General features: G+C 44.1%; 5 protein-coding genes across 6 annotated transcripts; 4 read left to right on the top strand and 1 right to left on the bottom strand.

Annotated features, from left to right (window-relative positions):
• The first annotated feature begins 6,862 nt into the window (after nt 1–6,862).
• On the top strand, nt 6,863–12,032 carry LOC143930650 (olfactory receptor 5G9-like). The gene has a single exon (XM_077455146.1). The coding sequence runs from the start codon at nt 8,315–8,317 to the stop codon at nt 9,236–9,238; it is 924 nt and encodes a 307-aa protein (XP_077311272.1). The 5' UTR covers nt 6,863–8,314; the 3' UTR covers nt 9,239–12,032.
• A 16,125-nt stretch (nt 12,033–28,157) lies between these two features.
• Nucleotides 28,158–52,164, top strand: LOC143930649 (olfactory receptor 5AR1-like). Of its 2 annotated transcripts, none has more exons than XM_077455145.1 (2): nt 28,158–28,204; nt 48,909–52,164. In XM_077455145.1, exon 2 carries the CDS (start codon nt 49,057–49,059, stop codon nt 49,993–49,995), a length of 939 nt encoding a protein of 312 aa, XP_077311271.1. In that variant the 5' UTR covers nt 28,158–28,204; nt 48,909–49,056; the 3' UTR covers nt 49,996–52,164. The 2 variants fall into 2 exon arrangements, with proteins under 2 accessions (XP_077311271.1, XP_077311269.1); XM_077455143.1 differs by having other exon boundaries at nt 28,164–28,204; nt 49,057–52,164.
• Nucleotides 52,165–61,219: 9,055 nt separating this feature from the next.
• LOC143930648 (olfactory receptor 8U9-like) lies at nt 61,220–62,137 on the top strand. The gene has a single exon (XM_077455142.1). The coding sequence runs from the start codon at nt 61,220–61,222 to the stop codon at nt 62,135–62,137; it is 918 nt and encodes a 305-aa protein (XP_077311268.1).
• Nucleotides 62,138–72,821: 10,684 nt separating this feature from the next.
• On the top strand, nt 72,822–168,742 carry LOC143930647 (transient receptor potential cation channel subfamily V member 6-like). Its single transcript, XM_077455141.1, has 16 exons — nt 72,822–73,041; nt 90,452–90,559; nt 93,426–93,523; nt 100,001–100,123; nt 105,012–105,152; nt 108,759–108,857; nt 126,535–126,707; nt 128,399–128,545; nt 141,240–141,452; nt 143,904–143,990; nt 145,968–146,044; nt 147,430–147,595; nt 156,449–156,515; nt 161,406–161,674; nt 162,501–162,607; nt 167,496–168,742. Exons 1-16 carry the CDS (start codon nt 73,028–73,030, stop codon nt 167,743–167,745), a joined length of 2,139 nt encoding a protein of 712 aa, XP_077311267.1. The 5' UTR covers nt 72,822–73,027; the 3' UTR covers nt 167,746–168,742.
• Nucleotides 168,743–191,585: 22,843 nt separating this feature from the next.
• On the bottom strand, nt 191,586–287,075 carry LOC143930645 (transient receptor potential cation channel subfamily V member 5-like). Its single transcript, XM_077455140.1, has 16 exons — nt 286,874–287,075; nt 280,533–280,893; nt 248,860–248,957; nt 241,193–241,315; nt 224,411–224,548; nt 221,712–221,810; nt 220,002–220,174; nt 215,768–215,914; nt 213,328–213,540; nt 210,254–210,340; nt 207,075–207,151; nt 205,741–205,906; nt 203,639–203,705; nt 201,843–202,111; nt 199,702–199,808; nt 191,586–193,256 (listed from the first exon to the last, which is right to left on the bottom strand). Exons 2-16 carry the CDS (start codon nt 280,598–280,600, stop codon nt 192,596–192,598), a joined length of 2,493 nt encoding a protein of 830 aa, XP_077311266.1. The 5' UTR covers nt 280,601–280,893; nt 286,874–287,075; the 3' UTR covers nt 191,586–192,595.
• Nucleotides 287,076–288,358: the final 1,283 nt, after the last annotated feature.

The raw sequence follows: 288,358 nt of genomic DNA, 5'->3' as shown, positions 1-288,358 counted from the left end.
CCAGTGACACCAATACAGTGATCAGTGCTAAAAAAAATGCAATGATCACTGTATAAATGACACTGGCAGGGAAGGGGTTAACGATAGGGGCGATCAATTAGTTAACTGTGTGGGGGATGGGCTCAGCGGGACAACAAAGAGATCGCTGTTCCTGATAACTAGGAACAGCCGATCTTAGTGTTGTCCCCTGTCAGAACGGGGATCCACCTTGTTTACGTCCCTTCTTCTGCCTCTCAATGGAGCGATCACGGGTGGCCAACGGAAATTGTGTCCAACGGACCTCATGCATAAAACAACGTATTGGTACGTTGTTTTGCGCAGCTGGGCCGCCCTGCCCCAGTATATGTGCGGTTTGCGATCCAGAGGTGGTTAGTAATGTTTAACCACTTCTTATGTGGGCCAATTCTTGTACATCGCTCATACATGTAAAAATCAACTTTTTTTTGCTAGAAAATTACTTAGAAAAATGACACACAGTCTAATGTGAGGGATGACATCACTAATGGAGCAAAGGAAGAGGTGGAATCCTTATGGGTAGAGTTACAAAGGGAGGAAACCAAGGAGAAAGTAATACTGGGAGTATGCTATAGACCAGTGATGGCGAACCTTGGCACCCCAGATGTTTTGGAACTACATTTCCCATGATGCTCATGCACACTGCAGTGTAGTGGAGCATTATGGGAAATGTAGTTCCAAAACATCTGGAGTGCCAAGGTTCGCCATCACTGCTATAGACCCCCTAACCTGAGGGAGGAGGGGGAGACGGACCTCCTATCACAGTTTGGAATGGCGGCAAGGATGGGAAGTGTCTTTATAATGGGGGAATATAATTATCCAGACATAGACTTGACGGATGAAACCGTGCATTCTTCTAAGGTTTGCCATTTCCTAAATGTCTTTCAGGACAATTTCATGGGTCACCAACAAGAAACTATGCTTTACTAGACCTACTGATTACTAACAATACAAACACGATCACGGATGTAGAAATACGGGGCAACTTAGGAAAGAGCGATTACAGGTCAATTTGTTTCAGCATAAATCACACAAACAAGAAACATAAGGGGCATACAAAGACACTGAATTTCAAAAGAGCCAACTTTCAGAAACTACGCTCCTTGATAGAAGATACTAAATGGGATAAAATCTTGGGAACAAAGAACATGGAGGAAAAATGGGTATGCTTACAGAGCATATTAAATAAGGGTATTAGCCAATGCATCCCAATGGGTAAAATATTTAAAAGAGCTAATAAAAGCCCTGGGTGGCTTAACGCCAACATAAAAATTAATATAAAAGCAAAGGAGAAGGCCTTCAAAAAAATGCAAGGCTGAGGGATCATCATCAGCCTTCCAACTGTATAAAGAATGCAATAAGAAATGAAAGGGTGTAATCTGGGAGGCTAAGATAGAACAAGAAAGACACATAGCGGAGGAGAGTAAGAAATTATTGACCCCATAAAGAATGATGAAGGGATTCTGGTTACAAAGAATGGTGAGATGACGAAGGATATGAATGTATTCTTCTCCTCAGTCTTCACGAGGGAAACGGGGGGCTTCAGTAACCAAAACACTGCAATGTTTTTTCTCATGACATGTCACAGGAAGCACCCCCATGGTTGACAGGGGATAAAATCAGAAACAGACTTGAAAAACTTAACATAAATAAGTCACTGGGACCAGATGGCTTGCACCCAAGGGTCCTTAAGGAGCTCAGTCAAGTAATTGCTAGACCATTGGTCCTAATTTTTACTAACACTACTAACTGGTATTGTACCAGCTGATTGAAAAAAAAACAAAGTAGCACCAATCTTCAAAGGACCAAGATATATCCCTGGGTACTACAGACCACGTAGCCTAACATCAATAGTATGCAAGCTCTTGGAGAGGATGATAAGAGATTATATACAAGATTTTAGTAATGAAAACGGTATAATTTGCAGTACTCAGCATGGATTCATGAAAAATCATTTTTGCCAAACAAATCTATTACCTTCTATGAGGAGGTGAGCTGCCATCTAGATGAAGGATGGCCGGTAGACGTGGTGTATTTGGATTTTGCAAAGGTTTGTCGGCATGGACCAAAGGTACCTGGATTAAAAACTGGCTACAGGGTGAGTTCAGAGGATAGTGATAAATGGGGGAGTACTCCGAATGGTCCAATGTGGAAAGTGGGGTCCCTTAGGGTTCTGTCCTGGGACCAATCCTATTTAATTTATTCATATGGCTGCATTCACACCTGAGCGTTTTCAGCTCATAAAACTCCTGAAAAAACGCCTGAAAAACACCCAACATTAATTTCAATGGCACCTGTTCACATCTGAGCGTTTTGTCACCTGATGCAAAACGCCTGAAAAATGCTCAGGCTCTGTTCACAGGCGTTTTTGTACCCCCCACCCCAAAGCACCTGGTCTCCATGTTGATGTAGACAAGGGCCTCTTCCAAACAACCATGTCCGTTGGTTGTCAGGGTCTGCGGGCAGGGAGCTTATCGGAATCTGGAAGCCCCCTTTAAAGATGGGGGGCCCCCAGATCCCAGACCCCCACCCTATGTGAATAAGTATCGGGTACATTGTACACAAACCTATTCACCTGAGAAAAGGGTCAAAAATAAAACGCACTACACAGGTTTTTAAAATAATTTATTAAGGCAGCTCAGGTGTCTCTTATGACTTTTTCTCCCCTCTCTCGGCTCTTCTGTCTCCTCCGCTGATGTCTTCTGCCTCTGCCGGTTCTTCTTCCCTCTCCGGGTCTTCTCCGCTGATGTGTTCTAGCCCTCTCCGGTTCTTCGCCCACTGTCCGCTGCCTTCTGCCTCTGCCGGGTCTTGTCCGCTGTCTTCTCGCTCTTTTGCCGGTTCTTCTCTGCAGTCTTTTCCCTCTTTTCTTCTTCCGATGTTGACTCAATGCTCTCTCCCACTTTAATGCTGGGTGTGTGGTGTGCCACTATTTATATTGGCATAGGGCGAGGTCATGGGAGACCCGGCCCCCGTGACCCCGCCCCATGCCAATATAAGTAGTGGCACACTGCACATTCAGCATTAAAGCGGGAGAGAGCAGGGAGTCAACATCGGAAGAAGAACAGAGAGAGAACACAGCGGAGAAGACCCAGCAAAAGAGTGAAAAAACAGCAGACAATACCCGGCAGAGGCAGAGGACAGCAGACAGAGGGAGAAGAACCGGAGAGGGCTAGAAGACATCAGTGGAGAGTGGAGAAGACCCGGTGAGGGGAGCAGAAATCGGAAACGACTCTCGAGCTGAATAAATTACTTTAAAAACCTGTGTATTGTGTTTTATTTTTGACACATTTAGTGAATGGGTAGGGGTATAATGTACCCGATACTCATTCACGTAGGGTGGGGGGCCGGGATCCGGGCTTCCAGATTCTGGTAAGCTCACTGCCCGAAGATTCCGAAAACCAATGGCCAGGGTTGTCGAGAAGAGGCCCGTGTCCTCATTAACACAAGGACAAAGTGCTTTGGGGTGGGGGGCGCAGGGCCCTCCCCATATTGAGGGCATGTAGCCTGGTACGGTTCAGGAGTGGGGGCACTTGCTCATCCCCACCCCTTTTCCTGACCTGCTGGGCTGTGTGCTCGGATAAGGGTCTGGTATGCATTTTGGGATGTCCCCCACGCAGTTTTTTCAGCGTGGGGGTTCCCCTTAAAATCCATACAAGGCCCTTTGTTCTTGGAGGGGGAACCCATGCCATTTTTTTTTAATTTGGCACGGAGTTCCCCTTCAAGATCATCAGAGCACAAGTCGCATGCCAAAGTTGTATCAGTTAAGATGGCGATCCGACTTTGATCCGACTTCAGTGATATTTAATGTGCTGAAGTAGGATCAAAGTCCGACCAAAGTAGTGCAGCTACTACTTTGAAGTTGGCATGACTTGAAGTCGTACTAATATGAATGATTGTCGTTGGAAATCATGGGGAACGACTTGTTATGCGACTTTGCAGTCCCAAAAGTCCCAAATTGTAGGACAAGTCATACAAGTGTAAAGGGGCCTTAAGCTAAAAAAAGAACATGAGCTTCTTTGGGGCAGATTACAGGTGTTTTTCTGCTTTTTACATTGGTGACCTATACAGAATCGCGGCAAAAAGTCTTAAAATCACGCAAAAATTGTGGTAAAAAAACATGACTTTGAAATGCTCAGGTATGAATGCAGCCTAAATGATCTGGAAGATGGGATAAACAGCTCAATCTCAGTATTTGCGGACGATACTAAACTAAGCAAGGCAATAACTTCTCAGCAGGATTTGGAAACCTTACAAGAAGATCTGAACAAATGAATGGGATGGTCAACTACATGGCAAATGAGGTTTAATGTAGAAAAATGTAAAATAATGCATTTAGGTGGCAAAAACATGAATGCAATCTATACACTGGGGGGAGATCCTCTGAAGGAATCTAGGATGGAAAAGGACCTGGGGTCCAAGTAGATGATAGGCTCAGCAATGGCATGCAATGCAAAGCTGCTGCCAGCAAAGCTAACAGAATATTGGCAAGCATTAAAAAGGGGATTAACTCCAGAGATAAAATGATAATTCTCCTGCTCTACAAGACTCTGGTCCGGCCGCACCTGGAGTATGCTGTCCAGTTCTGGGCTCCAGTCCTCAGGAAGGATGTGCTGGAACTGGAGAGAGTCCAGAGAAGGGCAACAAAGCTAATAAAGAGACCGGAGGACCTTAGTTATGATGAAAGATTAGAATCACTGAACTTATTCTCTCTTATTCTCTGGAGAAGAGACATTTGAGAGGGGATATGATTTCAATGTACAAATACCGTTCTGGTGACCCTACAAAAGGAATAAAACTTTTCCGCAAAAAGGCATTTAAAAAGACTTGTGCCCATTCACTAAAATTTGAGGAAAAGCGTTATAACCGGAAACTGCATAAAGGGTTCTTTACTGTAAGAGTGGTAAGAATGTGCAATTTTCTTCCACAAGCAGTGGTCTCAGCAGGAAGCATAGATAATTTGAAAAAACCTATTAGATAAGCACCTAAATGACCACTAAATACAGGGATATACAATGTAATATTGATATAAAAGCACACAGACACAGGTTGGACTTGATGGACTTGTGTCTTTTTCCAACCTTACCAACTATGAACTATGTAACTATGTAACCCCCAAACATATATTTTTTTTTAACAGAGGCCCTATAGAATAAAATGGAGGGTGTTGCAAATTTTTATGTCACACAGTATTTGCGATGGGGTTTTTGAAATGCATTTTTTGGGGGGAAAAAATATTTTCATGACAAACCAAAACACTAAAGTTAGCTCAATTTTATTGTATAATGTGAAAGATGATGTTACGCCAAGTAAATAGATACCTAACATGACACGCTTTAAAATTACGTCTGCCTGTGGAATGGCAGCAAACTACGGTGCTTAAAATTCTCCATAGGCGATGCATTAAATGCCTTTACAGATTGCCAGTTTAGAACTGCACAGGAGTCTGGTGCTGGAATTATTGCCCTGACTCTGATGTTCGCCTCAATACACATGTGTGGTGCGATCACCTTTACATATGTGTGTGTTTGCATTTGTGCGTAAGCTCTGTGCCCTGAGCCCAACCTTTTTTAAAGCCAATTGGAGCCTCTGGTTAAAAAAAAAAAACAAAAAAAAAACAAGTCCATGCGTCCGGCACCCTGCATGTAGATTAGGTGCCGGGCCCATGGACTTGGGGGGCGGCGCTCCTGCGGACCGCCACTGGGTCTGACTCAGTATGGCATGTGTCAGTCCTTTGCAGAGAGACCACTGTTTTCTTAGCCCTTGTACACACGGTCGGAGATTCCGACAGAATGTGTCCTATCGGACCGTTTTGTCGGATAATCCAACTGTGTGTGGTCTTCATCGGACTGTTTCCGTCGGAGTATCCGACAGACCAAGTTTTTCAACTTGTCGGTAAAATTTTCCGACAACATGATCCGATCGGACCTTGTCCGATCATGTGTAGAGAATTCCGATCAGACAAAGTGCCACGCATGCTCAGAACAAATTCCTACACCAAAGCTATTGGCTACTAGCCTGAACGTAGTCCCATCGTAACGAAATAACGTCATCACGTTCTGAACGATCGGATTTTCCGACAACTTTGTCCGACCGTGTGCATGCAACAATTTCGGACAAAATCCGACGGATTTGGTTGTCGGAATGTCCGACCGTGTGTACAAGGGCTTACAGAGGGCTAGGGTCCTTTTCTGCAGCATGCTAGCAGGTGACAGGCTATTCCACTCAAGGCTGTGGCTTCTTTAGAAAGAATACGAACTGTCGGCTCATGCACACTGCAGCGCAAAAAAAAAAAGCTGCTTTTCCATGCATTTATTTTTCTCTGCCTAAAAGTTTGAAGAAGCTTGTTCTTTTTGGGCTCTTTTGCAGATTTTCATTGAGCTTCTTTGAGCTGTTTGAGCAATAGCGTTTTGTTTTTTTCACAAACCCTGCTCTCAGCTCATTTTTTTAAATTCATTTTTGGCTAATGTGGAGGAGAGTTTCCAGGCAGAAAAAAAATGAGAGCTCAAAAAAGCTCAAAAGCCTGTAGACTTTGCCCACCTTTTGTTTTGATGCACCTGGAATATATTTAAATAATATAAAATGATGGTTTTGGTTGGGCTTTTAAAAATGTCCGTCAATTAGAATAGATCCAAAACCATTACAGTTCTCCTTTAAATTGTTACCACTTCTGTTGCCATTACAGGAACAATAATTGTTTTGTTAAATCTCAAGTTTGATTTAATAAGTCTCAGACACCCAAAGCAATTATACAGCAAATGTGTAAAGCAACAAGGACCCATCCCCGTGGGGTTTATAAACATATATAAATAGGCCACCTGTATGGAAAAATTGACACATTTCTTGACATTTCCAGCACAATTATGCCAGTAGGTTTACCATTCTAGTTGCATTACAATAGGATATGGGGCTGCGTTAAAATGTATTTCTACTTTTGCAGTCAAATTTGAGAAATCTCTTCTATACACTAAATTACCAAAAGTATTGTGACACCTGCCTTTACACACACATGAACTTTAATGGCATCCCAGTCTTAGTCTGTAGGGGTCAATAATGAGTTGGCCCACCCTTTGCAGCTATAACAGCTTCAACTCTTCTGGGAAGACTGTCCACAAGGTTTAGGAGTGTGTCTATGGGAATGTTTGACCATTCTTCCAGAAGGGCATTTGTGAAGTCGGGCACTGATGTTGGATGAGGACTGGCTCGCAGTCTCCACTCTAATTCATCCCAAAGGAGTTCTATGGGGTTGAGGTCAGGACTCTGTGCAGGCCTCCGACTCCCACCTCAGTTTAAGGGCAACCAGGATTTAAATTATTATTAAATCTTTATTAGGACCTTAAATTAGGTTCTAAAACACGATTTTCTCAAATTATGTATAGCTCATTGTTTTGTTAATTTCCCAAGATCCGTACTAATTTATTCCAAAGCTTCATATTTTTTCCTACTTCATAGCCCTTGTACACACGGTCGGACATTCCGACAACAAGTATTTTGTCGGAAACTGGTGTCGCGTACACACGGTTGGACAAAGTTGTCGGAAAACCCGATCGTTCAGAACCTGATGACGTTATTTCTTTACGACGGGACTACGTTCAGACTAGTAGCCAATAGCTTTGGTCTAGGAATTTGATCTGAGCATGTGTGGCACTTTGTCCAATCGGAATTCTCTACAAACGATCGGACAAAGTCAGATCGGATCATGTTGTCGGAAAATTTTATAGCCCAGCTCTAAAACTTTGTCGGTCAGATATTCAGACGGAAACAGTCCGATGGAGCCCACACACGGTCGAATTATCCGACAACACAGTCGGAATATCCGACCATGTGTACAAGGGCTTAAAGTGATTCTAAAGGTTGTAATTGTTTTTATATAAACACTGTTTTGAGTGGTAAGTAATAATGTTCTTAAAATATAATAATATTACAATATTGACATACAAACGTTTGAAACATAAATGCCATATAATACCCAGATAAGTAAGTATATGAGTTTTGGCTATTACTTAAAGTGGATGTAAACCTGATTCATTAAATTTGAGCTGGGAACATATATCTGCAATGTTTTCTTATCTCTCTTCAAAGCCCTAAGTCCCGTGGCTTTCTTCTGCTCCGTTCTCCTGTTATCAGCATGATAAAACCAGCCTGACTTGAAGGTCTTTCTTCAAAAACATGGCAAGCACAAACGGCACCAGGTTGATGTGTTAACTTATTTGGTTGGAGAACTAGTGCCTTCAGGGGTTAGGATCGTTGACAGTTAACATACCTCTTACTTACAGATGCAGAATATTTGAATTAGTTGGAGATGAATAAGAGTTTTCCGATGGAATTTATTCTCTATGGACTTACTGACAAGACTGAACTCAACATTCCATTGTTTGTCATATTTCTGTTTGTTTATATCACAACCGTGGTTGGCAATGTTGGCCTTATTTCTCTAAGTATAACACAGAAGCATCTTCACAAACCCATGTACTTTTTTCTAAGCAATCTTTCTTTTGTGGACCTCGTATATTCTTCCGCAGTCACCCCTAAAATGCTGTGGGACTTTCTGAGTAAATCAAAGACCATCTCTTTTCTTGGCTGTGCCATTCAGATGTACGTCTTTGGGTCCTTTGCAAGCACAGAATGTCTTCTTCTAGGAATCATGGCCTACGATCGCTATGTGGCTATCTGTAGCCCTTTGCAGTACCAGGTCTACATGAGCAGTATTTTGTGTTTCCGCATGGTGGTTGTTGCTTACTTTGGAGGTTTTGTAAATTCTCTTGTCCACACAGTTCCTGCTTTTCATCTTAACTTCTGCAGAACCAACATCATTGATCATTTCTTCTGTGACCTTCCACCACTCTTTAAGCTTTCCTGCTCTGATATATCAATGAATGTAGTTGTTCTAATTATTTTAGCTGGCCTTGTTACCATGAGCAGTATGACACTTGTCCTTGTCTCATACACCAACATCGTCTTGGCAATTGTGAGAATACAATCAGCCCAGGGTAGATACAAGGCTTTTAACACTTGTACTTCTCATATTACTGCTGTCAGCATCTTCTATGGGACTATCTTCTTTATGTATCTTCGCCCATCAGTTAGAAATGTCTTACAGCAGGATCGCGTGGCTTCTGTGTTCTACAGTATAGTTATACCTATGTTAAATCCCTTGATATACAGTTTAAGGAATGCTGAGGTTATAGAAGCAGTAAAACATTATTGGAAATATTTTAAATGTTAACTAATGAGTCAAGATACCATCAAGTGCTACACCCATGCTCTCGGTTGTTTCTTCTTAAAGGTCAACTCAAGCCAACATTTTTTATTTGGTTTTGAATAGAGCAGGGAATGGTTAGAGAAGGGATCCTCAAATGTTTTAATCAAAAGGTTAGTTCCCTGATTTTCAATCTGTGTGGCTTCCAGACTGTTTAAATTGGAGGAATGGTGCCCCACTGTCCGCGTTGGTGGGAGAAATGGTGCCCAGTGTCAGTGAGAGAAATGATGCCCCATCATCAGTATCATTAGGTACAATGGTTCCACTATTTTGGTGCCAGTGGAATTGGAAAGCCCTTACAACATCAGAGTTCAGTGGTCACATACCTTTACATATGCTGCTTGAACAGCACTATTCCTCTACTGACTAAATGATGTCATAGCCGGGAACTATGCAAGCACCATTGAGTAGGAAATAGCACTGCTGGTGATGGTCTGGTACTGGAACACTCTGTGTTACATAGTGGTAGCAGCTGCCAGTCAACCTACAGGGAAACCAAGGTTGTGAGAAACTTACTTTTACTACAGCCCTGCTACTTGCCATACAACCCCTCAGGCTAGTAAAAGGCAAGCAAAGGTCTGTGTGCTAAAGTTTAAGGATCACTGGTTCAAGGGGGCACACACATTTACAAAAAAACATTTTTATTAGAGTAAAGTTAGGGCTGTCACTGCCTGTTCTAGTGACTACTGAACCCTCTATTTCATGTGTGGACAACCCTTAAAGTGGTTGTAAACCCATGGGGGAAAAAAAAAAGAAGCAACCTGCAAGGCAGAGGCATAATGAGCTAGTATGCATAGCATACTAGCTCATTATGAATAACTTACCTGAGAACAAAGCCCCCGAAGCAGTCCTCCGTCTTCATGTATGTTGCTGCCATGGATCCCAGAGTGACTTCCGGGTCTCGCTGCTCCGGTGCTGTGATTCGCCGGAGCAGCGATGAAATCACTCCCGCGCATGCGACAGGGAGCCGACACTTGCGGCATATCGCCGAGATCTGAGGCCTGCCCAGTGCGCCTGCGCGCCGCTGTCTATGGCGCATGCTCCGTAGACAGTGGTGGCTGTCTTTTTGTAAATATCTCCTAAACCGTATAGGTTTAGGATATATTTCTTGGCCCTACAGGTAAGCCTTAATCTAGGCTTACCTGTAGGTCAAAGTGGTTTGTAAGGGTTTACAACCACTTTAAGAACATAAAATGAGAAAAAAAAATCTCCCCAATGGGGTCACAGACTGTCAGAATTGTAAGTCACTCTTACTCTACTGAGAACTAAAAAAATAGAACTAAGGAAGTTAATGGAATTCAAAGATAAAGGCCCCTAAAAGCATGATGGAAAGGAGCCTTTACTGTAGGAAGCAGAAATCATTAACACTGATGGGTGTAAGAAAAATGGAAGGTTATTGGCTCTGATAGAAACAGGAAAGGCCTGGGAGACTACTTAAGGTGTTCCAAAGGGCTTCAAATGTGTAAAATGGTAGCCAGACACCTGTCTGGAACTGATGGGGATGATGGGCTATCAGACTAAATTATGCAGTTGGGTTTAAAAAAAAAAAAAAGATTGTTGTGTAAAAACCTTATGACTGCTTGGTGTGTTGTTCATACCTCCGGTCTGTAGATGGGATTATTGAAAATTGTTACATGGATAATACTTTCTATACTCTGTACAAGTTAGTTGCAGCTCCTGTTATGAAATACTCAGACGTCTGCACAAATATTAGGGGTGCCTGAACTTGTAAATAAAGCACTCTATGACTATTCTGCCTCACAGGCTATAGGACACAACACAAAAAAAACTAACATCAATGTGTAATAAAAAAAGAATAGACGTATTTTGATCTCTTGATACTAAAAGAATCACAACTGGGAAATCTGTGTAGAAAAATGTTTTAAGGATAAGAGTCTGTGAAAGTTCTCATTTACCCGGGTCATGGTTTATCTAGTAGCAGTTAGTCACATTTAACTTGAATTTCTGTGTAATATTGAAGACAAACTTATCAAAGCCACCTCTTCAAATCGAATGAAAATATTCCCGAGAACCAGAACTGGTTCCCAAGAGGCGAGAAAGAGGCCATCTACATCAAACTGGAATAACCATCATTGAACAGACACCATCTGTCATTCACATATAATGCAATTTTAACATCTCTAGCCTGACAATTTGACAATTGACATCTGCGGCCATGTGAATTGAAGGATTAACATTTATGAAGCCTTCCTGACACCGAGGATGGAATTAGTGTATGTAGCTAAAACATGGTGGTTCCACAATTTTCAAACCTACCATTCTGTCCTTAGTGAATAAGACTGGCCATACACCTATAGATTATCTGCAGATTTTCTATGGTCAGATGGAAAAAGTGGAACAGATTCCTCCATCTACGCTGAACTGTGTGAATGGAGGAATCTCCCACTTTTTCCTTCTGACCATAGAAAATCTGCAGATAATATATAGATGTATGGCCAATCTAACTCTTGCCTTTCTATGGTAATTGGGTCAAGGTGTTGGTGCTACCTGTACGGATACAAATGTTGGGGTATTTTCCTGAACTCAGAAATGTGGCTTGGAGAAGCTACAAAGCATCTTCAGCATCACAGAGCATGTCAAACTGAACGTGACTAACTACTACGGGATATATTACTGTAAAGTTCCACTTAATGTTTGAAATAAACCTATTAAAAACATTTCTTTTTTTTTTTACAAAAATTAGTGCAGGTGACTGTGAGATATTTCTCTGATCCATAATTGAAGGTTCCTCTAGATAATTTCTCAGTGCATCCAGAAAGTATTCACAGTGCTTCCATTTTTCAACATTTTATGTTACAGCCTTATTTCAAAATGGATTAAATTCTATATTTTGATGGCGCTATATAAGTAACTGAATTATTTTCCTCAATTCTACAATCAATACCCATTAATGACGATGTGAAAGAAGTTTTTTTGAAAATCTTTGCAAATTTATTAAACACTTGCCACCATCCACCGTCAAATGATGGCAGAGCGGTACGGCTCTCATTCTGGGATGCCGTCATATGATGTCCAGTTTAGCCATAATCGTGGGTGTGCCATGTTCCTGGGACATGGCGCGACCCTGATCTCGGCCATGTGATCGGCTGTGTCCAATCACTGCCAATTACATCTAAACAAGGAAGTGCTGTTTATCGTGTCTCCTCACCTCACGCTGGCACTCCTCGCAACACATACAGCACTTTCTTTACAAGGATACTGTGGTGACTTCCTTTTGGTGTAATGCAGTTCAGGAAGACCTGGCCTTTACCTTCTGAAGTGATGCTTTTGCTAGGAAAAAGCTGTCTTTTGCACTGTAATCAATGTTTGTGAAGAATGTCTCATCGCTAATCATGTCGCTCCTGCATCTATGCACCAGCCGCATGGCTTGCCGCTCTGTGTCACTTTAACCGGTTCCCACTGAACAGAATGGAAAGCTGCGCAAATGGGCGTGCCTGTACCTCCCTTTGAATTTGCCGCCGTGCCATTGCGTGTGTGCGCCAGCCGGGAGCCTCAATGTCCACGGGGATATCCACGATTGTCTCACGGAGGGGAAGAACGGGGAGATGCTAATGTAAACAAGCATCTGCCCATTCTGCCTAGTGACAGTGTCACTGATCATAGCTCCCTGTGATTGGGAGCTATGATCAGTGATGTGTCACAGCTAGCCCATCCCCCCTACAGTTATAAACACTCCCCAGGACACACTTAACTCCTACAGCGCCACCTAGTGTTAACCCCTTCACTGAAAGTCACATTTACACAGTAATCAGTGCAATTTTAATTGTACTGATCGCTGTATGAATGTGAATGGTCCCAAAATTGCGCAGTCACAATAAAAATCGCTGATCATCACCATTACTAATAAAAAAAATATTAATAAAAATGCCATAAAACTCTTCTATTTTTTAAATGCTATAACTTGCGCAAACCAATCAATAAACGCATATTGTGATTTTTTTTTTACCAAAAAACTGAGGGAAAAAAATTATGGTATGCAGCTACTCTATGATTTCTAGCATAGATTTCACATGGTTACACATTCGCTGGCCTTCTTCTAGTCTCATCTTATATAGCTTTCTTAGTAGAAACAACTTACTTTTGAGGCTTGAACGCTCATGCAGTTTTTTTAATGAAGTCCACTGTCTCTCTGTTTGTGGGTCTGTCTTTATTCAGAACTTGCCACAAGTCCTTGTTGCTGAGAACTTTTCTAGCTTAAACTTCCACAGTTGGTAATTGCCATTGTTCAGCTTTGCTACTGCAAACTTCACATCTGAACAGCTTGCCATCTTGCAGTAGCTTGTATACAGTACTCACTTTACTCACTGTAGAATCCTTCTAGTGCCTAGGTGCTGCTGGGTTTGCTGGGTGCATAACCTGTTAGCTGAGTATTGAAATCATGTGCTGGAAGCTTTTTCTTTGCAGCAATATGCTTTACTTTCATGGAGGATTGCAGTACATATCTTTACATCACAAGAAACATGAACAGGAACTAACCACAAGCAAGTGCACCGAACATAGATAGACAATACATCCTGCTATATCATAGAATACATGCACTATAGACTATAATACTGCAGCGCCACCTGCTGCATAAAGGGTATAATGCATACAGTATATATAGTTCACAGTATAGACAGGATAAGTTAATATATGCTGTTGTTCTTCCAACATGCCCCAGTCTGAGGTCCAGAGCGCTCTGGAGCAGGTTTTCATCAAGGATGTCTCTTTACATTGCTGCATTCATCTTCCCCTCAATCCTGACTAGTCTCCCAGCTCCTGTTGCTGAAAAACATCCCCACAGCATGATGCTGTGAATCTGAATATTATGACTTTTTTTTTTTTAAACTCTAAAATAGGAATGTGGGCATTGTTTGCATGAATTAATCCATGGAGGGATATTATTGCCACCCTTAAATGCTAAGTTTACCTTTTCTAAGTTCCAGCTCCTGTATGTACCAATATACAATTATTGTACGAGAAAAATAAAAGCTTTCTATGTTTTTAGAACAATACCTTACCTTAGCCCCTCCTGTGTTCCATAGAAAAGTTAATGACTTCCTGGTATGTAAATTTAGGAAATCCCCAGCATCCTGCCAGACAGGCTTGGGCCGCATGCTAAACTCTCTGGGGCTGCATGTGGCCCACAGGCTGGATGCCCCCAATGTTGTTTAAGGGCCTTCCTTATTGGATACAGAGTGAATGGATAGATAGGTGGGTGATCCTATTCCTTAGTTTTGGAAAATCTTAAGGGAAATTGTACAGAGATTGTACAATCAGTTTTTACTGTTTTTTTATAATTTAAATCTACATACCAATCATGAACTTTTCTATGGAACACAGCAGATAAGGCCTTGTCCTTGAAAAAAAAAAAAACATAGAAAACTTTCATTTTTCTGCAACAGAGGTACATAATTGGTATATTGGTACATAGGGGAGCTGTAATTTACAAAAGAAGGTATCACAGCACACCCCACAGCATGGGAACACACTATCATGAGTTGTGGTGTGCTTTATTACATAAAAAAGTTCATGCACCTTTTTGGGTGCATTTTGGCATTTTAGGTAGCTAATTCAGATGCATAGGCTGTCCTAATACATATCTCCCAACATTTTGAGATGGGAATGAGGGACAGCTACTAACAAACATATGTAGGCATAGGACACGCCCCGTTACACCCCCTTAAAGAAGAACTAACCAAAAAAAGGGTTACTTAAATCCACAAGGACTTTTTTCCCACTACTATTCCTTTATATTAGCTTTTAAAATGTACAAATGCAGCAATTTAGAAATTGGATGAAAGGTTTAGCACTGGGAAATACCTTTTGAAAGATAAAAAGTGTATTTTGTATACAACTATATGGATCAGACCAAAATGAGGGAGAAATGAGGGGGAAAGATGGACAGAGGGACATTGCTCCAAATGAGGCAGTCTCTCAAAATCAGGGACAGTTGGGAGCTATGCTAATACTATGCTAATGCCACACATGTTAACATAACGTCTTCTTCAATCTTAATGGCTGGGTTTTAGGCAGTTATACTTGTCTATTCCTAGCTCTTGCTCATTGTCTACTAAGCTCAATTTCTCAAGCAGACATTGAAACACATAACTGAATGAGTTAGAAAACAGTCTCCTCCCTTACCTTTTATATTGGATTGTAAGCTTTCTGGAGCAGGGCTTTCCTAAGCCTCTTGCCTTGAATTACATTGAACTGTACTGTCTCCATTTATTTTCTAAAGCACTGCACAAATTGAAATCCTGTGTAATAATAAAGGTAACCCATCCTTGGGGGGGGGGGGGGGGGGGGGGGGAAGAGTGGTAGATGAAAAGTGAGAGAGAAAATGGGAAGTCACTTATTACATCTTTCTCTTCTGTTTTAAAGTTTTGATTGTTCAGCTATCAAGGGTCTGTGAAAAAAAAAATCAGTATAAACTAAAAAGAGATCTAATAAAGTTTATTGAGCAAGTTAAACGCACTTTTCTACTAACTTCCCTTTGAATTGATACTTCATCTTTGAAAGTAAACATTTAATAAATTACTTCTTAAATCTTAATGGCTAAACTCCAGGTAGGTATAACTTGTTTACTCTTAGCTGCTGTGTTGAGAAAAAAAAGTCTAGTTGTCTACGGATCTCCCCTGCTCCGGCTCACATTGACACACATATCTAAATGAGTCCGGTAAGAGACTCCTCCCCTGCTTTGTGTTTGCTAAATATTAGTCTACAGTTCTTTTCAAGGAAGTATAGGCATTTACACAAACCATATTTTTACGTATTTATGGGGTTTATTTACTATAGCTGGAGAGCGCAAAATCAGGCTCACTTCTGCATAGAAATCAATCAGCTCCTAACTTCAGCTTGTTTCATTATGCTTTGGCAATAGAACCTGGACGCTGATTGGTTTCGATGCAAAAGCCAGCCTGATTCTGCCGCTCCAACTTTAGTAAATAAATCCCATTTATGTAACTTCAATCAGTAGGATGTTCTAATGATTAATGTATGCTTCATCAGATGGACAAATGAATCTCTAGTCTTGGTCAGAGCACATGGCAAACGGCTGCTCATCTCTTCCCATCTTCCTCACCTCTTAGTTCTCTTCCCAAAAGTCACATGAGCTTTTTGATCTTTTTTCTCCTGCAATCCCATCTGACTCTTTGACGACTTCCTGCCATATAAATAATGGTTCTTTAGCCGCTTACTGACCATATACTTTATAAATACGGCAGCAAATTGGCTCCTCTGTGCAGGATCACGTATCTGTACGTGACCCTGCACTTCCGGGTCTGGGGAGCACACCCGTGTCACCAGCGACTTGCTCCCGCTGTGATTGGACAAAGCAGGAGCCAATCAGTGGGTCCCACAGATTTTTCCTGAGAGAGACAGAATGGCAGTCTGCCTATGTGAACAAGGCAGATTGCCGTTCTGTGAGAAGGGAAGGTAGTGATCTTGTGTTTCTGCAAGAACATGGATCTCTGCCTTCCCATAGTACAAGCAACGCCCACACAGTTAATAAGCACCCCCTAGGCACACATTTAACCCTTTGATTGCCCCTGATGTTAACCCCTTCCTAGCCAGTGTCAACAGTACAGTGACAGTGCATATTTTTAGCAGTGATCACTGTATTAGTGTCACTGGTTCTCAAAAAGTGCCACTTAGTGTCTGATTTGTCTGCCAAAATGTATCAGCCCCGCTATAAGTTGCTGATCGCTGCCATTACTAGTAAAAAAAAAAAAAAATCGTAGTTTGTAAACGTTATAACTTTTGTGCAAACCAATTAGTATATACGCTTATTGTTTTTTTTTTTTTTTTACCAAAAACCTGTAGCAGCATACATAGTGCCATAATTTATGAAGACATTTAATTTTTTACATTTTTTTAATTGGATGTGTTTCATAAGAATTTTTTCAAAATGATCTGCCTTTTATTGTTTTTAGCGGAAAAAATTGAAACCGCAGAGATGATCAAATACCAGCAAAAGAAATCTCTACTTATGGGGGAAAAAAAGGACATAATTTTATTTGGGTACAGCGTTGCACGACCATGCAACTGTCAGGTTAAAAAACGCAGTGCCATATTGCAAAAATGGGGAGGTCATGAAGGCAGTAAACCTTCTCGAGGGCAAGTGGTTAATGTCACCCCGCTTCCTCCTTGCTCAGTATTTACATAGAGGTTCCCAGCTCTTCTTAAATCCAGCTAAAACAGTATCAAACATTCAACTCCAAAAAGAAAAATTTGACCTATGATCATGAAAAACTGATTAATATCTCCATAGCTATACGTCCTCCCCCATCCACCTCTTTCCTACCTGTTCTGTCCACACTGGACCATCGAGCGCAATTATTCTCAACCAAGGTTCCTTCAGAGGTGGCTAAGGGTTCCTTGAGCTGTGGCTGATTGACCTCCCTTCTAATAATGCCTGCATAGTTCCTGGACAAATGCCCCTTTTGCAAAGCCAACAGCATACTATCAATAATCTTTTTGCCTGTCCGTAAGGGTGGAATTCTGCTCACTGTTGTAAGGGTTGCATTCTTCCTACTGACCATCAATGTAGTGGGCATTTTTTCCCATTGACACCCAATGAATTGGTTTTAGTAGGAGTTCCCTCAGATCTACAAATTAGCTTAGGGGTTCCTCTGTGGTTAAAATAACAAAAGAGAATGACCCAGAGTTTCAGTCAGAGAGAGAGAGAGAGAGTCTGAAGGCAAGCTGGTTGTTCTGTGCGCTCTCTTTGGAAAATCTTCATAGAATTCCATGTCACTGTTATGCCCCAGTATAAAAGCAGATGTGAATGGGCAACTCCACTTTTGTGGGAAAAAAACAATATAAAAAATAAACATAGAATATACAATTGCCACATTGTAATATATAAATATCTATCCCTTTCAATCTGCAGAGCTGTAATTTTCTATAAAATTCAACATGGCAACCTGAAGGTGTTCTCTACACAGATGGTGTACAGGACGCCCCCCCCCCCAGATATGTAATTTCCTGCTTGTGTGATTGGCTTACTGATTTCCTCAGAAGCCTGTAATAAAATACAAATCAGATTTTTGGCATCACCTACAATAAAAATAAAATTTTTGGTGAGATACTCCCAAAAGGAAATCACATCTAAAGGGATGCAGCTCCTCCCACTTTCCTCATTAGAACCCTGCAAGTGCAGCAGCTGATTGATAATTATAAAAATCACACCTATTCACATTTATTTTGAACATGGACACAGGCAAACAAAGAGCTATTTCTTCAGAATAACAAAAGGTACAAATCTGCAATAATGTTTGTTAAAATCCTTGCAATGTACATAGATCATTCCGAGCGGAAAGTTTTATTTTTTATTTTTTCTCAACAAAAGTGGAGTTACTCTTGAAGCTAAGGTATTTGAATAAAGCAGAGTGCAATTATGAGTAGTAATGATATTCCGACCATTTACATTTTCAAAAGCACACTTGTACCCTTTTTTTTTTAAAAGAAGTTACATTGCCATTATCTCTCTCTTAAGTGGACATTAATAGGGGGGGCTTTAACAGAGAGCAATACTGTCAGCCAATCAGAACTTCCTTATTACATCAGTGGTAGTGACAGCTCTAGTGCAGTTATGTCAATACCACTGATGTAATAAGGAAGTCCTGATTGACTGACAGCTTTGCTCTCTGTTAAAGCCCCTATTAATGTGTACTTAACCGTTTGCACCCACCGTAGATATACTGCGGCAGGGCAGCCACTCTGTGCCAGATCACATAGGTATGTGATCTGACACTTCCGTGTCTGGGGTGCACGCGCACCGCCAGCTACCCACTCCCGCTGTGATTGGACACAGTGGGAGCCAACCAGTGGGTCCTGCAGACGTAATGTCTGCTAGGACCAACCAATCATTCGGGAGACAGGCAGAACAGCGACCAGCCTATGTAAACAAGGCTGATCACCATTCTGTGACGGGAACAGTACTTATCCTGTGTTTCTACTAAGCAGGAACACAGATCTTTACCTTCCCCCAGTCAAAGCACCTCAGTTAGCAAGCCCTCCCTAGGATCACATTTAACCCTTTGATCACCCCTGATGTTACCCCCTTCCCTTCCAGTGTCATTTGTACAGTGACAGTGCATACTTTTTTAGCACTGATCACTGTATTAGTGTCACTGGTCCCCAAAAAGTGTCAAAAGGGTCACTTTGCGGCTCCCCCACCCCAAAGCACCTTGTCGCCATGTTGATGAGGACAAGGGCCTCTTCCCGACAACCCTGGCCATTGGTTGTCAGGGTCTGTGGGCGGGGGCTTATCGGAATCCGGGAGCCCCCTTTAATAAGGGGGCCCCCAGATACCGGCCCCCCACCCTATGTGAATGAGTATGGGGTACAATGTACCCCTACCCATTCACCTGGTGAAAAAAAGTGTCAATTATAAAAACACAACATAAGTTTTTAAAATAATTTATTAGACAGCTCCGGGGGTCTTCTTCCGTCTTGGGGGGTCTTCTCGCTGGACTCCTCTGCTATCTTCTGCTCTTTTGCTAGCTCTTTTACTAGTGGAGGAGCCCGGCTTTCTTCTTCGTCGTCGCCGCCATACAAGGGTCTTCTTCCGACTTCGGGGTCTTGTCCCGCTCTTCGGTTCTTCTTGCCAGGCCTCCGCTATCTTCTTAAAGCTCTTTTACTAGCGTTGGCCCGGTCTTCTTTCCTGCCACCGCCTTCTTCTCTACTTCTTCTTCTTTCCGAAGTTGACAAGACGCTGTCTCTGGCCGCAATGGCTGGGGCGCGTTTTGCGGCGACTTATATAGGGACAAGGGGCAAATTCACCAGGTGATGTCACATGGTGACACCGCCCCTTATGATGTCACAGTCCCAGCATCCTCCACCGGACTAAGTCCGCCGGATAGTCCGATCGTGTGTACGCATCAGTGTCCGATTTGCCCAGCTGCAATATCGCAGTCCCACTATAAGTCGCTAATCACTGCCATTACTAGTAAAAAAAAAATAGGGAAAGAAAGAAGAAATATAGAAAAATTTACACGCTATAACTTTTGCACAAACCAATCAATAATTTTTTATTTTATTGGATATGTTTTATAGCAGAAAGTAAAAAATATTGGGGCTTTTTTCAAAATTGCCGTTTTGTTTTTGTTTAATGTTGAGATTAAATGTATCTTTCTCTGAAATAAATTTTCTTTTGCAACATTGTTGCTTCGACTTCAACTATTTTGTTTTTAAGAATGCTAGAATGTGGAATGTTTTGATGTTTTGGTAAAATATATTTTCTCTGTCACTTTTACTTGTTACTCTCCATCTCACAATAATCTTTACCCAAACTCACACAGGTGTCTTTACAAAGCACAAACAATACCATTGCTGATGCAAATTTAAAATGAGTCACAATTTTTTGTGCTTTTTATTATTTCCAAATAATCATAATTTGAGCCCAAAAAATGTGATATGGGTACCAACATCAGAAATCAAAACGTAATTCCCAAAAATTTGAGGGTAATGTCACTTTTCCACTCACCCACAAAGAACCAGAATATATCACAGAATAAACCAAGAAGAATAACTCTTGAGTGATGTAATTCCATCACCTGTATGTCCAAAGAAATGCAGTATTTATTGCTGGCGTTATTGCTTTAAAATTATTTTTTTTGTTGAATAATGATTTGATTTGGTATATTTTCTATATTTTTGGATTTTTTGGTTAAGTTCTATTGGCAGATAGCATGTCTAATTTTATTTATTTTCTTTTTTTAATACACAATAAAAAAAATTGTGATGAATAATACCTGGCTATGTGTTTTACTTCAAATGACAGTATGGGAATAGGCAGTTACATTTTAAAAAATACAATGTAAAATCGACAAGTGACACAACATAGTTGTATATTTGATCTTAAAAACTATGGGATAATGGTGTTGTGGTAACTTGCCCAAATAAAAAAAAAAGCATAATAATATTATTCTTGATATCACTAGAAAAGCCTTTGAAAACCGCTTCTGACTCATCGTGGCTTCTGAGCATGAGTGTTTGTACTTTGGACTTTTGTACACCCGATCGGAAAATCCGACAACACACATTTGTTGGCGGAAAATTTGAAGACATGCTAGCCAACACTTGTTGATGGAAGTCCGGCAACAATTGTCCAATGGAGCATACACGCGGTCAGACTTTCCGCAAACAGCCTGACATCCAACATTTCCCATCGGATAGTCCGATCGTGTGTATGGGCCTTTAGGGTTAAAAATTAATTTGGCCAACCTTTGCATGTTGAACAGCTTCTGGGATGGCTAGGAAGGCTGTCATCAAGGTTTAGTGTGTCTATTGGAATCTTTGACCATTCTTCCAGAAGTACATTTGTAAGGCCAGGCACTGATGTTGGATAAGAAGGCCTGGCTCGCAGGCTCTGCTCTAATTCGGCCAAAATGTGTTCTATCGTGTAGGCGTCAGAACTCTGTGCAGGCCAGTCAAGTTCCTCCACCCCCAACTCGCTCATCCATGTCTTTATGGACCTTGCTTTGTGCACTGGTGTGCAGTCATGTTGCAACAGGAAGGGGCCATCCCCAAACTGTTCCCACAAAGTTGAGAACATTACATTTTCCAAAATGTCTTGGTATGCTGATGCTTTAAGAGTTCCCTTCACTGTAACTAACAGGCCAAGCCTAACCTCTGAAAAACAACCCCACACCATAATCCCTCCTCCACCAAATGATTTGGACCAGTGCACAAAGCAAGGCCCATAAAGACATGGATGAGTGCGTTTGGGGTGGAGGAACTTGACTGCCCTGACCTCAACACAACAAACACCTTGGGGATGAATTAGAGCAGGCCTTCTTGTCCAACATCAATGCCTGACCTCACAAATGCACTTATGGAAGAATGGTAAAACATTCCCATAGACACACTCCTAAACCTTATTGACAGCCTTCCCAGAAGAGTTGAAGCTGTTATAGCTGCAAAGGGTGGGCCTAATGAATTTTTAACCCTACGTACTAAGACTGGGATGCCATTACAGTTCATGTGCATATAAAGGCAGGCGTTCCAATACTTTTTGCAATATATTGTACATTGCTTGTGACAATGAGCATGGCTATGGACTCAGGGCTGGTTCACACCACAGAGATGAAGACAACATGTGTGAGGCTGCCTGCTGGCTAAATGGGTGGCATATTCCGTCTAGCAAGCATTGGGGTTGCTGGTTCAATTCTCCAAAATGCTAAGGCTTGTGTTAAAGTTTATATGTTCTCCCCGTGTGGTTTTCCCACCACAATCCAAAGACATGCTGGTATTTTATTTGTCCCCTTTCAAAATAGTCTCTAATGTAAGAAAGTTAGTTGTGGACTTTGGATTGGAAGCTCGTTGCAGCCAGGGACTGATGTTAATGTTTGTTAGCACTAATAATGCCCAGGGACTTGGACATTTAAAATTGTAGGGTTTACATTGCACATGTACATATGCTTAGAAAACTGTTGCTTTGTTTATGCAAATGGACTTTGATCTTTGGCCTGTTGTTGGAAATGTGATGCACATAGCCAAGGGCTATCACAGTTGCAAATAGTATTATGTGTTCCTTCCCATCAGGTGCAATTACTTTAGACATGCATGAAGAGACAGATGGAAAGATACTGGTGGTCGTGTACTTATTTAATGGGCTGCAGTGGGGGGGGTTGTTTGGCCCTGAGAAGGTCAGTTTTTTTGCTGTGATTTGTGGGCGAGAAGGAATGATATTGTGCATATTGACAAATGCCCAACTAGGGCTGTTTGCTGAAATTCTTATTTTTTCCATCAAAAGTGGGTTTATGTGGCCATGCTGTCAAAGCTATGTGTGTGTTGTTCCTATCAGACTATTCAAAAATGGTTTGGGAGCATATGCTGACCTTCTGCTCTTTGACGTCACATGGAAAGCCTGCCCCCTTTATTTTTCTTTAAATAAAGGGGACGGGCTTTCCGCGTGATGTCAACGGATGTTCACGCCCCATGGCTGTGTAAGAGATGCCAGACAGCAGGTGACAACACAACGGAGGAAGACGGCGGCGAGGAAGAACACAGCAGCGGTAAAAGTAAGCAGTGGCGGGAGAGACGGCAACAGAAGATGGCAGCAAGAGAGACAGCACCAGGAGAAGATGACAGAGGGAGACATGGTTCGGTTATTGTTTTTTGTCACATTTCACTGCTTTTTTTTGTGAATGCGTAGGGGTACAATGTACCTGATACCTATTCACATGGGGCTGGGATCTGGGGGCCCCCTTCCAGATTCCGATAAGCTCCCTGCCCGCAGACCCCCACAACCACCGGGCAAGGGTTGTGGGGATGAGACTCTTGTCCCCATCAACATGGGGACAAGGTGTTTTGGAGGGACCCCAAGGCACCCTCCCCATTTTGAGGGCATGTGGCCTAGTATGGTTCAGAAGGGGGGGCGCTCTCTCGTTTAAAAAATGTCTTCTTCTTTCCCCCATCCTCCTCCGGTCTACCTTCGGCTTTCTCCTTCTTCCTCCAGCTGCTTCTTCCCCTGCTTTTTCTCCATCTCCCTCCACTTTTTCCTTGTCTTCTCCACCTTCCTCTGGTCTTTCTCCTCCGCTGCTCCCACCACCAACTGGCTGAACTTAATACAACGACCCTCCTCCAAAGCTGTGGCCAGCCGATCTGTCTGCTTCCATAGTGCACATTTCATATATAACTATGAGTTGTGGCCGTTGGATGATGTTATTCAGGAAACCCTGCCCCTTGTGACATCATGCCCCAGGCAGTGAAGTAACAAGGGGCATGGTCTCAGAGTGACGTCAAGCGCCCCATCACAGCAGGAATTGTCAAAAATTGGCTATTGTCTTTTGTCACATTTCACTGCTTTTTTGGTGAATGTGTATGGGGTACAATGTACCCTCTACCCATTCACATGAGGGGCAGGATCTTGGGGCCACCTTCTGAAAAGGGGCTTCCAGATTCTGATAAGCCCCCCGCCCGCAGACCCCCACAACCACTGGGCAAGGGTTGTGGGGATGAGGCCCTTGTCCCCATCAACATGGGGACAAGGTGTTTTGGGGGAGACCCCAACGCACCATCCCCATGTTGAGGGCATGTGGCCTGGTATAATTCGGGGGGGGGCACTTGCTCATCCCCTCCCTTTCCTGACCTGCCCGGTTGCATGTGTGGTATGGATTTTGGGGGAACCCTGGCTTGGAGTTACCCTTAATATCAATACCAGATTCGAAAGACCTGGTATTGACTGGTGGGGGGAACCTATGCCATTTTTTTCTTTTCTTTCTTTTTTACTCTATATTGCTGGGAACCGGCAATTCATTACAGCCGCAAACAATTTTAAATGACATTTTTTCCTTTAGAAATGTAATTTTGCTGAGGTACAATAATAAAAAGGGGAAAGATGCTTTACTTTACAGGCATACTAAGGACACCCCCAGGCACGATATTTAAAGGAATTTTACATTTTTATAGTTTCACATTAAGCATTATTAAAATAACTGCTCCTGAAAAAACTGACATTTTAAAAACATGTTTTCCAATTCGTACATGTTCCCTGAGGCAGGACCCAGGTCCCCATACACTTTTAATGGCAAATAACTGGCATATAAGCCTTCAGTGAGAACTTTGGATTTTGCAGGTTCGAGTCCAATTGACTTCCACTATTCCCACATATGTGATCTGACAGGCATGTTTGCCCGCAATAGCGCTGATTTCCATTTGCATTAGCGCCAAGTTTCTGAGAGTTGAAGTCTTAATTAACCAAAGAGTGACAATTTTGAGGAAAAAAAAACTTTTGCTATAATACATATCCAAAAAAAAAAATATATAAAAAAACACATTTACCCACAAAACGAAAAAAAATGTCCCATAAGCCACATGTAGTGCAGCCAATTGAAATCAACGGGCTGCCCTATGCATGTCACAGGAAAAATGAGCCACAAAATGTTTTGCTCCCACTATGCTAGATGTGAATGGGGCCTGAAAGTGAAATAGGTACGATAACACAAGAACAACAAGGCTCCATTCACATCTGAGCGTTTCCTTGTATTTCAGAAATGCACTGCACCAAAAATCGCCAATTTCATGTGGGTACAGTGTTACATGACTGAGTAATTGTCATACAAAATGTAAGAGCACCGAAAGCTGAAAATTGGTCTGCTTAGGAAGGGGGTCTAAGTGCCCAGTTGTCAAATGGTTAAGCAAATCTCCTTTATAACTGGCTCTGTGGGTAACTGGCTTTGTGAATACTGAAAAGCCCCTTATAAATTAATAAACCTTGTACACATCACTAAACTGACAGCTCAGGTCGGAGCCGCTGTACTAACAATACATTGTTAGTACAGCAATCACCACTGCTGAGCTATTGTGAACTGACAGGGGAACGCAAAGCTGCCAGAACACTCAGGTCAGCGCTCTCAGCCTTTGGCTAAGAACGCAGACCTTTTTCAGTCATGAGCCTTCGACAGAAGCCGGGCTGAATGGTCGGCTTCTGTTGGACCGGCTACCGTACACAAAGCCCGATTGTTGGCTGACATTCGGCCCGTATGCACTAGGCTTTACAAACAGAGCAAGTTTTTAAGCAAAACTTTACAACTGGCTCTGTGAGTAATGCTTTATAACTGGCTATGTTAGTACTGCCAGTTATAAAGCATTACTCACAGAGCCAGTTATAAATAATGACAGAGCCAGCTATTAAGGAGTATTGCTTTATAACTGGCTTTTTGACCATTACTTGTACTAGTGCTTCCAAACCCTGTGAAAGACTTCATCCAGTTAACTTTTCTCATCTTGAGCCTGGCACAAGGCTGCTGAGGGAGATGAGTACCCAGAGACAGCAGGTGCACAAGAATTAGCTACACTGCAGTTACTGAAGAAAAAAAAACATAGCTACCATTAGCAAAAGCAGTGCTCTCTGGCCTGGAGCATCGGATTCGACCCCTTCACTGGCAGAAATGGAGATGGGTGTACACCAGCCGGCAGCTGCACTGCTTTCCCTATAGGCGGCCGCAGCACCTTGCCGGCTTTCATGTGTAGGAGGCGGGTCTCAGTAGATGGTGGTGCATAAGGCTTCCTCCTCTGCTCTTCCTCTGCTTCTCTGCCCCTCCTTCTCTCCTGGCGTCCTGGTTGCCATGTGACCATTGGCTACGTGGCGCATGAGCGAACATGGACTTCTTGTTCAACGGCGGCATGGGTTGCCATGGATCGGCTTGGTAGGCGGGGAATGAGGAGACTCTCTCCGCTCCTCCCACCACCACCCAGCATATGTGGAACATCAGCGGCTGGCCCTGCATGTCGGAACCCGTGGCCGGCTCTGCATATCATGGACATGCAGCCCGGCAGCTCCCGGACCACTGGGCAAATGCCCGGTCTGCCCTATGGCCAGTCCGAGCCTGGCCATTAGTACATCAGGACTGATTGAGTTTCAAATATATATCATAGTTTGTGGACTCTATAATTTTCCTACAGACTAAATAATAAACATTGATTTGGGTTATTTTAACCAAAGAAATGTAGAAAATACAATTTGGCCAAATTTATGAAGAAAGATTATTTATTTGCTAAATTTTATAACGGGAGAAAACGCTTTTTTCCCCAAATTTTTGGTCTTTTTTTCGTTTATTTATCAAAAAATAAAAAAAAACTGTGGTGATTAAAAAACACCAAAAAGAAAGCTCTATTTGTGTGAAAAAATGATAAAAATGTCATATTGGTACAGTGTTACATGACTACGCAATTGTTATTCAAAGTGCAACAGCACTGAAATGTGAAAATTGGCCTGGGCAGGATAGGATAAAAGTGCCCAGCATTGACAAGGTTAAGGATTGGTAAACTGCAATTTCTGTTTTTGGATTCAATGCCATTTTAAGAACTTTTTCAATGGCCAGTGGCAATGTGAATGACGGGCACAGTGCTCACTGTCTGGGATATGCACAGGGGCGTAACTATAGGGGGTGCAGCAGTTGCGACCGCAACTGGGCCCTGTGCTGCAGGGGGCCCATGCAGCCCCCTCTACATATGGCCGGCAGCAGCATAGTCAGCTAGGGGTACCAGTGCACCATGCACATGGGTGGCTGGAGGTGGAGAGTGACTAGCAGAGCTCCATGCTCGACTATCGCACAGGCTGCTCTTTAGTTGTGCATTCTCCGCATGACCTGTGTCCTCGGCCGGCTCCTCAGAGTACCCCTCTCCTGCTCCATGCATTGCCGCTCAGTCCGATGTCTGTTCTCCCCAGCCAGATGGGGCACCTAAAAATAAAAAATAAAAATAATTAAAAAAAACTACTGATGCCAGTGGTGGAACTACAGGGCTCACAAAGGTCATACCTGTGACCATGCCATGGAGTTCCACCGCCGGACTCGGAGGGAAGGGCCCTGGCTGGGGTTCAGGGGGGCCCTTCATGGTTTCTTGCATCGGGGCCCTGAAGGTTCTAGTTACGCCACTGGATATGCATGTCACATATCTCAGGAGGTACAGCCCTTTATTCTGAAAGGAGGAAAGGGACATGCCTGGTTGAACCCCGAAGAGCCTGAGGGGTCTCTGGATGATGTCACAGGCAACATGGCGGGTGCAGAACCGAGCGGTGGCATGACAAGAGGTTCTCAGCTGGACAATGCTGAACAATCCTCTTGGTGGGTAAGTATCTGAAATGTGCACAACACACCAATCAGTAAACAGGGGTAAAAAAAGAAAAAAAAGGGAGGTGAAGATCTGCTTTAAATATTTATTGTAGACTTGTAAAATGTTTAATTGCAAGCTATAAATTAATAGTTAATAGTAGAAAAAAAAATTATACTTCTAATTTTAGTTTGGCTAAATAAAGGAAACCTCAGAGACCCAGAACAAGTGTTCCGCAAATCCACAAAGGAACGAGGGGACCCGTCCCCCGGAGGAAAATATTAATATAAAAATAATCATCTATCTGTACAGACTGCTATGGGTTAGATATCCTGACACTTGCATGACACTATAACCGTGATTATTATGGTATGTTTACCTTTATTATATTACAACTGGATATTGAAAAATATTAAAGAGGAATGCTCGTGGTATGCTGTCAAACTAAGCTAAATTGCCAAATCTTCCACTTTCAAATGCCTATGGTGCATGAAAATCTGCATGTTTAAAACATTGTATGACTAGAAGAGGGGGAATACATGTTTTCAAACTGGCAAAAGTGGACCTATTTGGGTACAGAAAGACAAGATTCGGGGAGAGTAGCAAAACCTTTGACATGGGTGCCCCCAGTAATGTCCCATCCTATATTGTTCCACTAATACCTAAAAAATATATACCTAAAAAAAAAAATTGAATTTTATGGGCAATTGAAAAAATATATATAGAGAACTTCACATATAGAAAAATGTAATTTAGTGTAGAAACATTGTATAAAAAAGTCTCATATTAATAATACAAAACATTTTAAGAATAGTACTAACAACATTGCACAACGTATAAATGATGTTATCAACATTGCACATTTAGCTGTTAGACATGAAGTGGCAATCCCCATCTACTTGCTGTTCCCTTTGGTCATCAATTGTGACAAGTAATACTGCAGAGGGGGATATCAGCTAACATGGCTAACAGCTAAATGTGCAATGTTGATAACGTTACACAATAGCAATAACATCATTTCTACAATGTGCAATGTGATAGTACTATTTTTACAATGTTTTGTATTATTAATATGAAACTTTTTTTTATACAATCTTGCTACAATAAATTACATTTTATTTTTCTATATGTGAAGTTCTCTATATATATTTTTTTCAATTGCCCATAAAATCCCTTTTATTTTTTTAGGTTTATTTTATGTATTACCAAGGGATGGTGGCAATTTACATGTGTGGTCCGGTGAATCACTTAATCCTATATTGTTCCACTAATATCCCTCCTGTAGGGAATATGTTCCCTTCTTCTAAAGTTCTACTTGTACTGCACCTGTTCTCCTCTCCTAGAACCCCCCCCCCCCCCCCCTCTTAATGGTCTTGTTATCCTCTTCCAGGGTCCCACTGCTACTGCACCTATTATTTTCTTCCACAGTCCCTCTGTACCTGTTCTCCTCTTACAGAGTCCCCCCTGTACTGAACCTGTTTTCCTCTTCCAGGATCCCCCTCTACTGCACCTGTTCTCTTCTTCCAGAAATCCCCCTGTACTACACCTGTTTTCCTTTTTCAGAATTCCCCCTGTACTGCATCTGCGCTTTTCTTTCAGAATCCCCCCTGTACTGCACCTGTTCTTTTCCAGAGTTCCCCCTGCGCTGCATCTGTTCTCCTCTTCCAGCATGCCCCCTGTATTGCATCTGATCTCCTCTTACAGAGTCCCCATGTATTGCATATGTTTTCCTCTTCCAGAGCCCCCCCCCCCCCTTGTGCTGCACCAACTCTCCTCTTCCAAAATCCCTCTGCATCTGCTCTCTTCTTTCAGAATCCCCCCTGTACTGCACCTGCTCTTTTCTAGAGTCCCCCTGTCCCCCTGTACTGTACCTGGTGTGCCTTCTCTTTTTCTTTTCTCTCTTTGACTTCTAGGGTTCCCCACCCAGGGCAGCAAGGGCAGTATTTGTTTTTCCATAGCCAGTCTGGTGTTCCACCTACACGCAGGAGTGCTTTCGTTTTGTTGTTGTAATAGTCCCCCCTGTACTGCACCTGTTATCCTCTTACATAGTCCCTATGTTTTTCACGTTTTCCTCTTCCAGAATCCCCCTGTACTGCACATGTTCTCCTCTTTCAGAATCTCCCATGTACTGCACATGTTCTCCTCTTCCAGAATCCCCCCTGTACTGCACATGTTCTCCTCTTCCAGAATCCCCCATGTACTGCACATGTTCTCCTCTTCCAGAATCCCCCCTGTACTGCACATGTTCTCCTCTTTCAGAATCCCCCCTGTACTGCACATGCTCCCCTCTTCCATAGTTCCCATATATTGCACGTTTTCCTCCTCCAGAATCCCCCCTGTACTGCACGTTTTTCCTCCGCCAGAATCCCCCCTGTACATCACCTGGTTTCCTCTTTCAGATCCCCCGCTGTACTGCACATGCTCCCCTTTTCCACAGTCCCCATGTATTGCACATGTTTTCCTATTCCAGATCTCCCCTTGTACTGTACATGTTTTCCTCTTTCACAGGTCCCCCTGTACTGTACCAGTTCTCCTTTTCTGGAATCTCCCTTGTACTGCACCTGTTCTCTTCTTTCTTTAGTCCCTCTCGTCTGCACTGGTTCTCCCATTCCTGAGTAGGGATGAGCCGAACACCCCCCGGTTCGTTTCGCACCAGAACTTTCGAACGGACCCCACGTTCGTTACGAACGTTAGAACCCCATTGAAGTCTATGGGACTCGAACGTTCGAAATGGAAAGTGCTAATTTTAATGGCTAATATGCAAGATACTGTCCTAAAAAGGGTTTGGAGACCTGGCTCCTGCCCCAGGGGACATGGGTCAATGCAAAAAAAAGTTTTAAAAACGGCCGTTTTGGCGGGAGCACTGATTTTAATGACGATTAAAGTGAAAAAAAAAAAGTAAATTTAAATATGGTGCCTGTGGGGTGTCTGTAGTATGCCTGTGAAGTGCCACGTGTTTCCCGTGTTTAGAACAGTCCCTGCACAAAATGACATTTAACGGAAATAACACCATTTAAAACTGCTTGCGGTTTTAATGTTATATCTGGTTCCTGCAATATGGTTGAAAATCATTGAGAAAAATGGCATGGGTAGCCCTCCCTGCCCATTACCAGCCTATTTGGGTCTTGTACGCATATTAAGGGGAACCCTGTACCCATATTAAAAAAAGGAAATGCGTGTGGCCCCCAGGCCCTATATACTCAGAACAGCAGTATACAGGCGGTGCAAACAAGACAGGGACTGTGTAGGTTTGTTGTGTTAAGTTGAATCTGTTTGTAATTTTCAACTGGTACATTTTTAAAGTGTAGCTCCAGTCAAAAAAACTATTTTTAAGCTTTTTGGAAAACATAGGGAAGGGTTATCATCCCTGTATAATTTGTTTTGTCGTCCATCTTTTTTCATCTCACTTGCTGCTGTCTCCTTGCGTTTGCAAGTAGGAGATGTTTGTAAGTTGGATGTTTGAAAGTAGGGGCCTGCCCTATATGCTCTGCAGAAATGGCGGAACAAGGTGTTGGTTTTGCCACAACATTGTAAGCCCTCAAAGTGACTCTTGGTGGGCGCTGGAGCGCCCTGCTGTGAACGATTATATCAAGAATTGTAATTACATGCCATTGTTGAACAGTGGTAGAAAAATTGACCTTTGGTGGTTGTGGTGCTGGTGCCACAACACTATAAGTCCTCACCGTTACTCTGGGTGGGCACAGGAAGGGGCCCTCCTGTGAAATATTATATCAAGAATTGTAATTACATGTCCCTGTTAAACAGGGGCAGAAAAATTTGGCCTCAGGCACTGCTGCTGGTGCCACCACACTGCAACCTCTTCCATATACTCTAGTTTTTTTGATGGAATTAGCCCTGCTGCAAAGCATTGCATCAAAAATTGTACTTAAACGCCCCTGTTAAACAGGGGCAGAAAAATTGGGCCTTAGGCACTGGTGCTGGTGCCACCACACTGCAACCTCTGCCATATACTCTAGTTTTATTGCAGGAATTAGCCCTGCTGCAAAGCATTGCATCAAAAATTGTAATTAAACGCCCCTGTTAAACAGGGGCAGAAAAATTGGGCTGCTGGCATCACCCAGAACCAAAAATGTTCTTCCAACATATCAGCGGAGGAGGAAGAGGATAGACAATCAACATAACAGGACAGTCACTCAGCATCAGCATAGGCAGTCTTGAAGGGATGTGGTATTTCAAAAAAAATTATTCAGTTACAACAGCTGCAGGTGCTTGGTAGCTGTGGGTGATCCAAGACTGATTCATCTTGATGAAGGTCAGTCGATCAACTGATTCGGTGGACAGGCTCACCCTGTGATCGGTAACAAAGCCACCAGCAGCACTGAAGGTGCGTTCCGAAAGAACGCTGGATGCAGGACAGGCCAGTAGCTCAATTGCATACTGTGCAAGCTCTGGCCAGTGATCCATCCTCAAGACCCAGTAAGCCAGAGGATTTTCAGTGGGAAAGGTGTCCAAGTCTGACCTTGCCCCTAGGTATTCCTGCACCATGTAAATCAGACGCTGGCGATGGGTGCTGGAACCAATCATACCTTGGGGCTGCGGACTAAAAAATTGTCTGAAAGCATCAGTCAGACGGCCACCTTCTCCACCGCTCCTTCTGACCGAGTGGGTGACCCCGCCCCCTCTGATGTAACGGAAACCTGCGTTACATCAGAGGGGGCGGGGTCACCCACACGTCACTGGGGAACCCCTGGCTTCCCTCTCCTGCGTCAGAGGGGCGGGGTCAGGTGACGGGTGGCCCCGCCCTCCCAATATAAGAAATGTCAGCGCTCGGCTCTCTGCAGTGTCTCCGCAGTGGAGACAGAAGAAGGAGGTATGGACAGCGCTGGACTGAGAGATCCCCCGTCGCTGGATATGATCATCCATCGCTGGACCCCGGAGACCCGTCGCTGGATAGCAAGAGTGGATTAGCACCGCTGGAATTTTTTTTTTTTTTTTAATAAAGGAATTTTTCAAAAGTGTGTTTGTCTTATTTAACCATTTTGACACTTTCTTTGTGAAATGGTAGGGGTACTTTTGTACCCCCTTACCATTTCAAACAGGGGGGGGGCCGGGATCTGGGGGTCCCCTTGTTAAAGGGGGCTTCCAGATTCTGATAAGCCCCCCGCCCGCAGACCCTCACAACCAACGGCCAGGGTTGTGAGGATGAGGCCCTTGTCCTTATCAACATGGGGACAAGGTGCTTTGAGGGGTCACAGACCCCCAAAGCATCCTCCCAATGTTGAGGGTATGTGGCCTGGTACGGTTCAGGAGGGAGGGGGGGGCCGCTCTCTCGTCCCCCCCTCTTTTCCTGCGGCCTGCCAGGTTGCGTGCTCGGATAAAGGGTCTGGTATGGATATTTAGGGGGACCCCACGTCAATTTTTTTTTTTAATTTGATGCGGGGTTCCCCTTAATATCCATATCAGACCTGAAGGGTCTGGTATGGATATTTGGGGGGACCCCCACGTCAATTTTTTTTTTTAATTTGACACGGGGTTCCCCTTAATATCCATGTCAGACCTGAAGGGCCTTTTGATTGAATTTAGGGGAACCCCCACGCTTTTTTTTATTTTTATTTTTTTTAATCAATGAATGAATGAATTGTCGGCTAATACAGAGAACACTCATTGAGTGTTCTCTGTATTACGGAGACCCGACAATTTAGCCGTAAGTGATTTTAAAAGACTTTTTTTCCTGCACAAATGACACTTTGTGCAGCGACAGTTCTAAGCACCAGAAACATGCGCCCCTTCACAGGCATACTATAGATACCCCCCAGCTACGAAATTTAAAGGAATATTACACTTTTATTGTTTCACTTTAATCATTATTAAAATCACTGCTCCTGAAAAAACGGCCGTTTTTAAAACTTTTTTTTGCATTGATCCATGTCCCCTGGGGCAGGACCCGGGTCCCCAAACACTTTTTAGGACAGTAACCTGCATATTACCCTTTAAAATGAGCACTTTAGATTTCTCCCATAGACTTGTATAGGGTGTTCCGGCTTTTCGAATTTGCTGCGAACAGCTCAAATTGTTCACTGTTCGCTGAACAGGCGAACAGGCAATGTTCGAGTAGAACATGAGTTCGACTCGAACTCGAAGCTCATCCCTAGTTGTCTGTATCCCATTAGGGAGAATTCTGTTTATTTTCTATCCTGGACATACAATAATAAATAATAGAAAAGCTCAACAAAGTGAGTGGAATCCTCATCTTAGACAACTGCCACCAGAATATCTGTCCCCCAGGAATATTTCCTCTCTTATCTTGCTCTAGTGACAACTCTAACCCTGCCACACTCTGCTACATGCACCCCTTTCAATGACTTCAGACCAGGCATTTCAACAGTTCAAGAGACTTTACTGAGGGCTTCTGAACATTAATAATTACAATGAAGACTCAGTCCTTCTTACTAACTAAGCTGTGGCTGCCCAGGCATACCTGTATAGGTGTAAGTCCCAGACTGGCAGAGTCCTTTGGTGGAGAATTCCTTTTAGGGTGGATGACTGACGTTGCTCCTGGCTACATCTTATGCTGTGATATGGACTTGCTTTCTCCCCACGCAGTCTCATATGAACTCCTCGAACCTGGCCTTCCCCCTCTAAATATGTAAACCTGGGTGAAGGGCAGAACCCAAAAAGGCCAGGAAACTGGCAGACCCGAAGCTTAGCCGTTCTTAGCCGACTTAGAATTCAAACTCATCTTTCTGTCTTCATTTTCATTACATCAGGATAAGGGGAATTTGTAGTTTACCAAAGACAGCTTGGAAGGAAGACAGCATTGGGGTTGATTTGCTAAAGGCAAATGGACTATGCACTTTGCAGCTGCACTAAAAATGTTTTTTTTTTTTTCCCTTGCCGCTGATTTAGTATCCTTTACAAAGTGAAAGTTTACCACATTTACTAAGGAAAATGAGTGCAAATGCACTTGCAAAGTCCATTGCCTATTTGCCTTTAGTGAATCAATTTCAGAGTTTCAGTTATATCCGCAGGAAGTGACAAGGGCACTGCGTTCCTGGGAAGATCAACAGATATTTTCTGTACCCGATGAAAATGCGCTTAGACTTAAAGTGATTGTAAAGGTTTTAATTTTACTTTTTAAATCTAACAAACATGTTATAATTTCCTGCTCTGTGTAATGGTTTTGCACAGAGCAGCCTAAATCCTCCCCTTCTGAGGTCCCACTCCTGGCTTCTGTATCCCATCAAGTGTACCCATAGCGAGTAGCTTGCTCTGGGGGCACTCGTGTGGACTCACCCCCTCTCCCTCCTCACTGGCTGTGATTGGCCATTGGCTACCTCTGCTGTGGCTAACCCAATGAGGAGGGAGAAAGGTGAGAGAGCCTCTGGTCCATGTACATCACTGGGTCGAGATCATGCTCAGGTAAGTATAGCACCCTCATCCTAGAATAGGGCTACAGGCAAATGTAATTATGCTGGGTGGTAGCCAGCCTGGCTAATTTGTAGTGTTTAGTGGTCAAGTGACTTCTGTTCTAATCCTGTTTGGCTGTGGTTTCTCCCTTTTGTCAGTAGGTGATGCTGTTGCCTTTGGCCTTAGTGTGATGATCTACAGTGAGTTCAGGTTATGAATAAACATACGTTTCTCAGCCAATCAGACTGACAGCTTTGCATGCTGGGAAAAGGTATTTATTCAGAAGGAGTCAGGTAATCAAGATCTTCCCGCCCAGGGATGCGGCCTGGGTGGATGTGTGTGAAACTGACTGCTAGACCTGAAGCCTGAGGCCTAGCCAGGTGGTCTCCTAGGGTTGCCACCTTTTCTTCAAGCCAAACCCGAACACTTCAGCGGGGCTTAGCATTTTTTGTGTAGCATAGACTATGAGATTGTAAAATACCTGGGACACCTCTGTGTGCCCTAGGGAAGTAGTAACGCAGCAAGTGCAGCGTTGAATTGTGGGTGTAGCCAATTGCAAATAGTGCAGGTGTGTGTAATGTACAATATAGTGTATATGTAGTGTGTAATGTTTGGTGGGGAGCCTCCCAGTGTAATTTTCCTGTAAGGCATTGGCGGTGCATGATACATGAGCCTAAGTATGTATGCATATTGTATGGGGGGGAGTGACTCTGGTCACCATAGAGCCCCTTCTGCAGAGTGAATGCAATAAGGTAAGGTGGGGGGGGGGCTACTGATATAAGGGGTAACCTCTATATCAGTGCCCCTTTACCTTACTATATTCACTGCCCCTACATCAGTGATCCCCCTCAGACAGGCCTTGCTACGCTGTCACTGACCACCACTCAGGTCCACCATGCAGGGCTCAGTCAGATGGTCCTCTCTGAGCTCCAGCTTGGTGGCTCTCGTTTCATCCTATATTAGACTAGAAGACTGCGCTGCCATAATACAAGAGATGATCAGAGGCTACAGACATAATACAAGAGATTGTCAGAGACTGCAAACATGCTACAGGAGATGGTAAGAAACTGCATACATCATACAAGAGATGGAGAGTGTGCGGACATGGTACAAAAGATGGTCAGAGACTGCATACATGGTACAGGAGATAGTCAGAGACTGCAGCCATAGTATAGGAGATGGTCAGAGACTGCATACATAATACAGGAGATGGTCAGAGTGTCTGAGCATATGCTACAGGGAATGGTCAGAGACTGCAGATATAGTACAGTAGATGTTAAGAAACTGCATACATGATGCAGTAGATGGTCAGAGAGTGTGCGGACCTGGTACAGGAGATGGTCAGAGACTGCAGACATAGTACAGGGAATGGTCAGAGAATGCAGACATAGTACAGGAGATGGTCAAAGACTGCAAACATGATACAGGAGATGGCCAGAGACTGCATACATGATACAGGAAATTATCAGACTGCAGACATAGTACAGGAGATGGTCAGAGACTGCAGACATGATACAAAAAATGGTCAAAGACTGCAGACATGATACAGGAGATGGTCAGAGACTACAGACATAGTATAGGAGATGGTCAGAGACTGCATACATAATACAGGAGATGGTCAGAGACTGCATACATAATACAGGAGATGGTCAGAGACTGCATACATAATACAGGAGATGGTCAGAGACTGCATACATAATACAGGAGATGGTCAGAGTGTCTGAGCACATGGTACAGGGGATGGTCAGAGACTGCAGATATAGTACAGTAGATGTTAAGAAACTACATACATGATACAGTAGATGGTCAGAGAGTGTGCGGACATGGTACAAAAGATGGTCAGAGACTGCAGACATGGTACAAAAGATGGTCAGAGACTGCAGACATAGTACAGGAGATGGTCAGAGACTGCAGACATAGTACAGGAGATGGTCAGAGACTGCAGACATAGTACAGGAGATGGTCAGAGACTGCAGACATAGTACAGGAGATGGTCAGAGACTGCAGACATAGTACAGGAGATGGTCAGAGACTGCAGACATAGTACAGGAGATGGTCAGAGACTGCAGACATAGTACAGGAGGTGGTCAGAGACTGCAGACATAGTATAGGAGATGGTCAGAGACTGCAGACATAATACAGGAGATGGTCAGAGTGTCTCAGCACATGGTACAGGAGATGGTCAGAGACTGAAGATATAGTACAGTAGATGTTAAGGAACTGCATACATGATACAGTAGATGGTCAGAGACTGCAGACATAGTACAGGGAATGGTCAGAGACTGCAGACATAGTACAGGAGATGGTCAGAGACTGCATACATGATACAGGAGATGGTCAGAGACTGCAGACATGGTACAGGAGATGGTCAGAGACTGCAGACATGATACAGGAAATGATCAGAGACTGCAGACATAGTACAGGGAATGGTCAGAAACTGCAGACATGATACAGGAGATGGTCAGAGACTGCAGACATAGTACAGGAGATGGTCAGAGACTGCAGACATAGTACAGGAGATGGTCAGAGACTGCAGACATAGTACAGGAGATGGTCAGAGTGTCTGAGCACATGGTACAGGGGATGGTCAGAGACTGCAGATATAGTACAGTAGATGTTAAGAAACTGCATACATGATACAGTAGATGGTCAGAGAGTGTGCGGACAAGGTACAGGAGATGGTCAGAGACTGCAGACACGATACAGGAGATGATCAGAGACTGCAGACATAGTATAGGGAATGGTCAGAGACTGCAGACACGATACAGGAGATGATCAGAGACTGCAGACATAGTATAGGGAATGGTCAGAGACTGCAGACATAGTATAGGAGATGGTCAGAGACTGCATACATAATACAGGAGATGGTCAGAGTGTCTGAGCACATGGTACAGGAGATGGTAAGAAACTGCAGATATAGTACAGTAGATGTTAAGAAACTGCATACATGATACAGGAGATGGTCAGAGACTGCAGACATAATACTAGGGATGAGCTCAGGCGTGTTCGCATGGAACATGTGCAGAGCCCGCCAGGAAGTCGGTGCAGCACTGCGCTAATCACAGGCAGTGAGACATTGCCTGATCTCTGCAGCCGCACTTCGGGACAATGTCTCACTGCCTGTGATTAGCGCAGTGCTGCACCGACTTCCTGGCGGGCTCTGCACATGTTCCATGCAAACATCCCTACATACTACAGGAGAGTCAGAGACTGCATATATAATTGGGCTGAAATTGCACCCGGGTATCACGTGAATCGCACATCGCGTTCCTGTGTTATCAAAGTGTGAACCTGCCCTGGTGCTGGAACCCACACTTTGCTCCACTAACTTGGCTGGAGGGGGGGGGGGGGACTAGTATGGGCACCTGGAGCAATTTTCCACATCTCTTGTGGGGTGCCAAGGGTCATCCCCTCTGTGGCAGACATCATCTCTTTAATATTGGGAGGGGGATATGTGCTAAGGGGGGGTGGATTTCATATCCAAGCCCCTTTGTAGCACAGTTACTTAAGTGCCCCCTAGAAGATATCCCCCCCCCCCAATCACACAAAGTGAACTGCAGGCTAGTTCCCCCCTGACCCTCTTGTTCATGCCCCCCACCTCTGGAAGACTCACTGTGTAGATTCGTTGACAGATGAACTCAGTCCAGCAGCGTTGTCGGCAGCGTGGTGAGCCTTCTCCCCCCTCCTCCTCTGTGTACACAGGAAAACAACACAGCAGGAGGAGGAGGGGCGGGTTCAGTTCTCTCCACAGCACTCTCTCTGCACTAGTCCGTGGAGCTGGGGACAGCAGGGAGACATGTCGGCTCTGCCCTGTCATGAAATGTGGAGGCAATGGACCTCATTGGCGGCGTGCGGGAACGAAGATCACCCGCACAAGCTGCAGCAGGCATTCAGTTTCTATGATTTACCGGGGAAGTTAAATAGCAGGCTGCCTGTCACTGTGTAGACAAGGCACGCTGCACAGGGAGCCACCAGCGGGTCTGAATAATGTGCCCGGGTCATAGGCGGGCAGAAACCCGGACAAATGTTTCAAAACCCGTACTGTCCGGGTGAATCCCAGACAGGTGGCAACCCTATGGTCTCCTGGCTGCTAGGCCTATCCAGATATTCAAGGTTCTGCAGAGAAAAGCCTGCCAAAGATCCGGAAACGATTCTGAGAGGGATGGAGTTCTAAGGAAGCACCAGGGGTGACCCGTCAAGGGCTGGAGCCTATGGAGTGACTGGGAGGACTTCAAGAGAGAACTCATCCAAGGGAATCTGTGTATGAAGCTCTGAGTAAAGCTTGGTTGCTATAGGAGACAGCCTATTCTACAAAGTACAGATGTGTTGGTTCAGCTTAAAGGCTCCTTTTCCTGTACTGCTGTCTACCTTATCTCACCTATTTTTGTTTAAGGCGTCTGCCAATCTGCCTGTCGCTGATTGCTATTAAGGGTGTCATGTGCCCTATCCCCTCTCTCCCACATTTTTCCTGTTTGAGAAATAAACTTCTTTCTTGTTTAAGCATAAAAGTGACTGGCATCCAACTCTCCTTCTTGTTCATCACCCACCATGCCTAATAACCTGCACCCTGAGGGCTACATATAGTGCGGCCAGTTTCAATGCAAGCTGGCACACTCTGTTTGCAGCAGACTGAGAGGTTGAGCTCAGAGTGCCTCTCCTCACTTCTTGTCAGAGGCACTGAGCTTAATGGACAGCCTGGAGCCTGCAGAGTTTGACAGGGAGCACCGCCTGTCAAACTTGCCTATTGATTTCAGTGGGGCCACTCTGCAACTGCAAGCCAAACTCGCTCGCAGTAGCAGCATAGTCCAACAATGTAAAACTACCATTCAGCAATGTAAAAAAAAAAAAACAAGGAGTCAGCAGTAGCACCTCATGAAGGCCTGTCAGCCAGTGGCGGAACTACCAGAGTCACTGTGGGGGGCCCCAAAAACCCAGTCTACAGATCCACGGCGGGGTTACTGGCTACAGTTGTAAGCAGAGAGTGTCCCCCTCTCCTTGCACGGACAGGTGAGGAGAGAAAGCTAGATCTACTCCTCCGACTGCCCCTGACCTCCTGTGTGTGCCCCACAGTCCCACCCACACTCCAATCACATTGGAGTGTGGATGGGGAAGCAGAGGATGAGTAGACAGGGAAGCCCAGCAGCCGGGAACAGCATGGAGAATGAATGTGGAGGATATGCAGACTGCACGAGCCTCCTTCCTTCTTGGGGTGAGTGAGCTCACATCCATCCATTCACCCCCTTCCTTATCTCTCCTGCCTCTAAATAAGTGCAATAATGTAAGGGGACCTCAGATTTAAGGGGTGCTCCACAGACTCTTATGTAAAGGAGGCTATGGTGAGCCGAGATCCCCTTACATCAGAGTTCCCCCTTACACCAGAGTCCACAGCATTGCCCCTTACATTAGAGAACCCCCTTAAATCAGGGTTCCCAGAACACCACTTCCATCAGAGTTCCCCTTTACATTAGAGTCCACAGAGCTCCCCTTACAGTGAAATTCTGTGGACTCTGATTTAAGGGGGGGCTCTGCAAACTCTGATGTAAGGGGGGCTCTGCAGACTCTGATGTAAGGGGGGCTCTGCAGACTCTGATTTAAAGGGGCGCTCTGGGGACTCTGATGTAAGGGGGACTGTGATGTAAAGGGGGGCTCTGCGAACTCTGATGTAAGGGGCGGCTCTGCAGACTCTGATGTAAGGGGGGCTCTGCAGATTCTGATGTAAAGTCGGGCTCTGTGGACTCTGATGTAAGGGGGACTGTGATGTAAAGGGGGGCTCTGCCGACTATGATGAAAGGGTGGGCTCTGCGGACTGTGATGTAAGGGGAGCTCTGCAGACTCTGGTGTAAGGGGGGGGCTCTGCGGATTCTGATGTAAGGAGGCCTCCACAGACACTGATTTATTGGGGGGCTCTGTGGACTCTGATGAATGGGGGGGCTCTGCAGACTGATGTAAGGCAGGCTCTTTGGACTCTGCTGTAAGGAGGGCTCTATGGACTCTTCTGTAAGGGGGCTCTATGCACCCTGATGTAAAATGGGCTCTAGTGACTCTGATGTAAGGAGGGCCCTGCAGACTCTTGGAACTGTGATTAAAGGGGAATGCTGGGAACTATGATGTATGTGGGGGCTCTGGTTACCAGAGACAACCTTATATCAGAGTTCCCCTTTACACCAGAGTCTGAAACATTCCCCTTACATCAGAGTTCCCTCCTTACATGAGAGTTCTCAGTGATCCTGCTTAAATCAGAGTCTCCAGAGCCCCCCCTCCCCCCTTTACAGTGTGAGTTCAGATGCAATGGGGAGCTCTGTGGATTCAAATGTAAAGGGGAATTCTGTGGATTCAGATGTAAAGGGGAACTCTGCAAGTTCAAATGTAAAGGGGGACTCTGCATGTTCAGATGTAATGGGGAACTGCGAGTTCAGATGTAAAAGGGAATTTAGTGGATATTGATGTACAGGGGAACTCTGCGGATTCAGATGTAAAGGGAAAACTCTGCGAGTTCAGTTGTAAAGGGGAACTCTGCGGATTCAGATGTAAAGGGGAACTCTGCGGATTCAGATGTAAAGGGGAACTCTGCAGATTCAGATGAAAAGGGGAACTCTGCAGATTCAGATGTAAAGGGGAACTCTGCAGATTCAGATGAAAAGGGGAACTCTGCAGATTCAGATGTAAAGGGGAACTCTGCAGATTCAGATGTAAAGGGGAACTCTGTGGATTCAGATGTAAAGGGGAACTCTGCAGATTCAGATGTAAAGGGGAACTCAACTCTGTGGATTCAGATGTAAAGGGGAACTCAACTCTGTGGATTCAGATGTAAAGGGGAACTCTGTGGAATCTAATGTAAGTGGGGACACTTGTCAATAAAACCATATGATTAGAAATTTTATTTAATGACAACATATTTGTATAGTGTATAGTGCAAATTTTTTTTGCTGTGGTGCCGCTAAAGTGTTTGGGATTGGCTTGAAGAAAAGGTGACAACCCTACCCAAGACGGCAGGAAGGGGGCCTGTTGCAGAACATGTGTACGGGTCCCATTGCAGGACCACAATAAAGGGCCGTGATGGAAGTATAGAGCCCCAGAATTAGTGGAAAGGGCCTGAGCTCGGTGGTCAGGGGGGTCCTTCATGGTTTTTTGCACCCGGGCCCTGAAGGTTCTCATTATGTCTCTGCTGTCAGCTGCTGCTATACCACTCCTTGAAAAGCAATCCACCACAGATCACTTTTCAGAGGGAAGTAAGCATTATCGCAAATGTGAAAGAAACGTGAAATACATCATTCATTTCACACTCCCCACCAACCAGGTCACTCCCCAGCCATTTCCCATGTTAGCCACCTCCTCATACCCTTCACACTCCTCTCCTGTGCATATTGCCCCTATCATACCCTCCACACTCCTCTCCTGTACATACTGCCCATTGGCATACCCTCCACTCTCCTCTCCTTTGTATAGTGCCCACTGTCATACCCGCCACACTCCTCTCCTATACATAGTGCCCACTGTCATACCCTCCACACTCCTCTCCTGTACATAGTGCCCACTGTCATACCCGCCACACTCCTCTCCTATACATAGTGCCCACTGTCATACCCGCCACACTCCTCTCCTATACATAGTGCCCACTGTCATACCCTCCACACTTCTCTCCTATACATAGTGCCCACTGTCATACCCTCCACACTCCTCTCCTGTACATAGTGCCCACTGTTATACCTCCCACATTCTTTTCCCTCACCTGCACATACTTCCCACTTTTATACCATCCATACTGCTCCCATATGCCTCTTACCCACAAAAACTGTTCTTTAACCACTTCAGCTCCGGACCAATAAACACCTTAAGGACCAGAGGTCTTTTTGCAATTTCGCACTGCGCTGCTTTAACTGGTAATTGCGCGGTCATGCAATATTGCACCCAAACGAAATTTGCGTCCTTTTCTTCCCACAAATAGAGCTTTCTTTTGATGGTATTTGATTGCCTCTGCGATTTTTTTTTTTGCGATATAAATGGAAAAAGAGCGAAAATTTTGAAAAAAAAAGATATTTTCTTCTTTTTGTTATAAGAAAAATCGAATAAACTAAATTTTAGTCATACATTGAGGGCAAAATTTATTCAGCCACATGTCTTTAGTAAAAAAAATGTCAATAAGCGTATATTTTTTGGTTTGCGCAAAAGTTATAGCGTCTACAAACTAGAGTACATTTTCTGGAATTTACACAGCTTTTAATTTATGACTGCCGATCTCATTTCTTGAGGTGCTAAAATGGCAGGGCAGTACAAATCCCCCCCAAATGACCCCATTTTGGAAAGTAGACACCCCAAGGAAATTGCTGAGGGGCATGTTGAGCCCATTGAATATTTATTTTTTTTGTCCTAAGGGATTGAATAATGACAAAAAAAAAAAAAATTTTTTTTTACAAAAAGTTGTCACTAAATGATATATTGCTCACACATGCCATAGTTATATGTGGAATTGCACCCCAAAATATATTCCGCTACTTCTCCCGAGTATGGGAATACCACATGTGTGGGACTTTTTGGGAGTCTAGTCGCGCACGGCACCCCGAAAACCAATCACCACCTTCAGGATTTCTAAGGGTGGAAATTTTTGATTTAACTCCTCACTACCTATCACAGTTTCGAAGGCCATAAAATGCCAAAATAGCACAAAACCCCCCAAAATGACCCCATTTTGGAAAGTAGACACCCCAAGCTATTTACTGAGAGGCATGTTGAGTCCATGGAATATTTTATATTTTGCCACAAGTTGCGGGAATATTACAAACTTTTTTTTTTTTTGCACAAAGTTGTCACTAAATGATATAATGCTCACACATGCTATGGGCATGTGTGAAATGACACCCCAAAATACATTCTGCTGCTTCTCCTGAGTACGGGGATACCACATGTGTGGGACTTTTTGGGAGTCTAGTCGCGCACGGCACCCCGAAAACCAATCACCACCTTCAGGATTTCTAAGGGTGCAAATTTTTGATTTAACTCCTCACTACCTATCACAGTTTCGAAGGCCATAAAATGCCAAAATAGCACAAAACCCCCCCAAATGACCCCATTTTGGAAAGTAGACACCCCAAGCTATTTACTGAGAGGCATGTTGAGTCCATGGAATATTTTATATTTTGCCAAAAGTTGCGGGAAGATTACAAACTTGCTATGGGCAGAAGTCAAATTACACCCCAAAATAAATTCTGCTGCTTCTCCCGAGTATGGGGATACCACATGTGGGGGACTTTTTGGGAGCCTAGCCACGTACGGGACCCCGAAAACCAAGCACTGCCTTCCGGATTTAAATATAAAATGCTACCAAAAAACCTGTTAGCAATGGCAGGGATCAGGCCTGACTCTGCGATCGCTGCAGTTATGTGTTTAGTGTTTTGTAAGTGACAGTGATCGATCGATACTGCACTTGGGTGGGCTGGGCAGAGGGGCAAAACGCAGGTGCTAGCAGGTATCTGGGCTGATCCCGCTAACAATGCGTTTTTTTGGAACCCTAAACTGCTGGGGACGCTAGTATAGATCTGATCAGATCAGATATTGATCTGTTCAGATTCTATAGCACTACGGGAGGTGTATGCTTTGCGTGTGGGTGTTAGCGGTACTGGCACTAACCTAGCGCTGCCTGGGGCGACGCAGACCCTGACCCTAAAACCTAATTGATATCACCCGCCGGGTGATCAGGGGGTTAAACCTTTATTGGGTAATAAATGGTGGGTGCCCTGATGCTATAAAAAACAAACTAACCAGAGTCACCCGTAACACTTATACGGTGATCAGTGGTGAAAGGGTTAACTAGGGGCAATCAGGGGGTTCAAATTTTTATTAGGTAGTATATGGGGGTCCCTGGCGCTATATAAAAACTTGACGGGGAACCTAAATAACTAACTGGCTAACCAGCGTCACCAGTGACACTTATACTGTGATCGCTGGTGAAAGGGGGTGAAAGGGTTAACTAGCAGCAATCAGGGGGTTAAAACCATTATTGGGTAGTATATCGGGGTACCTAGCGCTATAAAAACCTGGCGGTGAACCTAAAAAAATGATATATTGCTCACACATGCCATGGTTATATGTGGAATTGCACCCCAAAATATATTCCGCTACTTCTCCCGAGTATGGCGATACCACGTGTGTGGGACTTTTTGGGAGTCTAGTCGCGCACGGCACCCCGAAAACCAATCACCACCTTCAGGATTTCTAAGGGTGCAAATTTTTGATTTAACTCCTCACTACCTATCACAGTTTCGAAGGCCATAAAATGCCAAAATAGCACAAAACCCCCCAAAATGACCCCATTTTGGAAAGTAGACACCCCAAGCTATTTACTGAGAGGCATGTTGAGTCCATGGAATATTTTATATTTTGCCACAAGTTGCGGGAATATTACAAACTTTTTTTTTTTTGCACCAAGTTGTCACTAAATGATATATTGCTCACACATGCTATGGGCATATGTGAAATGACACCCCAAAATACATTCTGCTGCTTCTCCCGAGTACGGGGATACCACATGTGTGGGACTTTTTGGGAGTCTAGTCGCGCACGGCACCCCGAAAACCAATCACCACCTTCAGGATTTCTAAGGGTGCAAATTTTTGATTTAACTCCTCACTACCTATCACAGTTTCGAAGGCCATAAAATGCCAAAATAGCACAAAACCCCCCCAAATGACCCCATTTTGGAAAGTAGACACCCCAAGCTATTTACTGAGAGGCATGTTGAGTCCATGGAATATTTTATATTTTGCCAAAAGTTGCGGGAATATTACAAACTTTTTTTTTTTTTGCACAAAGTTGTCACTAAATGATATATTGCTCACACATGCTATGGGCAGAAGTCAAATTACACCCCAAAATAAATTCTGCTGCTTCTCCCGAGTACGGGGATACCACATGTGGGGGACTTTTTGGGAGCCTAGCCACGTACGGGACCCCGAAAACCAAGCACTGCCTTCCGGATTTGAATATAAAATGCTATAAAAAACAAACTAACCAGAGTCACCCGTAACACTTATACGGTGATCAGCGGTGAAAGGGTTAACTAGGGGCAATCAGGGGGTTCAAATTTTTATTAGGTAGTATATGGGGGTCCCTGGCGCTATATAAAAACCTGACGGGGAACCTAAATAACTAACTGGCTAACCAGCGTCACCAGTGACACTTATACTGTGATCGCTGGTGAAAGGGGGTGAAAGGGTTAACTAGCAGCAATCAGGGGGTTAAAACCATTATTGGGTAGTATATCGGGGTACCTAGCGCTATAAAAACCTGGCGTTGAACCTAAAAAAATAACTAGCTACCTAGCGACACTAGCGACACTGATGCAGCGTTCAGAAAAATTATCGCTTAGTGACACTGGCAAAAGGGGGTGAAAGGGTTAACTAGCGGAAATCAGGGGGTTAAAACCATTATTGGGTAGTAATATATCGGGGTACCTAGCGCTATAAAAACCTGGCGGTGAACCTAAAAAAATAACTAGCTACCTAGCGACTGTAGCGACACTAATGCAGCGATCAGAAAAACGATCGCTTAGTGACACTGGCAAAAGGGGGTGAAAGGGTTAACTAGCGGCAATCGGGGGGGGTTTGTGTGCCTGTGTGTACCTACATGTCAGTGTAGTGTTGGTGCACACTTACTTTTACTCTTCTCCTCGTAGTCCGGTCAAAAAGACCGCCCCGAGGAGAATGACATCACTTCCTCCTTCCTGTGTAAACAATACACAGGGGAGGAAGCTTCTCATTGGCCAGGAGCGATCCAGAGGGGGTGGCCGAAAACCAACGGCCATCCCCTCATCACGGAGCGCTCCTGGACCGAATCGGACCGCCGTAAACAGCGGGAGGGGGTCCGATCGGACCCCCCACCCGCTGGAAGGCAATCACGTAGATGTACGTGATTGTGCCTGCCTGTGCCATTGTGCTGACGTACAATGGCAATACGGCGGTCCTCAAGTGGTTAAAATTATATTAAATATCCTCAATGTTACCAGCTCTGGAATGGGCACATTCAACTTTTGTTAGTTCAACTAAAGGAAATCTTCTCAGTCCTCATATTTGTTCTGCCCATTATTAGTACTCATTTAGTTTTGTGATTACTATTGTGATGTATAGAGGAACATAAGGGATGTCTGCTAAATATACCACTGGTGAAAAAAAAAAAGGGTTCCTGAAAATATTTTTGAAATGTTGTCAACTATGCACTGCCCAAGGGCCACCAGGTCAGTAGGGGGCCCCATGAGAGGCTCCTGGGATCCTGTGATATTAAAGTGGTAGTAAACTGCTAACATTACTACTTTTTAGAGGCCCTGAGGTAGGTTATGCCATAATGTACTAGTATGCACAGCATATTAGCACATTAGGGTACACTTACTGTACATGTCAGATTGAGCCCTCCAGCGTTGCTCTGTGATCAATCCGGCAGGTCTTGGGCACGTCCATCCTCACCCGGGCTTCCTTCCGGGTTCTGTGCCTTTGGTCACTTGCCTTGGCTGGGCTGTGTTGATATCACTCCCAAGCATGCTCATGCACATCCTCTCTCTCACTCTCATCCCCCCCCTCTCTCTCTCTCTCTCATCCTCCCTCCCTTACCCCTCACCCCTCTCTCATCCCCCCTCTCTCGCTCTCTCCCTCATCCTCTCTCTCTCTCTCATCCTCCCCCCTTACCCCTCACCCCTCTCTCATCCCCTCTCTCTCTCTCATCCTCCCTCCCTTACCCCTCACCCCTCTCTCATCCCCTCTCTCTCTCTCTCTCCCTCATCCTCTCTCTCTCTCTCATCCTCCCCCCTTACCCCTCACCCCTCTCTCATCCCCTCTCCCTCTCTCTCTCTCTCATCCTCCCTCACTTACCCCTCACCCCTCTCTCATCCCCTCTCTCTCTCTCTCTCTCATCCTCTCTCTCTCTCTGTCATCCTCCCCCCCTTACCCCTCACCCCTCTCTCACCCCCCCCCCCACCCTCTCTCTCTCTCTCTCTCTCATCCTCTCTCTCTCTCATCCTCCCCCTTACCCCTCACCCCTCTCTCATCCCCTCTCTCTCTCATCCTCTCTCTCTCTCTCTCTCATCCTCCCCCCCCCTTACCCCTCACCCCTTTCTCATCCCATCTCTCTCTCTCTCTCTCTCATCCTCTCTCTCTCTCTCTCTCTCTCTCTCTCTCATCCTCCCTCCCTTACCCCTCAAACCTCTCACCCCCCCTATCATCCTCTCTCACTCTCTCATCCTCCCCCCTTACCCCTCACCCCTCTCTCACCCCCCCCCCCCTCTCTCTCTCATCCTCCCTCATTCTATATAATTAAATTTGTTATAACAAACACGTTTTTGCATTTTTATTTATTTATTTATTTTTATAAAAAGCCCCTCCAAAATCCTCAGCACCAGGCCCATGATGTTCTTAATCCAGCCCTGCCCCAGAGTTGTGTCTCACTAGTACAGGAGGTGTGCTACTGGCCAGATCACCAGGTGAAAAAGAGAGGGGAAAAAGCCAAAGAAAAGAAAACTAATGCAGCCACCACATCTAATGAGCAGTAAGCTGCAATATATACAACTTTTAGTTTTAAATATCCTTTAGCTGACTTTTGCTCCAAACTATCTTTATTAGTTGTAAGTTCATATGAATATGGCAGAGACATTAGGCTGGAACCCTCTCTCCATATGGGACTGATAATTCTCTGTATTTTCTATGTATTCTCTCAAACACTGCAGAATATCAAACAGATACAGATAACTAAGACAAGTGGAGGTTACTTTATTATCACCATTATTACTTGTTATTTCAAAATGACTGTACAACATGCCAACAAAAATGTTCTGACAAGATTGGATATGCATATTTCTTTCATTTCATAAACAGATGATAGACTTCTTGGAGATGAACAAGAGCTCCGTAATGACATTTATCTTCACAGGACTCACAGAGAAAACTGAATTCAATATTCTGCTATTTATTGTATTTCTGCACGTTTATGTCACAACTGTGGTTGGCAATGTTGGCATAATTGTTTTAAGCATAATAGACAAACATCTACACAAGCCCATGTATTTGTTTCTGTGCAATCTTTCTTTTGTGGACCTCATGTATTCTTCAGCAGTCACTCCTAAAATGCTGAGGGACCTTTTAAGTGAAACCAAGACCATATCTTTTTTTGGCTGTGCCGTTCAAATGCATGTCTTTGTGTTCTCTGCCACCAACGAACTTCTTCTTCTGGGAGTCATGGCCTACGATCGCTATGTGGCCATCTGTAGTCCATTGTTGTATGAAGCTTTGATGAGCAGTACCTTGTGTCTCTGGATGTTGGTTGCTGCTTATTGTGGAGGGTTTGCGAATTCTCTTGTGCAAACAATTTCCACATTCTATCTCAGCTTCTGCAGATCCAACGTTATCGATCATTTCTTCTGTGACCTTCCACCACTCCTCAGGCTGTCCTGTTCTGATATATCCATGAACTTAGCATTTCAGATGATTTTAGGTGGTCTGATCACCACAAGTAGCATCATACTCATCCTTTTCTCATATAGCAACATTGTTCTGGCCATTTTGAAGATACGGTCAGCCAAGGGTAAATACAAGGCTTTTAAAACATGTGCTTCTCATATGACTACTGTCAGTGTCTTTTATGGGACAATCTTTTTTATGTATCTTCGTCCGAACTCTAGCTATGCCCCCCAGAAGGACCGTGTGACTTCAGTCTTCTACACTATTCTAATACCTATGTTAAATCCCCTAATATATAGTTTAAGGAATACCGACGTTAAAAATGGTTTAAGGAGTTCTTTTAAATGCTGTATTTAAAGTGTATCACCCTCCTAGTTAGGCTGCTAGAATGTTAAGCAAATGTAGTTCTTTTTTGCTCCTCTGTAATCAGTGGGGTGAGTTGTTGATTGCTTTTGGCTGTTCTGGGCCTCACAAGCTGCTGGATTGATTGTTCTCCCCTGTTTTCCAGAGGCTTCTGAAACATAGAGGGTTGAGCAAGGCAAATGGGCAACCTGAATATTTAGTGTGCTTCAGCCAATCCCCGGGGAGGTGTGCCTAGTAGGTGGCTGGAGAGGCATATACAGTTGTGCTAATAAGTTTACATACCCTGGCAGAATGTATGATTTCTTGGCCTTTTTTCAGAGAATATGAATGATAACACAAAAACGTTTCTTTCACTGGTTAGTGTTTGGCTGAAGCCATTTATTATCAATTAACTGTGTTTACTCTTTTTAAATCATAATGGCAACAGAAATTACCCAAGTGACCCTGATCTAAAGTTTACATACCCCAGTTCTTAATACTGTGCACTGCCCCCTTTAACATCAATGACAGCTTGAAGTCTTTTGTGGTAATTGTGGATGAGGCTCTTTATCTTCTCAGATGGTAAAGCTGCCCATTCCTCTTGGCAAAAAGCCTCCAGTTCCTGTAAATTCTTGGGCTGTCTTGCATTAACTGCACGTTTGAGATCTCCCCAGAGTGGCTCAATGATATTGAGGTCAGGAGACTGAGATGTCCACTCAAGAACCTTCACTTAATTCTACTGTAGCCAATCACAGGTCGACTTGGCCTTGTGTGAATGTCCAAGCAAGTCCCATGTGCAGCTTCCTGGCTGATGAATGCAAATGTTCCTCCAGTATTTTATGATAACATACTGCATTCATCTTGCCATCAATTTTGACCACATTTCCTGTGCCTTTGTACCTCACACATCCCCAAAACATCAGCGATCCACCTCCGTGTTTCACAGTAGGAATGGTGTACCTTTCATCATAGGCCTTCTTGACTCCTCTCCAAATGTAAAGTTTATGTTTGTGGCCAAAAAGCTACATTTTGGTCTAATCACTTGAAATTACTTTGTGCCAGAAGGTTTGAGGCTTGTATTTGTGCTGTTTGGCATATTGTAAGCAGGATACTTTGTGGCATTTGCGTAGTAATGGCTTTCTTCTGGCGACTGGACCATGCAGCCCATCTTTCTTCAAGTGCCTCCTTATTGTACATCTTGAAACAGCCACACCACATGTTTTCAAAGAGTCCTGTATTTCACCTGAAGTTATTTGTGGGTTTTTCTTTGCATCCCGAACAATTTTCCTGGCAGTTGTGGCTGAAATTTTTGTTGGTTTACCTGACTGTGGTTTGGTTTCAACAGAACCTCTAATTTTCCACTTCTATTATTCTTTATACCTAGTATTACATGTACATCCCCACATTCCGAATTACCGTGCCCTCGTTGCAGCTACCGCTTGGTCCTTGTGTCCCTGGTGGTCATATCCAATTGGAGGGGGTTATTCAGCAGTCACTTTTCTAGTATAGATAAATATCTTTTTTCTATCTTTTTAAGCACCATACTTTTTGGCAAGTTCACGTACATACACACATTTCTACCACCATGATAACTTTGTACTGTATTTTAACTTGAGCATATTTCTCCAAATTGAATCACTGATGCTACTGAAGAAGCGACAACAGGTCGTGAAACATGTAAAGCGAGCAATTCCTCTTAACCTATGAGAACTGTGGGAATCACCAAGAGGGATGCTACATCATAGTGTGGGCATTTTTCAATATTGCCACGCAGGAAGTATTTTTGTGGTGTTACCACTGGGATTAAACACTGTGTCCTATATTGCTTTAATATAAATATTTTGTGTTGTATATGTATGTATTTCATGTGAATTATTAAAATTTGTATATTTTTGTGCCTACAAAGTCCATTATTCCCTTATTCAGCATTTCCAGCTAATTATTCATCAAGGTCCGTGCTGTGGCTTAGCTGGGGGTCCTACTAGATTTATTTTTGAAGCTAGTCAAGGGAACCCTCACCCTAGGACCTTGGTCAGGAGAGCTTACTGAAGAGTGCCTGGTGGAAGTTAGGAGGCTTCTAGCTGTCCTGTAGAATTGTAAGCATTCACTTGTCTTTCACCGAAGAGTATCTGGTGGATACTGAAAGGAAGTATCTGGTGATTATATGACATTGTCGAGTACTGAGCTGCGTATTCTAGTGACTGTGTGCTGTATCCTTTAGATGGGGAAAGCCAGTAGTAGTCCTGACTGAAATATCTTCTAAAAATGGATGCTGTATTTGTTCCTGCATATATATAGAGAGAGACTTAGCAAGGCTAAGTGTCCTCCTGCAAATGTTCAGGGAATCTGGATAATCCCATACCACCCTGCACCCCATCCAAGTTATTCAGCAATAAAAACTCTAAAAAGACATCCGCTAGACTGATTATTGAGGGAAATGTTGCTGTGTGCCTGGCTGCCTCTGCACCAATTCTGGGAAAGAACAGGGTAAATTATAGTGGCAGCGCTACAAAAGTAATAATAAAAAAAAAAGATGTTTGTGTGTCAGAATTCCAAGGACAATAACCTTTCTGCTCTTGCATGCACTTTTGAAGGAACTTTCTTCTACCTTTATTAGGAGTCAGGACTTCTCCTCTAGCTCCTTCTATAAGAACGCTCTTTCTAGCTCCTTTATTTTCCATCCTCCTTCCTTAGAAACCCTCTTGGTAGTTCATTCCTTAGAAATTCTATTCTAGTTCTATCCTAAGGTTATAGTTATTATACAGTATATCCAGCCTTATTGTATATAGCTATATAGTGCCCCGAATATTTCACTGATGAGGTCCCATTCTGATTGATTCCTGAACACCAGCCCTAAATCCCATGAATTTAGTACTTTCTGGCTCATTGGCTCAGAACTGGAATGAAAATCCAAGGTTCTGACTTCATAATGTCTAATATTTTCAGAATAGAAAAAGGTATAGCAGCTTCACCCTTACAAGACAGTAAACCCTGGATGTGTATAGCTTAAAGGGACTGCTGTTAAATTGTATCTGTTCCTCCATATATGGCGGCTGCTCTGTGCCCCCATACTGACCATCGTATTCCATCACAATATTCATTGCTTCTGTCAATATTCACAATGCACCCCTATAGATAACCTCCCCTCCCATACAGTCCTTCAACCATAAAGTGATATCTGCATAGCATACCCCCTTTATATATTTCTGCCCCCATAGAGTCCCCAAAGCATGTGCTTTGTATCAAAACCTGACAAAACATGACAAAAATGAGATCTGCCGGCAGCGCACTTGCGATGGCAGGGCGGCAATAAAGATTGGATGTACCTGTACGCCAATATGCCTGCCCGTGCCATTCTGCCGACGTGCATCAGCGTGCGCCGGTCGGGAACTGGTTAAAGGGACTGCTGTTAGGCTGGGTTCACACTGCTGCAGGTGGGAGATCCGGATGTGATTCGCACCGCACTGCAGTGCAAATCACATCCGATCTCTGTAGCGATGCGAGTTCAGCCATACAGATAATATGGCTGAATTCGCATCGCTCCCGCCGCAAACTCGCACGGGACCCTTTTTTTGGTCCGCAGCAGAATCGGATCGCATGGGTGTTCACACCATGCGATCCGATTCCTGTGCGAGTGTGCAGATCGCACTGCGATACGCGGACGGATCTGGGGGTGTCATTAACATTTCATTGACACTCCCAGCAGTCCGCATAGGGCAGTGTGAACTGCCGGCGGGAGGCATGCGATGCGGGATAACGCCGGCGGATTCGCGGCGTTCCCGCATCGCTATGGTGTGAACCCAGCCCTAAATTGTATCTGTTCCTCCTTATATGGCTGCTGCTCTGTGCCCCCATATTGACCATCGTATTCAATCACAATATTCATTGCTTCTGTCAATACTCACAATGCGCCCCTATAGATAACCTCCTCTCCCATACAGTCCTTCAACAATAAAGTGATATCTGCATAGCATACCCCCTTTATAAATTTCTGCCCCCATAGAGTCCCCATAGCATGTGCTTTGTATCAAAACCTGACAAAACATGACAAAAATGAGATCTGCAAAATACTCCATTTTGTGATAACCAATAAAAAGCAGAACGAAACTTGTTATGCCCCGTACACACAAGCGGATTTTCCATCGGAAAAATCTTGGATGGTTTTTCCAACGGAATTCCGCTCGAGCTTAGCTTGCATACACACGGTCACACAAATGTTCTCTGAACTTTTGACCGTCAAGAATGCAGTGACGTACAACACTTCGAGGAGCAGGAAAATAAAGTTCAACGCTTCTGAGCATGCGTCAAATTGTTTCCGAGCATGCGTAGGAATTTTGCGCGACGGAATTGCTACAGGTGATCGGAAATTCCGATCGGAACTTTTTCCGACCGAAAAATTGAGAACATGCTCTCAAACTTTTGCTGGCGGAAATTCAGCCAGCAAAAAAACGATAGAGCATACACGCGGTCGCATTTTCCAACGAAAAGCTCTCATCTGTCTTTTGCTGGCCGAAATTCTGATCGTGTGTACACGGCATCAAAGTTTGTTAAACACCGGAGACCACATAAACTAACATTCATTTCAGTGGATGCTGCAGTAGAAGTTTTCATGAAAGTTAGATCCTAAGTTTGAATAAGCCTCAGAGACCTGGAGAAGTTGCACAGCAAATCTACAAATCAACAAGGATTGAGCCCCGAGAGATAAATAAACCTAAATAAAGAATCCATTACTTTAACAGAATACATAATGCTGTGTATTTCTGGCATAACATTTAGGAGCATCACCATGCTTTTTCTAGCAACAGAATATGGTTCTTCAATAAAAGGTAAATGTAACTAATACTGTGCTGTATTTAATAAGATGATGGAATATGAAATACACATCAAGGACCCTGTTTATGGTATTTCCTGTGCTTGACACAGTTTTTGCACAAGCCATACTAAAATTGTAGAAGACCGGCCCAGAATATCAATAGAGTCACTTTTTTGTGTGTTTGACTTTCATTTAAGCTTTGACACCTATATTAAAGTTTCTTTTACATTTTTACACTGCCAGAAGGAAAGAACAAAATGAAAAATACCTTTACTGACGTTTTAATGCTGTATTTTCATATTCCAGGAGAGGTAAGCAATGGAATAATCCTCAGTAAACCACTTGTTGACTACCTAACATTTGCAGAATGGGTAGGCCTTAAAGTTATACTAAACACACACTGTATAATTTATATTATCCCTTCTCTTTCTGTATGTGGATGATGGCACTGTAATTATTTTAATTTAAAAAAGTCTAAATACATTTTTTTCTAATCATATACAGCTGTCACATGACCCAGCTTTTTCCCAGCCTGTCTGTAGGAAAACAGTGGAAAGATGAGCTTCTAGTCCTCTGCTGCTGGTCACATATTAAAAATAAAATAAAAAATAAAATAGTCTTTTGGATACGGTGTAAAAATACATAATTAATATCAATAAATACATTTATTAAATTGTCATTCAAATATATATTTGAAATTAAATGTTTATTATTTTTTGACAATAACCTGGCGCGGGTGGATTTCTGACAGTCACTGGCTGTTTTACACCCCTCAGCCCGTTTCTAAGGGTGCTTTCACATGGGCTTTCCGATCAGGTCCACCTGTTCGTTTTTCAGGTGGACCTGATCGAACCCTCCAGGCTCCCCTATGGAGCGCCGGATGTCAGTGGTGACATGTCCACTGACAACCGCCGCTGTCCAATCCGATCCTCCCCGCAAAATCTAGACAGATGGTGGTCCTATTTTCCATCTGTCTGGTGGATCGATAGGATCAGATGAAAACAGTCAGGGAGTTGATTTCTACCCTATTTCCCCATAGAGAAGAGTGAGACTGTGTCCGTTTCCGCACAGTGGATCAGACATGACCTGTCATCCGTATGCTCAGCTGGGATCAACGGAGTGATCCCCGCTGAGCAAGTGGAATCCGCAAGATGGAGGCACCCGTGTGAAAGGAGTCTTAGAATAACAGGGAAGTGAAGCCTCTATCAATCAAGATGTAATATCCTGCCCCCATTATGCTTAGCTGGTTAGTGGGCATGGAACAGGAGAGAGGGGTGAGCTGTCATTTACCACTGTGTAAATGCCCACATGTGTAACTCTATAGTCACATGCATGGACGTAGCATAAGGGATTGCAGGGGTCACAATCGCATCCCTGCCCCTAGCTCCAGGGGGCCCCTGCAGCCTCCCTTTCATATTATCATATCCTCCACAAAATACAGATTTGATCTGCCCTAGGGCCCCACAGACTGGGTACTGGGCTTCTACTTTGCCTTCCACAGTCTACACCACTCTGTTCCCATTGGCTGGGGAGAAGCTGTGAGCCATTTCCTGAGTGGAGAGGAGCACGAGGTGATAAAATCCCAAGATGGGGAAGTGTCTGTGCTGTGTGCTGGCAACATGGAATGGTAACTAAGCTCAGCGAGGCAAGAGGAGGATAGAGCCGTCCTGTAGCCACAATGGGACTGAAGTCACTGGTGAGGTATAACACCGCTCAGTGTCTCCTAGTCACCAGCTGGGACTCTCTGCCCCCCCCCCCCCCACCTGGGGATGTCTACTTACCCCACTTCCCTGACAACTGCGGAAAAGACGTACCTCCGGGAGGTGACCTTCCCCCAACACCTGCCAACACTGACAGAATTGCCCCTGAAGGGCTGCAGCTGCAGGCTCCAGATTTTGTGTCACGTGACTTTGCCCTCCCAGATTTAGGTTGCCCCCCCAAAGCCCCTTGACCACCCCCTCCACCCTGCATGCTATGCTTGGCTGCTGAGCTCTTTTCCCATTACAACACTCTACTGTTCCTCCTCACATTCCTTTACAACACAGCCAGTTAGCCATGATCTGCACAGGGTGTACCTGCCTGTTGCAACTACACTGCCTTTCTGACCAGAGAATTTAGAAGAGCAACATAAAAGCCAGATACACCCTGTGAAGACTGACAGACTATGTGTAAAGATAAAGGAGTGTGATTTCAGCCCTGTGTAGTGTGTGTGTGTGTGTGTTCGGGCTGTAAACAGTGGGGGGGAGGGCTGTATACAGTGCTGGGATGGGAAAGTGACCTGCCAGGGGTCCCTGTCCTCTGATTCTCCAGTGATGATCCCTGTCCTCTGATGTAAAGAGGAACGCTGGGAACTGAAAACTCTTAAGCCACTTCAGTATCTTGGCGTGCGGTGGGTATATTTTCACGCATGTTGGAATGTTGGAAGTAGTGGGGGGGGGGGGGGGGGGCAGGTCAACTTTTGCATTGGGGCCCACAAGCTTCAAGCTACGCCTCTGGCCACATGGGCTGCTCAGATGTGACAGGGAGGAAATGCTCAGGGGAGAAATACGCTGAAAACTGAGCATGTGCAGAGCTGCCAACACTGGTCTGCAAAATCCCCAACTGCAACGGGGATATGGACGGGGGGAGACAGAGAACAGCAGGATCATCCAGGGTTTTTGCAGAATACAGAAAACAAATCTCATAGTGACTGAGTGAGTATGAACAGCATTTATTGATAGTTTTTAATAATGTGGGTTTAGTGACACATATGCCTCTATGGTGCAATGATGTTGTATGCTCCCAGCACACTGACCAAGCTGTCACCAATAGTTCCTGGTCATAGTCCATATATTCTTTATTCTTGAAAGTCACAACCAGTAGAAAAGAAATAGCATTGTCCAACATTTCCCTTAGCAAGGTTCAGGACACCTCACATTTATCTTACTCTTCACATGGCATGGTCTCACTAACCACACCTGACTTAAAGTCTCTAGTCCTTTTTCTCAGCAAACAGTAACATAGCTACTGCATGGCAATCTCCCACTTTCCCCTAAGTGGGAAGGTAATTCACCTCGCCACTACATTCTGGTGCATGCATAGGCCTGTCCACGGGGTGTGCCGAGTGTGCCTGGGCACACCCTAATGTGTGTGTCCGGAGATCTGCTGTAAGATACTGTATAGCCTGTGAGACATTTTCCCATTGAACAGTCAGGGAGGCATGTAAAAGCCGCTTACTGTAATGTAATGTCACTGCTTGCAGATAGGAGCTATCAAAACTCAGGGCTGATGTGGGGGGGCAGGACTAAACAGCTATCAATGCCAGTGCACTGAGTGCAGGGATGGGCAGTTGAGGGCTGGCCTGGTGGGGCACAACTGAAATCTGTTTATTAATGGCACATGCTGATAGTTACATACATAGTTAGTAAGGTTGAATAATTGTCCCTATCCCTGTACATTGCACACTCACATCAGTCCCTGCCCTCAAGGAGCCCACAATCCAAGGTCCCTATTCTTATACTAGGGCCAATTTTGGACAGAAGCCAACCTACCTGCATGTCTTTGGAGTGCAGGAGGGAACTGGAGTACCTAGGGGAAACCCACACAAGCGCTGCGTAACCTGTTGGCGCTATATAACTATTTAAAAAATATATATTTTATCAATATAACAACAGCATAGTAAAAGAAATATGAACAACTTTTTTCATAAAAAAAGGGACATTGCCGAGGCTGAGACAATGCCAACCAGTCTGCTGCAGGCAGAAGGAATCGCTTCCTTAGTCTCTTTCCTGCCAATGATTAGGCTGCAAAATTGCAACTTTGGCTGAAGCAGGAGCTGATCTTTATCAGACATTTGTGAACACAATCAAGAACTGCACAGGCACCAGGATTTACATGCCGGTGTCATCTCTGAGCCATTATTTCACTAATAATGTATATTTTGACATGTCATGAACGTATTCACAAAGACTGAGAAGTTACTGAAATATCCACTTTATATGGTCATTTACAAAATAAATGTTAATGTGATATGTGGTAGGGGGCGCTCGAGAACTAGAAACCTCTTCCCGACAACCCTGGCCGTTGGTTGTCGGGGTCTGCGGGCGGTGGGCTTATCGGAATCCGGGAGCCCCTTTTAATAAGATACCGGATACCCCGGATACCGGCCCCCCACCCTTTGTGAATGAGTATGGGGTACAATGTACCCCTATCCATTCACCTGTGAAAAAAAGTACAAAAAAAACACAACACAGGGTAAAAATAGTTTATTGCAGAGCTCTGGGGATCTTCCGTCTTCGGGGGTCTTCTCGCCGGACTCCTCCGGTATCTTCTGCTAGCTCTTTTACTAGCGGAGGAGCCCGGCTTTCTTCCTCGCTGCCGCCCTCTTCTTCCAACTTCGGGGGTCTTGTCCCCCTTTTCGGTTCTTCTGCCGGGCCACCGCGCTTTCTTATAGCTCTTTTACAGGCGGTGGCCCGGTCTTCTGTCGTGGCTGTCGTCGCCGCCTTCTGTTCTTGTCTTCAGATGTTGACTCGTCGCTACCTCCGCTCCCAATGACGGGGACCGGGTGCGCGGCGACTTATATAGGGACATCACCGGATGATGTCCCCGCCTATTATGATATCACAGTCCCAGCATCCTCTGGGACTGTGACACCATAATGGGCGGGGACATCATCCGGTGATGTCCCTATATAAGTCGCCGCGCGTCACATCGGAGCCATTGTGAGCGGAGGATGCGACAAGTCAACATCTGAAGAGAAGAACAGAAGAACAGAAGAACAGAAGGCGGCGACGACAGCAGCGACAGAAGACCGGGCCACCGCCTGTAAAAGAGCTAGAAGAAGGCGCGGTGGCCCGGCAGAAGAACCAAAGAGGGGGACAAGACCCCCGAAGTCGGAAGAAGAGGCCGGCGGTGAGGAAGAAAGACGGGCTCCTCTGCTAGCGAAAGAGCTAGCAGAAGATAGCGGAGGAGTCCGGCGAGAAGACCCCCGAAGACGGAAGACCCCCGGAGCTGTGCAATAAACTATTTTTACCCTGTGTTGTGTTTTTTTGTACTTTTTTTCACAGGTGAATGGGTAGGGGTACATTGTACCCCATACTCATTCACATAGGGTGGGGGGGCCGGTATCCGGTGGTCCCCTTATTAAAGGGGGCTCCCAAATTTCGATAAGCCCCCCACCCGCAGACCCCGACAACCAACGGCCAGGGTTGTCAGGAAGAGGCCCTTGTTCTCATCAACGAGGGGACAAGGTGCTTTGGGGTGGGGGGCCACGCGGCCCCCCCTTCCCCAAGGCGCCCCCCATGTTGAGGGCACGCGGCCTGGTATGGCTTAGGAGGGGGGGCGCTCGCTCGTCCCCCCCTTTGCTGGCCAGCCAGGTAGCGTGCTCGGACAAGGGTCTGATGTGGACCTGGGGGGAACCCCCACGCCGATTTTTTAGGCGTTGGGGTTCCCCTTTAAGTCCATACCAGGTGGCGGGGCCAGCGACGTCTCCTTCGCGGGCCCCCCGCCTACCTGGAGACTCCGCGTGTGTGGGCGAGTCCGTTCATTTCAGAAGTACGCTGGATAGTACGGCAGACTTAGTACGCTGTATTAGTCCACTGAAAAAGTGCCGTGTGTGGGCAAGTAGCCCGTTCAGAAAGTCAGACGGACAGTCTGGCGGGATGTCTGCCAGACTAAGTCTGTCGGATAGTCCGCTACGTGTGTACGCGACATCAGAGTACCTGGGACCGAAGCTGTGTTACAGAGACTATGTGCACCTGGCTGCATGGTACAGGAGAGAAGGAGTTAAAAAGTGCACGGATGAGGAATGCGCTACGCACTTAGGGGGGCCCCCTTCTGTCATTGGCAATGAGGTGGCAGAGATACACTGGACTGGTGGAGAGGGGACAAGCTAAGTGGTGTTCCTCCTAAATGCAATATACAGAAGAGAAGCGTGTGTGGTGACACAGACAGTATGCTACAGAAGAACTCTTACTGCACATTTTACAAGGCTTATCTCTAAGATGGGGAACCACCATAATATTTTCTTGTCACATGAAGGTGATTCGCGCTTGGTCCCACGCATTGATGATCGTGCTACGCACGAAAAGTACCACCATGTGCAGGGCGATAGGCCCCGCCATCAAGTAGAGGGAACATACGTTTGGGAGCAACCTAACTGGCTTACTGGCCCTAATACTCCCCATCAACAGTTCCCCAGATGCAGGAACACCCTTGACCAAACATCTTTCATTTCAATTATTTCAAAATGACCATGCACCAGGTCTAGCACAAATTACAGTAAATAGTAAAAACTCAGAATTTGAGCTCTTGTTTTAAATTGACAGAGTTGACTGGTGAGTTGGTCTCTTTGGTGGGTGACATACTAAGTTTTGTTGAAATATCTTGCCTTCTTAGTACACAGATGCAGGACCTTTCAGTTTGTTGGAGAGACACAAGAACACAAATATGAACAAGAGCTCTGTATTGGAATTTGTCTTCACAGGACTTACTGACAAGAATGAGCTCAACATTCCATTGTTCGTGATATTTCTGCATGTTTATATTACAACTGTGCTGGGCAATGTTGGCATAATTATTATAGTCATGGTTGACAAACATCTTCACAAGCCCATGTACTTGTTTCTGAGCAATCTTTCCTTTGTAGATCTCACATATTCGTCAGCAATCACACCCAAATTGTTGAAGGACCTTTTAAGTGAAACCAAGGCTATATCTTTTGCTGGATGTGCTGTACAGATGTATGTGTTTGTGTCCTTTGCAACAATTGAATGTATATCGCTTGGTATCATGGCCTACGATCGTTATGTAGCCATCTGTAGTCCATTACTCTATGGAGTTCTAATGAGCGGCACCTTGTGTTTCTGGATGGTGGTTGCCGCCTATGTTATAGGATTCATGACTGCTCTCGTGCACACCATTTCCTTGTTCCTTCTGAACTTCTGCAGATCAAATATCATTGACCATTTCTTCTGTGACCTTCCACCACTCTATAAGTTGTCCTGTTCTGATACATCAATGAACTTGGCAGTTCTGATCATTTTAGGTGGCTTGGTTTCTATAAGCTGCTTCATACTCATCCTTTTCTCATACACCAACATTATCTTGGCTATTTTGAGAATTCGGTCAGCCCAGGGTAGATACAAGGCTTTTAACACATGTACTTCCCATATGACAGCAGTCAGTGTCTTCTATGGGACCATCTTCTTTATGTATCTTCGGCCATCCACCAGCTATGTCCTACAGCAGGACCGTGTAGCCTCAGTCTTCTACAGCATAATTATAGCTCTGCTAAATCCTTTTATATACAGTCTTCAGAATGCCGAGGTAAAAGATGCTGTAAAGAGTTTCTTGAAATATTTTTAAGAATAAATCCTGGAAAAAATGTACAGTATATTTTGAGGTCCAGGAACACCTACCCCAGTGCTGCAATTGAACTCTAGTATACCATCCCCTTTCCAGTTAGCTAGTTTATGGTTTTCACAGTAGAGCATGATTCGCATGTCTCAACACAATCACAAATTCAAAAACCAAAGGAGCTTATGCAGGGGAGGGCTGGGCTAGTCCTAATAGGATATGTTTGGTTGATGGCCCTGAGTGAAGATACTTCACCATTCAGACATCGGCCAGAGTGGGACCCACATGCTGGGCATAATATAACTAGCTGCTTTCCATTCAGACCTGCAATCACAGTGCCTAGTGGTCTTTCAGCACCAACTTCCTTTTCGGCTCTACAATGTCATGTGTTTAAATGCCAGAGCTGTAAAAGAAGATACCTTTCACCTTGCCCAACAGTTACCTTGGTACACTTTGCGTGGTAGACATTTTTAGCCTAAAGGAATCTGTCTCTACTAGGAAAGGGACAATTATTTGTGTTTTCCCCCTAGGACAGAGGTTCCCACTCCTCCCCTGGGTTTGTTCCTTAGTAGATGGAGCTACGAAAGTCATTAATTTATGTCCCAGGGACAACTGTGAAAAGTTGCTGTTAGTATTCACTGTTCATGTGTGAGCAGAGGAGTCCAGCTAAAAATATAGGGGAAGAGTGTCTTTAGGTTAAAGTTGTCCAAATTTGGTTGCCAAATGTTTGCCCGGAAATACCTTAAAACTCCCCTTTCAAAATGCTGATTCCTGCCCTCCCTTTTCAGTGCTCTATGCTGGAAGAGCTGAAAGAGCTGAGCATCACCTCATCACAGGTGTGCTCACACAGATTTGCAAAAAGTGAAAAAGAGAGGGTATTTCTGACCAGCTCTCTGCACCACTGCTGTAATACTGAAGGAAAAACTAGAGCCCTCATAAGGTACTCATGTGCTTCCTCCTGTCCTTTTGCCACGAGGAATTGTTACAAGACAATCTGCTCCTGTATTCTGCACTCTACTGCATGAGTGCCCCACAGGGGAATACCCTCACTTGTAGTTATGGCAGAGACCAGGCAAAAGGGATGCAATTAGGAGAGCCAATTCAAAATTGCAGGCAAACATTTAATTTGCTGAAGGCACAAACAGCACTCAGAGTGATGATGCATCCCTTGTACCAGAGCAGAATCCAGTTTCAACACCAATCTCTGCATCAGTTTTTAGCTCTATTTCAGGCACGCAAGAAGCAGCCTATTTTACTAAAGCAGAATTTTCTGCAACTACATTACAGTTCCCTGGACAGATAATGACCCTATCACAGCCATCATTGTACAGGGCTGAATTATGCCAAGCCTCTTCTCCTACTCCCTTTTTCTCAATTTTGGATTGTCTCATACTCCCGTTTCTGAAGCCCACTGTTGGCTGAGGTCACAGAGCCAGTCTAATGGAGAAGTGCAATTTAGCCCATTTTCAGTGCACCGAATGTCTTCTCTGCCACAAGATGCCCCTCTTTCTCCAAAGGTATGATATATTTATATGCAGAATGAGATCTAATGCCGCGTACACACAATCAGACTATCTGGCGGACTTAGTCTGGCGGACAAACCGGCGTAAAGTCCGGCGGACTGTCCGAATGAGCGGACCTGCCCACACAGGTGACTTTTCCAGCGGACTATGTCCGCCGGATTATCCGCCGTACTTTTGAAATGAATGGACTTGCCCACACACACGGAGGAAAGTCCGTTCATTTTGAGCGCGGCTCCAGGTAGCTGGGACCAGCGAAAGAAGCGTCGCTGGCCCCATTACCTGGTATGGAGTTAAAGGGGAAGCCCTATGCCGAAAAAACGGCGTGGGGGGTCCCCCCCAGGTCCATATAAGACCCATATCCGAGCACGCTACCCGGCCGGTCAGGAAAGGGGGTGGGGACGAGCGAGCCCCCCCCACCCCAAAGCACCTTGTCCCCATGTTGATGAGGACAAGGGCCTCTTCCCGACAACCCTGGTCGTTGGTTGTCGGGGTCTGCGGGCGGGGGGCTTATCGGAATCCGGGAGCCCCCTTTAATAAGGATCCCGGCCCCCCACCCTATGTGAATGAGTATGGGGTACAATGTACCCCTACCCATTCACCTGTGAAAAAAAAAAAACACAACACACAAAGGTTAAAATAGTTTATTATTTATTAATAGCAACAGCTCAAGAACAGAAGAACAGAAGAACAAAAGAACTGAAGAACAGAAGGCCAGAAGACAGCAGCGACAGCGGCAACAGAAAACCAGGCCACCACTTGTAAAAGAGCTAGAAGAAGGCACAGAGGCCCGGCAAGAAAAACCGAAGAGGGGGACAAGACCCCCGAAGAGGGGGACAAGGCCCCCGAAGTCGGAAGAAGAGGGCGACGACGAAGAAGAAAGCCGGGCTCCTCCGCTAGTAAAAGAGCTAGCAAAAGAGCAGAAGATAGTGGAGGAGTCCGGCGAGAAGACCCCCGAAGACGGAAGAAGACCCCCAGAGCTGTGCAATAAACTATTTTAACCCTTGTGTGTTGTGTTTTTTTTTACATTTTTTTAGTGGCACATGTGGGAACTGATTGCTTGCACTGGTGGGAGCTGATTGCTGCCACTGGTGGTGCTGAACTGTAATCAGTGCCCTGATTACATGTCTGGTTGTTCTGTCGGAGGAGATGTCACTGATTGGCTCTTGTCGCCAAACACACTCTGTCAGTGTGAGGCGATGAGAGCCGATTTCCAGATTACCGGCATTTCTGTGTTTACATGTGACCAGCTGTGATTGGACACAACCCATCACATGTTTAAAGAGCCACGCCATGCTGCACACCTCCGTGGGCGTGCAGAAGAGGCCATTCGGGTGAGCCGTCATATGACGTCCACCCAGAACAAGAGCCCTACAGCGGTTAATTTGCACATTATTTTTTTTAACAAAGGTTCAGTGTAAAGTGTATATACAGTGAGGGGGTTAGACCTCCATTAGGTTTTCATTGCTGTCTTTATCTCCAGCAAGTAGATTTACATTCTCTAAATGTCCTGATTGTGGGAAGTTGCAGTCTACTTTCTCCATCGCAGTTGGCGCTCTTCTGCAGCAGCCCTGTTACTGGAGAGGAAATCAGGAGGAACAAGGTCCAACACCACAGCCACAGCCTGGAAGGAAGCGTGGAAGGAAGACAAGAGTGTGATGGCCTGGGTTCAGTCTGGTCTGGCAAAAGATGCAGGCTGTTGTATGACCACAGCCTGGGGACATAGATGTCATCTGCTGCTGTTCCTGATGTCTTGGACTCCTGGAGCAGATTGGGCTCACTATTATATGGACTCCTCAGGCCACCAATTTTGGCTAGCAAATAGTTGATATGTGCCTTGGGGTACAAAGGCTTCACCAATTTCAGCAGTTCCTCCAGCATTGCCTTCCTCTTTATTTTGTTATGACCCATAATAAATGGATATCTTTTTCCAGAAATACTTGGCTATGTGTTTTATTTAAAAAATGACATTTTGTGAGTAGGCAGGTACAATTCAAAAATACAATGTCAAATTTACAAGGGACACCAACCAACCTCCTTGAGGTTAAGAAATACAGGATAATAATGGTGTTGTGGTTGTGATAACTTGACATACAAAACGAGAAAAAATATTGGGGAGATCACTACAAAAAAAAAAAAAAAGATAAACATTATGGAGATCTGACAAAGAAATATATATATATATATTATTCAGGAGATCACGAGAAATAATAAAGAAATCAGTTTGTGAGAATTCTGTGTGAATGTGAACAGTAAAACAATTTAATTCTTATAGCATTATAAAAAAGAAGAGAATACGCTGCATTAAAATATTTTGAAAATTGCAGCGTGATGAAATCTGCTATCTCCATTATGAAAGCTAGTTTTACCAGACCGAGTGCTTCCGTCTCGTAATTTATTATGAGCATGCGTGGCACTATGTGCGTCGGAATTGTGTACACATGATCGGAATTTACATAAAACGGATTTTGTAGTTGGAAAATTTGAGATCCAGCTCTCAAACTTTTTGTGTCGGAAATTCCAATGGAAAAAGTCAGATGGAGCCTACACACAGAATTTCCGATCGCACATTTTCCGTTGGAAAGTCTGACCGTGTATGGGGCATTAGGCTATGAGCGATGCAGCCTGCAACCTGCAACCCAATGCAGCCTGCAACCCGCCGAAATGGGTAATGTCCAGAGAAGAGCAAATGGTCATCAATCCCAAAGGGCTGATTTAAACAGTAATAAACCCAAAAGCAAACATTTCTTATATTGCAGCTTACCAATTCTTAGATGTGATGGCTGCATTAATGTTCTTTTTTTTTTTCAGACATTCTTTCTTCTGTTTTCATCTGGTGATCCAACCAGTAAGTCTGTTTTTCAAAAGCACAAGCTCTCCAGCAGAATGTATCAGTTACAGAGATGAGACAAACCATTTAACACTGACAGGGGGGTGCTTAAAATGAGCAGATGTTATTCATTCGTGTAAAGTCTTTATCCCAAAGCAAAACTGTTGCTCTAACTGATTATAAAGTGTGAGCTGGGTTTGGCTTCAAGTTGTTAGTGTATCTAAATCTGCTTGTCCATTTAACACTCCTCTTCATCCCAGACTGACAATGCTGCTGTTCAAAGGTTCCCCCTGTGCTTCTTCATCCAGAGTGGGGGCGCTCTAATACATGAAGTGTGCTACTGGCCAGATCATGGGGAAAAAAGCCTAAAAATGAAAACGAATGCAGCCCTCACATCTAATGATTGGTAAATGCCAATATATTACCTTTTTGGTTTTGTGTTTTAATATTGCTTTAATGTACACTAACTGTCAGTATGGATGACAGCGGTGGATCTGGCCTATCTGACTGGGGGGGGGGGGGGGATAAAAGGGTCAGGGAGCATAATATCAACACTGTGTGTGGGTCACTGACAGAGTCACACAGTATGACTGATACAGGGAAGCAATATTCTCTGTTCAATCGGCATGCTTCTGTATCACAAATCACATCCCCGAAAGTAACATCTAATGAATATTCGCTATTGTCACACTTATTCTCCTCCTGGCCAATCAGGAAGTGGGTTTGAGACCCGTTTCCCGATTGGCCAAGAAGAAGCAATGCAGGCCGTGGGGAGGAGGAGGGAGGAGACACAAGGAGAGGAGACGCAGGGGAAGTTAACCAGCCAACCCCGTCCATTGCCTGGAGGGAAGCCCGAGGAGAAGCAGCGCTGGCCGCCGGGAGGAGACACTAGGAGAGGAGACACAGGGGAAGCTAGCCGGAAGCCCGGAGGGAAGCCCAGGGTGAGTGTTGCGGCCGGGTGACCAACCGCCTGGAGGGGGATGCATGTGACCCGACCGGGTGGGTGGATGGAGGGGACTGGCATATTTTTTGCTGCCCCCTCCCCCCCCCCCCCACAGCAAAAGAGCAGAAGTGGCCTGTCAGCGGCGTGTGTGCGCCACCTGTAGGTGGAAGTGCAGAATCATGTATACACTATACATGGACACTATAGTGATTCTGCACAGGAGAGCCACCCTGTCGTAGTAAATCTGCTATGGGGCAGTCAGTAAGTGGTTAATGTATGTAGCGGTTTCCCCTGCAGGAGCCGCTTAAAGAGGAACTGCAGTCTGCTCACATGATTTATTATTACATATTATTTTATATACACTGTGATTCTGTGCTTACCAAATATGCTGCAGAAATCTCCCTCCTGGCTGCAGCCATTTTAATTGTGGGCAGCTGAAGCTGCTGCCTGTTCACTTCCTGGATTTACACAGAGCCACACCTCCAGCTATGCAGCTCTCATTGGCCCTCTTATGATTCATCCCCTCTCCCTTCCAGGCAAACTCTGACGAGAGTGAGAGAGTGAGAGAGAGAGCTGTGCATGATGTTATAAGCCTAGGCTAATGACCAGACAAGAAAGAGGAAGTGGGCTGTATTTACTGGCAGAAAATTTTTTTTACTATCCAAAGTTAAAACAACAAGGGCAGAAGTGTTAATAGATGGAAAAAAATGAAAAAAATGACTGAAGTTCCACTTTTAGTATAATTGGTTCCATACCCTGCCTCTCAACCCCAAGAACAGTCTAAGCCCCTCCGGCACACATGGCAATAGTGTAAGTGCAAGTACGGTAATAACGGACACATGTTGTAGTAAAACACAGAAATAGTCTTTACTGTGACGTTTCTATGGAATGGTAACAAACAGTAGAAGTATAGTTGTAGCAAGGCCTTTTACCTCTTTTGGTTTAAAGCAAACCTCCAAGAGCTGACATCCTTCAATATGTGGTGGGTTGTGACGCATAGTGAGTGCAAAGATGGTGAAAGTCATTGCGTGCCAGACACTTCTTGGATGTAAAAAAGGTTTTATTTCTTTTGACAGTCCTTTTTATATATTTTGGGGGAAAGAGAGTTAGAACCAGGACACCCTTAGATAGTTGCAAACTCAATTGGCAGACAACGAGACTTCAAACAGAAGATCAGCCGTAGAGGGAAAGGCCCCAGCAAGGCGCCACGTCTGTACGTGCAGAATTGCTGTCTCCTATGGTAACAGTTCTTTAACAGTTCCTAACTCAAAGTATCAGTTCTTTCAGCTCCACTACAACTGCTCCTTGTAGTTCTTCAAAACTGAGCTCCTGGTCTCTCACAAGACCCTCTGATTCACTGATTCCGAATGCCTTGAGCTCCTCCAAGGTTTGCGGTGGTATCCCCTAAAGCGTCAACCCCGCTTCTCAGCTGGGTCCCTAGCTTGGCACTCCAGATACTCCTCATGCTTCACCCCTGCTAACTGGCTCGGTCCCTGGCTTGACACACAGGTCTGCTCTGCAAGCATCTCCTCTGCTGGTTGGGTCCCTGACTTGATCACTGTCTGAAGCTACCCGATTCTCCACAGTGCCGGTTCGGTGAGATTACTGCTCCGGTACCTCAGTTACTCCCCGTGGTCCCTTCGTGGCGACTGGGCACTTCGTGGCGACAGCTTCCCTTCTACCTCTGACCATTGACAGGTTCTTCGGCCGGCAGAAGTGTCACTTCTGGTTGGACTGCAAGCCGCAATCCCAACCCTGCGCTGCTCTCTCACTTCTGGATAGGCCCTCACACGGCCTAACAGCCATATGCCCCCAGGATAGGCCCACACATCCACCCAGACAGCTGTCCAGGTGGCACATCACCTGACCTCACCCGAATATATAGGCTCTCCCAGCAGGCCCAGGGATTCAAGAAAACCCCTGCCCATTGGCTGGGACACCCACATACCCATAACCTGACCTTGGGTTACCCTTCTCGTATCTAGTACCACCAAGTACCCGGCCACCTAGTGGTAGAAGGGAAAAGTGCAACAAGGCCAAACTTAGGGAGAAATCAATAGGTCCCTATCAATTGACCAAGATAACTACTCTTGGCAAGTACATTTTTGAGGCGCTCCCTGACTAAAATCCAGGGTGCTACATCGTTCAAGTAAATTAACTATAGAATGACTGGGAATCAAGAACAATATACTCAGTGGTACTGTCAGGCTGCTTTCAGGGGATTAATCAACAGTGAATAATCCCAAGAGCAAAGGGAAACATTTTAATAATAACAGGACACAAATGGTAAACTCTATAAATAATTGGTCACTTCCTTACTTAGATTTGTCTCTATGAGTCCAGAAAGGAGGGGGGCAGAGGAATCACCCTTACTTATGTCAGACCTCTCCCTTCTCTCTCCTGACACCACAGGCCCACAAACTAAATAGTTCAGCGGTCAGTGGCCTGACTCCCAAGACAGACTACCCCGGCCATGCATCACCTGAGTATGGGTACATGTCCACATGGCAACAATAGCTTCAGTCCCTTTGAAGAAAAAGGCCTTGAGTCTTCAGCTAGCCACTTTAGTTGATACACTTTGAACTCCTATTGGATAGAGTTTAAAGGCAGTATGCTGGTAGTGTCTGGATAACAGGACAGATACTTTGATGGCTTAACCGGGCTATCCGTGATATCCAGGTTCTGGCAAGTGTGGGCAAAGTGAACAACGCTGTCTGCATACAGTGTCTTTGTTTCCTGCAAATGGGCAAGTGCCCGCTTACCAATCCTGCGATCAAGCCCATAGGAAACATCCTAGAACAGGCAGGCTCTTCAGGTAGCCCAACTGGCTACCTCACAACTGGACACTTCATGCTGTCGTGCAGGTGCACCTGGATATGCACCTGGGATGCCCGGCAAGAACAGTACGCCAACCCAGGAGGCATTACCTCTCCCCAGGTCTGGTCTTCTCCTCTGCCTCTTGGTGCCTGACTAGCTCCCAGCCAGCCCCTGGTGTCCTTTTCTGCTTTTTTCCCATAATGTAAATGACAGATAGTCTGCGCAGATAAACTAAAACCTAAAAAATAATAAAAAATAGAGTAATGCAAGCTGATACTTAAGGATAATTCAAAACGCCTCAATCAGATAATAAATCGAATACAGTGCAGCGCAATCAAATTAGATTAAACAAAACAGTTCATAACATCATCTGATGGTAAAACATTCCTGTGAGTGAACATATATGAGGAGCTTCCTAAGGTGCAATGATGGACAAAGACAGTAAAGCGGTGATTGTAGCCCTTCCACCACAGATATTCCAGCCTCTCACCTCATAGACTTGACCTGTAAAAGGCAACACAGCATTTGACCCACACCTGGGGTACCGATCGTTAAAGGATCCAGCAGGTAGTCACATCACACATAAGCATAAAAAAGAAGGGGACAATCTAGTGCTCTCCATTTTAAAATTTTATAGTAAGGTAAAAGAGAAATCCGCTAACAAACAAAGTATGCAAGCCCCAAAGCATGCAGGGGTATGTAGTCCTGTACCTATAGGAAACGATTGGGCCTTTTATGTTAGGAACTACATGTCCCACAATCCTTTGTAGCAGCACTGACTGATGATTGGCTCCTTCCTCCCTGCCAACAAGGAAGCAGGGGAGGGAGCAGAGTGAGCCGCACTGTCTGTGTATGTCTCTCCTCACTGCACAGTGAGAGAAGGAGAGGCAGGGGGGAAATTCCCCGCAGGAGCTAACAGGCTCTCTTTCTCCCTGAGAGCCTATGTAATCCCATCGGCGACCAGAGGGAGATGCACCTGCTACATTTAGAACTATTGGATAGAGTAGGGAAGGTTATAACCCCTGTCAGATTTTTTATCACCATCTGTGTCTCATAGGGGAGATTTTCCTTCACTTCCTGTCCCATAGCCAAACAGAAACTTAGAGGAAATCCGAACAAATTAATGGTTCAACATAGCAAATACCCAGTAAGGAAGGCACCACATCCCTGAAAGTTAAAGCATGAAACAAGAACTAGGAAGGGAGAAAGCACCGTACCAAAACACCCAAAAATGGCAACAAATCCCACCGAATGAAGAAAAGTCGCCAAATTAAGAATGCTCTCAAAACTGCACATTACAATATTACATATAGTATTTAATAAACATACATATAAAAAAATATACATATAAGAAATATATAAATTGTAATTACAGAAAATACAAATAATAAACGAATGTATAATATGAAAAAATAAATAAATAACATTTTTAATTTATTTATTTAAAAATAAAAAAATATTTTTTTCTTTTTTCCTTTTGATTTTTTTTCTCCTCCGTCTCTGCCTAGTTGGTGTTTTTTTGGTATACGAGTTTTTCCAAAACATAAGTGATCATTAATAGTCTAAGAACTTCTTTGATCGATGTAAGTATTTATTAGCATTTTTGCATTTCAAGCATTTAATTAATTTATTTGGGAGGGTTTTTAACCCCCCCCCCCCCCATGGGTTGCTCTATTTTAGTAACCTCTTTTTTCATTTATTTATCAATACCTACCCAGCTTTCCAAAAGACTATACTAAATATTTGGGTGTTTGTTGAGGTGGAAAAAATTCACTAGTATACCATCTATAGTGGTTGAAGGTGGGTTCAGAATATATATATTTTTTATTTTTATTTTTTCTCCTCAAGTCTGCACATGTATCCTTATTTACCATGTTTATGATGATACTTTGTTATTATGTTATTTTGTATTTTGATTTTGATTTTCTGAAATATCCACACATCCCCTGAAGAAGCAAATATCTCTTTTCGAAACATGTTGGGATAATGTGTGTTTAATGAAAATAATCACTATATTGTATTGACCACCGAATGTTTTTATATTTCATTGATGTAACTGTTAATGAATTTTAACTTTGAATCTAATAAATATCTGTTATATAATTTTATAATTAGTCTAATAACGTCTGTTATGATTCAGTTAACGCCTGCACCGTCAAAATCCCTTTCTCCCTTCCTAGTTCTTAGAGGAAATCCCTGCAAATTAAGGGAATCCCTTGGGAACCAGAACTAGTGTCCCAATTGGACGATTTCCCCTCTATTACTTTTCTGTGGACAACCCAAAATGTTGGATTTTCTTTTACTTTCACTTTAATTAAAATTGTAAACAGGACAAATAGAGAAGGGGAATCGCACAGACAGCAATAAAAACTCAATAGGGGGTTTTAATCCCTCTTTACTTCATCCAAAAAAAAATATATATATTTTGCCTTTTGTTATACTTTAAAACTTAAAAATCCTGACATTCAGGCTGGTGCAGTGTGGATTGTCCATGTACAGTATGTATGTGCCTGGTCAGGTATGACCGCATTCCTCTGTTTACAGACAATAGGCCCGCCCAGAGAATCTGACTATCCATACACACAGCACCATGATTTCCTGTACATCTACAGACACTGTTCAAGTCATTAAACTCACAAAACAGACTTATCCCTGACAACCTCTGGTCTTCTACATGTTTTGATTATGGAATGAAGTCATGTCATATATGGAAGTCCATCATCTAGACCGGAATACTTTGTCATCTAATCCATAATCTATATGTTCCATTAGCACTAACGGGCTTACTGATGTCTCAGCAAAGGTGAGTCCTTGCAAAATCTCCTAATCGTTTTACCTGAAGTCATTGATGACAAGCCATGTAATCGTTATTTCCTTTTTGCCAACAAATGGTTGTTCAATAAGGCACAGAGTGTTAATACTTAGACATGGGCATGCCGGAAATGTTCGCTTTGTTTCTTTTTGGATACATTAATTCATTGAAGAATTTCGTTTAGTCATATTCTTTACATTGAACCAAATTCATTTTGCATACTCATTGGTCCGAGTGGATTGCAAAAAAAATTTGCAGTTTTTCCAGGAAATTGCTATATATTCTATATATTATTGAACCAAAGGATTCAATATTTTTGGACGCCCACCAACCCACCAAGAGAAATGGCATGAGCTGTTTGGACATTATGGACTGGCTTCATGTGCATCTGTATTAATCTGATCCTTTCATTACCCAAATCCAAATTATTGACAAATTAGAAAACTGAATTCATTTTCCTATGGGTCCCAATTACTATTGCATCATGAGATGTCAAACAAATGTACTCTCAAATTTCATTATATAACTTTTTTGGATTTGTTGGCATTCGTTACTCTATTCGTTCGAAATTTTCGTCTGAAAAATGAATCGTAATAAATGCACATGTCTATAATTACTCTGCAGTAGGGTTTCTCATCAAGGGTTCCATGGAACTCTACAGTTCCTCCAGGGGTTGCTTGGGGTTCCCTGAGCAATAAGCAATGTCTGCCTCTCAGATAAGTTCCCACTGACAACATTGATCTTTTTAGATATCTGTAAGCCCTTGTACACACGGTCAGACATTCCAAAGGAAAACGTCCGATCGGACCGTTTTGTCCGATAATCCGACCATGTGTGGGCTCCATCGGACTGTTTCCGTCTGAATATCCGACCAACAAAGTTTTAGAGCTGGGCTATAAAATTTTCTGACAACATGATCCGATCTGACTTTGTCCGACCGTTTGTAGAGAATTCCGATCAGACAAAGTGCCATGCATGCTCAGATCAAATTCCTAGACCAAAGCTATTGGTTACTAGCCTGAATGTAGTCTCGTCATAACGAAATAACGTCATCACATTACAAACGATCGGATTTTCCGACAACTTTGTCCGACCGTGTGTATGCAACACCAGTTTCGGACAAAATCCGTCAGACAAAAACTGACGCATTTTGTTGTCAGAATGTCCGACCGTGTGTACAAGGACTAAGAGGGTAATTCTTCTCAATGACCTCAAGTGTAAGGAGCATTCTTCCCACTGACCATCACACTAATGTATCATGATTTGTATATATATTATACAGTGAGGGGAAAAAGAATTTGATCCCCTGCTGATTTTGTACGTTTGCCCACTGACAAAGAAATGATCAGTCTATAAAATTATTGGTAGGTTTATTTTAACGGTGAGAGACAGAATAACCGCAAAAATATCCAGAAAAACACATTTCAAAAAATGTATAAATTGATTTGCATTTTGATGAGTGAAATAAGTATTTGACCCGTTTGTAAAATATGAATATGTACTTGGTGGCAATCAGAGGTCAGACATTTCTTGTAGTTGGCCACCAGGTTTGCACACATCTCAGGAGGAATTTTGTCCCACTCCTCTATGTTGATCTTCTCCAAGTCAATACGGTTCTGAGGCTGATGGTTTGGAACTTGAACCTTCAGCTCCCTGCCTCCTTTCTATGGGATTAAGGTCTGGAGACTGTCTAGGCCACTCCGGAACCTTAATGTGCTTCTTCTTGAGCCATTCCTTTGTTGTCTTGGCCATGTGTTTTAGATCATTGTCATGCTGGAATACCCGTCCATGACCCCTTTTGAATGTCCTGGGGAAGAAGGTTCTCACCCAAGATTTGACAGGACATGACCCAGTTCATTGTCCCATTGATGTGGTGAATGTTGTCCTGCCCCCTTACCAGAAAAACATCCCCAAAGCATAATGTTTCCACCTCCATGTTTGACAGTGGGGGTGGTGTTCTTGGGGTCATACACAGCATTCCTCCTCCTCCAAACACACAAGTTAAGTTGATGCCAAAGAGCTTGATTTTGGTCTCATCTGACCACAACACCATCACCCAGTTCTCCTATGAATTATTCAGATGTTCATTAGAAAACTTCAGATGGGCCTGTACATGTGCTTACTTGAGCAGGGGGACTTTATGGGCGCTGCAGGATTTCACGGCATAGTGTGTTACCAATTGTTTTCTTGGTGACTATGGTCCCAGCTGCCTTGAAATCATTGACCAGATTCTCCAGTGTAGTTCTGGTCTGATTTCTCACCGTTCTCATGATCATTGAAACTCCATGAGGTGAGATCTTGCATGAGGCACCAGACCGAAGGAGAGTGACAGTTATTTTGTGTTTTTTACATTTCTAATTGCACTAGCTGTTGTCACCCTCTCACCAAGCTGCTTGGCGATGGTTTTGTAGCCCATTCCAGCCTTGTGCAGGTCTACAATCTTGTATATATATACAATCAGGAGCACTCCCTTTAAAGGGGTTGTAAAGGTAAACGTTTTTTTCACCTTAATGCATTCTTTGCATTAAGGTGAAAAACCTCCGACAGTGCCTGCCCCCCCATCCCCCACGTTTTACTTACCTGACCCCTCGAAAGTCCCGCGTTCACCCACGATGTCCTCTTTGCCTGCTCACGCTGCTGCACAGTGGAGGTAAGTATAACATGTTTGTTATTTTAAAAAAAATAAAAAATTCCTTTAGTAACCCTTTAACAGAGTGCTGCTAATCTCAGCTTGGTACCTTTGTAGAAGACACCTGGGAGCCAGAAATCTTGCTGATTCATAGGGGATCAAATACTTATTTCACTCATTAAAATGTAAATCAACTTATAACTTTTTTGAAATGCGTTATTCTGGATATTTTTGTTATTCTGTTTTTCTCTGTTAAAATAAACCTACCATTAAAGTTATAGACTGATCATTTCTTTGTCGATGGGCAAACGTACAAAATCAGCAGGGGATCAAATATATTTTTCCCTCGTTGTAGCTCCCAACTGTCCTCGATTTTAAGGGACTGGCCCTGATTTATTTGGAACAAAGTCTCTCTGTCCCCTTTTCCTCCTCATTTGTCCCTCATTTTGATTATATATATATATATATATATATAAAATGGACTATTTATCTATCAAAAATTATTTTACAGGGCTAAGCCTTTCAAACGCTTGTAAATTTCAAAAGCCAATATAAAGAAATAATAGTGCAAAAAAAAACTCTTGGGGGGTTTAACCGGTTCCCGACCGGTGCACGCTGATTAACGTTGGCAGAATGGCACAGACAGGCAAATGGGCGTACAGGTACATCCCTGTACAGGTACGTGCACGCCGGCCGGGACCTCCGTGAGTCGGATCGCGGGTCCCGCGGACTCGATCACCGCAGGGATATCCGTGATTGTCTTACGGGGAGGAAGAGTGAGGAGATGCTAATGTAAACAAGCATCTCCCCGTTCTGCCTAGTGACAGTGTCACTGATCTCTGCTCCCTGTCTTTGGGAGCAGAGATCAGTGATGTGTCACATGTAGCCACGCCCCCCCCAGTTAGAAACAAGTCCCCTTACCCTACTCCCTAGTGGTTAAGCCCTTTACTGCCAGTGTCATTTACACAGGAATCAGTGCATTTGTATAGCACTGATTGCTTTATAAAGGACAATGGTCCCAAAAATGTGTCAAAAATGTCCGATGTGTCCATCATAATGAATAAAAATCACAGGTCACCGCCAGATACTAGTAAAAAAAAAAAAAAAAAAAAAAAGATGAATAAAAATGCCATAAAACTATGCTCTATTTTGTAAATGCTATAACTTTTACGCAAACCAAGCGCTTATTGCGATTTTTTTTTTACCAAAAATATGTAGAAGAATAGGTATCGACCTAAACTGAGGAAAACATTTTTTTTTGATATTTTTGGGGGATATTTATTATAGCAAAATTTAAAAAATAATGCGTTTTTTTCAAAATTGTGGCTCTTTTTTTGTTTATAGCGCAAGAAATAAAAACCACAGAGGCGTTCAATTTGTGGGGAAAAAAGGGACATCAATTTTGTTTGGGAGCCACGTCGCTCGACCGTGCAATTGTCAGTTAAATTGACGCAGTGCCGAATCACAAAAAGTGCTCTGGTCAGGAAGGGGCTAAAATCTTCTGGGGCTGAAGCGGTTAACCAATCTTCTTGTATATAATTCTCCTTTAAGGGGGCGTGGCAGGGTTTGTGTCCTATGCCTAAATTTTTTTGCTAATAGGTGTCCCTCGTTCCCATCTTAGAAAGGTGGGAGGTATGGATATAGTCATTTTTAACAGGGGTTCCCTGAGACCGGAAAGTTATTTCAAGGATTCCTCTGTGTTTAAAAGGTTGACAAAGGTTCTCGACTTTTCACTTTGGCCATATCTCCCAACTTTTTGAAATGGGAACAAAGGACAGCTATTAGCAAAAGTATATAGGCATAGAACAAACCACCTGCATCAGCCCCTTAAATGAGAATTATACCAATACTATTCCTTTATACTGGTTTTTCGAAATTTACAAATGCAGCAATTTAGAAATTGGATGAAAAGTTTAACACTTTTCAAAAATAAAAAGTGAATTTTATATAAAATTCGATAGATCAGACCAAAATGAGGGACAAATGAGGAGGAAAGAGGAACAGAGGGAATTTGTTCCAAATCAGAGAGAGTTCCTTTGAAATCAGGGACAGTTGGGAGCTATGCTTTGGCCTAATTCAAAATTTAACTGCAGGTCACGAATGCCTCCAAACAAATAATTGCTAAAGCTTGGATAACTCCAAAGGTTTTGCTTACAGAAACCAAGCATAGGGTTATGCAAGTCATGATTTATGGCAACATCAAGGCCATGCTTCCAGACAAAATTCCCAGATTTGGAAATCAATCATAGATACATAATTACCTCCCACTAGGCTTTGATTCCTCACTTTTAGAACCCTGACCTTTCATGGCAGTTACCACCACCTCCTACCTATACCAACCTTTCATTGGAATCCTCACCCACCCTGTTCTTGGCCCACCACACCTCTGTTCAAAACCTTTCACTACCCTCTCTTATCTAGCTGATCCCTTGTCATAGCTCCCAACTGTCCCTGATTTTGAGGGATTGTCCCTGATTTTAAGGGGCTGATTTTGAACAATGTCCCTCTGTCCCTCATTGCTCCTCATTTGTCCTTCATTTTGGTCTGATCTATATAGCTGTATATAAAATGCACATTTATCAAAAAGTGTTTTCCAGCGCTAAACCTCTCATCTGATTTCTAAATTGCTGCATTTGTGAATTCCAAAAGCCAATATAAAGGGATAGTAGCGGTAAAAAAAGCACTTGTGGGTTTAACCAATCTCCTTTAAGGGGGTGTGGCAAGGGGTATGTCCTATGCCTATCTACATTTACTGATGGGTGTCCCTCAGTCCCATCTCAAAAAGTTGGGAGGTATGGATTTTTAGGGAGGTACTATAATGTTATAAACAAAAATAAAACTTGCGCTCCGACCACTACCAGAAGCATCACTGATACAAGTCTGAACATTGGACTAATTTTCTAATATTAATAAACAACAAGTGTTGTGTATCACAACATCCACACAGACAGGCATAATTATATAAATGATATATTATATACAAAAATGTAAAAAAAAAAATAATACCATCACTTATTGCCAAAATAATGCTTCTAACACGTATAAAACAAATATAAAGTTATACAAAAGTGCCTGTGTGTAAATGATCTAACTAAAAATTATTATATGACTCAATCGCAAAAGTTGAGTAATATCCAATCAATTCTATAAATAAAACCCCAATACATAAATCAGAAGTAAAGTTGTGGAATAGTAAAAAAAAGTCCCAATTCCAGCAATGAATGCAGTGAAAAGAGTGTTCTTAGTATAGAAATAAAACCACTCAGGTGCTCTGGTAATGAGATTACTAATTACTAATAATCCTCAGTAATTACTGAGGACTAATCATGCAAAGTAGCTTAGCAAATATATACACTCTCCGGCTACTTTATTAGGTACACCTGTTCAATTGCTGGGTAACATGTAGTATACAAGTCTCTCCTTCAGTATGTCCCACTCCATAGCTCTACCCAGCCGGGTACACTCTCAGATGTTACTCGCACTCCCAAGTGTGTTAGTACTCACATCAGAGAACACTGGCTTAAAAGGTCCTTTGCACCCCCTGCCCAGTCCTGTTAAACCATGTTTTGAGTCATAAAGACTACAGCTGGTTCTTCCTGGCGTTAGATTATCTTGCCCGGGTCTTCTGGTCTGTGCAGGGCCTTTGCAGTAGCTGACTACATCTGCATGGCTGTGGGATGTTTGGCTCCCATGCCCCATCTCTCCTAAGGCTTCTCCCACCCTGGCATTTATATGGCCATTAGCTACACCCTACATCATTACAGGGAAGGCTTTGTCTAAAAGGGGACCTAACACCCAATTACATAATTCCCTATTACCACACTCATTTTTAGATGGAGCCACCTAGTCACAGGCTAACATACTGCACCTGCTTACATGCAGCTTTTGTTCAGCAGAACATGTAGTGATCTGGACCTCCAGTGGTAGGAGGTGCTTATGTATAGTTCCCAACTGTCCCGGATTTCAAGGGAATGTCCCTGAAACAAAGTCCTTCTGTTCCTCTTTTCTACTCATGTATCCCTCATTTTGGTCTGTATAGTTTAGAAAATGCACTTTTTATCTTTTAAAATATTTCCCAGTGCTAAACCTTTCATACAATTTCTAAATTGCTGCATTTGTACATTTCAAATGCCAATATAAAGGAATAGTAGTGGTAAAAAAAAAACACTTGTGGGTTTAAAGGGATGGTAAAGGCAGAAGTTTTTCTTTATCTTAATGCATTCTATGCATTAAGATAAAAAAAAAAAAACCTTCTGTGTGCAGCAGCCCTCTCCAGTCCCCCTTATACTTATCTGAGCACATCTCTATCCGGCGATTTCCAGGAGTCCCTCGGCCGTCCAGAACTCTCCCTCCTGATTGGCTGCCATTGGCTCCCGCTGCAGTCAAAGCCAGTGAACCAATCAGGAGAGAGAAAGGGCAGGCCAAACCACAGCTATTCCTGTCTGCTCGTGATCCTGACCTTTTGGTGTGTCCCCAACCATCCCTGTCTGCCGGTGACCCTGAACCTTTGGCATGCACTCTGTTGTTCCTGTCTGCCAGTTGCCCGGACCTCTGCCTTATCCCCTTACTATCCTTGTTGTTCCAGCCTTCTGCTTCCTTCTCCTGTAGTGAGTGTAGGTTGTGAGACCCTAGGGGCTGCGACCTGGAGCCAGATTGCAGCGCAGTCCATCCTCACCACTAGAGGCTCTGGTGAACACCTGCTGGCTCTTAGATTCCGCGCCCTGGGGAATCTATGCTCTAGCTCCCACTGGGATTTGTGTAAGTGATCTAGTAGACCTGTTTCCTGAACCTTCCTGGGCTACTATCCGCAGCAGTCAGTCCTAGGGTCCACTATCTTAGCGTTGCACTTCTGACTCCTATGGAGTGCATCGGTCACCTGGTGTCAGATGACCTGACACAGAGAAGGTAAGTATAACATGTTTGTTCTGTTTAAAAAAAAGAGACTTTACAATCAATTTAACATTTTTTTTTAAGCATAAATCTCCTTTAAGGGGATATGTCAGGGGGTGTGTCCTATGCCTACATACATTTGCTGATAGGTGTCCCTCATTCCCATCTCAAAAAATTGGGAGGTATGCTTATGCATCTATTACTGTTTAGGCAGCTTGACTGCATTAGATGTTATGTGCACATGTGCATGCTAGGTGTCCAAGCAACATGCATCCTAGCAATGGATGATGCATGTTAGAGCTGTGTGAGTCATGCATCTGCAGCCACACATGAATTAGCGCCATATGCTATATGGATGTAAACATTAGTATAAAAGCTAGCCTCTGAATGTGGTATTTGGTCTTTTTTTTTTTTTTAACTGATCTTAATGCTGTCCTAGAATATGGATCTAAAAGCTACCATATGCACGGGCCCATTGGCTATCATAATGCTGCATTCAGATCCGTGACAAAAATGCAGCGATTTGTGCCCATGTGCATGGGGCCTTATGGTAAAAAAATAAGAAAACTTCTATTAGGCTTTAACCCCTTGTCACCCAGCCCTTTAACTGTGCTATTGCGCTGGAGATTGGTGATCACAGTGGTCACATGCTGAAAAGGTGGGTCTGCAGCTCCCAATCATTATTAGAGACAAGAGCTGTCTTTGCAGGGAGTGAGCAGTGAGCGCGCACTCGGTACAGAAACCATTGCTGCCCATGGATATGCATATGTGCTGCTTGTTGGCGTTAGCGCCCACACTATTTGCCGTCATACATATGCATTATGTGGACAGCAACAGGTTAAGCTAATGTAATGCACATTTTCTTTAAGAAAAAGACTGCAGGCGTAGATAACATCGATTGCTGCTCCTAACATACTGACATTGTGCTGTCACAACACAAACGAGGACACACAGCAATAGTAATAGCACCAATGGAAATACAAACAATATAGTACCTGCAACACCTAGGCTGGCTAAACACGTTTAGTCCACCTGCATTCAGCCCTTAGGCTGAACAAGGAAAAAAAAAACACTTAAAGCGGTTGTAAACTGCTGCAGTAAAAAACAAAAAAACTTTCCCCTGTAAGAGAATTGCATACTAGCACATTATGAAATACTTACATTAGAATGATGCACTTCAGCGACGCACTGTCAGTGCTAACATGGTTTCCCCCGCTCTTCCTTCTAGGTTTGCATACTCCAGCTGTGTGAGTGGCCTGAACCGCGATGATATTACTCCCATTCGGGAGCCCTCTGTTCCGGCACGGCGCTCTGAAGGTCAGGCATGTATGCCGGTGATGTGTCCAATAGTGTCCCCCATCAGATAGTGTCCGCCCTGTACTGCACTTGCGCAGTACGGAGGACAAGGAGATTCTATAAGTCTTCGAAGATTAATGGCGCCTGCGCAGTGAGTCCAGGTTCAAGCCCCACCATGTAAGTCCGGGTTCAAGCCCCACCGTCCAAGTGGACCTAGAGTTAGAATAAAAAATAGCCAAAAGAAGTGAGGCCGTGCCCGAAGCGTGGCGAGCGAAGCGAGCCCACGAGGGGCCCTGTTACTATGTGCTACCGTATGTCCACTTGGATGGTGGAGCTTGCACCTGGACTCAGTGCGCAGGCGCCATTCTTCTTCGGAGACTTTCAGAATCTCCTTCTCCTCCGTACTCTGCCTGCGCTGTACGGGGCGGACACTATCCGATGGCTGGACAGTTTTTGACAGAACACCGGACCTTCAGAGTGCAAGTGTCGGTTGACGTCACTGGCTGAATCCAGTGTAAGTCCCCTGAGCAGATATTCATTTTTATTAAAGGCTTACCTGCAAGTAAATATCACAAAGCGTACTTCACTACCCAGTCGAAGCCATGTGTGTTGTGATGTAACGCGTAGGATACAGAGGCATACAGACACCAGAAGAGACGGTCAGGTACGAGCTCGGCGCTCGTTTTTACATTGTGCAAACCTACTATGGAAATGTGAGTTATCAATCAGCCAATTTTATTTAATAAACTGCTTTTGATTGGAAATACTACACCATGGTAGGCTCTATATCCCCTCTTTATACCCTGTTACATTGAATATATGAGACTGACACAGTGGGAAAAAGAATGGAAGGATTGTCCAAGGACCCCCCAAGCTTTGCTGCATACCCAATAAGGGACGTGCAGGAACATCACAGCTAGAAAGAGTTTAAACCCCTCCCTCCTCTTCTACATGCTGTTTACTTTACAGCAGTAAGGTAATAATCTAGCACAGCCACGAGTGTCAGTGACACTGAAGAGTTTCTTTCCACACTAAAGTCACATTGTCACCTGAAGGGTATCACAATAACACTCAGTGTCCCTGAAAAACACTGCTACACTTGCACTATTTGGCACCATTTAAGAGCTCCACATTCCACTTTGGGATTTATTTATCTATTTATTTCCACATTGCATATTTTAAACAGCCCTGCCATGTATTTGCTTATTTGCACTTGTTTGCTTGTTTGCACATTTATTTGTGGCACTGATCAATATCTATATACTTTGTCTATTTGCATAGAATTATTGTCTAGTGTTATATATATATATATATTTATATTTATATATTTATTTTTTTATTTTTTTATATATATATATATATATTTTTTTTTTTACATATTATTTTGGATTTCATACCAATTTTACGTTTTTTATCATTGACCCCTTGGTATTTTACGTTATGAATTCTAATTTATTCTCACTTAGCATTTGCTAGTAAAATAATCTTCTAGGTGCGCAACACCACTTACTTTCATGTACTTTACTACCACTCTAAACAGCATGGGTTGGTGAATCTGCCATTACCTGACAGTCAACACCTACAGCTGTCAGAATACCTGAACAAGGACTGCAGATAAATGGCTGCAGTCACTGTTTGGCCAACTTTTTTCACCCGACTCCTTCGAGTGTGGCCAGCTTTTTTTTTTTTAAAGATTCATTTTTTTAACCTTATGAGTGATTAGCCCAATTTGTCAGACTGTTAATACAAAAGGTTATGCCACTTTACTTGTTAAAAGTTTCAAAGTGTTTTTCAAGGTCAACGTCTGGGAGGAATGTGGACTGAGTAAAATCAATTGTGTTTCCACCATGAATTGAATACATAGTACACTGTTGCCATAAAGATAGTGTAGTGCTTTTTAACCACTTCAGCCCCGGACCAATAAACACCTTAAGGACCAGAGGTCTTTTTCCAATTTCGCACTGCGCTGCTTTAACTGGTAATTGCGCGGTCATGCAATATTGCACCCAAACGAAATTTGCGTCCTTTTCTTCCCACAAATAGAGCTTTCTTTTGATGGTATTTGATTGCCTCTGCGATTTTTTTTTTTTGCGATATAAATGGAAAAAGAGCGAAAATTTTGAAAAAAAAAGATATTTTCTTCTTTTTGTTATTAGAAAAATCGAATAAACTAAATTTTAGTCATACATTGAGGGCAAAATTTATTCAGCCACATGTCTTTAGTAAAAAAAATGTCAATAAGCGTATATTTTTTGGTTTGCGCAAAAGTTATAGCGTCTACAAACTAGAGTATTTTAAAACTAGAGTACATTTTCTGTAATTTACACAGCTTTTAATTTATGACTGCCGATCTCATTTCTTGAGGTGCTAAAATGGCAGGGCAGTACAAATCCCCCCCAAATGACCCCATTTTGGAAAGTAGACACCCCAAGGAAATTGCTGATGGGTATGTTGAGCCCATTGAATATTTATTTTTTTTGTCCTAAGGGATTGAATAATGACAAAAAAAAAAAAAAAATTTTTTTTACAAAAAGTTGTCACTAAATGATATATTGCTCACACATGCCATAGTTATATGTGGAATTGCACCCCAAAATATATTCCGCTACTTCTCCCGAGTATGGGGATACCACATGTGTGGGACTTTTTGGGAGTCTAGTCGCGCACGGCACCCCGAAAACCAATCACCACCTTCAGGATTTCTAAGGGTGCAAATTTTTGATTTAACTCCTCACTACCTATCACAGTTTCGAAGTCCATAAAATGCCAAAATAGCACAAAACCCCCCAAAATGACCCCATTTTGGAAAGTAGACACCCCAAGCTATTTACTGAGAGGCATGTTGAGTCCATGGAATATTTTATATTTTGCCACAAGTTGCGGGAATATTACAAACTTTTTTTTTTTTGCACAAAGTTGTCACTAAATGATATATTGCTCACACATGCTATGGGCAGAAGTCAAATTACACCCCAAAATAAATTCTGCTGCTTCTCCCGAGTACGGGGATACCACATGTGGGGGACTTTTTGGGAGCCTAGCCACGTACGGGACCCCGAAAACCAAGCACTGCCTTCCGGATTTAAATATAAAATGCTACCAAAAAACCTGTTAGCAATGGCAGGGATCAGGCCTGACTCTGCGATCGCTGCAGTTATGTGTTTAGTGTTTTGTAAGTGACAGTGATCGATCGATACTGCACTTGGGTGGGCTGGGCAGAGGGGCAAAACGCAGGTGCTAGCAGGTATCTGGGCTGATCCCGCTAACAATGCGTTTTTTTTGGAACCCTAAACTGCTGGGGACGCTAGTATAGATCTGATCAGATCAGATATTGATCTGTTCAGATTCTATAGCACTACGGGAGGTGTATGCTTTGCGTGTGGGTGTTAGCGGTACTGGCACTAACCTAGCGCTGCCTGGGGCGACGCAGACCCTGACCCTAAAACCTAATTGATATCACCCGCCGGGTGATCAGGGGGTTAAACCTTTATTGGGTAATAAATGGTGGGTGCCCTGATGCTATAAAAAACAAACTAACCAGAGTCACCCGTAACACTTATACGGTGATCAGTGGTGAAAGGGTTAACTAGGGGCAATCAGGGGGTTCAAATTTTTATTAGGTAGTATATGGGGGTCCCTGGCGCTATATAAAAACTTGACGGGGAACCTAAATAACTAACTGGCTAACCAGCGTCACCAGTGACACTTATACTGTGATCGCTGGTGAAAGGGGGTGAAAGGGTTAACTAGCAGCAATCAGGGGGTTAAAACCATTATTGGGTAGTATATCGGGGTACCTAGCGCTATAAAAACCTGGCGGTGAACCTAAAAAAATAACTAGCTACCTAGCGACACTAGCGACACTGATGCAGCGATCAGAAAAATGATCGCTTAGTGACACTGGCAAAAGGGGGTGAAAGGGTTAACTAGCGGCAATCAGGGGGTTAAAACCATTATTGGGTAGTATATCGGGGTACCTAGCGCTATAAAAACCTGGCGGTGAACCTAAAAAAATAACTAGCTACCTAGCGACACATGCAGCGATCAGAAAAATGATCGCTTAGTGACACTGGCAAAAGGGGGTGAAAGGGTTAACTCTAGGGGCAATCAGGGGGTTAAATCTTTATTGGGGGGTGATAGGGGGCTACCCTGGACCTAACACTAACTGTCCTGACAGTTTTTACTGTCACAACTGACACTGAATGCATTGATCAGTAAAGAAATGATCAATGCAATCAGTGACACTGTGACTGGGGGGGGAGGGGGGCGGGGGGGGATCGGGGGGCGATCGGGGGGGGGATCGGGGGGCGATCGGGGGGAGGATCGGGGGGGGGTTTGTGTGCCTGTGTGTACCTACATGTCAGTGTAGTGTTGGTGCACACTTACTATTAGTCTTCTCCTCGTAGTCCGGTCAAAAAGACCGCCCCGAGGAGAATGACATCACTTCCTCCTTCCTGTGTAAACAATACACAGTGGGAGGAAGCTTCTCATTGGCCAGGAGCGATCCAGAGGGGGTGGCCGAAAACCAACGGCCATCCCCTCATCACGGAGCGCTCCTGGAGCGAACCGGACCGTCGTATCCAACGGGAGGGGGTCCGATCGGACCCCCCACCCGCTGGAAGGCAATCACGTACATCTACGTGATTGTGCCTGCCTGTGCCATTGTGCTGACGTACATTGGCAATACGGCGGTCCTGAAGTGGTTAAGGACATTTTCCCGCACAATATTTATTTTAACGAAGATATTTTTAAGATACAAAATCAATCTATATGACACAGTCTATATATGTGAAACGTATTCACGGAGACAAGTAATCATACAAAATAGTTACATTTATTGGTTGACAAAAGACAAATATCTACATGAAATTAAAATACAGATTGCATTACTGGATCATTTGACGATTAATGGAAACACCCACAAAATGGGCGTAGTAGTACCTTGGACTTAATTATCACCATTATTCACTTCTCGGTAGAATCAATAACCTTTTGATAATTGACAATTAAACAGAATGTCTGTATTTCACACGTCCAACCGTTACTATACTGCAGGTAAGTAAGTGGTTAACAATGTGAAATAAATTAGACATTTGTTTGTCAATAAAATTGGCATCTATGCAAAAAGAAATTTATAATGAAAAATAAAATTTTAAGAAAAATCTAAAAGGCGGTTATTGATTCGGGAGAACGATTTTCAATAATAGAATATTCAAAAACATCAATATTTAAGAGAACATAGAAGATATAATAAAAATATTTATCCATTTCCAATATGGTAATTAGTGTGGATTGTTGGTTACCAGGAATTTTAAGATGGCTGCTGTGGCTTTCAACATAGATTCTTTTACAGAGGAATTACTTTGTGTGACCTCCGAGTTCCAAGGAGCAGGGATCTTCGTGAATATAAAAATATGTATTCATGCATGGTGCATGAGTATCAGTTTGTCTGGGAGTCTTCCAGTGTCCCTTCTCGGGGGGGTCCCTAAGCTTCCCCCTGAGCTCTCTCCTCAGCTCTTCCCTCATGGCATCTTTCTAGTTTCTTAAATATCCTCTTAAACAAAAAGATCATAAAATTATACTAAGTTCTGCCCAGAGGGTATGTGTCCCTTTCCTATTGGCAGGCAGACTTAATGATCACCTTTCCCAGTAGTCTCGTGATTTTAAGGTAATAGCACCTTCAACCACCAGGTGCCTCACATGTGTTTGGTGTTTTTTCTCTTTAAGTTAATATTTTTATTTCTATAATATGCGTTCGTTTTTTATATATGTTCTAACGAATATATCTCGAGTAGGGATGAGCTTCGTGTTCGACTCGAACATCGGCTGTTCGCCCGTTCGGCGAATTCCGAACGTTATGGGCTGTTCGCACCAAATTCGTGTGGCGCTCACGGCCCACAATGCACTGCGATGGCGCAGTGCATTGCTGGCTCATGATTGGCCAAGCATGCACTGTGACCCCACATGCTTGGCCAATCACAGCGCCGGCAGCGAGGAGAGCCATGATTGGCCACAGGCAGGATGCCTGTGGCCAATCATAGCTCAGGCTGTGTAGTACACGCCCCACACTATATAAGACAGCCAGCGCGGCGGCCTTGTGTAGTGTGTTGGCATCTGTAGCAGTTAGTGGGTGTTCTGTGTACCTTCAACACAGTATACACCGATCGTTATCGGCCGATTTTTCGTTCTTGCTCTTCTGTAGTGGTTGTTGTCTGCTTGCCCTGACCGCAGTATACACCGCTATATTCACCTATATATCTAGCGATATATCTATCTTTTATAATAGAGCTGTCAGTCAGTGTTAGGAGATTGTGCATGCTGTCTGCATGCTCTGAACGCAGTATACACCGCTATATCCACCTATATAGCTAAATATCTTGCTAGTTTTAAATAGAGCTTTCATTCAGTGTTAGGAGATTGTGCGTGCTGTCTGCGTGCTCTGAACGCAGTATACACTGCTATATCCACCTATATAGCTAAATATCTTGCTAGTTTTAAATAGAGCTTTTATTCAGTGTTAGGAGATTGTGCGTGCTGTCTGCGTGCTCTGAATGCAGTATACACCGCTATATCCACCTATATAGCTAAATATCTTGCTCGTTTTAAATAGAGCTTTCAGTCAGTGTTAGGAGATTGTGCATGCTGTCTGCGTGCTCTGAACGCAGTATACACCGCTATATCCACCTATATAGTTAACTATCTTGCTCGTTTTAAATAGAGCTTGCAGTCAGCGGTAGGAGATTGTGCGTGCTGTCTGCATGCTCTGAAAAAGACGGACGGCAAAACAAATTATACAGGGGTGATAACCCTTCCCTATGTTTTCCAAAAAGCTTAAAAATATTTTTTTTTGACTGGAGCTACACTTTAAAAATTTACCGGTTGAAAATTACAAACAGATTCAACTTAACACAACAAACCTACACAGTCCCTGTCTTGTTTGCACCGCCTGTATACTGCTGTTCTGAGTATATAGGGCCTGGGGGCCACACGTATTTCCTTTTTTTAATATGGGTACGGGGTTCCCCTTAATATGCGTACAAGACCCAAAGGGGCTGGTAATGGGCAGGGAGGGCTACCCATGCCATTTTTCTCAATGATTTTCAACCATATTGCAGGAACCAGATATAACATTAAAACCGCAAGCAGCTTTAAATGACGTTATTTCCGTTAAATGTCATTTTGTGCAGGGACTGTTCTAAACACGGGAAACACGTGGCACTTCACAGGCATACTACAGACACCCCCAGGCATGATATTTAAAGGAATATTTCACTTTTTTTTTTTTACTTTAATCATCATTAAAATCACTGCTTCCGCCAAAACTGCAGTTTTTAAAAGTTTTTTTTGCATTGACCCATGTCCCTTGGGGCAGGAGCCAGGTCCCCAAACCCTTTTTAGGACAGCATCTTGCATATTAGCCGTTAAAATTAACACTTTTCATTTCGAACGTTAGAGTCCCATAGACTTCAATGGGGTTCTAACGTTCGTACGAATTTGGGGTCCGTTGGAAAGTTCTGGTGCGAACCGAACCGGGGGGTGTTTGGCTCATCCCTAATCTCGAGTGTTCAGGAATGATAGTATAATATAAAATACGCTTAACATAATTTTGAATAATGCCCATTGTATAAAATGGTTATATATGTATATCAATGTATATCTATTAAATCTTTAGTCAATTTAGAAAGGACACGGGTTAGATATATATCAAACAATATCAAATACAATTATTATCTATATGGATACATGTATAATTCGAGTATCCAATCAATATTTGTTTATCTAAACATAGGTTAAATTCTTATACAGTTATAATCACGATTATCTGTTTTTCATAATGCTAATTCGTTGCTAAAACACTTTCTATTTATAATCACACTTTCATATATAATTTCTTTATGACAAAGTTCTTTAGATCATTAGATACTAAAATTATAATATCTCTTTGGTGACCTACACATATCACATATAGTTTGAATTACTTGAAGTACTTTTGAAATATGTCTGACTTGTATATCCCTCTCACACCATGTTTTGAGAGGAACTTTGAGCTTCCAATAAATGTTTAAATGGCTTAGTTGTGTCCTTCAAGTCTTTACAATTCACACAATCGATTTTGTTGATCTCTCACTTTCTGAGACAATGGGATATTTGTTCTGGTCATTCAGGTTTAATGACTGTTAGTAACAGGTACCTCCCAAGTCTGGCCCAAACCTTGCCATATATATTTGCATGGCCTTCCTTGTCCATTGAAGGAGATAGATAAGAGTTTTTCTGGTGTTTGTGACAAAACATCCCTTTTGTTCAGGCAACACCTTGTCTCAATACAGGCTTGTAGAACTTTAAAAGATAGCTAATCCCCTGAACATTTGGAAAAACATGTGAGATCCTGTATTTTGCTTTAAAGTTCTCCAAGGGGGTCACAATTCAATAATATCAACATTATAGTTCATCCACTTTTTTTTAGGCCTACTGAAATCTCTCATCTCTGCCAGTGAATATTAAATGTATTTCTTCATGAATTCACAACAATAGAAAGACTAGGATCCTTTGACGTCTTAGAAAGCAGTTTTTTTTTTACTGTTGTAGATCTGGTATGACCATGAGGAAGAGGATAACGAATGAGCTATACCTCCATATGGGCTGCTTGGAATGGGCGGAGGAAGAGGCCAGTATGGATCTATTGCAACAAAGGAGGTAAAACTGTCGCTAAACATTTTCAGAGTTGTGTACAGCAGGGATCTCCAAACTTTCTAAACAAAGGGCTAGTTTACTGGCCTACTTTAAGTGGACCCAATTGTGGCCAGTGGATAGTGGAAGTAGAAAATATCGTAGCATCAGTGGGAATAAAAAATGCCTCCGGCTTGGTGGTCAGTGGGAGTAACAAAATTGCATACCACCTGCAGTCAGTAGGAGGAGGAATAGTGCCCCATCATTGGTATTAGTGGGGGGAATAGTGTCCCATCATTGGTATTAGTGGGGATAAAAGTGTCCCATCTTTGGTGTCATTGGGAGGACTAGCCCCACATCATTGGTATTAGTGGGAGAAATAGTGTCCCATCTTTGGTGTCAGTGGAAGTAATAGTGCCCCATCATTGGTATTAATGGGAGGAAGAGTACCCCATTGTGTCGGTGGGAGAAATAGTGTCCCATTATTGATAAATGAATAAATAAAGTCGCGCTATGGACAAACAAATCTCCGCTGTGATAGGAATATGTGGTAAAATTAAAAGAAGGAAAAGAAATATGCTGGGTTAGAGCTGCCTGTGCCTGAAGCCCTCACTTCCTTGTTGGGGAGGAGAGGGAAATGAAATGTGAGATAAAAAAGGTATGGCGCTAAACCCTATCAGTGATAAAATAAATTAACTTATCAAGCCCTAGTGTTTGTTTTTTATATATAAAAAAGGGAAGAGAAAAGAAAAACTGTTAGTGCTACCGTGCAAAGGTATCCTAAAGCAATTTTGTCCAAAGCAAACTATGTGTAGATAATGTGTAAATAATGTGAAATCAACATTCACATTTCATTATAATAAAACAACAAATGAGTGTTAATTGTCCTGTGCGTATCAAGTTATTAAAAACATTCATTAAATGTGCAAAAAGGTGAAATTGTTATTAGTATTCGATGATATATTAGTTAAAAACAGATTGTGCAAACATGTGCAAAAAATTGTGCAAAAAGACAACTACAGATCAGAGCAACCAAGGATCAGAAATCATTCAACCAAAAAACCGCATAAAGGCGTTAAATGTGCAGATCAACAATGTTTTCAACCAATAATCGCATGAAGACGCTTCTGAGTCCAATATAAGTCCAAAATTAATATTTGGCTTGATAGTGCTGCCTCTTCGGATTATTGTTCGACTCAAACGAGTGCACACAACGTGGCCACGCCCTACGCGTTTCGTCACTACGACGTCCTCTGGAGCGGGCGTCGTAGTCCGCTCCAGAGGACGTCGTAGTGACGAAACGCGTAGGGCGTGGCCACGTTGTGTGCACTCGTTTGAGACGAACGGAGTTTTTACTATACGCATATGCTTTTAATACAAAATGTGAGTAGATTTTAAATTTAATAAACGAACGATTTGGTTAAGAACGTATTACACTATGGATATGTCTTTCCTTATACATTAACGTTGGATATTACACGGACGGAACAACGAAGCTTCACCCAGTGCACCTGCAGCAGCCAGAGAGCGACACAGTGGCTTACATTGTGAAGGTCCATCTAGCCCCACGAGGGCATTAACTCTGGTGAGAGCATTTATATACCATAGCACAGAGTGGCGCACCGGGGATGAAGTTTTCTAAGTGAAAGTCCACACTATTTGCACAAGTGAATCAAATACCCCCCATTGATTTTTTGTAATCATTACAACAATAATCCGAAGAGGCAGCACTATCAAGCCAAATATTAATTTTGGACTTATATTGGACTCAGAAGCGTCTTCATGCGATTATTGGTTGAAAACATTGTTGATCTGCACATTTAACGCCTTTATGCGGTTTTTTGGTTGAATGATTTCTGATCCTTGGTTGCTCTGATCTGTAGTTGTCTTTTTGCACAATTTTTTGCACATGTTTGCACAATCTGTTTTTAACTAATATATCATCGAATACTAATAACAATTTCACCTTTTTGCACATTTAATGAATGTTTTTAATAACTTGATACGCACAGGACAATTAACACTCATTTGTTGTTTTATTATAATGAAATGTGAATGTTGATTTCACATTATTTACACATTATCTACACATAGTTTGCTTTGGACAAAATTGCTTTAGGATACCTTTGCACGGTAGCACTAACAGTTTTTCTTTTCTCTTCCCTTTTTTATATATAAAAAACAAACACTAGGGCTTGATAAGTTAATTTATTTTATCACTGATAGGGTTTAGCGCCATACCTTTTTTATCTCACAGTGTCCCATTATTGGCTTGAGTTGGAGGAATAGTGCCCCCTCATTGATGTCATTGGGAGATATAGTGCACCATCATTGGTATTAGTGGGAAGAATGGTGTCCACTAATACCAATAATGGGGCACTATTCCTCCCATTGACACCAAAGATGGGACACTATGTTTAAGTGGTTCTAGTGGGAGGAATGGTGCCCCATTATTGGTATTAGTGGGAAGAATAGTGCCACATCATTGGTGTCAGTGGGAGGAATAGTGTCTCATCATTTATGTCATTGGGAGGAATGGTGCCCCATCATTGGTGTCAGTGGGAGGAATAGTGTCCCATTATTGGTATCAGTGGGAGGAATAGCGTCTCATCATTTATGTCATTGGGAGGAATGGTGCCCCATCATTGGTGTCAGTGGGAGGAATAGTGTCCCATTATTGGTATCAGTGGGAGGAATAGTGCATCCTCATTGGTGTCAGTAGGAGAAATAGTGCCAGATTACTAATTGCTCCTTTTGCAAATTTCATGAAAAAAATACCAAACTATGGAGATTATTTATTTTCACTGATAGATTTATAGCAAACACTCTAATAAAAACAGCAATGACAATGTGAAGCAATCTGTACAAATATGTGTTTATCTTTCGGTTGCAGGATCCAGGAGATGCCCATTCTTCAGGCTGCAAAAGAAAACAATGTTGAACTTCTAAAGGAAATCTTGGCATCTGATAAATGTGACCCTTTTCAGAGAGGTCAGGATAAAAATTGTAATATATACATGACATCAGTTGCCCATGCAGGTGTTTCTACCATCAAGAGGAACAGACAACCGTAAATACCGAGCCATCCATCTCCCTTGTTAGCAGCATCGCTGCTCTTCTTAGCAATCTCTCTGACTGTATTGCCCAGCTCTCCCGGGTTCACTTCGATCTCTTAGCCTTTAGTAGTAATAAGCCGGCAACAGTGTAATTCTTGAAGTGTCGTTTATTGGTACATCAGAGTGACAATAAAACAATAAACTAACGCGTTTTGGCAATAGCCTTAGTCTATAGCCACGCGTCAGCTTTATTGTTACTCTGATGTACCAATAAACGACACTTCAAGGATTAGTGTTGCTGACTCTTTTACTACTGTTGTATTGTAGTGTGTTTGGACACATTGAGCCTCGGCACCTGTGAGTGGACCTGGTGTATGGATTGAGTTGTCCCTGCAGAGAGCGCTGTTACCTTTCTTCTTTTCCTCTTAGCCTTTAGTCGCAGAGCCTTGCTGCACAACCCAATCCTGGCCTCTGGGAAGGGATTCTCCTGACACCCCGATAGGAGCCCACCAGAGTCCTAGAATAAGACCTCCTATTTCCTGGCTGTGGGCTGCTGCACCTCTGACCCCTGGGTGAGACCCTGTGTCTCCAAATGAGAGCTGTCTGTAAACTGGGAGCTCTGAGCTATCCTCAGGCTTGAGTATATAACGATTCTGCACACCTGTGTACTCACAAAGGCTGCAGATACCAGGTAAAGTCCATACACAAGATTGAAGGTTCTATCCAACCCAATACACTTTGGAACCTTCAAGCTTCAGGCCCCGATGCAGGACTACAGAATCCAGAGAAAACCATAAGCTCAGCTTTCTCTGCTCAGAAACAATAGCTTTGAACTTCGCTTATTGCAAATCCTGTGGCATACCTACATTTTCACAGTGGCAGGGCCTCACACTGTCACATTGTGTGTGTAATTATACAGTATCTCATAAAAGTGAGTACACACCTCACCTTTTTGTAAATATTTTATTCTATCTTTTCATATGACAACACTGAAGAAATTACACTTTTTCTACAATGTAAAGTAGTGAGTGTACAGCTTGTATAACAGTGTACATTTGCTGTCCCCTCAGTATAATTCATCACACAGCTATTAATGTCGAAACTGTTGGCAACAAAAGTGAGTACACCCCTAAGTGAAAATGTCAAAATTTGCACTTAGAAAACATTAGAGTTACAAGGTCTCAGGTGTGAATGTGGAGCAGGTGTGTTAAATTTGGTGTTATCACTATCACATATCACTCTCTCATACTTGTCACTGGAAGTTCAACATGGCACCTTATGGCAAAGAACTCTCTTAGGATCTGAAAAAAAGAAGTGTTGCTCTACATAAAGATGGCCTAGGCCATAAGAAGATTGGCTGCCAAGACCCTGAAACTGAGCTGCAGCATGGTAGCCAAGACCATACAGTGGTTTAACAGGACAGGTTCCACTCAGAACAGACATCACCATGGTCGACCAAAGAAGTTGAGAAGTTGAGTGCATGTGCTCAGCATCATTTCCAGAAGTTGTCTTTGGGAAATAGACGTATGAGTTCTGCCAGCATTGCTGCAGAGGTTGAAGGGGTTGGGGGTCAGCCTGTCCGTGCTCAGACCATACGCCGCACACTGCATCAAATTGGTCTGTATGGTTATCGTCCCAGAAGAAAGCCTCTTCTAAAGATAATGCACAAGAAAGCCCGCAAACAGTTTGCTGAAGACAAGCAGACTAAGGACATGGATTACTGGAACCATGTCCTGTGGTCTGATGAGAACAAGATAAACTTATTTGGTTTAGATGGTGTCAAGCGTGGTAGCAACCAGGTGATTAGTACAAAGACAAGTGTGTCTTGCCTACAGTCAATCATGGGGGTGGGAGTGTCATGGTCTGGGGCTGCATGAGTGTTGCCGTCACTGTGGAGCTACAGTTCATTGAGGGAACCATGAATGCCAACATGTACTGTGACATATTGACGCAGAACGTGATCCCCTCCCTTCGGAGACTGGGCCGCAGGGAAGTATTCCAACATAACAACCCCAAACACACCTCCAAGACGACCACTGCTTGCTAAAGAAGCTGAGGGTAAAGGTGATGGACTGGCCAAGCATGTCTCCAGACCTAAACCCAATTGAGCACCCCCCCCACCAACTACTTCCAATGTGCGTGCAGATACATCCACTGCACGCCCAGATACTCAAAGAGGCTTAAGAGTTTTGAGTTCCCAGAGTTCCTCTTTACATCAGAGGGCAGGGATCACCCCTGGAGAATCAGAGGACAGGGATCACCCCTGGAGAATCAGAGGACAGGGATCACCCCTGGAGAATCAGAGGACAGGGATCACCCCTGGAGAATCAGAGGACAGGGATCACCCCTGGAGAATCAGAGGGCAGGGATCACCCCTGGAGAATCAGAGGACAGGGATCACCCCTGGAGAATCAGAGGGCAGGGATCACCCCTGGAGAATCAGAGGACAGGGATTACCGCTGGAGAATCAGAGGGCTGGGACCCCTTGCAGGTCACTTGGCAGAACTCCTTTCCCACCCCAGCACTGTATAGAGCTCCCCCCCCCCCCACTACACGGGGCTGAAATCACATTCCTTTACACACAGTCTGTCATTCTTCACATGGTGTATCTGGCTTTTATGTTGCCCTTCTGCCCTGTGAAATTCTCTGGTCAGAATGGCAGTGTAGTTGCAGTAGGCCCTGTACAGATCATGGCTAACTGGCTGTGTTGTAAACAAATGTGATTTCAGCCCTGCGTAGGAGGAACAGTATAGAGTGCTGTAATGGGAAAGGAGTTCAGCAGCTTGGCATAGCATGCAGGGTGGAGGGAGTGGTCAGGGGGCTTTGGAGGGGGGGGCAACTTAGATCTGGGAGGGCAAAGCCATGTGACACTAAATCTGGAGCCTGCAGCCCTTCACGATTTGTTTTAGAAAATTCTGAAGGTTTCTCTGTCAGTGTTGGCAGATGTTGGGGGAAGGTCACCTCCCGGAGGTGCGTCTTTTCCCCAGTTGTCAGGGAAGTGGGGTAAGTGGACATCCCCAGGTGGGGGGGAGGGGGGGTACAGAGAATGCCAGCTGGTGACTAGGAGACACTGAGCAGTGTCATACCTTACCAGTGACATCAGTTCCATCGTGGCTACAGGACGGCACTCTCCTCCTCTTGCTTCTCTGAGCACGGTTACCATTCCATGTTGCCAGAACACAGCACAGACACTTCCCCATCCTGGGCTCTTCTCACCTCGTGTTCCTCTCCATTCAGGCAATGTCTCACAGCTTCTCCGCAGCCAATGAGAACAGAGGGGTGTGGGCTTTGGAAGGCAAAGTAGAAGCCCAGTACTGGAGTGTGGCTGTGGGGCCCTAGGGCAGATTGTAGCTGGATTTTATGGAGGATATGATAATATGACAGGGAGGCTGCAGGGGCCCCCTGACGCTAGGGGTGAGGTTGCATTTGTGACCTCTGAAACCCCTTATACTATGCCCATGTGTGAAGCTATGGTGAACTCCATGCCGAAGAGGGTTAAGGCAGGGCATTGGAAAATGATTGTGGCCACACAAAATATTGACACTTTGGGCCCAATTTGGACATTTTCACTCACTTTTGTTGTCAGCATTTTAGACATTAACCACTTCAATACAGGGCACTTAAACACCTTCCTGCCCAGACCGATTTTGAGCTTTCAGCGCTGTCGCACTTTGAATGACAATTGCGCGGTCATGCTACACTGTACCCAAATGAAATTTTTATCATTTTTTTCCCACAAATAGAGCTTTCTTTTGGTGGTATTTGATCACCTCTGCGGTTTTTATTTTTTGCTAAACAAATAAAAAAATACCGAAAATTTTGAAAAAAAAATGTTTTTTTTTGTTTCAGTTTCAAAACTTTGTAAATAAGTACGTTTTCTCCTTCACTGATGGGCACTGATGGGGCTACACTGATGGGCACTGATAAGGCGGCACTGATGGGCACCAATGATGTGGCACCAATGAAGTGGCACTGATGAGGTGGCATTGATGGACACTGATATGTGGCACTGATAGGCAGCACTGATGGGCGACACGGATGGGCGACACGGATGGACACTGATAGGTGGCACAAATTGGCACTGATAGCTGGCACGGATTGGCATGGATGGGCGGCACAGATGGGCATGGATAGGCGGCACAGATGGGCATGGATAGGCGGCACAGATGGGCATGGGTGGGCACTGATAGGTGGCACAGGTGGGCACTGATAGGTGGCACAGGTGGGCACTCATAGGCGGCACAGGTGGGCACTCATAGGCGGCATTGGTGTTATACTGTACTAATGGATGCCAATCTGTGCCAAACAATAATGCATGCCAATCAGTGATGCCCATTGTGGGCACTGATTGGCATCCATTATGGGCACTGATTGGCATCCATTGTGCTGACTGGCATCCCTGGTGGTCTAGGGAGGATTACCTTTACCCTGGTGGTCTGGTGGCGTCCCTGGTGGTCCAGTGTGGGCATCCTCGGGGGGGGGGGGGGCTGTGCTGATAATCGATCAGCACAGACCCCCCCTGTCAGAGGAGCAGCCGATCGGCTCTCCTCTACTCGCGTCTGACAGACGCGAGTGAGGAAAAGCCGATCACCGGCTCTTCCCATTTACACTGTGATCAGCCGTGATTGGACACGACTGATCACGTGGTAAAGAGTCTCCGTCGGAGACTCTTTACCGAGATCGTAGTTGCCGGGTGTCAGACTGACACCCCGCAACAACGATCGCCGCGATGCGCGCCCCTGGGGGTGCGCAGCGGCTCATAATCCTGATCACGTCATATGACGTCCAATCAGGATTATGCAACCACTTTGCCACCCCTGCCATGTCAATTCCCTATAGGGCGGGCGGCAAGTGGTTAATTGCTGTGTGTTGAGTTATTTTGAGGGGACAGCAAGTTTACACTGTTATACAAGCTGTACACTCACTACTTTACATTGCAGCAACGTATCATTTCTTTAGTGTTGTCACATAAAAAGATAATAAAATATTTACAAAAATGTGAGGGGTGTATTCACTTTTGTGAGATTCTGTATATACACTGATGTTAAATGAGAAGCCCTGGCTCGCAGTCTCCACTCTAATTCATCCCAAAGGTGTTCTATTGGGTTGAGGTCAGGACTCTGTGCCTATAATATAATCAATCCCAAGGATAGATGCAAGGAAAAAAACAAGCTTTACTCACCAGCCAGCCCGCTGACAACCGACTCAACCTAACTAACAGTATGCGTTAAAACAGGGATTTAGTCTGCACACATTTGCAAATGCATGCGTAAGCCACAGAGCCTCGTCAAGGCACCCTGGTATCTGTGGTCCTATCTCCAACTTTTGAGAGACTCCACCGTGGAAGCACATGCATCCTGATGCATAGATGGAGGTCAGGTGGACTGAAGGGAGCCACCCCTTCTTAACGGTACAGGAGCAAACTGAACACCCAGCAAATCGCACAATGGCTGCAAAGGTGTCAGTGCGTTGCCTGACCAGTATAACAGTAATACTACAACAAAAAAGGTGTCCACCGCCCCCCACCTATAACTGGCCTTTACAGTGAGCAGCATAGGAAGGCTACATATGATATAAACAAACCCAATGATAGATCCAAGGAAAAAAACAAGCTTTAATCACCGGCCAGCCCGCTGACAACCGGTGACCAGCAACAGGACTCTGTGCAGGCCAGTTAAGTTCCTCCACTCCAAACTCACTCATCCATGTCTTTATGGACCTTGCTTTGTAGACTGGTCCAAATAATTTGGTAAAGAGGGGATTATGGTGTGGAGTTGTTTTTTAGGGGTTGGGCTTGGCCCCTAAGTTCCAGTGAAAGGAACTCTTATGCCGCGTACACACGACCGGACTTTTCGAGGGACTAGGTTCGACGGACTTTCGGCGGAGTTCTGACAGAGTTCTGACGGACTTTCCGAATGAACGGACTTGGCCACACACAATCACACCAAAGTCCGACGGATTCGAACGTGATGACGTACGACCGGACTAGAATAAGGAAGTTCATAGCCAGTAGCCAATAGCTGCTCTCGCGTTGGTTTTTGTCCGTCGGACTAGCATACACACGAGTGGATTTCTCGGTAGGAACTGGGTGCGGCGGAGTTCCGGCGGAAAAATATGAAACATGTTCCATTTCTAAAGTCTGACAGATTTTTGCAAATCAAAAGTCCGCTGCAGCCCACATACGATCGAATGGTCTGCCAGAATTGTTCCGTCGGACCTTTGATGTAAAAGTCCGGTCGTGTGTACGCGGCATTAAAGCGTCAGCTTTTTTCATATAAAAATATGAGTTTGTTAAATTTTCCTCTGTATGAAGACTTTTGGGACACCCTGTAGAAACTAAATTTTTATCAAATTCTACAGTTGTTCACTAATATTTATCTCCTTTTACTGCAATGCACTTTGTCTTTATTAGGGGCACTAGGAGAAACAGCTCTTCATATGGCAACACTACATGACAACCTGGAAGCAGCTGAGATCCTACTAAACGAGGCTCCATATCTTCTGAACCTCCCCATGACCTCTGAGCTCTACCAAGGTCAGTATGCATGGCTACAGCTTCATCATGGGCAACATTTTGTGAAAGGCAAGGTGTAGATGGGGGAGAAGACAAGATGTTAGCACTGTTGTAGGTAGGGGTGGGAGTACAGCATTAGCTGCACTATCTGGAGCAACTTATAGACAAGTTTTTAAACTGCATTTGACCAGAAAATCAATTTTTCAGTATGTTTGTTATCATGTCTTAATTTAAATAGTTTTCTGTTGCATAGTTTTTTTACATGGAGATCCTCTGGCACTGCTTGTCAATTAACAACATTGTTGTCCATCTGCCATGTGAGCTGCTTTAGTTGGCACAAAATAAAAAATAAAACACAAAATAAAAAAAAATGTATACAGTAATGCCCCGTACACACGATCGGAAATTCCACCAGCAAAAGTCCGATGAGAGCTTTTGGTTGGAAATTCCGACCGTTTGTATGCTCCATCGAACTTTTGCTGGCGGAATTCCCGCCAGCAACAGATTGAGAGCATGCTCTCTATTTTCCGGTCGGAAAAAATCTCAGATCCGAAATTCCGATAGTCTGTGCAAATTCCGATGCACAAAATTCCTACACATGCTCAGAAACAATTCGACGCATACTGGGAAGCATTGAACTTAATTTTCTTGGCTTGTCGTAGTGTTGTACATCACCGCATTCTTGACTGTTGAAAGTTCATAGAAATTTTGTGTGACCGTGTATATGCAAGCCAAGCTTGAGCAGAATTCAAAACATCAAGTTTTTTTCCGACGGAAAATCCGCTCGTGTGTACATAAGGCATGACACCAAAAGTATATAAAAAAAAAAAAGATGAAGAGTTTCATCATATGATCTCCCCTACCCCACACACATTTCGGGGGCCAACATCATTCTCCCTTCATTAGGACTCTGTGAACTGTAAAAAGGCTTAGAACGGCCAGGAAAATAGAGGCATGGCCAAAAATAATGGCACCCCTGACTTTCTGTCAGATAATGCACCACTTCACCCAGAAAATTGTTGCAATTACAAATGTTTAGGTATTCTCATGTTTATTTCTTTTGATGTATTGGTATGACACAAAAAAAGTGGAGAAATAAAATGCCAAATCTGATACATTCCACATAAAACTCCAACAAAAATGGACTGGACAAATTTATTGACACCTTCTCAAAATTGTAAGAAATAATTGCATTCCAAGTTTGTGATGCTCCTGTCATTTTTAATCAAACTCACCCCTATCAATTAACAGGCGCTGACAATATAGAAATCACACCGGCAGCCAGTTAAAATGGTGAAAATTTTACTCAAACTTTCTGTTTATCTCTGTGTGCCACACGGAATATGGAGAAGAGAAAGAGCAGCAAAGAATTGTCTGAGGATTTGAGAACAAAAGTAGTGGAAAAGCATGGACAATCTTAACGTTACAAGACTCCAGACATCTCCAGACATCTAAGCCATTGTACACACGGTCGGATATTCCAATGGACAATGTCCGATAGGGCCGTGTTGTCGGATAATCATACAGTGTGTTGGCTCCATCGGACTGTTTCCAACAACATGATCCGATCGGACTTTGTCCGATCATGTGTAGAGAATTCCAATCGGACAAAGTGCCACGCATGCTCAGATCAAATTCCTAGACCAAAGCTATTGGCTACTAGCCTGAACGTAGTCCCGTCCTAACGAAATAACGTCATCACGTTAAATACGATCAGATTTTGTGACAACTTTGTCCGACTGTGTGTATGCAACAGTTTCGGACAAAATCAGACGGATTTGGTTGTCGGAATGTCCGACTGTGTGTACAAGGGCTTACTGTTCCTGTGTCCACTGTGTGCAAAACCGTCAAGAAGTTTACAGCCCATGGCACTGTAGCTAATCTCCCTGGACAAAAGAGACAAATTGATCAAAGAGTTTGCCAAAACTGACCTGAGGAAACCAAAATCTTTGTGGGAGAATGTGCTGTGGACAGACGGAACAAAATCACAGCTTTTTGGTAAAGCCCATCACTCTACGCTTTTTAGAAAAATAAATTAGGCCATTAAAGAAAAGAATACAGTCCCTACTGTCAAACATGGTGGATGTTTTGGGGTCGCTTTTCTGCTTCAGGTACTGGATGTCTTGGCTGTGTGCATGGCAATATGAAATATGAAGGCTACCAAAGAATTCTGGGTTGCAATTTTGGGCCCAGTTTCAGAAATTCGGGCCACTGTCAGAGGTCATGGGTCCTTTCAGCAGGACAATGACCCAAAGAACACATCAAAAAGCACCCAGAAATGGTTTAAGACAAAGCACTGGAGATTACTGAACTGAGGGCATTGCATCCAGATCTAAATCCCATAGAGCCCATGTGGAGAAATCTCAAAACAGCAGTTGGGAAAAGGAACCCTTCCAATCTGAGAGAACCGGAGCAATTGGCGAAAGAATAGTGATCCAAAAATCCAATAGAGAGGTGTAAGAAACTCATTAATGGTTTCAGGAAGTAACTGATTTCAGTTTTCCAAGGCATGTGCTAAAAAATATTAAATTGAGGGTGCCAATAATTTTGTTTAGTCCATTTTTGGAGTTTTGCGTGGAATGTGTCAGATTTGGATTTTTGTTTCTCCACTTTCTCCAAATTTCTGTGCGTAGTGGACAAATGCATTATCTGACAAATGCAGAGGGGCCAATATTTTTGGCCATGACTGTAAATAGGCATATAGATCTTTATTTTCCTTGTATATGGAATATGTATATGTAGAGTGTGTCAGTCATAGGTTTTATAGGTCAAAGAGAGCATCAAATGTAAGTAAGGAGGGCCCTTGCTATGAACACCAGCCCTGACTGTGGTTGATATCATCCTGTGCCTGCAGATCAATCTGCTTAGAAGTATTGTTGAGTCCATTTAACCACTTGCCCTTCGGAAGGTTTACCCCCTTTCATGATCAGGCAATTATTTGCTATACGGCACTGCATTACTTTAACTGACAATTGCACAGTCATGTGACGCTCTACTAAAATACAATTGATGTCCCTTTTTTCCCCATACATAAAGCTTTCTTTTGGTGGTATTTGATCATCTCTGGAGTTTTTATTTTTTGCACTATAAACAAAAAAAGACTGACAATTTTGAAAAAGAGACAATGTTTCCTACATTCTTTCCTACATTTCCTACATTCTATAAAACATATCGAATAAAAAAATGTAAAAAATCTAATTTCTTCATCAGTTTAGGCCAATATGTATTCTGCGGCATATTTTTGGTAAAAAAATCCCAATAAGTGTATATTGATTGGTTTACCCAAAAGTTATAGCGTTTACAAACTATGGGATAGATTTATGGCATTTTTAAAATTTTCTTTTACTAGCAATGGCGGTGATCAGTGACTTGTATATTGCGGTGGACAAATCGGACAAATATGCACTATCACTGTACTTATGACACTGGCTGGGAAGGGGTTAACATCAGGGACAATCAAAGGGTTAAATGTGTTCCTAGGGAGTGCTTATTAACTGTGTGGGGAGCTGTTTGTACTGTGGGAAGACAAAAATCTCTGTTCCTGCTTAGCAGAAACACAGGATCACAGCCTTCCCTTCTCACAGAATGGCGATCTGCCTTGTTTACATAGGCATTTGTCTACCGAACAGTCGTTGGGTCCCCGTGGACATTATGTCCACTGGACCCGCTGCTTGGCTCCCGCTGTGTCCAGTAACAGCGGGAGCGGGTTACCGGTGTTGCACCCCAGACCTGGAACTGCAGAACCATGTTCAGGTACGTGATTCTGCACAGGGGAGCCACTTTGCTGACGTATATGTACAGTATACAGTCGACAAGTGATTAATATTCTGCCATTTCACCCAGCCCTGATGGAGGGGGATCGTGTGGCCCCTGAAACACGTTGGCTGTCCTTTTCCTGCTTGTTGTAACCAGCTGAACAAAAAAGACTTTGGAATCCTAATGTTTTTCTCATTTGAAGCTCTCTTTGACCTATTACACTTGGATTACTCAACTCAGGAGAATGTCCTCTCCTGGAGGATCCCCGTTTTTGTGGTAAGCTGCTGAATACAGGCCAATTGGGTTTAGATAATGATGAGTAATGAATGAGTAATTGTAAACATTTTGATAACTTATGAAGATCCGCATCCAGTGCCCCTCTACATCTACCCTTTAGCCATAAGTGTTAAGCCCTGATGAAGTGTTGTTGGCCCCCGAAACGCACTGGAAGTTTTACATGATCGTATTATGAACAATTCAAGCACTTTGGACTCCTTTGGTGCTCATGTTGTATAATTTATGCTTTGAACTTTATAGGTTCTCACCAGAGGGGGGCATTGTTTTATATGAGAAAGTCAGCTTATTGAACAGTAGGGTTGCACCGACACAGTTCTTTATCGGTGAGTACGAGTACAGGTGCTTAAGTACTCGCCGATACCGATTACCTATACCTTTGTGGTGCAATGGGAGCCCATACAACATTATTTGGCTTGAACTGCTCTGCAAATATTTGCATGCGACTTGAACAGCGATGTGGTACAATTCCTGTTCGAATTGCATGCAGTTTCCTGCACCGCTCCTCTGTGAACCTTGGGCTGAAGTCACTATGACAAGCCTTGTTTCACACAGGAGCGGTGGGGGAAAGCGCATGTGATTCGAACACCTCATTCATGTTCGAATCACGTGTAATTCTTTGCAGTGTGATTTGAGCCCATTCATTTTGTATGGGCTCAAATTGCACCCCAAAGGTATACGTTTCAGGTATCAGAGCATTTTCACAAGTACTTGTGCAAGTACTCAGTATTGGCAACCCAATTGAATAGATTTGGTTTCTCCATCCTTCCGAATAAATAAGTGTTGAATTCCCAGCTCCTCTTAACGTCTTTTTAGCAATGAAGAGTTTTTGTTGATTTTTGTTTTTCTCTCCCAAAAGGACAGACAGCGCTGCATATTGCCACTGTCAATCAGAACATGAACTTGGTGAATATGCTGATACAACGAGGAGCGGATGTGTCCTCTCCAAGGGCTACCGGCAGCTTCTTCATTAGGAAACCAAAAGGCCTCTTCTATTTCGGTATAGCAAAAATGTCATACAGATACTAACCAATACTCTGCAGCCATTTATCAATATATCTATAGCTGGCAGGTCCAGTCTCGATCTTTGCAGGTGAGACCTGGTACCAACAAGCTGGAGGACATGAACTGTGAAATACAGTACACTCACCGGCCACTTTATTAGGTACACCTGTTCAATTGCTTAAAAACACAAATTGCTATTCTGCCAATCACATGGCAGCAAATCAGTGCATTTAGGCATCTAGATGTGGTGAAGATGACTTGCTGAAGTTTAAACTGAGCATCAGAATGGGGAAGAAAGGGGATTTAAGTGACTCTGAACGTGGCACGGTTGTTGGTGCCAGACGGGGTGGTCTGAGTATTTGCTGATCTACTGGGATTTTCATGCACAACCATCCCTTGGGTTTACGGAGAATGGCCCAAAAAAAGAGAAAATATCCAGTGAGCGGCAGTTGTGTGGAGTTGCGTGCCTTGTTGAGGTCAGAGGAGTATGGGCAGACTGGTTTGAGAGGATGATGGCAACAGTAATGCAACTTAATACACACGAGCGGAATGTCAGACAGAAAAATTCATTGTATATTCCGATCGTGTGTATGGTCATCTGACTTTTTTTTAACGAAAATTCTGACACATCTAGAAATAGAACATGTTTTACATTTTTCTGATGGAACCAATTCCTATCAGGAAAAACTTTTGTCTGTATGCTGTTCCAATGGACCAAAAACTACACATGTTCTGAAGCAAGTACGAGACGGAAGCTATTGGCTACTGACTATTGAACTTCCTTTTTCTAGTCCCGACGTACGTGTCGTATGTCACCACGTTCTTAACGATTGGACTTTGGTGTGATCGTGTGTACGCACGACAGTTTCAGCGGAACTCTGTCGGAAAAACCTTCGGAGTTTATTCTGATGGGAAAACCGGTCGTGCGTATGCGGCATTACTCAAATAACCACTCGTTACAGCCAAGGAATGCAGAATACCATCTTGGAACACACAACACATCAAACCTTGAAGCAGATGGGCTGCAGCAGAAGAAGACCACACCTGGTGCCACTCCTATCACCTAAGAACAGGAAATTGAGGCTACAATTCGCACATGCTCACCAAAATTGGACAACAGAAGATTGTAAAAATGTTGCTTGGTCTGATGAGTCTGAATTTCAGCTGCGACATTCAGATGGTGGGGTCAGAATTTGGCATAAATGACATGAAAGCATGGATCCATCCTGCCTTGTATCAATGGTCCAGGCTGGTGGTGGTGGTGTAATGGTGTTGGTGATATTTTCTTGGCACACTTTGGGCCCCTTAGTACCAATTAATTGATCATTGTTTAAATGTCACGGCCTACCTGAGTATTGTTGCTGACCATGTCCATCCCTTTATGACTACAGTGTACCCATCTTCTGATGGCTCCTTCCAGCAGGATAATGCACCATGTCACAAAGCTCAAATCATCTCACCACTGGTTTCTTGAACATGACAATGAGGTCACTGTACTCCAATGGCCTCCACAGTCACCAGATCTCAATCCAATAAAGGAACTTTGGGATGTGGTGGAATGAAAGATTAGCATCATGGATGTACAGCCGACAAATCTGCAGCAACTGTGTGATGCTATCATGTCACTATGGACCAAAATCTCTGAGGAATGTTTTCAATGCCTTGTTGAATCTATGCCATGAAGAATAAAGGCAGTTCTGAAGGCAAAAAGAGGTCCAATCCAGTGCTACCAAGGTGTACCTAATAAAGTGTCTGGTGAGTGTATGTGTGAACCGAGAATCAATTTTATGTATTCATATTTTTTTGCAAAGTTTGCTAAAAGTGTTTTAAGAGTGTATAGCAGTATGTACAACCTCAACCTTCTAATCCCAGAGGAGTGCTTGAAATCATTTTCAGGTCTCGAAGAACCCTGGGTGGTAGGGATGAGCTCGGTGTTCGACTCAAATGCATGTTCGGCAAATTCAGAAGTTTGTGGACCTTTCACACCAAATTCGTGTGGCACGAATGGCCCACAATGCACTACTCCATCGCAATGCATTGGTGGCTCATGATTGGCCAAGCATGCACTGTGACCCCCTCATGATTGGCCAATCACAGCGCCGGCAGCGAGGAGAGCCATAATTGGCCACAGGCAGGATGCCTGTGGCCAATTATAGCTCAGGGGGTTTAGTACACGCCCCACACTATATCAGACTGCCAGTGCGGCTGCCTTGTGTAGTGTGTTCCAGCATGCAGGGAAAGAGCAAGATAGGCAGGGACAGTGTGTTCTTTTCTCAGGCCTCCAGCACAGTATACACCTGTATCTACCCTTTGTTGCTGGTGTTCTCTAATACAGGCATCTGCAGGAGTTAGTGGGTGATGTGTGCCTCCAGCACAGCACAATATACACCTGTATCTAACCTTTGTTGCTGGTGTTCTCTAATACAGGCATCTGCAGGAGTTAAAGTGGATGTTGTGTGCCTCCAGCACAGTATACACCTGAAGATACCCCTTATTGCTGGTGTTGTCTGTTGCATATCTTGCATATTAGCCTTTAAAATTAGCACTTTTGATTTTGAACGTTCAAGTCCCATAGACTTTAATAGGGTTCTAAAGTTCATACTAATTTTAGGTCCGTTCGAAGTTTCTGGTGCGAACTGAACCGGGGCTCATCCCTACTGGGTGGCAGTGCGAAAAATGCCACATACATTGATAGTCAGTTAACAGAATTCTCCCACAATCGGAATTCTCATCGGAAAAAGCTCTGCTGGTTTTCCTGACGGAATTCTGCTCAAGCTGTCTTGCCTATACGCGGTCACACCAAATTCCGATCATTTAGAACACAGTGACGTACAACACGTACGACGGGACTAGAAAAGCAAGTTCAATAGCCAGTAGCCAATAGCTTCCGTCTCGTAGTTGAATCTGAGCATGCGTGATTTTTGGCGTGTCGGAATTGCGTGCTCACGATTGGAATTTCCGATAGAAAGTTTTTCCATTGGGAAAATTGAGAACATGCTATCAATTTTTGGCTGGCGGAAATTCGGACAGCTAAATTCCGATGGAGCATACACACGGTCGCATTTTCCGATGAAAAGCTCTCATCTGTCTTTTTCTGTCCGGAATTCCGATCGTGTGTACGTGGCATTATAGTGTTGGTTAGCATGACCTCCCTCACAGACAGCCACAACAATTATTGGTTCCATGTTGCTGGTTCCACCAAAAATATATATAAGTAATAATAAGTAATAAATAAGTATTTTTGGTGCAAATGCGATACGATTTCAGCCATACAAACTGTATGGCTGAATTCGTACCACACAGACATCGCATGTGATGTGCATGGGAATGCAGTGCGAATCGCATACAATGTTTGCAATCACATTAATGTGAACCCAGCCTAATTGAACAAGCTGAAGTTAGAAGATGATTGGCTACCATACACAGTTGCCCGGCGGTCAGGGGGGGGCCCTTCATGGTTGTTTGCACCAGGGGCCTGAAGGTTCTATTTATGCCTCTGCCTACCCAACCTTTCCATTTTTGCCGTCATGTGCCTACTGATCTAAGATTGTCATCTGTCTGAAACAACATGTGTTAATATGTGGCTTCTTTTTCTCTGCAGGTGAGCATATTTTAAGTTTTGCTGCTTGTGTGGGAAACGCTGACATTGTCAAACTACTGGTTGAGAATGGAGCAAACCTACAGGCTCAGGACTGCTGGGGTGAGTGAAAAGGCCGTGTCATACCTTTGCATAGTCAGTAAAAAATAACACGCAAATGCTACATGTATATATAGAGGGGTGTATGCTATACAGGTTGTCATTGGAAGGATCGCATAGGATTGCAATTTTTAATTGTTCATGATCGCAACTTATAATCGCATAAGATTGCATTATTATATTCACTAGATTTTTTTATATAGGAATAGAATATCTCACCACCACTATTTATCTGCAACCAGTAATATTATGATTTAGTGCAGCTACCGTATGATTACATTTGGATAGCGCAGCATTATATTGGTATAAAACATTAAAAAATAAGAGAGAAATTTAGTGGATAAATAACAAATAAGCAATAATAATAATAATAATAATAATAATAATATTATAAGCCAACAGGTAGTATATAGAAACACACAGACTCTTGTGATCCATCCAACCCCTGCTCCACTAAGTAAGTGAACCTGCATAATGGTTCATGAGCACACCGGGTGTATACACAGGTCATGGTGAAGGACAAGCCAAAAATGTTAACAATTTTTCCTGCAACATAACTTGGTGATATTGTTTATATATAAAGGGCTGATCTAAGGATTGATCTTTCACAGGAGATTTCTTGTCACTATTTAGTCACACTATCTATATATTGATGTATGCATTGATTATACATAATCGTGGGAGTATATGTTCGCTTTTTAGCAATATTTTGGTGATTTTATTACATTTTTAAAATGATTTAATAATACAAGAAGTGGGTACTACTAGTTGCAATATTATATAGTTCTTAGTGCCCCCCCCTTTTTCATATTTGATTTTTAAGTATTCACACGCACTTTCGGGCTGGCAACTTGTCACATTATTTTTTATTTATATCCTTGGCACGGAGCAACAAGGTGGCTATAATGCCCCCCCCCCCCCCCCCAGCTGCACAACCTTACCTACCCTTTGCTTTACTATACGTTCTGAGTTGCCCCAGTCAGAGCTTTTGCAGGGTTAGGGACTCTTTCTACCCCCATGTGACAGCCCTTGGCCAATTACCATATACAGTGTATGTGTGTGTGTATATATATATATATATATATAGAGAGAGAGAGAGATAGAGAGAGATATGTATATATAGATATATAGTATCTCACAAAAGTGAGCACATCACTTACATTTTTGTAAATATTTTATTTATTTTATTATATCTTTTCATGTGACAACACTGAAGAAATGACACTTTGCTACAATGTAAAGTAGTGAGTGTACAGCTTGTATAACAGTGTAAACTTGCTGTCCCCTCAAAATAACTCAACACACAGCCATTAATGTCTAAACTGGTGGCAACAAAAGTGAGTACGCCCCTAAGTGAAAATGTCCAAATTGGGTCCAAAGTGTCAATATTTTGTGTGGCCACCATTATTTTCCAGCACTGCCTTAACCTTCTTGGGCATGGAGTTCACCAGAACTTCACAGGTTTCCACTGGAGTCCTCTTCCACTCCTCCATGACGACATCATAGAGCTGGTGGATTTTAGAGACCTTGGCGCTCCTCCACCTTCCATTTGAGGATGCCCCACAAATGCTCAATAGGGTTTAGGCCTGGAGACATGCTTGGCCAGTCCATCACCTTTACCCTCAGCTTCTTTAACAAGGCAGTGGTCGTCTTGGAGGTGTGTTTGGGGTTGTCATCATGTTGGAATACTGCCTTGCGGCCCAGTCTCCAAAGGGAGGGGATCATGCTTGGCTTCAGTATGTCACAGTACATGTTGGCATTCATGGTTCCCTCAATGAACTGTAGCTCCCCAGTGCCGGCAGCACTCATGCAGCCCCAGACCATGACACTCCCACCACCATGCTTGACTGTAGGCAAGACACAATTGTCTTTGTACTCCTCACCTGGTTGTCACCACACACGCTTGACACCATCTGAATCATATAAGTTTATCTTGTTCTCATCAGACCACAGGACATGGTTCCAGTAATCCATGCCCTTAGTCTACTTGTCATCAGCAAACTGTTTGCAGGCTTTCTTGTGCATCATCTTTAGAAGAGACTTCCTTCTGGGATGACAGCCATGCAGACCAATTTAATGCAGTGTGCAGCGTATGGTCTGAGAACTGACAGGCTGACCCCCAACCCCTTCAACCTCTGCAGCAATGCTGGCAGAACTCGTATGTCTATTTCCCAAAGACAACCTCTGGATATGATGCTGAGCACGTGCACTCAACTTCTTTGGTAGACCATGGTGATGTCTGTTCTCAGTGGAACCTGTCCTGTTAAACCGCTGTATGGTCTTGGCTACCATGCTGCAGCTCAGTTTCAGGGTCTTGGCAACCAATCTTCTTATAGCCTAGGCCATCTTTATGTAGAGCAACAATTCTTTTTTTCAGATCCTCAGAGTTCTTTGCCATGAGATGTTGAACTTCCAGTGACCAGTATGAGAGAGTGAGAGCGATAACACCAAATTTAACACACCTTGATCCCCATTCACACCTGAGACCTTGTAACACTAACGAGTTACATGACACCGGGGAGGGAAAATTACTAATTGGGCCCAATTTGGACATTTTCACTTAGGGTACTCACTTTTGTTGCCAGCGGTTTAGATATTAATGGCTGCGTGTTGAGTTATTTTGAGGGGACAGCAGATTTACACTGTTAACCACTTCCCGACTGGCGCACGCCGATGTACTTCGGCAGAATGGCACGGGCAGGCATATTGGCGTACAGGTACGTACATTTCTATATGGCATGCTCGCGTGCCGGTCGGGACCCCCGTGAGTCCAGTCGCGGGTCCCGCGGACTCGATCGCCACGGGGATACCAGTTTACAACGGCATCTCCCCGTTCTGCCTAGCAACAAGTGACACTGACCTCTGCTCCATCTCCACCAGTTAGTAACATGCCCCTAGGAACACTTAACCCCTACACTGCCACCCCCTGGTTAACCCCTTCGCTGCCAGTGTAATTTCCACAGGAATCCGTGCATTTGTATAGCACGGATTGCTGTATAAATGACAATGGTCCCAAAAATGTGTCAAAAATGTCTGATGTGTCCTCCAAAATGTCGCAGTCACGATAAAAATCGCTGATCGCTGCCATTACTAGTAAAAAAAAAAATTATTAATAAAAATGCCATAAAACTATCCCCTATTTTGCAAACGCTACAACTTTTGCGCAAACCAATCAATAATCGCTTATTGCGTTTTTTTTTTAACAAAAATATGTCGAAGAATACGTATCGGCCTAAACTGAGGGAAAAACTTTTTTTTATATATTTTTGGGGGATATTTATTATAACAAAAAGTAAAAAATAATGTGTTTTTTTCAAAATTATCGCTCTATTTGTGTTTATAGCGGAAAAAATTAAAACCGCAGGGGTGATCAAATACCACCAAAAGAAACCTCTATTTGTGGGAAAAAAAAGGACATCAATTTTGTTTGGGAGCGACGTCGCACGACCGCGCAATTGTCAGTTAAAGCGATGCAGTGCCGAATCGCAAAAAGTGGTCTGGTCTTAAGCCAGCAAAATGGCCCGGGGCTGAAGTGGTTATACAAGCTGTACACTCACTAATTTACTTTGGGGGTTATTTTCTAAAGGAAAATCCACTTTGCACTGCAAGTCCACTTGGAAGTGCAGTCACTATAGATCCGAGGGGGACATGCAAGGAAAATAAAAAATGGCATTTTAGCTTGCACATGATTGGATGATAAAATCAGCAGAGCTTCCACTCATTTCAGATCTACCCCTCAGATTTAGAGCGACTGCACTTCCAAATGCACTTGCAGTGCAAAGTGGATTTGCCTTTTGTAAATAACCCCCATTTGAACAAAGTGTCATTTCTTCAGTGTTGTCACATGAAAAGATATAATAAAATATTTACAAAAATGTGAGGGGTGTACTCACTTTTGTGAGATACTGTATATATTATATTGTCAAAAGTATTGTGACACCTGCCTTTACACGCACATGAACTTTAGTGGTATCCCAGTCTTATGCTGCGTACACACGACCAGACTTTCTGGCAGACTAGGCCTGACGGTCTTTCGGCGGAGTTCTGATGGACTTCCCGAATGAACAGACTTGGCCACACACAATCACACCAAAGTCTGATGGATTCGAACGTGATGACGTACGACCAGACTAAAATAAGGAAGTGCATAGCCAGTAGCCAATAGCTGCCCTAGCATCGGTTTTCGTCCGTCGGACTAGCATACTGAGGAACAGATTTCTCCATAGGAACTGGGTCCGGCAGAAAATTGGAAACATGCTCTATTTCTAAAGTCTGTCAGATTTAAGGACAGCAAAGGTCCGATGGAGCCCACACATGATCGAATTGTCCGATGGATTCATTCTGTCGGGCCTTTGCTGTCAAAGTCCGGTCGTGTGCACACGGCATTAGTGTGTGGTGTTCAATATTGAATTGGCCCACCCTTTGCAGCGATAACAGCTTGAGTTCTTCTGGGAAGGCTGTCCACAAGGTTTAGGAGTGTGTCTATGGGAATGTTTGACCATTCTTCCAGAAGCGCATTCGTGAGTTCAAGCACTGATGTGGATGAGAAGGCCTGGCTCGCAGTCTCCGCTCTAATTCATCCCAAAAGCGTTCTATCGGGTTGAGGCCAGGATGCTGTGCAAGGCAGTCAAATCCCCCCCCCCCCCCCAAACTTGCTCATCAATGTCCTTATGGGGTCCTGAACTCAACCCAATAGAACATCCCTGTAATGAGTATGCTTTTGCAGAACAAATTTAAAGGGTAATTAGAAGCAAGCACAGTTCATTCATTAAAAAAAAAAAAAAAAGTGCCCCGCGATGTAGAGGGGATCATGCTCAATCATCCCGATACAACAGGTGCAATGATACAGCATGCAGGCAGGAACTCACAGAGAGATACTTGGGATAGGCTGGATAACACTGGGGATACAGAGATCCCAAGAGAAGGCCCATGAAGACATCTAAGAAGCCACGAGGAATGGGGGTGGGGGGCTAGCTACAGGATCACTAAGAATCCTGGGGTGACTAGGAATCTCTCAGAAAGCCAGAGACACTAGGAGTCTTGGGAGCCACTCAGAATCCTCTCAGAAATTCAGGGACACAAGAAAGCTCTGGGGTTTACTCAGAATCTTCTTAGCCCTTGTACACACGGTCGGACATTCTGACAACTAAATCCGTTGGATTTTGTCCAACGGATTTTGTCTGAAACTGTTGCATACACACAGTCGGACAAAGTTGTCGGAAAATCCGATCGTTCAGAACGTGATGATGTTATTTCGTTACGACGGGACTACGTTCAGGCTAGTAGCCAATAGCTTTGGTCTAGAAATTTGATCTGAGCATGCGTGGCACTTTGTCCGATCGGAATTCTCTACACACAATCGGACAAAGTCCAATCGGATCATTTTGTCGGAAAGTTTTATAGCCCAGCTATAAAACTTTGTCCGTCATATATTCCGATGGAAACAGTCCGATGGAGCCCACACACAGTCAGATTATCCGACAACAAGGTCCGATCGGACATTTTTCATTGGAATGTCTAGAGGCGATTCAGTTCGCATTGTGCGCTATACAAGTATTTCATTCATTCATTCATTCAATGTCCGACCGTGTGTACAAGGGCTTCCAGATCCAGAGACACTAGGAGTCTTGGGAGGTACTCAGAATCCTCTCAGAAATTCAGGGACACAAGAAAGCTCTGAGAGTTACTCAGATTCTTCTTAGAGATCCAGAGACACTAGGAGTCTTGGGAGACTGTCAGAATCCTCTCAGAAATTCAGGGACACACACAAGAAAGCCCTGGGGGTTACTCTGAATCTTTTTGGGGAAACCATGGACACTAGGAAGAATCAGGGTCCAATCAGAATCTTCTCGGAAATCCAGGAGCACTAGGAAGCTCAGGGGGTCTTTTCTGGTTAGGGAAGATCAGCGAACACATGTTGGGGCAGCATGTACTTCACTACTTGTACTCCACGCTTTATCTGGTCAGACTTTTGGGTTATAGCACATAGTAAGACTCCTTTTTTAACATACCTATATGACCAACTGTGTGACTGGATAGACAAAAAAACTTCTGTCAAGGGTAAAAAGAAAAAGCAAGGCTCCCCAGATTGTATGGATGTGAAGTAAGATACCAGGCATCCAGCAGTGGGGACACTGTAGCTATATCTTAATGACGGGGTCACTAAGTTAACTGGATGCCTGATGGTGAGAGCGTCAGCTATCCAGGAGAGTTGTTAATGCTGTTTGATCTCTATAATTGAGATCTCTCCTGTCTGGTAAGAGACCAACTATACTCTTTTGAGGAGCACTCTATTTTGGAGCCCTGAGTACTTTTGAAGCACATCATGATTTAATTTGAATTTACTATTGTTGGAATTTGTTTTCATATTATCATTATACACTTTGAATGTTTATTTAGTATGTTCATGCACATACATTTTATGTATTTATTTGTATGTAATTTTAGATTTATAATATTTTGTTGCACTGATTTGGTTATTAGATTTAAAGTGATAGCGCACTTTTTTTCTATTGTGTTTTTAATCCAATATTCAGGATTTAGTTGCAGCAGTCCTATCCCAACATTATCTAGTGCAAGGTTTATATTTAATTAAAATACACTCACCGGCCACTTTATTAGGTATACTTGTTCAACTGCTTGGTAACACAAATTGCCAATCAGCCAATCACATGGCAGCAACTAGGGATGAGCTTCGTGTTCGAGTCGAACGTACGTTCGACTCGAACATTGGCTGTTCGTCCGTTCGGCGAAATCCGAACACTTAATCCGTTCGCGTCAAAATTTGCATGGCGCTCACGGCCCACAATGCACTGCGATGGCGCAGTGCATTGCTGGCTCATGATTGGCCAAGCATGCACTGTGACCCCGCATGCTTGGCCAATCGCAGCGCCAGCAGCGAGGAGAGCCATGATTGGCCACAGGCAGGATGCCTGTGGCCAATCATAGCTGAGGCTGTGTAGTGCACGCCCCACACTATATAAGGCCGCCATTGAGGCGGCCTCGTGTAATGTGTTAGCATCTGAAGCAGTGGGTGTTCTGTGTACCTTCAACACAGTACACACCGATCGTTTTTGGCTGATTTCCTATCTTGCTGTTGTGTAGTGGTTATTGTTTGTGCCCTGACCGCAGTATACACCACTATATTCACTATTCACTTCACTATATTTATATATCTTTAATAATAGAGCTTGCAGTCAGTAGTGTTAGGAGATAGTGCGTGCTGTCTGCGTGCTCTGTACCCAGTACATACCGCTATAATCCACCTACATAGCTGTTCTCTATTTGAGCCCAATTGCCATCTGCAGGAGTTATTGGAAGTTGTGTGTGCCTCCAGCACAGCACAGTATACATCTGTATATACCCCTTTATCTCTGCTGTTTTCTGGTTATTGTCTGCGTGCCCTGACCGCAGTATACACCGCGATATTCACCTAACCTATATAGCTAGTGATCTATCATTAATAATAGAGCTTGCAGTCAGTAGTGACCGCAGTATACACCACTATATTCACTATTCACTTCACTATATTTATATATCTTTAATAATAGAGCTTGCAGTCAGTAGTGTTAGGAGATAGTGCGTGCTGTCTGCGTGCTCTGTACCCAGTACATACCGCTATAATCCACCTACATAGCTGTTCTCTATTTGAGACCAATTGCCATCTGCAGGAGTTATTGGAAGTTGTGTGTGCCTCCAGCACAATATAAACTACCCAACTGCTGTTTTACCCAACTCCCTTCAGGCCATTACCATGTCTGGAAGGCCAGCAAGGAGAGACAGACAGGCGCGAGCCGATAAAAGAGGGCAAGCAGGCTCTGTGTCTAGAGACAACAGTGCTGGTCGTGGACGCAGTGCATTGTCATCAGCACGTGGCCATGGGACATGCTTGTCCTTCTTTTCGGCAGCTGGACATGTTGAACCGCAACATGCCAACGACTTGGTAGAGTGGATGACCAAGCCCTCTTCATCCTCCTCATCCTCTCTCACCCAGTCTCAGGGTAGTCGCAAAGCAGCTGCCAACGCATCGTCTTCCCTCCTCTCAATGTCATCATCAGTGACTCCTTCCCTAGACCCACCACGTCCTCCTGAGGAGTCTCCTGAACTCTTTGAGCACAGTGTTGGGTACATGCTCCAGGAGGATGCCCAGTGTTTGGTGGGCTCTGATGATGACACTCAGCTAGAGGAAGGCAGTAGCGTGAGCGCAGAGAGAGGGGATGCTCAAGAAGGACAGCAATCTGGCAGTCATGTTCCACAAGCTGCAGCATACTGCCAGGTTTGCTACAGCGATGAAGAGGGAGGGGATGATGAGGGCACTGACTCCACGTGGGTGCCTGGAAGGAGGGAGGAGGAGGAGGAGGAGGAGGCACATGTCCAACGAGGCAGGATGCCCTCCGGGGGCCAGCTTAGGGGCAGCACACCGACTGAATCACACCGCAGAGCTCCGCCTGTGCAGGGCGCTGCCTCTGCACGTTATTCTAAAAGTTCTTTGGTGTGGGCCTTTTTTGAGACGAGTGCATCAGATCGCACCGCTGCTATTTGCAACATATGTCTCAAGCGTATCTCACGTGGCCAAAACATCAGCCGCTTGGGCACCACATGCTTGACCAGACATATGTTGACCTGCCATGCAGCTCGTTGGCAAGCGTACCTCAAAGACCCACACCAAAGAACAAAGCGGACCTCTCCTTGCTCCTCATCAGCTGGCATCTCCAACCCCACTAGACCTTCAGTCCTCTCTGAAACCTGCTCTGAGAGGAATGAAGGTGTAGAACTAGGTGTGTCACAGCCAAGTGCTTCCGGGAACTCTGCTAGCGGTACACCCACGTCCGATTATAGCAGGCAAATGTCCCTGCCCCAGCTGCTGGACCGGCGGAAGAAGTTTACTCCCAGCCATCCACATGCCCAGCGGTTGAATGCTAGCTTGGCTAAATTGCTAGCACTTCAACTGCTGCCTTTTCAGTTGGTAGACTCGGCCCCCTTCCGTGAGTTTGTACAATGTGCGGTTCCTCAGTGGCAGGTCCCCAAACGCCACTTTTTCTCACGGAAGGCGATTCCGGCTCTCTACCGGCATGTGGAAGGCAATGTCCTTGCCTCGCTGGACAGGGCGGTCAGCGGTAAGGTGCATATTACCACTGACTCATGGTCCAGCAGGCATGGACAGGGACGTTACCTGTCTTTCACGGCCCATTGGGTCACTCTTCTGGCTGCTGGGAAGGATGCAGGACAAGGTGCATTAGTGTTGGAGGTTGTTCCGCCACCACGCCTCCAAAATGCTACTATTGGTTGTGACACACCTCTCTCCTCCACCCCCTCCTCTTCTTCTTCCTCCATGGCCTCTTCCAGTGCTCTGTCCTCAGAACCAGCGGTGCTCCGTAGGCGTTGCAGGGGCTACGCAAGTACGCAGGCAAAACGATGCCATGCCGTGCTTGCGCTGGTTTGTTTGGGGGACAGGAGCCACACTGGGGCGGATGTTTTGTCAGCTCTGCAGGGGCAGGCCGAGAGGTGGTTGACGCCACGCCAGCTTAAGCCAGGAATGGTGGTTTGCGACAATGGCACCAACCTCCTCTCCGCCCTCCGACAGGGACAACTGACCCATGTGCCCTGTGTAGCTCACGTCCTTAACCTGGTGGTGCAGCGGTTCTTGGGCAGGTACCCCGGCTTACAGGATGTCCTGAAGCAGGCCAGGAAAGTCTGTGTGCATTTCCGCCGATCATTTAATGCCTGTGCTCGGCTGGCTGAGCTCCAAAAGGAGTTGAACCTGCCCAAGAACCGCCTTATATGTGACATGCCCACCAGATGGAACTCAACATTGGCCATGCTGCAGCGGCTGCACACGCAGCAGAGGGCCATCAATGAGTACCTGTGCGACTACGGCACCAGGACAGGGTCAGGGGAGCTTGGTTTTTTCTCACCACGCCAGTGGGGCATGATCAGGGATGCATGCACTGTCCTGTCACCGTTTGAGGAGGCCACATGGATGGTGAGCAGTGACAGTGCATGCATCAGTGACACTGTACCTCTTGTCCACCTCTTGGAGCATACGCTGCGTGGAATAATGGACAGGGTACTTGAGGCAGAACAGAGGCAGGAAGAGGAGGACTTCCTTGCCTCTCAAGGCCCCCTTTATCCAGACAGTGTTCCTGCTGTGCCACCCATCACACAGGAAGAGGATGAGGAAGAGGAGGAGGAGGATGATTGTGTCAGCATGGAGGTGGAGGCTGGCACTCAGCATTAGCAGCAGCAGCAGCAGCAGCAGTCTTATAGGGATGATTTACAGTCCCAAGAAACACGTGGACTTGTACGTGGCTGGGAGGAGGTAGCTGCGGATCATGTTGTCCTTAGTGACCCAGAGGACTCCGGACCGAATGCCTCAGCTAACCTACGCTGCATGGCCTCCCTGATCCTGCAAAGCCTGCGGAAGGATCCTCGTATTCTTCGGATCAAGGAGAGGGACCATTACTGGCTGGCCACTCTCCTTGATCCACGGTACAAGGGTAAGGTTGCCGACCTTATCTTGCCATCGCAGAGGGAGCAGAGGATGAGACATCTCCGGGAGGCCTTGCAGAAAGCTCTGTGCAACGCGTTCCCAGAGACTGGGAGGTTACAAACTCCTGGTCCTGGACAACATGTTGCTGAGGCATCGGTCAGAAGGAGCGGTGGAGAAGGTGGCCGTCTGACTGATGCTTTCAGACAATTTTTTAGTCCGCAGCCCCAAGGTATGATTGGTTCCAGCACCCATCGCCAGCGTCTGATTTACATGGTGCAGGAATACCTAGGGGCAAGGTCAGACTTGGACACCTTTCCCACCGAAAATCCTCTGGCTTACTGGGTCTTGAGGATGGATCACTGGCCAGAGCTTGCACAGTATGCAATTGAGCTACTGGCCTGTCCTGCATCCAGTGTTCTTTCGGAACGCACCTTCAGTGCTGCTGGTGGCTTTGTTACCGATCACAGGGTGCGCCTGTCCACCGAATCAGTTGATCGACTGACCTTCATCAAGATGAATCAGTCTTGGATCACCCACAGCTACCAAGCACCTGAAGCTGATGTAACCGAATAATTTTTTTTGAAATACCACATCCCTTCAAGACTGCCTATGCCAGGCATGTCCAAAGTCCGGCCCGCGGGCCAATTGCGGCCCGCGGCCCGGTTTTGAACGGCCCGCCTGGTTATTTGGACATACATATCCTTTGTGGCCCCCCGAGGATCTCCCAGCGCCGGGGCCACAAAAGATATATATCAGCCGTCACTAAATGGCGGCCCGCGGTCCGAGTCCGGACAGAGCAGCGCTTCTGCCCGGACCGCCATGCCGCCAGTGTAGCAAGCGACACCCGCGGTCCCAGCAAACCAGTGACGCTGCGCGCATGCGCCCGCCCCCTGCTCCTGGCCGCGTCTCTCGGAGCTGAAGAGACACGGGCAGTAGGGGTGTGACGTCACGTGCGCGCCCCGCCCCCCTGCTGCCCGCGGTTCCCGGGTCCTGGATCTCATCGAGAGGCAGCTTCAGTTGTGCCCACACTCCTGCAGTTAAGGTATGTGGGCACATTAGTTATCTATTAGTGATCAGTGTTGTGCACACTGTTGGGCATATTTTAAGGGGCTTTTTTTTGTAAAGGGCACGCTGATGGGAAAATTTTATGTTAAAGGGCACTCTGATGGGCACATTTTATTTTAAGGGGCACGCTGATGGATATATTTTTTATGTGCACACTGATGGGCATGTTTTGTTAAGGTGCCCCTTAACAAAATATGCCCATTGATGTGCACATTAAAAATATACCCATCAGCGTGTCCCTTAAAATAAAATGTGCCCATCAGAGTGCCCTTTAACATAAAATTTTCCCATCAACGTGCCCCTTAACATAAAATGAGGGTCACGCTGATGGGCACCTTTTATGTTAAGGGGTAATCCGATGGGCAAATTTTATTTTACGGGGCACGCTGATGGGTATATTTTTAATATGCACATCGATGGGCATATTTTGTTAAGGGGCACGCTGATGGGTACAACAAAATGTGCCCTACAAAATATGCCCATCGATGTGCACATTAAAAATATACTCATCAGCATGCCCCTTAAAATAAAAATTGTCCATCAGAATGCCTCCTAACATAATAGGTGCCCATCAGTGTGACCCTTATTTCATGTTAAGGGGCACGCTGATGGGCAGATTTTATTTTAAGAGCAACACTGATAGGTACATTTTATATTAAAAGGGGCACTTTGATGGGCAAATTTTAAGTTAAGGGGCATGTTTTGTTGTGTCCATCAGAGTGCCCCTTAATATAAAATGTGCCCATCAACATGACACTTATTTTATGTTAAGGGGCACTGTGATGGGGACACCTGATGTAAAGGGGCACTGTGATGGGGACACCTGATGTAAAGGGGCACTGTGATGGGGACACCTGATGTAAAGGGGCACTGTGATGGGGACACCAGATTTAAAGGGGCACTGTGATGGGGACACCTGATTTAAAGGGGCACTGTGATGGGGACACCTGATTTAAAGGGGCACTGTGATGGGGACACCTGATGTAAAGGGGCACTGTGATGGGGACACCTGATGTAAAGGGGCACTGTGATGGGGACACCTGATTTAAAGAAGCACTGTGATGGGGACACCTGATGTAAAGGGGCACTGTGATGGGGACACCTGATTTAAAGGGGCACTGTGATGGGGACACCTGATGTAAAGGGGCACTGTGATGGGGACACCTGATGTAAATGGGCACTGATGGGGACACCTGATTTAAAGAAGCACTGCGATGGGGACACCTGATGTAAAGGGGCACTGTGATGGGGACACCTGATGTAAAGGGGCACTGTGATGGGGACACCTGATGTAAAGGGGCACTGTGATGGGGACACCTGATGTAAAGGGGCACTGTGATGGGGACACCAGATTTAACTTGATCTGGGATCACCAGATGTAACTTGACAATAAATATTGTTGAAATGCTAAGGAAATTGTACATTTCTCATGTTTTTGATAGATATACAGTTACTACAATATTTCTGAGTCGTAGCACAGACTTGAGATTCGGACCTCGGCCCAAAGAAAATTTTGGCGACCGGACCTCCTTTAATTTTAATTCATTACCCCTGATATATATGCTTCGGAAGGTACAGGGAGGACAGGACCGAGCGCCGTACACAGGAGAATTTCCTGTTTACGGGCGGCCTCTGTAATAGGAAGTCCTTCTCCTGCACTGCCATTGGACGACTTTTCTGTCCATCAAAGGAGGCGGGACTTTCTATTAAAGAAGCCGCCGTGTAAACAGGAGATTCTCCTTTGGCGCTCGTCAGTGCATTCCTGGCAATGGTGCTGTGTTCCTGGCAATGGTGCTGCGTTCCTGGCAATGGTGCTGCGTTCCTGGCAATGGTGCTGCGTTCCTGGCAATGGTGCTGCGTTCCTGGCAATGGTGAGTCATTCCTGGCAATGGTGAGTCATTCCTGGCAATGGTGAGTCATTCCTGGCAATGGTGCTGCATTCCTGGCAATGGTGAGGCATTTGGGGAGGCATTCCTGGCAATGGTGAGGCATTTGGGGAGGCATTCCTGGCAATGGTGCTGCATCCCAGGCAATGGTGCTGCGTTCCTGGCAATGGTGCTGCGTTCCTGGCAATGGTGCTGCGTTCCTGGCAATGGTGAGTCATTCCTGGCAATGGTGAGTCATTCCTGGCAATGGTGCTGTGTTCCTGGCAATGGTGCTGCGTTCCTGGCAATGGTGCTGCGTTCCTGGCAATGGTGAGTCATTCCTGGCAATGGTGAGTCATTCCTGGCAATGGTGCTGCATTCCTGGCAATGGTGAGGCATTTGGGGAGGCATTCCTGGCAATGGTGAGGCATTTGGGGAGGCATTCCTGGCAATGGTGCTGCATCCCAGGCAATGGTGCTGCGTCCCTGGCAATGGTGCTGCGTCCCTGGCAATGGTGCTGCGTCCCTGGCAATGGTGCTGCGTCCCTGGCAATGGTGCTGCGTCCCTGGCAATGGTGCTGTGTCCCTGGCAATGGTGAGTCATTCCTGGCAATGGTGAGGCATTTGGGGAGGCATTCCTGGCAATGGTGCTGCGTCCCTGGCAATGGTGCTGCGTCCCTGGCAATGGTGCTGCGTCCCTGGCAATGGTGCTGTGTCCCTGGCAATGGTGCTGTGTCCCTGGCAATGGTGCTGCATTCCTGGCTATGGGGGGGCATTCCTGGCTATGGGGCGGCATTCCTGGCTATGGTGGGGGCATTCCTGGCTGTGGTGGGTGTGTTCCTGGCAAAGGTGGGTCTGCAGATGTGCACTGATTAGGCTGCATTGGTGGGCACTGACCATTATTTTGCTTCACAGTTCTTTATTTAAACTTTTTTTTTTCCTGAAACTTCCCTCTTAAAGTGAAGGTGTGTGTTATACGCCAATTAATACAGTATGTACAAATACGCCCAAGCTCATTTCTTCCCACACACAGCCACAAAGGCAAGAGAATTCTTGTTGGGCAGTGTATTAGAGCTCGAACGAACACACTTAGACCGAATTTTAACGATTCAAAGAATGTCAGGCAAAATGGTCGGCCCTCGCGCATGTTCACTTCATCAAATCCGGCCCTCTTTGAAAAAAGTTTGGACACCCCTGGCCTATGCTGATGCTGAGTGACTGTCCTGTTATGTTGATTGTCTATCCTCTTCCTCCTCCGCTGATATGTTGGAAGAACATTTTTGGTTCTGGGTGATGCCAGCAGCCCAATTTTTCTGCCCCTGTTTAACAGGGGCGTTTAATTACAATTTTTGATGCAATGCTTTGCAGCAGGGCTAATTCCTGCAATAAAACTAGAGTATATGGCAGAGGTTGCAGTGTGGTGGCACCAGCACCAGTGCCTAAGGCCCAATTTTTCTGCCCCTGTTTAACAGGGGCGTTTAATTACAATTTTTGATGCAATGCTTTGCAGCAGGGCTAATTCCTGCAATAAAACTAGAGTATATGGCAGAGGTTGCAGTGTGGTGGCACCAGCAGCAGTGCCTAAGGCCCAATTTTTCTGCCCCTGTTTAACAGGGGCGTTTAAGTACAATTTTTGATGCAATGCTTTGCAGCAGGGCTAATTCCTGCAATAAAACTAGAGTATATGGCAGAGGTTGCAGTGTGGTGGCACCAGCACCAGTGCCTAAGGCCCAATTTTTCTGCCCCTGTTTAACAGGGGCGTTTAAGTACAATTTTTGATGCAATGCTTTGCAGCAGGGCTAATTCCAGCAAAAAAACTAGAGTATATGGAAAAGGTTGCAGTGTGGTGGCACCAGCAGCAGTGCCTAAGGCCAAATTTTTCTGCCCCTGTTTAACAGGGACCTGTAATTACAATTCTTGATATAATATTTCACAGGAGGGCCCCTTCCTGTGCCCACCCAGAGTAACGGTGAGGACCACAACCACCAAAGGTCAATTTTTCTACCACTGTTCAACAATGGCATGTAATTACAATTCTTGATATAATCATTCACAGCAGGGCGCTCCAGCGCCCACCAAGAGTCACTTTGAGGGCTTACAATGTTGTGGCAAAACCAACACCTTGTTCCGCCATTTCTGCAGAGCATATAGGGCAGGCCCCTACTTTCAAACATCCAACTTACAAACATCTCCTACTTGCAAACGCAAGGAGACAGCAGCAAGTGAGATGAAAAAAGATGGACGACAAAACAAATTATACAGGGGTGATAACCCTTCCCTATGTTTTCCAAAAAGCTTAAAAATAGTTTTTTTGACTGGAGCTACACTTTAAAAATGTACCAGTTGAAAATTACAAACAGATTCAACTTAACACAACAAACCTACACAGTCCCTGTCTTGTTTGCACCGCCTGTATACTGCTGTTCTGAGTATATAGGGCCTGGGGGCCACACGCATTTCCTTTTTTTAATATGGGTACAGGGTTCCCCTTAATATGCGTACAAGACCCAAATAGGCTGGTAATGGGCAGGGAGGGCTACCCATGCCATTTTTCTCAATGATTTTCAACCATATTGCAGGAACCAGATATAACATTAAAACCGCAAGCAGTTTTAAATGGTGTTATTTCCGTTAAATGTCATTTTGTGCAGGGACTGTTCTAAACACGGGAAACACGTGGCACTTCACAGGCATACTACAGACACCCCACAGGCACCATATTTAAAGGAATATTTCACTTTTTTTTTCACTTTAATCGTCATTAAAATCAGTGCTCCCGCACAAACGGCCGTTTTTAAAACTTTTTTTTGCATTGACCCATGTCCCCTGGGGCAGGAGCCAGGTCTCTAAACCCTTTTTAGGACAGTATCTTGCATATTAGCCGTTAAAATTAGCACTTTCCATTTCGAACGTTCGAGTCCCATAGACTTCAATGGGGTTCTAACGTTCGTAACGAACGTGGGGTCCGTTCGAAAGTTCTGGTGCGAACCGAACCGGGGGGTGTTCGGCTCATCCCTAGCAGCAACTCAATGCATTTGGGTATCTAATTGTGGTGAAGACAACGTGCGGAAGTTCAAACCGAGCATAAGAATGGGGAAGAAAGGGGATTTAAGTGACTTTTAAAATGGCATGTTTGTCTGCTGACCTACTGGGATTTTCATGCACAGCCATCTCTCGGGTTTACAGAGAATCCTCTGAAAAAGAGAGAAAATATCCAGCGAGCGGCAGTTGTGTGGGGGAAAATGCCTTGTTGAAGTCATAGGTCAGAGAAGAATGAGCAGACTGGTTTGAGATGATAGAAAGGCAACAGTAACTCAATAATCACATGTTACAACCAAGGTATGCAGAATACCATCTCTGAATGCACAACACATCAATCCTTGAAGCAGATGGGCTACAGCAACAGAAGACCACACCGGGTGCCACTCCTTTCAGCTAAGAACAGGAAACTGAGGTTACAATTCGCACAGGCTCACCAAAATTGGCCAATAGAAGATTGGAAAAACGTTGCCTGGCCTGATGAGTCTTGATTTCAGCTGTAACATTCAGATGGTAGGGTCAGAAGTAGGTGTAGACAACATGAAAGCATCGATCCATCCTGCCTTGTATCAACAATTCAGGCTGGTGGTGTAATATGGTGGGGGATATTTTCTTGGTACACTTTGGCCCGCTTAGCACCTATTGAGCGTCATTAAAAGCCATGGCCTATCCGAGTATTGTTGCTGACCATGTCCATCCATTTATGACTACAGTGTACCCATTTTCCAGCAGGATAATGCACCATGTCACAAAGCTCAAATCATCTCACCACTGGTTTCTTGAACATGACAATGAAATCACTGTACTCCAATGGCCTCCACAGTCACCAGATCTCAATCCAATACAGGACCTCTGGAATGTGGTGGAATGGAAGATTTGCATTATGGATGTGCAGCTGACAAATCTGTAGCAATTGTGTGATGCTATCATGTCACTATGGACCAAAATCTCTTAGGAGTGTTTCCAACTCCTTGTTGGATCTATGCCACAAAGAATGAAGGCAGTTCTGAAGGCAAAAAGGGGTCCAACCCGGTACTAGTAAGGTATACCTAATAAAGTGGCAGATGAGTTTATATGAAGAACATCCAAGAACAGGCACTAGGTCATTTTCAAATGTTAACCCTGGACACATGGGTCTAAAACCCTTATCTGATTACCATATAACTTTATGTGGACAGGAGATAAGTCCTCCTTACTGGTCACTTTCAATTTGTTTATTACAGGGAACACTGTGCTGCACATTCTGACCCTGCAGCACAATAAGACCCTCTCCTGTCAGATATACGATCTCATCATGTCTTTTGACACTAAGCAGAAAGGCCTCGGTTTGGACCAAATCCTGAACAATGAAGGCCTGACACCATTCAAGATGGCGGCAGCTGAAGGCAACGTCACTGTGAGCGCTTTTTCCAAACCATTTTTATAGAAATGTGTAATGTTTTTTTTTTCTTTAATGTTGTTCATTTATTTATATTGAGGTCTAAAAAATATGATTTGAAAAGGTTTTTGTTTAGATTAATTATAGATTACTGCATCCAAATACTTACATTTTAATCTAGCAGGTGGTGCACCGGGCACTTTCTCTCACATTTACCTGTCTATTCCTAGCTGCTCTGTTGAGACAGTTGTGTTTACAGAACTCAAAATCTTAAGCTCGCATTTATTTTGAAAATAACACATAATACCAGAATACTGTTATAGAGGATATACAGGCATTTAAAAAGTTTCTTTCTGATATCTTTGGAAAATCCGAATGTAAATAATAAAAATTGGTCTCTGTATAGAGATTTTAGCTATGCATCTGCTTGGGGGTTGGTGTGATAGCTGAGCAGATACCCTTGCTGTGCTTCTTGCCTGCTAATGTAGCAAAGTGATTTTGCTTGGTTAAGTCTTATATTAGTGTGAGTTTATGGGCATCTGAGATCCATAATGAGGCATGGAACATAATGCATCCAATAGGTGCTTTTTTATTTAATTGATTTAATCTCAGCAATTGTTCAGCAAGAGTACTGGCAGCAGACACAAACAGAACATTTACAGTCCTGTATATGTATATTTATGGGTATCTAAGGTCCACAGTCAGGCATTTCATACTTTGTCTTCAGTTCTCCTTGTTGCAGGGTCAGTTCTATTGGGCCCCATCTTACATGGGTTTTACTCATAGCTCGGGTCCTAAATAAAAGGGCCCCCTTGTCCCTATTATCTCCGTCTTAATGGACATTTCTCTCTTGATACAGAATAACTAGCAATGATACACGGGTTCACCAACTATATGTAAATTTATCGTATTGGACCCCAGAGCAGTTGCCTGGTCCCCCATGTCTATAGTCATGCCTTGGTTTGATAGAGGCCCTCTTTATTTGTATCTCATTGAAACTGGTTGTTATTTAAAGGAGAAGTACAACCACAGCTAGTTTGGCTCTACTTCCCCCTTCATTGTTGATGTCAGAATAGTGTATTGTATAAGTGGGAGGAATAGTGCCCCAAGGACCGTACAAAGACAAGCAGGGGGCCACATCTCGCCTCTGGGCTACAGTTTGGAGACCTCTGCACTAGACTAATGCCGCGTACACACAATCGGAATTCTGGCCAGAAAAAGACAGATGAGAGCTTTTTATCGGAAAATGCAACTGTGTGTATGCTCCATCGGAATTTAGCTGTCCAAATTTTGCCAGCAAAAATTGATAGCATGTTCTCAATTTTCCCGACAGGAAAACTTTCTACTGGAAATTGCAATCGTGTGTATGCAATTTCTAACACGCCAAAAATCACGCATGCTCAGATTCAACTACGAGACAGAAGCTATTGGCTACTGGCTATTGAACTTCCTTTTTCTAGTCCCGTCGTACATCACCGTGTTATAAACGATCAGAATCTGGTGTGACCGTGTGTAGGCAAGACAGCTTGAGCCGAATTCCATCGGAATTCCGTCCGGAAAACCATCAGAGCCTTTTCCGACGAGAATTCCGATCGTGTGTACGCGGCATTACTGTTCTGAGGTTAAGTAATTACTGAATCAGTTTTCATATTTTAGGCATTTCTTGTTAAAATAAATAAATAAGACACTGTTTATCTGCTTTTCTCTAGATCTTTCAGCATCTTTTAAAAAAAAGAGTCCGAACTGTTAAAACGTTGGGCCCAAAGACTTACGCGCTCTACGACCTCACTGAGATCGACTCCTGGGGGTCCTCGTGTTCAGTTCTTCACCTGCTGGTGACGTCTAAGAAGGCAGAGGTACATATTGATTCCAACGGGTATCACAATGAAAGGGATCAATAGAACTTTTTTAGTAGTTGTGGATAAAATGGGCAAGAAACTGCATGGATGACTCAGGTGCTGGCTACCATAGCCTGTCTCCATTTTCAGTCAAAATGACATTTAATTTTCATTCTGAAACATAGCTCTTCTTGCTTTATTTAATTCATAAAAAGATGAAAACTACATTTATAAGATTAACTAACTTAATTAAGATCATAAGAGCAGCGCTAAATGTTGAAAGTGTCCATGCAATTTTCCCTATTAGGAGATAACTACACAAAAGCCCAAGTGCTAATAAAAAATAAAAAATAATGTGCGAAATCAATGTGCAAATTAAGATCCTTTTCATAAATATTTAAAAAAAAAAAACAGTGTGAACAGTGAACGTCTGTCACCGTTGCAACATTCAAGCCGTGATACCACCACCTTAATAAAGAATGCAGGAGGTAAATTGGGTTATTGGCCCTCCAGAAGGTAAAGCTCTTGGATTGGAATAGTGTATATATAGTTGGGCAGTCGAAAAAGTCACAATAGGATTGAGTCAAGTCAATTTATTGCACAAAATTAAAAGCGCTTACAAGATATAAGTGAAAGTCATGCTCTTCATATGTATGCAGTCCTGATGCGTCCCACGAGCTCCACACACCATCCAGATCGCTGGGAAGGAGTCAGGTTGGTTGTTGTACTGAATAGCTGTGCTTCAGAGAGAGCCAGGAAGTGGTTGGCTCCACGCTGACCAGCTTGAACTGCAGAATCAGAAATGACGTCACTAGCATGGAGCGGGAGGAAGGGATCAGGACTGTCTGTGTAAATTGAGAGGCTACACGCTCTGAGCTCACAGCTCCTTCTAATGGCCTGTTATTCTCTGGAGGAGAGCACCATTAAGTACACTCTCCTGAGCACGATGTCCGTGGCTGTAGAACTACAAGGCATACTTGCCAATAGTATTGGCAAGTATTGGCACCACCCACAGTGGTGTAGTGGGTAGCACTCTTGCCTAGCGGTACGAAGGGTCGCTGGTTCGAATCCCAACCATGACACTACCTGCCTGGAGTTTGCATGTTCTCCCTGTGTCTGCATGGGTTTCCTCCCACACTCCAAAGACATGCTGGTAGGTTAATTGGATCCTGTCTAAATTGTCCCTAGTAAGTATGAATGTGAGTTAGGAACCTTAGATTGTAAGCTCCTTGAGGGTAGGGACTGATGTGAATGTACAATGTATATGTAAAGCGCTGTGTAAATTGATGGCGAAGGCGGGGAAAAATAATGTAACACGCACTGTGCGCCACGGCAAAAATATTGGCGTGGTTTAAAAAAAATAGCCAATAGTAATAGAATTTTCCGGGACAACCCAGAAAATCCGACCTCTATTCCAATTTTTTATTGTCTCAACATTTGTCCCGAAAATTGGCTTTTGTCCTGGCCCCCGGATTGGTCAGAGGGGGGGCATGGCCAGTCGAGATGATCCGCCCATTAGCATAGCTTAATAACACACCCTTTAAACCACGCCCACTATTTAGTTTAAATCACGCCAATATTTTTGCCGTGGCGCACAGCGCGTGTTACATTATTTTTCCCCGCCTTTGCCACACCTACAAATGCATGCCCATAGAGACCTATGCGATCCTTTGGTGGTATCCTCATTGTCCATCTTATAGTTAGTCCAACATGTGTGGTGGAGCTGGGCTTTCTGGCCTCAGTTCCAGGGTTGCAATGCGACGAGTTCTCCTCCCTCCATCCATCTCTGTGATGCGATGGGGGTGGGACATGACCTCAGCACATCGGTGCCATGTTCACACATCCTGTGGGATATATTAGCAGCGGCCAGCCGGTGGTTCATTCAAGACAATTCCCCAAGGAGGAAGAGACCAACTTATGATATATATATATATATATATATATAAATATTAGTGTGTGTGTATATGTATGTATGTATATATATATATATATATATATATATATATATATATATATATATATATATATATATATATATATATATTGTAAGGGATCTTCCCGGGGTAGGGTGTGTTTGGACACAGTTCACAGCAGACTTGGAATTTATAAAGCAGATCTTGGCGTTTATTCGTGGTACAAACAGTCCAGCAAACAAAATATACAGCAACACCGTGCTTTCTAAGTACAACAAAAATAAAAGTCCTAGCCCGGCTGGGCGCTTACTAACAGGTTCTGCTCACCTATCTGACACTTACAAACACAGCGTCTTTCACCTGGATATCGCAGGGTGCGTTTTAGCTCCAGCAGTGGCTGTGCTTGCAGCTTCCTTCAACACACAGATTGTTCATTCCCTGGCTGAGAGCAATCACCTGCAGACCCTGCAGAGCCTTTAGCTTCCCAGGCTAATTAGGATCAAAGCTCACCTGATCCCAAACCCAGAACTGGATCGGGGGATGTGGAATGACAGGTCCCTCTACCAAACCTACCTGCCATTCCATATAAACCCAGGCCCGGCAAAATTAAATAACAACTCAGTAGCATATCGCTGCTGAGAAACTGATCCATCCTGGATTTACCATCTCACACTGTGTAGCAACCTAGGTGAGATGTACACCCCCTCGATCACTTCTCCAGTGACATGTCTACATATCCCCCCCCTCTTTTTCAGACCGGAGGGCTGAGCCTTTTGTCCCCACAGACAACTTACCCTTGACAATGCGTCAGCATTTGCCTGTAATTTCCCTGGCCTGTGTTCCACAGTGAAATTAAAGTTTTGTAGGGAGAGAAACCATCTAGTCACTCTTGCATTTCTCTCCTTGTTTAACTTCATCCATGTTAGGGGGGCATGGTCTGTCACCAACTTGAATTTCCTGCCTAGCAAGTAATACTTTAACGATTCTAGGGCCCACTTTACGGCCAAACATTCTCGCTCCACAATGGCATAATTTTTCTCGGCCGGGGTTAGTTTTCTACTCAAGTACGTCACTGGATGCTCCTCACCATTCACTACTTGTGAGAGTACTGCACCTAAGCCTGTGTTAGAGGCATCTGTCTGGACCAGAAATTCTCGCCTGAAATCGGGGGTAACTAAGACAGGTGGTTGGCACAAGGCAGACTTAAGGCTTTGGAAAGCCTTCTCGGCCTCTGGGGTCCACGTGACCATTGCTGTCTTTCCGCCCTTTGTCAAGTCAGTTAGTGGAGCAGCAACTGAGGCAAAGTTCGGCACAAATCTACGGTAATACCCCGTAATACCCAGGAAAGCTCTAACCTGTTTCCTTGTCAGGGGTCTAGGCCAATTCTGTATTGCCTCAATTTTATTTAGCTGTGGCTTAATCAACCCTCTCCCAATAATGTAGCCTAGATATTTGGCCTCTTCTAGGGCTAGAGCACACTTCTCGGCATTTATGGTCAACCCCGCATCACTTATGGCATCCAACACGGCCTGTACCTTACAGAGGTGACTTTCCCAATCAGGGCTAAAAATGACCACATCATCGAGGTAGGCAGCTGAGTAATCACGATGTGGTCGCAGAATCAAGTCCATCAACCTCTGGAAAGTTGCAGGCGCTCCATGTAACCCGAATGGCATCACTACATACTGGAATAGCCCATCAGGGGTGGAGAATGCAGTTTTCTCTTTAGCCTCACCAGAAAGTGGAATCTGCCAGTAGCCCTTTGTGAGATCGAGGGTGGTTATGTACCTGGCGTTACCCAACTTCTCAATCAACTCATCTACCCTGGGCATAGGATACGCATCGAACTTGGAGATCTCATTCAACTTTCTGAAATCGTTACAGAACCTCCAAGTTCCATTGGGCTTTGGGATTAGCACAATTGGGCTGGACCATTCACTCTGTGACACCTCAATTACCCCCAGAGAAAGCATACGTTTTACCTCGGCAGATACGGCTTCCCTACGTGCCTCGGGTATCCTATAGGGCTTAAGGTTTACTCTGCTTCTAGGCTCAGTTTCAATGTGATGATGGATGAGGTGTGTACGCCCTGGGAGGTCAGATAACTTGTTTTTGTTTTTCTGTAAAAATTCCTGAGCCTCCTGTTTCTGTGACACTGATAGAGTATCACCTACTTTGACTGGAGGGATTGGTGGTGACAAATTATTAACAGTATTTGTCGCCACCAAGGATTCCCTGTCTTTCCAGGGCTTGATCAAGTTTATGTGATAAACTTGGAAAGGCTTCCTTCTACCTGGTTGGTGCACCTTGTAGTTCACCTCACTGATCTTTTCAACAATTTCATAAGGACCTTGCCACTTCGCCAAGAATTTACTCTCAACAGTGGGGACTAGTATAAGGACCCTATCGCCTGGGTTGAATGTCCTGATTCTTGCGGACCGGTTGTAAATTCTACTTTGGGCCTCTTGAGCCCTCTGGAGGTGTTCCCTTACCAGGGGCATTACAGTGGCTATACGGTCCTGCATTTGTGCTACATGCTCAATAACACTCTTGTATGGGGTGGACTCATTCTCCCATGTCTCTTTTGCAATGTCCAGTAGACCCCTAGGGTGATGACCATAGACCAACTCGAATGGTGAGACGCTTGGGGCACCTCCCTAATAGCAAACATGAGGTAGGGTAATAAATGATCCCAGTCACGACCATCTTTTGCCACCACTTTCTTCAACATATGTTTCAAAGTTTTATTAAATCTCTCCACCAATCCGTCCGTCTGGGGGTGGTATACAGAGGTACGGATGTGTGAGATTTTAAATAGTCTGCATAATTCCTTCATTACTTTCGACATAAATGGCGTACCTTGGTCAGTTAGGATTTCTTTGGGGATCCCAGTCCTAGAGAACATATAAAACAACTCACGTGCAATTGTTTTAGATGCAGTGTTTCTTAAGGGTACAGCCTCAGGATAGCGGGTCGCATAATCCAGGACTACCAAAATATACTGGTGTCCTCTAGCTGACTTTACAATGGGACCCACTAAATCCATGGCAATACGCTCAAAAGGCACCTCTATAATAGGGAGCGAAACCAAAGGACTGCGAAAATGTGACACTGGGGCACTAACCTGACATGTGGGGCACGACTCACAGTATTTTTTAATGTCATCATATATGGCCGGCCAAAAAAACCTCTGGAGAACCCTCTCTCGCGTTTTGTCAGTCCCCAAGTGTCCCCCAAGAACATGGTTATGTGCCATGTCAAGCACCTGACGCCGGTACGGCTTAGGTACCAGAAGCTGTTCCACAATCTCATCCTTAATCTTATAGAAAAGATCATTAGTCACCGAAAAATGTGGAAATCTTTTTTCAGCATCTGGTTCCTGAGGTACCCCGTTCATAACAGCAACCTGCTCTCTCGCATTTTTGAGAGTGGGGTCCTGTAATTGTGCAGTCCCAAAATTATCGCTAGACACCTCTAAGTCTAGTATATTTTGCTCAGTGGGAGGAGCCTCCTCCTCCCCAGCCAGGACCTGCAAAGGAAAACAATCATTTTCATCCTGCACACTTTTATCATTCACAGTGGACAAGGCAACCCCCTTAGAGGTATCCTCACTCCTTTTGGGGATTTTTCTTTTTTCCCAGAGAGCCCAGAATAATGGAAAATCGCGCCCCAATATTACATTATGCATGAGGTTTTTAACCACACCCACTTCATATTGTACGGTGCCTTGTTCAGTCCCGACTTTAGCCAGCACTATAGGGTACACTTTTGTATCACCATGTATACACACAACGCTCATATGCTTTTTAGACTCTAAGTCCCCAGTCACCAGGCTAGCATGCACCAAGGTTACGAGGCTTCCTGAGTCCATTAACGCTTTAACAGGAAAGTCATTGATTGTGATGTCGCAGATTTGCGGTTCAGTCTCTAGTCCAGGAACTGCAGCACAAGATGGTTCCGCAAATAGCGACTGACGCCGGCTAGCGTCACACTCCATGGGTTCAGTGGTAAGGGGGCAATGGGCAGACACGTGTCCCGCCTCATGGCATCTCCAACACTGGATAGGGCCTGGTCCCCTTGGCAAGGAGTCCTTTTTAGAGCCCCTTAGCCACCCGGGACCATCACCAGCCTTTTGTCCCTGAGACACCACTTGAGCCCTTTTCCCTCCATCAGCACCCCTCCACAATCCCCCAATAGATGGAAGTCTCTTACCAGCTGACGGCACAGATCTGGCGCTCCGGGGAGGTGAAGATGCTGCAGGAACATCACGGAGGTAGTCCTCAGTCGCCTGGAACCTCTCCACAAGGTTGACAAGTTCGTTTGCATTCTTAGGATCACCTTGTCCCACCCAGCGTTGCAGGTCAGTAGGAAGTGCTCGGAGGTAGCGATCCATCACGACCTTCTCTAGGATTTGTGCAGGAGTAGAAGTGTCTGGCTCCAACCACTTTCTTGCCAAATGGATTAGGTCATACATCTGGGACCTCGCTGATTTGTCCAGACTGTAGCTCCAGTTGCGTACCCTCCGGGCACGGACTGCAGTAGTAACTCCTAGTCGGGCAAGTATCTCCTCTTTTAGCCGAGTATAGTCCTTAACCTCTTGCTCACTGAGGTCATAGTAGGCCTTTTGGGGTTCACCTGTTAAATAGGGCGCAATTACCTCTGCCCACTCAGCGGCTGGTAACTTCTCTCGCTCAGCCACGCGCTCAAATACTGTTAGAAAGGCCTCAACATCGTCCTCAGCAGTCATCTTTTGCAGCGCTTTCTGCACAGTCCTTCTCCCAAAAAAAATCTCTGGAGCGGCTCCCATCACTGTGGGTGGATTAGCAACCACAGGCGCCTCTCGAATTGCTATCAGGTGCTCGATAAGTTGTTGTTGTGCAGCCATGGACTGTTCATGTCGTTGCTGTTGTTGCAAACTCACTTGCATAAACTGCTTCAGCATCTCCTCCATGTTGCTGGACTGTTCTTGGAGTGTAGTTGCAGCTTTCACCCAGGACATCAGCAGCTGTAGCCAAGTCTGTCTATACCGTTGCCCCTAGCAACCGACTTGCCCGCATTCGAACACCAATTGTAAGGGATCTTCCCGGGGTAGGGTGTGTTTGGACACAGTTCACAGCAGACTTGGAATTTATAAAGCAGATCTTGGCGTTTATTCGTGGTACAAACAGTCCAGCAAACAAAATATACAGCAACACCGTGCTTTCTAAGTACAACAAAAATAAAAGTCCTAGCCCGGCTGGGCGCTTACTAACAGGTTCTGCTCACCTATCTGACACTTACAAACACAGCGTCTTTCACCTGGATATCGCAGGGTGCGTTTTAGCTCCAGCAGTGGCTGTGCTTGCAGCTTCCTTCAACACACAGATTGTTCATTCCCTGGCTGAGAGCAATCACCTGCAGACCCTGCAGAGCCTTTAGCTTTCCAGGCTAATTAGGATCAAAGCTCACCTGATCCCAAACCCAGAACTGGATCGGGGGATGTGGAATGACAGGTCCCTCTACCAAACCTACCTGCCATTCCATATAAACCCAGGCCCGGCAAAATTAAATAACAACTCAGTAGCATATCGCTGCTGAGAAACTGATCCATCCTGGATTTACCATCTCACACTGTGTAGCAACCTAGGTGAGATGTACACCCCCTCGATCACTTCTCCAGTGACATGTCTACAATATATATATATATATATATATAATATTATCCAGGTAACTACACCTTCACACATATATATTTTATCAGGGTGCACAAACCTTCTCTATTAATTTGATTTGATTTGTACACATACACTTTTAGGTCAGTGCATATACACTTGGCCTCATTAGGATGTCTTATATTACTAGACACTCACCTTTTTGGTGGAAATACATAGATTAATTTCCCATCAGTTACACCAGTATCACACATCACATATTTTACACATCCCTTTTTCACAATTCTATTCAATTATTTGTTTTATTTTAGAACTGGGTGCATGTCCAAGCATGCCTACCCATCACAATGTGGTAATGTGTTGACAGCCAGGAAACAATCCGGACCTTTCCTGGCTGTTGCTCTCCCCTGGTCCTTATTTTGGTTTTTGGGGGGTGATCTCTGCCTCAACACCAGGTGAGACTACTTAATCCAGTCCACTGTTAAATATCATTTATAAGCTGTGATTAGCTTTGTGGTTTTTTTTGTACGTATCATTGAAACCGGCTGTTCCTTTTCATTTCCCCCTACATGGGGGGTTCATATACTGTTTTATTACTCCATTTTTTTTTTTGTATATACATGCATCTGACTCCTGGGGTCACTAAATTCAATTACCAGGCCCTTCAGGTCTGGTATGGATATTAAGGGGAACCCCTCGTCAAATAAAAAAAAATGACGTGGGGGTCCCCCTAAATATCCATACCAGACCCTTCAGGTCTGGTATGGATATTAAGGGGAACCCTGCGTCAATTTTTTTTAAAAATTTTTACGTGGGGGTCCCCCTAACAATCCATACCAGACCCTTTATCCACCCCCCACCCGCAGGCCCCCACAACCACCGGCCAGGGTTGTGGGGATGGGGCCCTTGTCCCCATAAACATGGGGACATGGTGCTTTGAGGGGTCACAGACCCCCAAAGCATCCTCCCAATGTTGAGGGCATGTGGCCTGGTATGGTTCAGGAGGGGGGGTCGCTCTCTCGTCCCCCCCTCTTTTCCTGCGGCCTGCCAGGTTGCGTGCTCGGATAAAGGGTCTGGTATGGATTTTTAGGGGGACTCCCCCGTCAATTTTTTTTAAATTTGACGCGGGGTTCCCCTTAATATGCATGCCAGACCTGAAGGGCCTGGTAATTGAATTTAGGGGAACCCCACGCTTTAAAAAAAAATTTTTTATCAATGAATGAATTGTCGGCTCCGTAATACAGAGAACAGTCATTGAGTGTTCTCTGTATTACAGGAGCCGACAATTCAAAGTGATTTTAAAAGACTTTTTTTCCTTGCGAAATGACACTTTGTGCAGAGACAGTTCTAAGCACGGGAAACATGCGCCCCTTCACAGGCATACTATAGACACCCCCAGGTACGAAATTTAAAGGAATATTACACTTTTATTGTTTCACTTTAATCATTATTAAAATCACTGCTCCTGAAAAAACTGGCGTTTTTAAAACTTTTTTTTGCATTGATCCATGTCCCCTGGGGCAGGACCCAGGTCCCCAAACATTTTTTAGGACAGAAACTTGCATATTAGCCTTTAAAATTAGCACTTTAGATTTCTCCCATAGACTTGTACAGGGTGTTCCAGCTTTTTGAATTTGCCGCGAACAGCCCAAATTGTTCACTGTTCGCTGAACAGGCGAACAGGCAACGTTCGAGTCGAACATGAGTTCGACTAGAACTCGAAGCTCATCCCTAGGAGGGAGTATTTTCCACATTTTCATAGCTCTCACGGTGTAGAAACCTTTCCGTATTTGGAGATGAAATCTCTTTTCCTCTAGGAGCAAAGACTGCCCCCCTTGTCCTCTGTGTTGACCGTAAAGTGAATAACTCAACACCAAGTTCACTATATGGACCCCTTATATATTTATACATGTTGATCATATCCTCCCTTAATCTCCTCTTCTCAAGAGAAAATAAATTCAGTTCCTTTAATCTTTCCTCATAGCTGAGCTCCTCCATGCCTCTTATTAGTTTGGTTGCCCTTCTTTGCACTTTCTCCAGTTCCCTGACAGCCTTTTTGACAACTGGTGCCCAAAATTGAACTACATATTCCAGATGAGGTCTTACTAATGATTTGTACATGGGGCAAAATGATATCTCTATTTCTGGAGTCCATACCTCTCTTAATACAAGAAATGACTTTGCTCACTTTGGAAGCCGTAGCTTTGCTTGTATGCTATTATTGAGCTTATGGTCTACCAAAACCCCCAGATTCTTCTCCACTATGGATCCCCCCCAGTTGTACTCCCCCTAGTATGTATGATGCATACATATTCTTAGCCCCCAAGTGCATAACTTTACATCGACATTAACATTTTGTGATGTTGTATCAACATTAAACCTCATCTGCCACATAGACGCCCAACTCGGCAATGCCTTGAGGTTGGCTTGTGAATTGGAGATCATGTAAGATCATTATTCCACTGCATAGCTTGATGTCATCTGTAAAGACAGAAATGTTCATTTTAATCCCAGACCCTATATCAATTATAAAGGTATAAGCCTTATAAACCCTTATAAGTAAGGGTTCCAACACTGAACCTTGGGGTACAACACTGATAACCTTAGACCATTCAGAGTAAGAATCATCAACCATTACTCTCTGATTTTGGTCTTTTAGTCAGGTGTCTATCCATCTACAAATTGATATTTCCTGTAGACTTTACCTTACATATTAGCCGTGTATGGGGAACTGTATTGAACGCTTTTGCAAAATCCAAGTATACCATGTCCACCGCCACCCCTCTGTCCAAGGTTTCACATACCTCTTCATAAAAAGAAATCAACTTCTGTCTTTCATGAACCCATGCTGTCTGTTGTGTAAAATATTTTTTTTTCAGCAAGAACTCATCTGTGTGGTCTTTTATTAAAGCGGAGGTCCACCCTAAAGTGGACCTTCCGCTCATTGGAATCCTAGCCCCCTCCGGCGCCACAATTGGCACCTTTCAGGGGGGAGGGGGGTGCAGGTACCTGTACAGTGCAGGTACCTGTACAGTACAGGTATCTGCATCCACTTCCGGGATAGCTCTCTGCGGAAAGGGGCGTAGATTACGCCCCTTTCCGAAAGTCCCCCGCTGCCTGCTGGGAAACACACAGATCCCAGAGGCAGCGGGTCCATCCTTATTGCGCAGCACGACTCGCGCATGCGCAGTAGGGAACTGAGAAATGAAGCCGAAAGGCTCCACTTCCTGATTTCCATACCCAAGATGGCGGTGGCAGCACCCGAGAGACGATCGAGAGATCGGCTTCGGGTGCCGACATCGCGGGCGCGCTGGGCGGGTAAGTGTCCTTATTTTAAAAGTCAGCAGCTGCAGTATTTGTAGCTGCTGGCTTTTAAAAACAAAAAAACGACGGACTCCCGCTTTAAACTCTCCAGTATTTTCCCAACTATAGAAGTTAAACTAACAGGTCTATAGTTACTTGGTAAAAACTTTGTTCCCTTTTTAAATATGGGCACCACATTGGCCCTACCAGTGGTACTATTGCTGTCATTAATGAGTCCCTAAAAATTACCTACAATGGTTTTTAAATGACAGAGCTCAATTCTTTTAGGATTTGTGGGTGGATACCAGGTGCTTTATCCACCTTTAGTCTGTTGAAATATTTCACTTTTGAGCCATTGTTGATCATTTGGGGCTGTGTCCATACCATCCCCTAATGGACTAGAGCTCCCCCATGCTCCTTTGTATACACAGAACTGAAGAATGCATTTAATAAAATTGCCTTCTCTTTGTCCCCAGTCACCCACTGTAGATTATTTTGTAAAGGGCCTACATGCCCAGACCTGACCTTTTTACTATTGATATATTTGAAGAATTGTATGTTAGGAGATTCTGAGCCTCAGCAAATAATATGTAAAAGGTAAAAAGTTCCCATTATGAGGGTTTTCCCTTTTTGGGAATGCAATTTCTTCTTTTCCAAGTAGACACCACCAGGAAGTTATTACAAAACAAACCCCCATTGGTGGGCAAGAAACCTTGATTTGGCCAACCTTGCAAGATTGAACAATGTTTGACTATGGACTTTACTAAACAACTTTACTCCTATAGTAATAGGAGAAAAAAAGGATTTGGACTAAGTCTCGTTAATCTTATGGGACAGAGGATAACTGGGGAGCAAAGACAGAGACCAGCTTGGTGGGGAAACTGGTGGAGGCCTGGTAAAGGTTGGCTGACCAACTGTAGGTGAGGCAAGTTCCCCTGTGGTGACCATGTGCCATGTAACCCGCAACCATGTTGATTTCTGGGTCCAGGCACGACTCCCGACAGACCAAGCTTGTAACCACTGGAATCTGAGGCGCTCTTCATCATCAAGTGGTTGTGTGTTTCCTGATGTGGACCATAGGCCAGGAGGTGTGTATTCAGATTGAGAGAACAGAGGTTTCAGACCTTCTATTGCCACAATCTAATTACAGCAGGCCCTGGAACCAACTGGAACTGATTTAACAACCATATGCTTGGGGCACCATTTGCAATGAATGGCCTTAGGTCTTCACATAATCTGTGACTCAAAGTATTAAGGACAGGGATGGCCAGGTTCAATTTAAGTGAGCTGCATATAGGCCTAGAGGCGATTCAGTTCGCATTGTGCGCTATACAAGTATTTCATTCATTCATTCATTCATATAAAGAGTGTAGCAGAACAAGAAGAACGTAGCTCATCCTTGGTGTAACCATCTCCATGGGTACCTAAATGACCTAATTGCAGCCTACAAGGTGAAATGACTGTTTTCCAAAACAAATATAGCTGGCAACTCCAAAGTCTATTAGAAGATCTTTATTGCTACATAATAGTCAGTTAAAAGGGGTAACGCATTTCAGCGTATAGCCTTGATCACAATTACTGTTTTACAACAGCCCTGAGGTGAGATTGTGTTGCAGGGAAACAAAAGGTGACAATGTTGGGTGGGGATAATATATAACTGTATTATAAATGTTCTAGTAAGTGTAAATATTTATCAAAATGGTATAAGGATTAATAAAAAAGCACAATTAATTGAAATGGCCATGCAAACAGGGTAAAGTGCACTTTATGTAAACAAATGTATATTTTTAATATTGTGTGTCATAGTGCCCTTTTAAGACTGGTAATCCAAAATATTTCCCACAGGCGCGGAGAATTGTGGATATTTCCCCCGTGAAAGAGCTGCTGAGCGAGAAATGGCAGAGGTTTGGGCGACCATATTTTTGGTCCTTGGCAGTCGTTTATGTGCTGTACATGATTTGCGTGTCTTTGTGCTGTGCTAACCGACCCCTCCAGCCTCTGAGGAACCTCTCAACCAACCCTCGAGACATCACCATTATGGAGCAGTTGGATCTCCAGGTAGAACTTACCAATATGTAAAGATTTTAGCTAAGTTTTAAGACCTTGTATAGGGGCTTTGCATAATTTTTCACTATTTATTCATTATGGTCAGACAAAAAAAAAAATAGATATATACAGTATCTCACAAAAGTGAGAACACTGAAGAAATTACACTTTGCTACAATGTAAAGTATTGAGTGTACAGCGTGTATATTGTGTGTATATTGTATAAATTTGCTGTCCCCTCAAAATAACTCAACACACAGCCATTAATGTCTAAACCACTGGCAACAAAAGTGAGTACACCCCTAAATTGAGCCCAAAGTGTCAATATTTTGTTTGGCCACCATTTTTTTTCCAGCACTACCTTAACTCTCTTGGGCATGGAGTTCACCAGAGCTTCACAGGTTGCCACTGGAATCCTCTTCCACTCCTCCATGACGACATCACGGAGCTGGTGGATGTTGGAGACCTTGAGCTCCTCCACCTTCCATTTGAGGATGCCTCACAGATGCTCTATAGGGTTTAGGTCTAGAGACTTGCGTGGTTTGGGGTTGCTATCATGTTGGAATACTGCCCTGCGGCCCAGTCTTCAAAGGGAGGGGAACATGCTCTGCTTCAGTATGTCACAGTACATGTTGGTATTCATGGTTTCCTCAATGCACTGTAGCTCCCCAGTGCTAGCAGCACTTATGCAGCCCCACACCATGACACTACAACCACCATGCTTTACTGTAGGCAAGACACATTTGTCTTTGTACTCCTCACCTGGTTGCTGCCACACACGCTTAACATCTGAACAAAATACATTTATCTTGGTCTCATCGGACCATAGGACATGGTTCCAGTAATCCATGTCCTTAGTCTGCTTGTCTTCAGCAAACTGTTTGTGAGCTTTCTTGTGCATCACCTTTAGAGGATTCCCTATACGACAACAGCCATTCAGATCAATTCGATACAGTGTACAGCGTATGGTCTGAGCACTGACAGGCTGACCCCCCAACCCTTAAACCTCTGCAGCAATTCTGGCAGCACTAATACATCTATTTCCCAAAGACAACCTCTGGATATGAAGCTGAGCATGCACACTCAACTTCTTTGGTCGACCATGGTGAGGCCTGTTCTGAGTGGAACCTGTCCTGTTAAACCACTGTATGGTCTTGGCCACCATTCTGCAGCTCAGTTTCAGGGTCTTGACAATCTTCTTATAGCCTAGGCCATCTTTATGTAAATCAACAATTCTTTTTTTAGATCCTCAGAGAGTTCTTTGCCATGAGGTGCCATGTTTAAATTCCAGTGACCACTATGAGAGAGTGAGAGCGATAACACCAAATTTAACATATCTGCTCCCCATTCACACCTAAGATCTTGTAACACTAATGAGTCACATGACCCCGGGGAGGGAAAATAGCTAATTGGGCCCAACTTGGACATTTTTACTTAAGGGTTTACTCACTTTTGTTGCCAGCGGTTTAGACATTAATGGCTGTGTGTGTGACAGAAACGAACAGTGCTACTACATCTTCCTAGTTGATGTAACTTGCAATTAAATGCAGTGCTGGTGATAAATAAATAGATAAAACAGTTCCACAGGAGGGATCAAAAGAATGGTGCTCCACTTTGCAGTGAGCTCTGACACCCGCTCTCATCTATTAGCAAATCCCTCTCCCTATGAAATGTACACTTAACAGACCTTGGCAAGTAAAAGAACCTAGATGGAGGTCAACCTCAGATGAAGTCAACTGGATGGATAGATAGATTTATATTTTTATCTATTTATCGCCACCACTGCATTTATCTGCAAGTTACATCAACTAGGAAGATGTAGGAAAGCTGGTCGTTTCTGTCACACAGATTGTTTGAGGATCTTTGTTTGAAGGTTTTTTTTAAACAGCTGCCCACAGACTGGTTATATTTGTATTTTTTATTTATTTCATTTTATTGGTGTTTAAAAAGTGTTTTTAACTGTGTTCTCAAGCGCTTGGTGGTGTGGCTGCACATATACACTGTTTTCTATATACATTAATGACTGTGTGTTGAGTTATTTTGAGGGGACAGCAAATTTACACTGTTATACAAGCTGTACACTCACTACTTTACATTGTAGCAAAGTGTAATTTCTTCAGTATTGTCACATGAAAAGATAGAATAAAATATTTACAAAAATGTGAGGCGTGTACTTACTTTTGTAAGCTACTGTATATATAATTTTTTTTTTTTAGTTTGGGAAATTGTGGAGATTTACTGTGGTCTTCTGTTCCTAAATTTCCCATACCTCCTTGAGAAAAAAAATTACTGTTTATAGAGCTCAATTGCTCAAGCACAATTTACACGTGATTGAATAAAAACTATGCCTCCTCCCCCTCCCTCCTTATTCTGTTTATTGATGCCTTTTTTGGACCCAGAATATATTTATGAAAATGTTATTCTCACCTTGAACCACTGCTGTTTACTGAGATATTATTCCAGGACTCGTATAACACACCGGGGGATGAGATGCGACTAGTGGGGGAGATTATCTCAGTGGTTGGAGCGCTGGCGATGTTACTTGTAGAGGTAGGTAATCATACATAAGATAACCTGCATAGACAATGCACAGCATAACCATTGATAGACTCACAATAGACTGGGTCAGTGGAAAAAATGGGCACAATAGCAACATTTAAACACAAATGTGTGGGTGAAATGAGGAAGGTTTAGAACCCCTGGAAGATGTTTACTAAGGCTCCAATAAGAAGGTGTACCTTAACTTCCCGTCTTGCTGACCAGTGAAGTAACAATAGCCATAGCAGCCCACGCAGCTGCTATGGGGCCTGGGGTGGAAGGGGCCCCTCACATAAATGTAAAAATTGGCATTTGCTAGAAAATTACTCAGAACTCCTAAACATTTTATATTTTTGAAAGCAAAGTCCATAGAGAATAAAATGGTGGTTGTTGCAATTTTTTTATGCATGATATTAGTGCATCCATTTTTATATGACATCAGGGACTTTGAGTGGAGATATCTGGATGATGCCTGTAGATGCAACCATCATTCAGATATCCCCACTCAAAGTCCCTGACATCATATGACCTCAACCCAGGGGAAGTGGTTAAAAATGGATGCTCAAATATCATACATTTTTTTTCCAGCCAGTGATTCCCTGCAATGTAAAAGCCATCATAGCGGCTGTTTATGTTTAGCCACCGCTTGATTGCTTTTAAAGGCAGTGGGAAGGGACGTCCCCCCTCCCTTTGATGCTTCTCTGTGCTCACTCGCAATTGGGGAGCCGGAGAATGAATCCTGCAGACAGTGGCAGTTTACCATAGAGCTGACCGTGGATCAGATGGTTCCTGGTCATCTCTATGACCCACGGAGGCCAGTACGACGTCATGACCAGTTTAGAGTTACAGAGGAGGTCTTTTCAACGGATCTTGTCAGATCGGATGGTAGGCAGGTGTCAGTGGACACATCTCCGTTGACATCTGCCTGTCCATACAAGTCAATGGGTAGATCCACTCAGATCCGATTGAAAAACGGACAGGTGGATCTTCGATCATGGGGCCTTATACTATTACAAGGGATTAACAGCATGACATGATTTAGCTCCGAGGGGTAGAGCGAAACATGTTGGGGGTGTGGCCTGGTGGGAGCCCAGTCTGAGGTAATTTTACTACCGAACACTTATGTGGATGTGCGTCTCCATCATCCATTGTGATAGCTGAGGTCCTCTTTTTTGTAGAGATCTGGGGTCTATCAGTCCCCATTAGGCAGTTTGGAATCACGGCAAAACACACAAAATATGTTTGGGTGCCATTATTCTTAATGGCGCCCCAAAGGTGGTGCTATTGTACAGTGATTGTCAAGTGATAGAATTAAGGCAAAATGGTCATTAAAATATTGTGGTAAGGTTGTCGCCCAAAAAAGGAGCTTCTTTTGGGCGACAAATGCACACAGGGAAGCCCATTGAGGTGATTTGCCTGTCCTATGCATGGTACATGAGTGTAAATCGCATCTTCAGAATGGTAAGCAGGAATGCTCGTTCCCACAATGCAACATCTGAACGGGGCCTTACTGAGTTGAGAGCTAGGATGCAGGGAACTGATACACAGCACCACAGGCTGTTTTTGTTCTGGCAGGCACCTGCACCATAACATCCTTCAACATTGTACAGCCCAACTGCCACCTAGCAATCGCTGATGCTGTGCAGCCCAGTCGCCAGTGTCCTGGCAACCAATGATGTACAGCATCTTTGGTTGCTAGGATGCTGGTGGTCAGGCCACAGAATAATCAGCAACCATGCCAGCATCCTAGCAACCAAAGAGAGAGTGGCAGGATAATAGATTGGCACCCGGAGTGCTATGGGACCCCATGATCTGTAGTTACACCTACTGGTGACGTTTTAGGAGACAGGAAGTTAGGGAAAGCCTCCATAGTGTTTACAGACCTAATAGATAAGATAAGGTCAGTACATTCAATATGATTTCTGTATTCTACAAAGATTGGTACACCCCATTAATGGAAGGTGCTGTCATGTTGTTGATGTTCCACAGATCTCGGTCCTGATGAGCACCCCAATCATCTCCTTACTCCAAGACAACGTTTCTGGAGGACTTTTTCACTTTATCCTGTGAGTGGAGTGTAGTTGAAGCCATACTGCTTTTATTTTTAACTTGTTATCATCAGGACCAGGGATTTTTTTCAGCAGGGACGTGGAGGGAATGCAGCTCTGGCACCTCCAGCACAGAATGTATGTAAATGGCAGGGGGTACTGGGGTATGCTGGATGGTCTATTGATGCTGGCAAGAGTCTATTTCTGTGTGAGGTTCTAATTGTGCCTGGGGGGATCAATTGTTGAGTTAGGGGTCTATTGTTGCTGGCTGCTGGGAAATCGTTTGGTACTGGGAGCCTATTGCTGCAGGGGTGGATCTATTGTTGCTGGAATGGTATTTTGTAATGAGTGGGGGGGGATAAGGTTGTGCGGGGATCAATTGTTGCTGGGGTTGGTCTAGTGTTGCTGAGGATTTATTGTTGCTAGGGTGGGGTCTATTGTTGCTGGGGTGGGTCTAGTGCTACTGCCGGGCTGGGAGGGGGGGTTATATTATTGCTGAGGGATCTATTGTTGCTACGGGGTATATATTGTTGCTGGGCTGGGGTCTATTGTTGCTGGGGGGAGTCTAGTGTTGCTGGGGGGGATCTATTATAGCTGGGGGATCGATTGTTGCTGGGGGGTAGAAATACAAGCAGATTAAACTTCAGTTTTACTATATTGCTGTTTTTATTCTAGTCATAAAGTGGGGGTAGGGAGGTGATGCCTCTGCATTCCATAACTGTAACAGATAAAGTGGTGTCACCTTCCTGGCTCTAGAATAAGGTTTTTAGGTATATAAATCACAGATATCTTGACAGTTAAAAGTAAACTCCAGAAATTGAAAGTTTTCAGAGACTTTAACCCTCAAAATGCTGACCCATTATGCATTGCAGATGGTTGCAGGGAGGTTGCAGTGCGGCCCCATTCATTTGAATAGGTGATATTCAGTGATATTTTATTTTTTCTGTGGCCACGTTGCATAGCTTTATTTATACTTTATTTTATTTATGGAGTCCTGGGAGTCCCCTTTCAGACAGGACACCTTCATTCTGTCTGTTTGCTTGGCTGAAGTTTTGCTTTATTTGGTTTTGGATAGATTCCACCCCCCTGAATTACGCTGGCACAGATCGCTCTTCAGAGGACACTGCATGTTTGAATGAGTCCTAACGGATCAATAAAACCCAACAGTGGTTCTAATCCTTTCCCACTAGGCATCATTCATCCCAGGAAGACTGAGGACATCTAGTGGCAGAAATAATTTACTGCAGGGGCCCTGCCAGTGAAGAGGAGTAGAGCAGCTTTTTGTTATTTTAAAGTTTTGAGACACCAATTAATTTTATTGCCTGGCGCATTAAAAAGCTTCCTATTTTGCTAACCTATTACATAATTCCTATTGTGTTTACTCAATTATTCTGCCTTTATAGGGTTTTCTTCAGTTGTTCGGTGCTCCTAACGCTCGCCCTGAGACTCACCAGCTCGGACGGAGAGGTGATTCCCATGTCTCTGGCTCTGGTGTTCGGATGGTGGTATGTTTTGTACTTCGCTCGAGGGTTTGAGATGTTGGGACCCTTCACTATCATGGTTCGCAAGGTAAGCACTCCCTTCAAAAGTTATCATGGGTGACTGGGACTTTGTTGGTAACTTGGTGGGGAAAAAATTGCAAATAAAAAAAAATATAGCGTAGGCCAGGGCAAGATAAACCCCAGGTGCCATCTTCACTTCTGGGTCCCCATTGACAGTTTCCCTGGCCATCAAGGCCGGAAAAGAATGTATTGAAGTGTGATCTACATTGCATTACCTTCAGGGGAGTCATGCAGGGCCTTTCAGAACCTGAATGTCTCATTAAAGAGAACCTGTCACCAAAAACAATCATCACATTTTTTGTCGCCTATGACAAAAAAAAAGTTAAGTAAAAAAAATATATATTTTTTTAATTGCAAAAATGTAAGACACCCAAGCTCATAAAATTCCCCTCCTAAAAAAAGAAATAAATTTGAGGCCCCCACCCCCACATATACGCACGTACAAACATAACCGGACCGCCTACACTGAAAATGTAATAATACACATTACATATCACTACGCACGCTGGAATGAGAGCAATAATTCTAGCATCAGACCTCCTTTGTAACACTAAACTGATGACATATAAGGGGGCTTTTAAAGCGTTGCCTATGGAAAATATAGCGCACTGAAAATATAGCGCACCCCAGCACATATCCCCTTACCCCCTCCCTCCCCTCCCCTCCCATCACTCCATGTGTGCATCCGTTATCTGCCCACCCCTTCCCGTTCACTGTGCCCCCATCCACTGTAAACTATACACAGACCTCAGATCCGCAGCGGGGCTTTTGCACTGAAGTTGTGTGCCTCCTCTGTGGCTCCTCCTGCTGGCTGTGTACACTAGAACATTGGAGCCGAGGAGTGCGTGTGGCTGTCAGTGGGGAGAGAGATGCCGGCTGCTACAGAAAGTCAATCACCGCTTGCAGGACACCAGGCAGCAGATTTCCCGGGTGCCCACGCTGGCGCACCCCTGTCTGACCAGTTACCGGAGCTCAGTGACACTGCTGGTACTGCTGGCGGGAACTGCTGGTGAATACTGGTACTGCTGGCTGGTACTTCTGGTGGGTATTGGTGGGGCTTGCCTAGTGGGCACTTTTACCCCCTCCTGCCCAGGCCAACTTTCAGCTTTCAACGCTGACACACTTTGAATGACAATTGCGCAGTCATGCAACACTGTACCCAAACTACATTTTTATCATTTTTTTGAGACAGATAGAGCTTTCTTTTGGTGGCACAGCTGGGATTTTTATCCAAAAATAAATAAAAAATATTGAAAAGAAAACAAAAAGCATTTTAATAGTTTGTTATAAAATGTTGCAAATAGGTAATTTTTTCCCTTCACTGAGGGGCACTAATAGGTGGCACTGATGAGGCAGCACTGGTGAGCACTGATGAAGAGGCACTGATGAGGCTGCACTGACAGGTGGCACTGATGGGCTCTGGTAGGTGGCACTGAGAGGTGGCACTAATAGGTGGCACTAATAGACTTTGATAGGCGGCACTGAGATGTAGCACTAATAAGCAGCACTGATAAGTGGCTCTGATGGGTACTGATAGGTGGCACTGATGGACACTGTTAGGCAGCACTGATAGGTGACGCTGATGATGAGACACTGATTGGCAGCACTGGTTGGCACTGTTGGAACTGATGTCCCTTTAACAGAAGCCGGTTATCGTCTTTCTTCTACACGCCTCACGCTGAGAAAGAAAAGCTGATAACCGGCTTGTGTTTACATCCTGTGATTAGCTGTGATTGGCCCTTTACCACGATCAGTGATCAGCTGAGTCTGAAGAACTTGGTGTTCACAGGGGGCGCGCGGGTAGCGCCATCACAGGAGGACATCCGTGTATGCCTCCTGGCAAAGTAAGCCTGCACTGTAGTTGTATTTCGGCTATAACACGGGGAGGGAGCAGTTAACCACTTGACCTCCGGAGGATTTAACCCCTTCCTGATCAGGTTTTTATTTTTTTTTAGGCACTGCTTTAAGCCCCATATACACGATCAAACAACTCAAGTCCGCCGGACAATCCGCCCGTGTGTGGGCTCCAGCGGACTTTTTTTACCCAAAAGTTCGGCGGACTAAGATTGTAGTTTTGCACATCAATCTGCCATACTTATGAAAAGAACGGACTTTTCCCGCCCGGAGGAAAGTCCGCTCATTTTGAGCGCGGCTCCAGGTAGCCGGGACCAGCGAAGAAGGCGTCGCTGGTCCCGTTACCTGGTATGGACTTAAAGGGGAATCCCTACGCTGAAAAAACGGCGTGGGGGGTCCCCCCAGGTCCATATAAGACCCTTATCCGAGCACACTACCCGGCCGGCCAGGAAAGGGGGTGGGGACGAGTGAGCACCCCCCCTCCTGAGCCATACCAGGCCGCGTGCCCTCAACATGGGGGGTGCCGCGCGGCCCCCCACCCCAAAGCACCTTGTCCCCATGTTGATGAGGACAAGGGCCTCTTCCCGACAACTTTGGCCGTTGGTTGTCGGGGTCTGCAGGCGGGGGCTTATCGGAATCCGTGAGCCCCCTTTAATAAGGGGGCCCCCGTATCCCGGCCCCCTCCCTATGTAAATGAGTATGGGGTACAATGTACCCCTACCCATTCAACTGTGAAAAAAATAAAAAAAAACACAACACACAAGGGTTAAAATAGTTTATTGCACAGCTTCTTCCATCTTCGGGGGTCTTCTCGCCGGACTCCTCTGCTATCTTCTGCTAGCTCTTTTACTAGCGGAGGAGCCCGGCTTTCTTCTTCTGACTTCGGGGGTCTTGTCCCCTTCTTCGGGGTCTTGTCCCCCTCTTCGGTTCTTCTTGCCGGGCCACCACGCCTTTTTCTAGCTCTTTTACAAGTGGTGGCCCGGTCTTCTTTTGCCGCTGTCTTCTGGCCTTCTGTTCTTCTCTTCTCTTCTTGAGTTGTTGCCTTGTCGCTGTCTCTGGTCACAATGACAGGGACGCGGCGGCTTATATAGGCACATTGCTGGATGATGTCCCCGCCCATTATGATGTCATAATGGTAGCTTGTTCGAAAAGTCCGGCGGACAGTCCAGCGGTTTGTCCGCCAGACTAAGTCCACCGGATAGTCTGATACGTGTGTACGCGGCATTACTTTAACTGACAATTGTGCGGTCATGTGACACTTTTTTCCCCACAAATAGAGCTTTCTTTTGGTGGTATTTGATCACCTCTGGGTTTTAATTTTTTTTTTGCTATAAACAAAAAAAGACTGACAATTTTGAAAAAAAAAAAAAAACCCTATTTTTTTACTTTCTACTCTCAAAAATATCCAATACATGTTTTTGGTAAACAATAAGCGTACTTTATATTGATTGGTTTGCTCAAAGGTTATAGAGTCTACAAACTATGGGATATTTTTATTTATATATTTATATTTTTACTAGTAATGACAGAGTTCAGCGACTTCTAGTGGAACTGTGATATTGCTTAACACTTTTGACACATTTTGGGGATCAGTGACACTAATACAGTGATCAGTGCTAAAAATATGCACCGTCACTGATCAAAGGGTTCAATGTGCACCTAGCCAGTGTTTTAATACAGTCTGCAAGGTGCTTTTACTAGGGGAAGACATGGAACCATGTCCCTGCTTTGCAGGAACACAGGATCTATGCCTTCCCACCTGTCAGAATGGTGAACTGCCTTGTTTACATATGCAGACTGCTGCTGTGGCTCTCTGCAAGAAAGATCGACAGGAGACGGAGCACATTGAGTCCGCATGCGCACTCCCTACCCTGAAAAGCCAGATTGCGTGATCCAGTGCACAGGTGCTGCCCTGTAGCAGTAAAACTGCTATGGGGCAGACCTGCAGTAGTTATAAAAACATAAATAAATAATTGGCGTTTGTGGAGCGGTTTTAATGTGCATAAAACATGTCAAAACACGTTTGGGGGAGCGCATTATGCCAGCCTAAAGCCCAAACTAAAGCGCATTAACGCCAGTCTAAGCCCCATACTAAAGCACATTGATCTAAGACTAATGCCCATACTAAAGCGCATTAATGTGAGACTAATGCCTATACTAAAGCGCATTAAAGCCAGTCTAATCCCCATTACTGCCAGTCTAATGCCCATACTAAAGCGCATTAACACCCGTCTAACCCCCATACTAATATAGGGAAGTGAGGACACAAGACATTAGATAAATGGAAATATTCACAATTATACTATTTCAACCAGTCTTTACCACAGCCATTGCGGAGTAAGGAGCAATTCAGACCCCTGGAAAAGCTACTAGTAAGCCGCCAATGCCTGGAAAAAAGGACCTCAAAAATATATAAAATCCTAATAAACGCAGTGGATCTTAATTATCCCAGTTATCTAGAGAAGTGGAAAAGAGAAATTGGTCCCTTAAGTAATGATCATCAGAGAGATAGGATTATGAGACGAACTTATTCGGTAGCTATAGATTCACAAACAAGAGAGATGTCATATAAACTTCTAACAAGGTGGTATATAACCCCACAGCAAGGAAACAAAATGAGTAGAGAGATCCCCTCAACGTGTTGGAGAGGTTGTTCGGTATTGGGAACCTTTGCACGTGTTTGGTGGGAGTGTCCCAAGATACAGATATTCTGGGGGAAAATAATAGAAGCTATTTTTGAAATAAAAGGAGAAAGGATCAGGAAAGACCCATGGATGTGCGTATTCCATGACTCTGAAAAAGGGGAGAGAAAGTATGGGCACTCTCTTACTCCTTGCTTACTGAATTCAGCTAAGGCATTGATTCCGCGAAGATGGAAAAAACAGGAACCTCCCTCAATGAAGGAGTGGGTAGAAAGATTAGAAAGGATACGGTATATTGAAGAGACAATATACAAATCAGAGCGCTCAGTGGGGAGGTACCAAAATAAGTGGCGGCAATGGCTACAATTTGGAAAAACTGAAAGTTATTTGAAGTTGCTTGAACGTTAGTAAGAAATACTATTGGAAGGATCGACTGAGAGAGGGGGGGGGGGGGGGGGATGGGGGGGGGGGGGGAAGGGAGAGGGTGGGGCGGAAAGGATGTATTTATTACAGAAATTATGATGTATTTATTGTATTTTTTGTAAATGAGTATAATATTGGAAAACTTCGAAAATAAAGAATAAATAAAAAATAACCCCCATACTAAAGCGCATTAATGTGAGACTAATGCCCATACTAAAGCGCATCAATGTGAGACTAATGCCCATACTAAAGCGCATTAACGCCAGTCTAAACCCCATTACCACCAGTCTAACACCCATACTAAAGCACATTAATGCCAGTCTAACACCTATACTAAAGCGCATTAACATGGGACGAATGCCCATACTAAAGTGCATTAACGCCAGTATATATATATCTATATATATATATATATATATATATATATATATCTATATATATATATATATATATTTATTTATTATGTGTTTGGGGTTCTTTTCTAGGTAAAAATAATGATTTTAACTTATAAATAACAAATGACAAAAATGTCATGATGTCCCTGAGTGGTTAATGTTGGTATTGAAGGACACCTACTTCAGTTTTAGATATCGAAGTGAAAATAATTAGATCTTCTGAGGTTTTTACCATTCTCTGTGTCCCATTTGGGGAAATTCATCCATGCTGGGAAGATGGCCATGTGCCAAAATTCGTTAGTTTACTTTTTTAAGTCACTGATATGCCCTGAATAAAGTCTTCTAAAGGATTTTGGAGTTGGTGCCTCTTTCCATTAATTTCGTATTGTATCCAGTGGACGGAGGACACTTTGGAGCCAGAGCACCCGTATATGGATTCCACTACTTAATCCAGGGTGTGTTCTCTTGGGAGAGTGCTGCTACTCGCTTTTTCTGCTTGAGGAAACTCACCCTTACAATGTATCACACAGATTGTTGTCACCTGCACAGGAAGTGAAGGGTATGTCACATATCTGTATGAGGACCCCTCACACAATGCCTGGCTGAGCACCTCTGAACATTGGGATAGGGGCTGCCAGAGCAATGGAAGGGTGCAGGTGTCAGGAAGCTGGAACTGAAGACTTATAAGTCAGAGCTTTGGTATAAAATAAGAAGCACAGTGGTGATGCCACTCAGAATACACCAAAGCCAGTATTGAGCAGAACTGGGTCACAAGACAAGAACAAGAGCAGTTGAGGAGAAAGGCACCTAATCATGAGCAGGATCAAGGTGTGAGCACAGCTTGGCGACGTACTGGCAGCGAGATGCAGAATCGGTAGACAAAATCTTGGATGGAAGGTAACAAAGATACGCAGCAAACATAGGCAAGGGTAATCCAGAAGCAGGTCGATAACAGGGTCTGACAGGTTGGATCAAGAATGACAAGAACTCAAGCTGAAAGACCATTCACCAATGGTCTCATGCTGGGCTCAATAGCTCACTAGACACCAGTATATGCAGTGTACATGCCCGTGGTGAGCGCACTGCTGCATGTTTATTTTTGTGCATGAGCCTTATGCCGCGTACACACGATCGGAATTCCGGCCAGAAAAAGACCGATGAGAGCTTTTCATCGGAAAATGCTACCGTGTGTATGCTCCATCGGAATTTAGCTGTCCGAATTTCCGCCAGCCAAAAATTGATAGCATGTTCTCAGTTTTTCCATACGGAAAAACTTTCTATCGGTAATTCCGCTCGTGTGTATGCAATTCCGACACGCCAAAAATCACGCATGCTCAGATTCAACTATGAGACAGAAGCTACTGGCTACTGGCTATTGAACTTCCTTTTTCTAGTCACGTCGTACGTGTTGCACGTTACCGAGTTATAAATGATCGGAATTTGATGCGACCGTGTGTAGGCAAGACAGCTTGAGCCGAATTCCATCGCAATTCCGTCGGAAAAAGCTCTGATGGTTTTCCCGACGGAATTCCGATCGTGTGTACGCAGCATTACAGTCTGCCATGGTGTTCCTGACAGAGTATCTTTTTATGGGAACATCAGTTCTAGTGAAGAGTGTCAAATTTAGACATGTCCGTTATTCTGAGGAGTTTTACATACAGTGCTGTGAAAAAGTATTCATACCCCTTAAACTTTTCCACATTTTGTCATGTTACAACCAAAACGTAAATGTATTTTATTGGGATTTAATGTGATAGACTCCCCCCCCCCCCCCCCCCCCAGAGTCAATACTTTGTAGAACCATTTTTTGATGGAATTAGAGCTGCAAGTCTTTTTGGGGGTGTCTCTACCAGCTTTGCACATCTAGAGAGTGACATTTTTGCCCATTCTTTGAAAAATAGCTGAAGCTCTGTTAGACTGGATGGAGAGCGTCTGTGAACAGCAATTTTGTCTTTCCACAGATTCTCAATTGGATTTAGGTCTGGACTTTGACTGGGCCATTCTAACACATGAATATGCTTTGAGCTAAGCCATTCCATTTTATCTCTGGCTGTATGTTCAGGGTCGGTGTCCTGCTGGAGAACGAACCTCCACCCCAAACTCAAGTCTTTTGCAGACTCTAACAGGTTTTCTTCTAAAGGTATAAACAGAAAAGATATTCTCCTGTGCTGGTGTAGAGGGCCTTATGAAGGGTGGTAGTGTTTCTTAATGGTATATATGAGAAGAGATCATGCAAGCCCCACTGCCTATGCTGACCAGGGGAAGTCCAAAATATTATGTAAAGAAGAAACAGAAAGGCGCGTGTGGCCTGTTGCAGGAATCATTGATACAAGGAGTTTATAATAAACAAAATGGGTATATACAAGGAGATGCTACGTATTCATCCATATGAATAACAGCAATGTTATTCTGTATACACACAGCCGGACTTTGACATCAAAGGTCCGACCGAACTAATCCGTCTGACAATTCGACCGTGTGTGGGCTTCATCGGACCTTTGCTGTAGAAAAATCTGACGGACTTTAGATTTAGAATATGTTTCATATCTTTCCGATGGACTTGAGTCCGGTTGAAAAATCAGTTCGTCTGTATGCTAGTCCGACAGACGAAAACCAACGCTTGGGCAGCTATTGTCTACTGGTTATGAACTTCCTTATTCTAGTCCGGTCGTGCGTCATCACGGTCGAGTCCGTCAGATTTTGGTGTCATTGTGTGTAGACAAGTCTGTTTCGGCGGAACTCCGTCAAAAAGTCCTTCGGAGTTCAGTCCGACGAAAAGTTTGGCCATGTGTACAGGGCATAAGACACTTGGTAGATTGATATGTGATGTTATCCACACAAGGGATACTCAAATGATTGGCTAACATTTCAAGAGGAAGCTGGATGGGTAGTGTAACACTACATAGGTGGTATCGTTTTGTAGGGGTTATCCTTCCACATTTCAGGGATGGTGTATAGATGTAGGGCCGCCTGTTGTTGTTGGTGTTTTTGGGTGCTGAATATCAGTGCCGCCTATCAGTGCCCATCAATTCTACATATTAGTGTCTCCTCATCAGTGCCCGTCAGTGAAGGACAAAACAACATTTTATAACAGAAACAAAGAAAAAAATATTTTTTTTCAAAAATGGCAGTCTTTTTTTAGTTTAGTAAAAAATAAAAACTGCAGAGGTGATCAAATACCACCAAAAGAAAGCTCTATTTGTGGGAAGAAAATGATAAAAATTTAGTTTGAGTACAGTGTTGTATGACCGGGCAATTGTCATTCAAAGTGTGACAGCACTGAAAGCTCAAAATTGTCCTGGGCAGGAAGGGGCGTAAGTGCCTGGTATTGAAGTGGTTAAACGAAAATCGTAATCGTAAAAATGTATTGGATTGGATAATTTTGCATAAATTGCCGTGATCGTCTCTCAAAAGCTCTGTACTAACGATCATATTATCACTCGATTGCTTTTCTGATGATGTGTAAGGGCCTTATGTGTCTTTTTTCAGTTTTACCAGGTGTTACTGTGATGGAGAAACCTAACAAGTGTATTTTTTTTTTTTCAGATCATATTTGGTGACCTCCTGAGGTTCTGCTGGCTCATGCTGGTGGTCATTGTCGGCTTCGGCACAGGTATTAAATTTGGTCCACAAATCCTGACTTAAAAGGGATCCTGTCAAGCTAAAAAAAAAGATTCAGATGAAAGATCCCTGCAATAAAAGAGTGTTTATAGTGACCTCTCTCCGGTGGGCTGTGTTTCCCATCTTATCTTCGTTCCAGCATTGCAGTCTCCGTAAGGCCTGTTTTATACAGGCTTCAGCTTGTATAAAAGCGAACAGCAAGCTTTGACAAAGCATTCACAGAGCTTTCAGCATGCTTTGTTGAAGTTTTTAAAGTACTATTTGACTTCAGTTTGTAAATATTGAACACAGAGTGAGTGACTTGTATAGCGCTACCTATGCGAACTGTATCGCCTCAGGGCACTTTCTAGTCCATCTGTGGCTTTGCATGGTCCTTTACCCCATAAGGTCCTGACACACTTACAAACACATACAACATTGACATACACATACACATATTAAGGCCAATGGTTTTTTTTTTTTTTTTTAGACAAGGTCTAATTAACCTACTAGCATGTCTTTGGAGTGTGGGAGGAAACCCACGCAGGCACAGGGAGAACATGCAAACTCCAGGCAGATGGTGTCGTGGTCAGGATTTAAACCAGCAACCCTATTGCTGCTAGGTGAAAGTGCTAACCACTACACCACTGTGCTGCATTTGTAAATGTTAAAGGGATTGTAAAGCAACATTTTTTATTTTTTTAAAATAACAAACATGTTATACTTACCTCCACTGTGCAGCTCGTTTTGCACAGAGTGGCCCCGAACCTGCTCTTCTGGGGTCCCTCGGCGGCTGTCTCTGCTTCCTCCCGCAGGTGCTTCTCACGTTCATGCGAGCTCCCTCGCATTGGTGAGAAGCACCTGCGGGCACGCTCCCGTGATACAGCCGGCGACTATAGCCGATCGCTGTATCACAAGGCCCCGCCCCCTGGCACGCTGCGTCATTGGATGTGATTGACAGCAGCGCGAGCCAATGGCTGCGCTGCTTTCAATCCATCCACTCCAGCCAATCAGCGGCCAGGCTGAGCGGCGAAGAGGATGGCGGGGGCGAGTGCGGGATTTTCGAGGGGTCAGGTAAGTAAAACGGGGGGACTGGGGGCGCCGGCAGTGTCAGATGTTTTTTCACCTTAATGCATAGAATGCATTAAGGTGAAAAAACATTTACCTTTACAACCCCTTTAAACACAGAACCTAATAAGAGTGTTGATTGCCACTTTAAACAAGCTGCTAGCAGACTTCAGCAGTAGTTTAACAAGCTTCAAGAAGTTCTGAAGCCTGCTAGCAGCTTCTTTAAAGTGGCAATCAAAACTCCTATTAGGTTCTGTGTTTAACATTTACAAACTGAATCATACTTCAACCACCTCATTACTGGGCACTTTCACCCCCTTCCTGCCCAAATCCAACTTTCAGCTTTCAGAGCTGTCACAATTTGAATGACAATTGTGTGGACATGCTACACTGTACCCATAATAAATTTTTATCATTTTTTCCCCCCACAAATAGTTTTCTTTTGGTGGTATCTGATCATCTCTGGGCTTTTTATTTTTTGCTAAACAAACTTAAAAAAAAACAAAAAAAAAAGTTTTTCTTTGTTTTTTTGTTATAACATTTTGTAAATAAGTAAGTTTTCTCCTTCACTGATGGGCACTGATGAGGAGACACTAATATGCAGCACTGATAGGCGGGACTGATATGCAGCACTGATGGGCACTAATAGGTGGCACTGGGCACTGATAGGCAGCACTGATCAGGAGGCACTGACAGCCGTTACTGATGGGTACTGATTGGCATTTGTGATGGGTGCTGATTGACATCTGCGGTGGGCTCCTTTGATGGGGGATGTGCTAATAACCAATGCACTAATCATCAATGCAATGATCACCCCCGTCAGGAGAGCCACTGAGCGTCTCTCTTCTAATCATGCCATGTCAGTACGATTACCGTCACTTCCTGGTTACTGCTGTGATCAGCTGTGATTGGTCACAACTGATCATATGGTAAAGCACCTACATCATAGGCTATTTACTGAGATTGGAGATGCGTTTTGTCAGAGCGCCACACCATACCACCAATTGCCGCTCTGCGTGCCCAAGTGGCTTATTCTGCTGGATGTCATATGATGCCCAGGCAGGATAACTGATCCTCCGCTCGGCCGTCATTCTGCTATATGCCGAGTGGGATGTGGTTAAGCCCGCGTTCACACATGTGCGGTGCGATTTGAAGCTCCGGTTTCACTGAGAAGATAAAAATCAGTTGTTCAGAAGTTCCTCTGCATTTTAGCTGTGGATCAGTGAGAAGGGAAAGGGGGAGGTGTAGTGAGGAGAAGGAGAGAATTTGTGTTCAGAACGGAATGCATCTGTGAATAAGATGCGTTCCCATAGAAAATAATGAGCTTGTGATTCGCACCGCATGCCCAGAAAACGCACACGTTTTTTGTGCCATGCGCAGTGCGAATGCAGCGCACATATGTGAACCAGATGCATTCAAATTAATGTATTTTAAAATGTCCTGTGAATTGGATGTGGTGTAAGTCGCATCTAATTCGCATAGGTGTGAACGGGGCTAAAAGCTTCAATAAAGCTTGCTGAAAGCTCTGTAAATGCTTTGTCAAAGCTTGCTGTTCACACTGCTCTTATATAAGTTGCAGCCCGTATGAATCAGGCCTTAGAATCTTTGGCATCCTACACTTCTGGAGGGTGTCAGGGTGTCAGACACCTGCTAAAGAAGCTGAGGGTAAAGGTGATGGACTGGCCAAGCATGTCTCTAGACCTAAACCCCTATTGAGCATCTGTGGGGCATCCTCAAACAAAAAGTGGAGGAGCGCAAGGTCTCGAACATTCACCAGCTCCGTGATGTTGAGTTCTGGTGAACTCCATGCCCAAGAGGGTTAAGGCAGTGCTGGAAAATAATGGTGGCCGCACAAAATATTGATACTATGGGCCCAATTTGGACATTTTCACTTAGGGGTGTACTCACTTTTGTTGCCAGCGGTTTAAACATTAATGGCTGTGTGTTGAGTTATTTTGAGGGGACAGCTAATTTACACTGTTATACAAGCTGTACACTCACTACTTTACATCGTAGCAAAGTGTAATTTCTTCAGTGTTGTCACATGAAAAGATAATACAATATTTATAAAAATGAGAGAGTGTACTCACTTTTGTGAGATACCTTACAAACTAGGGCCAATCTAGAAAGGAGCCAACTAACCTACCAGCATGTCTTTGGAGTGTGGGAGGAAACCAACACAGGCACAGGGAGAACATGCAAACTCCATGCAAATAGTGTCCTGACTGGGATTCAAACTGAGGACCTTAGTTTAGCAAGAAAAAAATGCTAACTACCAAGCCAAAACTTTCAGCAGAATCTTTATTTATACTGACAGGGTCATTTTTAAAGGCAACTTGTCCAGAGAGAATAATATAGAAGTTACAATTGCTGACTTTCCCTTGTTTTTCTAGCTAGCAAGTAACTGAGCTGAGAAAACCATCCTTGTTCTCATCCTGATTTTGTCTTCATAGTGGTTTCTATCCCGAAACTAGCATGCAGCTAAAGAAGTGGCAAGATGTGATATGGTCATCCTTGTTTCTGGTCTGTGACCAGCTAATAGTGAAGGAATGATCACAGCCCCACAGCCCCAGAGCTTGCATCCTCAAAAACAAGCACTGGTAACTTGTAGCATTCTGTCCTGCCTGGTTCCTTTTAAAGGGCTTCACAATATGACTCCCAGCATATGATCTCTCCTAACAGTACTTGTCTTACATCATTAGAAATTTGGTGTAGAGCGGAAGGGGAGGATGTTGAGGGGGGTAGTTTGAAGGTGGGGTGCATCATTGTGCAGTGGCAATAATACCCTTAGTCCCAGTGCAATGAAAGAACTTGTATTGAAATAATGCACCGACAGGTCACAAATAACAGTGGGAAAGCAGCCTAACTGGGAACATTCACAGTTTTAACAGTATTTAGAGAACAGGATTCAGCCGAACTGACCCCCGTAGAGAGGGGTAGAATGAGGTCTGGCTGTCTTGTGCCCAAGCAGGCCGATGCCCCGAGAATTTGCGAGTCCTTTGCTTTCCCTCCTCGTCAGGAACTTTTCCCTGCAGCTAGCTCTGTCCAAACCAGGTGGGGTACCTGTCCTTACTCTACCACAAAAATAGACAGCAAATCTAGGAGCCAGGGCCTCCCAAGATGGCTGACCCAACATGGCTTCTAGCATCACATGGAGGTGGCAGTATCCAAGGGGCTAGCTTCCCCAGCGAGCCAGGAAACCATAGAGGAACCATGTTCCTCCTGACTTCCTCTCCAACTGCAGCCCCTCTGTAAAAGAGCACCACCTGCAGTGGACAAAGGAGACTGCACCTTCTTAGAATTTAGTTGAGTAAGACAGACACAACAGTTTGCAAAGGGGGCATCAAAATAATGGGATGCAGCTTTGGTATAAGGGAGGTCAATTTAAAGTGGGTGGCAAGGGGGGGGGGGGTTAGGTTCATGGATGGTAGACAGTAGACCACAGGGTAGTGACATGACTGTGATGGTGGGAGGTGAGATTGCAGTCCAGAAAGGTATTAGTGGTGGAGTAAGCTGTTAGTAGAGGACATGACTGAGGACTAAGGATGAGGCGGGGGGGGGGGTGGTGTAATCTATGGAATACCTGGGGCAGCGCATGTGTTTTGGAGGAAATAGAAAATGTGGAGCAGTTTTTTGGGCAGGTGCCATCATGGGGGAAGGATGGGTTCACCCAAGGTGCTGGATGTCAACTTTTTTAGGGCAAATGTGCGGCAGGAGGACATCTGTGGAGGGAAGGATGGTTTGCCAAAAAGGGCTCTAAGTTTGGGGGTTGTATGGGACTCACAATGTCCCTTGTATTATTTCATTAACAATAGTTTTCTTGTTTCCATTATAGCATTGTACATAGCATTTCAGACAGAGGATCCAAGTCAGTTGGGGGTGTTTTACAGCTATCCTATGTCACTCTACAGCACGTACCAGCTCTTCATCAATGTCATCAACTCACCGGCCAACTACGCTGTAGACCTACCAGTCATGTACGGTGTGATATATTTACCTTTCACCTTAATCTCCAACGTCATGATGCTAAACCTATTAATTGCCATGATGGGGGATACCCACTGGAGGTTGGCGCAGGAGCGAGATGAGCTGTGGAGGGCCCAGGTCAGTTGAAAAAAAGGCATTATGGTATTTTCCCAGAAAGCACCAAGAGCTGATTCATGCATTATACATATAACAAGTGCACATAATATTTCAGGGAAGTGTGTTTGCATTAAGTGCGGAAATTTCTAAAAATAGAAAAAACAAAGAATTTGTAAAATGTTTAATTTTTAGTCCTGACTATAATAAAGAAAATGTGTAAAAACCCACTATGCATTAAACCTTTTGCTGCTACCGCCACTGCCGAACTGTGGTGCGGGCATATAAACAACAAACACCCGGCTGTAAGTTTGTTTACATTTTTTTTCTCCTGGCTAGCACCTACCGTAGGTACAACCTCCTGATCACTATTACATCCTTAGGAATGTGTCATTTATTTTCTTCTTTGCCATGTGTCTCAGGCTTACTTGGCCCTTTTGGGTGCCCAGGACCTCTATGGCAAGTTTCACGATAGAGAGTGGCAGTAGATTAGTGAACATCTGTTCACTGATCTCCCCTGGGTAGTATGAACCTGGAAGCGCTCAGCTCTGAGTACTTTCTGGTTCAAACCTGTCAAATCCTTGCTGCTCTTTCCCAGGGAAAAGCTGAGTGCAGTTTGTGCTGAATCAGCTTCGACAGAGTGCAGAGGTGATATTAGAAGTATAATAGAGCACTGATGTCTACATAAAGAGAACTTGTTGCCTGTTCTCTGCTCTTATGTGAGGGGCCTGTCAGCACCCTTATAATAGCAATAATGTTACGTTAAAAAATAAAAAAGGTCAAAAAATTAAAGCTTTTATTATGTTTTGTAGCCCCTTTACTAACTAGTATATTCATTTCTACCATACAGCTTGCTGCAACCACAGTGATGTTGGAGAGTAAACTTCCTCAGTACTTTATACCTCGCCTCGGTGTTTGTGGATCAGAATACGGGCTTGGGAACCGCTGGTATTTTAGGTATTATACATTTTTATTTAATTTTGCATATCTTGTTTTTTTTTTTGTTTTTTTTTTAATGCCTGCAGCTATCAGATGTTAACCTGAACCTTGCACTAAAATCACCACATTAAAGTGGTTGTAAACTCTGCTTTGTTATTGTTACCTACAGGTAAGCCTATAATAAGACTTACCTGTAGGTAAAATGAATATCTCCTAAATGTGCACTGTTTAGGACATATTCACCCTGCATGCAGCCGCTGCACATGTGCTCTGAAGGTCTGGCATACCAAGGGCTCCTGGGCACATGTGCAGGAGTGACGTCATCGTGGAAGAATAGAACGCGGTGGACTGCTGTACAGTGACATGATCCTGTGGCTACATACAATGTTAAAAGCTGCTGCATGTGTTAGTAAATAGCTGGGGCTGGCTTGGCCCAAGTGAAATATTTAAAATTCACTAAACCTGGAGTTAGATTTTAAAGCAAATCTGTTTCATGCCTTCTAGGAGCAAAGGAAAAGTTTGCTGTGGCGGTGGGCTATAGTTGAGTATAGCAGTGTTTAAAGGGTTATTTGAGAATTTTGTAGTGTAGTAACCCGTGCCTCTTCCAGTTCAACTCTGCAAATTAAACAATTATACAATCCTGTGCTACTTTTTGGAGAAATATATATTAGCTAAAGCTGCTGCTAGGCACCAAACTGACTCTATTCCTTATAAGGATAGTCAGCAATCATAGGTAAACAAAGTTGTTCCTGTGTCTCTTATTTTTGAGTGTTCTTGAACCATTCTTCTTAAAATAATTTCATGGACTATAATGCACCTCCTTCAGATGCTCCCGAATGGTGTTCACACCCAAAAGAATGTGCACTCACCGAAACTTATGCATCCACTTGTGCTCCATCATATGCATCCACTTGTACCCCATCATATGCATCCACTTGTGCCTCATCATATGCATCCACTTGTGCCCCATCATATGCATCCACTTGTGCCCCATCATATGCATCCACCTGTGCTCCATCATATGCATCCACTTGTGCCCCATCATATGCATCCACTTGTGCCCCATCATATGCATCCACTTGTGCCCCATCATATGCATCCACTTGTGCTCCATCATATGCATCTACTTGTGCCCCATCATATGCATCTACTTGTGCCCCATCATATGCATCCACTTGTGCTCCATCATGTGCATCCACTTATGCCCCATCATATGCATCCACTTGTGCCCCATCATATGCATCCACTTGTGCCCCATCATATGCATCTACTTGTGCCCCATCATATGCATCCACTTGTGATCCATCATATGCATCCACTTGTGCCCCATCATATGCATCCACTTGTGCCCCATCATATGCATCCACTTGTGCTCCATCATATGCATCCACTTGTGATCCATCATATGCATCCACTTGTGCCCCATCATATGCATCCACTTGTGCCCCATCATATGCATCCACTTGTGCTCCATCATATGCATCCACTTGTGCTCCATCATATGCATCCCCTTGTGCCCCATCATATGCATCCCCTTGTGCCCCATCATATGCATCCCCTTGTGCCCCATCATATGCATCCCCTTGTGCCCCATCATATGCATCCACTTGTGCCCCATCATATGCATCCACTTGTGCCCCATCATATGCATCCACTTGTGCCCCATCATATGCATCCACTTGTGCCCCATCATATGCATCCACTTGTGCCTCATCATATGCATCCACGTGTGCCCCATCATATGCATCCACTTGTGCTCCATCATATGCATCCACTTGTGCTCCATCATATGCATCCACTTGTGCTCCATCATATGCATCCACTTGTGCTCCATCATATGCATCTACTTGTGCCCCATCATATGCATCCACTTGTGATCCATCATATGCATCCACTTGTGCCCCATCATATGCATCCACTTGTGCTCCATCATATGCATCTACTTGTGCTCCATCATATGCATCCACTTGTGCTCCATCATATGCATCCACTTGTGCTCCATCATATGCATCCCCTTGTGCCCCATCATATGCATCCACTTGTGCTCCATCATATGCATCCCCTTGTGCCCCATCATATGCATCCACTTGTGCTCCATCATATGCATCTACTTGTGCCCCATCATATGCATCCACTTGTGCTCCATCATATGCATCCACTTGTGCTCCATCATATGCATCCACTTGGGCCCAGTATATGCAGCCACTGATGCCCATCAAATGCAGCCACTTGTGCCCATCAAATGCAGCCACTTGTGCCCTGTATATCCAGCCATTTATGCCCATCAAATGCAGCCACTTGTGCCCAGTATATGCAGCCACTTGTGCCCATCAAATGCAGCCAGGCGCGTTCCCTGGCTCGGCTGTCACTTTGCTAACCCCCCCCCCCCCCCGTGGCCGGTCTGGTAGCACTTACAGCTCGTGTGGCGGGGCTCTGCTGCTCTCCTGGAGTGATGGGGCTCTCCTCGGCAGGAAGTGACGGCTGCAGCTCCTGTGTCTGCTTGTCTCATCTTCCGCCAAAGCATTAGGCATCCAATAGGATCACCTAATGCTTTGGCCAATTGGGAGACAGGTCTCACTGACCTGCCTGCTGATTGACAAGGAGAAACGTTAGTGTGAAAATAGTGAAAACTCATTCGCTATGCCACACAACAGAGTGGGATCGAGCCCACCCTATTTTGAAGCCTATTAGAGCCTCTGGCTCTAATCATGTTCTTCAAAATACACACCCCCCGCCTATCCCCGCCATAGTATTTCATGTGTCCGGTGTCCTGAAAGGGGCAGGGCACATGAATGAGGAGGGCGGCAGAAGGTGTCGGGGGTGCCCACAATGCACGGGCCGCCACTGCCTACAATATAAAACGTCAAATTTCCATGCAAAACAATGTAACACTTTGACATTTAAAAATCTGACATAATCATACCGCCTAGGAGGTTAAAGAAGCATGATTGTGTATTTGTGAATGTTGTAGCATAACAAAATATAAAAAATGTGTTATTATATGAACTTTACTGATTTTTTAAGTATTCACTTTATTCACATTTGATGGTCACTATTGGTACAAATTACTCTAGTAGGGTGTGTAATGTATAGCACTTTTAGGGAATAAGGAAGGCAGTTTGTTACTTTAGTGTAGTACTTCTTTCTATACTTACCAACACTTCAAATTAGCATTTCATGAAAGCAAATATAGAGGGGACTTGCCCATGAGAACCCTTTGAACAACTGAAGACGAAATTGCTATAATTAACAGTATGGGACCCCATCTTTTAGTCACCAAAGGCTCTCTGCACTATTCCTTTAATAGTCATGTAATATTGATTCCTCAATCTATCTGGTGCAATATCTTGAAATAGGCCTTTACACTGAAAAGCCACAAGTTAGCTAAAAGCTAAAATCAGTCTAACACCTACATTGTGTGCTCTGTAGGCCAACCATTCTCAACCAGGGCTCTGTGGAGCCCTAGGGTTCCTTCAGAGGTTGCTAAGGGTTGGGTTGGGCTGTGGCTGATTGACCTCCCATCTGATAGTACCTGCATATAGGAACAAGGGTACTTAGCATCATGGTAGCGCACCCCGCAACCCTGCACTCGGTACATAGCACAACCCTGCACTCAGTACGTAGAGCACCCCACAAACCTGCACTCAGTACATAGCAAACCCTGCACTCAGTGAGTAGCGCACCCCACAATCCTGCACTCAGCATGTAGAGTACCCTGCAACCCTGCACTCAGTACGTAGCGCACCCTGCACTCAGTACGAGGGGCGGACTGACCATTGGGCCACTCAGGCACTGCCCGAGGGCCCCATCAGGGTTGCCAGCCTCAGTAAAACCAGGGACAGTATGTAAAAATGTGTGTTTTTTCTTTTACATCTGCCTCTGAAATGTCCCTTACCGACATCCTTTTGGTCTAACAATCCTGAGATTATACCTACCTCACCTCTCCAGTACCTTCTCAGCCAATAGAAACATGTCTGCATATACTGTGTGATTGTATACTGTGTGTGTGTGTTTGTGTCTACTGTGTGGCCCCATAATCTCTGATTGCCTGGGGGCCCCATAATCTCCTATTGCCCAGAGGCCCCATGAGTTGTCAGTCCGCGCCTGCTCAGTATGTAGCACACCCCACAACCCTGCACTCAGTACATAGCGCAACCTTGCACTCAGTACATAGTGCAACCTTGCACTCAGTATGTAGAGCAACCCTGCACTCAGTACATAGAGCAACCCTGCACTCAGTACGTAGAGCAACCCTGCACTCAGTACGTAGTGCACCCCGCAACCCTGCACTCAGTACGTAGTGCACCCCGCAACCCTGCACTCAGTACGTAGTGCACCCCGCAACCCTGCACTCAGTACGTAGTGCACCCCGCAATCCTGCACTCAGTACGTAGCGCCCCCCGCACCCTGCACTCAGTACGTAGTGAACCCTGCACTCAGCACGTTGCGCACCCCGCAACCGCGCACTCAGTACGTCGCGCACCCCGCAACCCTACACTCTTTATAGAGTAAACAAAATGCAGACCCCGGCATACTGTGTATTACACACTCCTGACCCCTGCCACCTCCACCATATACATGGGCAGGGCAAAGGGGGTGGCAAAATAAATCCTTGCACCGGTTCTGATCAACCCCATAGATCAGTGATGGTGAACCTTGGCACTCCAGATGTTTTGGAACTACATTTCCCATGATGCTCATGCACTCTTCAGTGTAGTTGAGCATCATGGGAAATGTAGTTCCAAAACATCTGGGGTGCCAAGGTTCGCCATCCCTGCCATAGATCCTCAGTGTTAGTAGATCTCAAGTGTAGGAGTTTTATTTTTTAGAATTCCTTTGAAAGGTAAAACATTTGATATGTATTTCCACTGTATCTAGCAGCCTTGATATTTGATTTTTCTTTTAGTGTGAAGAACTCCCAGGAAGAAGAGAATTTGGAGGCCCTTCCTATGCAGGGAGGTGTATCATCAGAGACTGAAGCTATCAAGAATAATTCTAACATAAGTGGCAACAAGAATAGTGGCGAGGATCAAAATCCCCAGGCAATTAGAAGATCCAGTCGGGGCTGGCAGATCCTCCGCAAAGCCACAATCGATCATTTACAAGGCACTTCTACCCTCCCCAGAGACTCAGAGCCAGAAGTCTACTACATTTAGTGTACCTAAGTTCAATGTAACCAGATGCAGTTGATGATGCATGCCTTGCATACATTGCATATCGGACAGCACCTTTCAATGGAAAAAAATGCACTTGAATGCACCCGAAGTGTGGAATGCACATGGGCTTTTTCCTGTGCAGGGTGCCGGTTTGCGCACGCGCTGCTGAAATGGATTTTCATATGTCCAAGCATTGAGTGCCTTTCCGGGAATACTGAACACACCATTTCTGGGACACTACCATGCAGGAACACAGACGGTTCCATACATTTGGGAAGGAGAAGATTATCCCTGGGCAAGCTATTTTATTTTTGAGGTTGGCTTTTGAACTTACGTCATGCCAACCTGCCAACTTTTTACATAGTAAAGAAGGTGCAGGGGCCCCAGATCTCAGTAAATGAGGTAACGTTTCACTTTAAAAAGAGCAACCAATCACATGCAAGGAAAAAAAAACAGCATTTTTACTTGCACATGATTGGATGATGGAAATCAGCAGAGCTCTCTCTCCCTCATTTCCTAAGCTCTGGGAACATTTGGCCAGGCGGGCAAGTACAACCAACTGGCCTTTTCACGGTAGAGGTGGCTGCAGAAAGTGAAACATAAAAGGGGGGTGGGTTATTTACTAAAACGAAAGAGTGCAGAATCCGGTGCAAATCTGCATAGAAACCAATCAGCTTCCAGTTTTTATTGTCAAATATTAAATGACCAAGCTGAAGTTAAAAGCTGATTGGCTACCATACACAGCTGCACCAGATTTTGCACTATCCGGTTTTAGTAAATCAACCCCAATGTGGACTGCAGTGCTGCGATGGTTGGTGGCCAGGGTGCAAAGAGAACATACCTTGTTGTAATATACCTTTTTTACATAATATATGCTGAAAAAGGGGAATTGGAAAAAAATGATTGATGAAGTATTCTATGAGCTGTAAAAGGTGACTGCTTTTCTGTCAAAGTGATATGGACTCTAAATAAAATACTATTCTATTATCACAAATAATCTTTTATCATTTAACAAATGAGAACAATTCATCTCAAAGTTTCCTCAAATAACATCTCATAGGAAGTCAAAGATGGGACACCTACCAAGGCCCTGTGATCACAGCTCTGAGTGGGATGCAGACAGCTACACGATATTGTCAAAAGTATTGGGACACCTTTACACGCATATGAACTTTAATGACATCCCAGTCTTATGCCCTGTACACACGGTTGGAAATTCCGATGGAAAAGGTCTGATTGGATTATATTGTCGGAAAATCCGATCGTGTGTGGAAAAAATTTGAGAGCAGGATGTAAAATTTTCCTACAAAAAAATCCGATCGGACTTTTTCCAATCGTTTGTAGAGAATTCCGACTGACAAAGTGCCACACATGCTCAAATCAAATTACGAGACCAAAGCTATTGGCTACTAGCCTCTACGTAGTCCAGTCGTATGCAATGATCGGATTTCCCGACAACTTTGTCTGACCATGTGTGTGCAACACCAGTTTCGGACAAAATCCATCTGAAAAAATCAGACAGATTTTGTGGTCGGAATGTCCGACCGTTTGTACAAGGCATTAGTCCGTAGGGTTCAATATTGAATTGGCCCACCCTTTGCAGCTATAAAAGCTTCAACTCTTCTGGGAAGGCTGTCCACAAGGTTTAGGAGTGTGTCTATGGGAATGCTTGACCATTCTTCCAGATGCGAATTTGTGAGGTCAGGCACTGATGTTGGACGAGAAGGGCTGGCTTGCAGGCTCCGCTCTAATTTATCCCAAAGGTGTTCTATCGGATTGAGGTCAAGACTCTGCAGGCCAGTCAAGTTCCTCCACCCCCACTCGCTTATCCATGTCTTCATGTCTTTATGGACCTTGCTTTGTGCACTGGTCCAACTCTTTTGGTGGACTTGGCCCCTTTACTCCAGTGAAGTGAACTCTTAAGGCATCAGCATACCAAAACATTTTGGACAATTTCATGCTCCCAATTTTGTGGGAACAGTTTAGGGGTGGCCCCTTCCTGTTCCAACATGGCTGCGCACCAGTGCACAAAGCAAGGTCCATAAAGACATGGATGAGCAAGTTTGGGGTGGAAAAACTTGACTGGCCTGCACGGAGTCCTGACCTCAACCTGATAGAACACCTTTGGGATGAATTAGAGCAGGGGCCTTCTCGTCCAACATCAGTGCCTGACCTAACAAATGTGCTTCTGGAAGAATGGTCAAACATTCCCATAGAAATGACAGAAACCAAGCCGCGCTGTGGTAATTAGTCTAATAGGTTGCTGCCGTCCCTATAATTCAGAGCTCCCTTAGGAGACTGTGAACTCCAACTGTTATATAAATAAATACATTTAGGGACCCAGGCGCTACCTCCAAAAGGTGTTTTTAAGTGGCAGATATGCCCTTATTACATAGGGTGATCTGAAATGTATTAGTTATAGTAGCCTTTATGTCCTGTAAATAAGAGAGAAAAGAGTGCCTAATGTAAATGGAAAAGGGAAAGCAAGAGGAGAGAGCCACAGCCTGTATAGTCTAGACCACTGTGGGGATACTCTACTATGCTTGAGCTATGTAGTACCGAACACTGGGTAAGTTATCAGCAGTGCACCCCCCTACTAAGGCCGCGTACACACGGGCGGACTGTTCGCCCAACCTTGTCCGCTGAACAGTGTTTGGGCGGACAGTCCGCTCGTGTGTGGGGCTTCAGCGGACAGTTTCAGCGGACAGTTGGACGAACAAGGTCTTACGGAAATTCCGAAAAACTGTCCGCTGAAACAAGGTTTCAGCGGACTGTTCGCTCGTGTGTAGGCTTGTTCGGCCAACTAAGTCTCGCGCATGCTCAGAAAGGATTTCCACGTCGGAAGGTTGCATTGCAGTGTATTGGACGTCGAAATTTTCGATCCGTCGTGCGTGCCGAAACGTCATCGCGCACGGTTTCAGCAAACTGTTCGTCCGTCGTGTGTGGCCATGTCCGTCCATGCTAAGTTTGAGCGGACTGTTTGCCGAAACTGTTGGACGGACAAAGTTGGGCGAACAGTCCGCGCGTGTGTACGCGGCCTTAGTGTGTATACCAGCTGATTATATAAACATGCTATATGGAAAGGGTCAGAGTTGATACTATATCACATCGTTAGACTATAATCAATTACAAGCAAACAGTATAAAATAGATGAAAGAAAAAGCACAAGAATAATAATAATACATTGATGGTTAACTGGTGACTTTCTGTCACTTATCTACAGTCGAAATATCTTATCTACATATCGAAATATATACAGTCCTAACTTTATAAGTACACTAAGCCAATATCCAAAGATCTCCACCTCAATATCATAGATGTCCTTATCACATCAAGTCGATGTTATACAGTCCACACTATATGTGAAAAAATTATTATAGGTTACAATGGGATAAATTATGTGCAAAAAATTCAAAGGGATAAATTATGTGCAAAAAAATGTGCAAAAGAGCATGTGCAAAAAATGTGCAACCGTGCAAAAAAGGCAAAAAATATGTGCAAAAAATTGCAAAAAAATTAAAAACGAATATATATAATATTGGCTAAAATAAAAAAAATATACTTAAAAACACCTTTTGGAGGTAGCGCCTGGGTCCCTAAATTTATTTATTTATACAAACATTCCCATAGACACACTCCTAAACCTTGTGGACAGCCTTCCCAGAAGGTTTGAAGCTGTTATAGCTGCAAAAGGATGAGCCAACTCAATATTGAACCCTACGGACTAAGACTAAAATGCCATTAAAGTTCATGTGGGTATAAAGGCAGGCATCCCAATACTTTTGGTAATATAGTGTATATAATGACCAGTACTGTGCTACCAACAAAGTGAGAAATCAGACTTGAAACATAAGAACCAATTGTTGAACTATATGAAAGAAAGCATGAAGAAAAACAAATGTAATTATGTCCATGTGATTATGCATTAACCACTTAAACTCTGGAAGATTTTACCCCCTTCATGACCAGGCCATTTATTGCTATTTGGAACTGCGCTACTTGAACTGGTATTTGCACGGTCTTGCAACGCTGTACCCAAATGAAATTTTTATCATTTATTCGCACAAATAGAGCTTTCTTTTGGTGGTATTTGATCACCACGTTTTTTTTATTTTTATCATATAAAGGAAAAATGCAGAAAACGTTGAGAAAAAAAAACAATGTTTTAGTTTCTGCTATAAAACATAGTCAATAAAAAAAATCTAATTTCTTCATAAATTTAGGCCAAAATGTCTTTGGTAAAAAAAAAAAATAGGATTTTTATAACAGCTTACCTGTAAAAACCCTTTCTTTTGAGGTACATCACAGGACACAGAGTCTCAGTAATTACTGATGGGTTATATTGGGTATCACTAGGTGATTTGACACTGGCACACCCTACACACCCTAGACAGGAAGTTCAACCCCCTATATAACCCTTCCCCTTACTGGAAGTACCTCAGTTTTGTAGCAAAGCAATATAAGTGTATTAGAAGAGGGGAGGGACCTCTGTGTCCCATGATGTACCTCAAAAGAAAAGGATTTTACAGGTAAGCTGTTATAAAAAATCTTTTTTTCTTTCTCGTACATCACGGGACACAGAGACTCAGTAATTACTGGTGGGATGTCCCAGAGCAATGCTATCTGAGGGGCAGGGAACCACACAAAGTAGGATGTAATCAGACATGAGGACCTTGTCCCACTGTGTGCAGCACATTACGCCCAAAGGCAATATCCTCATGGCTTCTCACATCCACCTGATAAAATTTGGTGAATGTATGGACTGACAACCAGGTTGCGGCCTTGCAGATTTGAGCCATGGAGGCCTGGTGATGCACTGCCCATGAAGCACTAATAGCCCTAGTGAAGTGCGCCTTGATCTGAAAAGGTGGAACTTTTTGCTTCAAACCATAAGCTTGAAAAATGACTTGTCGAATCCACTTAGCAATGGTAGATTTTGACGCTGCCTGTCCTCTATTAGGACCTTCTGGCAATACAAACAAAGCATCCGTTTTGCAAACTTGAGCAGTCGTTTCCAGATAGGCTTTGACTGCTCTTACTACATCCAAAAAATGTAGTGACCAGTGGCGTAACTTACAGTACATAGGGTTGAGTGAGGTACAGTCTGCTATTCCTTAAGGACTGGTATAGGTCCACAATATATAGGGTTGAGGTGCACTACTGCTGACTGCTGCCCTATTCTGCAGCAGTCCTTTATCAGTATAGGGACTGAGGTACAGTCTGCTAATCACAACCTACTAGTTCCACAAAGGTCCTTATAAGGACTGGTAAGGTATAGTGTACTACAGTACATAGAGTTGAGTGAGGTACAGTCTGCTAATCCTTAAGGACTGGTATAGGTCCACAATATATAGGGTTGAGGTGCACTACTGCTGACTGCTGCCCTATTCTGCGGCAGTCCTTTATCAGTATAGGGACTGAGAGTTTTGTCACAGGGTCATTTAAAAAATGACAGGCAGAGGAAGAGGCAGGCCCTTCCGCAGGGGTGGTAGGGGTAGGGCAGGAGCAACAGGCTTGAGCCAAAGTGGGAAGTTGCAGAAGGTGCGTTCAATTACTTTAAAGGACGCACCAGACTTGGATTGAGTGGCTCACTCAGCCTTACTCTTCTGCACCCTCCTCATCCTCTCGATCTGCACCCTCTTCTTCACTCTCTGCTATGTACACCCCCAAAGACACTACCACCAACACCACCACCACCACCACATACCTTCCGCTTGAGTCACAGGAATTATTTTCCGATCCATATCAAGACATTTCTGATGCACAGCCACTCTTGGCATTGGATCAGGAAGAGGAGGTAGCAAGAACCGCCACTCAGCAGTCTGACGACAGTACCCAGATCAGCCCAAGGAGGAGGTTGGTCCCCGGTGTTGCTGCCTACTCCGAGATCTCTACTTATAGCGGTGGGGAAGGTGATGTCGATTAAGACGTGTCTAGTGATGTCACGTGGGTGCCCACAAGAGAGGAAGAGGAGGGGAGTTCAGAGGGAGATATGGACCAGCAGATAGGGAGGAGAAGCAGGAATAACTTACATAGCACAGGAGGGACAAAGCTGACTGCTAATGTATCAGGAGCGAGTCATCGACCATGTACGGTCACATCTGGCGCTCCCAGGACACCGGCACATGACTCCACAGTGTGGGCTTTTTTTAACGTGTCCGCTGCTGACAATAGTGTTGCCATCTGCAATCTTTGCAGTCAACACATTAGTCGCGGTAAGCCCAACACTCACCTAGGGACGACCGCCTTAAGAAGGCACATGAGCAGCCATCACCGAGTCCAGTGGGAGCAACGGAACACACAAAGCCACACTCCAGGCTCTCACCGTCCAGCCTCGTCTTCTACTTCTCCTTCTCCTCTCTCCTCACAATTGTCCTCCACTCCACCTTCCATCACTCCAAGCTCACGTTTTTCTGCAAAAAGGCAGGCTTCCGTGGGCCTAATGTTCGAGCGTAAAAAAATGATGACGCCGGATAACCCTCTTGCCCAACGGTTGACGGCTGGCTTGTCAGAACTGATAGTCCGCCAACTACTGCCATATAAACTGGTGGACTTGGAGGCCTTTCGAAAATTTGTGGCCATTGGAACACCACAAAGGAAGGTCCCAGGAAGGAAGTATTTCTCAGAGAAGGGCATCCCAGAGCTATATGGCCATGTTCAGCGGCAAGTGAATGTATCTCTGGCACACAGTATCAGTGACAAGATACATCTGACCACAGACACGTGGTCTAGCAAACACGGGCAGGGAAGGTATATCACCTTTACTGCCCACTGGGTGAACCTTCTGACGGCCGTCAAGCATGTAACCCATGGCACCCGTGTAGATTGGGTTTTACCGCCACGGATTGCATGCAGGCCTGGCTCTTCTTCTCCTCCTCCTCCTACTCCATCCTCCTCCCTCTCCTCCTCGGCTGACTCCTCCTTTTCCGCTGCTAGCGTCTCTTCCACTGCACCGCCCAAGCTCCCCAGAACTTATTCGACAAGAAAGGTCTCTGGCTCCTCCTGCTTACTCTTCTGCTGCAGTCTCGGCCTCTTCATCCACCTCTGTAGTGACAGTGGCACCTGCCAACCCGCAAACCGAGGATCTGCCAGTAACACTACCACCTGGGTCACCAACCATCTCCACAATGTCCCATGGAACCATTCAGCTCTCTATCTCCCAAACACTGGAGTGGAAGAGGAAGTACCCCCCCTAGCCTCCCGCGATCCCTGGCCCTGAATGCCAGCATTTCAAAATTTCTGGCCTTTGAAATGCTGTCATTCTGTCTGGTGGAGACACAGAGTTTTAAAAGCCAGATGGCATTGGCTGTCCCACAGAACATCATGCCCAGCCGCCAATACATTTCCAGGTGAGCCTTCCCTTCCCTGCATAACCAAGTGGGGGACAAAATCAGGTGTGCACTGCGCAATGCCATCTGTGGCAAGGTCCACCTAACTACAGATGCGTGGACCAGTAAGCACAGTCAGGGACGTTATATATCTCCCTAACAGCACACTGGGTAAAGGCAGTGACAGCTGGGCCTGAGGTGGATAGCAGTTTGGCGCATGTCCTTCCACCACGAGGACTGGAGGGCGCTTCAGTTTGCCTTCTGTTGCTAACTCCTCCTACTCTGCTTCCTCATCCTCTACCGCCTCCCCATCCGGTCAGCGTAACACCTTCACCACCAACTTCAGCACAGCCAGGGGTAAACGACAGCAGGCAGTTTTAAAACTTTCCTGTTTGGGGGAAAAACCCCACACCACGCAGGTGTTGTGGAGGAATATGGAACAACAGACCGATGAGTGGTTGGTGGCAGTGAGCCTCAAGCCCGGCCTGGTAAAAATTACCCCCACATGTCAGAGTTCCTGCAGAAAGTGCGGGCCGTCTGTGCGCACTTTTGGCGTTCTCACCCTGCTGCTGCTCGCCTGTCAGCGCTGCAGCGTAACTTCGGCCTTCCCGCTCACCGCCTCATATGTGACGGGCCCACAAGTAGGGATGGCCGAACGGTTCGCCCGGCGATCGGTTCGCGGCGAATTTCGGCTGTTCGCGGTCCGCCCGATCGGCGGACAATTGCCGCTGTTCGCCCGGTGGACTTCCGTGTTTACTGTGTAAAAGAACTTTGACCTATGATGACACATCCATCATGTGGTACAGGACAGCCAATTGAGACATTACAGCACATGGACACTTGGACATTCCCCCTAACTTATAAATAGACCCGATCCGGCGGCCAGTTTACATTCTTTCGTATGTCACTATAGGGAGAGGTTATTGTGTGGAGCAGGGAGAGACTGCAGTGACCCAAATCGCTAGCTATTAGGTCCAAAAAAGTTATTTTAAGGACTGGTATGGTATAGGTGTAGTTCAATATATAGTTTGAGGCACTGCTATTCAAGTCATTGTTGCAGCAGCCTGTCTTTTGTCAGTGTAGAGAGAGGGACAGGACGCTGTGTGCAGCAGGGACTGTCAGTTTAATCATTAGCTGTTACTATTAGGTCCACAAAAGTCCTTTTCAGGACTGGTATGGTAAAGTAGTACAGGATATAGTTTTGAGTGCTATTCAAGTTATTGTTGCAGCAGCCTGTCTTTTGTCAGTTTAAATAGGGACAGGCAGGAAGCTGTGTGTGGCAGTGAGGGACAGTCAGTTTAATCAGTAGCTGTTACTATTAGGTCCACAAAGGTTTTTTTCAGGACTGGTATGGTAATAGGCTTGTACATGTATAATATTCTTTCTTCCAAATATAGAAAGAATATTATACTTGACTGCTGCCCTTCTGCTGCAGCAGTCCTTTATGAGTATAGGGACTGAGGTACAGTCTGCTGATCACAACCTACTAGTTGCACAAAGGTCCTTATAAGGACTGGTAAGGTATAGTGTACTACAGTACATAGGGTTGAGTGAGGTACAGTCTGCTATTCCTTAAGGACTGGTATAGGTCCACAATATATAGGGTTGAGGTGCACTACTGCTGACTGCTGCCCTATTCTGCAGCACTCCTTTATCAGTATAGGGACTGAGGTACAGTCTGCTAATCACAACCTACTAGTTCCACAAAGGTCCTCATAAGGACTGGTAAGGTATAGTGTACTACAGTACATAGGGTTGAGTGAGGTACAGTCTGCTAATCCTTAAGGACTGGTATAGGTCCACAATATATAGGGTTGAGGTGCACTACTGCTGACTGCTGCCCTATTCTGCAGCAGTCCTTTATCAGTACAGGGACTGAGGTACAGTCTGATAATCACAACCTACTAGTTCCACAAAGGTCCTTGGAAGGACTGGTAAGGTATAGTGTACTACAGTACATAGGGTTGAGTGAGGTACAGTCTGCTAATCCTTAAGGACTGGTATAGGTCCACAATATATAGGGTTGAGGTGCACAACTGCGGACTGCTGCCCTATTCGGCAGCACTCCTTTATCAGTATAGGGACTGAGGTACAGTCTGCTAATCACAACCTACTAGTTCCACAAAGGTCCTCATAAGGACTGGTAAGGTATAGTGTACTACAGTACATAGGGTTGAGTGAGGTACAGTCTGCTAATCCTTAAGGACTGGTATAGGTCCACAATATATAGGGTTGAGGTGCACTACTGCTGACTGCTGCCCTATTCTGCAGCAGTCCTTTATCAGTACAGGGACTGAGGTACAGTCTGATAATCACAACCTACTAGTTCCACAAAGGTCCTTGGAAGGACTGGTAAGGTATAGTGTACTACAGTACATAGGGTTGAGTGAGGTACAGTCTGCTAATCCTTAAGGACTGGTATAGGTCCACAATATATAGGGTTGAGGTGCACAACTGCGGACTGCTGCCCTATTCGGCAGCAGTCCTTTATCAGTATAGGGACTGAGGTACAGTGTGCTAATCACAACCTACTAGTTCCACAAAGGTCCTTATAAGGACTGGTAAGGTATAGTGTACTACAGTACATAGGGTTGAGTGAGGTACAGTCTGCTAATCCTTAAGGACTGGTATAGGTCCACAATATATAGGGTTGAGGTGCACTACTGCTGACTGCTGCCCTATTCTGCAGCAGTCCTTTATCAGTATAGGGACTGAGGTACAGTTTGCTAATCACAACCTACTAGTTCCACAAAGGTCCTTATAAGGACTGGTAAGGTATAGTGTACTACAGCACATAGGGTTGAGTGAGGTACAGTCTGCTATTCCTTAAGGACTGGTATAGGTCCACAATATATAGGGTTGAGGTGCACTACTGCTGCCTGTTCCCCTATTCTGCAGCAGTCCTTTATCAGTATAGGGACTGAGGTACAGTCTGCTAATCACAACCTACTAGTTCCACAAAGGTCCTTATAAGGACTGGTAAGGTATAGTGTACTACAGTACATAGGGTTGAGTGAGGTACAGTCTGCTATTCCTTAAGGACTGGTATAGGTCCACAATATATAGGGTTGAGGTGCACTACTGCTGACTGCTGCCCTATTCTGAAGCAGTCCTTTATCAGTATAGGGACTGAGGTACAGTCTGCTAATCACAACCTACTAGTTCCACAAAGGTCCTTATAAGGACTGGTAAGGTATAGTGTACTACAGTACATAGAGTTGAGTGAGGTACAGTCTGCTAATCCTTAAGGACTGGTATAGGTCCACAATATATAGGGTTGAGGTGCACTACTGCTGACTGCTGCCCTATTCTGCGGCAGTCCTTTATCAGTATAGGGACTGAGAGTTTTGTCACAGGGTCATTTAAAAAATGACAGGCAGAGGAAGAGGCAGGCCCTTTCTCAGGGGTGGTAGGGGTAGGGCAGGAGCAACAGGCTTGAGCCAAAGTGGGAAGTTTCAGAAGGTGCGTTCAATTACTTTAAAGGACGCACCAGACTTGGATTGAGTGGCTCACTCAGCCTTACTCTTCTGCACCCTCCTCATCCTCTCGATCTGCACCCTCTTCTTCACTCTCTACTATGTGCACCCCCAAAGACACTACCACCAATAACACCACCACCACCACCACCACATACCTTCCGCTTGAGTCACAGGAATTATTTTCCGATCCATATCAAGACATTTCTGATGCGCAGCCACTCTTGGCATTGGATCAGGAAGAGGAGGTAGCAAGAACCGCCACTCAGCAGTCTGACGACAGTAACCAGATCAGCCCAAGGAGGAGGTTGGTCCCCAGTGTTGCTGCCTACTCCGAGATCTCTACTTATAGCGGTGGGGAAGGTGACGTCGATGATGACGTGTTTAGTGATGTCACGTGGGTGCCCACAAGAGAGGAAGAGGAGGGGAGTTCAGAGGGAGATATGGACCAGCAGATAGGGGGGAGAAGCAGGAATAACTTACATAGCACAGGAGGGACAAAGCTGACTGCTAATGTATCAGGAGCGAGTCATCGACCATGTACGGTCACATCTGGCGCTCCCAGGACACCGGCACATGACTCCACAGTGTGGGCTTTTTTTAACGTGTCCGCTGCTGACAATAGTGTTGCCATCTGCAATCTTTGCAGTCAACACATTAGTCGCGGTAAGCCCAACACTCACGACCGCCTTAAGAAGGCACATGAGCAGCCATCACCGAGCCCAGTGGAAGCAACGGAACACACAAAGCCACACTCCAGGCTCTCATCGTCCAGCCTCGTCTTCTACTTCTCCTTCTCCTCTCTCCTCACAATTGTCCTCCACTCCACCTTCCATCACGCCAAGCTCACGTTTTTCTGCAAAAAGGCAGGCTTCCGTGGGCCTAATGTTCGAGCGTAAAAAAATGATGACGCCGGATAACCCTCTTGCCCAACGGTTGACGGCTGGCTTGTCAGAACTGATAGTCCGCCAACTACTGCCATATAAACTGGTGGACTTGGAGGCCTTTCGAAAATTTGTGGCCATTGGAACACCACAAAGGAAGGTCCCAGGAAGGAAGTATTTCTCAGAGAAGGGCATCCCAGAGCTATATGGCCATGTTCAGCGGCAAGTGAATGTATCTCTGGCACACAGTATCAGTGACAAGATACATCTGACCACAGACACGTGGTCTAGCAAACACGGGCAGGGAAGGTATATCACCTTTACTGCCCACTGGGTGAACCTTCTGACGGCCGTCAAGCATGTAACCCATGGCACCCGTGTAGATTGGGTTTTACCACCACGGATTGCATGCAGGCCTGGCTCTTCTTCTCCTCCTCCTCCTACTCCATCCTCCTCCCTCTCCTCCTCGGCTGACTCCTCCTTTTCCGCTGCTAGCGTCTCTTCCACTGCACCACCCAAGCTCCCCAGAACCTATTGAACATGCCAGGTGAGACGTTGCCATGCCGTGCTGCGTCTGTTGTGCCCGGAAGCCAAGAGCGACACTGGCCTGGCACTCCTTTCAGCTTTGTGTTCACAGGCATATCAGTGGCTAACACCGCTCAATTTGACAGTTGGTAAAGTGGTGTGTGAAAACGGTGCCAATCTGCTTAGCGCATTGAAACTGGGCAAAATTCCGCACGTGCCATGCATGGCACACGTCTTAAACTTGGTCGTGCAGCGATTCGTTGTCAAATACCCTGGGGTCCAGGACATCTTGCGGCAGGCAAGGAAAATCTCGGCCCATTTCAGAAGATCTTACACGGCCATGGCTTGCCTTGCTAACATTCAGCGGCGACACAATCTGCCGGTCAGACGTCTTATTTGCGATTGCCCGACGCGATGGAACTCAACCTTCTATATGCTTGATAGGCTGCTCCAGCAGAAACATGCAGTTAACGTCTACCTGTATGAACTCTGTGGCAGAACAGGTTCTGGGGAGCTGGTTTTTTTCACCGCGCCAGTGGCTGCTCATGCGCGACACATGCAGACTTCTGCGCCCATTTCAGGAGATCACCAAACTGGTCAGTCGCAGCCATGGCGCCATCAGTGACATGGTACCTTATGCCTTCTTTATGGAGCGTGCATTGTGTCGTGTCATTGATCAAGCTGTGGAGGAGCAGGAGCGGGAAGATGAGGAAGTCGCAATGCTGGATGGATTCCCAGGGGGGGCTATTCTATCTGAGACAAGTGAACAACAGGAGTCTGAAGAGGAGTCAGAGGAGGATGGTGCCGGGGCGGATGAGGAGGAACAAGAAGAGCATGCTTTAAACCTTTCTGGGATCCCTGTTGTTGTGCGTGGATGGGGAGAGGAGAATGAAGAGGACGACATTATCCTGGATGATGAGCAGGAGCCAGGCCACCACACCACTTCCAGTTTAGTGCAAATGGGGGCCTTCATGCTCCAGTGTTTTAACAGGGACCCCCGTATAAAAAGCATAAGGGTCAAGGACCAGTACTGGGTGGCAACGTACTTAGACCCCCGGTACAAACACAAAATGGTGGAAATGTTACCGCCATCACAGAGGGCTGTCAGAATGCAGCACTTCCAGGCCTTGCTTCGATAAATGCTGCATTCTGCTTTTGCGTGCGCTGGCAGAGGAGCAATTCCCACTCCCAGAGAAGGAGTTGCGGGTACCAATCCAACAGCGCCTGCAAGAAGAGGCCGGTTTGAAGATGTGTTGCTGACTTCTGATATGAGGTCATTCTTTCAGCCGACCCATCGACAGGTGTCATCCGGATCCAGCATCAGGGAACGCCTACACCGTCAGGTGTCCGACTACATCGGGTTAACGGCCGATGTGGACGCTCTGAGGAGTGATGAACCCCTGGACTACTGGGTGGGCAGGCTTGACCTCTGGCCAGAGCTTGCCCAATTTGCAATCGAACTGTTGGCTTGCCCCTCGTCCAGTGTCCTGTCCGAAAGGACGTTCAGCGCAGCAGGGGGGATCGTGACCGATAAGCGTACTCGCCTAACTCACGACAGTGTTAACTACCTCACATTTCTAAAAATGAATGAGGCATGGATCTCGGAGGAATTCAACACATGCGGCCAGTAGACCATGTATATGTCTATAAACGATTTTTTTAATCGGGCACACAGACCTCCTTTCTTCATTTGGCTCACTTCCTTGTATAAAAAAAGCACACCGTACTATATCACCATACCCTCCTGTTTGAAGTGGTTGAGTGGTGTCATATTTCTACTGGGGCTGCTTATTATGAGGGACTCCCACCATCCCTGTGCTGTGCTGACTTCCTCCTGGGGCTGCTTATTATGAGGGGCTCCCACCATCCCTGTGCTGTGCTGACTTCCTCCTGGGGCTGCTTATTATGAGGGGCTCCCACCATCCCTGTGCTGTGCTGACTTCCTCCTGGGGCTGTACCTCTGCTGTGCATATTATGAGGGGCTCCCACCATCCCTGTGCTATGCTCATTATGAGGGGCTCCCACCATCCCTGTGCTGTGCTGACTTCCTCCTGGGGATGCTTATTATGAGGGGCTCCCACCATCCCTGTGCTATGCTGACATCTTCCTGGGGCTGTTTATTATGAGGGGCTCCCACTATCCCTGTGCTGTGCTGACTTCCTCCTGGAGCTGTACCTCTGCTGTGCATATTATGAGGGGCTCCCACCATCCCTGTGCTATGCTCATTATGAGGGGCTCCCACCATCCCTGTGCTATGCTGACTTCCTCCTGGGGCTGCTTACGGTGCAGGTGTCAGTGCTGTATATCACGGTGCTGGTGTCAGTGCTTTATGTCACACTGATGATGTCAGTGCTCTCTATCACGGTGCTGGTGTCAGATCACTCTATCACTGTGCAGGTGTCATTGCTGTATGTCACGCTGCTGATGTCAGTGCTCTCTATCACGGTGCTGGTGTCAGATCACTCTATCACGGTGCAGGTGTCATTGCTATATGTCACGCTGCTGATGTCAGTGCTCTCTATCACGGTGCTAGTGTCAGATCACTCTATCACGGTGCAGGTGTCATTGCTGTATGTCACGCTGCTTATGTCAGTGCTCTCTATCACGGTGCTGGTGTCATATCACTCTATCACTGTGCAGGTGTCATTGCTGTATGTCACGCTGCTGATGTCAGTGCTCTCTATCACGGTGCTGGTGTCAGATCACTCTATGAGGAGGAGGAGATGGAGGAGGAGGAACCCTGTTCACATCAGGGTGGCACCCAGACCAGCTCATGGCCATCACTGGTGCATGGCTGGGGAGATACAGAGGACACAGACGATACACCTCCAACAGAGGACAGCTTTTCGTTGCCTCTGGGCAGCCTGGCACACATGAGCGATTACAAGCTACAGTGTCTCCGCAACGACTGCCGAGTTGCCCACATTCTAACTGGTGCTGATTACTGGGTGGCCACGCTGCTGGATCCCCATTACAAGGACAACGTACCATCCTTAATTCCTTCACTGGAGCATGATCATAAGATGCGCGAGTACAAGCGCACGCTGGTAGATGCACTGCTGGTGGCATTCCGACCTGACAGCGGGGGCACAAGGCGAAGGTGGAGGAAGAGGTCGCCAATTCAGCCGGGGCTCCACCAGCACCTCAGAAGGCAGGGTTAGCATGGCCGAAATGTGGAAAAGCTTTGTTAGCACGTCACAAGAACCAGCACCACCAGCTGATATGGAACGTCTTAGCAGGAGGCAGCATTTCACCAACATGGTGGAGCAGTATGTGTGCACACGCCTACACATACTGAATGATGGGTCTGCCCCCTTCAACTTCTGGGTCTCCAAATTGGGCACATGGCCTGAGCTTGCCCTTTACGCCTTGGAGGTGCTGGCCTGCCCTGCAGCCAGTGTATTGTCTGAACGTGTATTTAGTACGGCAGGGGGCGCTATCACAGACAAGCGTAGCCACCTGTCCAGAGCCAATCTGGACAAACTCACATTCATTAAAATGAACCTGGCATGGATCCCACAGGACTTGTTCATACCTTGTGCAGAATAGACATGTATACTGGCCTTACCCAGCCATTGTTGTACTTTTGGGGTGTACCCCAATTTAATTTTTTTTTTTATTAAAAACAAAAACCAGTGTTGGCTACCTCGTCCTCCTCCACCGCCGATTCCACCTACACTGCTACATCCTCAAACTCCTACTCCATTTGCAGCTCTCTAGCCCTTCCCATTACTTTTTTAGAGCCATTTTAGTCCTCGAAAGTTCGGGTCCCCATTGACTTCAATGAGGTTCAGGTTCGGGGTCAAGTTCGGGTCCCGAACTCAAACTTTTTTGCAAAGTTCGGCCGAACCTTGGGGTTAAAACCCGCTAAAACGACTGTAAAGCGCCGCTAAAACTAGCAGCACTTTACCACCGACACTCCCCACTGCATCAATGTGAAAGTGCCCTTAGACACATTGAGTGTTTTTTATTGGCAAAATACTCCATGCTCTAAAACGAACCGGACCCCAGTAAAGTTTTTAAAAAAAAGAAAACGGAAAAATAAGAAAAAAAAAGCATCTGAACTGCATCCGAAAACACATCAAAAACGTGCCAAAAATGCATTAAAACACGCTTGCAAAAACGCATCTGGAGCAGATCTGGAGTGTATTTTTGTGGTGTGAACCAGCCCTTAACCACTTCAGCTCTGGGAGATTTACCCCCCTTCATGACCAGGCTATTTTTTGTGATGCAGCACTACCTTACTTTAACTGATTTTTTTTTTCTATACAAGTAATGGCGGCTATCAGCAAATTATAGCGGGACTGCAACATTGCAGTGGACAAATCTGACACTAAGTGACACTTCTGACACTTTTTTGGGAACCAGTGACACTAATACAATTATCAGTACTAAAAAATGCACTGTCACTGGCTGGGTAGGGGTTAACATCAGGGGCGATCAAAGGGTTAAATGTTTGCCAAAAATGTGCTTGGTTACTGTGTGGGAGGTGCTATGGGAAGGCGCTGTTTTTCTTCTGCCCAAATGATCGGTGGGTCTTGGCGGATCTCAAATTCTGCTGATTGGCTCCCGCTGTGTCCAATTACAGTGGGAACGAGTCGCCGGCAGCGTGCTTGCTCACCCCAGACTCAGAAGTGCAGGATTTTGTACCAGTACGTGGTCCTACGCAGGAGAGCCGCCTTGCCACCGTATATATATATATATATATATATATATATATATATATATATATATATATATATATATATATATATATACAGTATACCGTCAGCAATCAGTTAAACACCTATAAATGCCTATGTGTGCAAGGACACATAAGCTAACATGCAAGGGTGTTTAAAGGCAGAACAAAAAAAGTCAAATGCCCTTCAATGTGGTGTTTTTGAAGCCCAGTGTACATGAGGTGGCATGGTGCAGTGATGCAGCATGCCTGCATTTTTACGTACCGCACTTTACTGCTGCGTTATTGAATATGAATATAATGCTACACGAAACTGCCAGACTGCATACATACTACAAAAAGATGTCTGAGATTGCAGACATGCTATAGGGCAGTGATGGCGAACCTTGGCACCCCAGATGTTTTGGAACTACATTTCCCATGATGCTCATCTACACTGTAGTGTAGTGTAGCATAATAGGAAAAGTAGTTCCAAAACATCTGGAGTGCCCAGGTTTGCCATCACTGCTATAGGGGTTGTTGGAGAATGGAGACATGCTTCTGGAGACCATCATAAACGTGAGACACATTACAGGAGACTGCTGGAGATTAGTACTATTTCAACCCCTTTACAAATAAACATTATCACATCTTGTGTTCCCTACAGTACTCTTAAATACTACCTGAGCCATATTTGATTAAAAAAAAAAAGTAAAATATTTATATAAAAAGAGGTGGTGGTGGATGGCTCAGAGAGAGGTCAGTGTAAAAGAAATAAACCAAGCCATTTAACCTCCTTAGCGGTAATCCCGAGTCTGGCTCGGGTTGGAATTTTAATTACAATAGCGGTAACCCCGAGCCAGACTCGGGCTTGCACCACTCGATGCAGGGGAGGACACAGGTAACGTTACTTACCTTGTCCCCTGGATCCAGCGATGTCCGCCGCGCTGTGTGATCGAGCCGTCCTGCGCTCGATTCACAGTGCCGAATGCCGCCGAGCTCCATTCCCTGCGATGTTACGACGCACGGGAGCGGAGAACGGCGGCAAATTCAAAAATGTAAAAAGACACAAAACACACACAGCACTGTAATCTTACAGATTACAGTGCTGTAGTAAAAAATACACACCCCCTTTGTCCCTAGTGGTTTGTGCAATGCCCTGCATGCACTTTTATATTATAAATACTGTTTTTTACTGCTTGGAATTTGGAGATTGTCCATAGCAACCAAAACATGTCCCTTTTTCATTTTTTTTTGGATTTGATTACATTATTGAATAATTTTTATTATTCTTTATTATATTATAAACTTTATCATACCCGGGATGTCCGCTAGACTCTGGTTTGAAGAGATTTCAGAGCGTTATTCCTAAGAATTACAGGACTACAAAATAAAAGCCAGATTTCCATGCAAAATAATTGTACTGCTTTCAGCACCTTATTCCAGACTGAATCATACCGCCAGGGAGGTTAAATACTTGGCTATGACTAAGGCTACACGCTGAAACACGTAAGCTCTGTATTATTCTGTACCACACCTGGATTAATAAATGTATTCATTGCGGAAGATTGAGCTTTCTTTTATATACATGTTTTCTCGAGTGCTAGGAGGACACTACCAGTGCACGGACCATGTACCACCTCAGAGAATTACTGCAGGTGCTTTCTACTGTATTCAAATTTAAATACAAGAACCCAACATAAGGAATATTCTTCCTTCACTAGGCTGAATAAGGACCTTGGAATGGAAAATTCAGACTATCGGTTGCAAGAGGCCCCAGAGAGACACACAAAAAGTGCCAATGAGGCTCTAGATGGTCATTAACCACTTCAATACAGGGCACTTATACACCTTCCTGCCCAGACTAATTTTTATCTTTCAGCACTGTTGCACTTTGAATGACAATTGCGCGGTCATGCTACACTGTACCCAAATTTAATTTTTATCATTTTGTTCGAGATTTCTTTTGGTGGTATTTGATCGCCTTTGGGATTTTTATTTTCTGCTAAACAAATATAAAAAGACCTAAAATTTTGAAAAAAATATTTTTTTTGTTTCAGTTACAAAACATTGTAAATAAGTAAGTTTTCTCCTTCACTGATGGGCGCTGACGGGGCTACAGTGACAGGCACTGATAAGGCGGCACTGATGGGTGCCAATGATGTGGCACAAATGAGGTGGCACTAATATGTGCCACTGATAGGCACTGATATGTGACACAGGCACTGATAGGTGGCAGGGATTGGCATGAATAGGCGGCACGGATGGGCACTGATAGGCAGCATGGATGGGCACTGATAGGCAGCACGGATGGGCACTGATAGGTGGCATTGTAGTGTACAGTATTATATGGATAGATACCAATCAGTGCCAAACAATAATGCATGCCAATCAGTGATGCCCATTGTGGGCACTGATTGGCATCCATTGTGGGCACGGATTGGCATCCATTGTGGGCACTGACTGGCATCCCTGGTGGTCTAGGTTGGCCTACCTGGTGCCGGGCATCCCTGGTGGTCTGGTGGCCTCCCTGGTGGTCCAGTGTGGGCATCCTGGAGGGGGGGGCTGCGCTGATAATCGATCAGCACAGACCCCCCCCCGGGCAGAGGAGCAGCCGATCGGCTCTCTTCTATTCACGTCTTACAGATGCGAGTGAGGAAAAGCTGATCAACGGCTCTTCCTATTTACACTGTGATCAGCCGTGATTGGACACGGCTGATCACATGGTAAAGAGTCTCCGTCAGAGATTCTTTACTCTTTACCAAGATCGTAGTTGCAGTGTGTCAGACTGACACACAGCAACAATGATCACCGCGAAGCGCGCCCCCGGGGGCGTGAAGCGGCTTAATATCCTGAGGACGTCATATGACATCCAGTCAGGTTATTGAAACCCCTTTGCCATCGTCATTCTGCTATATGGCGGGTGGCAAGTGGTTAACCACTTCAGCCCCAGAAGGATTTGCCCCTGTAATGGCCAGGCCATTTTTTGCAATACGGTACTGCGTTACTTTAACTGACAATTGCGCGGTGTAGTGACACTGTACCCAAATAAAAATATCCCTTTTTTCCCCACAAATACAGCTTTCCATTAGTTGTATTTGGTCACCTCTTTTTTTAGCTTTTTGGGTTATAAACAATGGAAGACAGACAGTTTTGAAAAAAGTATATATATTTTTTACTTTCTGCTATAAAACACGTCCACAAAAAAAAAAAGAAAAGTCTTTATAATTTAAGACAACTACGCATTCTGCTAAATATTTTTAGTTACAAAAATCCCAATAAGGATATATTGATTGGTTTGGGCAAAACTTATACCGGAACTGTGATATTGAGGCAGACAAAATGGACACCTGACACTTTTGACACTTTTTGGGGACCAGTGACATCAATACCCCTGGAAGGAGATGGTGAGCCCTTTTGGGGGCCTGGGCTGCCACCTTTGGGTACAATGTTGAGGTAGTTTCTGCATGTAATGTAAGGTTAGGGTAGGAAGGAATGCCCAATATCCAAAGGAATGTAAAAAAAAAGGGTTATATTTTGTGGTGTTTTTTGAAAAAGAGCAAAAGCTGGTCAAGCCAACACGTATCGGGGGAAAAGACTTCCCCCTTACTCTACTGTTTTTTAGATTGGTTAATGGGAATAATCCCACATGGGTGTGTCTAATACCAGAAGAAGAATTGATCAAGGATCAAGGTTGGCAGTTGTGTTGGAGCAGGGATGTAAAGGAGGCAATGGGGTGGATTTACTAAAGGCAAATGAACTGTGCACTTTGCAAAGTGCATGTGCATTTTGGAAGTGCACTTGCTCCAGAGCTTAATAAATGATAGGAAACTCTGCTGATGTCCATCATTCAATCATGTGCAAGCAAAAATGCAAAGTATGCAAATGCAAATTACAAAGTAAAGCTTCACCTCATTTACTAAGCTCTGGAGCAACTGCAGTCTATTTGTCTTTAGTAAATCAACCCCAATGAATGGGGTTTCTCTAAAACACCAAACCTGAGGTGATTACATTCTGACAAATGGAGATCGACTATCTGATGTTGAGGTGGGAGACAATTTGGGTTGTAGACATGTGCAAATTGTTTCGTTCAGAATTCGTTTAACGAATTTCAACAAATTCATAAATTTGGAAATTCTGAATTTTAAAAACTTAACTAATACTATCTATTAAATTATAAGTATTGGAATTTCCTTTCAAATGTGGCTGTTAGTGAACATAATGAATACGAATGTATCCAAAGTTACAAATTATCCAGAATAACGAATGCCGTTTATAAACTAATGGAACATAACAAATAATAAATAATAATTAATATTAATAAAACGTTTTTATTATTATTATTATTAATTTGTTCTGTTCCATTTGTTTAGATGCGGCATTCGTTATTTTGGATAATTCATAACTTCGGATGAATTTGTATTCATTACATTCACTAACAGCCAAATTGTAAAGGAAATTTCAATACCTATAATTTAATAGTTCGTTATTATCCGTTAGTCAGTTATTCTTTCGAATTTTCTTTCTTATTTCCGGATTTACGAATTTTTGAATCTACGAATTTACGCATTGCGATCGTGATGAATGAACGGAAAAAAACCCAAAAAACAAATGAAATTAATACTAACAAATTATTCAGCAGTGCACAAGTCGATTGGGTTCTAGTGATCCCCATTGTCTTTGGTGATCACTAGAGTTAAAAAGAACAAATTTTGCTGAAATAGGGAAATTTCTAAAAAGTGCGTAACTGCACTAAATTGGTGAAGCATTTGAACACTTTGAGTTTGATTTACTAAAGGCAAATAGACTTCCATCATCCAAACTTGTGCAAGCAAGAATGCTGTTTTTTTTTCATATTTTCCATGCATGTGATTGGGTGTTTTGTAAAGGAAAGCTTTACCTCATTTACGAAGCTCTGGAGCATCTGCATTTGCAGAGGGCAACTGCACTTGCAAAAGTGCACAGAATTTTTGCCTTTAGTAAGTTAACCCCTTTTTTTAAAGATTGGTGTGTTGTGCACATTACATTTTGTTGGGGTGATAGATCATTTGCTTTAGAAGAGTTTTGCAAGATTCATACAAGTTGCACTTTGATTAAAAATATTTGGGGCATTTGCCCATAATTGTGGATTGATTGTCTAGTGGTTTGCTTTTTAACAGTATTATGAATTTTCTGGTGCACTTTTATTATCATGTTAGCGATTGAATATTCATTTTATAAGTTATGAGCAAAAAATGTTTATGCTGAGAGATAATTTTATTATATTATGTATGACTTTTAGTTAAGGTAATTTCCTGTTGTGCTTGTGAAAAAGGAAGTGAAATAAATTTCCCCCAAGGCCACAGACAGCAAAACATAACTCTTTACTACGCTATTTTTTTTAATTGGCTGATTGCCTGGACTGTTGTTGGGAAATTGCTGCTTGGCTCTGGAACCAGCTCTATTATCTACAGTAGTTGGGCCTGTCTTTGGGTATATCTCCCAGTAGGCTGCCTCCGCTTTTTGGCCTTACTACTCCAATTTGACACATGAAGGGCCATCCAGAGAGACATTTTAATTTTTTTCCCTTTTTTTCATTTTTGTCTGGGCCGTCTGAGATATTCTCCCATTGGTTGTGGCGCTGTCCACACATCTCTTATTGGGATCTCTGTGTGGTTTCCTGATGAAGCAAACCAGCTGTGAAATGCGTCAAGACCACTGCACCTCTTCCTGTATCACTGGCTCTTGAATTGTACTAATATGTTGCTAGCTGTATGATATTTGTACTCGCGATCGTGTCAGCCAGATAAGGCTAGTACTCTATGAGGGAAGTTATTGTGCTGCTCAAATGCTTGCACAATATATGTTATGTTTTTTAACTTTTTAATGCCAAGTTGTAATAAAAATGTACTTTTAAATGCCTGTGTTCGTCTCCTTTTCTTTCTGGGATTAGTTTTGGCACCGTAAAGTCCACAGATTTCACATTTCTGTTTTTAATACACAGTTTAAAACAAAAAAAGGCTTTGCATAGACTTGAACCTCTAATTATTTTAAGAACATCCTAATTAATTATTTTTAACTTTGTCCCTTGTTTATTTTTCCAGTGCTAAATTAACCAATTCAATAACGGGCACTTTCACCCCCTTCCTGCTCAGGCCCATTTGACGTTTTTATAATTTTATTTTCACACAAATAGAGCTTTCATTTGGTAACATTTAATCACCACTGGCTTTTTTTTTTTTTTTTGCAAAAAAAAAAAAAAAAAAGGACAGAAAATGTAGTAAATACATTTTTCTTAGTTTCTGTCAGAAAAGTTTGTAAATAAGTATTTTATCTCCTTCACTGATGGGAACAGATGAGGCGCCACTTATGGGCACTGACGAGGAGGCATTATTATGCCGTACTGATGGGCACTGATAAGTGACACTGATATGTGAAGATGAGCACTGAAAGGCAGCACTGACTGGCATCACTGATGGGCACAGATTGACAGAACTGCTGGGCACTGTTGGAGCTGCACTGATCATCAGGGTACTGATGTTCAGTGCCCTGATTACCTGTACACGTGTCCTATGCTGCTTATCGGCTCTCCTCGCCTCACACAGAGTGTGAGGCAAGGGGAGATGATTACTGGCACTTCCGTGTTTACATGTTATTGGTTGTGATTGGACACAGCTGATCACATGGGTAAAGAGCCGTGTCATTGGCTCTTTACCGAGATTGGGGACACAGCGCACCTGTGATCACTACGCTGCATGCCCCTGCGGGTGCGCAAGAGTGGTGAGACTGCAGAAACGTCATATGATGTCGTCCCAGAACGAGTGCATCCCACCCGCCGTATAGTCAATTGAAGTGGTTAAAATTTGCAAATGGGGGGAAAAAAAAGTTAGTGATTTGACAAAAAAGAATGATATTTACAGGGAAAGAATAGAGAAACAGTGCTCCATAAAGTTGGATTTTTAGGGGTATAAATATGAGGCAGACAAGATTAAAAAAAACACATAATTTATTATATCTATTAAAATAACAAATGCAAAGTATAAAGACACCTATAGAAGATGAGTACATAAACCACTGTCCTTAAAACCTGGACTAAACACCTGCCAGCTATTAAATGTCACAAAATAGATACATGTATCTGATAATGTATGTCAAAGGGTCCTCTCCAGAGTCACCATTAATGCATTTCGTGGTGGGCACGGCTTCTTCAGGATGAGGCAGTGTATTTAGTATTGCACTACAAATTATTATTACAAATACACTTCACATTTTTTTAATCAATACTGTAAAACAGGGAGCATTGAGTGTGCTCACATTTTCTTAGGAGGCCTGGTAACAATGCACAAAGAAAGGTCTTGGGGGCGAACAAAGGGGCCTGTGGGAGTCATAACATCTTGGGACCATCGAGGGGGAGGGGGGGTTGCAAAATGCTGAAAGGCCAGTACCTTACTGTAATATGATATCACATAAATGTCTTATCTGTAATAAATCTCATTTATATATCCAATATCCCAATACTTACAAAATCTGGTAGTGGGACACCCAAGGGGATAAACATTACAAGTAACCATCCATGCGGGGGATGTACAAAGGGCACCCAACAAAGAACAGGGTACACACTGTTAAAGTTCATCATAAAAAGTCCTGCTACATATATGCATACACATAAGAAAATGTCTTTACACTTCATAGCATTTATGGCAGTTATAAAACATCAGGATATAAAACAAAGTCACTTCTCATACAATGACACATTTCTTAATTTTTGGCATGTCCTCCAAAGTTTTCAATGTCCACATCCTCTACTTATGTATGACTATAATACTGGCAGAAGCTTGACATGAGTTTTTCAGTTAAAAGTGTAAATCAACTCACTGAGTTAAGGTTTTCAAGAAGAAACATCTATTCTTTCTCCATAATGGGGCTCTCACCCCACGAAATTATTAATATTTCTTAGATTTAAAGTATCTGTTAAATTGCACAAAATAAATGAATATATCAGACATGGTGTATTTCCTCCTCCTCGTCAATGTGGATGGTTTGAGAGGTTTGTGCTTGTAGTCTTTGCAGGGGTATTGACCTTAAGATTTCCCAGCCACGTCCACCGTCTTTCCTAACCACAGGCACTTCCTGTTCTAAAGACTGATGCCCGGACCTAGATGGTTCCCTGTATACTTGTGGTATGTCCAAAAAAGTCATATCTGAAGAACTTTGTGTCTTGGCATTGTCCTCGTCACTGTAGATGGCTTGAGAGGTTTGTACTTGTAATCGTTGTAAGGGGATTGACCTTAAGATCTTCCAGCCATGTCCATTGTCCTTTCTAAACATTGGCACTTCCTTTTCTAAAGACTGAAGCCCGGACCTAGTTGGTTTTACGCATACTTGTGGTATGTCCAAATGAGCCATATGTGAAGCACTTTGGGTACTGGTTGTGCGCTCATGTAGCAACCCACTTTGTGTTGTAGAAGCTTTTAATGGATCACTTGGTGGTTCATTTGCCTCAGTCACCATCAATTTGGGCAGATCTGATTTTATGGCTTGGTCTTCTTTTAAGTCATTTAAGGTTTTCTTGTGTGAGTTACTGTTTTCTTCTTGTCCTTGGAAAGCTTCAACATAACGACGGATCTTCTGCTGACTAAGGTCCTTTCTTACCACGACCCTGTAATGCCAGAAGATTGGGTTAGAGTGATTTGTCTTTTGAGGATTTTTTTTTTTTTTTTAATTCTACAATAATTCTCTCTATGCAATTACTGACCCCCTTTATCCAAAAGTAGATGGTGTAAAGTGCACTTGTCTACAAGTATTAAAATGTATAATATCTCTGAGTATGGTTACTGGTGGCATTTAACTACCCATACCTATCAAACAATTTATTACTGGTGTATTGAGGGTATGTTTATGTTGGCAGGTGCAGTTAACTTACCTGCCAACTAAATGGCTCTGTTGCCATTATGGCATGGTAAGGGGAGTTTATTCAAGTTTTAGCTACCATTTTAGAGCAACCCCTCCTGTAGTAATGTAATGGGGGGGGGGGGGGTTAGTATCTATATAAAATGCCAGCTGTGGGAGGGGCCCAGAGAGTCCAGAGTATGTGAACAATACACCTCAGAGCTGCAAGTTGTGAGCCTGAACTGAGCTGAGCAAAAGTGCCCTATTCAGGTCCGAATTCCCAGGTGAGGTGGTACGGATCATGGGAGAAATAGTTGTAGCTGCCCTATCTCCATTGACCTTTTTTTTGCAGGCCCTGTAGCGGGGTGTTTATGGCCTTAGGGGCCTGGACAGAGTCCTCTGATGTGAGAAATGATGGAGGCCTGGAAATTGGTATGTCATCTTGGAGTGTGCCTGGTTGGGCAAGGCTATAGAAGGGACATTAGGAGGAGATTGGTATACTGACGAAAGCACCTTGTCCCCTGACCCTCAAACTTGTCTCTTGTGACTCAGGAATGGAAGCCTAGGATTCTTCATACCCAAAAATTTCCATAGGCGAGGCTTTAAAAGCCCTTACAGTTCTTCCATTTTTTACATGTGTAAAGCAATCAGTGTTTCCTTATGTAGGTGCCCTTGGCATGTGCATTTACATACATATGTGCGTGTACTTGGGGGCAGGGCAGAGCGGGCACAATATATATATTTTTTAGGGGGGGGGGTCAAGTGCTTGGGTGTACCTTTAATTTTTTACACTTTTTTTTACTTATCTTTATTGTTCTTTTCTTTTTCCAAGAATTTTATTAAGTGTAAAAACAATACAGCAAAAAAAAAAACATATGATTAACAGCTGTTACAAAAGGTAAGACATATAGAGCTTGTTGTACATATAATAGCTCGCATAACAGTGAAAATCAAGAATGAACTTTAAGATCCTAATATAATTGTCGAACCACCCGGACAGTGGGATTTGCACAAATATACATCTTTATGGGGGTCCGTTAGCTATATAACATGTTCGTTTCAGTAAGCAGTGAATGGTAATCATCTTACTATAAGCCAAGGAGAAGGAGGGGGGGGGTAGGGCGGAGGAAAAAGTAGGGGAAGAGGGGGGTGGATGAGAGGGGGGGGGATAGTGGGTTCAACTCCGCTGCTCTTAGTCAGAAGTAGGGGGTGAGGAGAACAATGCGATGGGTGGGAGGGTTGTGTGATCTTTATTGTTATCACATAGGGGACCAATAGCCTGCTATGTGCGCTATACATTTTTTAAATTTAACAGGACCTCTTCATTGAGTCATCAGGGGTCTATTAGACCCTTGACGTCTCCTCTGCACTCCACATAGGGTTTCTTCCCTGACCACAGCAACCAAGAAAAATGACAACCATAAGTGACCAAATAATTGTTGCTTCTATGTTCCTACTAGCTAAGGAAGATCAGTGAATGCACTAAAGCCCTGTATACACAGGCCTAATGCTGGCCAACATTGGCCTGTTCAATAAGTGTAATTCACTTGGTCCAATAGAAACTGGCCATTTATTCAGCTTTTGTCGGACAAGCATGCTTGAAAACCAGCAGCCAGCCAGGTCCAGATCAGCACTCTCAGCCAATGAGAGCATTGATTGGAGTGTTCTGGCAGAGGAAGGAGGGGCACACCCCCTTATCATATCACAACAGTTTGGCGAGGGAGATTTCTATACTAACTTCGAATAGTTAGTACAGCGACTGACCTGAGTTGACAGGTTTTTTTTCGTTCAACCAAAAAAAAAAAATGAATAGTGTGTGCCAGGCTTAACCACTTTCAGACCGGACCATTTTGCTGGTAAATGACCAGAGGTCTTTTTACACTTTGGCACTGCGCTGCTTTAACTGGTAATTGCGCGGTCATGCAATGTTGTACCCAAACAAAATTTGCGTCCTTTTCTTCCCACAAATAGAGCTTTCTTTTGATGGTATTTGATTGCCTCTGCGATTTTTATTTTTTGCGATATAAACGTAAAAAGACCGCAAATTTTGAAAAAAAATGATATTTTCTACTTTTTGTTATTAGAAAAATCCAATAAACTCAATTTTAGTCATACATTTAGGCCAAAATGTATTCAGCCACATGTCTTTGGTAAAAAAAAAGTCAATAATTGTATATTTATTGGTTTGCGCAAAAGTTGTCACATCTACAAACTAAGGTACGTTTTCTGGAATTTACGCAGCTTTTAGTTTACGACTGCCTATCTCATTTCTTGAGGTGCTAAAATGGCAGGGCAGTACAAAACCCCCCCAAATGACCCCATTTTGGAAAGTAGACCCCCTAAGGAAATTGATAAGAGGCATGTTGAGCCCATTGAATATTTTATTTTTTTGCCTCAAGCGATTGAATAATGACAAAAAAAAAAATTTTTTTTTTTTTTTACACAAAGTTGTCACTAAATGATATATTGCTCACACATGCTATGGGCGTATGTGAAATGACACCCCAAAATAAATTCTGCTGCTTCTCCTGAGTATGGGGATACCACATATGTGGGACTTTTTGGGAGCCTAGCCGCGTACGGGGCCCCGAAAACCAAGCACCGCCTTCAGGCTTTCTAAGGGCGTAAATTTTTGAGTTCACTTCTCACTACCTATTACAGTTTTGAAGGCCATAAAATGCCAAGATGGCACAAAACCCCCACAAATGACCCCATTTTAGAAAGTAGACACCCCAAGCTATTTGCTGAGAGGCATGTTGAGTTCATGGAATATTTTATATTTTGCCACAAGTTGCGGGAAAATTACAAACTTTTTTTTTTTTTTTTTTTTTAACAAAGTTGTCACTAAATGATATATTGCTCATGCATGCCATGGGCATATGTGAAATGACACCCCAAAATAAATTCTGCTGCTTCTCCTGAGTACGGGGATACCACATATGTGGGACTTTTTGGGAGCCTAGCCGCGTACGGGGCCCCGAAAACCAAGCACCGCCTTCAGGCTTTCTAAGGGCGTAATTTTTTGATTTCACTCCTCACTACCTATTACAGTTTTGAAGGCCATAAAATGCCAAGATGGCACAAAACCCCCACAAATGACCCCATTTTAGAAAGTAGACACCCCAAGCTATTTGCTGAGAGGCATGTTGAGTCCATGGAATATTTTATATTTTGCCACAAGTTGCGGGAAAATTACAAACTTTTTTTTTTTTTTTTCACAAAGTTGTCACTAAATGATATATTGCTCACGCATGCCATGGGCATATGTGAAATGACACCCCAAAATAAATTCTGCTGCTTCTCCTGAGTATGGGGATACCACATATGTGGGACTTTTTGGGAGCCTAGCCGCGTACGGGGCCCCGAAAACCAAGCACCGCCTTCAGGCTTTCTAAGGGCGTTACAGTTTTGAAGGCCATAAAATGCCAAGATGGCACAAACCCCCCCCAAATGACCCCATTTTGGAAAGTAGACACCCCTAAATTTAGGGGTACACTAGTGAGACTAGGTAATAAATGGCGGGTGCCCTGAAACTATAAAAAAATAACTAACCAACCAGCGTCACCTGTAACAGTTATATGGTGATCACTGGTGAAAGGGTTAACTAGGGGGCAATCAGGGGGCTTTATGCGGTAGTATATGGGGGTCCCTGGCGCTATAAAAAGCTGCAGCGAACCTAAATACCTACCTGCCTAACTAGCGTCACCTGTGACACTAATACAGCGATCAGAAAAACGATCGCTTATTAGGCTGGGTTCACACTGGAGCGATGCGGGAACGCCACGAATGCGCGGCGGGTTCCCGCATCGCATGCCTCCCGGCGGCAGTTCACACTGCCCTATGCGAACTGCTGGGAGTGTCAGTGAAATGTTACTGACACCCCCAGATCAGTTCGCATATCGCAGTGCGATCTGCAAACTCGGATCGCATGGTGTGAACACCCATGCGATCCGATTCTGCTGCGGGCCAAAAAAAGGGTCCCGTGCGAATTTGCGGCGGGTGCGGCGGGTGCGGCGAATGGCTGAACTCGAATCGCACAGAGATCGGATGTGATTTGCACTGCAGTGCGGTGCGAATCACATCCGTTCTCATAAACCGCTGCAATGTGAACCCAGCCTTAGTGACACTGGCGACGGGGGGTGATCACGGGGTTAAACCTTTATTGGGGGGGTTAGGGGGGTACCTTAGAACTAAAGGGGGCTAACCCTAACTGCCCTAACAGTTATTAGTCACAAATGACACCCGCCGGGTGATCAGGGGGTTAAACCTTTATTAGGTAATAAATGGCGGGTGCCCTGAAACTATAAAAAAATAACTAACCAACCAGCGTCACCTGTAACAGTTATATGGTGATCACTGGTGAAAGGGTTAACTAGGGGGCAATCAGGGGGCTTTATGCGGTAGTATATGGGGGTCCCTGGCGCTATAAAAAGCTGCGGCGAACCTAAATACCTACCTGCCTAACTAGCGTCACCTGTGACACTAATACGGCGATCAGAAAAATGATCGCTTATTAGGCTGGGTTCACACTGGAGCGATGCGGAAACGCCGCGAATCCGCGGCGGGTTCCCGCATCGCATGCCTCCCGGCGGCAGTTCACACTGCCCTATGCGAACTGCTGGGAGTGTCAGTGAAATGTTACTGACACCCCCAGATCAGTTCGCATATCGCAGTGCGATCTGCAAACTCGGATCGCATGGTGTGAACACCCATGCGATCCGATTCTGCTGCGGGCCAAAAAAAGGGTCCCGTGCGAATTTGCGGCGGGTGCGGCGGGTGTGGCGGGTGCGGCGGGTGCGGCGAATGGCTGAACTCGAATCGCACAGAGATCGGATGTGATTTGCACTGCAGTGCGGTGCGAATCACATTCGTTCTCATAAACCGCTGCAATGTGAACCCAGCCTTAGTGACACTGGCGACGGGGGGTGATCACGGGGTTAAACCTTTATTGGGGGGGTTAGGGGGGTACATTAGAACTAAAGGGGGCTAACTCTAACTGCCCTAACAGTTATTACAGTCACAAATGACACCAATGCAAAAAAAAAAAAAAAAAAAAAAAAATGACATTGGTGTCACTGTGACTGGGGGGCAGGGGTAATTGGGGGGGTGATCGGGGGGGTAAAGGGGGGGTGTGAGTGTGCCTGGCATGTTCTACTGTGTGTGTGAGTGTTGGTGCAACTTACTGATCCGCTCTCCTCCGTGTCGGAACGGAAAATACCGACACGGAGGAGAGAATACATCACTTCCTCTCCTGTGTTTACATTACAGGAGAGGAAGTGATGTCACCGGGGATTTCTATTCGTCGGGAGCGATCGCGAGGGGGTGGCCATGAATGAATGGCCGTCCCCTCGTCCGGGATCGCTCCCGTACGAATTCCGACCGCCGCAGGCACCGGGCGGGGGCCCGATCGGGCCCCCGACCCGCGGGAGGCAAGGGACGTACATGTATGTCCTTATGCCTGCCCGTGCCATTGTACCGACGTACATCGGCGTGCGGCGGTCGGCAACTGGTTAAAGGAGTTGTAAAGGTGAAAGTTTTTTCCCCTTAATACATCTGACAATACCGGCCTCCTCAGCCCCCCCATTATACTTACCTGACCGATCGAAAGTCCCGCGCTCGTCCATGACATCCTCTTCACCGATCAGCCTGATTGGTTACAGTGGATGGATTGAAAGCAGCGCAGCCATTGGCTCGCACTGCTGTCAATCACATCCATGACGCAGCGCGCCGAGGGCGGGGCCGAGTGATACAGCGAGCGGCTATAGCCACCAGTTGTATCACGGGAGCGCACCCGCAAGCACTCCTCATCATGTGAGGAAGCTCACGTGAGGTTGTGGAGTCCTTGTGGGAGGGAGCCAAGACAGCCGCCGAGGGACCCCAGAAGACCAGGTTCGGGGCCACTCTGTGCAAAACGAGCTGCACAGTCGAGGTAAGTATAACATGTTTGTTATTTAAAAAAAAAAAAAAATCCTTTACAACCCCTTTAAGGCTGGTCTTCCTTCTCTCTACCTGGAAACACCAACCGTGTGGAGAGCCACCAGATCACTTCCATCTGAAAGTAAACTTGTGAAATGTACATATTAGTTGTTTGAAACCCCCCATTACCACTGCCATATGAGGTACAGCGGTAGCAATAAAAGGGTTAAAATACATCCTGGAGCAATCTGCAAAACAGAGCTAAAAAGAAAAAAGCCAACTACAGCAATTCAACTCACCGTAAGTACCAGTGGTCTCCTAAGCCATATTCTGTGCCACAAATACCTGATCGAGGCCAGAGGAATCGTGGGAGCTTTCTCTCCAACATTACTGCAGTTGCAGCAACCTGATAAAAAGAGAGTAGAGATACATTTATATCTTTACTATGACAGTGCATTAACTTTTACAATACACTTCAATTCACCAACTCAGTCTTGCTGCCTTAACCTCCCCAACATTTCCAGAATTTGCCCCTTTCTGACAAAGAACACCACAACAACTTATTCACTCCTTGGTTATATCCCGCCTTGACTACTTCAACTCCCTCCTCACTTGACTACGTTTATGCAGGCTATCCCCCCTTCAGTCTATTACGAATGCTGTTGCTAGACTTATACACCTTACTATTGATCGGTGACTGCTGCCCCTCTCTGCCTATCCCTTCCCTGTAGCCCAACATATACAATTCAGAATACTAACCACAACACTGCCCCAGTTACATCACCAACCTCATCTGAAGCTATCACCCGAATTGCCCTCTCTGCTCCCCCCCCCAAGACCTCCTGCTCCCTTGTTACCTCCTCCCATGTTCACCTCCAGGGCTTGTCCAAAACCTCTCCTCTGGAACACCCTACCCCAGTATGTCCGGTCAGATCACCTTTAGGCGATCCTTGAAAACTTGTTTATTCAGGGAAACCTATCAGGCCTCCACCTAAAAACTGTACTTGAGTCCCGTCCATCAGATCATCCCCTGCAGCTATTACCTTTTGTACCAACTCCCCCTCCCTTTAGATTGTAAGCTCCATGAGCAGGGGCCTCCTGTTCCTTCTGTATTGAACGGTTTTGTAATTGTACTGTCCCCATTTAGATTGTTAACCACTTCAAAACCGCAGTACGTCTATTGACGGCCTGGGGTTTCGGTGGTTATATCTAAATGATGCCTGAGTCCACAGACATCATTTAGATATTGCCGTTTTCAGCCGGCGATTCCCTACACCATAAGAACGATCATAGCGGCTGTTCCGCCGCTTGATCGTTCTTACGGGCGGCGGGAGGGGACGCCCCCCCCTCCCGCCGCCCTCCGGTGCTTCTACCGACTCACCGTTTCCATCGGTGAGTCGGTCACAGGATCCGCCGGCCCCAGGATGTGATCATAGAGATTTCCGGTGGACTAGATTGTCCCCGGAGTCTCTATGATCGTTCGGAGGCCGGGCGCGATGTTATGACGTCACGCCCGGCCTCGTTATTCAAATTAACGGCGCCAATCTGGCTAGGAAGCCAGGATCGTTTTTTTTTTTTTTTGTTTTTATTCTGCCCAGCCTAGAGGTGAGATATGGGGTCTTATTGACCCCATATTTCACTGTAAATAGGTCCGATCGTGCCATATTCCTATTACAAGGGATGTTTACATTCCTTGTAATAGGAATAAAAGTCATCAATTTTTTTTTTTTTTTTTTTAAGTGTAAAACTAAAAAAATAAAAATAAAATTAACAATAAAAAAGAAAAAAAAAATTTTTTAAGCGCCCCTGTCCCCGTGAGCTCGCACACAGAAGCGAACGCATACGTAAGTCCCGCCCACATATGAAAACGGTGTTCAAACCACACATGTGAGGTATCGCCGCGAACGTTGGAGCGAGAGCAATAATTCTAGCCCTAGACCTCCTCTGTAACCCAAAACATGTAACCAGTAAAAAATTTTAAAGCGTCGCCTATGGGGATTTTTAAATACCAAAGTTTGGCGCCATTCCACGAGCGCGTGCAATTTTGAAGCGTGACATGTTGGGTATCTATTTACTCGGCGTATCCTCCTATTTCACATTATGCAAAAAAATTGGGCTAACTTTACTGATTTGTTTTTTTTTTAGCATGAAACTGTTTTTTTTTCTGAAAAAAACGCGTTCGAAAAATTGCTGCGCAAATACCGTGCGAGATAAAAAGTTGCAATGACCGCCATTGTATTCTCTAGGGTCTTTGCTAAAAAAACATATATAATTTTTGGGGGTTCTATGTAATTTTCTAGCAAAAAAATTAGGAATTTTACATGTAGGAGAGAAATGTCAGAATTGGCCTGGGCAGGAAGTGGTTAAGCGCTGCACAAACTGTTGGCGCTTTATAAATCCTAAATAATAATACAATTAATCTTGTGCCCCCTTGTGCTACCTGAGCTCTCCACAGCTCATCCCTTTCCTGTGCCACCCTCCAATGAGTGTCTCCCATCATGGCGATCAGCAGATTCAGCATCAGGAGGTTGGCGAGGATGGTGAAGGAAAAATATACAACGTGGAAAATAAATGGAAGGTCCACATCATAGTTGGTGGGGGCATTGATGACGTTGAGAAAAAACTCAAAGGTACTGAAAATAGTCATGAGGTAGTTGTAGAACCATCCAAACTTGCTGGGGTCTTCTGTCTGGAAGATGACATAAAATGCTGGCAGAAGGAAGACACAAGCAAAGAGATTGATAGACAAGATCAGTTACATTTTAATAAAGAAGAAGAAATGTAATTTTTCTAAAAACGTTTTTACTGTAAAATACAGGCTTATATCCATTCTGATGCATCAATGCATGGGAGTCACATTGTGGGAACAAGGGCTGCAGTGGTCAAAAGCGAGCCCAGGCTCCGAGAGGACCAGATGGACCTCTCTGCAATCTGTATATTGATTGCAATCATAGGTGTTTGCAAGCCTATTGCATTAAGGTATGCATCCCAAACCTCAATCACACATGCATGTATGTGTGTCTACATATATATGGCCCCTGCACATATGGCCCCTGTACATTGTTCTCCCTGCCGGCACAGGGAAAGAAGTGCGTAAGCACTTCCCTTATGGTAGAGCAGATAAGAGAGAGAGATCTTTCCCATCGCCCTGCCTGTACATAATGCTAATGCACACAAGGTGATTGGGGTGTGCCCAGGAACAGTGGGCACACCCTGTGTGCACGTCTATAATTGCAATGCATCCACAGTACAGCGTACAGCCCCAGCATCTTAAAGTTGAAGGGAATAGAGTCAAGTGCCTGCCTATCAGATGAGGCAAGAAAACAGTGGACCCAGAAGAACAGGAAGATAACAGCACTACTGGGGGAGGAGTGGATGTGGGGAGCTGATTGCACATTATGGCAAATGTTGGCTTGCCCCATTACAATTAAATTCTGCTTTAATCTGACCTTTTTGCAGTCCCTGCACAATCAGCATATACAGCTTCATAGAGGGTCAGCAGGTTTGTACATCTGTGCTGTGTAACTACTTCCTGTAGTATCAATTACTTCCAAACTACCAAGACAGGTTTGACCTTGAGAAATTTCTTAATACTGGCACTTTTTTTTTTTTTTTTTACAGCAGACTTGTCGTGCGGCAAGGACGGTGTTCCGTCATCACGAGCAACAGTGTCTAGGATCACCGTATAACAGACAAAAGTGGGGTGGGGAAAATTGGGCTGTTATAGCAATTTGTGGCTATGAAACTGAATTTCTCAGGTGACATTTATCAAAAAAATTGGAATTAAAGGGCAAGTTGGCACAAAACATTTCAGCATTTGCTAAGTTCTAAAACTTTCAATCACATGGTAGTCTCTTCTATCCCTGGGGGATTTGAGGGTTAGGGTTAGGCGAGATCTCTGCATTGGGTTCCCAGGTCTTCACACCCGCTGGGCCCATTATGAGGACTCATACAATCCCTGTTGGATTTTTTATTTATTTTATATTATGGAAAATGTAACAAGAGGAACTACGGCACACAAAAGGTTAGGCAGAAACACCCAACACTCCCAGGTGAACAGGAGCAAGATTATAGCAGGGAGATCTCACACTTGGAATATCTAAGACATATGAGAAGCCATGGACTGACTCCCCAGACTCTACCCATATTTATAATACCATTTTTGAGTCTACAGATTATTTAAGCTTTAATATCTACTGTATAATTATAATTCATCTTCAGAAATTCTTTACTTACTAGTTGCATATCCAAAAATTACCACAGCCATCAGCCAGCAAAACCGTAGCAAGTCTCCAAATATCATCTGCAGAAACCGAAATAGTTAGATTTTCTCATACACCCGCAATATTACACACAAAATTAGACGTCAGACAATTACCAAGGTCAGATATTATATGTCTGCATCCCTGATTGTGTGGGTTTTGACCAGTTCCTTTACTTTTTAAGCAGTTATTTACCTTGTCAATGGCCTAACTTAAAGTATATAATACACATTCTATGTTTCTAAACTCCTGAGTGTAATAGCATCCACAGTCCTACAGTCATAGATAATCTAATCCTCATTGTCAGGGCCTGTGTTGACAGGCTTCTGTTTGCATCAGATGGATTTTGCATTCCTATACAAGTCAATGGGGAATGGAAAATGTTTTTGAAGCAGATAAAAAGGGAGGTCCAGAGTAAAGGAGAGAAAAGACATGGATAGAGGGGCGACATGACAGGGGTTAAAGGGTTTGGGTAAAGTAGGGGTTTCAGCCAATTTGACAAGAAAACATAAGAGGTTTTACTCATTGATTGGTGTCTGGGACAGGAACAGGAGGAGCTACAGGGAGTAGCCAAGCCTAGGGGTTTTAAGAGGTTTTCGGTCATAGGGAAGCCATTTTGGAGAAAATTTCCCACCCTTCCTTCCCTTTTTTTCTTTTTATCATTTTTGCCCCCCCCCCCCCCCTTCCTCCTTTTCAGAGTAAGTTTTATTGTTTTATTTGTCACAGCAGCGAGCGGGGTACAAGGTACTGGTAGGTTAATATAAAAAAAAAAAAAACATATACTTGGTGGGGACCCGTATGAGGTATGGTTTTTCCGGAACTCATTATGTTGGTATCTGCGACTTGTTGTCTCTGAGCCAGTGCTGTAGTGGAAGGAGGTGTAATTAAGCTGGATGCTGGTATTTTCTTCTTTGATGCCTACCAGGAGTGGCATGGTGCCCGGTCCTGGTAGGTTAGTATGGGGCTAACATATGCTTGATAGGGACCCATCTGAAGTACGGCTCCCAGTATTTGGTCTGTTGGTATCTGCGACTGGTTGTCTCCGAGTTGGTGCTGTGGCGGCTAAAGGCCTTAATTAAGTTGGACGCAGGTATTTTCTTCTGTGATGCCTACTAGGAGTGGCAGGGTATAAGGTCCTGGTAGGTTAGTATGGGGCAAACATACAGTATACTTGGTATGGACCTGTCTGAAGTACGGCTCCCAGTATTTGGTATGTTGGTAACTGCGACTGGTTGTCTCAGTTTGGTCAGTGCGGTGGCGGCTGGAGGCCTAATTAAGTTGGACCTAGGTATTTTCTCCTTTGATGCCTACTAGGACCTTGAGGTTCCAGTAAAACGGTGTGGTGTGGTCATATGGTTATTTATAAGGCATGAAGGGAGTTATGGTCTGAGCAGAATTGAGACTAATAATCTTTAATACCCTAGTCATGCAGGTTAGATGGTGGTCAAACGTAGGTCAAGTGCAACTGTCAATGAATTCTGAATGATCTCAGAATCATCATAAACCAATACCATTAACCAAAGCCCAACAACCATTAACACAGGCCTTAACTCTGCTATGTTTACAGCTAGGGTGGATGGTAATATACTTCCAAAACTGAAAACTGCTTTGCAGCAGTGCTCCTCCGTGTGAATCCCAGCCAAGACACTATCCGCAAGGAGTTCACAGATTCTTCTCATGCTTGCATGGGTTCCTTTGGGTACTCCTGTTGCCTCCCACACTCCAAAGATATTCTGGTAGGTTAATAGGCTCCTGTCTAGATTGGCCCTAGTATGTGTATGTTAGCATGTGAGATATGGACCTTGGGTTGTTCCTCAATAAAATAAAAATATTTTTAAAAACTTGCTCATCAGGACCCATTTGTTTTTCCTTTCAGTTAATTTAATGGATGTGTTGCAAAGGAAAGCTCTACAGAACTGGGAGCAATTTGCTTTGACAAGAACCTTTCCAACATATACTATAGCCAATTCACAATGCAACACAGCATTTCTACATCAAACCATTCACATTGATTGGTCCCATCAGGTTGTACATGTCCAGCCCAAAGCTTACTGCCACATTCTTAAGTCAACTTACTTTATGAATCATGATGGTGAAAGGTCCAAGCATTTGGAATCCACGTGCAAAATACATGACATAGCACCAGCCCAGCACAAGTAATATGCACATCGGCACCACCTCTCCATCCGTGTCTGTCAGTCGGAGAACAAAGGTCACAAGCACCAAACAAGGGAAGGTGATTCTGTTGGCAGACAATATTTTAGTTGCTTTGCTCATATACTAAAAGTAAATATCAAAACCAAGAAACAAAAAAAATGCACCTTTAGGTTATTTAAAGTAGTTGAAAAGGCTAAACACAGCAAAACAGTCCTCACTCCCAACATTGCTATTAGGATTTCTAAAGTTATTCTGTAGAAAACCGTCTAGATAAAAATATACTTTGTGGTCACCTGACCACAAATTTTCTATGGTAATGCCTTTGCTGTGCAGATGCTGGGGTGCAGTGTGCCTCAGGGGCAGTGGAAGAGCACTGCCTTTTTAGCCAAAGTGACGCTGGGAGGATGAGAGGGGCTGCAGGGACAGGTCCACAGTTTTACTACTGAACCTTCCTCATGGATGGCAGAGGAAGCTTCCGACTTGCAGCGGCATGTATTTAGATGGGGTTCATGCAGATGAGTAAAAACGCTTACTGGAACTGCACATCAATGGCGGCACATTGGTGTAGTGGGTAGCACTCTCCCCTAGCAGTAAAAAGGGTTGCTGGTTCAAATCCCAACCACGACTCTACCTGCCTGGAGTTTACATGTTCTCCCAGTGCCTGTGTGGGTTTCCTCCGGGTACTCTCCAAAGACACGCTGGTAGGTTAATTCGCTTCTGTCTAAATTGGCCCTAGTATATGAATGTGAGTTAGGGACCTTAAATTGTGTAAGCTCCTTGAGGGTAGGGACCGATGTGAATGTACAATGTATATGCAAAGCTTTGCGTAAATTGACCGTGCTATTTAAGTACCTTAAAGTATAGTAATAGTAATAATGATAGCGATATAAAGTCAGCCCTAGCGTGGAACTGGAAACCAGCAGGACAATTAAAGACACAGCAACAAAGTTAATAAAAAAATTCCATATTACAAAAGTGAAACTTAAATTGTAGAAAGCAGAGGACGATTTTTATTTTTGACTGGAATTCCAATTTTAAGGGCTTATTTACACTTTTGATTAGAGGGTGGTAAATGTAAGTGGTGGAACCACATTTTTACAGCTCAAGAAACCCCTAGAAGCCTCTGGAGGAACCCTAGTTCAGAATGGCTGGTCTAACCAACCATACATGTTTATGGAGAGACCATGAGCAGGAAGATCTGATCTGATCTCCCTTTAGCCAACTTACATACATTTCTTCTCCGTGGTTCTTACATGATAAGTGTGAATGGTCCTCCGTGAACAGCTTGTGTGAAGTACCTTGGATCCCTTATCTGAAACAGGTCCGGAATCTAAAGAGTTTAGAGAAATGTTTCAAATTAATGGAATCATTTTTAACTCCTTTTTAAATTAAGTTTTCATCAACTGGCACAGGGTCTACCATAAGCAGTTTGTACCCATATAAAATAGATATCCTTTTTTTCTCCCAAATAGAGCTTTCTTTTGGTGGTATTTGATCACCTCTGCGGTTTTTATTTTTTGTGCTATATGTTGCACAAACAATTTTGAAAAAAATATATATTTCTTACTTTTTGCTATAAAACACATTCAATAAAAAAATAAATAAAAAACAATTATAATTTCTTCATCAATTTAGGCCAATATGTAATCTGTATATCTATTCTGCTACATATTTTTGGTAAAAATAAATAAATAAATCCGATATGTATATATTGATTGGTTTGCACAAAAGTTATACTGTCTCAAAACTATGGGATATTTTTTTTTTTTTTTACTAGTAATGGTGACGATCTGCAATTTACAGTGGGACTGTGACATTACGGTGGACAAACCAAACACTAAAGCCCCATACACACTATGAGATTTTCTGCTGAGTTTTTCCTTCAGATTTACCAAAACCATATAATATGAGGTCAAACCTTAGGAGTTTCAATTTGTATGCAATCAGGCAGGCCCTTAAATCAGCAGAAAATCTGATAGTGTGTATGGGGCTTAACTGACACCTCTGACACTTTTTTCGGGACCAGAAGAGAATTTCTTGACAAGTCTATGCTGCCAAAGCTGAAAAATGCAAAGTGAGCGGGGGCTCATTTAATGGTAAAAAAAAAAAAAGGGACAATGAAGACAAGTTCATTCTTAGGTTTCATTCAGGTGGTTGAACCAGGGCGTGACGGATGCCACACAGAGCTGTACTCGTACTGCACAGCAAAGCAGCAAAAATTAAACTGCATGTCACATTCGGCAGGCGATACCACCAGCAACGGCGCCCAATGGGGCCTGCGTATACCTGTGGCATTTACAGGGTTAATGGATAAGTTCTTGTAAACCTCAGACGTGAAATATGAACAAAGCATATCCCTCTATAGCAGCCTTTCTCAAACTTTTCAACACAGAAGAACCCTTGAAATATTTCTCCTGTCTCGGGGAACCCCTTCTAAAAATTTGAAATCTACAATTCATGATACATTAATGTGATGGTAAGTGGAAAGAATGGTCCTTACACTTGTGGTCATTGGGAAGAATTACCTCCTTACAGATAGCTAAAAAGATCAATGGCGTGAGTGGGAACTTATCTTAGAGGCAAAAATTGCCCAATGCTGAAGGAACCCCTAGCAACCTCTGGAGGAACCCAAGGGTTCCACGGAACCCTGGTTGAGAATCACTGCTCTATAGTGCGTACTTGTCTCAAACCAGAGACTTAAGCATAATTTCTGTCTGCTGCCTTGTTCCTCTGCAATCAACATAATGCACCTCTGACAGGTTTTCTTGACACCAAGAGAAAGATGGTGACAGGGAAGGGGGCTCCACCAGACTGACAACATCAGCTCTGTTCCTAGGTGCTGTGTGGAGGGGTGTGTGCCTTTCTTCCAATCAGCTCTCAGAGCTCTACTTATTGAGTGCTGCAGAGTGTAACCTTTAGCTCCCCGACCCCTGTTTTTTGAACACTCAGACAAACATTATAATTCAGCAATTTGACCAGCTGTAGAGAAGAGATAGACAGGTACACCTTATATAGGAGCATTTGTGTCATCTCTGTGTATCACCTGACACCAGTCACTTCACTATATATAAGAATTTAAAAACAGCTTTAAATAAGGTGGTGAGGTGGGGGACATACACTATATTACCAAAAGTATTGTGACGCTTGCCTTTTAACGCACATTGATTTTAATGGTATCCCACTCTTAGTCCGTAGGGTTCAATATTGAGTTGGTCCACCCTTGGCAGCTATAACAGCTTCAACTCTTCTGGGAAGGTTGTCCACAAGGTTTATGAATGTGTCTATGGGAATGTTTGCCCATTCTTCCTAAAGCACAAGGTCAGGCACTGATGTGGATGAGAAGGCCTGGCTCACAGTCTCCTTTCTAATTCACCCCAAAGGTGTTCTATTGGGTTTAGGTCAGAACTCTGTGCAGGCCAGTCAAGTTCCTCCACCCCAAACTTGCTCGTCCATGTCTTTATGGACCTTGCTTTGTGCAAGCCTAACCTTGTGGACAGCCTTCCTAGAAGATTTGAAGCTGTTATAGCTACAAAGGGTGGGCCAACTCAATATTGAACCCTACAGACTACGACTGGGATGCCATTAAAGTTCATGTGCGTGTAAAGGCAGGCATCCCAATACTTTTGGTAATATAGTGTATCACGTGCTTGCCACACCTCAAAAATTATCCATTTTCCAAAGGGGCAGCACATGTGATTAGGGTTTACATACACTTTAAGTATTCAAACACTAAAACAAAAATTACCCTTACTAAGTATTATGCCGCGTACACACAACCGGTTTTCCCGTTGGAATAAACTCCGAAGGTTTTTCCGAAGGAGTTCCGCTGAAGCGGTCATGCATACACACGATCACAACAAAGTCCGATCATTAAGACCGTGGTGACATACAGCATGCATGACGGGACTAGAAAAAGGAAGTTCAATAGCCAGTAGCCAATAGCTTCTGTCTTGTAATTGCTTCAGAGGATGCGCCGTTTTTGGTCTGTCGGAACAGCATACAGACGACCGGTTTTTCCGATAGAAATTGGTTCCATCGGAAATATTTAAAACATGTTCTATTTCTAGATCCGTCACAATTTTCATTAAAAAAAAAAAGTTAGATGAGGCCATACACATGATCGAAATATACGATGAAAAGCTTCCGTCTGTCTTTTTCTGTCTGACATTCCACTCGTGTGTATGCAGCATTAGAATTGCCAATCATTAGCACAATTGGAAAGATTTGTGGAGACTGATCACAGACTGTTCCCTTACCTATGGAGAAAAAGGTCCCTTCACTGCACTTGTGCTATATTGTAAAGTCAGCTATACCAAGGATCTTTCCACACCTCGATTTTACCCACCAGTCAACTGTTCATCTATAGCTATAATAACACTTAAAGAAAATCGAATACAGAGACAGATGTTAGCCAATTAAATTCTGCATTTACCTTGAGAAATAAAAGAACAATTGCTCCAATAACACTAATTAGCTCTCCTGCCAGACGTAGGTGGTCTTCAGAAGTGAGGTAGGATTCCTGGCGAGATGAAGAAATTATTATGGTAAATAATCAATGTGGGCAACAAGTTATCCCATAGAACAGGCTTGAATTGGAAGCATTCATTGTGGGATTAGGGGATTGTTTATTTACGTTATGGCAATAAAAGCTATAAACGGATTGGCTTCTTTGCACAGCTGCACCAGATTCTGTGTGCCCCCCCATAGATTTGCTACGACTACCCAGCAAACACTGCTGGAGGACTTTGGTGGTACCTTACCTTCACCAGAAGATGTCCGCAGTCTTCTGAGTTAAAAGATGCCCGAGTTTCCTCAACCTGGAGGACTGAGGAAACGTTGTGAGGGCAGGATGTCATGAGTGTCATAACACTACATTCAATATGTACGATGCAGAAAGCGGTCTTAACTTCATCATGGCACTCACTTTAAAAAAATGTATAATATACTACCAGAGAGCCTTCAGGGGAGGCAGAAGGAGCAACTGGCGAGGAAAATTGCTCAGTCCCAAGTTGGGCTTTCAAGTAGAACTGAGTGGACTTTAACAGTAAGTGAAATAAGATTTTTGTTACCAAGCTACAGATTTTCAATTCTTCAAAAAGTGAAGTTTTGTGACTAAGGGACATCTATAAATGTTATTTGTGGCCATTCAGTACGAAATGTCTACCCTTGGTCTTGATTTCTTCCTGAAACATATCATTAAACTTCCTGGTATGTGAGTGTACTCAGGCACTGTCCCTACCACCTCGTATCTGTAGATCTGAAGTTTGAGATCTAAGGCTCTATTGCCTCTGACTGCTACTCTCAGGAGATTCAAAATGAGGTTTGTTGCTCACTGCTTTCCTTGCTGGAGGTTCTTATATGAGGAAGGAAATGCCTGCTTCTACCAAGATGGTGGCCTTCTCACAAAGACACAGTGGACAATAAATCATATATAACACGTTTCTGGAGATGGCAAAAAGTGAGTGGTTCTTGAAGCAACTACCAGCTGGAGACCAGTAGCATCATAAGAAGGCACAGTAAGTCAGTAATAAGGAAAGGTCAGCTACAGGGAGATCACAGGCAATTGGTGTGACTAGTCCTTTGCCTTCTTCCTACCCCTTTTTTGGGGAATAGATTATAGAGTTCAGTTCCTCTGAAGCCAGAGGATGTCATGCAAAATGCATTGTAAGAAGGAAATCAATAACATCAGTCTCTTTCAACCTTTTCAACACAGGGGAACACCTGAAATACATTTTTGGTCTCAGGGAACCCCTGCTAAAAATGACTATATCTACAACTCATGATACAGTGTGATAGTCAGTGGGAAGAATGTTCCTTACACTTGTGGTCATTGGGAAGAATTAGCCTTTACAGATAGCTAAAAATATTAATGGTGTCAGTGGCAACTTATCAGAGAGGCAGAAAATGCTCATTGCTCAAGAAACCCCTAGCAACTTCTAGAGGAACCCTAGGATTCCATGGAGCCCTGGTTGAGAAACCCTGGTCTATATATTACTGTCACTACAATATACCCTTATTGAGAGCAAAGGAGAGCCTAAGAGCAGTTCTTGACAAGTCTATGCTGCCAAGCTGCTTTGGAAAAATTAGAAGCTGAGTAACCAATAAATGTTGACGAAAAAACGAGCTAGAATTCTGTGGAACGCTCTGTGCTTATGTAAGCTATCCTTCACCGCACACCGATATAACTTGCTATGACTGCAATAAATGAACGAGTCAGCTAAAAATCAACAAAGAAATCCACAGAAGCTATGGAAAAACTATTTAAAAAACAGTACCTTTTTTTCTTTTTTATAACAGAGAACCATTTGTCAATAAAAAGCTATATTTCAATATAAAGCCCAAGCCTAGGCCAACCAATGCATTAGGTGTAAGATTGGGGATCATCATCAGCAATCCTGGAAACTCTCAAAAATTTTGCCTGGAGACCCTGACCAATTAACACGCTTACCAAGCCGATGGAAGATCCCTCTACCTTCTTTTTGGCTGATCGGAGTGGGAATGTCCATACTTGACTGTGACACAGTGGACAGGACCAGAGGGGTGACAATTCATAGGATCAGAGTGCTAGGAGAAAAACACTCTAGGAACTCTTGGGAATAGACCCATAGACTCCAGCTGATCAATACAATTACCGGGTCTCCAAACTTCCAGGAGTCACCAACTTGCTTGCCTAGTGGCTTACTGGAGTAGTTATGCCATTGACAGTACTCCGGCGACACATAGGAGGTAGGAACAGAAAGCGGACAGTGTTGAGGAGGCAAGGGGTAAGAGGGTGTCCAAATTCAGCCTCAACAGCCACTGAAGGACTGCAACACTGTTGATAATTCTCTGGGACAAAACACAATTTAGCATTTTTTTTCTTTTAAATTAATTAGGATATGTTTACCCCCCCCCCCCAAGGTATGATTCACACCAATGTCAGTGCCCACAGTGGTTATTAGGTTCTTCTGTTCCTTCAGGGATCCCAGGACTGTGATATACTGCTAAAACTTTCAGAACAAGAGGAGATTCAGGAACATCCCCTCTGTGATAAATGATCTCAGAATCGACATATATTACGTCTCTTACGGCTTCATAGCTGTCATTACTTAGCTACCATAGCCAGGGTTGCAGGTGATCAAGCATGGTCTGTGCTTGATTAGCTGCAGTGGAGGGGAAACAGGACTTGGTGAGCCCTTTTTGATAAAGCAATTAAATTTACATTTCAATGAAGAAAAAAATAACAATATAAATAAAAATAATTCATTTAAAAACAACCTTATCACCCTCATACACACCCAATTCAAACACACAACATATGTGTTGCACCACATATCGCAGTGAACATCAAGAGTGAGTGATAAAATTCTAGGGCCATATTTAACAGTTACCACCAAACTGACAACCTGTAAAGGCCTTTAAAGCATTTCCTATGGAGAATATTGCACACACGTTTTTTTGTAAATAAATGCATATTTTAACAAAGAAAAAAAATTGCCCAGATAGAAATGTCATTAATGTTCTTACATTTAGGGATTTTCTGACCAGTAAGATGATGTCCCTTGGATTAGTCGCATTCTCCGTTCTTAGTTTAAGGGGCCGGTTGGCACAAGCAAGAGAGACAATGATCATGTAAAGGACGTAGATAAAGGCCAATGTACAGAAATATGGCCAACCAAACCTCTGCCATTTTCTGTTGACCAATTCCTGGACTGGGGAGAGATCCAAAATGCGACGAGCCTAATAAAAGATGAAGAATTAAATCAAGAAGACCTGAAATCATGACTCTCACAATCTAAACCACCAATAGCGACAATGCGTAAATTAAATTAGGCTAAAAGTGAAGGGACAATTTTAAAGCTTAGATAGATAGGAGGAAGGATACATTTAAAGTGTATGTAAGGATAGCAGCATCTTTCTCCTTTGTTCATTGAGGGACACAGGAGTTCAGTAAAAGGGAGGTTATACTGCTGCCTATAGGAGGTTAGAATATTGGAAAACAGTAAAAGTTGTAAGCCAGTTACTGTATTAGCCCGCCTCTCCAGGTAACCAAGGATCTTTGTGTCTGCTAAGGACTTCCTATCTGTCTGTGCTCCGACTACTACAGAAGTCTAACTGCAGAGGTTCCAAGTGTGCCCTAACCCCATTTTTTAGTAGAGTCTGTCTCTGACCCTTCTGAGTCCCTAATGCAGGATTGGTCCCTATTACCATCTCTGATTCAAACATAAAGCATCATCAGCCTTGCTAGTTGTCCACACTTGCTTCTAGGGACACATTTTTCTTTGGACTTGGTCCACTAATGTTGACTACTTCTAATTCTTGGTCTGGTAGCATTTAATTCCATCTGTTTTATTTTATGGCAGAATTGTAGGTTGGACCTGCACTCTGTTCTTGTTCTTTTAGGTGAGAGCCTACTCCATCTCTTGATGGATGTGGCAATTCCGCTGTCTGGGGGGAGAGGGACTTCTCTAGCCTATATTTGGCATTAAACCATCAGATTCCTCTACAACATCATTGGTTCTCAAATTCCTGCTGGCCTTCTCTGTGACTATTGCCCACCCCCCAGTTGGACTGCTTTTGGACGTCCCAACTGTTACAAAATTCCTGTGTCCATCAATGGTCATCACATGCTTGATGAAGTGGTCCTGCAACTCTCCGAAACATTTTTTTCTTTGGTGTGATCATTCTTCAATAAAGAGTTGGATGTATTTGATGATCCAAGGTGTGCTGGCAAATAAGTACCGTATATACTCGAGTATAGGCCGACCAGAGTATAAGCCGAGGCCCTCAATTTACCCCCAAAAAACTGGGAAACGTATTGACTCGTGTATAAGCCGAGGGTGAGACATCCCTGTGTCCCGTCCGTCCCTGTGTCCATCCCTGTATCCCGTCCGTCCCTGTGTCCCGTCCGTCCCTGTGTCCCGTCCGTCCCTGTGTCCCGTCCGTCCCTGTGTCCCTGTGTCCCGTCCGTCGCTGTGCTGTGCTGTCCGTCCATCCCTGCCTACCTGTGCCAATCTGCAGCCTCTGTGTGCCACGCTCTCCTCCTGGCAGACGGCGGCCATTCCTCTGTTCAAAAGCCGCGCCTCCCTCTCTGTGATAGGCGGAACACTCAATTTCCCAGCAGTCAGTGTTCCGCCTATCACGGACATCCTCTCATCCTCGTCCATAGTATGAGAATGAGCGGATGTCCGTGATAGGCGGAACACTGACTGCTGGGAAATTGAGTGTTCCGCCTATCACAGAGAGGGAGGCGCGGCTTTTGAATAGTAGAATGGCCGCCGTCTGTCTGCTCGACACGCTGATCGGGCAGGCAGACGGCGATGACTCGAGTATAAGCCGAGGGGGGCACTTTCAGCCTCAAAAAAGAGGCTGAAAATCTCGGCTTATACTCGAGTATATACGGTACATTTGAATGGTGAAGAAATATAAAATCTCTTTTTTAAAGTTTTGAGGGCCCTATCTGCTTTCTTTTGCCCTGTGAACTACTTTCTCACAAAACTGAGACATGCTGGGAATAGAAGGATTTATACGTGGGCTGGGGCTAGCTTACAACATTTTCTGTTTGTCAGTCTCCCAACCTCCAATAGGCTGCTGTATTACTGGACTGATCAACTCAGATTTATTTTAAGTAAAAAAAAAAAACACGTATTTTCCTAGTTTTGGATAGAGCCCTGTTTTTTTGCAATGTGGAGTTGTTCTCCGATTTTCTGTCCTGCTTATTTATTTATTTTTTTACCAGACAGGAAGTGAAGGGAGTTCTCCAAAAGCAAAGACAGAGATAAACATGCTTTATTTAAATAGAGTATGGAAAGACTAGAACCCCCTGACAGATATCTCCAACAAAGTCCCTGAATAGCAGGAAAAACATGAAAGATGTTCTAATCCAAAGTTGAAAAATACATTTACAGCGACTTTACGTTGATTACAAAGGAATCACTCATGAATGCAGACATATTTGCATACACACCTCTTTTTTTTTTGAAGAGACCACCAGATCCAGTACGGACTTGGAATCCCCACATACATCAATATCCCTCAGGTCATAAAGATAGCAGCTAATGGGACCAAATGTCCACTGCAGTTGTCTCCTCTTCTGTACAATGTGCTGGAACATCTAAGGAGACCATTACAAAGTCAGACTCATTCAAAATTAACAATGCAGAAAGCGCTGAATGTACAAAATGAAGCCACCCACGTGTAAAGCATTTGTTATCTCAACACTTCATATTCCTGATATGTGCCTGCTGTAGCATGTACTTGTATGAGAAAGTATCCTGCTCTCTTTGTATTACTCCTTTTGTGTGAAATCCATGGTGTCCCTGCTAGTCCCTTTGATTTCCTATTAAAAAAACTGACCACACTAAGCAGGAGAGCACACCACGGTCAGTTCTCTAGCTATGCTGGGATCTCATTAAACCACTGGGTGGCACAGTGGTGTAGTGGTTAGCACTCTCACCTAGCAGTAAGAAGGGTCGCTGGTTCAAATCCCAACCACGACACTACCTGCCTGGAGTTTTTTCATGTTCTCCCTGTGCCTGCGTGGGTTTCCTCCGGGTACTCCAGTTTCCTCCCACAATCCAAAGACATGCAGGTAGGTAAATTGGCTTCTGTTCAAAATTGGCCCTAGTATATGAATGGGGACCTTGGATTGTGGGCTCCTTGAGGGTAGGGACCAACATGAGTGTGCAATGTACAGGGATGGGGACAATTGTAGACACTCACTCAGGTTGAACTGGATGGATTGGTGTCTTTATTCAACCTAACTAACTATGAAACTAAACGGGTTGTTTTACAAGGTGATCATTTACAATCAATAACTTTAAATTCACTATAGTCACATCACTAAAAGTTTTTTTTTTTTTTTTTTACGGTAGTTTTTTTTTGCTTTTTAAAGGTTGCACGTTTAAAAATTGATCATTTATATTTATAGGTTTTTAAAATATTTTAGCATCAGGCAAAGAGAAAACACATCTAGGTGCTCTGTCCTAATGATGCGGTGTCCTGCGCTGTATCCTGAGATCACGACATCACCCTTAGGCCTCTGCACATGTTTGGCGTAGCCCATTCTGCATAAATGCCAGTGTTTATGGCAAAAATAAGTGCAGCATATAGGTGTATGCGGAAAAAAAACATTTAAAAGTTTCTATTTTTTGCATATGCACATACGCTGAACTTGTTTTACGTTATCTTTGCAATATACCAAGCACAGCGGGGAACAGCAATTCATATGTATGGGAGGCTGTATAGTGCAACTGGTCTGCAGGGGAAAGATGCCGACATTTACATTGAACAGGTTCAGCTTTCTGTTACTGAACATGTGAAAAAACATAAGGGTATTAACTAAGGGGATCATGATATACAAGTTGAAAGTTAACACATAATTAGGGGCAGGAAAGTGGGTATGATCTGGGAGGGACCCTGCTGACTGATTGAAACAAAACAAAAGGATTCCACCATCCACACAACCAAGATGGATAGAGGAATCCTCCCCGCTGAGACATTGTATTCTGACAGAGGAGGCTTTCTACTGTCAGACTATATGGATCATCATGAAGATAGGTGACAATTATATCATTATACCATATATACGTAAGTTACTGTATGGTACATATGGGGTTAGTATGCTGTGGTGTGTCTGCCGGTTTGGTCGGTGAAGCGCCCCGTATATGGGATACTTAAGCGGGAAGGGGTGGGTCCCAAATGGACCATACAAAGAGAGATGTAGTGTTGAACTGAAGTGGGTCACCCTTTGGCGAGATTCGGGTTGCCACCTCATCCCTTTAAACCCAAATACATGAATTACAAAGGTTCTGAGGCTAATTGAATGCAGATAAGGCACCAAGTGTGTACAATTACCACCTTAATGAGCCTCAGAACCTGTGTAATCAATATGTGTTCGCTTTTAAAGGGATAAGGTGGCAGCCCTGGGCGGGAACCTGAATCGGGACTAGAGTGAGCAAACCACAGGTAGAAGGAAACTTAGAGAAGCTGAAAGGAATGAGACACCACAGCGGCATTGAGGAGTTTTACTAGACGTTAAAGCTGTATCACCATGCTTAGATGGGATTGCTGATTGAGTGAATTGTTTGGGATAATTGGGAATGTAAGGTGAGTAAAATCCTACAGTGTATAAGAACGGACAACAAAGTGTAACATTCATGTTAACCTTCTGGTGATGGAGAGTGAGAGGTAAAAAGAAGGAGAAGCAGCCAATTCCAGAGAGGAAGTGATGATGGCTGGTAATGAAGGTTTTTTCAGAGGGGTGGATTAGTGGCTGGATGGTCTACCCATCTAGCAGCAGGGAGAGCGCTGCTTAGCGGAACTCTACTATAGACGGGACCTGTACCATGGAAGTGCTAGGCTGAAAAAATGATACAGCAGTCTCCCTTCATGCCCTCAGGTTGAAGAAGAATATGTAACGTGCGTTAAAGAACTGGAAGGTCAGTGCTGCATGCTATCTTCTTCAAAATAGCTTTGATGCCGACATTTTCTACTCCCACTGGCCACAGTCAGGCCCCCTATTGTCTGAAATATAGTAAATTGGCTCTTTGTTTATAAAATTTGGAGACTCCTGATCTAGAGGAAGATAGAAATAAACTGTATAAAATATACTCTTGAGATTTACCTTTTCTTGTTTTAGATTTACTTTTTTTTTATTTTATCAACAGATTTTCATACGAATGCTTGTACAAAAATTCTCATCAATACATTCATTGACTTGACCAATGTATTTAAAAAAAAAAAAAAGATTCAAAATTTGATTTGCTTTTAACATTCAGTTTTGGAATTAATGCAATTTCCCAAAGAAAAGCCCATTCACTATTAGGAATTTGGAGGAATTTTTTTGTTTTGCTCCTTCAAATTTTCTCATCACTACGGTTGAACATAAATGCTGATTTGACCCCAACTAATGATTTGTAAATTTGACCTTTGATGAAACAAAACTAAACAAGTGCATGGCCAGCTTAAAGAAGAAGTATAACCAAAGCTCGTTTGGCTGGACTTCCCCTGTGGATCACAGGAGTACAATTAGTTTTGCACTCCTGTGACCCGTTTTCAGCAGATGGTTTGCTGAAGTCCACTCTCTGTGGACATCACAGAAGTTGGTCCAGGGTCCGTGTCATCACAACAATGGAGTCTGGATCTGGATCCTAAACCCTTCTCTTTTAATGTGCCTTAAAGCTGATGTTTAATTTGCCGATTAATCTGCTTATATTTAGTTTCCCATGGTTACCCCCCTCATTATAAACCCAGAGATGTTATCACCGGGTCTCTGTGCTTCCCAATGCAATGTAGGCAGCATGGCTAGGACAAGGGGTGGGCAGGAGCAGTGGCTGCCCTGGATGCAATGGTTTATTACAGGGATGGGGCCACCCTGACCCTAACCCTAAGGGGGGTTGCGGTTAGCATCTTTGACCTGGGGGCGCTGGATGACCTTGTCCTGGCACTGGTAGGCAGATCATTGCTGGTGGGAGGGGCTGGCAGGATGCTTCCTGATAATATCACACTACTAGTGTCAAGAGCCCCATCCCCGATGCAAGCATTAAAAGGGGTTACGCAAATATCAATGCCATGATGGGTGGCTGTCAGTCTAAGGGAGTGGACAATCACAGGCTGTATTTGCATGCAGACTGCCCTTGTAATGCCCATATGTGATACGGAACCTCCGTTATTGAAAGAACTAAAATTTAATGAATGAAGGGGATGGGCCAGGGACAGGGTAGCAAAGGGATAGATGGTGTCGAATGTCTTCCAGTCAGGAAATAAAGGCAAGGCTGGAGGTCAGATTTAACAGAGTCAAAAATAGGTCCTTCCTTTTAACCAATGGCAATTGGATAAATCCTTAAAATACCAAAATTGTATAACTAACATTTTTTTGTTTAAAATTTTAGTAGTAAAAACTCTTTTCACAGAGAGACAGTAACCTCTTTTCTTCCAACTTCAAATGGTGTATCCATGCTCAATGAATCAAGCGTAAGGAGGCCATCACTGAATGTGCTCTCGGTCTCAGTTTGTCTAATAACGGAGGTTCTCCATACTTTTTCCCAGCTCTACATTCCCCTCTCGTCAGAGTTATATCTTGCTGCAGACCAATGATCATGGATCCACTTGGCCATTTTGACCCATTGCCATTATGAACCCCTTAATACAATAACAATGAATATCTCTACTATGGAGGATAAACCCTTCCGTATACATACCACAGTGTTACCTTCTACTGCCGCCATTTTCAGGGGTGTAAGCCCATCATTGTTGGTGATCTCCTCTAAACCGGGCCCAAACTTCTCCTTGTGATGGCCCAGGATGAGGTCATACATCTGACAGGCTGACATTTTGTTGGGCTGTAAGGCCAAAATATGGAGGACAGTGTTCCCTGTAGGAGGAGAGAGAGATCAGAGAACTAAAATCAGATAAGTGGTACAAATTTTGAGATACAGTTACATATACACATACATTAATTATATATATATATATATATATATATATATATATATATATATATATATATATATATATATATATATATATATATATATATATATATATATATATATATACACACACACACACACACACACACACACACACACATACTGTGTAGGTTTGTTGTGTTAAGTAGAATCTGTTTGTAATTTTGAACTGGTACATTTTTAAAGTATTGCTCTAGTCAAAAAATCTATTTTTAAGCTTTTTGGAAAACATAGGGAAGGGTTATCACCCCTGTATAATTTTTTTTGCCGTCCGTCTTTTTTCATCTCCCTTCCTGTTGTCTCCTTCCGTTTGCAAGTAGGAGCCGTTTGTAAGTTTAATGTTCGAAAGTAGGGGCCTACCCTATATGCTCTGCAGAAATTTGGGCCTAAGGTGTTGGTGTTGCCACAACACTGTAAGCCCTCAAAGTGACTCTTGGTGGGTGCTGGAGCACCCTGCTGTGAACGATTATATCAAGAATTGTAATTACATGCCATTGTTAAACAGTGGTAGAAAAATTGGGCCTTTGGTGGTTATGGTGGTGGTGGTGGTGCTGGTGCCACAACACTAAGTCCTCACAGTTACTCTTGGTCGGGCCCTGCTGTGAAATATTATATCAAGAATTGTAATTACATGACCCTGTTAAACAGGTGCTGAAAATTGGGCCTTAGGCACTGGTGATGGTGTCATGACACTGCAACCTCTCCCAGATATTATAGTTGGAGTGCAGGAATGAGCCCTGCTGCAAAGCATTGCATCAACATTTTTAATTACATGCCCCTGTTAAACAGGGGCTGAAAAATTGGGCCTAAGGCACTGGTGCTGGTGTATACTGTATACTCAGGTGTATACTGTGCAGGAGGGACACAAAACCCCACTACAACAGCGCTAGGTTCCCAAGCAAAAAGACACTGTCCCTGCCCATCTTGCTCTTTCCCTGCACGCCAACGCCCTACACAAGACCGCAGCACTGGCGGCCTTATATAGTGTGGGGCGTGTACTAAACCACACTAAGCTATAATTGGCCACAGGCATCCGGCCTGTGCCTAATTATGGCTCTCCTCACTTCCGGCGCTGTGATTGGCCAAGCATGCGGGGTCACAGTGCATGCTTGGCCAATCATGAGCCAGCAATGCACTGCCATGGAGTAGTGCATTGTGGGCCATTTGCGCCACACGAATATGGTGCGAACGGTCCACAAAGTTCTGAATTCGATGAACAGGCGAACGGCCTGTGTTCGAGTCGAACATGCGTTTGAATCGAACACCGAGCTCATCCCTACTCCTGAGTATGTTGCTGGTTCAGCTGGGGTGCTGGTTCCAGCTCCGATTCCTAGTGCCCTTTTAAAGACCACATCAGACTCAAGTGCTTAAAGAACTAAGAACAGAAAGATGTATAAGTAATGACAGAATCAGTTTGTACAGCAGAGTAATAAACCTCACCATGGGAATCCTTGGCCTCTGCATCGGCTCCATGCTGCAGTAATAATCGGACCAGCTCTGCATTCCCCACGCAGGCAGCAAAGGAAAGAATGTGTTCTCCTGTCACAGAAAAATAAAGAACTCTTTACTTTTGATTCTTTATAATATTACTGTTTTTTTTTAAAGTAGATGTAATCCCAACCACACACATAAGCTTTAAAAATCCATGTTTAATATTATCTAAGATACAGTAGCTCACAAACGTGAGTACACCTCTCATATTTTTGCAAATATTTCATTATATCTTTTCATGTGACAACACTGAAGAAATTATAGTTTGCTACAATAAAGTAATGAGTGTACAGCTTGTATAACAGTGTAAATTTTCTGAACCCTCAAAATAACTTAACACACAGCCATTATCGTCTAAAAAATGCTGGTAACAAAAGTGAGTACACCCCTAAGTGAAAATGTTAAAATTGGGTCCAAAGTGTTAATATTTTGTGTGGCCACTACTATTTTCCAGCACTGCCTTAGCCATCTTGGGCATGGAGCGCGCCAGAGCTTCACAGGTTGCTACCGGAGTTCTCTTCCACTCCTCCATGATGACATCATGGAGCTGGTGGATGTTAGAGACCTTGTACACCTCCACCTTCCATTTGAGGATGCCCCACAGATGCTCAATAGGGTTAAGGTCTGGAGACATGCTTGGCCAGTCCATCACCTTTACCCTCAGCATTTTTTAGCAAGGCAGTTGTCTTCTTGGAGGCTGTTTGGGGTCATTATGTTGAAATCCCCAGTCTCCGAAGGGAGGGGGATCATGTTCTGCTTCAGCATGTCACAGTACATGTTGGCATTCATGATTCCCTCAATGAACTGTAGCTCCCCAGTGCCAGCAGCACTCATGCAGCCCCAGACCATGACACTCCCACCACCATGCGTGACTGTAGGCAAGACACACTTGTCTTTGTACTCCTCACCTGGTTACCGCCACACACACTTAATACCATCTGAACCAAATACGTTTTATCTTGGTCTCATCAGACCACAGGACATGGTTCCAGTAATCCATGTCCTTAGTCTACTTGTCATCAGCAAACTGTTTGTGGGTTTCTTGGGCATCATCTTTAGAAGAGGCTTCCTTCTAGGATTATAGCCATGCAGGCCAATTTGATGCAGTGTGTGGCGTATGGTCTAAGCACTGACAGACTGACCCCCCACCCCTTTAACCTCTGCAGCAATGCTGGCAGCACTCATACATCTATTTCCCAAAGACAACCTCTGGATATGATGTTGAGCACGTGTACTTAACTTCTTTAAACCATAACGAGGCCTGTTCTGAGTGGAACCTGTCCCGTTAAACCGCTGTATGGTCTTGGTCACTGCTGCAGCTCAAGGTTTCAAGGTCTTGGCAATCTTCTTTTATTCAATTAACAAGTTAAATCAGGTCCTTCCTGTTATAGACTGACAATGCTCTCTTCTAGTCTACCAATTTTCTTCTTTTATAGACATCTGTCACACTTCCAATGGAAACCAAACCTGGCAGTGTCAACACACATTACACAGGCATGGCTGACCATCAGGAAAACCTGTGTGAAAAATACCATGAAGCCATTGTTGGAGTGCATGTAGGCAGGAAATAGCTGCGTCACTGAGATGCAACAAAAGGAGAAAAATGGTTTATGTCTTATTTTATTGGTGAATACACGACTGTATTAATCCAATCCTGCACTAGCACCGAATTTCAATCCTGCTTTTCTACCTTGAAATGTCAAAACTTTGGTGGGCAGTAGAGAATCTACCATTTGACAGTTAAATAACAGGTACATGGCTTAGCGTTAGGAAATGCTTGGCTAAACCTTAACGTGTGCCAGCTCTATGTACAGTATCCCATAAACTTTGACTTGTACAGGCCCCATGTATAGGCTAAACCTTAGTTTAAGCAAGCCCCGTGTATTGGCTACAACTTAGCTTGGGCAGGCTCCACTTATAGGCTAAAGCTTGAGTTACGCAGGTCCCACAGTATAGGGCAAACCTTGATTTGTGCAAGCCCCATGTGTAGGCTAAATTTTGAATTGTGCAGGCCGCATATATAGGCTAAACCTTGACTTGTGTGGGCCCCATGTATAGACTACCACCATCCCACTCCCTCATTATAGGACTTGATTTACAGGAGCGGGAGAATTTGTGGTCATGGGAGAATTACAGATTTGGTCTACCGAAACTGGTATTTTACATTTTGGAAATGTGTGGAAGTTCATTGTTAGGGCTTGCATACTTCTTAGGCCTGCTGTCCTGCTGCATCCGTAAGTGAAGTATCAATTTGGGGCAGAAGACAGGAAAGTAGTATAAATATTCCCATTTCCTGGATAAGGATTTAGGAGTAACGGGTGCTGCAGAAACAATCAGCTCTAACTGGAAACATCACAGATCAGATGTGCATATTCGCTAGGACACCACGGATTTCTAGTTAAATCCTAATCTTTATTGAAGAATGATCACATCACAGAGGACATAGTGAAACATTTTGGAGCTGCTCAGAACCCCTTCATCAAGCATGTGACATCACATGTCTGACAAAGGGTTCCTGCTCAGCTCTGAAACTTTGCACTGTCTCTTTTGTGATGTGATCATTCTTCAATAAAGATTTGGATGTAATTGACGATCTGTGGTATGCTGTCGAATATGTGCAGAAGATAGGAATGCACACATTAACTCACCATAATAGAAGGAGTTGGATTTGAGTCGGAAGTATGTTCCAACTGCCCGTGGCATGGACACATTGGCACCATTCCGTATCAGCTCCTGCGTAACTGCCAGATTCTGACGCATGACGGAAATGTGCAGCGCTGTCTGATCTGCCAAGACACAAGAAAGGGGAAAGCTGTGAATATAAAATGACTAATATCATATTCTACAGACCTGTCAGTGAGTGGTTTGAGGATTTCCTTGTAGGGAAACTTCAGTCAACCCTTTTTTTTTTTTTTTTTTTTTTTACAAGGTTTGGAGAGACTAGGGATGGGTAAAAATTTGGCTTTTTTTGCTGTCTGATTTCCTACACTTCCTGTCCCAGGAACATACTAGGTACAGAGCATTAAGTACAGCTCAACGTGCCAGATAGAAAAATTTTGTTTTGGAAACCTTGGGGACCTCCATACTGTCTTTAAAGTATGTCTAAAGCCGCGTACACACGGGCGGACTGTCTGGCCAACTTAGTCCGTCTAAACACATTTCAGCGGACAGTCCGCTCGTGTGTGGGCTTCAGCTGACTTTTTCAGCGTGCAGTCTGGCGGACTAAGTATTTCGGAATTTCCGTAATATTGTCCGTCGTACTTTGGTTTCAGCGGACAATCCGCTCGTGAGTAGGCTAGTTCGACGGACTAAGTATGGCACATGCTCAGAAAGGATTTATACAGCGAAAGGTTGCATTGCTGTGTATTGGACTTCCTATTTCTAGTCCCGTCGTACGTGCTGTACACGTCATCGCGCAAACTTTCGACGGACTGTTTGTGCATCCGTGTGTGGTCAAGTCCGTTCATTCGAAAGTAGGACGGACTGTCCGTCGGATTGTCTGATGGACTAAGTTGGCCATACAGTCCGCCCGTGTGTACGCGGCTTAAGGCCCCATTCACAACCTAAGTGTTTTTCAGCTTGTAAAACACTCAGCTCCGTAGCTCCAAAACGCCCAAGCAAATTCCCATGTATTTCAATGGCTCCTGTTCACATATGAGCATTCTGTTGCCTAAAGCAAAATGCCTGAAGCTCAAAAAAGTACATGAGCTTCTTTTTGGCAGATTACAAGCGTTTTTGGTCCCATAGGCTTCACTAGAAATGCCTGACTTGAGCAGAAAAACGCTTGTAATACTATCATAAAACGCTTGTGAAATGCTCGTAAAACGCTGAAATAGCAGCTCTCCACCCATAATTTCCTCTCCCCCTCCTCGCCCTAGTGCTTTCTATTGGATAAACAAAAACATCTGAAGCTGTAAAATGCTTGTAATGCACTTCTATAACACTTTAGAAATCTCAAAAAATGCCCGAAAAACTCCAGTAAGTCGGTACTCTCAGGTGTGAATGGAGCCTATATCAAGGACAGGTAGATTGAAAACCTTCCCTGTGCTCTGGATCTCTGTGTATGGCCAGAAGACCTTAAGCAAGGGGACTACACAAATAGTGTACAACAAAGTTATTGGGGGCCCCCATTACAGTGGTTCTAGGCCAGGTCTGTTAAAGGGTGACTATCTGACCCAAACACTACAAGGCCACAGATATTCTCAGCGCATGATCCAGTGGGGAGACCCATTACTATCTCCGTTTTCTCCCAACCATTACCAGTCTTCTGCCCCAGCCAATGTCCATACTTCACTTTATGTTCCCCAGCTATAAACCACTGGAATGATGAGAACTGCTTTTTTGGAACTTTTCTTTACTCTTGCAACAGGCATAGTATTAGTTCACAAAGTTAGACAGGAACGCCTGAAACTCGCAGGTGGACATGAATCTAATTGGGGAATAATGACAGGGAGGTCTCCCTGCTGGAGTGAGTATTTAGAATATGTAAGAAGTCAGTTTCTGACTAAGCCCACCAATTGCCAAAATAAAAATATCGCTTTTGGGTGGACCAACCTTTTAATTTCTCCCATGATCGCAGATTTGCCTTAGCTATCTTGCATGTAAAAATCCTGCCATCCAAAGGCATTTTTTTCCATCAGCCTTCTTAGTGTCTGTGTCCATGTTATGGAGCTCTCTCTTTAAAAATTCTATGTCGATGATAACTTGGGTGACAGATTGTCACTGGGACAGAAGGTAAGAAGAAACCTCCTCAACAGGGATACAGGGAACATTAAAAATCTATGAACAGTGGACAACAAGTGGACAGTCATTACTTGAGCACGATGGCTTGGGTTCAGCAGCTCCCCACAAAACAGTGACCCTATAGAAGAAGGGCTTCAACTAAACAGAGTTTCATTTGGCAGCAAGAAAAGCAAAACCACACCTGATGCATACATTTGAGGTCACAAAAATCCCCCTTCATTGGTAATGGAGTAACAGACGATGGACTTCAATCACAAATGGGTGGTTGGGTACAATACCCACTTCCATGTTTTCTGAGTACTGCAGCTTCTTAGCATACCCCCACTAAGGTGAAAGATCCATGAGGGAGAAGGCCTATATGAAGTAGTTTACATTTTAAAAATGCAGGCCTTGGAACTTATACAGGGGTCTAAATACTACCTAAAATCAGTACTTGCCTCCTTACTGTACTAACACTCCACTCCACTATCCTGGACTCCACACCTTTATATCTAAAAGTAGGAATGGGCTGGGGACCCCAAGATAAACAGTAAATAGCACCCCAGTTTCAACATGAGCACCAATTGGGTCCACCAAGTATAGCCAGTACACTACTAAGGACCAGTGTTGAGTTTGTGAAGAGTTGTCAGGACTCAGGAATTAGTTGGGCACATCAATGCAGGGAATTATCATTTATTAATATGCTAACTAACCCCTCTGTTCTTAGTAGCTACCCAGTCTTTCAGCATCTCAGATCTCAGGGTCTCAATATAAATTCTAAGCCTACCCACCCTTTCCATTGCCGAGTGCTGAAAGAGGTGGTGTAATAGTTAGTAAAAAGAAAAAAGAAACAAAAAAACAAGAGTTGTAGTAGCACTAATAATGATTATCACAATAAACAGATTCTCTATAGAGCCTGCAAAGAGGAGTCTGTCACTAGCAACCATGATGATCCTGAAAAGTCCTCAAACGGGATCTGTGACGAGCAACCACAGTGATCCTGAAAGGTCCTCCTGTATGTCTGGTGTCAGCTCCTTTTGGTTCAAAATGTCACAAGGGCTTCAGGGTCATTGTCAATAGCCACCTCTGCAATTCTTTTTTTTTTTTCCAATAGAAATTTTTATTACTCAAGTAGAAATACAAAGTGAAAGAACACAAACAAGAGGAGTTACAAGGTTCCAGATACAATTACAAACAGTACAGATCATAATAAAAAAAAAAAAAAGCAAGAAAAATCCACCTTAGTAACAGTATAGATGAATCACTCGTCCAGATCATGTACAACCTCACAAAGGGTAGATAATGAGCCATCTAAAACCTAAGATCTGTTCATATTAAAATGGCGAGGTAATGCTGGAAGAATTGTAACGGCTAGAAAAGAGAGAAGGAAGACAGAGAGAGGAGAGAAAGAGGGAGAGCGGGGGGGGGGAGAAAAAAAAAAAAACATAAATAGCCCCCTCCCACGCGCAGGGGTCACTAGGGCTTGCTAGCCGGGCACCCGGGGTCAAGGGCAATGGGCAGGGACGACCAACCGCTACCTCGTCAGGTAATGTCAAGGAGAACAGAGACACCATACTGGGCCAAAGCCCAGGGCTCACCCGGTTGTCAGCCGCTTGTACCTATCAGAGAATTTGAATTCAATCCAAGGAGCCCACGTTTTGTGGAACTTATCTGCAGACTCATTAGCTATGGCCAATGTGTCTTCAAGCTGAAAAGTGTAATTTACCATGGATAGCCATTCTCTAATCGAGGGTGTGGAAGTGCTTTTCCAATATTTGGGGATCAACATCTTAGCCGCATTTAAGAGATGCTTAGTTAAAGAACTCTTGTATCTAGCTAGGGTGACCTCCGTGATATGCAAGAGGCAACACGCGGGTGTAAGGTTAATTTGAGTATCCGTAAAAAAATGCAAAATGCAGTTATGTGTGGGCAGTCCCACCAAATGTGTAGCAGATCTCCCCTGCCCACACCACATCTCCAACAGGAATCCGAGGAAGCTGGGTACCATTTGTGCACCTTAACCGGAGTAGCATACCAGTTAGATAATAATTTATATGAGTTCTCTTGTACCCTTGTGCTGATTGAGCATTTATGTGCCAAGATGCAGGCACTCTGCCATTGAGAGTCCGTGAACCGGGTCTGCAATGCAGATTCCCAATGCTTCCGAAACCCCAACGAGGGTGTTCCTCTCCCCTGCTGGAGAAGCGTATAGGCAAAGGATGTAGTTTTCCTAACAGGGTCCCCTTTTAGGCAAAGCGACTCAAATGCCGTTGGTTCTCTCATGAATCCTGTACACCTAGCTGACGACGCAAGGAAACCACCTCTGCAATTATTATCAATACAGTATTGTCTGTTATTTTTACATGCACAAATGCAAAAATGACCATAACAACCCACTTAATAGGGCCCCCTTCTACTCCCCAGGCCTCATAGCAATCACTTGGCCTTCTATAGCTACGCCACTGGATAGCAGGTGAATGGAAAGCTTACAGCAAGTAAAAAAACCCTTCTAGAAATCTCACAATGAGGAACGATTCCCTCTTAGCCCCTGTACACGCGGTCGGAGATTTTGCCAACCAAATCCGTCGGATTTTGCCCGTCGGATTTAGTCCGACGGATTGTGTCCGAAACTGTTGCATACACAGGGTCGGGCCAAGTTGGCGAAAAATCAGATCTTTCAGAACGTGATGACGTAATTTAGTTACGATGTGACTACATTCAGGCTAGTAGCCAATAGCTTTGATGTAGGAATTTGATCTGAGCATGCGTGGCACTTGGTCCGATCAAAATGCTATACACATGATCGGATTAGGTCCGACTGGCCCAGTTGGTCGGGAAATATTTCCAACATGTTGGAAAATTGGGTCGGACGGAATCAGTCCGATGTATACCACACACAGTCGGATTATCTGACAACACGGTCCGATAAGACGCATTCCGACAGATTCTCAGTCCGTGTGTACAGGGGCTTAGACAGTGGTTACCAATAGACGAAATTAGCTTTACGCTTTTTCTGGTGAAAACTGTAACATTTTGGATTTCCTGACATTATATCCTATTGATAATGGTCACCAGGGCAAACCATAACAATGCATTTCGCCAACGGGCAGACAGACAGTAATGAGAACCTAACAGAGTTACTAACCTCTCCCCCGTTTTGAAATCTCTTTATTAAGGTCAACCTGCAAGAGATATTTTAAATTTTTGAAGATGCTGGGTATTTCAACTACCACACTTTTTATGAACTCTCATGCACTGTAGTGGTGAGAGTTTTGCTCATGGCTTAGCATGCCTGCACACCTGTGGTAGCCATTACAGTGAAGTCCCATTATCTCTGTTGAATTTCTAAACTGCTTTATACTATGCACAATTCAATAGGAGGATTGGGACTCAACTGTTCCACATTCCAGTGTAAAATTCCAGGGTCTGCAATGACCTCTCCCTATTGCAGTGCATATGAGATTTAAAGGACACTTAGACCCCCCTCAACACATCCCTCCCCCCTCATCCCCATGGCAAAGCTGCTCCCCTAATGTATTTTGTTGGTTTATGTCCCCTTTTTCTGATGTCTTTAGACCAGTCACCCAATGCACGGGGTTCTCTTCCTGCCATCTTCTTGTCTTGTAGTGATGCAAGTTCTGTTATGTGCATCAATGCACTAAGAGTCTGCATGGTGAAGGTCCTTAAACACATTAGGCTTACAAGAAAGTGTGACACCAAGAATGGAGCAGTAGCTGGCACTGAACGGGATGCAAAGTGCAGAGATGGAACATAAAAAATTGAAAGTACTACTTTGGGGCTTTTTTTTTTTATGGGAGAGATTTTCTTTAAATAAAAACATTTCAAGGAAGATTTACAACAGGATCGGGAAATCTTATATTACCTGGTGTGAGGTTAGGAGTTTGCCTCCTGCCTAATATGTGGTGGGCTGTATCTTAACTTTTCTCCAAATGGGGGTTGATAGGCGTCTTTCCTTGAGTATGATCAAGAGCCAAATTTTGGCCTTAGTCTTATTTTTTAGAGGCAGATTGCTGGATGCCTTTGTACAGGGTGTCTCCTCCAGTCAGACCACCTTGCTCCCTTGTCATCTCAAGTTGGTTCTATTGACAGGTGGGTGGTGTTCCAGGTTGCCATTACTTCGACTTATAGAGTTTCAGAACTTAGTGCTCTTTCCTGTAAGGAGCTGTTTTTGGTATTTTACCATGACAAGGTGGTTCTTTAGCCTCAGCTGTCTTTTTTTTTTCCGAGGTGCTTTGGGCCTTTAATTTTAACCAGAACGTTGTCTTACCTTCCATTTGTCCCCATCCTCACTTCTTGGAGGACAAGGTTCTTCACGCCTTGGATATGGTTTGTGCTATCATGTTTTCCCTAAAGCCAACTGCTAGGGATGAGCTTCGTGTTCGAGTCGAACGTACGTTCGACTCGAACATTGGCTGTTCGTCCGTTCGGCGAAATCCGAACACTTGGTCCGTTCGCGTCAAAATTCGCGTGGCGCTCACGGCCCACAATGCACTGCGATGGCGCAGTGCATTGCTGGCTCATGATTGGCCAAGCATGCACTGTGACCCTGCATGCTTGGCCAATCGCAGCGCCAGCAGCGAGGAGAGCCATGATTGGCCACAAGCAGGATGCCTGTGGCCAATCATAGCTCAGGCTGTGTAGTGCACGCCCCACACTATATAAGGCCGCCATTGAGGCGGCCTCGTGTAGTATGTTGGCATCTGAAGCAGTGGGTGTTCTGTGTACCTTCAACACAGTACACACTGATCGTTTTTGGCTGATTTCCTATCTTGCTGTTGTGTAGTGGTTATTGTCTGTGCCCTGACCGCAGTATACACCACTATATTCACCTCACCTATATAGCTAGTGATCTATCTTTAATAATAGAGCTTGCAGTCAGTAGTGTTAGGAGATAGTGCGTGCTGTCTGCGTGCTCTGTACCCAGTACATACCGCTATAATCCACCTACATAGCTGTTCTCTATTTGAGCCCAATTGCCATCTGCAGGAGTTATTGGAAGTTGTGTGTGCCTCCAGCACAGCACAGTATACATCTGTATATACCCCTTTATCTCTGCTGTTTTCTGGTTATTGTCTGCGTGCCCTGACCGCAGTATACACCACTATATTCACCTCACCTATATAGCTAGTGATCTATCTTTAATAATAGAGCTTGCAGTCAGTAGTGTTAGGAGATAGTGCGTGCTGTCTGCGTGCTCTGTACCCAATACATAGCGCTATAATCCACCTACATAGCTGTTCTCTATTTGAGCCCAATTGCCATCTGCAGGAGTTATTGGAAGTTGTGTGTGCCTCCAGCACAGCACAGTATACATCTGTATATACCCCTTTATCTCTGGTGTTCTATAAAAAAGGCATCTGCAGGAGTTAGTGGGTGTTGTGTGCCTCCAGCACAATATAAACTACCCAACTTCTGTTTTACCCAACTCCCTTCAGGCCATTACCATGTCTGGAAGGCCAGCAAGGAGAGGCAGACAGGCGCGAGCCGATAAAAGAGGGCAAGCAGGCTCTGTGTCTAGAGACAACAGTGCTGGTCGTGGACGCGGTGCATTGTCATCAGCACGTGGCCATGGGACATGCTTGTCCTTCTTTTCGGCAGCTGGACATGTTGAACCGCAACATGCCAACGACTTGGTAGAGTGGATGACCAAGCCCTCTTCATCCTCCTCATCCTCTCTCACCCAGTCTCAGGGTAGTAGCAAAGCAGCTGCCAACGCATCGTCTTACCTCCTCTCAATGTCATTATCAGTGACTCCTTCCCTAGACCCACCACGTCCTCCTGACGAGTCTCCTGAACTCTTTGAGCACAGTGTTGGGTACATGCTCCAGGAGGATGCCCAGTGTTTGGTGGGCTCTGATGATGACACTCAGCTAGAGGAAGGCAGTAGCGTGAGCGCAGAGAGAGGGGATGCTCAAGAAGGACAGCAATCTGGCAGTCATGTTCCACAAGCTGCAGCATACTGCCAGGTTTGCTACAGCGATGAAGAGGGAGGGGATGATGAGGGCACTGACTCCACGTGGGTGCCTGGAAGGAGGGAGGAGGAGGAGGAGGAGGAGGAGGAGGAGGAAGCACATGTCCAACGAGGCAGGATGCCCTCCGGGGGCCAGCTTAGGGGCAGCACACCGACTGAATCACACCGCAGAGCTCCGCCTGTGCAGGGCGCTGCCTCTGCGCGTTATTCTAAAAGTTCTTTGGTGTGGGCCTTTTTTGAGATGAGTGCATCAGATCGCACCACTGCTATTTGCAACATATGTCTCAAGCGTATCTCATGTGGCCAAAACATCAGCCGCTTGGGCACCACATGCTTGACCAGACATATGTTGACCTGCCATGCAGCTCGTTGGCAAGCGTACCTCAAAGACCCACACCAAAGAACAAAGCGGACCTCTCCTTGCTCCTCATCAGCTGGCATCTCCAACCCCACTAGACCTTCAGTCCTCTCTGAAACCTGCTCTGAGATGAATGAAGGTGTAGAATTAGGTGTGTCACAGCCAAGTGCTTCCGGGAACTCTGCTAGTGGTACACCCACGTCCGATTATAGCAGGCAAATGTCCCTGCCCCAGCTGCTGGACCGGCGGAAGAAGTTTACTCCCAGCCATCCACATGCCCAGCGGTTGAATGCTAGCTTGGCTAAATTGCTAGCACTTCAACTGCTGCCTTTTCAGTTGGTAGACTCGGCCCCCTTCCGTGAGTTTGTACAATGTGCGGTTCCTCAGTGGCAGGTCCCCAAACGCCACTTTTTCTCACGGAAGGCGATTCCGGCTCTCTACCGGCATGTGGAAGGCAACGTCCTTGCCTCGCTGGACAGGGCGGTCAGCGGTAAGGTGCATATTACCGCTGACTCATGGTCCAGCAGGCATGGACAGGGACGTTACCTGTCTTTCACGGCCCATTGGGTCACTCTTCTGGCTGCTGGGAAGGATGCAGGACAAGGTGCAGTAGTGTTGGAGGTTGTTCCGCCACCACGCCTCCAAAATGCTACTATTGGTTGTGACACACCTCTCTCCTCCACCCCCTCCTCTTCTTCTTCCTCCATGGCCTCTTCCAGTGCTCTGTCCTCAGAACCAGCGGTGCTCCGTAGGCGTTGCAGGGGCTACGCAAGTACGCAGGCAAAACGATGCCATGCCGTGCTTGCGCTGGTTTGTTTGGGGGACAGGAGCCACACTGGGGCGGATGTTTTGTCAGCTCTGCAGGGGCAGGCCGAGAGGTGGTTGACGCCACGCCAGCTTAAGCCAGGAATGGTGGTTTGCGACAATGGCACCAACCTCCTCTCCGCCCTCCAACAGGGACAACTGACCCATGTGCCCTGTGTAGCTCACGTCCTTAACCTGGTGGTGCAGCGGTTCTTGGGCAGGTACCCCGGCTTACAGGATGTCCTGAAGCTGGCCAGGAAAGTCTGTGTGCATTTCCGCCGATCATTTAATGCCTGTGCTCGGCTGGCTGAGCTCCAAAAGGAGTTGAACCTGCCCAAGAACTGCCTTATATGTGACATGCCCACCAGATGGAACTCAACATTGGCCATGCTGCAGCGGCTGCACACGCAGCAGAGGGCCATCAATGAGTACCTGTGCGACTACGGCACCAGGACAGGGTCAGGGGAGCTTGGTTTTTTCTCACCACGCCAGTGGGGCATGATCAGGGATGCATGCACTGTCCTGTCACCGTTTGAGGAGGCCACAAGGATGGTGAGCAGTGACAGTGCATGCATCAGTGACACTGTACCTCTTGTCCACCTCTTGGAGCATACACTGCTTGGAATAATGGACAGGGCACTTGAGGCAGAACAGAGGCAGGAAGAGGAGGACTTCCTTGCCTCTCAAAGCCCCCTTTATCTAGACAGTGTTCCTGCTGTGCCACCCATCACACAGGAAGAGGATGAGGAGGAGGAAGAGGAGGAGGAGGATGATTGTGTCAGCATGGAGGTGGAGGCTGGCACTCAGCATCAGCATCAGCATCAGCAGTCTTGTGGGGATGATTTACAGTCCCAAGAAACACGTGGACTTGTACGTGGCTGGGAGGAGGTAGCTGCGGATCATGTTGTCCTTAGTGACCCAGAGGACTCCGGACCGAATGCCTCAGCTAACCTACGCTGCATGGCCTCCCTGATCCTGCAAAGCCTGCGGAAGGATCCTCGTATTCTTCGGATCAAGGAGAGGGACCATTACTGGCTGGCCACTCTCCTTGATCCCTGGTACAAGGGTAAGGTTGCCGACCTTATCTTGCCATCGCAGAGGGAGCAGAGGATGAGACATCTCCGGGAGGCCTTGCAGAAAGGTCTGTGCAACGCGTTCCCAGAGACTGGGAGGTTACAAACTCCTGGTCCTGGACAACGTGTTGCTGAGGCATCGGTCACAAGGAGCGGTGGAGAAGGTGGCAGTCTGACTGATGCTTTCAGACAATTTTTTAGTCCGCAGCCCCAAGGTATGATTGGTTCCAGCACCCATCGCCAGCGTCTGATTTACATGGTGCAGGAATACCTAGGGGCAAGGTCAGACTTGGACACCTTTCCCACCGAAAATCCTCTGGCTTACTGGGTCTTGAGGATGGATCACTGGCCAGAGCTTGCACAGTATGCAATTGAGCTACTGGCCTGTCCTGCATCCAGCGTTCTTTCGGAACGCACCTTCAGTGCTGCTGGTGGCTTTGTTACCGATCACAGGGTGCGCCTGTCCACCGAATCAGTTGATCGACTGACCTTCATCAAGATGAATCAGTCTTGGATCACCCACAGCTACCAAGCACCTGAAGCTGATGTAACCGAATAATTTTTTTTGAAATACCACATCCCTTCAAGACTGCCTATGCTGATGCTGAGTGACTGTCCTGTTATGTTGATTGTCTATCCTCTTCCTCCTCCGCTGATATGTTGGAAGAACATTTTTGGTTCTGGGTGATGCCAGCAGCCCAATTTTTCTGCCCCTGTTTAACAGGGGCGTTTAATTACAATTTTTGATGCAATGCTTTGCAGCAGGGCTAATTCCTGCAATAAAACTAGAGTATATGGCAGAGGTTGCAGTGTGGTGGCACCAGCACCAGTGCCTAAGGCCCAATTTTTCTGCCCCTGTTTAACAGGGACATGTAATTACAATTCTTGATATAATATTTCACAGGAGGGCCCCTTCCTGTGCCCACCCAGAGTAACGGTGAGGACTTATAGTGTTGTGGCACCAGCACCACAACCACCAAAGGTCAATTTTTCTACCACTGTTCAACAATGGCATGTAATTACAATTCTTGATATAATTGTTCACAGCAGGGCGCTCCAGTGCCCACCAAGAGTCACTTTGAGGGCTTACAATGTTGTGGCAAAACCAACACCTTGTTCCGCCATTTCTGCAGAGCATATAGGGCAGGCCCCTACTTTCAAACATCCGACTTACAAACATCTCCTACTTGCAAACGGAAGGAGACAACAGCAAGTGAGATGAAAAAAGATGGACGACAAAACAAATTATACAGGGGTGATAACCCTTCCCTATGTTTTCCAAAAAGCTTAAAAATAGTTTTTTTGATTGGAGCTACACTTTAAAAATGTACCAGTTGAAAATTACAAACAGATTCAACTTAACACAACAAACCTACACAGTCCCTGTCTTGTTTGCACCGCCTGTATACTGCTGTTCTGAGTATATAGGGCCTGGGGGCCACACGCATTTCCTTTTTTTAATATGGGTACAGGGTTCCCCTTAATATGCGTACAAGACCCAAATAGGCTGGTAATGGGCAGGGAGGGCTACCCATGCCATTTTTCTGAATGATTTTCAACCATATTGCAGGAACCAGATATAACATTAAAACCGCAAGCAGTTTTAAATGGTGTTATTTCCGTTAAATGTCATTTTGTGCAGGGACTGTTCTAAACACGGGAAACACGTGGCACTTCACAGGCATACTGCAGACACCCCACAGGCACCATATTTAAAGGAATATTTCACTTTTTTTTTTCACTTTAATCGTCATTAACCACTTGCCGACCGCCGCACGACGATGTACGTCGGCAGAATGGCACGGGCAGGCATATGGGCGTATATATAAGTCCCTGCCTTCCCGCGGGTGGGGGGCCCGATCGGGCCCCCCCCCGGTGCCTGCGGCGGTCGGCATTCGTTCGGGAGCGATCCGGGATGAGGGGGCGGCCATTCATTCATGGCCACCCCCTCGCGATCGCTCCCGACGAATAGAAATGCTCCGTGACATCACTTCCTCTCCTCACAGGAGAGGAAGTGATGTGATCTCTCCTCTGTGTCGGTATTTTTCGTTCCGGCACCGAGGACAGAGGATCGGTGAGTTGCACCAACACACCACACGTACAGTAGAACATGCCAGGCACACTCACACCCCCCCTTTACCCCCCGATCACCCCCCCAATTACCCCTGCCCCCCCCAGTCACAGTGACACCAATTGCATTTTTTTTTTTTTTGCATTGGTGTCATTTGTGACTGTAATAACTGTTAGGGCAGTTAGGGTTAGCCCCCTTTAGTTCTAATGTGCCCCCCTAACCCCCCCAATAAAGGTTTAACCCCGTGATCACCCCCCGTCGCCAGTGTCACTAAGGCTGGGTTCACATTGCAGCGGTTTATGAGAACGAATGTGATTCGCACCGCACTGCAGTGCAAATCACATCCGATCTCTGTGCGATTCGAGTTCAGCCATACAGATAGTATGGCTGAATTCGCGCCGCACCCGCCGCAAATTCGCACGGGACCCTTTTTTTGGTCCGCAGCAGAATCGGATCGCATGGGTGTTCACACCATGCGATCCGAGTTTGCAGATCGCACTGCGATATGCGAACTGATCTGGGGGTGTCATTAACATTTCACTGACACTCCCAGCAGTTCGCATAGGGCAGTGTGAACTGCCGCCGGGTGGCATGCGATGCGGGCACCCGCCGCGGATTCGTGGGGTTCCTGCATCGCTCCAGTGTGAACCCAGCCTAATAAGCGATCATTTTTCTGATCGCTGTATTAGTGTCACAGGTGATGCTAGTTAGGCAGGTAGGTATTTAGGTTCGCCGCAGCTTTTTATAGCGCCAGGGACCCCCATATACTACCTCATAAAGCCCCCTGATTGCCCCCTAGTTAACCCTTTCACCAGTGATCACCATATAACTGTTACAGGTGACGCTGGTTGGTTAGTTATTTTTTTTATAGTTTCAGGGCACCCGCCATTTATTACCTAATAAAGGTTTAACCCCCTGATCACCCGGCGGGTGTCATTTGTGACTGTAATAACTGTTAGGGCAGTTAGGGTTAGCCCCCTTTAGTTCTAAGGTACCCCCCTAACCCCCCCAATAAAGGTTTAACCCCGTGATCACCCCCCCCCCCCGTCGCCAGTGTCACTAAGGCTGGGTTCACATTGCAGAGGTTTGAGAACGGATGTGATTCGCACCGCACTGCAGTGCAAATCACATCCGATCTCTGTGCGATTCGAGTTCAGCCATACAGATAGTATGGCTGAATTCGTGTCGCACCCGCCGCACCTGCCGCAAACTCGCACGGGACCCTTTTTTTGGTCCGCAGCAGAATCGGATCGCATGGGTGTTCACACCATGCGATCCGAGTTTGCAGATCGCACTGCGATATGCGAACTGATCTGGGGGTGTCATTAACATTTCACTGACACTCCCAGCAGTTCGCATAGGGCAGTGTGAACTGCCGCCGGGAGGCATGCGATGCGGGAACCCGCCGCGGATTTGTGGCGTTCCTGCATCGCTCCAGTGTGAACCCAGCCTAATAAGCGATCGTTTTTCTGATCGCTGTATTAGTGTCACAGGTGACGCTAGTTAGGCAGGTAGGTATTTAGGTTCGCCGCAGCTTTTTATAGCGCCAGGGACCCCCATATACTACCGCATAAAGCCCCCTGATTGCCCCCTAGTTAACCCTTTCACCAGTGATCACCATATAACGGTTACAGGTGACGCTGGTTGGTTAGTTATTTTTTTATAGTTTCAGGGCACCCGCCATTTATTACCTAGTCTCACTAGTGTACCCCTAAATTTAGGGGTGTCTACTTTCCAAAATGGGGTCATTTGGGGGGCGTTTGTGCCATCTTGGCATTTTATGGCCTTCAAAACTGTAACGCCCTTAGAAAGCCTGAAGGCGGTGCTTGGTTTTCGGGGCCCCGTACGTGGCTAGGCTCCCAAAAAGTCCCACATATGTGGTATCCCCGTACTCAGGAGAAGCAGCAGAATTTATTTTGGGGTGTCATTTCACATATGCCCATGGCATGTGTGAGCAATATATCATTTAGTGACAACTTTGTGAAAAAAAAAGAAAAAAAAATTAAAGTTTGTAATTTTCCCGCAACTTGTGGCAAAATATAAAATATTCCATGGACTCAACATGCCTCTCAGCAAATAGCTTGGGGTGTCTACTTTCTAAAATGGGGTCATTTGTGGGGGTTTTGTGCCATCTTGGCATTTTATGGCCTTCAAAACTGTAATAGGTAGTGAGGAGTGAAGTCAAATATTTACGCCCTTAGAAAACCTGAAGGCGGTTCTTGGCTTTCGGGGCCCCGTACGCGGCTAGGCTCCCAAAAAATCCCACACATGTGGTATCCCCGTACTCAGGAGAAGCAGCAGAATTTATTTTGGGGTGTCATTTCACATATGCCCATAGCATGTGTGAGCAATATATCATTTAGTGACAACTTTGTGTAAAAAAAAAAAAAATTTTTTTTGTCATTATTCAATCGCTTGAGGCAAAAAAATTAAATATTCAATGGGCTCAACATGCCACTTATCAATTTCCGTAGGGGGTCTACTTTCCAAAATGGGGTCATTTGGGAGGGTTTTGTACTGCCCTGCCATTTTAGCACCTCAAGAAATGAGATAGGCAGTCGTAAACTAAAAGCTGCGTAAATTCCAGAAAACGTACCTTAGTTTGTAGATGTGACAACTTTTGCGCAAACCAATAAATATACAGTTATTGACTTTTTTTTTTACCAAAGACATGTGGCTGAATACATTTTGGCCTAAATGTATGACTAAAATTGAGTTTATTGGATTTTTCTAATAACAAAAAGTAGAAAATATCATTTTTTTTTCAAAATTTGCGGTCTTTTTCCATTTATATCGCAAAAAATAAAAATCGCAGAGGCAATCAAATACCATCAAAAGAAAGCTCTATTTGTGGGAAGAAAAGGACGCAAATTTTGTTTGGGTACAACATTGCATGACCGCGCAATTACCAGTTAAAGCAGCGCAGTGCCAAATTGTAAAAAGACCTCTGGTCATTTACCAGCAAAATGGTCCGGTCTGAAAGTGGTTAAAATCAGTGCTCCCGCCAAAACGGCCGTTTTTAAAACTTTTTTTTGCATTGACCCATGTCCCCTGGGGCAGGAGCCAGGTCTCCAAACCCTTTTTAGGACAGTATCTTGCATATTAGCCGTTAAAATTAGCACTTTCCATTTCGAACGTTCGAGTCCCATAGACTTCAATGGGGTTCTAACGTTCGTAACGAACGTGCGGTCCGTTCGAAAGTTCTGGTGCGAACCGAACCGGGGGGTGTTCGGCTCATCCCTACCAACTGCCATGTTGTCTCTTTGTACATCCTGAGGGACCGAGGAAAGGTCACACAGCTGCTAAGTCTACTGCTTCCCACTGGATTTGGCAGCTCATATCTCAGAGTTATGGTTTGAAAGAAAAGGTCTCACCTTTTTTGGTTACTGCGTATTCTGCCAGGAGTGTAGGTGCCTCCTGGGCTATCCATACTCAAAGGCGGTTACATGAGGTTCTTCCTGGTTTGATCTTTGGGGCATGTTGTTTTGTTGCTGTGTTGCTCTCCGCTCACGTTAAGTGCTTTGGGATATACCTGCTAGTGAGGATAAATAAAGCTGCTCTGTGTCCCATGATGTAAGATAAAGAAAAATAGATTTTTGGCTTACCTGTAAAATCCATTACTTGGGAGTACATCAGGGGACACAGAGATCCCGACCCCCTTTTATTTTGTGATTCATGGCTCGTTACAAAAACTGCAAAGAGGGGATTTATCTAAGAAGGGACTTCCTGTCTTTTTTGCTAGTGTCCAGTGACCTGGAAGTAGTTTATAACCCCGTTAGTAAGGATTAATAAGGCTACTCTGTGCCCTATGATGTAATCCAAGAAATGCATTTTAAAATCCAATTTTTGTTAACATTAGACTTTGCATAAGAGACAGTAAAGATGGTGATGCTTTATCTTCAGCAGGTGTGTTCCAGGATCACCAAACTACAGGCAAAAGGCAGTATAGTAGACCGCTGTAGTACTGCAATGCCTGGATAAAAAGCTTGGCTAGCGTGCCAGTAGACAATGCTCTTAGTGTGCAGCTGGAGGTTTTAATTTAACTAGTTGTAAACACATATATCCAGTGAAGTGACTGGCCTTAGGTAAAACACACAGATGAAACAAATCCTCCTATATAAGTTGTACCTGTTTATCCGCTTTCTTCTCTTCTCTACAGTCCTTCAAAGTCCAGAATTTCTAAATATGAGCTGTCAGAAAAAAAATGGGGCAGAGAGCTGAAGTCACACTCTGCAGAGCTCAGCGATGAGAGCTCTGAGAGCTGATTGGAGGGAAGGGACACACCTCCTTCACACAGCATACAGGAACAGAGCACACTATAGAGGATTATGCTTTGTTCATATTTTATGTCTGAGGTTTACAACCACTTTACATGTCTGAAAATGCACTAGTAATGGTTCCTTTAATTACCTTTGTAGAGGTTGGATGTCATAGGCTGGTTGACGAGCTCTGGAGTATGTTCCAGCAGAATCTTGACAGACTCCAGGTTGTCATGGAACACAGCAAGATGTAGCGCAGTCTCTCCAACAGCACCTAGTAGAAAGTCCATCATTGTGAGACAGTGTCATAGCCTTATTGTCAGATAAAATGCAACTGAGCTTCTTCCTTCCCTCCCCTTCCCTTCCCTTTCCTTCCCTTTCAACCTGGCACGATTTAGGTATGCAATCTCATACTTGAGAGGCTGCTGTGGAAGGTTGCAATCCCTGCACTCAGCACAGGACCCGGAAGATTGCGGTGATAACTGTATTAGGGCCAACCACTACTGTAATTTTCAACCTTCCAGCTGTCCATCAGATATGAGATCTGCATACTTGCATTTGTTCAAGCTAGACCAATGTATGTTTTTATGCAACACAGGTTATATGTAAATATGTAATTCACCAGCCCCTTCCTTGTCTGGATTGGACATTGAGAGCGTTTGTTACTGATCGCTCTCTTGTCCTGTAATAACTGAGCAGAGTAGCCTGTGTATTACTCAGTAATACTTCAGTTTATGAATGAACGTGAGCCTCTGTCTCTGTTCATTCATCTTTAATGCTGAGGCTGCAGATAAAAGGGCTGGGGAATCTTTGTCCTCAGTCCCTTTCCCTGCTTTAAAAGGGAGATATCAGGGGTCAGGTGTTTAGACCCCTGATAGCTCACCAAAGACCGACATGGCTTATTAAAAAAACAAAAAATTAACACCAAAATAAATATCTAAAAAAAAAATAAAAAAAAATAATAGATAATAAAAACAAACAATAAAACTACTGACACCATTTACTGCCCTACTGACACTGTCCAAATCCCCCCCCCCCCCCCCAATCATTGTGAAAAAAATTATAATATAAAAATAAAATAAATTAGAATAAAAATAAATGTTGACACTGTCCATTGCTCTACTGACACAGTCAACTTCACTACTGACACCACCCACTGGCTGCCAAAAAGCATAAAAAAAAATGAAATTGTAAAAAAATTAAAAATAAAGAACTACTGACAACGTCCACTGCCCTACTGACACAATTCTAAATATAATACCCACCACTGTACACTCCACACTCCTCATCTGCATGTACTACCCACCACCATACACTCCATACCCCTATTCCTGCACATACTACCCACCTCCAAACACTCCGCACTCCGCACTCCTCACCGGCACATTTTACCCACCTACATACACTCCACACGCCTCTCCCTGCATATACTACCCACCTCCATACACTCTGCATGCCTCTCCTGCACATACTACCCTCTGCTGTACACTCGCACTCCTCTCCTGCACATACTACCCACTTCTGTACACTCCTCACTCCTCTCCTGCACATACTACCCATCTTCATACACTCCATACCCCTCTCCCTGCACATACTACACAACTCCATACACGCCACATTCCTCTCCTGCACATACTACCCACCACCAAACACACCCCACTCCTCCCCTGCATATACTACTCACAGCCATACACCCCGCACTGTACGTTCCCTATTTAACAATACTGCATTCTGCACTATGAAAGTAATCTCAGACTATTAAACCACACCCCCTTTAGCCACATCCAATATTTAGCGCAATTTAAGCCACACCCATTTTTCCAGTGCACCATATTTTTTCCCCCTTTCCCTAGGTCCGACTTTTTATCTTGCACATGGCCCAACTCATTTCATGATACGCCCCGGTTAGCAGCTGTGATAATTTGGCTTCAAAACATTCTGAATTATGGACCAGAAACAAGTATGCCAACCAGAAAAGTCAAAGAAAGGGGCATACCTATTATGGTTAGTGACTGACAGTATTAAAGCATGATAGGGTGGGAATAAATCTTAAATAGAATGGTTAGCATTGAATAATGGGGTAAAATATACTAATACTAAGAAAACTGCAAACAAATGGTAACTGCCTCTGCCTATAACTGGTCTTCATAGCAAGGAGCACATGAAAGAGCGACGTATATAAGAAAAAAAACTAAGAAAATTCTCAGTTCAACTTACCAACTAGCCTGCAAACAACCAAATGATTCTGTCTAAGGCAACATGTACACTACAGCTCCTAAACTTGAGTTTAGGAGCTTTTGGCATTTTTTTGCCAAAGCTCCTAAACTCAACTTCATAAAAGCCTATATGTTCACGTACACATAGGCTTTTACCAGCGTTTAGGAGCTGCTGGGATTAGGGGAGCTTCAACCTCCCCCTCCTCAACGCAGAAGAATTGTGTTCAGGATAGGAACCTTTTGATCTCCAGCCAGCAGGAAAATGCAAACCGTGGAACAATTTTGCCACATTTTGCATTTTCCCCTGCCTGACGGTCAAAGTAGGCTGTGTATACATGAAGCCTAAAGCCCCGTACACACTATCAGATTGTCTGCTGAGTTTTTCCTTCAGATTTACCAAAACCATGTAGTAGAAGGGCCTGCCTGATTGCATACACATTGAAACTCCTAAGGTTTGACCTCATATTGTATGGTTTTGGTAAATCTGAAGGAAAAACTCAGCAGACAATCTGATAGTGTGTACAGGGCTTAACAGTATGTGTAAGAAACAGGGGTTTCGTTTGCACACATTCACAAATAGATGCGACCCCATTCCATGTGTTCCTTGCTGCGAAGGCCACTTATAGGTGGGGGTAGTGGCCATTTGTTTGTACTGTTGGAAAAACTGGTGAGGGGGCGCAACAGTCACCTTTGCTGCCATTGTGCCATTTGCTGGGTGTCTAGTGCACCCCTGGGCCTTTAAGGAGGGGTGGGATCCCTCCAGGCTTACCTGCCCTCTGCCTATTCATTATTATATATGTGCTTCTATTATGGAGGCTCTCAAAAATGTATAGTTAGTTAGGACTGCAAATAATTCTGGGGTTCCGTGAAGTGGCTTTGCAGCTTATGCATGTATTTGCAAATGTGTGCAAAAGAAACACCTGTTTTTATTTCATACTGTTAGGATACTTTGGTTGGTTGCAGGCTGGTTGGTAAGCTGATCTGGGAAAAAAAAAAAAGAAAAAAAAATTCAAAATACTCTTCCACTGACATCACACCCCTGACTTTATATATACCCTCAACTTAAATAAGGTGCCTGTTGCCCTCTACAATTATTTGTTGGGATCACAGACCTAGTATGTCTAAACCAGTGATGGCGAACCTTGGCACCCCAGATGTTTTGGAACTACATTTCCCATGATGCTAAACTACATTGCAGAGTGAATGAGCATCATGGGAAATGTAGTTCCCAAACATCTGTGGTGCCAAGGTTTGCCATCACTGGTCTAAACCCTCCAAAAAGTTAATTCTAGATATGTTCACAGCAGCAAGATGCTGCTGTCAATGGTTTTCAACACAGAGAAGGAATCCTTTTCAACACAGAGGAACCCTTGAAACAACTTCCCAGTCTCAGTAACACCATTGAACACATGGAATGGGGTCGCATCTATTTGTGAATGCGTGCAAACGAAACCCCTGTTTTTTACACATTGCCTGGACTCTCAGCCCTTCCTTCTCTGTGCTCAGGTTGCTCAGCTGTCGGTTAATTGATAGTACTCATCATTCCACAGTGGCTCACCTGTTGATCATCTCCTCATCAGTCAAGCCCACAGGCAGCCCCTTCTGGCTATTTAAACTGCCTGGTCCTTTCTTCAATGCCCTCACCTTGGTCAACATATCTAGGGACTCTCTGCTGTGTTCCTGTTAAAGACTCGCCTGGTTGACGTCCCTCAACCTTTTCAACACAGAGGAACCCTTGAAACAACTTCCCAGTCTCAGTAAACCCCTGCTAAAAGAAATACTATATCTACAACTCATGATGGTGATTGTGAAGAACCCCCCCCCCCCTCAAGATAGCTAAAAAGATCAATGGTGTCAGTGGGGACTTATTGGAGAGGCGGATATCATTCAAATAACCCCTAAAATGGATCACCATCCATATTTGCCAATAGCTTCACAGAATGTCCCACTGTGTCCCAGGCCACCTTAGTTCTTGGAACTTTTTGGCTCATTCTCATCAATGAGTGGGCATTAATGTATTCATAATATACATCCCCTGTTGTGCATTGTGCATGCACTTTGTGATGAGTTGCAGTGCTTGCCTTTTTTTACATTTTAAATTTTTTTTATTTAATTTAACCTGACATTTACGTAACTCTATGCACAGCAACATATTGCACAGCACAACCTCAATGCACTGTCTAATTGGGCGATTATGTGGCAGATGAGGTTTAATGTTGATAAATGTAAAAAGTTATGCACTTGGGGCCTAAGAATATGCATGCATCATACATGCTAGGGGGAGTACAACTGGGGGAATCCGTAGTGGAGAAGGATTTGGGGTTTTTGGTAGATCATAAGCTCAATAATAGCATGCAATGCCAAGCTGCGATTTCCAAAGCGAGCAAAATGCTTTCTTGTATTAGGAAAGGTATGGACTCCAGAGAGAGAGATATCATTTTGCCCCTGTACAAATCATTAGTAAGACCTCATCTGGAATATGCAGTTCAGTTTTGGGCACCAGGTCTTAAAAAGGATATTGGGGAACTGGAGAAAGTGCAGAGAAGGGCTACCAAACTGATAAGAGGCATGGAGGAGCTCAGCTATGAGGAAAGATTAGAGGAACTGAATTTATTCACTCTTGATAAGAGGAGATTAAGGAGGGATATGATCAACATGTACAAATATTTAAGGGGTCCATATAGTGAACTTGGTGTTGAGTTATTCACTTTACAGTCAACAAAGAGGACAAGGGGGCACTCTTTACGTCTAGAGGAAAAGAGATTTAATCTCCAAATACAGAAAGGTTTCTTCACAGTAAGAGCTGTGAAAATGTGGAATAGACTCCCTGCAGAGGTGGTTCTGGCCAGCTCAGTAGATTGCTTTGAGAAAGGCTTGGATTATTTCCTAAGTGTACATAATATAAGTGGGTACTAACATTTATAGGTTAAAGGGGAAAATCCGATTGCCTCTCGGGGGATCAGGAAGGAATTTTTTCCCCTGCTTCAGCAAATTGGATCATGCTCTGCTGGGGTTTTTCGCCTTCCTCTGGATCAACTGTGGAGATAGAATTGGGTATATGGGATTGTACGATACTATTATTACTTTTTTTTTTGTGGTTGACCTGGATGGACTTGTGTCTTTTTTCAACCTGACTAACTATGTAACAACAATACAAGCCATCCTACTTTTTTTTTTTTTTTTTAAAGAGCCAAACAATCTAGCACATTAGTATGTACTAAAACATAAGGTAAATTGCCTTGCATTTGGACTGCATTGGGCTATGCTGCCGAACTCAGCGCTATGGGCTGGTGTAAACAAGTCCTTACTAACCTATATTTTTCTCCCAAATATCAAGATGTTTTGTTACATTGGAATGTTATTTGAGAAAATGTGATCATTAAAGTGCATTTAGGCCTCATGCACACTGGATACTTTGGCCATCTCTCCTAGGCGCCTTTTCTCCTGCCAGCGGCATTTGGCAGAAAAAATACTTGCAACTTCTTAACAAGTGTAACACATTTAGGCTGTTAATTTATTTAATTGGCCATAATATTAATTTTGGCCATTGAAATTAATTAATGCTAAAGCTCTTTACACGTATCAAGCATTTGTTCTGCCAACATGACACTGCACCTGGACATGCTTGCAATGCTTTTTTTTTCCTGCCTTTAAATGCCCCTGGCTCTAGACTCTTCTAAAGGCCTATGTGTGCATGGACACATAGCCTAACATACAGGGGTGTTTAAAGGCAGAAAAAAAAAAGCTAGACGTCCCAAAGAGCAGCATTAAAAACATCTAGTGCATGAGACCTTAACTAAAAAAATTGAAAAAATGGGTATCATGATGCTCAAAAAGCTAGCATTTTGGCAGTTGCCACGTTTCTGACTTTGTTTCAAAAGCCTTTTTCACTTCTAAAAACAGAAAAAAAATGGAACACACAGTATATATGCAGACATTGCTAAAAGAAAATGGTTTGCTGTCCAAAGCTTTGAAGCAGAATTAGGACCCACCCGATTTTCAGGCCTAAACTACATTTGGAATCTAATTGGTTGCTTTAGACAATACATTCCAGATAACACAATCTTTACACAAGGGATGCACCAAAAGTAATGCAACAGTGGGAATTACTTTTCTTATTAATTTGCATAGGATATTTACATGTTGGTAAAGTAAATTCCTCTATAATAACTTTTTTTCTTTGGTAAAATTATGCAAGCAGAAGCGTTGTGCCCCCATTGAATTCTTGACGAATGATGGGTGCAGGCTGTCCGACATTCATAGAAGGATACTGAATGTTTATGGAGATGACACCATTGACAAGAGTCACCAATGACAAGACATTGTTCTTGTCAATGGTTTCATCTCTATAAGTATTCTGTAGCCTTCTGTGGATGTCAGACAGCCTGCCTCCCTTCTTCTTTAAGAAATCAAGGATGGCAAGTTGCTTCTGCTTGGAATCCATTATTTACTTGCAATGAAAAAGAACAGTTACTACAGATGAAGGGTTAATCCACCAACAATGTGACATTTTAACAATGTATGTTAATAAAAAAGTTATACCCAATTTTGCATTATTTTGGTTCAGAACTTCTCTAATAGTAAGCCGGACTCATCAAAAATATAGAGAGATATATTTCAGAAACATCCAACTCCAATACAAATGACTTCTGTCTGGAACAAATAACCCCAACCAGATATTTCTGCCAGTTGGCCTAGCTTAAATCTGTGCGTTACATTAACAGAATTCCAGTTAGTTCCAGAAAAAGCAAGGCTTGATGAAAGGGCTACATGACATGGGGAGGAACTAGGTCTAGGAATGAGTTAAACGAGTATAACGAGTGAGACACAAGTCTTGTGAAGAGAGGGCCCTGAGAGCATGTAAGTGCTTCTCTTAGCAAAAGGTCCCAAGGGGTAGTGTTGGGGATTCTCTAAGTGCCAGGGGCCTAGGTGGGCATTTTATGAGAACTACTACTGTCGCAGATCAATTACCAGTGTTTTCCCATGATAAAATGTATCCAAGGAATACGTGAAATAGTGAACTGTTTCATTCAATTTGTATTCCTGCAATTTTCTAACTGAATTAAAATATGCATAGGTCAAAGACTGCACAAAGAGCAACATAGAAGGTGTTGCAACCCAAAGCACACACTTAGGCCTCTTTTACATGGGTGGCCGGGAAAAGGTGAAAACAAGTGGTTGAGCCATGATTTAACCACCCACTTAAAGCCTACAATGCAGCCAGAGGGAGCTGTTCACATGCCGTAGCAGGGATGCGCTGTATTGTGGTCACTGCAAATTTTATGCAGCATGTCAAGTTGACAGATGGTAAGGCCTCTCCAACTAGACTATTCAAGTCTATGGAGCCATGTTGCAACCGTGAGATAAATGCTTGACTGGTGGCTGTGGCGCATTAGTGCCATATAAAGTTTCTATTTGGTAAAAAAAAAGCGGATCACTTTTCGGAGAACGCACTAGTGTAAACTTAGCCTTAGAAACCCTTTGTCACGAATGTGATCACACTAAGCAGATAAAAGATGCAACTAGCTATGGACCGTCACTTTTTGTAGATTGCCATAGCTCGTTTTCTGGTCATACCAAATAACCAGAATAGAGTACTTACCTCTTATAAATGGATCAGTGGTCTTCAAAGTCAACAGCTTCTTCAGAGCCCTTGTGTGATTCCTCTGTGCACACCTGAGGAGGGGCAACTCCTGAATCCTGTGAGAAGAGAGATTGTGTTATTTGTGTGCACAAGATACCTATGATTGCAGAAAACTCATAAGTACAATGAAAAGTAAGGAAATGTACATACTGTAGTAGCAGACAATTGTTTTTATTGGGTTATCATAACTTAGACATTTTAGTCTTTCAACCTTGGTTTTCCCTGGAAGAAACCTTATAATAATGTTCAGGTCTTGGCGAAACACTGCTCAAAAATATTTTAATTAGAACTCATGATACATTATTGGTATCTGTGAGTTGTAGAAAGTTTTAAATGAAAGACTAAAGAATGTGGCACACGTAGAGTATTTGACACCCCGGGCAGATCTGTTTAACAGTCCTCACTGATCTGTACAAATAAATATTAGAAATTCTAACAATAAACATTTTGTTATATTCCAGAATTATTGGTCAATATAGATGTTATCCCTTACATTGGTGGTTGCCCACTAGCATTGATGGCCAGTGGAAATTTTCCCTGCTGCTATGGTGGTTTGTGTAGATGTAACCCCTGGCTTTGGTGGCCTTTGGAAAATGTGTCCATTGCCTTAGTGGTCAATGTAGATTTAACCCATTACATTGGTGGCCATTGAAAATTGCCCCCATTTTCTTAGTGTTAAATGTAGATGTAACCCCTTACATTGGTGGCCAGTGGGAAATTTCCCCTTTGCCTTAGTGGTTAATGTACATGTAACCCCTTAAAATTGATGGCCATTGGAAAATGTCCCAATTGCCTTAGTGGACAGTGGACATCTGTTGCTTTATTGGTCAGTGTAGCTGTACCCCCTACAATGAGGGCAGTGCAGAATTTCCCTGTTGTCTTAAAATATAACTAAAGGCAAAACTTTTTTTTTTTTTTTTGGAGAGTGGAGAGGGATTAGAATGGTTATCAGTTTTTTTATTGCTGTCTTTGTCCTGGTTAAAGAGATTCAGTGATTCTCAATCTCAGAGATTGTAAAATCCCAAATTTTAAGTTGTCCCCAGAAAAGTAATAGAAGGGAAATCTTCCAATGGGTTCTCAAGGATGTCCCTTTCAGTTTCTAGGGATTTCCTCTCACTACCTGTTTGGCTATGGGACAGGAAGTAAAGGGAAATCTCCACAGTCAGACACAGCTGGTCTGTCCAAAAAACAAAACAAAAAAGTTTTGCCCATAGTTCTACTTTAATGGTCAATTTAGGTATAATCCCTTACATTGCTGACTATCTGAAAATTCCTCTTTTGCCTCAATGGTGAATGTAGATTTAACCCCTTGCATTGGTGGCCATTGGAAATTTTCCCCATTGCCTTAGTGGTCAGTGAAGATGTAGCCACTTACATTTGTGGCCAGTGGCAAATTGTTTTTTAGCATTGGCAGTCAGTGTAGGCGGGAAATCCGTTTTCTATTGATCATTGCTCATGGAACCCCAAGCAACCATAGAAGGAATCTTTTCAGAGCACCATTACTCAAGGCAAACTGGATTGTACAGCAACAAATCAGCAGCAATCCACTTGAACTGATCTGGCAGCAGGTAGCTGATATCCAATAGGTTTTTCTTTGGGTTACTGTAATTTGCACATACCATGTCATTCTATAAACCTTCTGAAGAATCATTCAAATGTTTTTTTCTTGACTTGTATTGCTTTTCAGTCTTTGCATGTTTTGCATTAAAACTGTGCATTGCTGTAGTTTAAACTCTGCTAATCTCTTTATGCTTTCATCTTATCAAAAATGAAAACTCACATTCATCTCCCTAATGTATTTTCCTACCATCCATGTTCTTACTATTGCTAGTCCACCTTAAAAGCCAGAACCTCTGGTTTCCCGTAGTAAAAAATCCTAATTTACTTAAAAAAGATGGCTTGTCTGTTTCGACCTGTCCAAAGAATATGTAGTGCTATCCCCAAAGGAGCCACTGTCATTTAACCAGTTCTTTCACAAAATTAGTGCAGAGGCAGCCAGGAAAAAAGTAACCATCCACTTACTCTGGCTATGTAATCAGTCTAGGGGATGTCTTTAGTTTTTTTTTTTTTTTTTTTATTGCTGAAGAACTTGGGTGGGGTGTAGGGTAATATGGGTTACTGTACTGACACGCCACTTTTCTAAACCTCCCTGAACAGTCTGTATGCAGGAACAAGTACATATGGACTGAACCGAGTCCTTTTAGAAAGCTTTCCCTGTTGGATCCACCACTGGCATTTCCACCCAAAGGAAACAGCATACAGTCACTAGGACCCTGAGCTCAGGTCAGTACTCGCAATGTCACAGGATCACCGGATGCCACCTTTCAGTATCCACCGGACACTCTTCAAAGAAGGAGAGGTTACATGCTCACAATCCCCCAGGACAGCCAGACCCTTTCCAACTTTCAAATCTTCAGTGAGCCCTCTAGGTGAAACCCTTTGATGAGCTCAAGAAAATGATCTTTAGAACTGCTATGGACTGCTGGAACCCCAACAAGCAGCAGGTTCCAGCAGTCTGCCCAGAAGGGTGGAAGCGCTCAGGTTGGGAACTCCTCTAGTAGGACAAGACAATGGGGCTGATTTACTAAGAAGAATGCGTTGCGCCAGTTCATACCTCAATTGGTGTGCTGGAAAAGTTATTAACTGAATGTGTGAACCGGCGCACTTTGAAGTGCAAAACGATAATAAATATGTAAACTGCAACTGGTCCAACTGCGGTTTTCTCACTGATAATAGCATACGCCCAATACAATTGGTTAATTTGTACTTAAATTCTCTTTATTTGTTTTTATTCTGTAATACAAATTTTGATGCTAAAAAAATACACAATATAGACATAGAACAGTGGTATTGAATTAAACAGTTATCTTCCATGCTTTCTACCTTATTTAGTCTCGTAGTTTCTTATGTATTTTCATGTTACACCCTTTTAACTCCCATCCCCCCTCCCTCCCCTAACCCCTCCCCCCCCCCGCCCACCTCTAAATTTCTTTCATACCAAGTTAAACAATATCTCCTTTATTCTATCTCCAGATGTTTCACTCTACGGTGTTCAACTAAGCTTATCGTTTATCCTATAACTCTCCCACTGTTATTGGTCAAGCGGGTACCCTATTTTATTCAGCCAAGGTCTCCATATTTTCTCAAATCCTCTAATATTTCCCCTACGTATATATACGGTCTTCTCCCTCCACACTAGATCATTAATGACCTGGGTCCATTCACCCAGAAGAGGTGCCCTCTCGGACTGCCATTTCTGCGCTATCAATTTACGTGCTTGAAATAAACAACGTATAACTGCGAGTGTAGTATTCTTCTGTTCCCCCAGGCTTCCCCTTATCCTAATATACATGTTTTAGGGTCTTGATCCAGCTTGGTCCCAAATATCCTATTTATAGTTTCGACTATTCCCTCCCAATACCGAAACAGCTTTGGACACTTCCACATCATGTGTATAAGATCTCCAAAGCCTTGACATCTGGGACAGTTAGCGTCTGTCCTCTTTCCAAAAGAGTACAGCCTCTTAGGGGTGAAATAAGCCCTATAAACCAGCATCAGATGTGATACTTTCTGTGATGGAGAAACAGATATCGATGGACCCAATTCCAATATTCTCCTCCACTGTTCTTCTGTGATTCCTCCTATATCCTCTTCCCATTTCTTTTTTAATTTTACTAATCCAAGCTCCGTATCGGGGCCTTTACACAAAAATTCATATATGGTAGATATAAATCCCCTAGACTTGTCTATTTTAAGTATCTTCTGGGGCAAGGATATCTTATCCCCCTCAGGTATCTGTGGGCCAAACTGCGCTGTTAAAGCATGCCGAATCTGTAAATAACGATAAAATGTCTGTTGTGGTATATTATATTCCCTTTTTAGGTCCATGAATGTCTTCAAAGTTCTACCGTCGTATAATTGGCACAGCCTAGTTATACCTTTCTTCTCCCATGTGCTAATTTTCCCAATTGATAATACTTCCTGTAAGTTATTATTATCCCACAAGGGTGTATATTCTGACCATCCTGTGCAGCCCACCAACTTTTTTGCCATTTTCCATACTTTGCTCATCATATTAATTATGGGATCCTTGCGCTGAAAAGAGCTTGCCTCCAGTGCTTCCACCAGTGTTTTATGTGGGGCTTCTGTCAGTATTGCTCTACCATTCAAGTTACCTTCCCCCTCCTGATCACTATCCACCAGGTGCTGCAACTGTGCTGCCAGATAGTAATTCCTGGGGAAGGGTACCGCCAATCCCCCTCTGTCCGTTGGGAGCTGCAGTGCCCGGAGCCGGATCCTCGCCTGCCCTTTTTTCCAGATCAGCTCCCAAAAAAAGGGTTTCAAACTTTTTAAACCACTTTGTACATATCCAAATCGGGGCGTTATGTAGAACATATAGTAGTTGTGGCAACCATATCATCTTTATCAAGCTACATCGACCTGCTACCGACAAAGGAAGCCGGCTCCAGGCATCACAGCTCCGCTTGAATTTTCCCAGTAACGGAACTATGTTTTTGTCAATGTACTGACCTAAATCTGTTGTTAAATATATACCAAGGTATTTCATTACATCTACCACCTCCAATTGCGGTATCCCCAATGCAGTCACAGCACCTGGGGTATCAACTTGGAGCAACTCGGACTTCCCCCAGTTTATGGTCAGACCCGTGAATCCTCCAAACTCTTCTACTAGTTTAATTGCCTTCTCAAGAGATTGACCAGAATCCCCTAAAAAGAGGAGAACATCGTCCGCATATAATGCGATTCTCTCCTCTCTACCCCCTTCCCTTTGGAACCCAGTTATATCGGAGTTTGACCTAATGGCAATCGCCAACGGCTCTATTGCAATTGCAAAGAGCAACGGGGAAAACGGGCACCCTTGTCTCGATCCTCTACTCATTTCTATTCTTTCAGATTGTTCCTGATTTATTCTTACTTTTGCACTGGGGGTGCTATACATCATTTTTCTCCATCCGATGAACGTGGGACCGAATCCACACCCCTCCAGGACACGCCACAAATACTCCCACTCTAGGCTATCAAAACCCTTGGTCATGTCCAAGGACAGGATGGCCCTCGAGCCCACATTTACCGATGGCTTTTGAATGTTCAAAAACACCCTTCTTATATTCATGCTGGTTGATCGTCCCGCAATAAATCCTGTCTGATCTGGATGTATAAGCTTATTAATAATTTTATTTAACCTATTTGACAATACCTTGGTCAATATTTTAACGTCGGAACATAAGAGTGAGATCGGCCTGTACGAGGCTACCTCTTGGGGGTCCTTTCCTTCTTTGAGAATCACAATAATGATCGCTTCCATCATAGAGGCTGGTAATCTCCCCTCGGATTTTGCTCCTCTCAGGGTCTTAAGCAATTCTGGGAGTAAGATTTCACTACATTTCTTGTATATCTCCATCGGGAGGCCATCTGGCCCTGGAGATTTTTGAGTGGCCATACCGGCCACTGCCTGCTGTAACTCATTCAGGGTTATAGGGGTCTCAAAGTCCTCCCTCTCCTCTTGGGTGAGGTCTGGGAGCTTCACTTTCTCCAAGAATGCACTCATAGCTCCTTCCTTTCTCTGCCCTCGAGTACTGCATAATTCCCTGTAAAAAGCCCCAAAGATTTCTGCTATCTCCTTCCCACTTGTGGTAGCGGTCCCATTCATGGACCTAATCATTGGGATAGTAGATGAGGGGGAGTTGGTTTTCACCAGTTGGACCAACATTTTCCCCACCCCTTCTCCCTCCCCAAAATGGCGTTGCTTCTGAAATAGTCGCTTGTTTTCTTCCCTTTTAATAATTGCCGATTTATACCCCTGCTGTTTATTTAACCATATTAATTGGTTCTCATGTGTAGGGTCCTTGACATAATTATCCTCTGCCTCCATTACTTCCTTCCTAATTCTCTCCTCCCAGCTCCTGGATTTTTGTTTGATTTTGGCTAACAATTGGTTAATTTCATCTCATGGGATGTGTCTTGTTAGGCAATTAGCAGATGTTGTCAGTTAATTAACCCTTTTGATGCTAATCTCATTCCTATTACTTCTAATATATCTTTGAAATGTGTTTTTTTCTATTTTTACCCAAATCTTTCAATAGATTACAAAGAACAGAGAAATGTAAACCCAATAAATTATTATTTTCAGATCTTGATCTTTAAAAGGTGACCATATACTGCAATCGGATCTTAAAAAAAAAATTGATTTAGTGCAAGAGCCTATTTGATTTAATAGAATTTGAATTAATTGTTCAGGTGCGTCTTTCTACGACCTATTTTGCCAAAGTATCGAGTTGTACAGAGATTGGCCAATCAAATTGCATAGTGCATGACCATCTTAAGTGCCAAATTTGGAATGTAGATGTGCCATGACCCATTTGTATTTTCCCCAACAATGTTTCTTGGGCATTATACAAGGCACACGAGAGACATTATATATATATATATATTTTTATTTTTATTTTTTTAAAGAATTCCAAAAGTACTAAGTACTAGCTCTCTAAAATGGAAAAAAATTGATAAAATAAAATAAAATTTTATGCACCAGCTGCTATCATAACATTACTAGCCAATAAAAACATATATGCTCAGAATATAAATATTGTAAGCATTGACATATTTTGCTATAGATAGAGTCCAGGCGTTTGTCTAAGTCCTCTTTTGTGAGAGGGGGTATGTGCTCATTGTCCTGTAGTGAAGGAGAGACGTCCTGATAGTTCTGTGATGAAGGAGAGGCAGGGCTGCTGGCGCCATGTTGGGACATGCTATATCCAGTGTCCTAAGCAGAGACCACTGCACAGTCCCTTTTCACTTCTTTCTCTTTGGAGGCATGCCCAGCATGATCCATGATCCTGGGGGTGTTGGAGATAGTTGTGGAAAGTTGAGCCTGCTTCTGGGGCCAGAATCGTGCACATCAGATCAGGTAGAGCAGAGATACTCAAACATGCAGCCGGTCCCCTGGAAGATGCGCAAGCCCCCCCCCCCCCTGGAATTGTAGTTCAAACTACGGCCCTCCAGTTGTTCAGGAAGACCTACAGAATTATTATGCCTCCAGAATTGGGTGAGGCATCTATTGAACTAATCTCTGCTGGTGGACACAAGACCTACATCTATAAATATATTTGGGCAGTGGTGTAGTGGTTAGCACTTTCACATAGTAGCAAAAAGGGTCACTGGTTCAAATCCCACCCATGACACCATCTGCCTGGAGTTTGCATGTTCTCCCTGTGCATGCGTGGGTTTCCTCCAGGTACTCTGGTTTCCACCCACACTCTAAATACATGCTGGTAGGTAAATTGGATCCTGTCTAAATTGGCTCTAATATGTATGAATGTCCCTAATTGGCTCGAATATGTATGAATGTCCCTAACAGACCCACACAAACACCACCCCAGTGAGCAGGGCATGGTGGTGGGAAGAAATTAGCAGCAGTACAAGCAACTTCCTTAGGGGTGTGATTTCATTCCTGTGTGCTGGCCAGATATGCACCATGGATACATACCTCTGCACACACAGCAGTTATGCATCCCACGTACACAGCGGTCGCGCATCTAGATGCATTTGGCACGGCTAGCTGTGGGAACCCTATTTTTATGGAAATTATCAGTAAAGCAGATGCAGATTTCCAGGACTGGACTAACAAATGTTTCTAGTGAAAGGCAATTGGTGTTTTCTATTAACCGCTTGCTTACTGGGCACTTCAACCCCCTTTCTGCCCAGACCAATTTTCAGCTTTCAGCACTGTCACTCTTTGAATGACAATTGCGTGGTCAGTCTACAGTTTACCCAAATGAAATTTTTATCATTTTAGTTTTCACACAGATAGAGCTTTCTTTTGGTGGCATTTAATTGCTGCTGTTTTTTTTTATTTTTTTTGCTAAATAAAACAAAAAGGGGACCGAAATTTTGAAAAACAAAAAACTGTTTCATAGTTTGTTCTAAAATTTTGAAAACAGGTAATTTTCTCCTTCACTGATGTGTGCTGATGAGGCTGCACTGATAGGCCCTGATAAGGAGGAACTAATTGGTACGGATAGGTGGCACTGATAAGCAGTGATGAGGTGGCACTGACAGATGGCACTGAGAGGTGGCACTGATTATTATACAATGATGGGCATTGATTGGCAGTACTGTTGGGCATTAATGGATGGCACTGTGTGCACTGGTAAGTGACACAGTGGGCACTGGCAGATGACACTGGTGGGCACAGCCGTGGCTTTCCGAGAGAGGGACCGAAGTTCTTCTGACAGGAGCCGGTGATCGGCTTTTTTTCCCCCTGTTTACATCACGTGATCAGCCGTCATTGGCTGACAGTTGATCACATGGTAAGGGGTCGGGATCGACCCCTTACTCGGATCTGTGGTCAGCCGAGTCTCAGACTCTGATTAAAGATGGCGCTGCGCGAGACTTGTGGAACTCCCTCCTGGCAATTAAGGCCTGTGCTGCAGCCGTCTTTCGGCTATAGCGCGGGTGCCAAGTAGTTAAACAAAGTCTAAATGAGGCCATTGACATGCATCACAGTTGAACTTAGGAAAAAGTGTCTTGGCAAAGTTAAACTAAATGAAATCCTTTCTTATTTTTGCTTGGGGATAGAGTGTAGAGGGATTTAGAGGGAAGTCTTGTCAGTTTTTGGGGATGTCTGCACCCCTGATAGGGTAAAACCCCTACCATTGTCTTTCCTTGGTTTCCCTTAAATGTCCACAATTAGAATAGGATTGCCTTGATCTAGATTTTAGCGCAGTGCTCTAAATTAGTGCTTCTCAACCCTGTCCTTGAGTACCCCCCAACAGGCCATGTTTGCAAGATTTCCTTTAGGCCCCTTTCACACTGACGATCCGTTCAGGCCCGCCTGTCAGTTTTTCAGGCGGACCTGAACGGGTGCTCCATAGAGCTCTATGGAGCGTCGGATGTCAGCGGTGACATGTCCGCTGACATCCGACCCGCTCCGATCCGAAAAAGTGTGACGGAGGAAAAAGCTATTTTTCCATCCGTCTGCGGATCGGATCGGGTGACGACGGGCACTGCGGTCCGTCATCATCCGATCTCCCATAGGGGAGAGCGGCGCTGTGACAGGTCCGTCCCTGCGCAGTGTGCAGAGACGGAGCTGTCATCTCCCTGCTCAGCGGGGATCGGCGGAGTGATCCCCGCTGAGCAAACGGACATCCACGGGGCGGATCAGAACTGATCCGCCCCGTGTGAAAGGACCCTTATAGGTGCTTTATATCAGAGTCAATGGCTTGGTATTTTGGACAGCTATTTTAGCGAAGATAAATTCCCAAAACATATCCTGTCGGGGGTACTTGAGGAATGAGACTGAGAACCACTGCACTAAAAATGAAAAATTGAATAATTACCGCTCTGTAATTTTCCTTTCCTGGTACCTGTCCATGGCAGCATATGCACAATCCATGCATATGCTACCATGGTGGCACTTGGAAAGTAGCTTTAAGACAAATCAAACCTTTTTTTGTTTTGCCATACCAATCAGCCTAGTTAAGCTGCAGCTGGGAAATCTGTTGCATGAAAAGTAATAAAACATAAAAATTTGCTACAAATTTTATTGGTCAACAAAAACAGGACTTGGAAAAAAGCAAGGAAAGCAAAAAAACACATGTATGTTTGTACTCAGAGTCACTCTGTGGATAGTGGGGGAAAGGAACAACGAGCAACAAGGAAACAAAGACCTGAAGTGTGCCAGGGTCACGTGGTCAGTATGCCTAAAAGGGGGCATACGCAAGTATGAAATGTAATGAATGAAATTAAAGAAAAAGGGAATTCGTGGGTGGGACACAAGACGCAACGTCCACAAGGAGGAGGCAGAGTAGGGCAGGCTTTATGCAGCCCGACTCCTCCTACAAATACAGGCTTACCCTGCGGTCAGCCTTACACTTATTTGAGACACTAACAGAATATGGTTTTTGAGGTCTGACCATTTTGCATTGGACATTAACAGGAGTTAAAGGACTGCGCCCACAAATGGACATCTATTAAAAGCGGTTGTATAGTCAAATTTTTTACTTTCACCTACAGGTAAGTCTATAATAACGTTTACCTGTTGGTATAAAGAATATCTCTTAAACCTGTACGGTTTAGGAGATATTCCCCTTGCAATGAGCCGCTGACTTCAGCAGCGCATGCGCACCGGGGATTCCCGTCTGAAAGTCCAGCTGATGCCAGACCTTGCCAGGAAGAAAACTCACAGGCACATGCGCATGAGTGACGACATTGCGGCCCCGGCCACTCACAGCACCAGAGCTGCAATACCCAGAAGACACACCGAGGGAACATGTCGGCTCCCTCGGCGTGGACCGAGTGAGATGCCGGCTCCTCGTTATGAGGTTAGTATTTGATAATGAGCTAGTATGTGGTGCATGCTAGCTCATTATGCCTTTTCCCTTACAGGTGTAAAAAAAAAAAAAAAAAAAGTCGGCGGGTTTAATCCTGCTTTAAGGATTTCAACATTATTCACAACATCTTGAGAAAGATTTTACAAAATAATGCAGTACAGATAATTAAATCAAAGTGAACAACCTACAAAACGACACACATTGACAACATCAAAAATATTTCAGGGGAATATATCCCCCCACCCAAAAAAATACAACAAACAAAAAGTAAAAAAACTCACAACACAAAAAGCTGAACCCGCCCCCAGCACACTTCCTGTCCTAGGGTAACAATTCACACTGGCCTTACTGTGTCTAAGGAGGGGCAGCGTTGTCACCATAGGATAGGACTATGGAAAATCTTCCTCTCTTCTTCTGCATAGCATAGGTGAAAGTGTTCTGCAGTTGACAGAGATCGCTGGGAACTATGCTAAACAATAAGTCTTCGGTTACAGTGGTTCGACTTGTCATGCGATTTGACTGTTTTTAATGTCATGACAAGTCACACCCTATTGTCCGCAATGGAATTGGTTAAATCATTGTGACTCTGAGTCGCACCAATTTTGGAAGTAGTTCTAGCACTACTTTTTGCAAGTTCAGATGCGACTTGCATAGACATCTGTGCATGAAGTCACACAGATGTCTTCCAACTAGCACTGACATGCAACTTTGAAGTGAAGTTGCACTATTTCAAAGTCACATTCAGTTTGACCAAAGACATAAGCCTCGTACACACGATCAGACAAAAAAAACTCTGACTTTTAACCCAAAGGCGTGTGCCTGGATTTTGTCTTGCATACAAAATGGCAAGGAATTGTCGGCCAACAAACACAAACTTAGTGACATACTACATGTTTTTTCAGCGACACCCTTTGGGCTCCTGCCAATTTCATGTTAGTAGAAGTTTGCTGAGTGTTGATTTGCGCTTTTCATTTTGCGCTTTTCAGTTTGTTTCTGAACAGCCGTTCATCAACCAGACATGTTGCGGAATCAGAGGAGATAACGTGTTATTTATTATTGGCCTTGGAGTTATTTCTTTGACCCAAGTCCAGTCCAGGAACAGGAGGAGGAGGATTTCTTGGACCAAAAATTGGTTGCTTTATTAATCGTGACCAATTATGTCATATGCCTTTGATGCGGGAGCTCCAGGAGAATAATCCAGATGATTTTCGGAATTAATTCTGGATGATGGACCCCTGCTTTCACCAACTCTTGGCATTGCTGACCCCCTATATTAAGAAGCAGGACACATGCATGAGGCTTTTATTTTATTTTTTGGTTGAATAATAATGATTTGATTTGGTATATTTTCTATATTTTTGGATGCATAGAATGCACTTTTTGGTTAAGTTCTATTGGCAGATAGCATGTCTAATTTTATTTGTTTTTTTTTTAATGCACAATGAAAAAATTGTGGAGAATAATACTTGGCTATGTGTTTTACTTCACATGACAGTTTGGGAGTAGGCAGTTACATTTAAAAAAATAAATTGTAAAATTGACAAGGGACAACAACATAGTTGTACCTTTGCTCTTAAAAACTATGGGCTAATGGTGTTGTGGTAACTTGCCCCAAAAAAAAAAAAAAAAGCATAATATTATTTTTCATATCACTAGAAAAAAAAAACCTTTTAAAATTAATTTGCAACTCCATCAGTATCACCAGCATTTGTTGGCACTGCGTCGCATTGTTGCACCCAGACAAAAATCAACGTCCTTTTTTTCCCACAAATAGAGCTTTCTTTTGGTGGTATTTGATCACCTCTGCGGTTCTTATTTTTTGTGCTATAAACAAAAAAAAAGCGACAATTTGGGGGAAAAAAAACGTATTATTATTTACTTTTTGCTATAATAAATAGCACCCAAAAATATATAAATATTGATTGGTTTGCACAAAAGTTATAGCGTCTACAAAATAGGGAATAGTTTTATGGCATTTTTATTATTCTTTTTTGTTTTTTGATTAGTAAGGCCGGGTTCACACCGCTGCGATGCGGGAACGCCGCGAATCCGCGGCGTTTTCCCGCATCGCATTACTCCCGCCGGCAGTTCACACTGCCCTATGCGGACGGCTGGGAGTGTCAATGATATGTTAATGACACCCCCAGATCCATCCGCATATTGCAGTGCGATCTGCCGACTCGCACAGGAATCGGATCGCATGGTGTGAACCCCCATGCGATCCAATTCTGTTGCGGACCAAAAAAAGGGTCCCGTGCGAGTTTGCTGCGGGAGTGATGCGAATTCAACCATACTATCTGTATGGCTGAACTCGCATCGCTACGGAGATCGGATGTGATTTGCACTGCAGTGCGAGTGCGAATCACATCCGGATCTCCCCCCGCAGCAGTGTGAACCCAGCCTAATGGTGGCAATCTTTTTATTGGGACTGTGACATTATGGCAGACACATTGGACATTTTTGACACTATTTTGGGACCATTGTCATTTATACAGCGATCAGTGCTATAAAAATGCATTGATTACTGTGTAAATGGCAGTGAAGGGGTTAACCACTAGGGGCGATGAAGGGGTTAAGTGTGTCCTAGGGACTGATTCTAACTGTGGGGGGGGGGGGGTGGGCTACTAGTCACATGACAGTGATCACTGCTCTTGATGGCAGAAAGCAGTCATTTCTGCTGTCATCATACATTGATAGACATAAGACAATTGCAGAAAAAATATATATATATTATAATTAAATAAATAATAAAAGTCCCAATTAGATGCTAGAGAACAACAAAATATCCGCAGTCCATACAGTGATTCATTTAGTGATAAACTCCGTCTACATCCATATGCCAAAAAAACGACTGAAATCTTCTGCAAGATTGTGAAAACGTCCCTTCACCAATTATGGACACAGACAACACCCCAACCGTGAAGATAAAGTTGTCTTCTTACCAGATGGTGTTGACTACTTTACTTAAAAAGATAGTCAAATAAGCTTATGCAGGTGAATTCACTGCTCACATGGAATAAGATGGATCTCAAATGGAAAGAACCTTCCTCCTCATAGATTCAGACAGATCATAAAAAAGGAGAGCAAACAGAATCCATAGTGTAACACCGTTTAATTAAAAAAATCTTAAAACATAAAGCCAAATGGTTGCTTACAATTCCTGGTGCCCGACCTGGCACTGGGGCTGCTTGCTTAAATCAATCGTTTCGTGGTAGATGCGTAGTTCCTCGTTGTGTACATGTACATAGTTGTCATCACCCACAGTGGATAGGAGCAGTTCCGAAAGGACAATATATGCGATTAAAACGTAACTGCGAGGAAGAATCTGACTTCCACTCACAAGCCCAGGTTCTAACCAGTAGGTTCCTAGAAAAAGGTTACCCCCAAAAAACCCTAGAGAAAGTTTTAACACAGGTGTCCCAGATGGATAGAAAAACTCTATTGGTATCAAAAGCTAAACCAGAGCACCATGGAGCTACAGCTTTTGTGACCGGGTTCAATAGACAGTATAGACAGGTGGAAACCATTTTTAAAAAGCATTGGCCCATTTTACAGCAAGATAAGCATCTGGCATCTATAATCCCACAGAACCCCAAATTTATTTACAGAAGGGCACCAGGTTTGAGAAACCAAATAGCCCGTAATGTCCCAGACCCCCCAAAGAAGCTTTCAACCTTTTTGGATGGGTCCGGTTTTCATTATTGTACCAGATGTAAAGCCTGCAAGCTAACTAGAAGACCTGGCTCATCTAAAAAGGTCACTCAGTTTCAATCACAAGTTACAAAGATGGAGTATAAAATCAAACCATTAATTACATGTAACTCGGTTCATGTCACCTATGTGCTAGAATGCCCATGCTCAATACAGTACGTAGGCCGAACCACCAGACAGTTAAAAATCAGAATTAATGAACATCTCACAAATATTAAGAAAGGTTTTCCCAATCACAGTGTGTCAAGACATTTCAAATCACATCATGATAGCGATCCTTCACTTTGCAAATTTTATGGGATTGACAAGATTTCAAAACATTGGAGAGGAACACATATGAAAAGGGAAATATCAAAGAATGAAACAAAATGGATATATAAATTAAAGACAATGCAGCCGTTAGGAATGAACATAGAGCTTGATCTGAATTGTTTTTTGGCAAACGATTGAGGCTGTTCTTTTTCGCTTTTGAGCGTTTTCTTTTCAAATAGAATTTTTCTCATTATATGGGTTTTTTTTTTTTCCATACATATATAGAAATGATCCACATATAGTTGGTTAATAACATATTTGTAGGATTATGTTTCTAAATTCATTTTAATTTTAATTGGGTAAGAAACGAGATTGGTGATGGTTAATATGAATGGGTTTTAAAATTAACTTGGGTAATATATGAGGGCCCATTTGTGATGATATTCAATATATTTTCCATTGGGAATAAGCCCCAATAAATTTAAAATAAGTGCAATTAAACATTTAGGTTTAAAAGCAACTTTTTGCTCAATTAGTGGCATTAGATATTTTCGCCTGTAGACTGACATCTAGAGGACACTCTTGCTAATTACAAGAAGGCAATTCTCTCCCTCTTCTTTTTCAATGAATAGGAACTAATTGATAGGATCTTTATTTAATTCAAAACTATATACTTTTTTGTTATTTATGTTTTTTTTCCCTGTGATATAGGGCGTATTATGTTTGTTTTTTTATTTGTATTAAGAATTTTATATTTGTATTATGCAAGTCAGTCATGTGATATGAATAATGGATTATCCATTAAGCCTTGAGTGGGACTGAGGCTGCGTACAAAATTGAGTGTTTTTCATTGGTCTTTACGATCGATCGGGACACTTTAAAGAGCGTTGACCCTGTGACTAGGTACGCTTCCTGATGACGTGTTAAACGAAACGTACGTCGAGGCGATACCTAGTCACGTTCGTATACGTACAGTTCCGGACGTTTTGGTTGTCGGCTGTGGAACGCACGCCGTACACAACGAGGAACTACGCATCTACCACGAAACGATTGATTTAAGCAAGCAGCCCCAGTGCCAGGTCGGGCACCAGGAATTGTAAGCAACCATTTGGCTTTATGTTTTTAAAAAAATTTTAATTAAACGGTGTTACACTATGGATACTGTTTGCTCTCCGTTTTTATGATCTGTCTGAATCTATGAGGAGGAAGGTTCTTTCCATTTGAGATCCATCTTATTCCATGTGAGCAGTAGGGATGAGCTTCGTGTTCGAGTCGAACATACGTTCGACTCGAACATCGGCTGTTCGCCCGTTCGGCGTAGTCCGAACGTTTTGGTCCGTTCGCGCCAAATTCGTGTGGCGCTCACGGCCCACAATGCACTGCGATGGCGCAGTGCATTGCTGGCTCATGATTGGCCAAGCATGCACTGTGACCCCGCATGCTTGGCCAATCGCAGCGCCAGCAGCGAGGAGAGCCATGATTGGCCACAGGCATAGCTCAGGCAGTGTAGTGCACGCCCCACACTATATAAGGCCGCCATTGTGTAGTGTGTTGGCGTCTGAAGCAGCTGTGTACCTTCAACACAGTACACACCGATCGTTTTCAGCCGATTTTCGATCTTGCTATTGTGTAGTGGTTGTTGTCTGCGTGCCCTGACCGCAGTATACACCGCTTTATTCACCTCACCTATATAGCTAGTGATCTATCTTTTATAATAGAGCTTGCAGTCAGTAGTGTTAGGAGCTAGTGCGTGCTGTCTGCGTGCTCTGTACCCAGTACATACCGCTATATCCACCTACATAGCTCTTCTCTATTTGAGCCCACTTGCCATCTGCAGGAGTTTTTGGAAGTTGTGTGTGCCTCCAGCACAGCACAGTATACATCTGTATATACCCCTTTATCTCTGGTGTTCTATAATAAAGGCATCTGCAGGAGTTAGTGGGTGTTGTGTGCCTCTAGCACAATATACACTACCCAACTGCTTTTTTACCCAACTCCCTTCAGGCCATTACCATGTCTGGAAGGCCAGCAAGGAGAGGCAGACAGGCGCGAGCCGATAAAAGAGGGCAAGCAGGCTCTGTGTCTAGAGACAACAGTGCTGGTCAGGGACGCGGTGCATTGTCATCAGCACGTGGCCATGGGACACGCTTGTCCTTTTCGGCAGCTGGACATGTTGAGCCGCAACATGCCAACGACTTGGTAGAGTGGATGACCAAGCCCTCTTCATCCTCCTCATCCTCTCTCACCCAGTCTCAGGGTACTAGCAAAGCAGCTGCCAACGCATCGTCTTACCTCCTCTTAATGTCATCATCAGTGACTCCTTCCCTAGACCCACCACGTCCTCCTGAGGAGTCTCCTGAACTCTTTGAGCACAGTGTTGGGTACATGCTCCAGGAGAATGCCCAGTGTTTTGTAGCCTCTGATGATGACACTCAGCTAGAGGAAGGCAGTAGCGTGAATGCAGAGAGAGGGGATGCTTAAGAAGGACAGCAATATGGCAGTCATGTTCCACAAGCTGCAGCATACTGCCAGGTTTGCTACAGCGATGAAGAGGGAGGGGATGATGAGGGCACTGACTCCACGTGGGTGCCTGGTAGGAGAGAGGAGGAGGAGGAGGCACATGTCCAACGAGGCAGGATGCCCTCCGGGGGCCAGCTTAGGGGCAGCACACTGACTGAATCACACCGCAGAGCTCCGCCTGTGCAGGGCGCTGCCTCTGCACGTTATGCTAAAAGTTCTTTGGTGTGGGCCTTTTTTGAGACGAGTGCATCAGATCGCACCGCTGCTATTTGCAACATATGTCTCAAGCGTATCTCACGTGGCCAAAACATCAGCCGCTTGGGCACCACATGCTTGACCAGACATATGTTGACCTGCCATGCAGCTCGTTGGCAAGCGTACCTCAAACACCCACACCAAAGAACAAAGCGGCCCTCTCCTTGCTCCTCATCAGCTGGCATCTCCAACCCCACTAGACCTTCAGTCCTCTCTGAAACCTGCTCTGAGAGGAATGAAGGTGTAGAATTAGGTGTGTCACAGCCCCCACAGCACTCTGCTAGCAGTACACCCACGTCCGATTATAGCAGGCAAATGTCCCTGCCCCAGCTGCTGGACCGGCGAAAGAAGTTCACTCCCAGCCATCCACATGCCCAGCGGTTAAATGCTAGCTTGGCTAAATTGCTAGCACTTCAACTGCTGCCTTTTCAGTTGGTAGACTCGGCCCCCTTCCGTGAGATTGTACAATGTGCGGTTCATCAGTGGCAGGTCCCCAAACGCCACTTTTTCTCACGGAAGGCGATTCCAGCTCTCTACCGGCATGTGGAAGGCAATGTCCTTGCCTCGCTGGACAGGGCGGTCAGCGGTAAGGTGCATATTACCGCTGACTCATGGTCCAGCAGGCATGGACAGGGACGTTACCTGTCTTTCACGGCCCATTGGGTCACTCTTCTGGCAGCTGGGAAGGATGCAGGACAAGGTGCAGTAGTGTTGGAGGTTGTTCCGCCACCACGCCTCCAAAATGCTACTATTGGTTGTGACACACCTCTCTCCTCCACCCCCTCCTCTTCTTCTTCCTCCATGGCCTCTTCCAGTGCTCTGTCCTCAGAACCAGCGGTGCTCCGTAGGCGTTCCAGGGGCTACGCAAGTATGCAGGCAAAACGATGCCATGCCGTGCTTGCGCTGGTTTGTTTGGGGGACAGGAGCCACACTGGGGCGGATGTTTTGTCAGCTCTGCAGGGGCAGGCCGAGAGGTGGTTGACGCCACGCCAGCTTAAGCCAGGAATGGTGGTTTGCGACAATGGCACCAACCTCCTCTCCGCCCTCCGACAGGGACAACTGACCCATGTGCCCTGTGTAGCTCACGTCCTTAACCTGGTGGTGCAGCGGTTCTTGGGCAGGTTCTCCGGCTTACAGGATGTACTGAAGCAGGCCAGGAAAGTCTGTGTGCATTTCCGCCGATCATTTAATGCCTGTGCTCGGCTGGATGAGCTCCAAAAGGAGTTGAACCTGCCCAAGAACCGCCTTATATGTGACATGCCCACCAGGTGGAACTCAACGTTGGCCATGCTGCAGCGGCTGCACACGCAGCAGAGGGCCATCAATGAGTACCTGTGCGACTACGGCACCAGGACAGGGTCAGGGGAGCTCGGATTTTTCTCACCACGCCAGTGGGGCATGATCAGGGATGCATGCACTGTCCTGTCATCGTTTGAGGAGGCCACAAGGATGGTGAGCAGTGACAGTGCATGCATCAGTGACACTGTACCTCTTGTCCACCTCTTGGAGCATACGCTGTGTGGAATAATGGACAGGGCACTTGAGGCAGAACAGAGGCAGGAAGAGGAGGACTTCCTTGCCTCTCAAGGCCCCCTTTATCCAGACAGTGTTCCTGCTGTGCCACCCATTACACAGGAAGAGGATGAGGAGGAGGAAGAGGAGGAGGAGGAGGATGATTGTGTCAGCATGGAGGTGGAGGCTGGCACTCAGCATCAGCAGCAGCAGTCTTGTAGGGATGATTTACAGTCCCAAGAAACATGTGGACTTGTACGTGGCTGGGAGGAGGTAGCTGCGGATCATGTTGTCCTTAGTGACCCAGAGGACTCCGGACTGAATGCCTCAGCTAACCTACGCTGCATGGCCTCCCTGATCCTGCAAAGCCTGCGGAAGGATCCTCGTATTCTTCGGATCAAGGAGAGGGACCATCACTCTCCTTGATCCACGGTACAAGGGTAAGGTTGCCGACCTTATCTTGCCATCGCAGAGGGAGCAGAGGATGAGACATCTCCGGGAGGCCTTGCAGAAAGGTCTGTGCAACGCGTTCCCAGAGACTGGGAGGTTACAAACTCCTGGTCCTGGACAACGTGTTGCTGAGGCATCGGTCAGAAGGAGCGGTGGAGAAGGTGGCCGTCTGACTGATGCCTTCAGACAATTTTTTAGTCCGCAGCCCCAAGGTATGATCGGTTCCAGCAACCATTGCCAGCGTCTGATTTACATGGTGCAGGAATACCTAGGGGCAAGGTCAGACTTGGACACCTTTCCCACCGAAAATCCTCTGGCTTACTGGGTCTTGAGGATGGATCACTGGCCAGAGCTTGCACAGTATGCAATTGAGCTACTGGCCTGTCCTGCATCCAGCGTTCTTTCGGAACGCACCTTCAGTGCTGCTGGTGGCTTTGTTACCGATCACAGGGTGCGGCTGTCTACCGAATCAGTTGATCGACTGACCTTCATCAAGATGAATCAGTCTTGGATCGCCCACAGCTACCAAGCACCTGAAGCTGATGTAACCGAATATTTTTTTTTAAAATATCACATCCCTTCAAGAGTGCCTATGCTGATGCTGAGTGACTGTCCTGTTATGTTGATTGTCTATCCTCTTCCTCCTCCGATGATATGTTGGAAGAACATTTCTGTTTCTGGGTGATACCATCAGCCCAATTTTTCTGCCCCTGTTTAACAGGGGCGTTTAAGTACAATTTTTGATGCAATGCTTTTCAGCAAGGCTAATTCCTGAAATAAAACAAGAGTATATGGGAGAGGTTGCAGTGTTGTGGGACCAGCACCAGTGCCTAAGGCCCAATTTTTCTGCCCCTGTTTAACAGGGGCGTTTAATTACAATGTTTGATGCAATGCTTTGCAGCAGGGCTAATTCCTGCAATAAAACTAGAGTATATGGCAGAGGTTGCAGTGTCGTGGCACCAGCACCAGTGCCTAAGGCCCAATTTTTCTGCCCCTGTTTAACAGGGACATGCAATTACAATTCTTGATATAATATTTCACAGGAGGGCCCGTTCCTGTGCCCACCCAGTAACTGTGAGGACTTATAGTGTTGTGGCACCAGCACCACAACCACCAAAGGTCAATTTTTCTACCACTGCTCAACAATGACATGCAATTACAATTCTTGATATAATCGTTCACAGCAGGGCGCTCCAGCGCCCACCAAGAGTCACTTTGAGGGCTTACAATGTTGCGGCAAAACCAACACATTGTTCCGCCATTTCTGCAGAGCATATAGGGCAGGCCCCTACTTTCAAACATCCAACTTACAAACATCTCCTACTTGTAAACGGAAGGAGACAACAGCAAGTGAGATGAAAAAAGATGGACGACAAAACAAATTATACAGGGGTGATAACCCTTCCCTATGTTTTCCAAAAAGCTTAAACATTTTTTTTTTGACTGGAGCTACACTTTAAAAATGTACCAGTTGAAAATTACAAACAGATTGAAATTAACACAACAAACCTACACAGTCCCTGTCTTGTTTGCACAGCCTGTATACTGCTGTTCTGAGTATATAGGGCCTGGGGGCCACACGCATTTCCTTTTTTTAATATGGGTACGGGGTTCCCCTTAATATGCGTACAAGACCCAAAAGGGGCTGGTAATGGGCAGGGAGGGCTACCCATGCCATTTTTCTCAATGATTTTCAACCATATTGCAGGAACCAGATATAACATTAAAACCGCAAGCAGCTTTAAATGACGTTATTTCCGTTAAATGTCATTTTGTGTAGGGACTGTTATAAACACGGGAAACACGTGGCACTTCACAGGCATACTACAGACACCCCCCAGGCACCATATTTAAAGGAATATTTCACTTTTTTTTTCCACTTTAATCGTCATTAAAATCAGTGCTCCCGCCAAAACGGCCATTTTTAAAACTTTTTTTTGCATTGACCCATGTCCCCTGGGGCAGGAGCGCGGTCCCCAAACCCTTTTTAGGACAGTATCTTGCATATTAGCCGTTAAAATTAGCACTTTTAATTTCGAACGTTCGAGTCCCATAGACTTCAATGGGGTTCTAACGTTCGTACGAATTTGGGGTCCGTTCGAAAGTTCTGGTGCAAACCGAACAGGGGGGTGTTCGGCTCATCCCTAGTGAGCAGGGAATTCACCTGCATAAGCTTATTTGACTATCTTTTTAAGTAAAGTAGTCAACACCATCTGGTAAGAAGACAACTTTATCTTCACGGTTGGGGTGTTGTCTGTGTCCATAATTGGTGAAGGGACGTTTTCACAATCTTGCAGAAGATTTCAGTCGTTTTTTTGGCATATGGATGTAGAAGGAGTTTATCACTAAATGAATCACTGTATGGACTGCGGATATTTTGTTGTTCTCTAGCATCTAATTGGGACTTTTATTATTTATTTAATTATAATATATATATTTTTTCTGCAATTGTCTTATGTCTATCAATGTATGGTGATAGGCCGTCTATCACTCTAGTTGCTTATGACCAATAAGTCACACACTTTTTTGTAATTGAGGTGTTGTATTTTTTAGCGCCCCTATTACTACTATTCTCAGCACGACAAGTTTTTTTCTCTTGTTTCTAGGGAGCAGCTATTAGTGTTTCACTTAACCTAGTATTGAATCACTTATCATTCGTCTATATATGTTTTTTCACATAGTGTTTTATCAAGTGGCGCGGAGTTTAGTTGCTGTTGTTTTTCAGTCTTATTTTTCACATTTCTGCTGTCATGACACAAGCCAGAACGGGCAAGTGCCTTGTTGGCACTTCCCCATTCTGAGGCACCGTGACACGATCCCTGGGAGACCGGCGGACATAGGAGTCTGCCAGTCCCATGGGCGCGGCCACGCTATCCCTGGCTCTGAAAGGGGACGTACAGGTACAGCCATCTCCCCACTGCTGTCATTGTTCCGACTTATATCAGCATGCGGCGGTCGGCAACCGGTTTAAGTGCTTTTGAAGTAAGTTAACATGAAGTGCGTCACATGAAGCATGTTAGCTGTATCCTAATACATCCCTTATCCTTTCCATAATCCAGCTGTGCAGTAAATCCTTCATATTCTTCGACCAAAACTAAAATTACCCAAAGAACACTGATAAAAAAAAATAAAAATGACTACAGATACCATTATTCTGTATTACTTTGTATCCAATTCAATTTGACTATATTGTACTGTTTCATTATTATTTATTTTATATAGTTTTGATGCAAACATGTTTTTATACCTTTTTTTGTAAACAGTTTCTAGTTAATATATGCTAGATCTGTAAGGTGTTGCTGTGTCCCTGGTTGTTTTTTGTATGTTTTTTTTTTTTTTTAATAATGATTTTTGGTAACCCAACAACATTTTTTTTTCTTTTTTTTATCAAAAACCACACATATATACATACATACACACATACACACATACATACACACATACATACATACATACATACATACATACATATATATATATATATACACACATATATATATATATATATATATATATATATATATATATACACATATACACACACACACACACACACACACACATATACATTGTGACACCTGACTTAACATGCACATAAACTTTAATGGCACCCCAGTCTTAGTCTGTAGGGTTCAATATTGAGTTGGCCCACCCTTTCCAGCTATAACAGCTTCAACTCTTCTGGGAAGGCTGTCCACAAGGTTTAGGAGTGTGTCTATGGGAATGTTTTACCATTCTTCTGGAAGCGCATTTGTGAGGTCAGGTACTGATGTGGATGAGAAAGTCTGACTCACAGTCTCTGCTCTAATTCATCCCAAAGGGGTTCTATCATGTTGAGGTCAGGACTCGAGTTCCTCCACCCCAAACTCGCTCATCTATGTCTTTATGGACCTTTCTTTGTGCACTGGTCCAAATAATTTGGTGGAGAGGGGATTATGGTATGGAGTCGTTTTTCAGGTGTTGGACTTGGCCCCATAGTTTCAGTGAAGGGAACTCCTAAGGCATCAGCATACCAAGACATTTTGGACAATTTCATGCACCCAACTTTGTGGGAACAGTTTGGGGATGTACCCTTCCTGTTCAAACATGAAGGCGCACCAGTGCAAGGTCCATAAAGACATGGATGAGCAAGTTTGGGGTGGAGGAACTTGATTGGCCTGCACAGAGCCTTGACCTCAAACCGATACAATCTAGGATGGAAAAGGACCTGGGGGTCCTAGTAGATGATAGGCTCAGCAATGGGATGCAAAGCCAAGCTGCTGCTAACAAAGCAAACAGAATATTGGCAAGCATTAAAAAGGGGATCAACTCCAGAGATAAAACGATAATTCTCCTGCTCTACAAGACTTTGGTCCGGCCGCCGTAGTATGCTGTCCAGTTCTGGGCACCAGTCTTCAGGAAGGATGTACTGGAAATGGAGAGAGTACAAAGAAGGACAACTAAGCTAATAAAGGGTCTGGAGGATATTAGTTATGAGGAAAGGTTGTGAGCACCAAATATATTCCCTCTGGAGAAGAGAGGGGATATTATTTGCATTTATAAATACTGTACTGGTGACCCCACAATAGGGATAAAACTTTTTTTTGCAGAAGGGAGTTTAACAAGACACGTGGGCACTCATTAAAATTAGAAGAAAAGAGGTTTAACCTTAAACTGCATAGAGGGTTCTTTATTGTAAGAGCTGCAAAGATGAGGAATTGCCTTCCATAGGTGGTGGTCTCAGCGGAGAGCATCGATAGTTGGAAAAAACTATTAGCTAAGCATCTGGACAACCGCAACATACAGGGATATAAAATGTAATACTGACATAATCATACACATAGCTTGGACTTGATTATTTTTTCAACCTCACCTACTATGTAACCTGGGATAAATTAGAGCAGAGACTGCGAGCCAGGCCTTTTCGTCCAACATCAGTGACTGACCTCACAAATTCGCTTCTGGAAGAATGGCCAAACATTGCCATAGACATATTCCTAAACCTTGTAGACAGCCTTCCCAGAAGAGTTAAAGCTGTTATAGGTGAAAAGGGTGGGCCAACTCAATATGGAACCGTACAGACTAAGACTAGGTTGCCATTAAAGTTGTACGTGTAAAAGCAGGTGTCCCAATACTTTTGAAAATATAGTGTTTGTATATATTATATTAATATAGCAAATAATGTCCCCAGTGTAAGTGGTTTTAAAAAATACACCGCTATATACCTTATTTTTTTAGCTCCAGTCGGCACTCACATGACCAGCTGCCTCTCTCTTCTCTCTCAATTTGACAACTACAGCGGGCTGAAAATCCCCCACTGACATCAGCATGGAGGAGGAGAGGAGAGGAGAAGAGAGGTGGGCAGTCATGTGGCACTATGGAAAGGTATACAGTGGCTTATTTAAAAAAAAGAAAAACACATACCACTGGGGACATTACTGTATTTACTATAACAGAAGGGATTGTGGAAAGAACATGTTATTGCAGCAGGAGAGGAGGGCTGGGGAGCTGACAGGCAGGGAGGGGAGGGGGGAAGAGGATGGGGAAGAGCAGAGGAGAGCTGCGGATGACAGAGCCACATAAACTGACCTCAGTGTCAGGGCTCAGCAGCCATGATATACTGTGGCCAGTTTACAAGGGGGAGGTCAGAACCAGGCAGGAATAAACCAGATGTTACAGATGATACAGGCGGCCAAATGGCACAGCACAAACCATGCTTTACAGGAACAGGATCTATTTTTTTTCTTTAACTTACATAGGTTGCTCATATTTTAGTTATTCGTATGATAATGCCCTGCAGGGCCGTCTTTAAGGCAGGGCAAAAGGAGCAGCTGCCCTGTGCCCTGTCATTGTTGTGGGGCCCAAAGCAGCTGCCTCATACTTGCCAACTATCCCAGTTTACCTTCCCTTGTCCCTTGAGGTTTTAGCCCTGTTGTTGTGTACAGACGACTCACCTGCAGACCCTGTGTTTACATGTAAATAACCAGCATTCATATGTAAATAGCAGTGACATGCATATGTAAATAGCTGAGGCCAACGTCATTGATATGTAAATAAGGCAGCATTCATATGTATATCATGCCCCCTGCAGTGAGGAGATGATGTGCTGTAACCTACAGCAACCAGTGAGCAGTATTACTGTACAGTAATCTCTAGCAGACAATCAACAAGCCGAAATCATGTGCTGTAACCTCTAGCAACTAATCAGTGAGCCTTAAGGAGTGCTCTAACCTCTAGCAACCAGTCAGTAAGCAGTAATGATATGCTGTAACCTCTGGCAACCAATCGCAATCGCTGCCTGATCTGATACAGTAGACTGATTTTAAGTCTAGCTGCTATTTATTGTATGTCTCAGAGAAGGTGGAGAGTGAAATTGCATGGGGGGAGGGGGGCCCTAAGCAAATTTTTGCCCAGGGCCCAATCAATATTAAAGACAGCCCTGATGCCCTGTACACACAAATCAGACTTTCCAACAACAAAACCGTGGATTTTTGTTCGAAGAACGTTGGCTCCAACTTGTCTTGCATACACACAGTCACACAAATGTTGGCCAACAATTACGAACGCAGTGACGTACAAGACGTACGTGATATCTCCATTACGAACTCTAGTTATATCTCCAGCTCGTACTCGATTCCGAGCATGCGTGGACCTTTGTCCAACACGTGGACACATGACCGGAAAGTCCGACAAACATTTGTTGGCGGAAAATGTGACAACCTGCTAGCCAACATTTGTTGGCGGGAAGTCCGAAAACAAATGTTCGATGGAGCATACACATGTTCGGACTTTCCGCCAACAAGCTCACATCTAATATTTGTTGTCGGAAAATCCGATCAGGTGTACAGTGCATAAAAAAAACTCATTTTTATTTTTTCGCTTTGTAAATAAAAAAATGGATTCCAAGCAGAAGCTACGTGCCATCACGTAGGTCTTGATGAAGGAGGGGGCATGTTGTTTCAACATTCACAAAAGATTACAGAATGTTTACGGAGATGACACCTTTGCCAGGAGTCATCAATGAAAGTCATTACGCTTGTTAATGGTGTCCTCTCTGTAAAAGAGTAACTATAGAGCAGGTATCTCCAAACTATGACCCTCCAGCTTTTGCAGAACTACACGTCCCATGTGGCATTGTAAAACTCTCACATTCACAGACATGACTAGGCATGATGAGAATTGTAATTCCCAAATAGAGAGGAGCTCAATGTTCGGGTCGAACATCGGGTGTTTGGCAAAGAGCGAACATTATAGGGCGTTCGTCACAAATTTGAGCCCTGCGGAATGCCCCATAATGCACTGCGAGATCGCAGTTAATTTCTTTGGCCAATCCCAGCGTCCTCTGCTAATAGAGCCATAATTGGCCAAAGGAAGGGTGCCTTTGGCCAATCATGGCTCAGGGGGACTTAGTTCACGTCCCACACTATAGAAGACTGCCTACATGGCGGCCCTGTGTAGTGTTGGTGTGGACAGAGAGATAGCTTGATTTAGATTAAGAAGGCAGGTTATTCAGTTAGTGATTTATATTTATTTATATATATATATATATATATATATATATATATATATATATATATATATATATATATATATATATATATATACATACACACACACATACACACACACACATACATATACACATACACACATACACTCTGCATCCAGTCCTGCCTATGTCTACTCTGCATTCTGTGGTGTACTGTTTCTACTACACTTCTAGTGGTGTACACAATACAGCTCAGCTGTAGTACAGTTGCTACTACACTTCTGGTGGTATGCACAGTACACAATACAGTGCAGCCGTAGTACCCTCCCGCCGCCGATAAAAGTGATCTTGCGGCAAATCCGCCGAAGAGACCACTTTTATATGAAACCGGACCGCTCACTGAAGAAGAGCATACCGGGGTTATGGTAGCTATCTGCTGCCATAACAACGATAACCCTCTTCAAATTGTCGACGTATATCGGCACGATTTCCTGCATTACGGAATTATGCTATGGTCCCCTTCCTTTCTATATGCTGTATGATTTCAGTGACCGCATGTTCTATGGAAGGAGCCCAGCACCCTGCAGTATCTGAGAAGCATTCCTGGGGTCTTTCATTCTGATGTTAGAGGCCGTGGCTGGGTTATAGCCGAATGCTGGTGTGGGTTGGCCCTCTGGTAAGCGGCTTTTCATGTGTTGGTGGTTCCTCACACTCTAACTGTGGATTACAGAGGTGTTTTTATTCAGCCATATATTTGGAGATACGCTTTATCCAGAGACTGTAATGGTTCAATTCATTGTTTAATACCCAATTTGGATGATTTTTACCCTCCGGTCCGCCGGGCCTGGTTGGACTCATTGCAGGCGCAGTTTTTCTCCATTTGTATATCGGCGTGAGCTGGTTCGGTACGTAGTGCCGTATTGCAAAAAATGGCCTGGTAATTAAGGGGGTAAAACCCTCTGGGGCTAAAGGTTAATTAAAAGGTTATAACCACTTTTGAATTAATTACTTTTAGGTACATACAAAAAAAAACAAAAAAAAAAAAAACATTGTCATGTGTAGGGTTGATTTCCCTTCCAGTGTCAACTGTACGATTTTTTATTTCCCCATCACATTCTGGCTAGGTGACAATGGCAACCAGAACAAATGGGGACATTCTAAGGAATCCCTTTCCTAACCTATCGAAAAAACGTTTGGTCTACAGATACATTTTAACATCATCCAATCTAAAGTCAGCCATACACTAACAGAATGTTTGAAAATGTTTTCATTTTAAGAACCTTCATTTGATTTTCTAATGGTCAGTGGGGTCAATGTTCATTTTCAACTAGAGAAGAAGTAGGATGGAAAGTTTCTTGAAAAAACATAATTCTAAAAAATGTATGTCAGGACTTGACAAATCCTAGGCACCAGGTCTGAATTAGGATAAATGTATAAGCGGCGCTCACTCAACAAAAAAACTTCAAGTACAAATACTAAATATAAAGTGCAAATTGCATGTGCAATATGAACAAGTCCAAATAATGTAGATTCAATAGTCCATAATCCACAGAAACAAAATGTATATAGAGTGCAAAAACAATGTTAAAAAAAAAAAAGCAATGGGCAAACTAGCTTCAAAGTCCAATGACGGACACTCCAAAATGAAAGTGCAGTATTTCAAAGGCAATAAAGGTTAACTCAAAGAAAGACCCTAATGGGTTTTATGGCACTTCAGGTCACTGCAGACCATTAAGAAATCCTCTCCTTGTACGAACATATTTCTAATAATGTATGTCAGGAATTGACAAATCCTAGGTGCCAGGTCACCATGGTAGCTAGAAATTGAGCCCTAGTACCTGGGCTTTTGTCAGTCCATTCACTGTTTTAGGGATGCACAGTTTTATTCTACATTTAGCCCCGGGCAAGCAACAGCACTCACTTGTCAAGTGGAAGCATTCGGCAGCTCTGCTGCTGCCCAATCGCTTCCACACTTGCAGGTAAAATGCCCACCCCCCCCATGGGCTCGCCCCTGCTATGTATCCTGGCCTCCACATGCCCATTTGCAGGCCCAGGCCAGGCATAGTAGAGGGAGGGAGGAGAGCAGACATGTGTTCCTGACTTCCATCTTGTTCCTGACCCAGAAGCGACGTGTATGATGTCACTTCCTGGTTCCCGTTGACTGTTTCCCCCAGCCAACATGGCCTGGAAAGAATGCAATGCAATATGCACGGAATTACATTCAGGGGAGATGTGCAGGGTCTTTTAGAACCCGCATGTCTCATTAAAGAGAAGCTCACACCAAATAATTACCACATAGGGGATTTTTTGTTCCCTATGTGAAGAAAAAAAAGTTAAGTAAAAAAAAATTGTTTTAAATTGAAAAAAAAAAAAAAAAATGAAAGTTACACCCAAGCAGATAACATTTTCCCCCAAATGTTTTGAGGCCCCCCACCCCTACATATACGCATGCACAAATGTTAACACACGCGTTGGGGCACCTTCCCATCAAAACGTTGATTACAATACGCATGTAACATGTCGCTGCGCACGCCAGAACAAGAGCACTAATTCTAGTGCCAGACCTCCTCTGTAATGTTAAACTGGTGACCTATAGGGGGCTTTTTAAGCAATGCATGTACAAAATATAGTGGTACTGAAGTTTGTCGCCATTTCATGGGCACATGCAAATTTATGTAGCGCTGGCTCCTGACGAGCAGGTGTTATTGTTTTTGTAAGGTTAAGTTGCCTGAAGCCACAGTTGGGCTTCGGGATTATTTCTCTAAATTTATGGTTTCAGTACCAGTCTAGCTGGGTTGCACTAGGTTCTCCTTGACCGCAGGTTTCGCTGTCACCACCGGCAAGAGTAGAAACGCAGTCTAGCTGGATGCATTGAATGCCACATATCTCTCGGGAACCAGCCCAGTGGGAGTGTTTTCCTGTTGTGCATTCTGGGGGGTGGTATTTAAGGTACCGACGCCATGTTGGCGGAGGAGTAATTTCTGTCTGTTGGGTTCTGGTGGTCCTCCTGACCCAGCCCCATGGTCCTCCTGGCCTGGGGTGTGGAACTATGCATCCTGTGTCTCGGGGCTGGCTGACCCGGGGCGACTGAACTGAAGGGATAAGCCTGAGCAAATTTTGGGAGCCTACTGATCCAGGGATGGTCCGGTGCCGTCTCATCAGAAGGGAGAGGCAACTGAAGAACCCCAGGGGAGGACTCTTTCAGGAAAAGACCATGCGCAAGGCTGGTTTCTCTGAAGGAACCTGGAGACTTAGTTGAAGGACGCAACCTGGATCAACACTCATACGGTATTGCCGGATCGGCTGAGAGAAACTGGTACCGTATGTCAGTTCTTTAAATGTATCCACATCCCTCAGTAATGCTCAAGTGTACCTCACAAGTCTGTGGCAGAGACTTTACCAAGCATCCCACTGGCTGCTAGGCCTAGTGAGAGAGGTCTATCCAAGGGTTGTTGAATCCAGTTGTGAAACAGTTTTATTCTCTGGATTCTCTGAATATATTTTCACCTTGCAATTTAAGTGCCTGAACTCACCCCTAATCCTCTAACCTCCATTAAGAGACTTTGTTTGTTGTAAATAAATAACCCAAAAGAGGATTCAGTGTCAGTTTCAACATTCTTTGGGCCATTTACCACGGAATCCCCAAGACGGAGAAGCAAGCAGGTGAGGCAACGGTAAGCCCAAATAAAACCAGCGGCTCCTTCAGGGGTCAGTACTACATAGGGTTTGACATGTTGGGTATCTATTTACTCGGTGCAACCCTTATCTTTTATATTTTACCAAAGAATTGGGTACTTTATCGTGTTTTTGTGCCCTAAAATTAACTTTGTGGTAATTTTGTGTTGCATCCCTTGAAAATACCTAGTGAGAAAGCTGCCTCTTTCAGTAAAATTGTAACTGAATGAGACAGCTATCTGATTTTTTAAATATGTTAAATAAAACAAATGCTATATATTACTTATAATTGCCCACCTCATGGGACTGGCAGGGTAGGTATAAGTACCGGTAATTTATAGCTTTTATGTTATTCTACCATTTTATACTCTGAACAGAAACTAAAGCTTTGTTAGTTAAAAAAAAAAAAAAAAAAAAAAACTAGCTCCTAACTTTTTTAGCTTGCTCCTAGATTCAAAGCAAAGTTGTCAAGCCCTGATTTACGTGTTTTTGTTCAGGAAACTCCATTCATTCCAAAACAATGTTAAAAGCAAACAAATGTTTAAATACTTTTGAACAACATTCGTGGCCCATCACCAAATGTACAAATAATTTAAGAACATTTATTCAAAAACTACTAGTTAATGGCCAGCTTATAATAACTGACCCTCTAGCCTTCACATCTATATAGTTATAGATTGGAAAAGCTCAGCTAACAGTAGATTTTTTGTCTCATGTGTAGCCAAACCACTGTGGCTAGTATCCATCAAAGAGAAGATTTTTTATGCTTCAGATAGTGATCAAAAACAAAAATGGGGGGTATTTTTTAAGCAAATTAGTGACACAATTAGACAGAAAATCACTCATTACTGTTGGCATTACTGCAGTCAGGAGTTGGTAATTTTTTTTCCATTTAGTGGCAAAAAGTGCAACATGTACACTTGAATTCTGATACATTTAACTTTAATGGTTTTTGGATTCAGAACAGCATTACTGAGCTGGTGGTTTATATCCTGGAGGCTGGGCCACACATCATCCTTGGTTAGTATGGTGCAGGTGGCCATCTGCAACAGAACAATCATTGATGCTGTATGGACCAAATGTATGCATCCTAGAAGCCATTAAGCTGGGAGGACCTGTTTCCAGCTTGCTGACAACGAAAGAAGCATAGCCATACAGCACCACTGTGCCAGCATCCTGTAAGCCAAAGGAGTGAAGCAAAAATGAGATGGCATCCAGAGTGTCCACGGGGCACAGTATAGCAGAGATTGTACTAAGCTTTTTAATGGTTTAGGAGGAGGTAGCAGAAATGGTGGTCTCAGGCAGCCCATGAAGGTCAGCATGGCAGCCAAGCAACTTGAATTTCTAGAATGAAGGGTAAGCTATATATCCTAGAAGTTTTTCTAATGATGAGGGGGATGGAATCTATTGTTAAGTTAACTGAATTAAAAAGAAAATACCTTTTTAGTTGCCGTAAGCTGATCTCACATGTGGTTTCCTCCTTCTGCGCTTTCCAACATATGACCATCTTAACTCTCAAGCCACAAAATTCTTTTAAATCTTTGAACAGTTCAATCCCATGGATGCATTGACAAGGCGTTCCACCCAATAAAAAAGATCTCAGCCAGTCCTGGACAAACAGTCCACCTTGGAGACAATGGGCACATTACACCAGCTCTCCTTTCATCCTGTAGGCTGCGGAAAGGGTTTCCAATTACAAATGTACAGTGGGCTAATTCCTGGAGACTTCATGAATTAATATTGGCCTTTTTGGCTCTCAAGCTTTTCTTTGGATTCCTTTTAATGAATGTAGAGAGTCACCTGTTGGATTAGAATGTTGGGACAATTACCGAAGGCTCAGAAAACAAGACAATGTAACCACAATGCTTCCCATTTAATATAGTAAGTAATTAACAAAGCAACAATGGCAGCCATGCTAGATAGCAAGGGAAAGTTACACATGGATGGGGCAATACAAAGGGAGTCCCCAGGATGAGTTTAGGCTGGCCAGCAAAATAAATAAATAAAACCCAAATAATCTTTTTTCAACTCCGTAGGGTAAAAACAGATGTTTTAGTTGCATACCTTTGTAACCTTTGGAAACCACACTATGTCAAGAAACCTTTGATAAGGGTGGTCCCTACAGCTGGGCACACAAATCAATAGAATTTCAAAAAGTTTTCTTTTGGTTTGATTTTCTAATGGTTATTGGAGTAAATTCAGAGGTACTTTTAAATTTGAATGATAATAAAACTTGAAGGAGCATGATCAAATGTGGTTTTTGTTTGGGAAAAATCCTGCATACCATAATGAAACTTGTTGAATTACACCTTGGATTCCATTCAAATAGCAGGTCTGTACAAAATTCTAGGGTCAAACAAAATTAGTTGACTTAATAGTAGAAAAGAATGTCCTGATGAACATTTTTGTAGGAATGTTTGAAGGAAACTTATGACCAGGCTTTCTTTAAATCAGCCTTCCTCAACACAGAGGAACCCCTGAAATAACTTTAACCCCTGCTAAAAATTATATATACATTACATATACACACACACACCTCATGATACAATGATACAAGGGTGTGATGGTCAGTGGGATGAATGTTCCTTACATTTGTGTCATTGGGAACAATTACACCCTTAGGCCGCGTACACACGCGGGGACTGTTCGCTCAACTTTGTCCGCTGAACAGTGTTTCGGCGGACAGTCCGCTCGTGTGTGGGCTTTCAGCGGACAGTTTCAGCGAACAGTCTGCTGAACAAAGTTTTTCGGAATTTCCGAAAAACTGTCCGCTGAAACTTTGTTTCAGCGAACAGTCCCCTCGTGTGTAGGCTTGTTCGTCAAACTAAGTTCCGCGCATGCTCAGAAAGGATTTACACGCCGAAGTTTGCATTGCAGTGTATAGGACTTCGTTTTCTAGTCCCGTCGTACGTGCCGTTCACGTCATCGCGCACGGTTTCAGCGGACTGTTCGTTCGTCGTGTGTGGCCAAGTCCGTCCATGCTAATTTTGAGCGGACTGTCCGCTGAAACTGTTTGACGAACAAAGTTGAGCGAACAGTCCCCGCATGTGTACGCGGCCTTACAGATGGCTGAATAAAAAGGAAGATCAATGGTGCTAGTAGGAACATATCTGGAATGCAGAAATTTCTCATTGCTCAAGGAACCCATAGGAAGCTCTTGTTCCAACGGTTCCATGAATTCCTGGTTGAGAAACCCTTCTCTAAACTATCTGACTTGAACTATGGCTGACATATATAACAATGCACAAACAGAGAGCAAGTTCAAGTTCAACTGGAGGCAGTCCTTTCATCCCTAAAACATAACTAAACCCAAGGACAAAAATGTAATATAATGCAGAATACAAATTCTTAGATGTGGTGTCTGCATTTGTTTTATTTTTTCAGGCTTCTTTCCTTTTTTATCACATGGTGATCCTGCCAGTAACACACGTTCTGTCCTAGGGCGACAACACTCACTCAGGCCGCGTACACACGCGGGGACTGTTCGCTCAACTTTGTCCGTCAAACAGTTTCAGCGGACAGTCCGCTCAAAATTAGCATGGACGGACTTGCCCACACACGACGAACGAACAGTCCGCTGAAACCGTGCGCGATGACGTGAACGGCACGTACGACGGGACGAAAAATACGATGTCCTATACACTGCAATGCAAACTTCGGCGTGTAAATCCTTTCTGAGCATGCGCGGAACTTAGTTTGACGAACAAGCCTACACACGAGGGGACTGTTCGCTGAAACAAAGTTTCAGCGGACAGTTTTTCGGAATTTCCGAAAAACTTTGTTCAGCAGACTGTCCGCTGAAACTGTCCGCTGAAAGCCCACACACGAGCGGACTGTCCGCCGAAACACTGTTCAGCGGACAAAGTTGAGCAAACAGTCCCCGCGTGTGTACGTGGCCTCACTGTACTAGTGGAGCAGCATTGTTACCCTAAAAAATAGCACCCTGATAACAGTATACTGAACACAGGAATTTAGCAGCTCACAAGATATCTAGCAGGACCAATATTTTGCATTGACCGTATATATATATATATATATATATATAACAAATTGCTTTTAATGGGTAATTTGGAGCAAATAAGAGGTTCCTTCTTCGGGTTTGCATACACAGAAGAAATAGTGTTGTGCACTCAAAGCTAAAAACTGACAAGAGCATTTATCATTTTGTCGTAATCTAAAATACGATTATGGTTATTATTACTACCACTACTACTATTATTACTACTACATTTATAGCATTTATCCAAAGCTCTAATATTCTGACTATGCTCTCCTGTTGCATGTCCTTGATTTAAAGTGATTGTAAGGGTAATTTTATTTTCTTTTCTTAAATAACATACATATCATACTTACCTCCAATGTGAAGTTCGTTTTACACAGAGTGGTCCCTAACCTGCTCTTCTGGGGTCCCCCAGTGGCTCTCGCGTCTCCTCCCCTCTTCAGATAACCCCCTGGGAGAAGCACTCTTCCGGGGGATTGCCTTGCGGGTGTGCTCCCGAGTCCAGCATTCAGCGTCCATAGAGGCCTAATGCAGGACTTGGCCCTGCCCCCCTGGGAGCCAATGACTGTGCTGCTATCAATCTATCCAATCAAGAGCCGGGAGCCCATGGAGAGAAAGACAGCGTGTCCCTGCCGACTGAATGAAGGGGTTCAGGTGAGTAAAATGGGGGGAGGTGGTGACTGCCAGGTGCCTTTACAACCCCTTTAAGCCTAGTACACATGGACTGAATGTCAGGTGGCATCAGCCAGCTTCTATTGAACCAGCTGATGCCGCCTGACATTTGGGCCTTGTGTACAGCAGCCGGTCCGACAGAAGCCTGCCGAATGTCCGGCTTCTGCTGAAGGGTCATGACCGGAAAAGGTCTGCCGACTGGTTCCCAGTCGGCGCTCTCGGCCAATGGCTAAGAGTGCTGACCGGAGTGTTCTGGTGGGGGGGGGGGGGCTGTTCCCCCTGTCAGAATACAATAGCTCAGCAGGGTAGATCACTGTGCTAACATCAGATTGTTAGTACAGAGGCTCAGACCTGAGCGGTCAGGTTTTTTTGGTTCCACCCGATGCTGCATCTGTCCTCCGCCGGCTCTAAGATAAACAAGCTTTGGGTAAATGAGAACCGAGAGATCAAACACCTCTGATTGCTCAGTTCTCAGAGCTCTCTGTGTTGCCCTCCTGTGCGCCCACTGGAGTGCTAAGCTGGGGAGGGGGTGGGAGTGGCCGGCTCAGGCATGTGGGCGAATCCTGACTATATGGTCGCAATCTTTCCCCGAGTCTGAACCAACTCTGCTGTACTTTAAAAAAAAAAAAAAGGCTTTGGGCAGTTTAGCTACTCACCAGCATAAAATTACAATTGCCTTTGTAGCAAGTCACAACATGATGCAACGTTATTTCAATCCCCCTTGACTTAATGAATAATCCAAGCAACTTCCATAACAATTAAATAGTTTGTATGTCTTACGCCTTCATTTTATTCATTAGCACACCTTTTTAATTATCCAATGTTTCCACCTGGTATGGATGTAAAAGTCTTTAATTGGTAGTTAGACAGGATTATAAAAAGTAGGTCATTATTTTACCCTTAAAAAAGGATCTTTTATGTTGTAGCACTGACAGTGCCGAGACAAATTGGAAATGCCTCCATCTGAAAACTTTAATTTTAACCAAAACCCACGTTACATACATTCCCTTTGGCTTGATCGTTCCAAAGTACTGCATTTTATGCCCTATGAAAAACAGTGTACCCATGATCCAGGTCAAAAGGGGGGGTGTATCTAAAATGTATGGGCCATTACTCGATACTCCTAATAAAATGGTCAAATATGGTGCAGTAGGATAGGGACCTCTGGGTCGCTAATGAGTTAGATCAATGACATGGGTGGTATTACAGCTCTTTCAGAGGAATTGAATGTATTTTTGATGTAAGCCCATATTAAACTCCTAATGGGATGGTACCTGGCCCCCTATCGCCTCCCAAAACTTTACCCAATTTCCTCCCCTTTCTGCTTCAGGGAATGTGATCTCCAGAGCACCATGTATCATATTTGGTGGGAATGTCTTAAGATCAAAAGGATTCTGGAAGGGGATTTTTGCTTTACCGAGAATTTCACTGGAATACCAATATAATTAATATCAAATCAATCAATATCTCTTCAAATCACTAAATGAATGAGCCTGTTGAGAATATTCCACATCCACCCCCCCCCCCCCCCCAACCCCCCAACATATACTTATCTTCTTTATATTTTGGTGGCTAAGATAACTATAGAAAAATCATGGAGAAAAAATTAAATTTCCCTGTCTCAAGCCAAACAAAAAAATCTCTTAGAAAATGACCCCAAAAAAATAGATAGTATACTGAATGACACCAGAAATCAACTGTAAAAAAGTTTGGGAGCCATGAGCTCCAATATATGCACACCTCTCTATCCACTTAATGTGCAGCTTATGTTCAAGACAGTCAGGTCCTACATTTCTGTTTTTCTTCATTTCTAATCTTTGCTACTCTTCCTTTTTCATTCTACTTTTATTTTCAGTCAAATGTTTTTAAAGGGGTTGTTTTATGACTTTGGGAAATACAGTTGCTGAATACGTCTGTTCTTTTTAGATTTTAAATAGCATATTGCCTGATAACAATACCTGTTATGTACTTATTTTTATTTGGATGACTGTGCATCATAAATTTATAAATTTTAATACCTGAAAGCTTTCCTAGAATGCTTAAAGCTTTTGCTTTTTGTGGATTGTAATCCTAATCTTACTTGATAAAAAAATGATTGAATGTAAATAGTAAATAGTTTGTGGATTGGCTCTGTGATATCGGTAAACTCAAGTATGTTAAATGTCATATTAGAACTGCCCTACACTATTTTACCTTTTAAAAGATAGTTTGTCGATCTGGGATCTCCATTTCAACAAATTGCAAATTTAAATTTCTAACAATTTTTGTAGCAAATTGATGTCAATGGCAGTTACGATGCCTTGAAAAAGTATTCACACCCCTTGAAATTTTCCAAATTTTTTCATGTAACAGCAAAAAACAAATGGTGGTGGCAGCATTATGTTGTAAGGATGCTTTTCTATAACACCGACAGGAAAGCTGGTCAGAGTTGATGGGAAGGTGGATGGAGCCAAATACAGGGCAATCTTAAAAGAAAACCTGTTTGAGTCTGCAAAAGTCTTGAGACTGGGGTGGAGGTTCACCTTCCAGCAGGACAACGACCCTAATCATACAGCCAGAGCTATATTGGAATGGTTTAGATAAAAGCATATTTATGTGTTAGACTGGGCAAGTCAAAGTCCAGACCTAAATCCAATTGAGAATCAATGGTAAGACTTGAAAATTGCTCTTCACAGACACTCTCTATCCAATCTGACAGAGCTTGGCTATTTTGCAAAGCATGTGCAAAAATGTCACTCTAAAATGTTAAAAGCTGGTAGAGCCATCCCCAAAAAGACTTGCAGTTGTAATTGCAGCGATAGGTGGTTCACTCAGGGGGTTGAATACAAATTATTTGTAAACATTTTTGAAAACCATTTATTATTTTCCTTTCACTTCACAATTATCTGTCACTTTATGCTGGTCTATCACATAAAATCCCAATAAAATACATTTACGTTTTTGGATGCAACTCGACAAAATGTGGAAAATTGCAAGGGCAATGATTACTTTTTCAAGGCACTGTATATCTGAAACACTATAACAAGCATTTACAACATAGATGTGAAACAAGGCAGCTCACATCTAAGGAGCGTAGAAAAACAAAACAAAAAAAACAGATTCACCTACCTTGTTGGTCTTGGTAGAGGTCAACATTTTCAATTTATTTTCTGCGAGCACCTGACTTTAAAATATAATCCTTTTCCCTGGGTTTTTTGACAGAAATCTTGCTGTAACTTTTGTCACCTTCTCCCTGTATAATATGACTTTGTCAGACCCGGTTTATCCCCAAGCATTTTTTTTTATAGAAAGAATAGACTGAAACCTGCCAGACGAGTTACGTTGGGAGGAATGTTCATGTTCGAGTGTAACCACAAACACAACATACTAGAGTGGTTAACTTCAAACAAAGGGCATCCCCTTTACTAATTAGCTACTTACTTTATCAATGGTTTCTGTCTTTTAACCCCTTTGTGTTCATTGAGGACATGTGACCATAGCTGACCAAGATGAACTAGTCTATTGCCCACATGTGAATGTACAATATATATGTGAAGTGCTGTATAAACTAATGGCGTATATAATATAATATATATATATATATATATATATATATATATATATATATATATATATATATATATATATTTATTTATTTATTTATATTACACCATATTTACCGGCGTATAAGAAGACCCCCCACTTTTCGATTTAAAACTTTGGTTTTGTGCTGTACTCACTGTATAAGATGACCCCCTTGTGCAGTAATACCGTACGTCCAGAAGCGAAGTTGGTGCCGGGTAACATGCTGTCTCATAGTATACATACAGTATACCACCCTGAGCCACTCACGGCGAGCTATGCATTCTATTATTGAATACAATGCCTGCTCGGATTGGCAGAGGATGTAACATCATCAGCCCGTGCCTCTGACTCTCACAGCCAATCCGAGCAGGCTATTGTATGTAGCCTGCTCAGATTGGCAGAGGTTGTTACTCCAATCCGAGCAGGCACTGTATTCATTAATAGAATACATCGCTCGCCGGCATTGGCTCAGCAGTGTATACTGTATGTATACAGTATTAATGCACACTCCGGAGGGCTTAACATCCAGCGGGCGACTGGCATATGATAACCCCAGCTGTATATCTGGCGTATAAGACGACCCCCACTTTTTTCTACTGTCTTATACGCCGGAAAATACGGTATATATATATATATATATATATATATATATATATATATATATAAAAAATATATGATACACACACACATGGGTATAGTTAAGAATCACCCCCCTCTTTAAAGTAATCATATTTAGATTGTGTTGCTTTGCAGCCTGAAATTAAGACAGATAGTTTTTGTTTTATCCAGCTGTATTTACTAGTGAGCTGAATTGGATTTCCGCCAGAGATACCGTTTGGTGTTGAATCCAAATAATTCAATTTTAGTCCCATCTGACCACCTTAAAGTGGTTGTAAACCCTTACAAACCACTTTGACCTACAGGTAAACCTAGATTAAGGCTTACCTGTAGGTCCAAGAAATATCTCCTAAACCTATACGGTTTAGGAGATATTTACCTGAAGACAGCCACCGCTGTCTACGGCGCATG

The sequence above is a fragment of the Lithobates pipiens genome, unplaced genomic scaffold (genome assembly GCF_037356315.1).
Source record: "Lithobates pipiens isolate NorthernLeopardFrog02 unplaced genomic scaffold, aLitPip1_a1.2 Scaffold_25, whole genome shotgun sequence".
NCBI classification, from domain to species: Eukaryota; Metazoa; Chordata; class Amphibia; order Anura; family Ranidae; genus Lithobates; species Lithobates pipiens.
This window is presented reverse-complemented; position numbering and strand designations above follow the sequence as displayed.

Excerpts from the sequence above, each read along its gene's own strand:
- LOC143930650 (XM_077455146.1), top strand. The coding sequence starts at position 8,315 with ATGAATAAGAGTTTTCCGATGGAATTTATTCTCTATGGACTTACTGAC.
- LOC143930645 (XM_077455140.1), bottom strand. The coding sequence starts at position 280,600 with ATGGTCATATGTTGGAAAGCGCAGAAGGAGGAAACCACATGTGAGATC. Across the intron at positions 203,706-205,740 it reads TCACCATCATGATTCATAAA|ATGATATTTGGAGACTTGCT; the intron begins GTAAGTTGACTT and ends CGGTTTCTGCAG. Across the intron at positions 193,257-199,701 it reads GGAGACCACTGGTACTTACG|GGTCGTGGTAAGAAAGGACC; the intron begins GTGAGTTGAATT and ends CTGGCATTACAG.
- LOC143930648 (XM_077455142.1), top strand. The coding sequence starts at position 61,220 with ATGAACAAGAGCTCTGTATTGGAATTTGTCTTCACAGGACTTACTGAC.
- LOC143930647 (XM_077455141.1), top strand. Across the intron at positions 105,153-108,758 it reads AAAAGGCCTCTTCTATTTCG|GTGAGCATATTTTAAGTTTT; the intron begins GTATAGCAAAAA and ends TTTTCTCTGCAG. Across the intron at positions 128,546-141,239 it reads TGACGTCTAAGAAGGCAGAG|GCGCGGAGAATTGTGGATAT; the intron begins GTACATATTGAT and ends TATTTCCCACAG.